This window comes from Colius striatus, chromosome 2 (genome assembly GCF_028858725.1).
Source record: "Colius striatus isolate bColStr4 chromosome 2, bColStr4.1.hap1, whole genome shotgun sequence".
Classification (NCBI taxonomy): Eukaryota; Metazoa; Chordata; class Aves; order Coliiformes; family Coliidae; genus Colius; species Colius striatus.
The window spans coordinates 79,807,654-80,070,980 of record NC_084760.1 but is presented as its reverse complement, the minus strand read 5'-3'; the positions used below and the strand labels follow the sequence as shown (position 1 = coordinate 80,070,980).

Sequence of the window (263,327 nt, the reverse complement as noted above, 5' to 3'; positions counted from 1 at the left end):
TGTCCACCAGTACAACTAAAAAATTATGACTGGTATAAACTTATCCAAACTCAAGGATGCTGAGTGACAACCTATATATTCTCCTGAGACACTAAATTTATGGCCTGACAGATCAGTATCTCCTTCCCCCTTCCTTCTTCCACTCAGAGTGCAACTTTCCCCCTGAACCACAACTAACAGCCCATGAGGAACTTCCATACTTGTGAATCAGTGTAGGTAATATCACTCACTAGTGGGATGCTGAGATGGAGGACAGGGAGAGGAATCAAGAGACAGAAAGAAAGCAGTCAGCTTAAAATACCCCAGATCTGGAATTCACTCCTCCTTAGATTCTCTTATCCTCTCAGCTGCCAGCAATTCTGTGTATAGTAGTTCAGTATTGCCCAACGCACTTCAGACAGACTTAACTGCTGAACCAAGTAAAAGTGTCTGTGGCTCATAGACGCTTGTCTTGGCTATGACAGCTCCCAGGCTTTTATTGGGGCATATAGGTTTCTAACAAATTGCTATGTTTCTTAAGGACTATTTTTTTCTTTTATGTTGCCAGCTAACACGATTAGGGCTGTTGCTAAGAAAATGAAGCAGCTTCTCGGAAAAAGAGCTGCTAGTCTACTGGAAACAAAATCTGGTAAGGAAGAAGAGGATGCTGATATGTCATGGTAAAGCAGCCCAGATTGCAAACTGATTCCTTCAAGTCTGGAGATTTCCAAAGTACATCCCTGCAGGATCTGGCTCTGACAACACAAGCTCCTTCACATGTGCAGTCAGTACAGTTGCTTTTTCTGCAGTGCAGCCAAGCTTGCTTTACGTGCACTGCACAGCATCCCTTAGTGGGGATTAGACCTCAAACATCTGCCCAGTAAAGTCTACCCCATTAGGTTAGCTAGCAGTTGCTCCCAGCAGAGCTAACCAGACTTAGTTTCATTTTCCAGGGGAGATCCCTGTGAAACTCCCTTCTACCAATCCTCACCTTCCCTCTTTTACTTCCTTTTCCCTGCCCCAGCAACCCACTCTGCCACTCTCAAAAGAAAAAGTATTTGCAGACCTATTCCATTACCAAATGAACTCAGCCCAGGGAGTGCTGACTTGTAACAGCCTTTCTTGTGGCTGCTGGTTGGCTGAAGCCAATTGGCTAACAGCACAGTGCATTATTGTGCAATTCACATAGCTTCTGCTTCTCAGCCCAGCTTTGTGTTTATGTTCAAGAGCATCATCTCTCCTTTCAGCAACTACACAGATCAAATACTCTCTCACTGGAAAAGAGCTTTCTAAAGTGCTAGATGTCAGCTTCACACAAGAGGCATCAAACTCTTCCATCTGCCTGGGGAAATTAGCAGTTTCTGTCATGGGTCCCACTAGAGAAGATGCCAATGAAGAAGACAGCTGTCCCCAGAATTGCTCTTATAGCTACATGGGGAATGAAGAATGGACATCTAAGTGTGAGGTGAGGGAGGTAAGATCAATTACATGAATGCAGCACTAAATTTTAATTGGCTAAAAATATGTCTGACTGCTCCACTGAAAACATCATCTTATTGTGAAGTAGGCTTGGGAATCTCTGGACTGCTGAGGTTAAAAAAAAGAGAAATTCTTAAGCATCACTATCTTTCCCTGGGACATGAACCTTGCTACAGCCTTTATCTGTAGCCCTTCATGTATAGCCCTGTTGCATCTAGTTTTCAGATGTGAGACACATCTAGGATCTTGTATTGTCAGTAGCCTGGCAGAGTTGGACAGCACTTCATTGTCACAGAGCGAGGAAATTGCCTGTTGTCCTCATAAGAAAAGAAGAACTGCTTGCTACACAATATGACAAGAGATTAAAGAATTAAAAAAGAAATCCTGCATTGTGGAGTTGCCTAAGGAAGTTGGGTTTTGCCTATGGCTTATTTGGCATTTTGCTGTGCTGCTGTCAGAACATGAGCTGAATTTCAATAAACATTATAGTCTTCTAAAGATACATCCTTCCTTCCCTCTCTGTCCTTTGACTTCCCTCATCCCCTGTCACCCCATCCGCAAACAGAAGAGTGCAAAAGCCTGCAATATCAGCCCCTCTGCATACCTTTGGAAGAAACAATCAAGCTACCCTTATATTCTGTGTGTAGCCAAGTTGGCTTCAGGATATTTCAGAGGAAAAAAAAGAAAATAAAGACAAATAATATTTTCAGGGATTTATTCTTGAAAACAAACAAAAGCACAAGATTTGCTGCAGCAACTGCACTTACACTGTAATGCTTGTGACTGCGCAGTTCCTGTTCTGCAGTCCTGTAATCCACATAGGGGAATGCCTGTGCTGCTCCTCTTGCTGGCTGTGCTGTTGTAGTGAGACTGGAACCGCTGCTGTTTTCACTTTCAGACCAGCCTCTCTCTCCAAATCCTCTGACGTCAGACAGTCTCTAAGAGATATTTATGGAATGAACAAGCTAAAAGTTTCTCTAGGTAGAGCCTTGATTGCAGTTTTGGGGCATTTGTAATTTTTATACTTTTAGATAGAAAATCCCTTCAAGGGGGGTCAAGGAGGAAATGGTGGGGAACTACAGATGTGGTTGTATAAGTCCCTGGCAAAAGACAATCCCTGTACTTTTCTGCCCATGGTTTATTATATCCACACCCAGGATGTAACTATCTGTCATGAAAATCCCCATTTGGAAAGCGGTATTTTCCAGTCTCTCAGCTGTGCCTAAACAGTGTTTGAACCAAGCCTGGCAAAGAGGTCTCCCACTCACAAACACACTCCTAGCCCACAGCCCTCTGCTGTGTCTGGGCTTTGACTGGGCTTAACTAAAACAGGAGTGAAATAGTTCTTCCAAGCATCTTGTCCACATCCTTTCAGTTTTGCACTAGATCCTTCCAGCTGGAATGCTTTCATAGGCATGTGGGCCAGCTTCCCTTCTGACTTCAAAATAGGTTCTAGAAGTGTCTCAGATGAATACCAGGTCAGAAAATTCATCTGATCTCTGATCTCTATTATACAGTGCCTATTTGCAGCTCTATTTCTATTATTTCCTTGATACTGTAGAGTAAGAAGTGTTTCGGCTGCTGTGAAAGCCAATTACAGTGTACATAGAAGAGAAGCAGAAGTATTAGCGTTAATGTCAAGCAGCACTTTAAGAGTAAAACTGTCTCATGGTATAATCCTGCTGAGGCATGTGATGATAAATTTAGACTGATAAGACCACTTTGGTTTGCATTTAGGAGCTGAGCTTGGCTATAAGCCTGTAAGTATCTGTAGTCTTATCTAAGAGATGAGGAAAACGAGGTCTGAAGGTGATGTATGTTGAAAGTCCTTGAGTGAGCCTTGTCTGAATACAAACAGATCTTTTTAAAAGGTTCAAAACTTAGTCAATGTTTTTTTGGAGGAGTTTACACGTGTGCTGCTATTACAAGCAACTATTTTGTTCTTGGTTTAACATCATCATTTTAATTTGTAAACAGTTACATGAAGTACATGTCTTGGTACCCCTTCTAGAGATGCAAGGACTATTTCAAAAGTAAAGCCAAGGCTCTTTTCTGTGCAACTTATTAGTAGAGAAAATTCACCATTTGAGGCTGTGTGGATTAGTTTTTTCGCATACATATGCTTTCTCTTTTCTGTTCTACCATTATCACCTTTGGGTATGAGCCAGAGCTCTTTGAAATCTATAAAAATCATCTGATCAACTTCAAAAGGCTTAAAATCAAGTTTACTCTAATAGTTTTCCAATGGCAGTTAGCCCTATACATTGCCATATCACCACTATAACTAAAAGCCTTGAGATAAATTCCAGAAGAAAACAGTAGCTCTTTGAAAAGATTTCCACCTTTATACTTAAAAGATGGGACTAAGAATCTGGCAGATGCAATAACAAGAAAATATTCCCAGACCCAAAGCAGTATTCTGTTGAACAAAGGAAGTAAAATGTTTTTATGTGTAATTAAAAAATACAAAAATAATACAGTGACAATTGGAGTCCAAGCACTGAACTAGTGTCTCCTCTGCCTATCAGATTTGCCACTTGTCTACTTAGGATCAAAAAGGACAATTTGAGGCATGAGTCCCATCCAGCCATGTTGCATAGTACTCACACTGAATATAGACTCTGGAGTTATGTTCCCACCTGTTGGCAGCTTGTCTCAGAGAACTCTGAAGGACAATGTGATTCAGGGCTGCCCTGTAGGATACCAGAGCCGTTCTTACGGGTTCCACCTCTCACTCGCTTTTATTGACTCAACTTCTGTGGTTAATAAACTCTCTAAAGCACAGTAAAGGCTCCTGGCGTTTGCTGAAGATGAGATACTACTACTACTCCTACTCCCTGTTTAATTTATAGGATTATATGACATCTTCTCCCTAGAGAGTGGAAAAGAAGGAACGTGGAAATCCTGACTCTCTCACAGAAGCATTAGTAACTACATCCTGTCTTATAGAATGACCCACGCACAAATGAGTTTTCCTTATTTCAAAAGACTTTGCAGCAAGATTGAAATGCCAAGAGACTGAAATGCTCTATTTACCCATACATGATACAATCAAAGACAGTGAAAGCTAGTATTAACCTGTGTCCAGTAGCACATTTCATTTCTGTCCTGAAGGGATATACCTCTTAACATGGAATTAAGGTAGAAACATCCATCCCATCAGAAGTGCTACAACAAACCACCCTCTGCAGATTAAGACAGTAACTTAATGAACAGTTTGCATTTCTTTATGAAAATGAAAGCCAGTCGTATCACTGTATTTTCATAACCTATGCAGTGAATAACATAAGACTCACTTCAGGAAGATGCAACAAGAGGCCTTTTTAGAGCATAACACCACAAGACAAAGAGCATGAAGGTCCCATCTGTGGAGAAATTGGACTCATGTTTCCTATACAGGAGAACTCTCTCCATTGGACTGGCAGTGTGCACACAGAAGCACAATTTGTTCTGTTTTAAACTTAATTTATTTAAAACTTCTCCCAAAATATACCAGAGGTGGGCACTTTTCTGGGGTGAAAATCAACATTGTGCACTGGATCAACACAAGTATAGCTATTACTCAACACTAAAGAATAGAGAACAGAGAGAGACCCTCTGCATTGCTAGCATACGACTGACAAAATAAGATAGCATGTGGTTCTTAGATCCAGACCAGTCTCAATACATGTTCACACGAGCAACTATAGCAGTCCAGTTGTGGCTCCCTTCGTGCTACATACCAAAATAATAAACCAAAGGAAATGAAACCATATTAAAATACTATTCTTTTTTGCCATAGTGGAAAAGACCATTCAGCTCTCTAGTCTAGTACACTGCCTCAAGCAGTGGTTATGATTCAAAGCATGAAGAAGGGAAAACACTTCAGCCAGCCAGTTGTGGGCTGGAATATTACATAAGAACTGGAGGGTAAAGAAGGAAGAGAAATTCTTTCTTGAACCCCACAGTTGATCAGTTTACACCCTGAAGCATGAGGTTTTTCAGATGCTGGGTTTTTTTCCCTTGCACTGGTACTGCTATGAATGTTATTTCTGCATATATTTTAGCTTTGGAAACCTGCCAGGTTTTTTTCCAATCCACTGAAGCCAGGAAATGCAAAGTTATGGCATATGTTCAAAAGAATAGCACACACCAAAGCATGCAGAGACCTCTATCTTTGTCCTCAGATGCATACAGCCTTGGCCATAGTTTTAAAATCCATCCGCTGATTTTCCTTTCATTTTGCATTATAGAATTCTTTTCTCATTTACTTTTGGCCTTCAGATTTAATTCTCCACTGTGCTGACCAGAGAGAAACCACTTACAGATCTCATCTGATGTCTTCATTTCCAAGGCCCAAAGCAGTATCATGGTTTACCAGGTGCTAGTAAACAGTTTGAATGATGGGAAGGGAAGCTGGTGGTGTGTTGCAGATACACATGTACCAAAAAGGAGGATCATTCTAAGACACTGCCACATCTATCTTTCTCCCATGCAAGTGATTGTACACTGCATATCAGAAAAGGAGAAAGGAAGGGCTATCTGGTGCTGTACCACAGCGTACCTGAGATGTTCCTTCAGCCACACAGGATCATGCACAGGATGAAGTGTCTGAGTATCATAATCAATGCGTGACACTGACACTGCATAAACCTGTATTTACATCTAGATAATTAAGTGACAGCATTTCAGACATAGTTTCATCCAGAATAAAGGTCAAAAAAACCTGAGAATCGGGGAAAAATGAGGCTCATACAACTGAAGGAGTGCATCCAATTAAAAGCAGTGCAGTGTTTGAGTAAGACTTACAAGGTCAGCATCTCTGCAGCACACTGCAACTGAACTCAGACTAGGGGACAGACTGAACTCCTCAAACTAAATTTAGCAACAGTCTTAGCTTTGATGGTCAATATTCTATTTAGGAGGGTAGCCCGAAGGCAGCACTGGCTGAGAACACTCTGCCTCCACCACTGGCAGAAGAATAGGCAGGAAAAAGTGAGCTCTGTCCCACACAGGGAGTTGTGGCTAGGATCTGACTCCTTTGCAGCAGTCAACTAGACCAAAGAGAATTGAGTAGGCTAGACTGTTTGGACAGTTGTAAACTAAAATTGTTCTGCAGATGTATAATATCAAAATTAAACAACATTTTTGCAATATATCACAGCCCAACTAGCTACTCCCAGAGCTAAGTTAGATTCTTTTTATTCAATTTATTTATTTTATATAGGGGGTTTTTTTCCACCAAAAACTATATAGCAAATTCAGGTTAACCAGGGTCCTTTGAGAGCTTTGTGGGACAACAGTTTCTTGGCTTTGCTCATACACATGCTGGGTTGATGACTGCGAAAGCATAGATTCTTCAAAGAAGCCAGAGATACAGTTTGGAAGGAAAAAACATACACATACAGTAGACAACCATGCAGACAGACATGCCACCAATGATATAACGTAGTAACACCAATCATCGTGTGTTACAAAACATCAAGTGGAGCATGGGTTAGAAGAAGAATTGAATTATGTGGACTGTTATCAAAGGTGAGTGCCTTGACTGGTATAATTTATTTATTTTTTCCTAGACATTCTCTCTTCTTGCAAAGGATTTCTTTTTAAAAGTCTCCAGAAAGCCAAGAGAGCCTATTAGACTAGCAATTATCCTGACTCATTTCCTATAACAACTTTTCAGAATATCTCTTCTGGGCATGGATGCAAGTACATCAGTGGCCCACAGCGTTGAACAAGTACACCTGAAAAGAGTAATGATCTACAGCTATGATCTACAGCTAACTGCCTTAAATTTTTAATAACTCTGAAACAATACCAAGGTTGGCAAATTGAATGCTGGAAAAAGACAGATATCAAACACATGATACAGATACATTTATTCACTACTCATGTAAAACGGTTGTGGCACAATGTGGGATACAACTCAGCTGCCTGCATTTTAGTTCACGACATTCAGCTCAAGACAACTCTCACTCTCTTTGCAGCTCTTGACATAGTTGATGTGAGTTGATTGATGCCATTGAAACAAGGATCTATTAAATGTGAGCACACAACCAGAGCTGGTGGTGTAATTTTGGTACTTCTATATCTTTAGGTGGTTGGGTTTGCCTCTATTTATGCTTTTTACTGTATTTTCTGTATGATTTGTTAAGGAAAAAAAGTATCCGTTTTAAACCTAAATTATTTAAAACTTCTTCCAAAAGATACCAGAGGTGGGCACTTTCCTGGGGTGAAAATCAACTTTGTGCACTGGATGAACACAAGTATAGATATTACTCAACACTAAAGAATAGAGAACAGAGAGAGACCCTCTGCATTACTAACACACGACTGACAAAATAAGATAGCATGTGGTTCTCAGATCCAGACCAGTCTCAATACATGTTCACATGAGCAACTATAGCAGTCCAGTTGTGGCTCCCTTCGTGCTACATACCAAAATAATAAACCAAAGGAAATGAAACCATATTAAAATACTATTCTTTTTTGCCATAGTGGAAAAGACCATTCAGCTCTCTAGTCTAGTACACTGCCTCAAGCAGATCGAAGAGATTTGCATATGTAATCCATTCCAGTTTATGAGATAGCAGCACAATTCCTGAAGCCTCCCAAATACCAGAGTTCTACTCTGCTGTTGTCATGTCACCATACTGCTTTCCTCTTGTGAAGTTGCTGTTTCAAGATGTAATGTATTTTGACCATGACATATACAAGTGTCTTCTCAGTCAGGAAAACCTAAGAAAGTTCTGCTTCTAAAGCATGGTATAATGGCACAATTATTTTTGCAAGATACATAACTTGCAGAGACTGCTATGCTTTTACACAAGTTTTGTTATTAGGCCAGACAAAAGTGACCTTTTGTATCCTTGGTTAACTCATCTAAAGGAGGAATTACGATAACCTGGCTATAGGATAAGAGCACAGGATCTTGACTGATAATATCAAAAAGCAATTCATAGTTAATTTTATGACATAAGAAATCAAACATGCAACAACACATATTGAAACCATAATACTTAGTTATTGTCTCCTTCATAATTATTAAATATATAAAATGAAGTAGTAATTCTCATGTGACATCCAAATTTATTGTGAACATATGTTCCTATCACCTGCTCAATAGTCTATAGAAATGAGTCAACTCATAGGGTTAAATAGATATCTACTGAAGTTTAGATTTTATCTTTTTTCTTTCCAGATAGAAGAGAATCTGGTCTTGTAAATGAATGAAAGTTTGAAGACAGAATATTCATTTGAAGGATCCAGGTTTGGACTGGACTTGAGGAGCTGTGTTATATGACAGTAGTATAATTTGACTTCTGGTATAGACAGGCAAGAACAACAGCTTTACAAACTTACACTGACTCTCCTAGGTCTTAGTCACTGATGATTTAGGCATGGTTCAATATATGCAATATCCCACAGCACCAGGATTTTGTTTCTGAAGTAGAGCAAACAACCTGTGCCACTTTCCTATTATTTTCAAAAACAGTACACAGGACTTGGACTTGGATCCCAGGAATGCAAAGATTGGCAAATGAGTTTTGCAGACTGTTTAAGAGAGGAGGCAGCTGGGAAGAACTATCTTGCAAGCAGCTACAAATATTGACTTTGCTGAAGACACTGAGAGTGAGAGTAGGAGTATGTCAAAGGAATGAGGCCACAGCTGAGTGGATTGATCTGTTTGGACTCTTTTGTCTCTGACTTTAAACTGCAGCAGACACAGAGATCAAAACTGGACAGAGAAAACTTAAAAGAATTTCAACTGTAGAGAAGAAATCAGGGGGTGGGGCTGAAAATTTTCTCTGGAGCACAAGGGCAAGTGTAGGGATGACTCTTGCGTTTCACTCAATAAAAGCCATCCAAAACTTCACTAAAACCCGATAAACTGGAAATTCTAAAAAATAAACCAGATTAAAAATTTACATATGTCAAAAGTCACTGATGTCCTGAATCCCAGAACATGTTTCGTAGGAACTCAAAAGAGTTTGAAAAAAAAGAAAAGCTGGAATGCTTAGCATATTCTAAAACCAACATAAAATACAATGCCAAATGTGCTCTAAATTAGCCTATTTTGTTCTGATACACCCACTTCTAGAAGATGGACCATTGATGAAAATTAGCAGTGGTGAATCAGTTCAGATAAAACTTTTTTAATCAGCTCCACAATAAAAGACTCTGTGTCTTCGATTTGTCATTTTCTTTTACTATTTCAAATACAGAAAGGGGATAGGCTTAAACAAATAGTTTTATAACTTTTTGTGTCGTTTAATAAAAATTGTTACTAAAAGATTCTCATCCTGATTAGTTACAGGAATTATTTATAAATGAAAAGTTTTGTCCCTGTACTTTTTTTTTTTCTTTTCAAAAGTAACTTTTTAGATCCAGAAAGGTGTAACAATTTAATTACATTTGGATCAACTTAGTCAAGACATGGAAGTGTCAGTGTGCGCAAAACACATACATATGTTTTAGTCTTTTTGACAAAATTCTTCATTTCTCTGAGACTATTTCTTCATCTGCAAAAAGGCAATTACAGAATTGAGTGCTTGACATGGATGCTGTGAGGTTACTCACATTCCTCTTTGTAAAGATTTATGAAGTCCTTAGATTGGAAAAACAAACAATAAATTTATTCAGTGTTTGTATCTCTGACACACAAGTGTGGATAAGATGTTGAAGAATAATCTTACATGCAGATGCTCCTTGGTTTATTTTCCTTGGTTCTTGGAGTACCTGACTTAACTGGGTTTCAGACCATTTATTTCACATGGGCTAAAGGCAATCATCATGCAATTATTTCTGATGATGGTGCTAGTCTTCCTGAACACCAGATATCAGGAAAATTCTTTTCAGTAATACAAGGAAACAGCAAATACTTCTCTGTATGCATGTCATGTTAAACTAACACAAATTACATGGAATTAGCTTACAGAAGAGAGAGTATGGATGTAATTACATAATTATTTTTACATCTTTCTGATTTGGGATGCCAAATGTATTGTTTCTTAGGCTAGGAAAGGTGCGTACTCAAGGCAAGTGTAAGGAAGGATAAAACAGTCAAATGGATGCACAAAATGTATGATGTTGGTTTCCAGACACTGTATTTATTTAAATAGTTCTCAAATATACAAGTGGAGAAAGCAGGAACAGTGAATCCCACTCATGCCTCTTCATAGTTTCCAAAATTCAGAAGTAAATCCTTATTCTCGCTTTGGGGGGAAAGGGCTATGAGGTTGTGAACAGCTCAGTCAAGCTCTTTTCACTTCTCTGCATATTCCACAGCATCTGTTATGAAGTTTCTCCTGCCAGATTTGTATACAGTGTATACAAATATATTTGTGAAAAAAAATTGTATGCAGGACTGTTGAATATGGAATATTTCTGGATCTACTGATACAAATTCCGATCAAGATAGACAAGCTGAAACCCAGCAGCAGAGATATCCCAAACTATTCTTCTCAAAAACAAAGACAGTGAATATTTAATGGCACTGTCATTATTACTTGTAGAAAAAAAAAAAAATCTTTTCATTCTAAGAAGTATATAGATATCAACATAGAGAGTTTTACTGATATGAATTTTGCTATCGAAGGAGCACTGTGGTTCAGGGCTGTTTTAAAAGCAAGCAAGCTATCAGATACTATTCACAACAGAAAAGCAAATGTTTCATCATCAAATATTAATAGCTTAGAATTTGCAAATTGTATAGATAACTATATCTTCTTCAATTAATATTTTATTGAAGAACTAAAATGGAAGGATGACAGAGACTGAGATGTAGGCAATACCGCCAGTGATCAGAGTCAGGCTTGAATAAAGGACAGACACATAGAACTGTAAGGATACCACCTTCAGGGTTATGAGGATTAAGTTTAGAAGCTTCACTGACTTCAAAGTATAAATTGGAATTGGTAAAAAGAAAAAATAGGGTTAGAAACAGTTCAGATGGTGGGTAAAATGGGCCCTGGGTGAATAGGCAGAAAAATAACTTAGGAAGAAGGTTCTTGCACACAGTTATGAAGCAAAAAGGGATTGTCTGAGTTTCCTTATATATGTAATTTGTAGAGTGTTCCATGGATCAAGTTCAGGTGAGAGTCTTCAGCAAGTGTGGTTTAGAAAGCCTTCACTCTCAAGGAAACTGACTATGGCAATCTGTGGAACTGGTTATACCCTACTGAGGCATAAGCAGGACTAAGTAGCACTCAAATGGCAAACTGATACATTCTCTAGAGGATCTCTTTTTGGGTGTTTTTGCTCTGTATTTTGCCCATTATTTTATGAAAATAGCTGCTCATAAGAGAAATGCTCAAAGCATCTGAATATTCAATAGTCTATAGTCTATATTGTTAATTGTAAGAATTACAATATTATAAAACTATAATAACATTATACAGTTGGAGGTAAGAGGCCTTTTCTAAAAGATAAAGATAAAAATAATGCCATCTTATATTATTTGAAAACTACATTAAGGGCTGAAAGGTAGTGCAGGGCTAGGGAAGCTGCAGGAAGAGACTGGATCCATTGTGTGGGGACTGCTGAACAGGGAATCACAATGAAGAAATTGCCAACTAAGTATTGGCATGGATGCCTGACTTACTTGAAGAAACTAGATGAGGATATTTTTGTTTCCTACCCATCTCTGAAACCTGACGAAAACGTCTCTATATTACACTGAGCCACAGTAGCAGTGCAGTAATGTTTGGAAGGCATAGAGGGGATCAGAAGTAAGTAGCTTCCTTCACGTGGAATCAACCGCCCCCCCTGAGGATAATTAATTTATCTGAGAGACTAGTCATAAGCATCCTTAGAAACTAGGAAATGGAAAAGCAATCCAAATGCTTTTGGAGAATAATTAGGAATTGGTGAATGAAGCATTTTGTGAATCCTTATGCTGGTAGAAAAGCACAAAGCAGCTACTTGGGACAAGGATATGTTTCTGGCAACAAAAAGCTTGACTAGCTACTTTTCTTCACATTGGTGTTACAAGTCTGATTTTGTTAATATCTGTAAATCTCTTTGAGATCTTCCAATGGAAATTACTGTTCAAGTTTTATAAAAACATTATATAAAGGAAAAGTTACAGTGCCAGAATATATACAATGAATCTATGGGAAACCATCATTCTTCCATGTTTCAAGAATTGTTTGACAAGTTTTTAAATTATTTCTCTGGGAACTAGTCTGGCTTAAATGTGTTTATCCTTTGCCTTTTGTTAGCTCATGTTTGCATTTACTGTCCATTAATAACAGATGAACACAACAGCCTAAGGTACTTGATTCTTTTATGAACTGTAGATAATTCCACGTTTCAGTCCTACATAACATCAACAGCATAGGGAAAAATGGAATGTGGCAAAAAGCCCAGGAAAAGGCAAGTTGAGTTGGATTGGGAATTAGCTGGAAGGATAATAATCCTGCAAGCCAATATTCATTAAGTAATTTTATATGCAGTGGAAGAAAATTATGATACATACTTGGCACCTGGAGACCTTAGAATGTTAAGAAAAATATTTCAAGGACTGTACAAATTGGTTAACAATTGTGATAGAAAACAATTATTTCTAAGGGGCCTCATGCCAACGTGATTCAGTTTTACTTGGTGTTATTCTGAAACTCCAAGAAGCAATTTAAAGAACTGCTTATCAGTCTAGCTGTTTTCTGAGATGTTATACAATCCTTCCTAATATTTTTCCTCTTGCAGCCATCATTTGGACTACATCCAAATGGCAGGCACTTCAAAAATATGCATTTAAGCCTCTGGAGGTCCTTTAACTACAATAGGCGTAGGTAAGGCCTATGAGGGCATGCAAAACAATACAACTACAAAATAAGAATTTAAAATGTTCAATAATAATAAAAGCAGTTTAAAACCAGTGTACTTAAACTGTCTTCTGGATTAAATTAATGTATGTTCTTAAACTATTTAAATTTAGACAAAATAACAGTACCTCTTTCAAAAGTAAGATGTTTAGTTCCTTTTCTGGCTTGTGATTTGCACCAAACTGGCTGTTTTAGTTATGTAACTTTTCTGATAAACCATTCAATGGACACTGAAAATAATATAGGCTTCATTGAAAGGTAAATCTTACATTCCTAGTAACTGTTTGTTAAATTAGCCATGCAACTCACCTAGAAGGACAGTTTCTTTCTCTTTACATCACTCAAATAATTCTCTCAAATGAGAGACAAGGATCGATCCTACCATATGTCTACATTTCTGTTCATTAGTGAAAAAAGTATTATTTACCTGAAAGTAGGCAGTAGACAGATTTGGTTTTGTTTTTCAAGTAGTGTTTCTTGTTCATCCATCTTAGTGGATGATACCATGTCTCTAAGTACAAAAAACTTTTATAGAGAGTCCTTATACATCTTACTAGACTTATACAATTCAAAAAGTGTTAGTTTGTAAAATTAAAGCTTCTTCAATGACAGTAACTCTAAAAAATCTTATCTGTTTTATTGTATCTATGTGCTAGTCACCTGCAAGGAAAATTATGTTTTGAAGAAAATCTCAAAAATATATATACTGCTGAAACTTTTTATTCATGGAGGCAATCTCATGTAAGTATTGACTTCTGTTTTCAAATATCATATCTAGTATTTGATGTTTATTAACTTTTAAAAAATCTGACTGGAGTGTGTACAAACCACTGCCTCCCTCGGGGGGGGGGGGGGGTCACAGAACAATGCGAACTTGAGCAAAAGCTACTGATTTTATGAACAGTATCTCTAGTAAAATATATACTATTAGATTAACAATAACTTAAAATCAACAATCACTGCTATTATGTATTTTTCTGTCAAATTATTCCCAAGGAGCCTCACTTTCTTAAACAAGGATCCACAGTATATAGAGAGTTGTCAAATTCATTACTCATCATTTTGGTTATAAATAACATGTGAAAGATCAAAAATATTTACATTGCTTACAGTAAGACTTTGATTCAGTGAAGAAATAATGGACATAAGTGAAGTACAGTTATCAACTTAGAAAAGAGGGTTTACATCTGTGTTCTTCAGTCACACACGAAAAACCAAAAAAACACATATTGTTGCCTGTGTTTGTAATCTCAGAGTCCTAGATTCAGCCTTTAATTGGAGTTAATTCCAAACACAAAAGAATTGAAACTCACTAATCTGTTATGAATTCTTCAGTGAAAGATGCTAGGGAAATCTAAACGGTGACTAAATACATAGTCCATGTGATACAGACAGGAGGTCTGACTCTTCACATTGGCAAATAACCAATGTCTGCAGTCCCTGGATACCAATCCTTACCCATTTATAAGATTTCTCAACTATAGATGCACAACATCATCATGTGACAAAATCACACAGCCTTAAATGCATCTGGCATGTCAGACTTGAATGAGCAATAGTAGTTGGCTTATTTTAAACCAAAATCTATGCTGAAAAAATCCTCAAATAACCAAACTAAAACGTCTTTTTTTCCCCTCCTTACTTGAAAACCAGTAGTCTTGTAAAAAGAAAAAGAGAAAAAAAGACAGTAAGGAAAAAGACTAAAAAAGACTGATGATTCTATTTAATTTCAATTATTTTTTAAATTCTTAATTTTATATTGCTTTGATGTTAGTCTTCTACAAGTTTTGTTATTGTTATTGTTAGTTTGGAAATACCATTTTCTGTAGTTATTAGGATGCTGTATGGTTCAGTAAAAGCACGCATATTTGCCACCTATTCACAGAACCATATGGAGGGAAAACAGCATTCAAAATGAAACTCCAGGAGAACCAGCTACTTTGCAAAAGACAGCACATGAACACAGCTGCATTGATTTGTGCTTTGTCCTGATTGTCCTTTGTTTACAATAGTATGCAAATACATTGAGGGTTTAGTGGGAAGGTTTGTCTTGGTCTTTTAAGGTATTTTGTGGATTGGTATGCAAGATATCATTTTCTCTAAGTTTCACTGCAGGCTGTGCTTGGACAATTGGACATGCTGCTCAATTTCTCCATGTCTTCATTTTCTCCTGTACAAGAAAGGCATGTACTCACTCTGCAGCTAAATGTGACTGTGTCTGCCACGCCTGGCTGGAGTGTATTATTACATCCAAGCTGAAGCACCAATGAGCCTGTAGAAGTACTTCTATATACTAATTATGGCAGCTTTCTGAGATCAGTGTACCTGGAAAGTATAATTTCCCTTAGTTTTAGCTGTGCTATGGTACTTCAATTATAATGCAAACTTTTGCTTCCTTATAGATGGTCTTCCCTTCTTGTACAATTCCCTTAATCTCATTGTAGATACAAGAGTTTCTCATCTGCTCACCTACACATCCCATCCTAAACCATGATCTAATAAGGTCAATTTTTATCCTTCTGTATTTTTCTTAATTATTCACTCTCCTGTGTCTCTTCACTTTCCTCACACCACCACCATACTTAATGTTTTTCCATCCAAATAAGCAGATTTTGGAAGGTTTCATGAAAAAAATAACAAATAAGAAAAACTATACTGCAAAAGATAAATGTGGGAAGGATGTAGAGAAAGGTTTGTGGGTAACATCAGCATTGCATTAGAAATATGTTCATGTCTCCTGCTAACGTCTTACATTGTAGTTTGCAACAAAGTATGCAGTTTGCTGTTTAGAAAATGAAAAGAAAAAAACAAACAAACAACAAATCTTGGGAAAAAACATTTGTTGCCTGTTGCAGTCAGAGTCCTAAAGATCGCTAAATTTCTCCATAGAATTTTGGTTTACTCTAAACCAGACAAACAAATACATATATGTATACATGTATGCATATACATAAGCCCTCAGGAGGATATCTTAAGATTTTCCATCTTGGCTGAGTCTACCAAGACATGCATTTTTAGGAAACATACAAACGTGTTTGGTAAGAATGTCAGAACAGTAGCAAAATTTTAAAGTGCTTTCCAAATGTGACTGTAACATGCATGAAGATGTAGCACTGTTTCCTAAGAAACGGTCTGTAACAGTAGCTAAGATAGAAACATCCCTGCTCTTCTCAGAAGTCTGGGCTATTAAAAGTTCAACAAGGCAGTTTGCATAACAGTATTAGGTCTTTGGGATGATACCTGAAATAGCAAAAAATATTGCCACAGCTCTGTCACATTCCGTTCAAATACAGAAACATAAGTTTCTATCCTACCACACCTTTTACAAATAAAGGTTGTACTCTTTCTGGCAGAGCTCACATAACATATTCAACAGACAATGTACATAAATTTAGGCCAAGTTTCAGATCTTAAGTTCTGGTCATTTAAGAAGTTTCTGGTCATGTAGAAGATAATACACATTTGGCACTAATGTTTCCAGGAGTTGGATGATGAGACAAACTCAGACTTTGGCAAGAGTTTTGGCCCTTCATCCTGTCCAGTTGATCTGTGGAAAGATTTTCATGTTCTAACTTCTAATCATTATCTGAGCCAAATGGCATGATTGTTGCCAAGAATAAGTAAAGTCTATGAAAACTAAAACTTGGGGGGGGGGGGGGGGGAAAGACTTGAAAGTTTAGGCTGTTTATTTGGAAGCTTATTAAGTTGCTAGGTGACATAATGGAGGACAAGTCTTTGAACTGTCAACTCCAGTATTTAATATGATCTGTATTTTTTTTTTTAATCAGAAGAAAACTACAACAGTAAAGGCAGACAATTAGTTGTGATACTGTAGCTATTAATTTGGAATGCAATGGCTGATCTTTTAAAAACATGTAATTGCCAGATCCTGTAACTCATAGTCACAAATTTGTTTCAAGCTTATTGGTTGCTTGTGTTTGGTGGTGCAGTTTCTCAAATAGTGCAGCGGAAGAAAGTATGACACTTCTGTCTGAGGTTCAATATGAACACCAATGCTGAAAACTCTTAGAAGGTGATTTCCCAGGGAGGACAGGAAGACTTTAAACACAGCAAGTTCAAAGCAAACCAAAGCTTTTCAGGTCTCCTGCATAAGATGCAATCTCTAGACCACTACATAATTTTGAATGGTTAGCTGTCACGTTCAGGTTCCATTTTCCAATATGTTCTTCAAAGCTCTAAGAACTACAAATGCTGAGAACAGTTGGGGATTTTTAGTAATAACGAAAGTCATCCTATAATTCCCACATCTTTGTAATCAGTTCTTTACCTCTAATAACAGGACTCTTTTCCAAATCTCAGGGAAATTTTAAAAGCCCATTTAGTTCTTTAGCTAGGCCTGAAGAGAATGCTTCTGTTAATCAGCAACTGTGTAACTGTGGATTAAAAAATTCGTGGCTTTGGTTCATCATATTCCTCTCGTAGCCTTCTACCTCATTTTCTCTAAGAGGTGTTGCGGTTTTGCCGAGTCAGCAATGAAGCACCATGACAGTCTCTTGCTCAGTGTCCCTTATCCACTCCCCACCTCTTTAGGATAGCAGAGGCCCCAATAAAATGGGACAAAAAAAAAGATAACCATGGTTGTTGTGGTTTAAGACAAGGTCAGGGAGGGCTCTCTGCCAATTCTGGTTCCAGGCAAAACAGACTCCAGTACTTGACTTAGAGAGGAAAGTAAGGAAAGTTTATTCTATTACCTACAAGAAACAGAGCCAAACAAAAGCAAAAAGAGAGTAGGACAATTGAGAAAATTACAATCAGCACTTTAAGATTTCCCTCTCCTTTCTTCCTGGGCCCAGCTCACTGCTCCTGATATCTACCTCCTCCCTGCTTCACCAACTCAGAGGGTAGGATGGGGGACATGGTCAGTCTCTCATAGATGGGTTTTGCCGCCTCTCTCTTCTCAGAGGACGACTCCTGGCATTCTTCCCCTGCTCTGATATGGGGTACCTCTCATGGGACACAGTCCTTAACGAACTTCTTTAGCATGGGTTTTTCCCCACAGTTACAGCTTCTGTGAATATTGGGTCCCTCACGCATGACACTGCCTACTCTGGCCATAGTCATTGCCCCTGGCTCGGGGTCTTTAATAAAGTGAGTCACTGTCCCTGATGCAGAGTCTTTAGCAAAATACAAACAAATCTCAGCTTCACCAGTCCTCTCCACAGGATGCAGGGGAGTCTCTGCTCCAGCACACCTCCTCCTCTCTTCCCTTACTGACCTTGGAGCCCACATAGTTGTTTCTCACTCTGTCTTCCCACTCCTTGCACCACCACCAGCCAGAAAAGGAGACAGAAGAAAGAACAGGAAGAACCCTCTTATTCTGGCTTCTTCTTAAAAAGTGATCGTGGAGGTGCCTAATTGTCTCAGCCTCAGAAGTGGGTCTGGCTTAGAGCTGGGGAGAGTTTTGAGCAGCTTCTTACAGGAGCCATCTCTATAGCCCCTTCCCCATTACCAGAAACAGCTTCATGTCAAACCATGACAGAAGTTAGAAATCTGCTGTTCCCTTTTCCATTTTTTAATTTCTTTATGTGAAGACTCTTGCTTCTGGTAACCACTGGACATGGTGTGTAGACTCATCACAGTGGGAACTCTAATCAAATCTCCATTCATATGAAAGTTAAGTTATATCATGGAATAGTGAAGAGATTGAGACATACGTCTTAATCTCTCTCAGCTAATAAAAGCTTAGTGTTATGTTGGGTTTTTTAATTAATATTTTTTTACTTATGTAAGCACAGTTTAACAAATAGACAACACAGCTGACTGTTACATTTGCAGTTTTCCAAGAACACTGTACTCTTCTGCATTTGTTCCAGTACAAAACCAAAGAAATCAACAAACACAGTTCCTGGACCTTCAAGTAAATATCCCATTCTTCCACAATTCTGAGACTGAAATTATCTACTCTTCCCCTAAATCCCCATTTTCCAGTCTAAAGTCATTGAACTTTTCGGGTTCTGCTTTTGTAATGGCTTCAGTTACTTCCCTCTCTCACTTACTCTTCATTAGTTACTTCTGCCTCTCATCACCTTCAGCATCCCCATCTCTACTGATAATGGACAATATTCTTCTGTAGTTTTGGAGCAGTGCTGAGAATAAACTATTCACTCCATTATCCACTCCAATGTCCTGGTTTTCCTTTACTCTCTATTTAATCACCAAGTAATATTTTCCATTTGTTTTCATTTTTACCCTTTTGACTTTTGCACTCGACTTTAGCTGGTGATTAGTCCTTTTCCATTTAATTCCCTGAAGGCTCACTACTTATGCCTCATATGCTTTCTGAGACACTTATTTGTTCCCCCACTGTTTTTCTTATTTGGAATTCAAGTTTAACATACTTTTATCATATCTGAGTTAAAGAAATTTCTATCCTCCTCTGTAATAATGTCTCTGATTTTCCACTTAGTTTAGATTAGTGGACTTGTAATCACTGTAATCTGATACTTACCACTATGTCTCACTAAAACTAAGGTCAAAATACTACCATGCTGTTTGTGTGAACCTTTGGTAACCACTTCACAGAATAAAGAGGTCCTACTATTACTTCTGTGTAAGTTTAGCTGTCATTAGCAAGACAACACCCTCTACTTCCCACTAGCAGTTTTTCAGAACCTTTTTTAAATTGGAATAAAAAAGCCCGACATCTTCACTGCATATAATCTAGGTCTATTCCTCCCATTTCCCTTCCTGTTGTTTCAGCTGGCTAACTACAGACAGAGCCAGCAATATGCCCTCATGGCCAAGAAGGCAAATGGCAACCTGGGATGCATCAAGAAGAGTGTACCCAGCAGGTCAAGGAAGGTTCTTCTCCCCCTCCACTCTGCCCTGGTGAGGCCTCATCTGGAGTCTTATGTCCAGTTCTGGGCTCCCCAGCTCGAGGGACAGAGAACTTCTGGAGAGAGTTCAGCACAGGGCCACCAAGATGACCAGGGGACTGGAAAATCTTTCATACGAGGAAAGGCTGAGGGAACTGGGGCTGTTTAGTCTAGAAAAGAAGAGACTGAGGGGGGATCTTATTAATATTTACAAATACTTAAATGGTGGGTGTCAGGAGGTTGGGACATCCCTTTTTTCCTAGCAACAGGACAAGGGGTAATGGAATGAAGTTGGAACACAAAAAGTTCCACTTAAATATAAGAAAAAACCTATTTTACTGTAAGGGTGATGGAGCCCTGGCACAGGCTGCCCAGGGGCGGTTGTGGAGTCTCCTTCTCTGGAATTTTTCAAGACCTGTCTGGACATGTTCCTGTGCGACCTTATCTAGGTGACCCTGCTTCTGCAGGGGGGTTGGACTAGATGATCTCTAAAGGTCCCTTCCAACCCTACCATTCTATGTTTCTATGATTTCTCTTGACCAGAGGAGGGCTATATGGACACGCAGGTGACATACAACCTCACATATCTGGCAGAGGCAGATCCACACAATACAAACACTGCACCTCTTGGCTGCGCGGCGTTTGCGAGGCCCCTTTTCTCACTGCCATGACACTTTGGCCTCGTGCAATACAGCTGTCAGCGAAATACCATGAACAACAGCCAAGCAGTCATACACCCGACCTGCGGCGGTACCGGCAGCCACCCCTCGCGGATGGAGCCCAGGTGCTCTCCCTCCTCCTCCTCCTCTTCCCCCTCCTCCTCCAGGCCCTGCCAAAGCCGCCCGGGTGCGAGAGCTGCGTCGCCACGAGCCTGACGCGCCTGACAGGGGCACGCAGCAGCCGCCGTGGTGCAGGCTGGGTAGCGTGCCCTGGTTACCGTCGTTAGGCGAGCGGCGCCGCCGGCAGTCCCGCGCCCGGTGGGAAGCGATGGTGAAGGAGACCATCCGGGTGTACGCGCGGGTGAAGCCCCTGGGCAGGCGGCAGCAGGCGGGGGTAGGATGGGGAGCCAGCCGCTGTGCTGCCGAGGTGGGGGCGGAGTGGAATGGGGTGGCTGCGACGAGCCGAAGCGTGTCCCCTGGGTCTGCGTGCGGCGGAGGGAAAGGGAAGTGGACGTGCAGCGTCCCCCGGCAACGAGCCCTGCCGCGCCCGCCCGGCTTGTGAGAGCTCGGGGCTTTGTCGTCGTAGGGTGCTGGAACTGAAAGCCGTAGCCCTGTACTGTTCTCCGAAGCCTTTAAAAGTTAATAAAATCGCCAAGTACTGGATCTCAGGAGGAAAATGTGTAGCTCCCAGCCCTTGCAAAAGATAATGAAAGAATTCCACAGAAATGATGCATTTAAGCTTTCTTCATTATCATCTCGTTTTAAACCAGATCATTCTGTTGTAGTCTTTCCTAATGTAATATTCCAAAACTTTGGAGGGCCTTGCACCGGGGGCTATGCTTTATTTTTGGTAGCATCTCAGATATTAAAGTGATTTAGTAAGTAAATTATGTCAAAGAAGCTATGTTTATATTTCAGATCTTATTGTAGCATTTACATGGTAACAAACTGGGTAACATTACTATGTGCTTGTTTTGTGTGATAGCTGGAGGAGGATCTGCTCATACATTTGAGTGAAATTTGTATGAAGCTTTTTCTTCAGGCAGTTAGGCAGCTAAACTTACAGGAGTGTTAAACCTAGCGGCTATGCTGTTCTATTCATAACATTATCTTGTTAATTCATGTCCACACCTCTTAGATTTATTCCATTGACAACAATGAGAAATCTCTGTCCAGTCTGGAGATTATCGTGCCACATGATTTAGCAGAGGGGTTCATCAATAATAAACGAGAGAGCTACAAGTTCAAGTAAGTAAAAGTCTTACCTGCCCATTGATATCACTATGTGTAGTGATACAAATATATATAACCAGGAAAAGCCTGTTCTTAAAATTGTCTATCCATTGCAATTCATTGTGTATTTCTAAGTCTCACCTCAAAGATTACATCTTCATTTGGCAGTTCTTCCATTTTTACATTCCATTTTGAATTTGCATATGAAAATTTAATGCAGGACTCTGTCTTTTCTTGTGATCTAATGAACTGGCACAGGCTGGCTAAAGAGTGTTGATGTAAAATACTCTGTTTAGCAACTGTTTCCGACATAACCAAAACATAGTAAAGAAAACAGGAGGTTGTTGAAAGAAACAAAACTATGGCTGTAGGACGTAAATATTTTTTAGAATCTAAAAATAAGCACCAGCAATATCAGTGAAATATTTTTGTCTTTCAACAGAAAACTTTGAGGCAACACTTCAAAATTTTTTTAATGAACAAAGCTAGATGTATAACCACCTCTAATGATGAGGTTGAGGTTGTCTTTTCTCAAGTTGAATATTTTAATTTTTTATTTTTGTAGTATCAAATGAAGGAAATTTGTTGATCTATGCTGTTAAAAAAAGAGAACAACAGATAAACATCTGCAGCTCAGACTGATGTTGCTTTACGTCAGCTGAGAAAATCTATTCTGCTTGGGACGAAAGGAGCTGCCTTCTCTAACTAGACTGTGTGAAACTAGCTTAGGTTGCAGATGCCCAGGCCAGCTATAATGAAGGCTAATTTTTTTATTTCTCACTGTATAATTTATGTAAGAGTCTGGATTTTGAGAAACACTATGCCTTATTATCCTTAAGACAGTGCAAAAATAATACTATGGAGTAAGCATTTCTTTTCTTCCATCAACTCATGGTTTCATGCAGTCTTCCTACCCTGGTCACATCAAACATTCTCTTTTGTTATTCTTCACTTGTACGGGAATCAAACAAAAACTGAATTTTGATTATTTTACTGAATAAGTGTTATCAGGTTATAATATATCCATTTATATTTTATGTCTTGCATTTTTCTGTGGTTTTATACACATTGCATGGTGCCAATGCAATGGTGCATGGTGCCTTTCTTTATATCTGGTGTCTATAATACTGTGAAGTTATTATCTGAGTATAAAGTTCCAGGTAAGAAGTCCAACACAACAGGACACAAGCAGTCCAGGATGTTTCTGGAGTGTATGGATGACAACTTCTTAGTGTATGATTAAAAAGTCATTAAATGGAGAAGCTCTGCTGCACCTCATATTTGCAAATGTGGAAGACCTGCTCAGGAATAAGGGCAACCTTGGCTGCAGTGGCCATGAGATAGTGAAATTCAGGACAGTGAGAGAAGGAAGCAAGGCAAAAAGTAGGGTCACAACCTTGGACTTTTGGAGAACAGGCTTTGGCCTATTCAGAGACCTGATTGAAAGAATTCCAAAAGACATAGCCATGGAGAGCTAACTGATTTTCAAGGATCAACTCCTCCAAGCTCAATAATGGTCCAAGTAAATGATGCAAAGACAGCAGGAGGCCTGCATGGATGAGGATGCAGCTTCTAACTAAATACAAACACAAAAAAGGAAGTCTATAGAGTGGGGAGCAGTGTCAAGTGGCCCAGGAAGACTGGGCCACTTGAATGAGAACAGGAATGAGAACAGGAGGGTCTGGAAAAGTGCATAGTGAGGGGTGCTGAAAATAAGCTTTGCTGCTGAGCACAGAGGGTTGTCATCAAGGATACAAAGTCCAGCTGGAGCCCAGTCACTGCTGTAGTCAATACTGTAGTCAATCCAGTACTGTTTAGCATTAATGACTTGATTGATGGGACCAAATGAACCTTCAGCAAGTTCACAGCCAATATGAAACTAGGAGGGATGGTTGATGCACCAGATAGTTGTTCTGCCATTCAGAGAGACTCTAAAAGGCTGGAGAAATGAGCCAATAGGAATCTCATGAAATTCAACAAAGTGAAATGCTAAGCCCTTCTCCTGGTGAGGAATACCCAGAAGAGGCGCAGGGCTCACTGAAAGGAGGTTTGCAGAAAAAGAGCAGGAGTCATAGCATCATAGAATGGTTTGGATTGGAAGAGACCTCAAATAACATTTAGTTCCAAACCCTCTGCCCTAGTAGGCAGGAAATTGAACATGGGTCAGCAATACCCCGTTTGCAACAAAGGCCAACAGCCTCTGGTCTGCGTTGGCAGCAGGTGAAGGGAGTTGATCCTTCCTCTCTAGTAACCATCGGTGATATCACATCTGGAGTTCTGTGTCCAGTTCTGGGCTCCAGCAAAGGGACACAAAGATAATTAAGGGAGTGGAGCATCTGACATGTGAGGAGAAGCTGAGATACCTGGAACTGTTTGCCTTGGAGAAGGCTCAAAGAGATCTTATCAATGTGTATAAACACCTGATGGACAGAGGTGGGAATAAAGAAGATGGAGCTAAATGCTTCTCAGTGGTGCCCAGTAACAGGACAAGAGTTAATGGGCACAAATTGAAATACAAGAAATGTTAAAAAAAACATATTTTACTGTGTGGTGATCAAATACTGGAACAGGTTGCCCAGAGACATTGAATAGTCTCCATGTGTGGAGATACTCAAAACCTGACTGGACAGACCTCTGCTCCAGCTGACTCTCCTTTCAGCAGGGGGATTGGAGCAAATATCTTCCAACCTCAGGTATTCTGTGATTCTGTAAGATAACCGCAGATATCTGCAGAATTATAGAATGGTAGGTGTTGGAAGTGAGCTATAAAGATCATCTAGTCAAACTCCCCTGCAGAAGGGGGTTCACCTAGATCAGGTCACACAGGAACATATCCAGACGGGTTTTGAAAAATTCCAGAGAAGGAGACTCCACAACCCCCCTGGGCAGTGTGTGCCAGGGCTCCATCACCTTTACAGTAAAATAGTTTTTCATTATGTTTAAGTGGAACTTTCTGTGTTCCAGATTTTGTCCATGACCCCAATATTTCCTATATTTCATATAGCCACTGACAAAACTTAGATTGAATTAAATATCTCCTTGCGACTTACAGTAATTGTGCAACAGAATGAAGGAAATAGTTATGAAAAAATGTGAGGCTGGCTGTACCGGTGGGATGCTGTATTTGGTCATAGTGTAATCTATTTATCCAGGTTTCAGTGTGGTGCCAGTTACAAACACTGATTCTCTTGATAGATTTAAAATACGGTTTATTTTTTTTCTAAGCCACATCATTTTATCAGAGGATTTTATTGTACAGATCTTGTCAAAGCAGCACTGTGTACGGCCTATTTATGTACAATAGCACAACAGCACGCTGTGGTTAAGACTACAGGGAAAACATTGTACTGAGTTATGTAAGCCCAGTGATGTAAACATTGACTATTACAAACACAAACAAAAATGTCTGAATCAAGTAGTGTTTTAAGATTCTAAGCAATTATTATCTGCTTAATATTTTCAGATTTCAGAAAATTTTTGATCAAGAGGAAAAACAAGATGTGGTTTTTGACTACATTGCCAAGCCAGTAGCAGAATGGTACGTTGTTTACCTTGCGAGTAATGGGGGTAACACTAGGTCAAAAATAGCATTCACTGGAGGAGAGCTGGCAATTATTTGCCTCACTGTTGTAACAGTGAATGAAGATTCTAATTTTCTAAATACTTACATGTCTGAATCTAGGAGATATAAAACAATCTCCTGAGAATTTTTTGTATGGTAAGATTCCATTTTTAACTCCTAAAATAGCATTGCTACTGTTGCCTTTTTTGTTACATAGGCATAGAAATCCATGTCTGCTTAGTTTTTTGCCTTTAATATAAGATCGCTTCATTGCCTTAGAAAAGGATTCCCTATAAAGTCCCATGAAGGGGTAAGCCATATAAAATCTTAGCCCTCTCTTTAGCTTTCATTAAGTTAGAGAGACTTATGAATTAATATCTGTGGAAATAGTCTTAAATTTTTCCCTCGTTATTTTTTTCTTGTGATTTTGGCACTGTTTTTGTTTTTCTCCTTCCGGTAATAATCCAACAATGCTCATATTTTACAGTTTGCAAAGGCAAGTGCTTATGGCTGATGTGGAAGCTCTCTTCATTCATTGTGGATTAAATGCCACTCTGAACTGGGTAGATTTTCCAGTATGCCATTCTGTTTGCTCAGTTTACAACCATATTGCTGAAATTAGTTCTGGTTTTAGTGGGGAAGAAAATCCGACACTAGAGGAAGAAGAATTTCTGCATAATGTTTGTTAGTCAAGTTTACTGTGCAGAATCTAAACCTGTAGTGGGTTGGGAAGTATTACTTTAGATACCAACCTCTTTCTCAATCATTTTCTGATCCATCTGTTGGTTTGAGATGTGATTCAGCAGGTTATTCTTTACAGTCATAGAATCACAGAATGGTAGGGATTGGAAGGGACCTTTAGAGATCATCCAATCCTACCCCCCTGCAGAAGCAGGTTCACCTAGATCAGGTCCCACAGGAACGTGTCCAGGTGGGTCTTGAAGACCTCCAAGGAAGGAGACTCCACAACCCCTCTGGGCAGCCTGTTCCACTACTGCGAACGGAGGGAAGACTTGGACACATTCAATATGAATGATCAGCAAGCTTCTTTTTTATTGAAAGCAGGATCTAACTTATATACACAGCAGCTTCAAAGCTAGCTCAGCAACAGTAGCTAATAGATTACATTTTCATGTTCATCCTACTTGCGGTTTCTGCGATAAGCAAGCTCCCTCATATTTTCCCATCTTGTTTTTCTCCGAAGTGTTTAACCACTTTTAGCTGTTAGCTGAAAACAGTCCGACCTTGATGGAACAGAAAGCGGCCTGCTGTCTACGTGACAGCAACTGCTTTAACCATGGCTCTGACTCTGGTCTTGATTGCGCATCAAATCCATATAACTAGAGCCCAGGCTGCCTTGCCCCAACGGGCCTAGCATTATACCCTGGGATCCATGTCCATGCTCCCTCATTTTTTCTCCACACACTACTCTGTCACTCTCACAGTGAAATAGTTTTTCTTATATTTAAGTGGAACTTTTTGTGTTCCAGCTTCATCCCATTACCCCTTGTCCTGTTGGTAGCTACTATAGAAAAAAGGGATGTCCCAACCTCCTGACACCCATCCTTTAGATATTTATAAATGTTAATAAGATCTCCCCTCACTCTCTTCTTCTCTAGACTAAACAGCCCCAGTTCCCACAGCTTTTCCTCATATGAAAGATGTTTCAGTCCTCTGATCATCTTGGTAGCCCTATGCTGGACTCTCTCCAGCACTTCTCTGTCCCTCTTGAGCTGAGGAGCCCAGAACTGGACACAGGACTCCAGATGAGGCCTCACCAGGGCAGAGTAGAGGGGGAGAAGAACCTCTCTTGACCTGTTGGCCACACTCTTCTTGATGCACCCCAGGATGCCATTGGCCTTCTTGGCCACGAGGGCACATTGCTGGCTCATATTTAGCTTATTATCAACCAGAACTCCCAGGTCTCTCTCTGCAGAGCTGCTCTCCAGCAGTTTGACCCTCAGCCTGTATTGATATGTGGGGTTGTTCCTTCCCAAATGCAGGACTCTGCACTTGTCCTTGTTGAACCTCATGAGGTTCCTCTCTGCCCAATTCTCAAGCCAGTTGAGATCCCGCTGAATGGCAGCACAGCCTTCTGGGGAATCAGCCAGTCCTCCCAGTTTGGTGTCATCAGCAAAACTACTGAGGGTACACTCTGTCCTCTCATCCAGGTCATTGATGAAAACGTTGAACAAGACTGGCCCCAGAACCGATCCCTGTGGAACTCCACTGGCCACAGGCCTCCAACTCGACTCTGTGCCATTGATCACCACCCTCTGGGCTCTGTGATGCAGCCAGCTCTCGATCCACCTCACTGTCCGCTCATCCAAGCCACACTGCTTGAGCTTTCTGATGAGGATGTTATGGGAGACAGTGTCAAAAGCCTTGCTGAAGTCAAGGTAGATGACATCCACTGCTCTCCCCTCATCTAGCCAGCCAGTTATGCACTCATAGAAGGCTATCAGGTTAGTCAAACAGGATTTCCCCTTGGTGAAGCCATGTTGACTCCTCCTGATAACAATCTTTTCCTTCATATGTTCAGTGATAACATTCAGAATGAGTTGTTCCATCACTTTTCCAGGGATGGAGGTGTGGCTGACCAGCCTGTGGTTTCCTGAGTCATCTTTCTTGCCCTTTTTGAAGACTGGCATGACATTGGCCTTTCTCCAGTCCTTTAACATATTGCACTGTCAGGTTTTGCACTTTGGGAGAACAGATGTCTTCAGCTGGGCATTTAATCTTTATCAAATTGTTGCCTGGAAGTAAAAAATATCCCTATCTCTTTGTAATTTCATTTTCTTGATTTTTTTTCCCCCCTCCTCTATTTTCTTCTTAAAAGTCCCACAAAAAGCAGTAGGGTAATTGACAGTGAAAATAAGAAGTCAGTGAATTTGAAACTTCATTAGAAAAAGTTAAGTATGCTTAAGAAAAAGTTATATTGTTCTCTCACCCAAAAGGGACCTTTTGCTTCTCTGGCTTTATAACATGTAGCTTCAGGTTCACTCACTTACGTAACTTTAAATATTTCTGGGTTTAACAGTGACTGCAGAAAACAAATTTTTATCTTATATCACTGTGCTCGGAAAGAGAAAGGTTAAAAGTCTCTTTGTTATGTGCTATGGATTGAATTATCCTCAACAAAAACTAGGAGTATCAAAGCTAACTAGCAACAGACAGACACATTTTTTTTCCCTTTGAAGTGTTTTACTAGAGTATGCAGAAATGTCCCAGTTGAATAATTCACCTATATAGTGTTCTGGTAAAGAGGAAGTGGTATTGTTTTCCTTTATTTCAGTGTTGGCTGATACAAGATTTTTATGTGTTGATGCTCTGCATTGTGTAGGCTTTAGTTTTGATTTTTTAAATATTTTTAAGTACTTGAAAGTTCTAAATGTTATACAAATTGATGGTGTTTAGGCATATAGTTATGTCCAAATAGCTGGGTGTTTAATGCTGGAAACAATTTAGAAATATTTTTAACTGAATCAAGACTATTTTAACTCTTAGTGTTATAATGTATTAAAGCTTGTATTCTAACCATGGTTTATATTGTTACTGATAATACTGAGGGATAATTTTGCTGATGTTTTTATTGTAGAGTAGACAATGCCTGAAGTTTGTTCCCGTTTCTCATCCTCTTCCTTAATTTTAACCTTTTCTTAGGCAAAAATATGTAGTTCAAAATGTTTTCATAGTAACAAGGTTCCTCGGCTAATGGAGTGCTGAGGCCTGAAATTTATTTTGGTCTATAGTTAATGACTCAATTTTCCTTTTCATTGTGGGACAGTAAGAATTGCCCTGTTACTCTGAGAGACCACAGTCTTCCATAGCAAAATGTTCTTCATTATTTGTTCCTTTCTAAGTCAACATTCTCTTGCAGGGAAAAACTGTTGAAAATGTCACATTTCTGTTGATGGAGTCACTTCAGTAAGTGCTTTTGTGTGTTGCCAGGGAAAAGAAAATCTCAGGAAACTATCAATGAAATTGGTCAGTAACATTTTGAGGCTCTTCGCCCTGGATACATACAGACATGAGAAAATTCAGTTAGAACTGAATGCTCGGGCAGATATCTTGAATGTTATTCAAACTAAAACCAGCAATGCAGTGTTAAGGATTCTAAAATTATTCTAGTTTGTTCTTGGATGGATGGAAACTGAATGCAACTTTTTTTTCCTTGTCCTTTTTTCTTTTTTTTTTCAAGTGTGTGTTCTTTGATGTTGGGCCACTACTTTTTTCTCTAAGTCCAGTTATATTGTCATCTTGCCTGTGGTTTCAGAGCAGCAGACATTCGTTCATGTAATTTGCTTCTTCAGTCAAAAGTGCCAGACTCTGCAAACCATTATAAACATGGAATTTGCTTGATATTTTAATTACTTTTTGTTAATACTTGAGTCATCTCTTACTTAGTTTATTTTTATTATTTGTTTGTGCTTTCTTCTTTTCATTTTAAATATTAGATTCCTGATACCTTCTTTTTGTGGAGAGCCAATTTGATCTTTAAGAAGAAGTACTAACTCCATTACTCTATCAAAAATAAAGAAAATAAATAACATCCTTCTTTTAGAGTTTGGTAACAATTAAGCATTGCTTTAGGCTAACAACAGAACAAGGTTAGTTTTATAATGCTTCAAATATTAATGTTATGATGATGAATGCAATCAGAAATAAGGTACAAAATCTCAGTGCTTTGGATTAGTTTTGTTTTAAGTTCTAATACAGCCAATGTGTTTGTTGATTTATTAAAGACAAGAAAATATTTTCTCTTCGAATGTATTGTGCAAATAGGAAACAGCTCAGCTGTTTATCACCTGTATTTTTTTTAAAGATCTGATAGCCTCCAGGATAATACTTCCATTGCCACATATTTTACTTTCTGCTGTTTATCCTAAGAATTAGCATCTGTAATATACAAAGTACTTTGCTTTAATCTTTTCTGATTTGTCTTTTGATTTTTTCTGTTGCCTGTTCTTACAGAAAATGTAGTCAAAATATTTATAGGAACAATTATCCATTCTGACCTAGATACATTTTTGACATTGTGGGAAGTAGTGTCTTGCCTCATCTTCAAGGCAAGCTAACATCACAACTGTATCAGTGCTAATATGGGTGATATAGGTACAAAAAAACTGTAAAATCCCTATGTAGTAAAAGGACACCTATCTTTTTAGATGTCATCTTGAAACAAATATGGCTTAAAATTTCCCATAAACTGAGAATTTGGAGCAGTAATATTAGCAGTTCTTCCTGAAAGTGAGTACAATTGTGAGGCAATAAAAAGTGAAAAGCTTAGTTAATGTTTCATCTCGAGTGACTTTTAGTTCAGATTTATTTTAACTGAGATAATTGTACTGTTTATAATTATTCAAGAAATCTGCTTATTATAGATTACATTTTCATAGTTTTGATTCAGAGTATCTTTGTGTTACTTCTGCAATGCTTATAGTGAAATTACAAATATATTTAGAGATTACACCTTTATTTTTATAAGAAAGCTATTTTGAAATTTCCAAGGAGACTGACTTGCACTTAGCTCTCCAAAAATGAGTTACATGCACATTTGGAAATCAGAGTTGTTTTTGAAAGATGAGGCATTACCAAATTAGATTTGTTCCATAAATCTGGCAAAGGCATAAAGAAAAAAATGTCATACTGAGATACTTTGTTTATTTTAATTAAAATAATCTTTAATCTGTGCTCCAAGTGATGGAAGATACCTAAATACTGAGTCTCTGTAAAGATATAACCTCCCTGAAAACTTGCTTTCCACATCCTGCAAATGAAATTCATCCTTTCTTTCTTTTTTTTTTTTTTTAATCTCAAATATCATGTTGAGGGCTTGTTTTACCAGGACTGTGTTGAATCTTTTATTTTTTTATACATCATAACTATTAATTGAGGTTTTCTGAGACAGAAAAAAGGAAAGTGAGGAACACTGGTAAAATATTTAATGTCAGCAGGAATTGAGATGAAGAGAGGGCTGACATTATCCCAAGATCAAAGGTACTGATGTTTTCTGTTTTCTCCATTAGTCTAGTATTTTAATAGTTATTGAATATTTGTTCCGACTACAGCCTTTATGTTACCAGTCATTTAAAGTGAAGATGTCAGAACTCAAAAATATGAAGCTGAAGTAAACTCACAAAATCCAAGTCATTAGTTTTTAGAGCTGAATCTTGTCTCTTATTCCCAGAATTTTCTCTTATCTATATATAAACACAGAATTTAGACAACTTTTTTTTCGGTTAAACATTTGACATGTTTTATTTATTCACATTATAAACTTTGTAAAAACCTTTCACTTTGTACTTTTTAATTTTAAAACAAAACAATAATTAAAATTACAGATGGCTTAAATGCATCTACTTAAATGATCTTTTTAATCCTTTTGAAGACTGAGAAATATGTCTTGCAAGAGGAATTAAGTGTGAGAGCAAGCAAATCTTTCTGCTTTGACTTCATAATCGTCATTGCTGGGATGGCTTTTGGTGTTTTGGGTGGCCTTTGTTTACCAACTGTGGAGACAAGATTTCTACATTGTAATACTGACCAACATAAAACATTCAAGAATAAGGTCGATACTATTTATTTATTTCATAATGAAGTTTGGAGTAACATAAAAGGAATCAGAGTGCTCTGACTTCCTTGAAGAAGACTGTCATATTCATGGTAACAAAACTGGTGCATTGAGACTACTCCTAAGTAGAGCAGAGTTTGTATCAGTTTGTAGTGTGTTTTCAAGGACTGATGAGATCCCACAACCTGTTCTAGGTATTAATTACTCTCACCATGAAGAACATCTTCCTTATAGCCTCTTGGAGTTTCCCCTCTTGCAACTTGTGACCACTGCCTCTTGTCTCTACCACTGTAAGCCTCTGAGGAGAGTTTAGTCCATCTCTGTAATGATCCATTGTATAATGGAAGTTGGTAATTAGCTCGAATAGCTTTCTCCTGTTCAGGTTGACAGAAAACAGCTCCCTTGGCTTCATGTTTTATGTGATGTACTCCAGCCCAAAGTGCCTTTATTCTTTAGGGCACATTCCAGTTTCTTTATAGTATCCTTCTAGTGGAGAGTCCAAAACTAGACACAGGATTCAAGGGGGAGAGTTTTTTCTGTTTGATTCAGCACAATCAGTGTAGCAGTAGAGGAAGCAGAGGTCTTAGTTAGGTACAAGCCTTCTTGAAATCTTGTTAATGAGCACAGAAACAACTGAGAAGTTCTGCATTTGTGAACTTTAAATAGAAAAAATGATCTTCACCGGAAATTAAAACAATGTAGTCAGAAAACCCAACCACAATAAACCAACCTCAGTCTGCTTTCAACCTCTGTCTACTGTCATTGAGCTTTATACCACTATTTATATTGTCTCAGATATTCAAGGGAAAAGTACTGAATTATATTTTAAACTGTAGTAACTACCCATAAATTGTCTCGCTCTCACTTGAGGAATTTCTCACTTAAGGAATGTTAAGCAGTTGTAAACGTAACATATTTATCAATTTAAGTGGAACTGCTTGCATGAGTTATACTTCTGTATTACACTCTATATTTAGGAATTAGACATGTTTCAGGCATGAGGCAAGCCAGTTTAGTGGCTGGATATGCTAGTACAAAACTCTGCAACAGCCATTTATTTAAATAGAGATTTAAGAAGAATTTTTAAATGAAAGAAAAAAGTTTATTTCTCACTGTGCACATTTTTAAATCACTAATTATGAGTAAGTTGGAAAGTGTAAGTTAACTGATAACTCAGTAAGTAAACTTGAGGTAAAAAAACCACATGGCTTTACTCTCCTGTAACTACATTCATATATAAGTCCATACTAGAAAGAATCGTCCTATGCCTGATAATTGATGCAAAGTTGTACTGACAGCTTTTCCTTTACAAGGCTGTAAGGGAAGAAGCAGAGTCTTTCTAAAGTAACCAAAAAACCTAGCCCCGAGCCTAGTCTTGTTTTCCCCCAATTATATTAATAAGTCTAATAAAAGATGCTACTTCTCTCTAAATACCTGGTTTTCCTTATACTTTTAGACCATCATAATTGCAGCACTTGTTAATTCTTCCCCAGACTGCTGGCTAAGTCCTTATACATAATGATCATTTCTTACTATTTTTTTTTCTCTAAACTCTGAGGATTTTTTAATTACTCTCTTACCACTGATAAGAGAACTTCTAAAGCATTGAACCTTTGTTATTTTAGTCAATTATTTATATTTTTCTTCATCAGCTTCACAAAGCCCAAAGGGCAGAGAAGAAAGCATATTGTAATTCATTTTTCATAAAGCCCAAACTAATTTTCTTCAGTAAGCATCATTACATAAGGTTTTGTATAACAGTACTTGGGTTATTAAGCAGTTTTACAGTTGTGTGGAAACTGGAATAATTAAGGAAAACTTACTTCAGCTTGCTTCTTTTTTTTATTACATCTCTTCTCTAAAACAAGAGAAGTATAAAAATTAAGAGTCTGTATTAAATACTGAGAATATGTTTTGGGAGTTGAAAAAGTATTAGAAGTACTTTTAATGCATGCAGATGTGTTTAAATACTGTAGTATACTTAAGCATTTACACCAGGAAAAACTTTATCAAATTATCCCATGATTTGGGTCCGACCTAAAGCTCAGTGAGATTGTTGGAAAAGGTGATCATTGACTTGAGTATGCTTTGGATCATACTCTTACTTAATGATACTTTGAGGTGGAGAACTCTTTCTCAATGTATTTTCTAAACACACTGCTGGTTATTTTTACTGGTTGTTTTAATGTTCTGGTTAGCAAAATACTGAAAGTATTGCAATTTCTTTATCGAGATTTCTTGGTGGTCTTTGTCATAGCTTGGAGGTGAAACTTGCAAATTTTTGGTTTATCCCTTTGCATTATGATAAATAGAGTTGCTGTCATAAAATATGGTTAGGTTTATGTAACAGTATGTTCAAATTAATCTTAATCACTTGTGTGAACAAACTACTTCTCACTTGGAAAATGTATACTTTCAATACTATGCAATACAAAGGACATACTGAATGTTTTCTTTATGTTTAAAAAATGTTGCTAATTAGCTTTGTAAGGTTAAGCACAAGCTCTTGTGTTTCTAAAAAACAACAATAATTAGTCAGAGCCTAAGTGGAAAGAAACATTCAGTTGAGTAAAAAAGTAAGAACAGATCTAACTTTTTTCTATGTTCAGATCATCTTGAAGGGGGCATATAGTTAGATTAGAAATCATACTGCATAATAATAGTATAAAGAAGATTTAGACTGCAGTAAAGCAGTACTTTCTTATCAATTTTGTAGGAGTCATTGGCCTGCAATTAATATCGTTGATGCATTAAAAATTACATTAGCTGTTGCTACAAATTTCTTGTTATCTATGAATATTTCCTTTTTTTTTACCTCAGTTCTACTCTATAGATTGTTTAATGATACCAACTTTACTATCAGCACTGCTTATTACATAAGGACTTTTTGATGAATTTAGAATACTTAACAGATAATCATGACATTTCCTCACCAATATTTTAATTTCATTTTACATTTCTTACAGTGGATAAAAACAAGATTAGAAATTATCATCTGGTATACTTGTACGTACAGCAAACATATGTAAATATAGTCACATAAATGTACACATTTCAATTTCAAATTAATATATCCAGATTATATGATTTTTTCCATTATATACAGCTTTATAATTTTTGAGTCTTCAAATCATTTGACCAGATATCTTTTCACTGAAACAAAAAAATTAATATACAATTAAAATATATTTATAAAATATTGATGTGGTTATTAATTAGGATATAAGATATCTGAAATAATATTTGTGGCATCCTGAGTTAAATCTAAAATATTAAGATACAGTTTGTTTAATTTTTCTGATCCATTTGAATTTGCAGAATTTGACTTTTTTGGGCCTTTCTTGTCCATCATGAAATTGAGGTCTCCTATGTGTTAATAACAAGATATGAAGACATATTTAATGGAATTGAAATATTGTTTGCAGAGCTTCTCTACATCTGTGTTTTCCCAGAAATTTCATATTTTTCTGGAAATATATATTCACAGAATTTGAGGTCTCAGGCAAGTGTTTTAAGACGTCCTTTTGTGAAGAAATTCAGGCTGGACACTTGTCCACATTTAATGAATATTGTTATTCACAGGTACAGAGTCCAACATGTCAGACTTATTGGACATGCACATGGCAACTTAAGTTTTTCCATTACACATTTACACTGGTCTATGTTTTTTAAATAGAAACATGTCATACCTGGTTATAAAACAGTAGAAGCAAAACTGAAACAACAAATTATTTGTTAGAAATTGATGGCTTGGGATTTTTTTTCTATACTCGTTTGGTTTAAAGCTAACCCTAAATATTGTGTAGGTAAAATTTATGTGAATTTTACTACATAAATATTGCTCTATATGGCTTGTAATCAATAGCACTTTATTTTATAAAAGCTTAGTCTGTCACAAAATGTTACAAATATATGCCTACTTGTTTTAGCATGTAAAGAAAAGGAACTCTGCATTTCCTAATAGAGTGAAACAAATGAACAAATTTGGACATATTTTAGTCATTATATTTTAAAAACTTCTTTTTCTTTGTATTAGTCTTTCTAGTTCTGAGCTTGGGATTATTAAAAAAAGGCAACCCTTCAGGAACTCTGACAATCATAGCAGGAGCAACTTTACTAAAATATACTGGAGACAGATTTCTTCAACAACCTTTTAGCTAATCTGCCTGGAAGTAGTCCATGAACTTCTGAACAGGGAGCTATACAGCATTGCATAAGTTCATGAAAGGTCTTTTCAGCAAAGCTTCTCTTTGGATTATGTGTCTTTGATGTTTTTTGTTTGAAGTAGTAAAGAGACAATTTATTCTACAAAGTGTCTCCTTAATCATGCCAAAACAAGGCTTCCTGGGAGAAAAAGAAATGGAAAGTTCTGGATATTCTGATAACACTGAGGGAACGTGAATGAAAATATTCTTTTAGTGTGTGATTTTTATGTATGCATATGTTAAAGTCTTCACAAGACTACCATCAATAACCATGTCAATCTGTGTACTCTTAAAGTCAAGATTTAACAATGCTTTGGGATCGATGCAGGCTTTGTCTGGGTGAAGTTACATCTTGCAAAGTAGATGTTGCAGAATAAGCAGAAAACAGCTACTTGTTCTCCACTGCCTTCCGTTACTGTTGGGGACAGCTTTAATTTGCAGATGTGTTTAGGAAATATTCTCTCTTCTTGTCATCTTATAATTGGTGTTGCCAACTTTTTTAGGTACCTGTTGTGATTATGTTTAGTGGTGCAAGGGAGATGATGAAAGATGTATGTTTTCTGCTCACTACACTCTTATCATCTGAGAGACACTTCATTTTGTCACGGGTAATTCTGCAGTGTAGTTTGTTGTTGCTTTTAAATAACATTTTATGGGTGGCTAAGGGGTTATGAAGCTTTCTGTCATTTTGTTTTCCTAAAAGGATTGTGCATCTTAGGTGGAAACAGGAAGTGTATATCTTAAACTTCCAGAGTATTTAGTAATTAAGTATAGTTTTAACTGATTTATTGTTTGAGTGGGCATTGGTCCACCTATGTATATGGTTATGATTTTGGTGTAAAACTCCTTGAGATAATAAACTAAAATGAGATTGATAAAGTAAAAAAATAACTTGAAGTTCTTAGAAGGGGAAAAAGAGCAAAATATATCTTTAGCAAGTATTTGCTATAATAACAATTTCTCCGCAAGCCTCATTGCTAAAACATCCTATATTCCCACTGATTCCAAGAGAAGTTCCTTAAAAGACGTGTGAGTTTGTAACATCAGGCATGGATTTGATATTACGTAATTCATGCAGACTTTATCACATATATCAAAATTGATATTGACCAATATTCAGAATATTCTGAGATTGGTGGTTACATATCTTCATTTAAAAAATTTTTTCTTTCATAAACATATATGTATACAGAAGCTTTAGTTCTGTTTATTTCAGAAGTTTAACTCTTTGTTTTCTTCAGCTTCCTTCTGAGCCTAAGTAGCTCCATCAGTCCTTATTGAGCTTCTCATTCCTTGTCATTTATAATGATGGTTTTCTTCTTAGAGTTAGAGAGGGAATTTATTCTCCATCCTGTCTTCATGGGTTTGTACTTCACTGTTACAAGGCTTTGCCAGCAGTTTCACTGATATTATTGGTCATCCTCTTTGATGACATGCTTCCTTAGTACCTCAAGCAGGCTTTTCTTAAATTGGCTTGGTAGTTTTAATACACTCTGTACACTCTGTAGTGCTGTACATATTTTCAGGGTGTAAATCTATATATTTTTACACACATGTGTGTGTATATATATAGAGAGAGAGAGAGATATATATATAAGAAGAATTACTTTCATCTTAGATTTTAAAGTGGAACTCAATTGTGGAATCATAACCAGCACTTTCATAGATCATCTGTGGAATGCAATATTAATATTACCTATAATTACATTACACTGAGAGAATACGTTATTGACACTGATGTGTTCATGTTTCAGATCTGTGCTGATGTTCTGCATCAAATATAAGAAATATATGAATCAAATAACACAAAGGAAATTCACTGACTTTTGTAGCTGTTTTGACCATGTATGGCATGTGCCATTTTATCCTATTTTTATATCTGTGGTGATCTCTATCAACAGCTTTTTGTGAAATACAGACACCTCAAGTAATTAGTCTGTGACCACATCTTTATCACTTTTTAGACACATTGCTAAATACACCTTTCTGTAGGAGCCATATTACAGTAATTTAAAACATATACTTCTAACAACTTTAAAGAAAGGAAGGATTAACAAAACAACACAAAATGTAAGATCTAAAAGAGCAAAGAGGAGAAATGTAAAAAAAAAGAAGAGCAACTGTATTGGGTCAGATTAAAGTTCCATCTATCCCAGTATGTTACCTGTCACAGGGACTAACAGTCAATGCTTAGGTGGAAAAAACCTTCAAACACTGTAAACATGTAGAGCTGTTTCCCTCAGGTTTTCTGTTAGCCTCTAGTCATTTGCAGTTTAGGAACTTTCTGATTTCTCTCTGTCTAGTAGCCCAGAGAGAATTTTTCATTAGTTGGTCTAGTGTCTGCATCAGCCTATGTGAACTTTTAGCATCCAAAACATCCTGTTGCAAGGATTATCACAGTTTAACTACATCTTACATGAAGAATCATTTCCCTTTGCTTGTTTTGACTCTGCCATCTCTGAGATTCTTTTGCTTCTTTTTGCCCCCTGCCTTCTGAGAACTCACTTCTGTCTTCAACATTCAGTTACTGTGACAATGGGCACTAGAAATTCCGAAGAAAGAAGAATGAGGTGTTTTATAATAATAATTGTTTTGATTTTTAACATCTGGAATCTAAAATTTATGTATACTCAGTCTTTGGGCATTTTCGTCTTTGGGAGCAGATGTTCACTGTGGTTTCTTTCAACGTTTCTGTTTTTGTCTCTGACATCTTACTGTAATGGATTAATATAAGCAATTTGGCAACTACTCAGACCTTTAAATAAACTTTAATAAGTTGGAGAACTATTGCATCTCTTGTGGCGCCAGACCAGCAGCTATCTATAAATGGTTATCTACCTCTTATACAAGAGTTCTTTGCACCCTTTTTATTTTTTAAAATCTTGTCTTTCTACTTTTTTCAATAAACAAAATGCACAAGAATGATTGCAACTTTTATCTTTCTTTAGCAAAATCAGTAGATCCTTGAGCACAGTAAGTCAAATAAAAGTAGGTTTTGCTTCTGATAGATTTTTATCAATAAAATAATTATTTTGTTACTTTATTTGTTTTCAAATCCTTCCTATATTTTTCAAGAGATGCTGGAATTTTGGTAGAATAATTTTGAGATGGATGAATCCTGGAAACATTTTTTAATTGATAGCTGCTGAAAAAAAAGAAAAAAACTTGATAATCTAATGTGATTCATTATACTAAAAGCCTTCTACTTTATAAAAAAGATCAGGACCAAAAATATTGAAATATATTGAGTTGCAACTTGAAAAGTCCATTTAGTCAGCCCTGGCTCCTAAGCTGTATGTCTGTTGCATTTGAGTCCCACATTTTAACCACGGTGTGCAGATATACAAGTGTCTTGGAGTCTCCTTCCTTGGAGGTCTTCAAGACCCACCTGGATGCGTTCCTGTGCAACCTGACCTAGGTGGACCTGCTTCTGCAGGGAGATTGGACTATATGATCTCTAAAGGTCCCCTCCAACCCTACCATTCTATGATTCTATGACTAAACTTATGTAATGTTTGGTGGAAATAGGTGAAAGGCAATAGTGAGAGCGTGGTGAATTAGAGAAAGGTATTTGAACTACACTTTTGTTAGGCACTTCTTTAAGGAGATGAAAATGATGTGAAAAAAGGTGATTGAATCTGAATGTCATTTCAAGCTATGCCATCGCATAGCTACTATTGCTTTTCCACAGAAGCTTGTACAGACACAATTCTAACAGAAGTGTTTGCTTTTTCCAGTGTGTTTTGGATGTTTTCATAGTAAATACAGTTTTTACTACACTGATGTAAGCAGAGGTTTCTCTTGCATACCCTTAGCCAAAGTAGGAATAGTCTGACAGTTTAGTGTAGTAGTATTCTCAGAATTAAAAAATTACCTCTGTTATGATTCTGTTCTTGCAAGAGTTTCTAACCACCACATTCTCCTCTGCTACAATTAATGAAGTTGTATGTGAAATATTTCTAGATTCTTTAGCTGTAATGTGTCAGTGGTCACAATTCCTAACATGTACAGTATTTTAAGAGACAAAATGTTATCCTTTCAAAAACGATGATAGAAAAAATATACAAATGTAATATAAATATAAATAAATAAAATCAACTAATTATGATCTTTAATAATGGAGTAGGTCAAGGCATTAAAAATTCCTTCTGTTCTAGTTTAAATTTCATTTGATCTAGAGTATGTATCTTGAAGTGTATTGTATTACTAAAGACAGCTGCTATGTAGTTAAGGAGTGTTGTTTTCATTCTGTAGAAAGTTGGTAATGGATAATATGTTATGCCTTATATATCAATTATTTACCCAATTTCTTATTCTGTAGTGTTTTGGCAGGCTATAATGGTACTATCTTTGCGTATGGTCAGACAGGCAGTGGCAAAACTTTTACCATCACAGGAGGAGCAGAACGTTACTGTGATCGAGGCATCATTCCCAGGACTCTGTCTTATATTTTTGATCAATTACAGAGGGTAAGTGACATTGTTTTCACAAATAGTGTTTTCATAATAGTACTAGAAGCATCCCTAAAATTAATGCTGAAAAAAATATCTAACTTGACATGATACTTTACGCAAGAATATGTTAGCAGTTGTTTTCGTTGCCTGGTTTGTTCCAGTAGACTGATAATAATGGAAATCATTGGAGGGGTTTTTGTGGTTTTAAAAACCATGCTATTTTTAGTTGGTGCATGTAGTGGTTTTATGTGACCAGATTTTGGTAATTGGAAGCTACAGGAGTGGCCTATTTAAACAAAGAGTTGCCAGAAGCTTCCCCTGTACGTGACAGGGTGTCTTGGTTTAGGCCCTTGTGGGAACAAAGGACCACCGCTTTCCATAAGTACCAAGGGGCTTTGGAATGCCCAAAGGACAGGGAGGGCTCAATTGCCACTTATGGTCCTGGGTAAACCAGACAAGTCTACTCAGTTTGGGGAAGAAAACAGAAATTAATTTAATCTAGCAACAACCAAAAACATAAAACCCCAAAACAGAAAAAAACGCAGAGTGGTACAATAATGAAGAGCACAAAGAACCCTTTAAGACCACCTTCTCCCCTCCTCTCCCATCTTCCTGGGCTTAGAGCCCTGATCCTGGTGTCTTTATCTCCTCCGCACCTGAATGGCTCAGAGGGGCAGGGAATGGGGGTTTCAGTCAGTCTATTCCTCATGGCTTCTGGAGTTTGTCTCTCCTCAGGGCAGCTGAGCTCTTTACAAGTCCTCCCTGCAAGTCCATGGGGTACCTCACACACATGGCAGCCCTGCATGGGCTGCTCCGACATGCATTTATCCCAGAGGCTGTAGCTCCTATCTGCCTCTCATGTGGGGCTGCTCTGCAGCACGCAGGCTCTCCAGCACGGCCTGCACCATGGCCACCTGCTCACACAGTCTCCTGCCCGTCTGGGCACACTCATTCGGAGCTGCTGGTAGCTCTCAGTCCTGCCATTGCCCTCCATGGGTTGTGGGGGCACAGCCTGTGTTCTTGCCATAGGTTGTAGGGGGAGTCTCTGGTCCAGCGCTCCTCTTTCCTTCCTCCTTCTCTGACTGTGGGATCTGAATGGTCACCTCTATCTAGTACCACTCCTCCACCTCCTCTTCTGGCTCAGATTTCCGTTCTTAAATAGTGATGGCAGTGGTGCCAGATTGGCCTGGCTGGGCTGGAGGTGGGTCCAGGTAGGAGATATTTCAAGAACTGAGACCAACACTGCAGCTCCCTCCCCTTCTTACCAAGTGAAAAAGTGGCTCCATACAAACTATGACAACTGTTTTCCTTTTAATTCCAATTATGCACTTTTATATGAATGTGATATTAGCAATAAAAGTTACATTCACTTAATATAGTTGGATGGAAACATTGTTAGGCACTTTTTAATCATACTTACACATGTATAATGTGAACAGATAGAGATGTAAATAGTAAAATGTCAGTAATTATTGTTATCACTGTTATTAATGATTGCTGACGCATTCTTTCCAAAGTGAAGAAAAAAAATCCTTTGGTCTGGTTTTGAAACAGTATCAGTACCCAAACACTAGTTAGATCTGAAACTTCTAGTGGAGAAATAGTTACTACACTCATATAAATATTGATTTGGCTTAACCAAAACCTTGCTGAATGTTGTAGAACTATTGTAATTTGATGTTTGAGTTAAAAAGTGAAAGGATATGCCAGAGTAAGCAGATCATTGATTATTCATTATGTTTATAAGAGATTTCATTTTTTTATAGTATCTATAATACTGATATGAGTGAACGCAGTCAGTCATGCTGGTGTTTTTGTAACTATAGGAGACAAAAGTAAAGAGAGAAAGAGGGGAATCTGGAATAAAATATGCTTTGTCTCTTAATTTACTCCAGCAGGCCTATTTAAGAATAATCTTCGCATTTTAAAAAAGCTATTTAGTCAAACAAATTTAAATACTATTTTATGTTAACATCAGTTGTTACATTGTGCTTTTATATATTGTCATTCATTTAATACAGGGCATCAATTCATAGTTGTAAGAGCATATGTCTTAGTCACATGAACATGCACTATCTCATTAAGGGTGAACAATAATAAGTAGTTACCTTGGCTCTTTCAAAGTATGGCTTTGTCAGCTAAGTGTATGTAGCATATAAACCATGGAGGAATTTTGTCATGGAAAGTGAACAATCTTGCAATTGCCATCAATATACAGTGTCAGCGCACTGCCATTCTACTCTAGTGCCAATTAAAACCAAACTAGGATGAGAAATAGCTAGTTTATTTGAGGCCTTCTCAACACATAGTGCTATAATAATAAAAATGTTTGTGCTCCCATTCTCAGTCTGAGTTTTTTTGATCAAAAACTCTACTTAGTTAAGGTTATAGATCTGTTTACCTGATTCTAAATCTTTCTCTTTGTTTTGTACAGTTTCTTTCTTGGTGCCTCTTAAAGCTTCTTCTCTTGGTGTTTTATCTTTCTGTGTGCCTTTCTTTTTATACCCTTTGCTTGTTTTATTTCTTGTTATCTATAACTATGCTTTGGAAAGTGCTTGACATAGTGGAGAAGAGTCATCAGCCTCTGAATCCTAAGTGGAACAAGCAAAACTGAATTCAGGGACACAAAATACAAGACTTTTGAAACCCCTACTTGCACTGAGACAGTGCAATTTGAAACCAAGGAAACAAAACTTTTTACCCTAAATGAGGAGTACATCAAGCCCTTTATTTTTTAATGGCATCGCCTTTTAATTTATTGTTCAGAAATCCTATTTCCGCAACTTCTTTTTAGAACAATTCCTTGCAATATTTTTACCATCTATCTGTATCGTAGCTTTTTAAGTGGTGCCCCTTGAAATAGTGAACTATCATTGTTAATAAAAAAAAACATGGGAAGTAACTATTCAATGAAAATGAAAATTTCATATATCAAAGTATTTTGCAAAACAAGTGTATTGGACTGGATTATTAAATACCTGCTTTGAGTGTGATATAGGTGCTTTCACAGCTGCTTCATCTGCTGAGAAGTGACTAATTTTCTCTTATTTTGGAAGTTGTAGTACATTATTTTGAGGTTTATGTTGCTTGGATTTGGCTTTGGGGCAGGAGAAAATTCTGTCTCCAAAACACAGTTGTGTTAAGTTACATTTTGGCAATGTGTTTTACAAAAAAAATGAGGATTACAGAGAACAGCCAACATCATATACAGTGCTTGAAAGTTATGATAGAGTAAAAAGCTGTGTATCACATGTTTCTAAATGAAGTAAATCTTACATTTGTTTTTTTTGTTGTTCCTTGGGGTTTTTTTAACCATAGTGTTTCTATCCATGATATGAGGGTTTACCTTTTTGTAATAGCATCCTTTTCTTGTCATAGAAGTGAAAAATGGCACATTGCATGGTGCTGTAAGCAGACTGCCTTGTTTATATACAGATTTTTCTAGGTGTAAGGAACCAATAAAAAAAACCCAACTAAACTCTTGGACATGGTGGAGTTTTGAGGTGATTTTTGTTTTGTGGAGTTTTGTGTCTGTGTGTTTTAGTTGGAGTTTTTCATTGTTTTTTTCTTTTTCTTCCTGAGCCTTTATACATATGTTAACAGAAAACACAAAAGTATCACAAATTGAAAATGAAAAATGAAAAGAAAAAGAGAGTAAGGAAGCAATGTAAAAGCTGATAAATTGATTCTCTGATCTTCCTCTGACTTCTGTTTATAGCTTTTTCTTTTTTCTATTTTTCTGTCTTTTGTTATCCAGGATAGCAGTAAAGTGTATACAACTCATGTTTCCTACTTAGAAATCTACAATGAATGTGGTTATGATCTGCTGGACCCAAGGCACGAGGCCTCCAGATTGGAAGATTTGCCGTAAGTAATAAAACTACAGAGAATCATCAAAACCAACAAAATAGATAATATTTGTATGCTCTATTGCATTGTTTGGAGAATTCTTTTGAAAATATGCTACTGCTGTCAGTGTTAATCAACTCAAAACACTTTTTTCCCTCAATTTTATTAACACTGTTTAAGTTTTCTCTCATTCTGTGTGTGTGTATGTATATATATACATAGGCTAGGGAAACTAGATGGAAGTAACTGAAGGTGAAAGTATTAAAAATGTATATTAATGTTATACAGAACAGATCTATTGGAGCCTCTGAAAACAAGAAAAGCTATATTTGATTTTCTCAGTCTATTTATATGGTATGCATGTGTGTGTGTGCAGCAGAGACATCTGTAACAGGTAGTACTTCCTTGTAGCAGTAGGGAGAAAAACTCCCTTCTACTTGGACCTTTTCCTTCAAGGAGCGTTATTTTTCTAGCATAAGCAATTATGAAATAATGTAAGTAACAACTAGAAAAGGACACAAGGAACTTCAGTAGACAATATATTTACTTCAGAATGGATGACTGCTAGAATTTTCATTGATAAGATACTAGCTTCTACTAATACTTGCAGAAGAGTAGTAAATAAAGATTTGTTAGTCATGAATATATATGCCTGGTGAAGTTAAAGATCTTATAATTTATAGGAAATTCAAATCCCAGTTTTAAGTTTCTTCTGAAAAAAAATAGTTTGCAGTCTGTATTAATCCGAAAATAACTCACCAAACATTAAATATGTATAAATGAGTTATTGACTGTATTTGCAAATGCCCTGAAATAATGCTTGGGAACCATAAAATTTCTTTCTCAACAAATCTACTGAAAACTGACAATAACAGAAAAACAATAGAATTTTATAACAAAGTATCTAATTGTGTTATTAACATAATAGCCCCATTTTATTTTATTTTATTTTAAATCTTCAAAGCCACGTTAAAATACATCTTTAGTTTTCCACACAATATATGACACCTAGGTCATACCTACAAAAAACTTTCAAGATTGATCTTTATAAAACAAGGTAGACTAGACATAAAGAAGGCAGCAACTAAGCTCAAAGGATGAGACTATGCTGTAAATAGGTCTCATTGCTTCACTTTCTTAATCTGTAAAATGAAACTAAACTTTAGCAATTTATGGCACATTGGGGCTATAAGGACTTTGTGTTTATAGATGTCTTTCATGCTAAAGTTCAGGAGTGTAATTTGATTTATTATCTGCTTTCAGTGCAGAGAAAAATTTTTAAATCAGGGACTAATTTGGATGATAAATTTTTGTTCCCAGTTCTGTAGGTGCAGATTTTTTTCGCAGCTGTGTGTAAGAAAAAATAGTCTGTTACACTTTTATTCAGCTTACTAAAATGAATGCTATGAAATTATTCAAGTTTATTAAATTATTACTTTCATTTCTTACATTATCTGCCATAATTTAGTTGCACTCATTTGATTTATTCATTTTATTAAATTAAATTCATTCAATTGAATTAAATTGAATTTTATAAATTGTATTGAAAGAGTTATTTGGGTGTCATATGCCCTGGAAAATACGCCAATTTTAGGTGTTATATTAGATTCTGAATATTTACTAATAATCATGACTGTTAGAATCTCAAGGTTAGTTTATGTAGGGTGATTTAGTTAAGCCAAAAAAATCACTCCTTCTTATGTATTAAACTGTTTTTAAAATGTGAAAGTTGATAGTGTGATTGTGAATTAGGGATAAAGCACACTGGGATAATCGCAATTACCTGTAATCTTATGTAGTGTATGACATTGCAGGATGGGTTTGAGTGAGACAATAAATTTTTTTCTGTGGAGTAACTAATCCTTATAAGTGCTTAATGGTTTTATTGTGCATGGTCATTGTTTTCAGCACATCATTTGTCAAAAAACTGTGTTCTGTACACTAAAATTATACCTTCACCACTCATATTTAACATTGCATAGATGCATTTATTTAATAAAATATTTTTGGTTTTTTTTTAAAACAGCAATATGGCAATTAAAATATTTAAATTATATAGTGTTTGAGCTTAAAAGGGAGAACAAATTGCAGGAAACGGTAGTTACCTTCTTAACTATGTTTTAGTTACTTAGAATTATAGAATCATAGAATGGTAGGGTTTGGAACGGACCTTTAGAGATCATCTAGTCCAAGCCCTCTGCAGAAGCATGTTCATTTAGATCAGGTCACATAGGAACATGTCCAGGCAAGTCTTGAAGACCTCCAAAGGAAGGAGACTCCTCAACTCCTCTGGGCAGCCTGTTCCACTGCTCCGTCTCCCTCACAGTGAAATAGTTTTTTCTTATATTTAAGTGGAACTCTTTGTGTCCCATTACCCCTTGTCCTGTTGCTAGCTACTATAGAAAAAAGGGATGTCCCAACCTCCTGACACCCACCCTTTAGATATTTATAAATGTTAATAAGATCACCCCTCAATCTCCTCCAGACTAAACAGTCCCAGTTCTGCAGCCTTTCCTCATAGGAAAGATGTTCCAGACCTCTGATCATCTTGTTGGCCCTGTGCTGGACTCTCTCCAGCACTTCCCTGTCCCTCTTGAGCTGAGGAGCCCAGAACTGGACACAGGACTCCAAATGAGGCCTCATCAGGGCAGGGCAGGGCAGAGCAGAGCAGAAAGGGAGAATAACCTCCCTTGACCTGCTGGCCACACTCTTCTTGATGCATCCCAGGATGCCATTGGCCTTCTTGGCCACGAGGACACATTGCTGGCTCATATTTAGCTTATTATCAACCAGGACTCCCAGGTCTCTCTCTGCAGAGCTGCTTTTCAGCAGTTTGACCCCCAGCCTGTATTGGTGCATGAGGTTGTTCCTTCCCAGATGCAGGACTCTGCACTTGTCCTTGTTGAATCTCATGAGGTTCCTCCCTGCCCAATCTCAAGCCAGTTGAGATCCCGCTGAATGGCAGCACAGCCTTCTGGGGAATCAGCCAGTCCTCCCAGTTTGATGTCATCAGCAAATTTGCTGAGGGTACACTTGGTTAATTTTTATAAATGACACAGACATCAGTAGTAGTAGCACGTAAGTAAATAGTAAATACATATTTTAAAATGTGGCAGGATTTTTTAACCTAATATATATTTTGTTTTTCCAAGAATTCTCTGTGCTTAATAGCTTTTAACATTTTAGTGGTAGTAAGCAAAATACAGAATAACTTCTTCAAGTTTGTTTGAAAGCATATATTTAATGAGAATATTAAAACAAACGTACTTTTCTGATATTTTAAAAGGGTCATATTATGCATAATTTCCTGTTGAACTCTATAGTGGATCATCAATGTTTCAAGCAACATACAAAGCCAAATGTGTTTTGTTTATGCTTGGGTAAATATTAGCAGTTGGTGACAATACTCTCCCAAGTATGTAAGATGAATAAAAGGAGTGTTGAAAAAGCGTGTCATTTCAGGCTAACTAAAAGGTAGCCTTGTAAAGTACACAAGTTTGTTTAGAGCAGTATTGTTATCCATTATACCTGCAAATGAAGGGAGTGCAATTTGAATCAAACACATGTACTTCAGTGTTACAAACTGTATTTATTAATTCATTTTATCAGTTCAATGGAAAAATAAACACAAAGTAATAGCATTCAGGTATTAAAGTTATGAAAAGCACACAACAGACTTGTTGATAGTATTAAAATTGTATTAGATGTTTAAGGGAAAGTGAATAATAAAAATTTTTAGAATTGCCCACTACATGTAATTATTGCATTACTAGATTTGGAATTTCAGCTCCTGACATCAAAGTTTTGTGTGTAGCTATCCTTTGTACATTCTGTAGACTATTAAATTTTCATCTTAATAGTGTTTAATCATTTCATTAGCGTCCCTCAAATGAGAAAGGAAGAAGCTCTCATAAAAAAATCACTACTTTTTCTGGAAGTAAATTCCTGACAAATGTGTGAATGCAATTCAAATATGCATAGATAGATAGATAAGTAGATTTATATGACAGCATAATTATTTATGTAAGCATATGTAGATATATGTATACCTTTTTAATATGCATACATAAATTCATATCCTATTTCTAATAGGTACAGATATTTATACACCAACTAAGTTTGGGTTTGAAATCCTTCTACTTCTCCATTGCTCTCCAAGGACTTTATGAATTACCAAACTGCTCACATGCAAACCAAGTAGTATAATAATTCCTGTCTGCTTAACAAAGGAGTAAAAAACCTCCAAAGCTAAAGGAGTAATTTTCAACACATAGGAAATATATTTTATTCAATTTGATTTCCTTCCTCTTTTTAATAGCTGTACCAGTTACGGAATCTAGAAACTAGCCACCTATTGTAGTGGTGCAAGCAATATTCATTCAAAGATGTAGAGAGTCTAGGTAATGCACATGCAGAGACATACATAGGCAACATAGTACAACCAACAGAGTTGACTCAAAACCACCCTTCCTTTGCTAGCTACCTCCTTATATGCTTCTGCCCATGAGATCACCCAGGTCCCAATTGATTAACTTGCAGCATCTGTTTCTGATAATTGGAAGTAGCTTGCCAGCTGCATTAACTTGTCCCTACCATCTTTATTCAAGCTGTCTGGTCCAAGCCACATTTGTGCCTACAACCACTATCCAGAGATCTTTAAGAACTATATTTTCAGCGTTCCAAAAATTGCCAGTGTTTCAAGATTTCTAAGGTTAAGAATCCTTTTGGCTCAAACTTTTAGTATGAAATTCATTCTTTCAAAATGAAGTGTTCAGTGTGTTACTACTAAATACTAAAGATCAGGAGAATGTCAAGGTTTGTAAACCTAACCTTTTCTATCTGTTAATGAGGAGACAGCTGAAAACTGTTTCAAATCAGTTCTTCAGAGATTATGTTTTGTTCATTACAGTTCATAAAAAGTACACTTTAATTGTTTAAAATAACTTCAGCATACATTGTCTATTGTTTATTTCTATCCATTTTCTATATATTTTTATTTTTATTTGTTTGTTGAAAACCATTAGGAAGAAATCAGCAAAACCTTTCTAAGGTGACTTTTATAAAGGCAATGAATGAGTAAATTAATCCCATACAGATTATTGCTATTCAAGGCAACTTTACCTTTGAATATCAAAGTATTATGTAACAAATATTTTTTATGAGTGAAATTGTTGCAGTTGCCTTCAGATTCCAACAATCTTATATGTTTTGTTTGTACATGAACCACGGTTTCAATTTCAGTTCTGACTCCTTGCTCTGCACAGTGGGATGAGGGAAGAGAGGGGAGCTGGTGCGGGGCTCTTTCCAGTTCTCAGTAAGAAGGGCCTAACAGCAAATAGCTTAATAAGGGACCTGCTTTAATAAGACAGGATAACAAGAGGAATATAGATGACAATAAATCTTACGTCACATTGAATGCCAGGCACCTTGCGTTCATACAGCCTCAGACGTAGCCTGACTGAATTTCTTCACAGCACACTGCACAGAGCAGCACAGATCCTGACCATGGGGACAAGCTTTCTCTTTTAGTCATTCAAACTAGTATAGAAATTCCTTGCAGCACTTTTTGACAAAGGCAAGGTCAGTCAGGTGATTACCAGGTGTGTGCTGCCTGGGAGCTCTCTTGTTACAGTGACCTAGCAGAATTTATCCTGCAGCTAAGGGGTTAGTGCAGCATGACACAGGCCTGAATGATGGGCTGTGTGTACAGCACAGCACAGCCTGGACCTTCTCACATTAACTGAGATGTGAATCACTAACTACTAAATGCTCAACAGTCTCTCTGTCACTATCAATACACCTGTAGAACAAGCAAACTCTGTTTTTCTTGTTTCTCATGTAGAATTCACTGGAGACAGTGGGAAGGGTTTCCTATCACAATGTGTCAGGAGAGCAGCCTGCAGCAATACTTACTCATCTCATAGTTCTGTCATATCTCACAAGCTAAGGAGATTATAGTCTAGGTCTGTACTTGAATGGAAAGTCTGATATGCTACTGAAAGCTGTGCTGCTGGACTCTTAACCTTACCACTTGAATTAGTGATGACAATGTCTTCTGACGTGGTATTCAGAGAGCTATACTTCTGAACGATAATTTTTGGGGGATGATATATAAAATGATGGTATTGGTCATTCTTAAAACCTAGAGGTCCTTGGCACTTTACAAAGATTAGCTGTAATTATCTATTAGTTTATTTTGTTCTTCTGGACAAACTCCAAGAGCCTTGTTTGCTGCTTTTCTCTTTTAACTTTTTCCTAAAGTTATTCTTGGCTATATAGTGTCTTCATGCTGAACTAGTGTCACTATATTCTGCTAATGTGTTGTCACAAAAGATATGTGTCCTCATGTATTATTTGTTTGCATTGTTATGATTAATTTTTAAATGCTTATAAAGTTTTTTAGGTTATTTTAAATTTGTTCAATTCTAAATGCTAGAGACATATAATCATAGGAAACTTGATTCTTTAAATTGTCATTTGTTTTCCAATTTTTTAAAAAAAATTTCACTACACAAATTAATTAAACTACATTAATTAATCAAAGGAAGCTTTAACTTCATTGTTTTCCAGTAACAGGAAATTAATAAATGAAAGCATTCAATGTATAAGACTCCTTTGTATTAATGGCAGCTGGTGCAGGAAAGGGCCTGATTTGATAGCAATATAGAAAAAGTTTGATCACATCCTCCAGGTTTCCTAGTCAGCTACAAATTCCATTGACTGAGCCAAATGGAAAAGATTCTTTGTTTATAAAGAAAACAAAACCTTGTCTCTGTCTTCTTTCAGTCATTATGGATTATTTAACAGAGCTTTTCCACTCCAAGATCCAAGTTAAGGCTATGAAATTGATAGATTTCACTAATACAGAGAATGTTCTATAGAAATCTATGATCATATTCTAACTTTATAGCAGTATAAATTAAATAATTTTGTTGTCATTTTGTAACATGTCTTTCTGAGGAAGTTTTGACAGATGCCTCTTAAGATGAGCAATTTTAGACTTCCATCTGGAAATTCTCCAAATAGCTTCAAGGCCGCAGTATAGGAGACCGTCACTGGTTTATGATGTCCCCACTGTCTCCTTTTATGATATAATAATCATCCATAGCTTTTTGTCCAAACTAATATCTTCATTGTCTGGAAATTATTTATAACTATTGGTAACAATGTAGTCTGATGAGATTCTTAGAAGATAAATACTATGCCAAATGTGCATAGGAAAGCAACATTGTTTTTGTAAATTATAAAAAGAAGTAAATTATGCTTATCATATCATTTAAAAATACTAAAATTAACCAAAGCATCATACTATCATCAGAATCCCTCTGGGGTTTAGAATGTGATAGATGCATAGATGGAATTCCGGACAGAATACAACTTGATGTGATCAAAACATTGTTATATAAGAGCAGAATTATGGTTTTGGGTTTATACTCTGAATGGGGGAAGCAGAGTTTTGTGACTATACTTGTGCTGTCTTACCATATAAAAATAAGACTGTAAGAGGGAGGTGATCATACTTTGAAAAACCATTGCTATAACTACTAAACCAGCATTATGTGTACTTCACGTTCGTTTTTTAACTTGAAATAGTGAGTATATTGCAATGTGCTCAGATTGTTTCTGTGTATCCATTCCAATATTTTGACCATCAGAGGCTGAACTACTTCCCTAATAATTAAGAGTAATGCTAGTGTTACTAAATAGTAATACTCTAGAATGCTGCTTAGCTGCTCAATTAGATTCTCTCAATTTTGGGGAAAAAGAGGCAAGCAAAGCAGAACATAGAAAACCCAACCTGTGTGGTTTTGTGAGGCAACTTGGACTAATTAATATGCAAGAACTATCTAGAGATAAAAAGTCAAGCCCCATACTCCCTCTTGTGGTTAACCTTGAAGAATATGAGAAAAAAAAATTATGTATAGAAATTTATACATGTATATACATACACGTAGATATATGAAGTATTATTTATACTTACAGGGAGAAAAAACCCACAATCTTGCAAATTTTAAAAATATTATAATTTACTTCTTGTAAATTACCTTAAAACATGAAATTTACCCTGAAGGACATGTCATTTATCCCTCAGAAGTGGTGTACTTCAATTTTAACAGTGTCTTGACTCTGGAGTTTTCCAAATCCGGTGATGCAACTGTCTGACTTTCATGAATAGTTCTCCTGGTGCTTTTGCCATACTCTTGCTACTTCCATCTAACTTCATTTTTCTCAGCTTTTAAGGGTTAAAGAAGTACAATCAAGATCATTTTTAACATTGGTGGAAATAATTACAATCATTCCACTTCCTTGCTTTTAAGAAAGGGATCATTTACATTTGTAGCTATTACCATTTATGAAGAATGAAGAAGAAATAATCTTGAGAAATGGAAAGTTATTATAAACATGTTAACTACAGATGTGTTGATTCTGAAATATTCCATGCAAAATATTCCATGGCAAACACCTAATTATTATTTGTTTGTGATGATTCCTTTAACCTCTTGCTCTGAAGATTTTACTATACCTCATTAAAAAAAAATCCCAAAGCTAGTAGTTGCAGCTTTTAATATAGCTATTCTATGTGCAGGTTTATAATAAAGGGATAAGAAGAAAGTGATAGTAAAACAAAGATCAGCACTTCCTTTAATATACTTCCTTTACTCTTCATGGTTTTAGTCTTTATTATTAGTTTTGGGCTTTAGATGTCATTTTTAGGCACAATTGAAATTGAAAGTACAGAACAAAGACTGCCTTACAACAATTCTAGTTTTCTTTTTTTTTTTCCAATGTAGCAAAGTTACAATAATGGAAGACCCTGATCAGAACATTCATCTGAAAAATTTGTCTCTTCAGCAAGCAACCAACGAAGAGGAAGCCTTAAACCTACTTTTCTTGGGAGATACTAACAGAATGATTGCTGAGGTGAGAATTGCTGCTACAAAATCTAACATCACAGAGCTCAAATGGTCATCAATTTTTCAACATAAGATGTATATTTTGGAAATCTTTGGAGATAAATGAATAACTATCTTCTTTCTGAGTGTATTTCCATAGTCATAGAATCACTGAACGATTTGGGTTGGAAGGGACCTTAAAGGTCGTCTCATTCCAACCCGCTTGACATGGGCAAGGAAAAGTTCCACTTGCCTGGGTTGCTCAAAGGCCCATCTAACCTGGCCTTTAACATTGTCAGGGATGGGGCATTCACAGCCTCTCTGGACAACCTGTTCCACTGCCTCACCACCTTCACAGTGAAGAACTACATCTTAATACCTCATCTAAATCTATTCTCTTTCAGGTAAAAGCTATTAACCCCTATCCTATCACTACATGCCTATGTAAAATCTTCCTCTCCAACTTTCTTGTAGGCCCTCACAGTGAAGTTACATAATCACTTCTCTGATGATAGCATTTATTTTTCAAAGTGCTTTCTGTTTTTTCCTTAGTGAATCTGGTTGGTGTTATTGATGTTATAACTGGCTGGAATTAAAATAAGTAAGAAAAAATTTCTCAGAAACCATAGACTGACTTTTGAATGTGGCATGTATCAACATATATACAAAATACAGACTAGAAAATATGGCCTTACAAAGCATTGTCAAACATTCCCACGGGAGTACTGTATTGTTTTGAAGTAGTTAAAGAAAGAGTTAAATGGTTCCTTCTAAATAAATATTTGCCAATATGCAAAGATAAAGATATTTTTACTGATTCTGGAAAATCCAAATGAAATGTTGCCATATCCAAAATCTATGTGTTTTTTTTTCCTTCTCTTCATACTTGGAATGGAAATATTCAAAGCGTCTTCTACAATGTGAGCACTGTCAGTGTGTCTTTACTACAGTACAGCTAATTCTCTTTTAGAAATCTGTGGATTTTCTTCCTCTGTCTAACCAAAAAGATGTATAATAAATCAATGGTGAGAAAGACATTTAAAGTAAATGACATAGTCGAGTTGCGCTCTGTTCCTGATTGGCTGACCATGTACAATGGGGCAGAGGAAAAAGCATTTAATTACAAAGTGTAAATAGACACAAAACCTGATTTGTGTTCTCTTTCTCAAGGGAGACTAGTTTAGCAGTGACCTTTTGAGAGGCAGAACGATTTGAAGGCAAGACATAATCCAGCTGTACTTAAGGACTGTTAGTAAATATGAATATTGAGGCAAGAAAAAAATTTCATGATATTGAAGTGGGAAAAATAACACAGTTTAGAGAAGAGGAACTTGAAGAGGTGTAATACAACAAAATGATGACATTGAATTTAGAAGCCTGGAAACCTGTCGTGATACTTGGTAATTAAAATAGGAAAAGAAAAATCATCACATGAAGGAAGATCTTCAGGAAATATCAATTGAGAGAAGCTGTGTATGAAAATGAGACAGAATAAAGAATGGTGTGCTGCTGGCTGACAGGGTCATAAATCAGCAATTGTAAAGGGCAATTGTGTTACATGTTTGGAAAATGTTCCCTAAAGAAAAAATATATACCAAACACTGAATTTCATGAAAAGTAGCAGATGAAATAGCAGAAGAAAAAGAAGGAAGATGGTGCGTCGTTTAAGGTCAAGATGAAGTAATGATAAAACTAAAAGAATATTCTTAATGGATCAAACCAAAGATGACTGTTCCAGCTTTCCATTTTGAACAAGGGTCAATAACAAATATATAGAAAGGAGTAAAGGATAAACCAAGTAAATAATTATACTTTTTTAGAAAAATAACCCAAACCTCCTCATATTATTTATAGCTAATAACTTTTCTTGTATTTTTTTCATTACATGAATTTGCTTAGATGCTTTTTTTAACCTTGGCAAATTTTTATTGTGAAATCTCATGTGACAAAGTGACTTCATGACTTCACTGCATTATGTGAAGAAAAATCTACTGTAGTTTATGTTTAGTCTTATTATTTAACCTACTTTAAAACTTGGTAGTTTTATTCAGGGCATGCTAGTACTTGTTAAAAAATATAACAACAGGAATTAGAATGTGTGAGACCCCAGTAGTAGAGAAGTGACTAAACTGAGTGGCTTGGGTTAGCAAATGCTGTGCCACTGTCAGTTTTGCTACTTTTGACACAGCAAGTTTTTTGTTATATAAACACTATAAAGTTATCATTTCATTGATCTTCAATGAAGAGTAAGAAGTGCAGAGAATACTTGCTTGGAAGAAATGCCACTCATTGCAACTATTTACTTTGCTTAGTCTGCATGCCAATATGATTCTGAAAACTTCAAATGAGATTCATTTCATTGTAGAGGTTTTATTTAGTTAGTTAATATCACACATTGCTCCTTTGCAGTTGCAGCAGGTGTGTTAAAGTGTAGTTGTGAGTTTACTGAACACTGCCTCCTCTTAGGCATTACAAAATTTATCACTCATTATCATTTGGCATTTTTGGCTTTTGGTACTTTATATGATGGCTTATCAGAATGAGAAAATAGTGTTTGTAGAAGTGAGAGATTAATGTAGAGGTCTATGGAAGAGGACTTATGACATCAATTGTAACTTCTTCAGAGATACATATTTTTTAGAACATAGATGAGGAGGTAGGCTGTGGAAAAACTAAGGTGACGCTCAAGGATCACAAATGAAATCTGTGACCTCTAAAATTGCAATCTAATCTTGCTGTACCCTTGAGATAACTCTTCTTTAAAGAGTTGTAGTACCATTTTTAAAATAAGAATGACTATGCAATTTTTTGCAATGCCTCTGCTAGTGGAGACTGACTTGTCATTTTGAGGGCTGCATTTTGCCTTAATACTGACTGTGCTGAAAAGAAAGTGATTATAATATTAAAAGCATTCTGTAGGCTACATTAATTCATCAAGTGTCAGAACCTAAGGGATTTTTTACAACCAAATATTTCTTTCCCATGCATAACCATATAGCTCATGAGAAGGAAAAAAGAAACAAATAATCTAATTTGTGCAGGATTGGTTTAGAGGTTAATATAAGACCAACCCTTTGCTCTAGTTTTGATCCGTACTACAAGATGTAGAATAAGATGAGAGACATCTGTGCACAAACATTTCATAATCTAAAAATCCAAATAGGAACTTTTTGTCACTTATATTTTACTGGGGAGAAATAGGCAGAAAACTGATTCTTTTGCTGGCAGCTCTTCCAACTGTGAGGTCTATATTTTTGTTTGTTTTTCCATAAAACACCATTTCTTGTTACAAATGAATGCCTATGAATTTCAGCAAAACTATTAAAAAGTCACTTTTTAAAAAAAATCCAACTTTAGTATTTAAATATCTCAAATACGTGCAAATGAAGGATTACAAAATTATACAATTACAAATTTGTACATATGACAGATGGCAGCACCAACAGCACGTAAAAAAACTCATGTACAGTAATAAGCGTTTGTCCATTTAAGTACTGTTCACAAACAATTTCTTTTGGTAGATTTAATATATCTTTCTAATTTCTTGTGATGGCAATCTCTTATAACCGTCTTATAACAATCTCTTATGCCTCAACTTCTTTGATTTAGAGAATTGTTGTGGTTCAGCCCCAGCTTGCAATGAAGCACTTCACAGCCTCTTCCTCATCCCTCCTTAAACACCTCCACCTGCCTTAAGATGATGGAGGACCCAGAGAGATGAGAGGAGAAAAGATACCCAAGGGCCTTGTCAATCAAACCAAGGGCAGGGGAGGCTCACATGCTAATTATGGTAAAGGGCAAAACAGACTTGACTACTTGACTTAGGGAAAAAAAAAAAAAAGATTAGTTTACTACCAACTAGAATCAGAACAGACAAAGTAAAAAGAAAAACACAGAACAGGATGATGAGAAAAATGCAATAATTTCTTCATTTATGCCTCGGCTAGTCAGATTCACTCATACAGGAAAATCACATTCTTCTGCTGTCTAAATATTTTGATTCAAAGAAGAAAAGATTCTACTGGAACTGTATAAACTGCGAAGTGGAAATGGTTTGCAAAATGGACCAAATGACTGCATTTATTACCTGTGAAATCTTTTTGTCCCAGCTGTCCTGTACTCTTTCTGTATTTTCTCTGTGTGAGTGTATTTGACAGCCATAATCAACACATTATTCTTCCAGATAGTAGCAACTTCTATTAGTCTAATACTGATTTTAGAACAGCTTTTCATATATTTTTCTCCTATTTAAGAAGCTTTATCTTTCTTAGGTCCTCAATTAATAAGAACTCTCTTTAGACCTGTAGCATCCTATTTCTGGGTGTTCTTCCTAGTGAAAACAACATTTGTAATAGTAGCTGCAATAAGTGAAGGATTTGAGAAATACATAAATTCTTGTATAGGAAGGATCTACAGCACTGGTTTTTTGTTTTATGATAGAGAACAATTAGATTAAGATGGATAACTTAAGCTACAGCAAGGTTTTGGAACTTTATCATCTTGTGTTCCTTGACAGAAACATCTGACTTGGATGATTCTTGCAGAATGGCTGGTCTGTAGGTTCTCATTTAGGTAGAAAACATCTTCTTACAAGTGTTGTACTACTGGAGGTAATGGTAATCACAAAAGTAGTCACAAAGCTTCTATACAGATTCTTTAATTTCCGCAGACATGGATATATCCTGGTCCTGGAAAAGAAGGATACTGGATTGTATGGCTTGTACATATTTTCCAAGATGAAACAAAAGAGTGATGCTTTACCAAATCACAATCTTAAAACAAAACCCATTGAATTCCTTTTTTATCGTGTCACAAATGGGCAGCAACAGATTGACCTGGCATTGCTTCCTTTGTAGTGTTCATGTGATATCAGAAAGCATCTGAAGTCTGCTTATGTGGTTTATGATGTCACAGAATTCCTGGAAAAAAATATTTCTTTAAGTAACTGCAGCTCATCAGTTCTTCTATATATAGCTTTCACAATAGCAACCATCTGCTGAGACCCAGGCCACTCCCCTCCTTCTTTTTTTTCCTTCATCACATCAAATTAGTGTGAGGATGATTTCATATACATATGGTTTGAATACTGCTAACAAAGCCAAAATGAACTCTAAAAGCCACTAAAGGAAGCTTTTAGTAGACTCTGAGACACTGTCCAGAAAATTTTGTTTGTTTGTTTTCAGTTTTTGAACTTTCTGAAGAGCTGAATGGTGATACTCAGCAGTTACATATGTAAGATAGCAAAAAAACAACCAACCAACCATACAAAAAGGCTTATTTTTGGACTGAAGTTGTTGGCAACTTGTCATTTCTATTGCTGTGTGCTTTGCATCTACTTGTGTGGTAAGAGTAGCAAAGTATGGGAGATTATGACTGCAATTAATGTTTCATGACCACAACCCATTTAACAATATAAATATTCATTGCTTTATGCTTACAGCAAGAGGTTTCTGTATACAGGAACTGCAAAGTGGAGGTAGAATTGTATTGTAAAAAAAAGTATTGATGTATTGCTTAAAGTGTGTTTCAACTCTAAAGAAGGACTTTATAAGATCAGCAGTTTGGTATTGTAGCCAATGACTTCCAAATCATCCCTACTCACTTTGCATAAAAAAGTACTTGTGGAGAGAAAAGCAATGGAATTTCTAATGACCACTCCAGCAGAATACCTGGAACAAGCAAAACCAAGTTGTGGCTAGTGTATTGTTATAGAGAATAAAGACCTAGGAAGCCAAATATCATCTGAGCTTTTGGAACTCAGATTCCTGAAATTATTTTCTTTTATGCTTTTTATTTTTACTTTTTAAATTATGCTTCTGTTGGCGTTAAACAGGTGTGATCCTACATTTTGGGGTTTTGCTGCACAGTGAAACTTAAGTTTACTTAAGATGATTATTCTGAAGTGTGGTGACCTGCTTCTTTCCTAGCAACTTTGTGCTTCCATTGCTAGACCTGTGCTGATATTTGATCTGGCATAGATATATCTGCAGTAAATGACTGATGTGAGTGCAAAATGTCCTCAAATATCAATTCTGTTGAGGAGATGAGGACAATATCCTTCAACTTTAATTCTGTTGTGGATTTTGTACTGGAAAATAGAACATGCAGTCCTGCTTCTCAGAGCTGCAAGCAATAAAATTATAGCTCCCCTAGTAAAATAAGTGAAGTTGGCTCTGATTATTCATGGAATCAGAATTGCTGAATAAAATACATTTTAACAGCATATAACTTTTTTTCTAAATATAACTGCATTTTAACTATGTTTGGGAAGATTTTCTTGTTTGACACCTTTCCCTGAGCGTATTTATTTTCGTTCCTATGCTACAGCTCACTACCCCTCCAATTTTTCAGTTTTACCACTGAAGACAGCATAGCATGCAACTGCAGTCTGATGCTCTGATGCTTATTTCACAGGATTGCGAAATGAGCCTTAGAAACCAGGCAGTTAAGCAGAGCCAGTGTGTTGCCTGTATTATTCCAAAATTCCTCATGTGTATAAACTTATGATAAAAACTCCTCTCCCTCTCCCTCTGAGCTTGACTTTATTGGATAAAGCAGCCCAAAATAAAATACTGCTAAGACTGTAATTTCATTACAGAATTTTCACCAACTACAAATGTATGCTATTCCTGTACACCACCTACTTGTTCACATACTGTATGCTGCCATTTTCAATTATTCTACCAGAACTACTTTCTACAGCTGTACTGTGACTGAATTGGGAAACTGATCCAATTTAAATATCTATGGTTTGTAGTCTCTTTTTTTTGTTTTTTTCAACTGGATCAGTTCCCAAAACCAGTTCAGTAGTGCTGGCGCTAGTAAGACTGGAAAAAAAAGCTGTTCATATTATTCCTGGTAAAGGAATATTCAGCTTGCAGTCTTTCTGGATTAACAAGACAACACTTTCCAGGTTATTTTAACATCTAGAATGTTTCATACCAAAACAGACTATGGAAAACAACCCACAATATCTTGCTATATCTAGTCTGAATCACAGGGAATGCCTAGATAAATAATTACTCTAGAACACAGGAATAAACTATAAGCAAGAGATTAATGTATGCAATTTCACCAGGATTTATTATTACCTTTTTAAACAGCTATAAATAATTATAGATTTAATTACTACCTCAAGATTATTTTTTATTTTGCTACTCTGTTTTTTTGCAAGTCTTTATGCCCTGATAACAATGTAGTCGTACTTGCTATAATTTATATCTAAAACTATTACTTGTATGGTAAAGCTGTACTATCCATATATATTCTACAGCATTAGCTTTTTTTATAAAATGAGGATAAAAAGGAATTATTTTAAGATTCCAATAACAACTTCATGTAACTAAATGAAACAAACTTCAGATATTTGAAGATTTTTTTATATGTTGTTTAAGAAGGGAGAGGTGTGTGTATAGTGTCATGAGATCATTTGAGATCTAAAATTAAGAGCTGTTTCAAATTCTCTGCATTCATACTAAAGCTGAGCATCTCTAAAAGATTGATGAATAATTTCCATATTTCTGGTTAAGAAAGTATGGCAGTAGCTATTCCAAGTAAGTATATTTAAAGCCAAACCTTTTATGAAAACTCTGTAATGCCACACGAAATTCTGATACTGATTTTGTCAAATTTTTGGTGAAGGTCTGAAATCTTACAGAAACTACTACTCCTAGTTACACTAGTAGCTGTCTAGTCAAAAAAATTTTAAGTGAGCTTGCCAGTGAGGAAACTGATAATCTCTCAGAGATCAGGAATTAGTAAATTTCTCTCTGATCAACATTCCCTTTTCTAGTATTTCTCAGTATTCCCCAGCATACTGATATGCTCTCTAACTATTAAAGTATCTTGGAACAAGGATAGTTCCCTGGTTACTTGCAGTACAATTTGTCCAGGTCAAAATTATCCACTATTTGGCTGGAGTGTGTGAGGTAAATCCGTTTGGATCATTCTTTCATAATTCTTACAAATGCAATGCCAGATCAATCATCTAGAAAAAGCTAAGTTTATTTATGAAATGAACATTGAGGACTCTTCCTTTCTCTTCGTTCTAGACACCAATGAATCAAGCCTCAACCCGATCTCACTGTATTTTCACTATTCACATCTCCAGCAAGGAACCTGGATCTGCAACCATCCGACGCTCCAAGTTACACTTAGTAGACCTTGCTGGATCAGAGCGTGTTGCAAAGACTGGAGTTGGAGGTCAATTATTGACAGAAGCCAAGTACATCAACCTGTCATTACATTATTTGGAGCAGGTAAAATTGGAATAGAGTGAACCATTTCTCACTTTACTAGGTTCCTGTTTAGTAATGTTTAGTAACTTCCAAAAGACTTTTTTTTTTTAATCTTGATTCGAAAATTCAGTTAGTCAGGATATTTATCAGAGCCTTTTAAAATGTTTGAGGTGACTGCTCATCACTGGAAGTAACATGTTTTAATTTGGGAAAAGCTTAACAAATGGTAAAGTTAGAGTAGGTATACAGGACAGTATTTAACAATTAGTTTTCTTGCTCTATTTGGAATACTAAAGATATTTATGAGATTGTATATATATTTCTGCTAGAAATGTTCTTTGTGATCTTCTCTCCTTTCCACAGCCAGGATCAGGAAATCTGAATCATTGAACTAAAATGATTGTGTTTTATTTGCTTCAGGTATTGTAATATGATAAAATATTAGGTTCCCCTCGTGTCATTTTATTCCTCTACTAATGTCAATCTTCAAACTCTTTGAGAGGGGAATTACCTTTAATATTATGGGAGTTTTAAATTTCTTTTTCCTCCAACAATCTGATCTAAATTTCCCTTCATGACTACAAAAACAAGAGAAAATTTTTGTGAATGTGATAAGTATGATGGTGAATACTGATCACACTCACTGTCTTCTTTTCTAGTATCTCTTCTTTCCACCAGGTTTACAGACATTGCCTGTATTCCATTGCATACCTTCCTTTCAGATATTTGCTTATTTATAAAAACTTAGTGAACATTATGTTTATATCTCCCTGATCTACTATGATATATGATTTGCTGATGTGCATACAAGCTATTCTAATGCAAGGATAAGAAACACTTGGTAATCCATGAAACCAGCTTTGCGGATGCTGTGCTATTAAGTTGCAATCACTGAAGATTTTAAGTGTGGATTTCAGACCTTGCAATTGTAAGGGCAATTTCTTCCTAAGATTGAATACACAATATTGTTTTCATACTGTGGTAAACACTGTTTTTGTTGCCAGAGATTTGTTTGTTTGTTTGTTTTTAATTCTACTGGAGTTCTTCTTTAATTTTTTTTTTATATTATAAAGTTTTATTATATTTATCTCTATTTATAATCCAGTGTATGTGTGATTTAGTAAAATTTACAGTTGAGGAAATCTGTTACAACTTTGTGACTGCCTATATGTGAAAATTCTTCAAAACTGCAATTAGCAAATAGACTGGTTGTTCCACATACTGGGAATATTATTTTAAATTTTGTTAACAAGAACAAATCACTTAGATTTCATTTAATCAGTGATCAGAGATATTTGATCTGTCAAAAGAAGAAGCTTGAGGCACAGCAAGTGGCAGTTAGTCATTTACTATTCCATTGAATTTTTTCCTACTTCCTATTTGTTTACATTTTACCTTGAAGAACAATGTCTGTTATAGTTATGGAAAGTCATATGGGTGATTCTAAAATGTACCTTTTCAGAGTCATACAAGTTGTACTTGGGATCCTTCCATATTTTTATTATGATTTTTATGTGTTTATAGTGCAACATTGCATGAACTTCTCTGAGTCTGAATTTAATAATGTGTAGTGTGTTTTGAGATGCTCAGGTTTGAAGTGCTGTAGAAGCATAAAGTATTAATATTTTGTCATGCAACTTTTAACTTCTATTTTAGAATAAATGCAGTTGGAGATAAGCACATTGAGTTCTGTCTGAGATTTAATATCATTGATAAAAATATTTTCTAATACTGAATTATATACAGTAAGAAATATGTTTTTGTTCAGTGATAGTTGGGCCATGCAATTCTGACTTAGTTGTGTAGCAGAGACATAGAACGTGTACACTAGACTACTTTGAGATTTCTATGCAATATTATAAACTAATGGAGATATATATCTATCTAACAAGTTGTAATATATGAGACTTGAAAACCTTAATCCAGGAAAGAATTTCCAGATTCCTTTACAAGATACTAATTTTCATATTATGCATTCATCCCTTTCAGGGCTGCCAGTGTAAGACTTAGAGTAATAAGAAATCTTAGCTTTCTGAAGACTCTTAAGAAAATCTAGTGCCTCTAATCATTTAGGATATATCTCCTAATCATTTAGGATAGCTTGCACAACTCATATAGCTACAGTTTTTCAGTACTGTGCTTGGCCAAATAATAGTTCAATTCCTTTCTATCACAACAGATCATGGGGTAGTCTAGCTTTTTATTTAATAATAATTAGGTATTATAATGTAAACAGCTGGGAAGAAAAACTGAGAATAGTAGGTGTACCATTTCCTTTTTGGCTAAGACATGTATGTTCTAAACAGAATTGTTTCTTTACAGTGGTATATTGTAATCATGCACCTTTTTATTTGTGTTCAACTTTTCAAGATACTCTCTCTGAAATAAATGTATTGACCCCTCTAACAACCACATGCTTTAAGAATGTATAATTTTAAAAGTATTTTTTGGCAAATATTAAGAGAGGTTTTACTTGGATATGATCCATATTTTAATATTATGATAGAAAAAACATGAAGAAGATTTTCAATAAGTTCTTGTATCTTAGGAAAATTTGGGGGTTTTAGTTTATCATGTTCATTTTCCATGTTTCTGAGAAGCTGTAAACCTAGGGTATGATATAATTTATTTTGTCTTTCAGGTCCAGGTCCTGCAAAGACATATGAACACACTGAAATTTAAGTTTAAATTATTTCAGTAAAATCACTAGGTTTTCACCTGAGCACATAAGAGTAGTTTCATTGTATCAGAAGTTCAGGTTCCTGAACAGATTGGTTTTGCTCTTTTTATGCATCAATCATTAATAGATATGTATATTTAAAAATGTCTTCCATTTTTATTACTGTTTTAGGTAATAATTGCCCTTGCAGAGAAAAATAGGTCCCACATTCCATACCGAAACTCTATGATGACCTCAGTGCTAAGAGACAGCCTGGGAGGAAACTGCATGACTACCATGATAGCAACGCTCTCTATAGACAAAAGAAACATAGATGTATGTTATCTCTATCTATTTTCAATGACGTTTTCACTTGTCTAAAGATCTTGCTCTTATGACTTTTATTATACAGTTTGCAGTTCCTATGTAGTGATATTTTCTTCTCTTTGCATACCAAAAGAGCTATAGTGACTGGGGCTACATGTGGATGGCGACCCATCACCAGTAGCCTTCTTCAGGGTTCAATGCTGGGGCCAGTTCTGTTCCATATATTTATCTACAATTTGGATGCAGAAGTTTAACCATTAGCAAGTTTGCTGATGATACCAAACAGAGATGCTGTTGACTCCTTCAGGAACCAGAGGCTTTGTATAGAAATTAATAAGATTGGACAACGATTAATGGGATGAAATTTAACAAGTCAAAGTGCTGGACTCTACACTTAAGATGGAGTAATGCCAGGCACAAGTATAAACTGGGAGAGGAGCAGATGAAGAGCCTGGCAAGAGAGGGGATTATCCTGTTGCATTCAGTGTTGGTGTAGACTCACCTTGAGTGCTGTGTGCAGTTCTTGGGCCTCTCAATAGAAGAAAGATGTTAAGAACCTTGAATGAGTTCAGAGGAGGGCAACAGCTGGCGAAAAGGCAGAAAGGAATGTCCTATGAGACTAAGGGCTTTGGGCTTGTCTAAGTTGGAGAAAAAAACCTTTGGGAGGCAACCTCATTGTTCTCTACAGCCTTCTAAAGAAGGGAAGTGGAGAGAGAGATGCTGAGCTGGGTTCCAATGATAAGACATGTGGGAATGGTTCAAAGCTGTACCAGGGGAGCTTCAGACCAGACATTCGGAAGCATTTACCGAAAGGGTAGTCAAACACTGGAATAGGTTTCCTAAAGAAATAGTCAATGCCCCAAGCCTTTCAGTGTTTAAGAGGCATTTACCTTAATAACACACTTTAACTTAGTCAGCCCTGAAATAGGCAGTTGGACTAGATGATTATGGTAGGTCACTTCTGACTGAAATATTCTATTCTAAAATGTGTTGCAATGTGAATACATGGAACCCCGCTCAAAGCCGTTTCCTGATTTTCCATATCATCAAAGTGTTCTAATGTAAAAAGAACACCCCCCACACTGTTTTCTGAAATACAGTAGAAATCATTATACTAAAACCATACTTTATCAAATTGAAGACTTTTCTTCTTTAGAAATTATATTTTGCTGTTATATGAAAACAAATTGTTAAGACTTGCAATCATGTAATTATACAAGCATGATTTCTGTTTGCAAATGCAACTGGGGAAGTTTGTTAATAATTTTGTTTTCAGGCTGTCAGGGATAGGCATCATTTTGGGCATCACTTCATCAAGTTGTATATATCTTGTGATCTTCGTTTCTATTTTGGGAATATTTAGCCCAAGCAGTTATCTGGAGTAGGCTACTGACAATGTTCATGTTCTTGCTTTAACAAATATCCATCTAAACAACAGAATTCTTCTTTACTCCTTCCAAAAATAAATTAAAAAAACACCCTGCTACCCAAAATCTGATGTGCGAGAGTAACATTAAGAAAGTTGTTAAGTCAATTACTAAACATATGGAAATGTCAAAAAAGGACAGTTCCATAATTTTATTTTTGAGTTCTGTGAGTCATTGTGAGTTGTTATGGTTTTTTTTGGTTGTTTTTTCTATTGGATAGAAATTTCACTCACAGAATTATGTCCCCCCCCCACCCCACCCACCTATGAACTGAACTTGTTTGGTAAAAGCAATTTTTTTAAGGACCTTGCTTTGCCTCTTGCGGTGAAAGCAATGAAACAGAGAATTCAAAATAAGAAAAGACACTCAATAGAGTACTATACTAGAGAACTAGATTTTATTCCTACTTCTACCAGGGTGTTTGTATACAATTTCTCAGATCACTTACATCACATTTTTTAATGGTAGTTTTGTGAAGTACTTGAAGATGTTGATTCTGAATTGTAAATGTATGACTTAATATAGCTGGAACTGAAGTTGAATGAAAGTTGATTTGAATATAATGATCATAAAATCATAATTTTTTTTTGTTTTTTTTTTACATTTGACAGTAATTTCCTTTCTGTTAAGTGTAGTCATTCCACACACTTGCATCAAAACAATAACCAGATGATTGATTATTTTTTGTGAATCTCTCATGTAATGATAAGCATGGTACAAAAAATTATTAGGAAATTAGTAGCCATCAGCTTTATTTATCAGTTTGATGGCATTGAATAGATTGTAAGCTAAACATTGGAGACTAAACATTGGAGACTAAACATTGGAGACTAAATTGATTAGCTGCTTGTGAATTTAACATATACTTCACATTGAACAGGGCAAACAGGTCCAGTGAAAATATGCGTGCATACTATGTATATAATTACTCTAAATATATACAGAGAAAGCGTCAGTTAAAATCACATTAGCTGATCACCATTGCATAGGAATTGTACAACAGAGGCTGTTAGAGTCCAGCTAAGACTGTGTGCAGCTCTTACCTATAAGGCTTTCCTTTCCTTTCCTTGAAAACTCTACTTTGATTCTGTGTGTATACATATTACATGATTGGCAATAATTCCTAGTATCTTTCATCATGTAACCCAAATTCAGATACTACCCTTCCAAGCACTGAAAGAGACATGTCCTATGGGAAAAGAGCTATATGATCATATATTTAAATTTATATTTTAAATGTTGGAAGACTGTAAACTGCAAAATTACTTTGATTCTGAAATAGGAGTCTGTAATAGTTGTAATGTTCTCTTAATGTAAGGGTTATGCAGAAATTGCTACATTTTAAATGCAGACTGACATATCAGAAAATTTTATTGTGGAGTTTATCAGGCATCAGTGGAACTTCTAAGACTACTGCATGTTTTATTGTTTGAGCTAACTGATAACAATTGCTGACATTTTATTTATTAGGTAGACAAGTTGTGTAGCAGAGTGTGGCACGTGAAAAAACAATACCAAGATATCCTTGGTTTCATTCTGTACCCTAGATGGGAGTATGCACTGGTTGTCAGTTTCCTCTACAAACTCGCTCTTGCATGCATAGTAGTTGCAATCTCCCAACCTGTTTCTCAGTTACCCTAGATGTCTTCCCTTCATCTCTTTTCCCAGCTTTTCTCATGTACACATTTGCACCAAGAAATTGGTTTTGAGTTTGTAGATTTCTCATATTTCAAAAGTATTTACCTTCTGAGCAATATGGCTTTCTTATCCTTCAATGCCAGCTGACATTTGGAGCAGAGCTGATCAGGGGATTGACTGAATCAATAAAATGTGACAATAAAATGTTACTATCATTAACATGATGACATAATTTCCCTTTAATATTGCTATTTTGGAATATGAAATGATAGATTCTTTCTGTAAAATATACATAAAATAGAAACTTAGTTTGATGGTTTCATTAGCAGTCTGTTCCACTTACCTGGTGCAAAGCTAACAGAACTCTTTTTCTGCACTCATTTTTTCTTTTTTTTTTTTTTCTTTTTCTTCCAGGAATCAATCTCAACCTGCAGATTTGCACAGCGAGTTGCTCTTATTAAGAATGAAGCAGTTCTTAACGAAGAAATTGACCCCAAATTGGTGAGTTGTCTAGGGGCAGGGGGAAGGAGATTGCTTGTTTTAAATCTGAATAATCAATACCACTCACATGGATGTTGAGGATTTTATACTGAATCAGTCCATTAAATGTTTTTTAGATACAAGTTCTAGGGTTTTTTTCTAGAAATATTTGAGTTTTGGTCACAATTATAATGAATTTAATCTTTATGAAACCTCTAAAGGCTTTCTCAACTCTTTAGGCAATGAGGCGGAATGGTCACTTTCATGATTGTGTTTGTGTTGCTTATTTTCAAGTTTAAGCTTCTAAATAATAGATAAAAATAGATGAATGTCCCTAAAACTTAAAAAAAACTACTAAAGTTACTAGTTACTTGAAGAAGGCACACTGCTGCACTGAAAAGCTAAGAAACACAGATTCAGTCCTTCCTTGAGATTGGTTCAAGGAATGTTGTAGCTAGAAAGAAAACTCCGTAAAGTCACTATTAGGTAAAAAGGAAGACAAGTAAATGAGATGCTGAAATAAAATTTCCACACTAAAGTATTAGACTGATGTTCGCGTTCCAAAGACCAACAGCAGAACTATGCAGAATGGATTGGGGATCTAGGAATTGAAGAGAAGGACAGAGGTAATAATCTACATTGGTAAAGCACAGAGTATTACCACATAAAGAAAACAAGTTTTTTTGTTTTTTTTTTTAATATGCATAGCAAAAATTTATTTTGGTTTTTTTTGATTATTTGGTTAATCTTTCCTTGGAAGATATTATGTGTCTCTAGCTTGCTACATACCAGATTTATTGGAAGATATGCTCTGTAATTATAAGTTCTGTTATATTGAGGCACGCCTTTTTCTGCATTACCTAGAAAATTTATTTGCTTTGTAAATATAAATTACACATATTAAGAACTGATTAATTCAACATAATATGTCAAATAATGATACCTACTCGATTGACTGTTTGCGTACTGAATATCAAAGATGATTTGTGATATGGGAAATGTTTGGCTGAGTTTGCACTGGTCATGCTAAAGCTGTATATGTGTATATAATGAAGAAAGAACAATGAATGCATTTCAGTGTATCCTCTATCTCTGTGACACAGACATCAGATGAAAAATATATTCAGATCAAGCTATTATCAGAAAAGACTGCAGGAACTGGAGCTGTTTAATCTAGAGAAGAGGAGACTGAGGGGGAATCTCATTAATATTTACAAATATCTAAATGGTGGATGTCAGGAGGTTGGGGCTTTCCTTTTTCCTCTTGTACCCTGTACCAGGACAAGGGGTAATGGGATGAAGCTGGAACACAAAAAGTTCCATTTAAACAGAAGAAAAAAATTATTTTACTGTGAGGTGGACGGAGCCCTGGCACAGGCTGCCCATGGAGGCTGTGGAGTTTCCTTCCCTGGAGGTCATCAAGACCCACCTGGACATGTTTCTACGTGACCTGATCTAGGTGGACCTGCTTCTGCAGGAGGGTGGACTAGATGATCTCTGAAAGTCCCTTCTAACCCTTACCATTCTATGATTCTATGTTATTCTGTTCGTATTTGAACAAGCAGTATTTAAAACATAGTTTTTAATAACAATTAAAAATTTGAACTGAGCTTTGCACAACTAGAAATATAAAATCTGAATTAAATATTGTATTTTCTCTAGTGTTTTGTGGTTTTATGATATACTAGTAGCATCATCAATCTTTTTAATTGACAAAATTATTACTCTATTTCTAAATTTCTCTTGACTAATCTGTAATTACAAGTATTTTGTATTTTTGTATTTTTTGTATTTTGATCTTCTGAACTGGTTTGGAAATGCTTTCCTCCTGAATGCTAGGCTGCAGAATGCTAGGTTAAGTAACATAAGGGTAACACAAAAAGCATTTGTTTTCTAAAAATTGGAGATGGCAAATTGTTTCATTCATTGTGCCTTGACAGTAAATAACATGTTTCAGTTATTGTTACGGTTTGTGCTTTAATTTTCTTTTGTCTTTTAAGTTCAAAAGGAATGGGAGATTCTTGTCAGATTTTCTACTGGTTTTCTAATTATTTTATTTATTTTTATTTCCAAACCATTTCTAACACAGACAGCATCACACACACAGGAGAAAAAAAAAAAAAAAAAAGCAGAGTAAACCCAGGCACTGAAAAACTTGTTCATTTTTATCTATCTGTCTTTTTTTTCTTTCTATGTAGCCTTTATAGTAGTAAATCATGCAAAACATTTCTTCCACAGTCACAGAAGCCTTTGATTAAAATGGAACACATGTAGGCTCCTGCACATTTACTACATCCTGTGGAGCTATACTCCAAGAGTTTGGTATGTCTCGCTCTGCAGGATCATTTAGCAAGTAAAGTAAGTGTACTCCTGAGAGCTAGAAAACCATTCCCTCTTGTGGAAAAGACAGGGGAACACAGGCTTTGTGCTAATTTTGGAATTTGTTGCCCATCCTCCCAGGTTGCAAGCTGATTTAAATAAAAAGCTGGACTTCTGATTTTTTTTGGTGTAATATTAAATGCTACTTATTTGCAGTATTTATCACCTTTAAGTTGAATGCATACTTTATATAGGGAGTACATAATTCCTCTTGATAGATCAGGGTTAAGTCTAAGTGTTGTATAAACTTTATTCCTCATAATGGAGACTTACAGACTGTGTATCTTACAAAAAAGATGAACTTGTACCTCTTCTACTTTTTAAGTGACTCAACTTTGAACTCCTCTCACTCCTGACCAAAGGATTTGGTTTAAACTGAAAAGCAAATTGTTGAGCCTGAACTAAGTGTAATCTCTTCTGGCATTCCTTAAAAAATACAAATGAAAATATTATCACAGACTCATAGAATGGTAGGGGGTGGAAGGGACCCCTAGAGATCATTCATTCCAACCCTCCTGCAGAAGCAGGTCCGACTAGATCAAGTTGCACAGGAACACATCCAGGCAGGTCTTGAAAATCTCTAAGGAAGGAGACTTCACAACCTCCCTGGGCAGCCTGTGCCAGTGTTCTGTCACTGTCACAGGAAATAAGTTTTTCCTCATGTTCAAGTGGAACTTCCTGTGTCGGCTTGCACCCATTACCCCTTGACCTGTGACTGCGCACTACAGAAAAAAGACAGTGCCAATCCTCTTGGCACCCACCCTTTAAGTGTTTATAAGTGTTGATAAGGCCTCCCCTCAGTCTTCTCGAAGCTTAATAGCCCCAGGTCTCTCAGGCTTTCCTCTCCAGAAAGATGTTTCAGACCCCTGATCGTCTTGGTAACCCTCTGCTGGACCCTCTCCAGAAATTCCCTGTCTTTCTGAACTGAGGAGTTCAGAACTGGACAAAGTACTCCAGATGAACCCTTATCAGGGTAGAATAACAAGATAGGATAACCTCCCTTTACCTGCTGGCCACACTCTTCTTGATGCATCCCAGGATGCCATTGGCTTTCTTGGCCACAAGGGCACATTGCTGGCTCATATTTAGTTTATTATCAACCAGGACTCCCAGGTCTCTCTCTGCAGAGCTACTCTCCAGCAGGTCACTCCCAGCGTGTCCTGGTGCATGGGGTTGTTCCTCCCCAGGTGTAGGACTCTGCACTTGTCCTCATGAGGTTCATCTCTGTTCAGTTCTCAAGCCTGTCCAGATCTCACTCAATGGCAGCAACATCTATTACAAGTTATATAAATCTATCGATTTTTGTTTGTCTTAATGATAATTGAAAATCAGTCTTTTAGCCATATCCTGAAAATTGCATATGAGTTGTCAGATTGAGGTTAATCATACCGATTGAACATTGAGGAGGGGTGATCCTATCAGCTCAGCTTTCTGCCATGTTATACTCCAGCCAAAAATTTTATTTTATTAACTCAGAAATTGACACAGACTACATCAGTGTAGGACACAGACTACATCAGAGTGTAGCTCCAGAGTGAAGCAACCTCCCATCAGGTTAAAATGCTTGGCCTGCAATATTCTTGAAGCTGTCTTGTGACATCTATAATTTACAGATCACGACCTTAATAGATTCTTAAATAAAATATTAAGTTGCCTGCCTTTCATACTTCATAGTAACAAATGCATTACCAGGAAGTTTAGGGTTAAAAGAAACAACCATATATATGTTTAGAATATTTTAATTTTTAAAGTAAAAATATTAACTTAAAGTTTATGAAGTCATGATTAAACATTAAAAAAAAAAAAAAATTGAAGGGATTTTAACATCCAGTGTGTCATCAGTTCCAACGGTCTTATTTCTTGAAAGTGTATTCAATCAAGAATGATTCATTTTTCCTTGAAAACAATTTTCTCTTCTTTTGCACATGGAATCACTGTACTCATATCCAGCTAAAAATGTCATTGGACTTGATACATTTGAGCCATTATAAGGTGATGCATCATTAAAACGATCAATCATAAAAGTATCCAAAAACTTGCTCATTCATGTTTTAGATTTAGGCACCTGCATATCGTTCATGCTCTGTAGAGTCTGGCCTTGAGAGGCTAATGATTTGTGAAATATGCTTTTATAGAGACATTTTTTTGGAAAAGTACAGGCTCCAATAATGAGCTATTAGAAATTTAAAATCTAGTGCAGTTCTCCAAGTCACTTGTTCATTCATTACTATTCACTAATACAATTTAATTTCATTCTGTTGCTTTATATTGTTAATTTGTTGTTAGGAACAGATACCTCCTACAATTATAGTATGCTGTAATTGTAATAAGAGTAGAATGTTACATGAAAAAGGAGAAAACATGAGATTAACATGCTAAAATGTTGGTTTGGATATTCTGTTTCTAAAAGGAAGGTTATAAAAAAAAGTAACTTGATGTGTAATTCTTTTTTCTAACAAAGATATCAGTTTGATTTTAAATGAGACTTCATTACTAACAGGAAAAACTAATGAGAGAGAAAGCTCTTTTTATTCCTATGAAAAATTATTTTTCTCTTCTGTAAATAATCTTTTAAATCAGTAAATTCTGTGTGTTAGAATACATGACTCTGCAGAAAATTTACTGAGTTTGGAAGACTTTTCTTGTTTTTATAAATGGGAAAAGAAAAAAGTGCTTGGTACATTTAAGGCATTTGACTGATTTTTTTAAGAAAGATGTTGCAAAAAAAAAAGAAAACCAGAGTATAATATTTCCCTAAACTCAGCCTTCTAATGCAAAAATCATAAACTAGCTATTAATCTGTAGGTGATGCTTTGTTTTTGCTTTGCTGTTTGTAGATGATTGTCCAGCTGAAAAAGGAGATCCAGGAGTTGAAAAATGAGCTGGAGCTGGTGACTGGCAAGCAAAGAACGTCAGAGCTTTCACAAGAAGAGCTACTTCAGTAATGACTTTTTACATTGTTTTCATTTTCTTCTTTGTGGTGATGCTTTTCATCAGTTTCTTTGTTGGCATAAATATTTAAATTCATCTCAGAGTTTTAAACTTCTCTGAGTGAACAACAGAGTGAAGTTAGGTGTCAGGTTAGAATGGCAATTTTCCATAAAATGTTCTATGAGGCTGCTGGCTGTGATTTTGCAGCCTCAGCTTTGAGGAAGTGAAGTAAAGTAAACACAAAGGATGGGAATGCCTGTCAGATGCCAGGCAAAAAGAAGTGTTGCATAATAGTGGAGAATAAAAAAAATCTCTCTCCAAACTGGATATACAATCTGAGTAGAATTCAAGAAATACTGTTTGTGCTAAGTATCCTGCTGCAGTGTTAGTTTGACATAAGCCAAGAGAAATCTTACATTTCTGATACACGATTAATCAATGTCTTAAAAGCCAACTATTCAAATTTTTTACTGAGCGTGTTATTGAAAATGTATGATTAATTCAAATAAGTGTTGTAACATCTCACAGCTTTTTGTAACAGATCAGTACAGCATGTAAGAACTTTCTACGTATAATGTAGAAATATCTACTTAGATATAAAAGTTCACAACAACTAACTTGAATTCCCAGTTTTGAAAAATCGATTCCTGTTTCATCTCCGTGCCTTATCTGCATGAAGATGGTAGTAATTAGAGATTTTTTTTTGGTTAGTATATTAATAGTAAATGAGAGGAAACTGTGAGAATTTTTAGTCATATTTTAATTTCTCTTAGAATTGGTTAAAAACATTACCACAGCTAACACTTTCCCCTGACATCTGGGAGATTCTGCACATGTGCGGACAAGCTGCTACCTTGAACCTTGAGTTTTCCACATAGATTCTTGTCATTATTCTTGGGTTTGATTGATTTCTTTTCTTTTAATTCAGAAACTGAGATCCATATCAAGGCTGAGGAGCTAGAGGGTTATGCATATATTTGTTTTACAGAATTAATCTGAGTGATTTTCAACACAGGCAGATACCAATATAATTTTCTAATTAGAAACGTCCCAACAATTCCTACTGGGTTAATATTTATTTATCATTCTGCCCAAAATAAAGGGAGTCTGATGGACCAAGAACATTACAGGGTAGCACTGGATGTGACAACATCAAACCATACAAAGAAAATTAAAGTAACAACAAAAAAAAGGTATCTTTTTCTCTACATGCAAAATGATATGCCTTTATCAGCTAGTTTCTTTTTATCCCGACAGAACTAGTCCTTCAGAAGATAAATGACTCAATTCAGATAGACCTGAATAATTTAAAAATTCATTCAAAGATGTACTTTCTTAACATCATTGTAAAAATGTGTCACATGAATTTTCCACTTTGATGTATTTTGCTGTTTAGATTGTATAGGGAAACTGGGGTTTTGGAAATAATTTGGGGTTTTTAGGACAGCCTATTTCCTAAGATTTAGTACCTGAGTTTGTGGTATGAAAGCAGCAGTCTTATTAATGGGAATAGGTTCACAGCTGATGAAGTTTTATAGTATGAGCATGCAAAGGAAAACTAGGAATGTACCATCTGCATACATTTGCACTATAACATTCATCTGGGAGGCCATGTTTCAGAAATTACTGACCAGAAAGTGTATCCGTTGTATGTTTTCCTTTTTTATCTGTATAGCACATCATATAGTGTGTTACATTGTTGGAAAAGGTTTCTTCAGAGATCATAGCTAGGAATTTTTCACCTCTTTCCTCCAGAAAGAAGCAGGGAGTAAATTTATTGAGTTTCTACTTGTAGTAAGACATAGAAGGAGAAATAAGTTCCAAGGACCTTGGCTATATTAAAATAACACAAAAAAATTGTGGTTTTAAATTTATCATTTATTTATGTTTACTCAGACTCATCTAGAATGTGTATTCATTGTTTCAGTAATAAGTTCTTTATGGAACAAATTATCTGCAATTAAAATATAGAACAAAACTGAAGTACTGCTGATCAAGATACAATACTTTCCCCGGGGATCAATAATAAAAAAGAACATTTAAACTTGTCAGTCATAAGTACCATATAATATCAAGTACCATATAAGTACCATATAATGGCCTTGTTCAAAGGTCATTATTTTTAATATTGACTTAAAATGGAAAAAAGAATTGGATATATAGATTTTTTTATGTACAGCACAGTTTCAAGCAGAGACCAGAAGATACTACTGGAAAATAACTGACATATACATGAGTCAGACTGGCTTATTAATACTATATACTGTAGTTGAATGGAATGTTGAAATATAAGTGAGGTTTTTTTAACAGCTAAGTAGAGGAAAATATAAATTGTCAGTTTTTTTGAGTTTTGCATTTGTATGTTTTCTTGCAAACAGAGTGTTCACACGTAAAAAACTGATGTAGTCTAAACATCCAAATCAAAGTATAATGAAACAGTAATATAAACAACTACTACTTCAATGAAAATATCTTTATGTGGTTTTGAACATGTATACATTTTTAACTTACTTTTGTATGGCAACAATATTTGTGACCATGCTGGTTTTCATCTGTCTGGGCCCCCTGTCTATAAATGTCCTTAGCATATATAAAAATCAACAGATAGCCTCTAAGTGTTCTGTCTCCAGTTAGTCTATCAATGCATAACACAGCAAATCTTTATGACAATTCTGTTGAGACTGTCCATCTGAGTTTAGAGCTACTTAATATGTGGAGAGTTTTTTCCCATTAAAGAATAAATACACAAGTGAGTAGTACAAACAGAAATATTGGCCTAGATGAGGGCTGATAAAGCCATGATTTACTATTACTGGAAAATGACTGTCTTGTGGTTTGCATCTGGTTTTGTATCTATAATGAAACCTAAATAATATTAGTTAACAGGAGACATATGGATTAGATTGTTATGACAGATAGAAGAGGAAAAGAAACATGGTATAGGTGATAATGCAACAAAATTGTTTTGTATGCTATTTGGAACTGCCATTCAAGAGGGGATTCCAGATGGAATAACCTTTGTTTTTCTTCTTTTTTTTTTAATTGATTTTTTAACGTTCTTTTAATATGCCAGAGGAAATTTTAATGAGAGTCATTATGGATTCATTTTATTACAAATAAGGTAATTAACCAGTAAGGAGAAGTGTAGCTAGAAGACTACTTTCTGTCTTTCAAAAATTGATGTGTTTTGATTATTTTTATTCTGATTCATAGTACGTATTTCAAGGGTGGTCAGAGGAAAATTAATTTGTTTAAAGCATTCTATGACCTTTTTATATTTATTCTTTTATTCTGAACACAGGTTATCAAAGATACAAAACAGATCAATGAAAAACTCCATGCACTAAGTACATATTTATTTTGTTGCCTCTGCTCAAGTTTTTATCTCAGGCACTATTCAGTAGAAGATGGATGCCAAAAGGAAACTTGGTCCAGTAATATATGTGTAGATCCAATCCTATTTTTTTTCAGTTTAATAAAATAGTTACAATATTACATAGATTTATTGCCACGTATGTTCAGGAAATATTTGTGATTACCCTGGAAATACATATTATGTTAAAACGTTATATATGTATGCTTCTTGACTTACTAAAGTAAAGAAATTCCAAACATTTCTTACAATAATTAGCAATTCCATTGGTTTACTTTTAGGCATTCCAAATGAAATCTTTGGCCTACTCAATGCAATAAAAATTGCTAGATATTTACAGTTAGGATGTGAATAAGCTAATTAATTATTCATTGATTTTTTTACTCACATAATAACTGTTTTCTGGTTTTTATTCTTATTATTTTTCATTTAATGGAAGGAAGAAAACACCCACTGAATAAGAGTTTCTCATAAACACTAGTGTGTCACATTGTCACTCGACAAGTTTATAACAGATGTTCTTAACTTTATTTTGTATACTGATCATTTGCATTATTATTTTATATTTTTTATTTTGTTATTTTATTCTCACAAATGTTAAAACATACTTGAATTCTGCTGCTTTCATTTTGTTTATTTAAAAAAGCACAGAAAAAAAAACCCAACAAAATAACTATACTACAGAAATGATTAAGAACATAGTTCATAAAATACTTCCAAAATCTGAATTACTTGCTTTGGATCTTACCATCTACCTCATCAGATGTAAAGGGCTGATCTCTAAATGTTCCTTTGAGCTGTAGAATTATTTTCTTGTTTAAGGGGAGTAAAAAAGAGGGAAAAAAAAAGAACCCTTGGCAATATTTTTTAAAATGTAGACTAAAACATCATACATTCCAAATAGAAGGAAATTGTTCTCTCACAGACTTCTGTGTTATGATTTAGAATAGAATTAAATGGCTTTCAAATGTTCTTTTGGGAGTTTGGTTGGGTTGGAGTTTTTTTTTTTTTTCAAGAAGTATGCCAAAAGTAAAAGGGAGAATCCTTTTTCTTTGAATCATTTGGGATTTCTTTTGTTGTTGTTTTTGTTATATGTGAGCTCACTAGCAATTTACAGCGTGTGCCCAGAAAGTCAGGATTTCAAATCAAGGTCATGTGTTCCAGAGCACTCACGCTTCCATAGCCTTTGCCAGTTGGAATTCTCTAAGAACAAGACCGGAAGTACTGGCTTAGCACTTTAATTTATTAATAACTTTACCTTATTTCTTTCAGATACATATGTTATTACAGACACTTCTATTTTTTACTTCAACAGTCATATATTGTTCATCTTACTCAAGTTCTGGATTTCTCATTACTACTTTCTGTCTTTCATTTTTCTGTTTCAACATTGTGACATCTGTATGCTATCATAGTATTAACAATATTGCACTGTTGTACAATATAGAGTTTTAACAGTTACTCATACTTAAGCTGTTGAACAAATGGTTTCATTTACAAAGCAGAGCAAATGTTCTTATTTGCTGATGTCAGTGTTCAATTTCAATTGCAAGGTGGAAGAAATAGAAGCATATTACCTTGCCCTATGTCAACACAGTTTTGCAGACAGTGGGTTTATGTAGAAGACTGGCTGACATAAGGTGTGTCGGAAATATTCCAGAGAAAAGAAGCTACCCTAACTATAAAGTAGTTTGAAAGTGTCTCATGTTAACTTGTATCTTAGATGCATGATGTAGAATACTATTAAATCAATGTATTTCTCTAGCGAGCATTTTTTCTCTTAAATATTATAAAATCTTTAGTGACAGCACAGGAAGTTCAGATTCCTAACACAAGTACCTAAGCTGGGTGCTTAAAGTAAACGTAAATACTTTTCTGTGACCTTGTTATTTTATTCTGAGGTCACTGAAAGTTAAAAAAATCTTATTTAAACTGGTAACTTTTTACATTTAAACTATTGATAGATAGTTTGAAGTTCTTTTCAGTGGTTAATATGTTTGTTTTACTGGAGGGCATGGAGCGAGACAGAAAAAAAAAGTACATATGTACTATGTCCTATAGATGACTACATGTGTCACCTAATGTCACATGGTTTCAAGAAAGGTAATGACATGCATTATAACACGTTTCGCAATATATCACATCTTCCTCTTAAGGAACATCATTATATTGTCAACATTTCAGTCTTACTAACAGTCTTTATTTTCCTATTTATGACAGTTGCTATCTGTGCAGACATAAGGGAAATTTGAAAGATTAAAGGTCATAATATTTGCCTGTGGTAGTATCACAGGATTTAGTTCATTGTACCAACTCAAAGGCCAGAAGATTTCCAAATTTTAATGTATAACAGAAAACTCCAATATCATCCTTAATAACTAAGTTCAAATTACAGAACTGGTAAAATTTTGAAAATCTGTAGCATTTCTTTTCAAGAATAATTTAGGTTTGTGGTATTTTTGCTATCAAAGGATTTCTAGTGGTATTTCTGATGTTTTCAAAAACATTATCTGAAGCTTTTAAGGAGTTTAAGTCAACATCTTGCATGATCCGTCCCAATATATATAACATCATTGGATTAAAAATTCTGGACTTGTGCATGATTTCCAGAATATCTGCATAGTTCATATAATACAATACTTTATGAATCTCTTAGATAATTTTATATTATTACCAGGGGGTGCACAAATTGAGGTACAAACAAAGGAAGTGTAATATCTGTGGGTTAAAAGAAAATCTGTATTGAGGTTTACATTTCCTTATTATTTCCTTATTTCCTCCCTCAATTTTGTATTTTCTGACTGTATAAAACAGTCTGATCATTTCTGGACTTTTTTTTTTCCTTTACATAATTTACTATAATCTAAATCTCTAATCTAAATAATCTATTAAAAATACAAAATTGAATATACTAGAAACTTAGCCCTGAAGTTGTTCAAGTTTTTTTATAAGATACATAATTTGGGAGGAAGGCTGCAATAAAATAAAGCTATTCTTACAAATATCTACTGGGGGATTTTACAAAGACTGAGGTAATTAATTGTACTATTTATTTATCTTAATTATTATTTTCTCAGGAGTTAACTTGATTTTATTATTAGGAGTTAAGCTTCTTTTGTTAAATTAGAGGTTAAGCTGCTATTTCTTTACGCAGAAAACAGCATTATATATCAACACATATATAAGTTGATAATATGTTAGATAATTGCCATCATGTCCACTACCTATCAGTAATGTATTACAGCTCTTCTCAGGGCAAGCTCAGATGTGTTCTGTGTATCTTACCTTCTTTGTCATGCCATTAACAAAAATATCTGGAAATATCTTCCCTTTTTCCTCCTGTCCTCCATAGCATGATGAAATTTGCTGCTTAGAATCACCATGGCCTTCCCACAGTGATGCACATTTGAAGCTAACTTATGTAGTTATCTCTTATTAGATATAGTGGCAATTCTACTTCAACTATCTTGTATTTTTAGATAGATTCATAAAATGTGTGGAGTTACTTTTTCTAATACCACAGACTTATTAAACTTAAATATAATTTTGAACGTGAATTTATGAAGAAATTGTAGAATCATAGAATGGTAGGAGTTGGAGGGACCTTTAGAGATTATGTAGTCCAATCTCCTTGCAGAAGCAGATCCACCTAGATCAGATTGCACAGGAACGCGTCCAGGTGGGTCTTGAAGACCTCCAAGGAAGGAGACTCCACAACCCCTCTGGGCAGCCTGTGCCAGGGCTTCCTCACCTGAACAGTGAAATAGTTTTTTCTTATGTTTAAATGGAACTTTTTGTGTTCCAGCTTCATCCCACTACCCCTTGTTCCTGTCGCTATATACCATAGAAAAAAGCGATGCCCCAACCTCCTGACATCCACCATTTATATACTTGTAAATATTAATAAGATCCTCCCCCAGTCTTCTCTAGACTAAATAGCTCCAGTCCCCTGACCATCTTGGTGGCCCTGTGCTGGACTCTCTCATGAAGTACTCTGTCCCTCTTGAGCTGGGGAGCCCAGAACTGGACACAGGACTCCAGATGAGGCCTCACCAGGGCAGAGGGGAGGCGGAGCAGAACCTTCCTCAACCTGCTGACCACACTCTTCTTATATGAGTGTGTTACCAATAGGAGCGCTACCGCAAAAGTCTTTGTAACCAAACTTATTTAATTGAAGCAACCTCTCCCATTACCTCAAGTGTTTCAGTAGCTTCCTTTTTTGCAGTCTATTGTTCATATACTTGGATTTCCATTTTGCTTGTCACAGAGTTCAGAGCTGACACAGAAAATTAATTGTTCTTTAATTGAACTTAATTCTGATACACAATATACAGTGTCAGTGAACAGAGTTTAAAAGGCAAACTGTCCCAAAAATGAATCATGGCATGTAAAACAAGGTCAAAATGAGTCCTTCCAAATCTATGTTTTGAGACTATGTGTCCTGCATGCTATTGAGAGCTCTAAACTTGGCTAGGAGTGCTTTTGTGATGCATTTCAGCTGTGTAATTTGCATCCTAGTTCATACAAACGTAAAGTTGATTCAGAAGTGGATTTTTCTTTTAAAAATATGAAAGTCTGCTATTTAATAATTGGTTAAAAATGATGTAGCACAGTGCTCATCTAATCAGTCTGGAGTTGGGCTACTACAAAAATAGCATGGAATTTAAAGTACTGTAAAGGGAAACCTTTTGTGGTTTGTATGTAGTCTAAATAGTACACAGGCTTTGTTAAATAAGAATTCTTGAAGGGTGGAATGTAACAGAAGTGAAATAAAGTTGATAATGTAAAAGCTGTCTCTGAGCTGCAGAACTGTATGTTTACATTGCTTGCAAAAAAAAAAAAAATAGAAAGAGGGAAATGCTAGACCAAGAATTTGAGACAGACTCATTAACCAGAGAACACTGTTAGCTTAACATGTTTTCATCCCAAGTGCTTCAGATAATTTTACTGTGGATATTCTTCCCAACATCAGCGTAAGAATAGGCCTTGTACTTGACATAGCTTGTGTTTTCAAGAGTCTGGTATCATAATTCAAACCCACCTGGATCAGCACTGTAATACCTTTCTTTTTTTTTTTTAACTCTGTTTATGTATATAAGACCATAAATGACGTGTTGCTGTTCCCTTGGCATTGATTTAAAAAATTGTTTTGTCTGTGTGTTGATTTTTTAGTAAGTTTTCTGGTTTTCCTTTTTTTTTTTTGAGAAAGAAAACCTCATTCTTAGTTTACTGTTGGTTTTCAGAGAAAATCAGTCTTTGATACTTTCATAGTCTTCCTCCTTCGTGGAATTTCTGTTGGGAAAACTATTCCTCTTGATACAGCAGTGTTCTGGCAATAGGCTTCAGAATAACTTATAAGTTAGGCCTGCTGTTCTTAGGACAGTACCTCACAATCCTAAAAGAAAGAATGCAGACTTATGAAAAATCTCATTTTTAGGCTTCATCTACTATAATAACAATAAATAATATATATTTAATGGTCTATAACTTCCATTAACTAACAATGTACAAGAGAAAAGGAAAAAGAGAAAACCATTTTGGATCTCCAGAAGTTAGACAAGACACTTTCAGGTAACACTGATTTTTATTTTTTTTTCCCATCACGTGAAATCAGAAATGATTATCCATGCTTCAGGTTTTATTAGCATGAAAATATTATTGAGAGCCTTAGTAAGCAAAAACTAATGATTGCAGCAGCTGATGTGCTAATGTTAACCACAACAAATAAAAGACTATTAGTTTAATATTTATTTCTACACAGAAGTAAAGATTTTAGCATTTCCAGCACAGGAAGGAATTATTTTAGTTTTGTGATTTCAGTACAAGTATCTTGTGGCTAGGTACTTCTGTTTCAGATTAATGTAGCCTTTTCTGATGCAACTCACCAGTATAACAAAAACTTCTCAAATTAAAGTAACTTTAATTGATGATCTTACATTAAAAGTGTATCAAATTCTGAAATAAAGATACATGCTGCATATTTCCACTGAAGCAGTTAAGTGTGACTTATAAGCAAGTCAGTAATTTTCAATTCTATGTTTGTAGCTATCTCTGTAATTAGGTTTTCATTGAATTCCAGTTAATTAAACAGTTTCCATCATTGCTTTTTCCCATCAAGCTGAGTGCACTGTGACTTTTTATGCTGAGCAGTGAGAAGACTGGGGGCTATTTTTTATAAAGGTCTCTCTAGTGTGAAATAAAATTCCTGTTGGCAATCCTCCGACAAGTAGTATAGAGAACATCTCTTTCTTTAAGTTTCTGCCTCAGAGAGTGAAAAGTATCTCTTTCTAGGCTTTTTGTTGTTATTTTATTACTAGGGTTTTGGGTTGATTGTCTTTTATTTTAGTTCCGGGATTATTCTTTTTGCCTACTGATGGATATCTTACAAAGGGCTCATAATAGCTCATTTTTTAAGTTGATAAAAAAGAAATAGAATATCAAAACAGAAACTGATTTTTTCTGCAGTCCAGATTTGTGTCTTGGATTTTATTGTTTTTCTGATTGATCGTGTGTGTTTTTTGACATAAGCTATAACAAAAGTGAGGTGTTGTTTTGTTTTGGTTTTTTTTAATTGACTTTTGGCAATAGATTTAGTTGGGAAATTAATGTTCAGCCTAGGGTGTTTTAGAAGAAATAAAACTCAGTCAAAAACAATAATTTTTCAGGTATGTTTTCTATTCTGTACCAAGCGTGCTCATTCCTTTTGCAAGTTCATTTGCAAAATTCCCTTCTTTGGGCAGCTTTATTTCCTAATTTCTGTTTTGAGATGCCATACAACTATTAATCATTATTGTTGGCATAACAGCAGAACCTGATTATATGTAAATGTAGGGATTGATTGCCTGGGTCTTTTTGCAAATATAGTTAGCAACATTTTTTAGAAAGTAGAACAAACTAAGAGAGGTCTAGGTATATGATCTCAGAGCTAAACCTCAACAACCGACCACTGTGAGGTGAAAAAAGACCTTGAGAAAAAAGATCTTATATTATTTTACCTCATTATTTCATATTAAATGAGGTATTTACTCTGGCACACATACATGCCTTTGAGTAGCAACTAAAGCAAGATTTGCTAGGGAGTTCTCTTTTAAACATCGAAGCCTAGCTTTGTTCAGGGCTGGTCTATTTTATGTAGTTTTCTGATTTCATTCTTGCTGACGTGTATTTTTGCAACAGTTTTTGGTTAGCAGAAAAACTTTAGTATGCATTCTTCATGTAGATAATTAAGGATCAGTGATTAGGTGACTATCAGAAGAAATTATTATTGCTAAGGAGAAAGGTATTATCCATCTCTTGAAGCTAATTGAAAACAAACAAACAACCAGCCCTCCCCCAAACCAAAAGAAATTTTAACTCTTCTTTGCTTACAAAAAGGGTTTTTTCACTTTGCCTCTTTTGATAGAATGACTGCAGCCCATGTTTTGACTGGAAGGATTGTCTTGGAGTTGTAACTCTAAATGTCCTGTATCAATTTCTGAAATACTTTAGAGCTTTCATATATTCCATATATTTAATTTTAATTTATATGTATATTTATAGGTACAAATATAATAAACAGCTTGAGTCATGAATATTCATGACAAAAGGAAAAGAATGTTCATCTTGTAGAATTATCTTGTCCCTTGTTTCTAATTCACTTAGCAAGCAGATGTACCTTGTCAACATATGTTAGGAAAAAGAAAATGTACTGTCATTATTCTTTTTGTTCCCTTTGTCTTTTTCACCATTCTTCCATGATTCTTTATTGTCTTGATTTATTCTGCAAACGTCTCTGGAAATGAACTGTAGATAACATTGATTTTTTTGTTTTTAAAAAAGGCTATCTTGTCCTTGTAGAAGTTCACAGGAGAGTGTTTCGATTGTTTTCACAATCCTTGAACTGTTAAGATATTAAGAAGAGAAACTTAATTTAGCATCTAAGTTGCATTTGTATCACATTGTCAGTTCATTTTTTACTTTTGTTTAATGCAAGTGTAATATACTTGAATAACTCCTAGAATATCCAGAGTGTTTTTGGACTGTGTGTTTGCTTTAGAAAGAGTTATGGTAATTTTTACATGGAAACTTTAAAAAATGTGAGGAATGACAGTGATTCCTTTTGCTGGTATTCATGGTGATTTTCTTTGTTTCTTTTGTCGTTCTTTTCTTTTTTTTCTCTCTTTTTTTTTTTTTTGTCCATAGTGTTTAGACTAGGTTGGTCTATTCTTGTGCTAATTCTTAAAAGATGATGTTTTTAAAATTTATCTGAAAATACACTGAAGATTCTTCTATTTCCTAGAATTAGCAGAGGCTGATTTACATTCTGCTATTCCAGACTTGACTCAGTGTTCTGGTGCTGAAATCAGTTTTTGCTTCAATGTAGTCCTTGGGATGAATTGAGCCATTCTGGTTTTTTCATGAATGCCAAAAACATTAAAGGTTGTATAAGAGAGAAGAAATAGCAGGTTATATTTATAGCTATAGCTTGTTTAATTTATTACTCTTGACAAATTTATCTTCACTCTTGATTAACAAGGAATAATAATTTTCAAAATATTCTTCTTCTTTCTCTTGAAATATTTTTACTTTCTACAATGTTGTAATGAAAATGGTGCAAGTTAATGCAATTTTTTTTTGGATTCCCAAATCCTAAATCTGTGATAATCTGACTATGAGTAAATTCCTGGCAAACAGGTAATGTTAGTAAGGTTAAAATGTTTCTAATTTCTAGTTTAAGATTAAAGGCCCATTTTTACAGATGACTTCATATAGTCAGTCTAGACAGTCTAGATATAAAATCTTTTTTTCACTCGTTTCCTCTTACTAACTGAAATTGATAAGGTGCTTAAGCTAGTGACAAATACTGACTTTCTTTGTGTCTGTGTAATCACTATCTCATTCTCATAGTAGTATAAATGCCGTTCTTTTCCCAGTGCTTCCACAAATGCCTACGTCTACATGTGAAGGATTAATTATCCTCATTATGGTTAGCTTGCCTGCAGAGTATGAATAACCTCTTGTACTACTGTTGAACGCTTCATGAAGAAAAAATCGTGGCAATAAATAAAATATTGGTCTCTCTTACTGAGCAATTTTTGTAATCTTTTAACTTGAGAAGCAAATCAAGGCCAGTAATGCTTCTATAGTTAATATTTCTCTTCTACCATCTCCTTTAAGTCCTTTATGTGTACAGCTCATATTGACTTCAGCAGCAAGTGTGAATTTTGCATTCACCTTAAAGGAATATAGCCTATTAATATCAGTCAGGTTGATAAATCTTGTATTTGACACATTACAGTGTGTTGGTTTGTCCATAAAACTGCTATGTATTTTCAGGTTGGATGAGCTAATTGAAACGTTTCTTGAAGATAATGATCCTGACAGCGCTCTGGATGTTGGTTCTGACACGCGCAAGATCAAGTATTGCTTCATTCATGTGAAGGTATTTCTTTTGAACATAGATGGAATTGCAGCTGGCAATGAAAATAAATGCATTCACAGTTGAAAAGTGTCAAATCATACAGTCACAGAATCATTTCAGTTGGGAAAGACGTTTAAGATCATCAAGTCCAACCACTAACCTCACACTGGCAGGCCCATCACTAAACTAAACCATACCCTTAGCACCTCATCTATGGGTCTTCTAAATATCTCTATGGATGTTGATCCCACCACCTCCCTGGGCAGCCCGTTCCAATGCTTAACAACCTTCTCAGTGAAAAAGTTCTTCCTAATGTCCAATTTAAACTTCCCCTGGGGCAACTTAAGCCCATTTCCTCATGTCCTATCATTTATTACTTGGGAGAAGAGACCTACTCCCACCTCACTACAACTCCCTTACAGACTCCTGTCTCCCCTCAGCCTCCTATTCTCCAGGCTAAACATCCTCAGCTGTCTCAGATGCTGTTCATCAGATTTATTCTCCAGACCCTTCACCAGCTTCATTGCCTGTCTCTGGACACGCTTCAGCACCTCAGTGTCCTTGCAGTACTGTTGAGAGGCATTGGAAAAGTTTAAAACAGAAGAACTATGAAGTGCATGGAAAATTGCTATAAGTTTGAAATTTATTTGGAAAAAATCATCTGTAGAAACCTCAGCAAGGACCTCAGCATGCAGTAAATTCTTAAAAGAGCACTGGAAATTATCAGATTTAATACAGACAAGTTATTTGTATATAGATAGATGCGTCCATCTGTATTCCCAGCACTATGGAGACTTTCTTTTGGATGAACAATGGTGAAAGAGATAAAGAGTAAGAACACCATATCCCTGAGTCTGTTACACTAACACTTCTGATGTTGTTTTAAGCCCTTCTAAATCATTGAGCAAACAAGATACACTTATACTAGAAAGAGCAACTGAAATTAATAGAGGAAACAATAGAAGATAATAGATATTATTCTACATGTCAGGATATAATTTTCCAATATAATAGTGTATACTTCCTTGATCTTAATTTATTATCTTTAAATAATTAGCTTTTAGCTATTTTGTCAATACTGAAATCTCTGTGCCACTAGAGAATACTGGATTTTATGTGTAGAAAGAGTATATTATGTGCTTGGAAGTGAAGATCAACAAATATAGCTTGTCCTGTAGTTGACACATTGCATATAACTTCACACTTAACTGGTGGTATGGTTTTGCTCAATCAAGAGTCAGGAAAGGTCTTACCGTTTCTACCATGGCTAAACAGTCTCAGCGTAGACTAAATACATAGCTGGAGGTAATGTTAAAAGAGTGTGCTCTTTTGTTTCTCCTAATAGCAACTAATGAATCATTCAAAGATTTCTAATAAAAAATCGCTCTCAGAACACGTCTCTGAAGAAGGATATAACAAGGAAGAAGGAGAAGAAGAGTTGAAGAAACTGAAACAACTTCTGCAGCAAAGAGATGATGAAATCAGTATCCTTTGTCAGAAAAAGAATTATATTTGGGTTTGAGCTGACTCGACTACAATGTCTTTTGTGCCTGTGAGACAGGCATTAGCTGTATGGAAGGAAATAGTCTCTACTGACCCTACTGTGTTAAAGCAATTACTCAGTTCCCAACTTTTATGTGACAGGACTCTTGCTTTGCACTATTTCAGTTGTTCTATTTCAGTTGTAGCTGAAAATCCAAAACCCAAAATCCCCGATCCAAGCATCAGTTAGCTCTAGAACAGTCCAATCGAGATCCAAGTGTCATGGATCAGGCCATGTCTAAACTACTTTCCTCAAGCAGATTAAACTATTTTTTAGAATGGGAAACTGATGCTATAGAAAGGCTTAATTATTACCTTAAAAAGAATTCCTGTGTTATTTTTAGCCAAATGAAGTACTACTTTGGGGACTATTGGGAAATTTATCTTTAGAATAAGTATGAAACTCACACATTTTACATTTAATTTTAAAATTTAAATTGAAACTAAAATTTTGCATAAAAAATACTAAACTGCTCAGACGTGCTTTTGTTCACTTTGCTGCCTCACATGGAACATGAGTAGCTGCACTGTTACATGATGAGTGGGCGCTACTTTTAGCAGGTTATCAGAACTGTTGCAGACCACAGCATCACTGTCTCCCTAACTTGATGACTACTTGGTGGGTAAAACTTGCCAGAGAACTGGAATAAAAAAATATTTGGTTTTATTCTGTTTATATGTTAACAGAGACTCTTTCACAGTTATTAGTGAAAATCAAACCCAGTTACATTCTTTGTGCTCAACAATTTCAGATCAATTTTATGCATCAACTGAGAACATTATTTTTAACACAGGTGTGACATGCTATTGATCTGAATTTGAGGTGACAGGAAAGCTTCTCTATTTCTACTCTGTCATAAATGAGATGTTCATTGTCTAAGGTACATTTTCAAATACATTTCATTGTAACACTGACTCATCTTTCTTTTTTAAAAAATTCCATTTTAAAACAAATTTTAAAATCGCAATTCCAGAAACATTTCTTCCTGAAATAAGTTATTTCATACTATGAGACTGAGAAGGAAAAAAACCCAAAACTTCTCTATCAAATGCACTTGTGTTTCATGGATATATACATCCTTTTTATTGTGAAAGCTTACACATGTGATGCCACACTGGCAATAAAAATACTGGAGTTTTCATTCCTGTTTGTCTGTAAATGCTTTCATCAGGTGTTAATTGAACGGTTCGTTAATTGTGGTCAATGTGTGAATTCATTACTCTTTAGTAGAAATGAATCTGCTGTTTGGAAGAACTAAGGCATATGAATATAATTACAAGGAATGTGCCCAACTCCAAATTCATGTTCATCCATGATACGAATTGATCTACATGGAAAAATAAGACTTAGGAATAAGCAAAGAAGATTGTTGCTTAAAAAAGAGGTTCTTAATGATTTCCTTAATGTATCTTGCAGATATTCTGGTAAATATGCTAAAAAAGGAAAAAAAGAAAGCACAAGATGCTCTTTTGCAGCTTAATGCTGCCTCTGCTGGTTCTACATACTTGAAGCAGTGTCTTTCTATAGACTCTGAAGAAAGACAGGGCCCATCTAGCCAGTTTAGTCCAAAAGAAGCAAAAGATTTCACATCTTCAGTTCAAAGACTACCTTTTCTTTCCAGACAAACAGGTTAGTGTAACTAATGAAGTTATTAGATTAATTAAGGTATTGGATTATCACAATGTGATTTACACCACAATTTTAATGTTTACCAAAACTTAAAAGTTTTATTTTCAATAGCAACCATATTGTGCTAATTCTGTATCACCAAGTGCAGGCATTTAAATTTGTGTTCCTCTCAAAGTGCTGATGGCTTTTACAAACTGATGTGAATACTACAAAGCTGGAGTATAAATCCAATTGTAGTCCCTTGAATCTTTGAGTAAATTCTTATAAAACTATTTTTTTAATCAAAATTAATTATAAAATAGTAGGGAATAATATTTTTCCCTTCAAGATTTGAGAATATGCCAAATAACTCAATTATTGTGCATGTAAATAGCTTTAGTGAAATGATTCATTTCTGGAGCAAGGCCTTAATAAGTCTGAACAAACTAATAATTCTTATGCTGATATGTTTAAAAATGTATATATATTAATTATTTTTCAACTGGTTTAATAATTCACATAGTTTATAAACAAATTAAAGCTGAATTCATAAATAATGCATTCATTTAGGATGGCTAATGCACTCAACTCAGTTTTATCATGTGCCGTGCCTTTGTCAGCAGGTGAGTACTATTTATTCATAAATAACTGATAAAAAGATTTTATTTCTTACATTAAAGCCAGCATGGATTGTTGTTCATACTTTATTCTAATTGAATTATTTTGTAAAATTTAATAGCTGAGCATATCAAATACTGTTCATTAAAAAAAGAATTATTTAGGACAGATGGTTGGCACAGGGAATATGCTACAATGATGAGGTATTGTCGTAGAGTAATCAATAAGCAAAAGTAAGTGTGATCTATTCCCATCCTATTCATATAATGAGTTGTAAATGGACATTATCTGGGATGAGAAGGTAGTTTGTTTTGAGATGAGACTTTTCATATATGATTGGATTGCACATTATACGATTTTCTCATACTAACAGTTTGTGGTTGGGTTCTGATATTCTATGTCATTCACTGTGGACATTAAAACGACATTAAAATGATAAAGGCCTTCATTAACCAAGATGCTAAATGTGAACAAGAAAATCCTCCCTTGGGATCACTTTTATTTATTTTTAAATTTTTTAGTCATATTGCTTGAAGGCTACAGATAAATAAAAAGGGGATTTGGGGCTATTTTAGATAGCCTTATATATCTGTGTTCTTTTAGAATGACCTGACATCCAGGCTCTTTTGTGCTTTCCTGTCTCTGAAAATGACAAGTGTTTTCTACCTAATACCTAAATAATCACTTTATTTTTCTCTTTTTTTTTTTTTTTAAATTTCTTAAAGTTCTGGAAGAAACAAGCTTCAGTATTTATCTTCATATTGTAGCTTACGTTTGTAGTAACAAAGGGAGAGACCAACCTCCACCTCACTACAACCTCCTTTCATGTAGTTGTACCTGAAAAGGTGACCACGTCTCCTCTCAGCCTTCTTCTTGAAACTAAACACTTCCAGCTCCCTCAGCTGCTCCTTGTAAGACTTGTGCTCCAGACCCTTCACCAGCTTTGTTGCCCGTGTCTGGACACACTCCATCACCTCAGTGTGTTTCTTGGAGTGAAAAAAATCCCTTTCCTGATCCTGCTGATGCCCCTATTTCTAATACAAGCCAGGATGCCATTGGCCTTTTTGGCCACCTGGGCCTTTAAAAAAAAAATTAAAGATTACTGAAAGAGAATATATTAAAACTACTTCTTTATGTTACATAAGTTTGTATCATGGATTTTTGAAGTGGATACTTCACAAGAATTCCCTTTTTAATTCTGTTCTTTCAATTCTACAATCAGCTTGCTTTAATGTGATATAAATGTGATATTAAATGGTACTTCTAGTGTCTCTAATCATGTCTCTGTGTTTTCCATTTTCCTATCTCATTTCCTTATCCTTAAAACAATTAACACTAGGAAATCAGTAAAATGTGTAGGGAAACAATACTTAGTTGAGTGAAACTATTGTGTGAAAATCTACCTAATAATTTGTTTCTTAAAAGAAAAAATATTTAATTTAGAACCTTTAATCTATGTTGCAGTTGATATCTTCTCTAGCTTTGTTTGGCCTGAAACAGATCTTTACCATTTCGAGATAAAAAATAGAATAATTTCAATATGTTACTTTCATGCAAGATTTTCTGCTGCTTTTGTGTTATAAAAATCTTCAGACTTAGTTCATCAGAAAAAATAATTTATGCTGCTAAACTTATGAAAAGTAGATGAATAATGAGAATACAGACAGTTTTGCACAGTTTGTTTCTCTGCATGATAAAATGTGTATCATATCATAAAAATGCTATCTCTCTATGGTGATACTTATATTCAACATTTTTTTCCTATGCAGTCTAAGGCTGTTTCTAAAATGAAAGACAGAGGTAATCATGTTTCTAGTCTATCTTGTACAGCCACTAATTTAAGCAAGAGAAATTTAAGCAGCCATACTGTTTCACTGTTGAGCTTGAGGTAATAGCTTATTCTTCTTGTGTTAAGAATAATTTTTGTCTTGAGCTTATCACAGTAAAACTTCTGGACCAAATTTGTCCCATAGCAGGCTCACTTGGAAGGTAAATAAGTAACTTCTGCCACTACATTTGTCTATGTAAATATGCCTATGACTTTAAGTCCATCCCACATTGAATGTGTATGCTCTTTCAGAAGAAACTGAGTGAATATAATACATATTCAAAGCCCTGATATAATATTTACATATCTATACATTCTATCTTTTCTCTACCTTCTTCATACTTGAAACTCTAAATAGCAGCTTTTAATGGTAAAGACTATACAAATACAAAGCCTAACATCCCAATTTTGATTTCCAAGTAGACCTTTAGACACCATTGTATCATAGTTTCCAACTACTAACAAATACTAAGTTGTAAAGAGCTGATTTAATGTTAAATTGTGGGGGTTTTTTTATGAGAAGGTACATGTTTAACTGCTTGTTTAAGTATCAGGGCTCATATTCAAATTAATGTTGCTAGTAAAGAGTTTTTGAAAATTAATAATTGAAGAAAATAAGTGAAATTGGATATGTGGATTTTTGCTGTGTTTTGTGTTGTGCTTTTTTTAGTGTATATTACAGTCTGTATTAGGATGTTCTCCTAATACAGAGGAACACACAAGTGCAGCATCCTAGGGTTTGCTGGTGACTTGGCATTAAATTCTTCAGCTAAAAATTATACCAATTTACATGCTGACATATTTGTTTTTCTTGGATCTCAAAGACTTCTTTTAGGAGGGAGTGGTAGTTAGGCTGCCTGGAAGCAGTGAAAGGCTGCCTGCTGCTGATGTTTTGGCAAGCCACCTCATTTCTCCCATCACTGAGAACCTTTTATTGATTGCATAAGACAGTTAGCTTTGAGTGAACAGAATAGAACTTTTTGTCTTAGTCCAAGTGTTATATCATGAAAGGGGAGAACTTGCTTTTAAATACTTATCTTAACCACAGAATGCTCTAAATTATAAATCCATAACTACATAAGAGTAAGCAAAACACTCTAATGTATCCAGTAGCTGCTGTTATTGCATCATAATCTTTCATAAATCCAAAATTGACATAACTCTCTGACTATGAATTTAATTTTTGTTTCAAATGAACATTCCAGCAAGTGTAAGGATAGGTTATTGGCATAATCACAGAATCTCAAGGGCTGGAAGGGACCTAAAAAGGTCATCTACTCCAACCACCCCGTCAGAGCAGGTCCACCTAGAGTAGGTCGCACAGGAACTCATCCAGGTGGGTTTTGAATGTCCCCAGAGAAGAAGACTCCACAACCCATCTGGGCAGCCCATTCCAGTGTTTGCTCACTCTCATTGTGAAGAAATTCTTCCTTGTATTTCTTTGGAACCCCTTGTGTTACAGTTTATACCCATTGGCCCTTGTCCTATCATTGGCCATTATTGAGAAGAGCCTGGCTCCATCCTCCTCACAGCTGCCCTTTGTGTGTTTGCAAATATTGATGAGGTCACCCTTCAGTCTCCTCCAAGCTAAAGAGCCCCAGCTCCTTCAGTCTTTCATCATAAGGGAGATGTTCCACTCCTCTCATCATCTTTGTGGCCCTGCACTGAACTCTCTCCAGCAGCTCCCTGTCCCTCTTGAACTGTGGGACCCAGAACTGGACACAATATTCCAGATGTGGTCTCACAATGCCAGAGTAGAGGGGGAGGAGAACCTCTCTCGACCTACTGCCCACAGCCCTTTTAATACACCCCAGGATGCCATTGGCCTTCTTGGCCACAAGGACACATTGCTGGCTCATGGTCATCCTGCAGCCCACCAGAATCCCCAGGTTGCTTTCCCCTACACTGCTCTCTAAGAGTTCATTCCCCAACCTGTACTGGTACGTGGGGTTATTCTTTCGCAGAGGGAAGGCTCTACACTTGCCCTTCTTGAATTTCATTATATTTTTCCCCGCCCAACCCTCCAGCCTGTCCTGAGCTTTACAAATTCTTCAGTGAATTTCATTTTAGTATAATAATTTATTTTAAAATAAAATCTTTTCTGCAACTTTAGTTTTGTTCATAATTTATATCTTGTAGAGATATTGTATGTGAATTCCATGTTCAAATGTAGAACTATATAAAATCTTTCTCAATTGGTGACAACTATTGCAAATTAGTAGTTTTAGGATAAATCAAAGTATGAATGAGCCTGTCAAAACTAGAAAAGAAATCTAACTTAATCATAGATGTTACTGGAATGATAAACATTTTGTTACATTTTACTTGTATTATGTTAAATAACTTTTTTCTGTACAGATAAGTCTTGTTTTGAAATAGGTCTCAGACTACTGCTTGCTTCTACCATAATTATGTCAATTTAAGTGACGTATGATACCACTTTTCCTCCTGCTGGATTTGTTTTTATCCTGAAATATAAACAATTTGGTTACCAGAAAACAGTGTGAATGTTGCAATATTCAAAGAACACAATAAATCTTAGTAAGGACTTCTAATAGAGCCCAATAGGCTGATGGGCTCAAGAGGGATTATTTTGCTCTCACAAAAGATTTTATTAGGATTAGGTTTTGACCATTTTTAGCCATTTTCTTTACCTTTCATTAAGAAGTTGTAAGGATTTTTGAGAGTTTGATGAAGAACTTACCAGCTATGTATGTCATTCAGGGTTTAAGATCACTTTTTTGCTAGATATGCAGGCATGTACTAAAAAAAAGAACTGTCAAGCTGACTTTAAAATGAAAGGTGGGAGGTGGTTTCTGTAAACAGATGATGATTATGAAGAGCGGGAAAATGGTGATGATAACACACCAACTGCTCAGTTCTGAAAGCTAAATATTTTCATCTTGTTTTAAGACTTCTCAAAATATTTATCTTGGCTATTTTATATATTTATGTAATAATTTGGGGAAAAGCTTCCTTCCATTGTTGGAAAACCCACAGAAAGCTCCATAATGGAAAGAACTGACTGAATTTTTCCATCAGAATCTCTTCTATGTCCTTCAGTTCACAAAAAGACAGATCTCAATCATCCAGAAAAATGAAGTGCTTAACAAACCTATATGTTCTTGGAGTCTGTTCTGCATCTAGTAGTGCTTTGGGCTATCTGGGGAAAGTATCTTGGCACTACGCTCATGATAGATCTTTTGTCAACCAATAGATGTACCTAGTGTATTGCTACTTGATCAACAAAAGATCTCACTGGTGCATTTAGGGCATTGTTCAGATTTAGTGTTGATCTTTCTCATTAACCAGAAAAGAAAGTATGAGCTACATTTTCTGTTACAGGTCCAGGAAAAAAGTATATATCCCATTTGCTCTCCAGCTGAACTTCTACCAGCTTTTAGTAAGATGTAGTGAATATTTGATTGCTACTGTTAAACTTTTGTAACTAATATTTAAAATAAGATGTGTTGTTTTGCTAATTTCTTAAGCATTAAATATTTTCTACAACACAGAGTGATTATTTGCTGTGATAAATTTATCAATATTGCAAGTCTAAGGATAAAACAGGAGTTATTAGACTTCACTGCTTCTGATTCAGGTGGTTTTAAAAGCTTTCAACATAAATTAAGCCCATTTTAACAGTCAGCATATGCTTTTGAATATTTTTATAGGGCTTTGCTTCTGATAAATTTAACGAAGTGATTTTCTGATGTTTCAAGTCACTAAATAAAACATGTATTGCTAAGGCTCCAATATATTTCATAAACATAAACACATGTCTATCTTCAGGCATATGTTTTGTAGCATGTAGTTTTTTTAATTTGTATGTGCTTTTATATGTTTTGGTATCTCTGATTGTCTTAAAGATCACGGTTTCATCTCGTGAAATGAATAAAAAGTAAAGATTAAAATTCAAAGTAGTTTCTACAACAAAATTATACTCTGATTGTAATAAATACCAAGAAGACTCTGAATTTTTAGGAGACTTGGCTGATTCTGAGGGGTTTTTGTTTGTTTGTTTGTTTTGAGAATTTTTAAAAAAAATCTCATTTTTTAAATATACTGCTTGCAAGAGCATTATTTGGTCAGAATTCAGAGACATTTCAGTGTGAATTTTACTTGAGTGAGGACTTTGAGCTGAACTCACTGAGGTTAATGAACAGTAAAAAATAAATGCATTAAGAAGTTTGAGGCTCTGTAGAAACATCTATCTAAGCAACAGCAGATGACTATTGCTAATTATGAAGTCATATAAATACATGTTGTAAGTTTTAAAGTTAATTGCACTTGCAACTAGTATTCCATGACAAAGCCCTGTGTGTTAGGATTTTTGTCATCTTAACTATTTATAAATATGAACATGAAGTTATATTTAGGAGATGAAATCCAGATTTGGGCTTTTGGAGGTAGATCTCCATTTGCAACATCAAAGACAGATTTCTTAAGTTGTAAGTATTTCATGAGAGTAGATTGTTACAATACTTAATTTTTTCAGACACGATGAAACTTACCTTATATATTGAAAATTCTGTTATGTAATGCCACTTACTTCTTATGTGACCATCAACAACTTTTTCTTTCTCCAGTTTCATTTAGTTTTATAAAAGATTTCTGGTTTTACTAAGATGCCTGTCGTGTCTGTCTTTCCACTTCCCAGCTAGGAATCTCTTCTGATGTGGAACGTATGTTTGGAAGCTTGTTAAAGATCCTTTTGGCAGCTTTTACTGCCTTCTTCTTGAGTCTGTTTAGATGGGGAAACTTTCCAGTAAGCTTGTGCTAGTTTACTGTTCTCTTATCCAGATTAGTCTGCTGAAATGTAAGCTAGTGTTCCCTGGAAGTTCTCTACTGTTTCAAATGTTTTTGGCTTCCTCATTCATTACCATATTTTGGCTGTCTAAAAACACTATTGGATCCTTCAGACAAATTCTTTAAACATGTTTTTGGTTTTTGTAATTGAAGCTCTTCAACTCGATATTTTAGAGGTAAAATGTGCTTCAGAAATTTTCTATGTACATGAAGGGTGATTGAATTCTTTTCTATATGGACTGTAAGGTTTGGCAAATGCATCTGTGAAACTTCTTCCATATTGTTATGAACATCAGTCCCAAGAGACTACAGAACCAGTACATGCACATTATATATGTAAATGTGTAATACAAAAGACTAGAAATGCTTCTAATTGACTGAATCTTTAGATATTTCTGTGCAGATACTGCTAATTCTGCTAAATAATAGAACAATTTGAGCTCTGTTTTGCTTTTGTTTGTTTATTTAATCTAAAAAGGGCCTTTTCACATCCTAGTTCTAACAGAAATAGATATTGTCTTGGGAGTCTAGTCTCAACATATTTGAATATAAAACCTAAACAAGAAATAATTGGAAATATCCTACAAACCCCTTATTTCCCTCAATATTTACAATACATTTAGGAGGTCAAGATAATTTTCATATTTTAGTCCAGTTTCATACTTCTGTCATTGTGCAGTTTTTCCATTAAAGTTGATGGAGCTATGACTTTTCGCCTCATCAAGAATGGGCTCCCAAGTTTTAGATGGCTTTGCTGAAAAAAAATTAAACATTGTACAATTCACTTATCTCCGATGCATCATCTTTTTGTTTCTTACAATTTTAAATCTGGAACATCTATTTAGTGACTGTGCCTTTTTTTAGTTTATTTTCAGCTACTGTTGTCAGTTCAGAAATATATTTTTGAAAGAGTAACTATTTCAGTAGGAAGTTATGTAATTTTTAGGCTTCTTTGATAAAATTTGAATCATTGCTAGCCTTCAGATGAGCTCTATAATGACTATGAGATAGTATTTGGTGTTTTTTTATATGTTATATAGTAAGTTTTAAAGGTTTTACTTCTAGGTCAGAAAAAAGCTCTTACTGATTTTCATTACAGGACTGGTCTTACAAATCTACTATTCAAATGCTCTGCTGTAACCATCTACTGAGCTATGATGAAAATAATCTTTAATCTTTTTATTACTAGAGGCAGATAGGAGCTGGTCTAAGACTTCTGTAAGTTAAGGGAAAATTGAAAGTTGGACTTATTACATAATAGTTATACAAAGAGCTGAAGTGGTTCTAAACTTGTATGCAATCAAAGATACTTGAGATGTAAGTTATTATGGCCACTTCTCTGTAGCAAAAGTGGTGTGGTTCAAAATCACTGTCTTTCAAATAATGAAGCCAACATGCATCTAACCTTTTATAATACAGATATAGGACATCTTCAATTGTTAACTTTTCTTGAAACTGTCTGTGTATCTGTTTTCCCTGGGATTCAAAGTAAATTTGTTTTCCAGTCCTTATTTACAATGTGTTTGCTTCCAGAAGACAGGCAGTAAGAAAACATGCCCTAAGATGTTGTTATTAGCTTTTTTTTTAATACTGATTGATGTGTTTTATCACATGGTCTGAAAAATTGCACATCTATTGCTGGGAGAACTCGTTGGAGCCATTTACAATTAAATTGCATTAGGAGCTTGTGTAACTTTTTAATACTTTTTTTGTTTTTTTCTTTAAAATTTCTAAACCTTCCCTAGTAGTAAACACAGCAGAGAAAAATCTATGTTGTGCCATTTGTTGGGTATTTTTCATATGATGTCCTTATCAATTCTGACTGTGAAGCTGCTGAAATTCCTCATTTTTCCTGTGAGGGTTGTATTCCTGAAAGAAATAAATAAATAAATAGAAAGATAGATACATACATTCATACATACATAGAACATTTTCACTCAGAAGGTTGTTAGTCATAGGAACGAGCTGCCCACGGAGGTGGTGGAGTAATATCCCTGGAGATAATCAAAAGACACATAGAGGAGGTGCTGAGGTACACGATTTAGTTAACTGATGTGCCTGACAGTGTGAAGTGACTGTTTGGACTCAAAGGTCTTTTCCAATCGTAATAATTCTATTATTGTAATGAGAAGTACTTTGACATTTACAACTAAATCTTTTACATGCACTTTTTCTGGGCACTGTTTCTCCTCTGTTAAGGCCTGATAATCAAAATGTCCACATGGCTTAAAGAGGACAGCACAAGGTATCCTATCTCCCACACTTGTGGGAGGTCTAGAGTTTGGCGACATAGCCTTTAAAGCTGAGAAGGTTAATCAGAAAAAGTATAAGCACTTAGTGAATAGATCTGCGGCAGTCACACGATTTGCTGTATCATTGAGTGTTCAAGCAGGATTTATTGTCAGGGCTTCTACAAACCACTAAGGTTGTTTTAGTCTCTGAGCAATTACATGTAAGCACGTTATTATTTCCCTATGATGTCAGCTGAACCTAATCACATATTGAACATTCATGTACTAATTCAATACTTAGTGAGTTAGAAATTTTGTACATTTATCCTTACTGTTTTAAGAGGCAAAATTAAGTCAAAAGGATTTCTTTTCTATGCCTAACTTCCCTCATGAATCATTGCAGGTTGCTCTCGTGTTACCCTTAGGTATGTCTTTGACTGAATTGAAGTTTAAATAAAGCTGAAAATAAAACTTAAGCTCTTTTTCAAAGTAAAAAAGCCCTGATGTGAGTTTCTGAACTTTCTGAATATCTATAGAATGGGTTTCAGTTAGGACTATGTATTGAAATGTGACCTGTTTGATTTTTATTTAGAATTTTGATATATGCTTCTTTGACAATGAGATTTAAGTGAAGGCTAGTGTATCCATTTCAATTAAAATATTATGCAGCATTATGGGAACAATGGAGAAAGCTACTCAGAGCTTACAATACCACTCTTGAAGAGTAAGTTTGCCTTTAGTTTGCAATACAACTTGATGGGCTTTTAGACTCCAATCTTCTTTGAGTACATACTATAAATAAGCATGTTTTAATCTGTGACTGACAAGCACTGAATGGAGCTTTTTTTTCAAGTAAAGGATTCTGCTACATTCTTCAATGTGTTTGTTGCTCTAGGTTTGATTCCTGCAATGTAGTGTCTGCAAAGAACCAACTTTAAATGGTTTTGAATCTGAAACTGGTATAAAAAGTAGCTGCTTGTGGTCTCTGTGTATATGTGATGGCACAGTTCTACAGTATTCCTCCTTTGAATTTCTGAAATTAAACCCTTGGCCTAGAAATATCAGTAATTTGTGACCTGCCTCTTTAAAAAACACTGATAGAAGATGCATATGTTAAAAACTGGAAGATCTGTGGTCAGGCTATTGTTTCAGAAGTGTCTGTTGGCCTCCTCATGTGGTGCCCCAGTTCTCTCCACACTGTTCCAAGTCTACTTTTCTCCAGGTTTTAGAAGGAAGGAAGCAATAGATTGAAGAGTGCCAACTATGAGAGGAGATACATGTGTCTATAAGTGAACTTATTGCCTTTAGTTTTTAATATTCAATGATTCAATTTACATTTAGGTGAAAAAAGCTTTAGTAAATTGGGTCTTGTCTTGCTTGGTCTTTTGAGTAAATTAACTTTAGTGCTGGGTTTTAAATTTCTCTGGTAATTTCTAAAGCGGAAAAGCAGTACTCAAAAAAAAAAAAAAGTGAAAAAGACAGAGTTTTTATTTTCTCACTCACTCTGTTTCTAGACTTTTATTTATTCAAATGTCAGGAATCTGTTTGAGCTGTTTGGAGGAATACATTAAAGGACCACGTGCTGGTTACAAATAGCAAATGTGTTTCTGAATACTGTTTTTTGTCTTTCTTGTGAAAATATTGTGGCTGCCAGGAAAGTGCAGTAGGAATAGACAGTGACTGCAATTGATATTTCAATAGGTTTAGTGCCTCACGCTTGACTATATAAACTGTGTGAAGATAAAATTTATGTGGAAGAGGTAAAAAAGGAAGGTCAGGGAGGACTGAGTTATTTTTGATGAATAGGGTGGAAAAGAGCAAAGAGATTTGTGGCTTAGGGTTCATTCCTAGTGAAACTGAGAATGAAATGAGGAATGAGAGAGACTGTAGGTAGGAGGGAAGCAAGATCTGAGTTACTAGGGAAGGAAAAGTGAACCTGAGAGACTTACCGAATGGAAAATTGCTAGACATTAATGTGTGTTTTGAAATTACACATACAATGAAACAAACATAGTAGTTAGGAAGTGACTGCTCATCTGCCTTAACATAGCTGTTACTCCAAAAAAGAAAAGAAGGCTCAAAGACAGAGGCCTGAGATGGAGCATGTTTTAGATTTATAGGAGCTTCATGAAATGAGGGGGGATGTAGGAAGAAGGTTTACAATGTTAAACTGCCGCATATCTAATTGTGATCCTTTAGGCAATTTTTTTGGTCTTTAGGGTAAACAGGTTGGTCTGGAGTCAAAGCAACCAGATTTATACCAGATGACTTTTTTCTTTATAGATACTTTTAATCTATAGTATTAGAAAACCACATTTTAGAAAAATCATGTTACAGTCAAAGACCTAACTTTGTCATAAAAGAGATTGTGCAGAGTGAAGGACCTGTTAACAAAGTCCAATAAAATATAATTTAAGTGTTGACAGCCTGTTCAGTTCATCTGATAAGTATCATGTATTTGATACTTTTTTCTTACAGCAGCAGAGGTGTTTGTTATAGATGCTTTCTCATAAAATTTTTCTTTTTCGACCTGAAACTGAATGAGACATAAAATAGTGTCAATGCCAAATGTAACCATGACTATGTTATGCCATATTCCAGTCAATAGTAAGTTGCTCTTCACAGTGTGTTCACATTCTTGGCGGTGCAGACAGAAGAGAAGAAAAACAGCAAAATACCAAAAATTCAATAATGTCAGATAATGGAGGAAGTAGTTGGTGTGTTTGTTGTCTGGAACCTGTTTGATACTGTTTTTCCTGACAAATGTAAAAATGATTTTATTATTACTGGGTTGCAATACTTTGAGCAGTCAAATATATAACACTGGCATATAGTTTCGGGGGCTAAATTGAGTTTTTGTGTGGCTGAATGGAATGCCCATCTTGGTTGGATTGAAAAATGTCATAAGGCTTTTTTTACCCAAACGTTTCTGCCAAGTGTGTACAGGAAGTGGCTTTGGCAGTTCTATCCAAACAAGTAACTTCATTTCCTGGAATCGGCTTTTTTTGCAAAATGTGGAGTTTAGGAAAGAAAGTGTAAAGAGGGATGTTAAAGGATAAAGGAAAGGTCACCTCTAAAAGCCTCAGAAAAGAAGTTTGCCCAAATTATCAAACTTTGTTTTTTCTAGATATAGTCACAACAGTGTCATATCATTTTTTTTTTCCAAAATGATACTTTATACAATAAAAACATTACAAATCTAATAAGCACAACTATATATAATTACTGAAACTGTTATCTTTATTAGGATAAATTTCACAGTGGTCCATTCCGTGTCTGGAAAAAAGGAGACAGCATTTAGTGTTTATTGGCAAGGGAGCCATAAATTAGTTTAGGTGCACGGATACGTGTTGCATGACCACATACCACACAGGTTATAGAGGCCTGTTAGCAAGCTGAGGTTTAGTAAAACTCCTATTTATAGCTGTAAAAAAATATCAGTTTAGGAAGTTTATGACATCTTTTGCTAGAAATATGAAAAATTTGTCAGGCTCATCAAGGTGCTATTTTTCATACTATTGCAAATTCTTCTATTTCTAGTCTAACTTTCTGTGTTTGAATCACACTTTAATTTTTCCCTTCTATCTTTTATTTCTACTTTCTAAAGGTTACTATCCTGCATATTTCAATAACAGTGCTTGCAACCTTCCCCACAGTGCTGGCAGACTTCATCTTCCTATGCTCTTAATCTTAGGGTCAAATTATAGATCTTTTCCAGTCACTTGAAAAGCAAGAATTCAAAAGCCGTTTTGTATCAAATGGTCTTTTAAAGGTTTATTACAAATGTGATGTTATTTCAAAATTGCTAATAGTGAAAACAGTACATTGAAAAGTATAGTAGCAATGACTCATACTGTGATGCATCAGAGGAGAATCTCAAAAAAAATAGAAAAATACTATAAAATTCACATATAATGGGGAAATCAGAATATATCTTTCAATAAAAGCTTTAGTTGGGTACTAATAAAAAGACAATACATGAAACAACTTAGTATTAACTGATGATTTATGTAAAAAAAGTTTCAAGTCAGTAAAGCTCTTTGAGTGGATGAAAAGACAAGAAAATATGCTTTGGAAACAGTTAAGTGCAATAATTAAAGCACAGGTAAAGATATGCAAACAGTTTTTATACCTTTCCTAAACATCAAAGACTCTGCTTGTTATGTCATAAATGGCAGCTGCTGTAAATTTTTTGTGTGTGTGGAAGCTTACCTTACCCTTTTTATTTTTGATACTTCTTTTGATATTTTATTCTTTGTGTAATTGTCTGGGGTTTTATTTTGTAATGCTCACTTTTTCATTATTTATGCAGAGAAATTTTAGACAGTTGTCTAGCTTGCAGCCATGCACAGACTATTTGTACCAGTCTTGTTATTCCTAAAGAAATTAAACTTCTTAGTTAGAATATATCCTGAATAACTTATGAGCTTCTGTTAACATTTTTCTTTGTATGTTTCTGATTTTTCACTGAATAATTGTAATAAAGTGTGTTGTCTGACTGATGTTGTACGCTTGGCTTGGAATCTCATTTTTGTTGCCATCTTTTTCCTTCACGTTCACTATTGCTTGCATGCTTCTACTGCTGTGTAGATTTAAATTTTAAACTTAAAAAATCATCTTTCCATTGCATTATAGAGGCAATACATTGCATTTAATAAGATTCCAGACTGAGATGCAGGGCATCTGTTTTTTATTTCAGTCTTTATTATTTACTAAGTTTGTGAGCTTATACAAGTGATCTCATCTCTCTGAGTCAGTTTCCTCAACTGTACAATTAATTAGAGTGGCTTATCATTCTTGATCAATTTGAGATTTTATGTTCAAAGGCCATCTGTAAGTGCAAAATCTTGTGTTTCTAACATTGAGGAGCAGATGAAATGATTATGAAAGTAAGACAATAAATTAGGAGGAGAAACAACTAAAAACCTTGGAGGTCTTGACTCTTCATTTTCAGTCAGCTTGAAACTGCCACAAATTAATCATATAGTTCAGTTGGTTACAAATTTTGGTAAAAAGGAATTGAAAGAGTTAGCCTTTCACAGTGGGAATTGCGACAATATGAAATGGAATTTTACTCAGACACTTTACATGACATGATTTGATTTTATTTTTTTAAGCAAAGTTTCTTAATATAGCTACTGAGAATGTTGAATTTTCACTAGAAAACCTTTGTTTTATGATGAGTCAGAGAGACAACAGGGGAGTCTTGCCTCTTTGAGCACTCAGTTTTTCCGTTAGTTTCACTCGGACAAGAATGTCATCAATTTTGATTGAACAAATAGTTTCTCTAATCACAGAAACAAAAGACAGTAATTAAAATGAAGAAGAACCCACATTACTTGACCCTTTGTTTAAATCTCAATTTTAATACAATAGACATGTATTAGATGTCATAAGAATAATTAGTTTTCCTTTTCTGTTTTTATGTATTGTAGAGACTATAGGTAGAAAAACAAAAGCTGATAATAAATTAGTAGGAGAGTCTCTGTAGAGAACATTTTTAAGTGATGTAATATGTGTTGCATATTATTGTGCAGATGTGTGTAGGTTTTATAAAAGAAAAAATCATTAGTATTTTAAATAACGTAGGTTGTCTTTAAATATTAAAGGGTTTTTTTTCACTCAGTCATTGTCAGGAAGGAGAAAAAATTTTCATTACTATGCTGATCCATATGGGCACGTGTTATCTGTGTCTCTGATTTCTGTAAATACACCTGGGAGAAAAAAATACCAGTACATGTTTATTTGTAGGATCAGGAATTTAGCTTCTAAAGTAATTTACTTTCCATTATCAGCATTGAGAAGGAAAAAAAAAAAAAGTGTAATTATGTACTGTAGATGGCTTTCTAATAGTAAATGATCTGTAACCACAATAATCTTTTTTATATTTGTGGCATTTAGAAAATATATATTTCTATAAATAATCATCCTCCAAAGGGGAAAAAAAAAAAAAAGTCAAGAAATTGCTAAAGATGCACTGATAGGTTTCTGGAAGACAAGCATTCTGTGAATTATTACAAGCAAATAGATGTTGCCATATCCTGGGCTTTATTTTACCACAATGCAGTATCAAATTGCTCTCTGACTTCTATTTAACAAGGAACGGTTGCATCACATGAAGAAATGGAATTATTATTTTACTGAATGTGGATATTTATTGTTATGGCAGCAGGACTTGCAGTTAATAGGATAGACTACACTAACCCATAACTACAAGGTCGAAGGCACTTCCTGTCTCTAGGGACAATTTAAGATGGAAAACAATTCAGTTAATTTTAACATAGTGAGGTTTCAGGGATTAAATTTGAAGTTAATATGTACACTTTTGTTTAAAAATGATACTTGTTAACAACCATGACATGGTTATTTCTAATGTTTTCTCTGAGGACAGAAAATAATGTGAATAGCACAGATCTTTGGGTCAACTTAGCAGCAATTTTCGGGTCTTAGCTGTCTCTACCGATTCATTCTCCCTTTGATAGGTTAAAGAAATTCATTCTCTGCAATGGGCCTGCTCTCAAATAAGGTATCTTAATCATTTCAGTGGCTCAATATCTATGATGGGATTTCAACTGCAGAGTATGAGAGACAAGGAATTAATTGTCCAGTAATTTTATGGCTCTTTGACTCTAAGTTCAAAATATAAATGTTTCAAATCATTATCAGTTCTTTATTAAAATGCATTAAGATATATTTAACAAAAAAGCTTCACTTCAACTTCTTGCAGCAGCAATATTATTAAGCACTGTTCATGGTCAGTGGTGCTGCTTCCAGCATCTTGTGGAACAGACGTATGTAGCCTGAGGTTGTCAAGTATGGAATTCATTTTTAATTAATATGTTCCTCTTTTATTCCCCTTTTTGGTTTTTGTCGATTCTGGAACACTAGTGTACTAGCTCAGGAAGTGTGGATTGGACGAGTGGACAGTGAGGTAGATCAAGAGCTGGCTGAATGACAGAGCCCAGAGGGTGGTGATCAATGGCACAGAGTCAAGTTCGAAGCCCATGGCCAGTGGAGTTCCACAGGGATCGGTTCTGGGGCCAGTCTTGTTCAACATCTTCATCAATGACCTGGATGAGGGAACAGAATATACCCTCAGCAGGTTCGCTGATGACACCAAACTAGGAGGACTGGCTGGTTCACCAGAATTCTGTGCTGCCATTCAGCGGGATCTCGACTGGCTTGAGAGTTGGGCAGAGAGGAACCTCATGAGGTTCAACAAGGACAAGTGCAGAGTCCTGTACCTGGGAAGGAACAACCCCAGGCTGGGGGCAGCCTGCTGGAGAGCAGCTTTGCAGAGAGGGACCTGGGAGTTCTGGTGGACAGCAAACTAAACGTGACCCAACCATGTTCCTTTGTGGCTAAGGCTAATGGTATCATGGGGTGCATTAGGAAAAGTGTGTCCAGCAGGTCAAGGGAGATTCTCATCCCCCTCTACTCTGCCCTGATAAGGCCTCATCTGGAGTGCTGTTTCCAGTTCTGAGCTCCCCAGCTCAAGAGAGGCAGGGAATTGCTGGAGAGAGTATGGCAGAGGAAAGGTCAGAGACTGGTACATTTCTCATTTGAGGAAAGGCTGTAAGACCTGGGGCTGTCTTTTTTTTCTGTAGTGCCTAGTGACAGGACAACAGTAATCAGCACAAGCTGGAACACAAGAGGTTCCACCTGAACGTGAGGAGAAACTTCCTTCCTATGAGGATGAGGGAGCTCTGGCACAGGTTGCTCAGAGAGGGTGTGGAGTCTCCTTCCTTGGAGGTTTTCAAAACTCTCCTGTGTAACCTTATCTAGGTGGACCTGCTTTATCAGGGGGGTTGGACTAGATGATCTCTAAACGTCCTTTCCAACCCCTACAATTCTATGATTCTGTGATACTGTAGTTAGACATAAAAGATGTTCTTTCTTCATCATCCTAGAGTGAATGCATCATGCCCCAAAAAATTATGTGCAAAAAGGAGAAGTTACAGGTGAATCCCTGGAGTGAAGGGAAGAGGATTTGAGATCTGGCTGCAAAGGTAGTAAAGAATGATCCATTATTAACTACATGAAGATGACATGACTAGCTATGCGGAGCTCTCATGTTCAGTCTTACTAATTCAAAATGTAGACATATCTATATATTTGAGTGGATATTTTCGCAATAATATCGGAAATTAAATATTGTATTTCGGGTGAAGTTTTTTGTTTGATTAGTTGGTTTCATGCACATTATTTTCTTTTTTATTTTTTTTGTAGTGATGCACTTAAAAATCTATAGCAGTGAAATCTGGGGATATGACAAACAGAAATTACACAAATGCTGAATTAAAACTAAGTTTCCAGGCTCATCGAGTGGTAATACTAGTTGTAACATTCCCGTTTTAAATTACATCTTCTGTTTAAAATCTACAGTTTTCAGTATGTAGAATCCTGTTGGTTGGTATTTTCCCAATGCTTCTTGTTCTTCTGTGAGGAGTGCCTGTGCCAACAGGAATAAATAAGGATAGATCCTGAAATTTTAAAACTATGTCTGTAATATTAATGAAATTTCAGAAGCATTTATTTATTTCCTTCAAGCAATCTAGAGACACCACAGAAACATAATTGTTACCATACATTACTTTCAGTCTTGATATAAGCAATGAGATTTTTGATTGTATCATTTTGTGCTTCCACAGTTGTTGTACATAGGAAGCTCCAGATTTGCCACAGGCAGTTTTATAGAGGCCTTTAGCTGATACATAGGACTGAGTGGTGCAATACCTCTTTTATTGATCCTGATAACACTTTAGCCAAACTTTTTTTCATCCTCCTTCACTCATATATGTGCAAACATTAATGAGGTTGTTGATTAAGTTTTTCTAATTAACTCAGTTTTTGAACCATCCTGAGACAGGAAGTTACACATTTTGTGTATTCGGTCCATTATATATCAGCACCAAGAAAAAGAGTGTATCAATATAGTTAAGCTTCTGCACTTATGTGGCTTTACAGTCACAATTTTTAATCTGTTGTTGTGAAATTGTCAGAATGAAAGTACTGTCATACTGAAATAACAAAAAGACATCTCAGTGGATACAATCAGATGATAGGAACTCTGTTGTTACATTAGGAAATTAGAAGCATATAACAGATATTTCATAACAATAATAAATGTCATGTTAACCACCTCGCAAAGACTTAACTTTCACAATGTTTGTTGTCAGTTTTATTTTTGTTGATGAAAGCAGTATTTCCATTCAGTATACATGACTGTTTCTATAGGTTGATATGTTAGAAACGTCTGCTTGCTTTTTTATTAAAAAAGCAACTTCTCAGAGTTGTCTGTAAGTAGTATGTAAAAAAAAGAAAGGGCACAGATCTGTCTTAGTACTTCATGAGCCTGGACTGTAATAGAGTAGCAAAGCATACAGATGGAGTTTCTGTCTCTACCATATGGTCCCACTTACATCTAACATGTAGCTCCTTCTCACCAGTTTTTCTTGAGGTTATAGATACATCTCTTCCAATTGAGATTACTGTCTCTGACTGGTCATAGTTGCCAGACTTCTTGTTTCTCTTCCATCCACCTATCTAGGATTTACTAGATTAGCAGAGACTTGTTATTTAAAATTAGATAATACTCAGATGAACAGTTATGTAAGCCAGTATGGCAGAGGAGTGGAGATGAATGGCATACCAGTTTTATCAGAACTTTTTCTTCTGTGAAATCACAAAAGCAAAAGTCTTCATCAAGCACAAAACATAAGTGTAGTATATGTTAATCATAGAATCATAGAATGGTAGGGTTAGAAGGAACCTTTAGAGATCATCTAGTCCAACCCCCCTGAAGAAGCAGATTCACCTAGATCAGGTCACATAGGAACATATCCAGGAGGGTCTTGAAGACCTCCAGGGAAGGAGACTCTACAACTCCTCTGGGCAGCCTGTGCCAGGGCTCCCTCACCCTCACAGTGAAATAGTTTTTTCTTATATTTAAGTGGAACTTTTTGTGTTCCAGCTTCATCCCCTTGTCCTGTTGCTAGCTACTATAGAAAAAAGGGATGTCCCAACCTCCTGACATCCACCATTTAGGTATTTGTAAATGTAAATAAGATCCCCTCTCAATCTTCTCTTTTCTAGACTAAACAGACCCAGTTCGCACAGCCTTTCCTCATATGAAAGATGTTCCAGTCCCCTGATCATCTTGGTAGCCCTATGCTGTACTCTCTCCAGAAGTTCTTTGTCCATTTTGAGCTGAGGAGCCCAGAACTGGACACAGTAGTCCAGATGAGGCCTCACCAGGGCAGACTAGAGGGGAAGAAGAACCTCCCTTGACCTGTTGGCCACACTCTTCTTGATGCATCCCAGGATGCCATTGGGTTGGACTTCCAATGTAGCCAAGATATTTTTCTGCATTAAAAAGTTATGGCAAATAGTACAGGTGGTTGAGGTGGCTTTTTTGGTGGTACTGACCTCCAAAAGGATCATTCTGCAAGAAGGAATATCTGATTTTCTGGATTACAGAAGGCAAAGTGAGATTAAATCAAATAGCAATAACTGCAAAGTCATGATTTTTACGATCTAATGAAAACGCTGTTTCTAATTAGCTCAATTAAGAAGTCACAAGTAATATCTCATTTAGAATCTCATGTTTGCATCTAAGCACCTCAGATTAAACACAGAGATCAAATTGAGTCAATATCTGAAAAGAAAATTTAAAAAAATGAGTCTCAATTTAGAACAAGAAGTTAAACCTTTACATCGTTAATGAAAGTTGCAGGGAAATGTAATTATGAATTATGAAACTAGTTGGAGTAAATATCATGCAGAGAGAAATTACATACACTGCCAAGTACTTGGACCTGCTGAAATGCACTCTATATTTTACAATATGCACAATGTGCACGATTCCATAAAGAATTTAACAACTTAGAGTCAGCATTTAAAAACATGCAGACACTTTAACAAAACTACACAAGCGTTCCTTAAACTTCTGCTGCTTTATGTGCACAGGACTCCTATTTTGGTATGCTGAACTTCTGGAACTTATTATATACCTAGAAGTCCTCAGTTCAGAAAAGACTAATTAAAAGTCCTGAAGACTCAATTTTGTGTGTATATCTGGAGTACAGTTAATATACAGTGACTGCTTTGACCATTAACAGTGACAGGAATGACATGAGAAAAGGGGGATTCTGTCCGTAATGTAGTAGTTACAGGACTTGTTTAGGAATGGAGAAAATATTTCTTCACTAGCTGAGTACTTGAAATTTAGTGTGGTCATTGCTGAGGAATAACATACTTAATTACTTTTAAAAATCTGGACATTAGTACACAAACATGTTCATTCTCAGAGGCAAAATACAATAACGCTTCAATAGAGCAGGAATCAAAGTTCAATCTTTTACTAAGAAGTTTCACTCATTTCTTAATTGCTAATTTTCAGCTGCCAAAAACAAGAATCAATGAGATTGGTAAAGCTCATTCATATTGGATGTAAAAAGATAGCAATTTTTTTAATTGGGTAATCTGGATTATTGAGAGGTGAAGAGAGATACACTGCTGTAAAGTATCTCATGGTGTCTTCTCTCAACTCTCTTCTTCAGAATACCCCATTCTTTTGATACTGGAGTTCCTACTGAATGAAAAAAACAGCAAAATTCTCATGAAGTATCTCCTGTAGTTTATAGCCTGAAATATTAAGATATTCCCTAAATGGTAATAATTGATGGGATACGCACTTCAGACATTTATTTTTGTCTACCTAAGATGTAGTGCCTGACTACCTCAGAAAAACTCAGTATCTTAATAAAGAATAACACTAAAATATAATATGACATTAAAAGTACAGTAAGTTTCCAGAACCAGATTGATGCTTATAACAAGTCATTTTTCCTCTGCTAAACTGCTCTGAAAATGAAATATGCCTCTTTTGTGGTTTATGGTGTTATTGGCAAGATTGTCGCTGGAGATGATTTTGCAGACACCAAAAGTACATGCGGATCTCTACAGATGTCCCTAACAGAAAAAACTTCACTTGCATTGGATCCAAGCTGTCATGCCTCACTTGATGTAGGTTATCATTTGATAGAGTTCTTGAAATATTCTTATCCCACCATTCAGACTAGTTTTTCTAAAATTGAGAAAGATATACAGAAAAGGAGAATTTAAATACTGTGTCTGTCACTCAAACCAGCATAGAACATACGAGACATTTTTTGTCGACAGTATTCTATATTTTTTTAAACATGTTGATCTAGTTGAAAAAGACAGACAAGTTTTTGGAAAATAAAAGCATTTTTTCAGGTCTAAAAAAGAAGTGGGAAATGTTGCTGATGCAACATGAAAAATAAATGAAGGATGTCAAAACATACATTTAATTTGTCGTTACTCAATCTTAACTGAAATCTTCACCTTAAGCACAGTAGTCTAATTTAAAGTTGATAGGTTACTCAAGTGACTCATGTATTGCACTTTTCTTATATTTAGTAAAAATTTTGCAACTGCATCAACTTTTGAGGGGAACAGATTTAGACTCTTACAAAGAGAGAGAAATGATTGGTCTGTTTCTAATATCCAATGTTTAATGTAAACTTCACAATGCAGTATAAGATATATGAGAAGCTGTCTGAAATGGGCAGAAGTAAATCTTATTTATTTAGAAATGGCAATGTTATTGGGTGGGTCTCCTAAAGTTCTTGTGGGTTTGACTTCATATTTTCCTTAGTAGCCACCTCCTGAGCTTCTGCCAAGCCTACCATGCTTCATTTCAGGCTCTCTATTTGTACCCACTAATTAAGGACTTGCAATGTGTGTATGCAATATACAAATATAATGTCATAGACAGCTTTAAAGAAGTAAATGGTTGCTAATAGTAGCTGAAAATATTTTTTTTTCTCTTTTGAGACATAGAAGATGTCATACATGAAATGTAAAATATTTCTGCAATAATATTGGTGTCAGAATGTAAGAAAAACTTGGTTGTGTTAATACACTACTTCATTCCTCACTGCTGATATCCACAAACATTTTCTTTATGCTAAGTAGACTCTAACTGCATCTTTTGCTCCCAATTTGGATTTGATAACTGCTGCCTATTGACTCATTCAAGAAAATAAAAAAGCATAAGTAGGTAACACAAAAGTAGACACATTGTAGATCATTAATGCTAGTGCAGATATTCTACACCATCTTGAAGCCATGCTATGTAATCTTAGAAATTTTTAGAACATATAGCTTACAGGATCAGACCAAAATGGTCCTGGTAGCTGAATTTAACATGTCCCAGGAGGATATGTCCTCTATCAGGTGAAGGTGATGAACGTATTTTAAGTTGCTATTTCTTTTATGTTCCAGTTTTCTTTTATCCTGTAATTCTTATTAGCATTGTGTTTCACAATGTTGACAATAGGTAGACAAACTAGTATATTAATTTTGCAGAAGAAGAAAATGAGAGAAAGAAATTTCAATAGTTTCAGTCTTTTCACATTGTTCAAGCTAGTATCAGACTTGTCAGGAAGTAGCCTAAAATTGCATTTCTGACTATCATTAGACATTAAAGTCAAGTGGCTTTTGTTGCAAAAGTAGAGCTTTTAGAAACATCCACCTGAGTTAATATATACTGTTACTTGAAATTTCTTAAAATAATGAAACTGAAAAAAGTCAATATGGTTAAATTCAGTTATCTTATGCCATTTGGAGTATTGTTATCTTTTTTTCTTTGATCTTGGACAATCCTAAAATGATCAATTTCACTTTGTTTTAAATTAAGTTTAAACTTCATTTAACCTTTTGAGGGATTTTTTGTTATTTTTGTTTTTTAAATATAGTTCAATATTTGCCTTACTAGTCCTTCAGAGGAATATTGATTAATGTAAAAATATATTCACTATGTGATTCTTGTTGAGTGATTGGTTGGGGTGTTTTTTTGGAAGCATACTGGTTAAACTTTATAAAAATTTGCCTTTACAAAGTTGGTAGTGTATGTTATATTTCATTTTCATTCTTTTAATAATCATAAAGCAATCCCACTTTTAGTGATCACATATCCTCTAACTATTAATTGCAGTAGAAACAGTACTTGTCTTTGATTCGTATCTGACATACTCCTGTACGTTTGTTCTTTGCTGTTAGGCATTTGCAGTGCTTCATTTACTGTTTAATTTAGTGATGGTTTATCTTTATAAATTATTTCAACATATATGGTGTACTTTGTCTTGTCAATTGATTAATTTTATGTGACTAAAATGATGCTCAGATAAATGACCCAATCACCAATTAACTCAAGGGTTTGCACCTTAGAAATTTGAACCTGTGAAGTGTAGTCCAGCCTGCCTAGATCAATGTTCAGTACCACAATAGGCATAATCTCAGGAAACTGTTAATTTTACCCTCTTCCTCCCTTCAAGTAAACAAAGAAACTCCAGAGCCAGAGAAATGAAATTATGCCAATATTTTATTTTGTTCATTGAGTCTGAAAATTCTGGTTTTCTTTTGAGGATTTTAACTTTCCCAGAGACTATGTTCTGCAGTCCAGCACTGCAGGGGTACCATGAAGAACTTTGATTTGCAGTCTAATGAAGGTAGCCATATGTAAAACATATGCTTTTCAAGAATATAGCTGAGCTTTACAGTGGGGAACTATTTGTTGTATATTGTTTTTCAGTTTATTTTCTTATTTTTAACCATTTATTCTTTGTTGATTCATTGTTCCCATGCTCTGTTACATCTACTTTTTTCCATTCTGAACTGACTGTGATATCTTGAGAAATACTGGTAAAGATGTAATGAATTATGCTTACGTGCAAACGCTTCTAACACCTTAGTTCTATTACAAAGACTTATAAAAAAAATGTCTTTAGTTTCATTTGGAAATGTCCACAGTTCCTTTGTCTGTATTTAATAATAAGTTGAAATACATAATAGCACAAATAGGTTGACAGCCTTTATAAGCATGAAGCCTCACAATTCACACTAGATGCCATCCTGAAATTCTTCAGACAGCCCTCACTTAAATGAGAGTATTCTTTGAGCCACGGATACTTTTTCCTCCTATTCATTTCAGTGATAAATTTGACAATTCTTGTCCAATAGACCACTTTGTAGGAATGGAAAGACAAAGTGTTTACTGTGAAAATATGTTTTCTGCAAAACAGATATGTGGTAAGATATATGGACAGATGTCTTTCTCATCAGAATACATGATCTAAACAGCTATTCCCAGGAGTTTACTTTTTTTAAGAGTCTTAATCTTCCTCCTTTAGAACAGCTCAACTTGCAACCTTCTCTCCTGGAGAGTTGTTTCCAATACTTTTTGCAGGTTAAACTAGCAGCCTCCAGCATAAAGACTGCTGGAACTCCCCTAGAGCTCTCATACTAGGACCAAAATCTGTTAGAAAGTAGGGTTGTGAGGAGAAACTTATTAGCTTTCTGACAGAGAAAATATCAATTTGATGCTTTTTTTTGACAGATGTTTCCAGACTTAACTGAAGAACAACGCAAATGTTTTCTGTGGGCTTCACTTTATGAAGCTCATCTTCTTCTGTGCATTAAAATGTTTTTCAACAAACTAACTCCCAAAATGGAAGGTGGCTAGACTCAGCATTCTTGAACTGCCGTTTCCAGTTTGAACACTCTTGAAATCTTTATGAAAAAATACTTAAATACAGTCCTTAAAAATGGTCCAGTAAATGGAGATCACTAAAGCAAGCTGCAATAGGACACATGGATGTTTGATATATTTATAAATCAATATGGTAACTGAAATATGAACAACCATGTTTGATCACTTGTGGCAACAAAATAAGATCTAAATTCATACACTTGCATGCTCTTACCTACTCATAGTCCTTCAGTAATCCCACTGGATACTATTTAACTTTAAAATAGCATTCAACCCTATAATTTCTCTGCTGGGCAGTTGAGTATCCAGTGCCACACTGTACCATACATGTTCCTTTAACATTTTTGTCTAATCCACGTTTGTGAGAAACTCAATAGTTGTTGGTTAGGTGGCTAAAAATAGCATTTGTGTATGTAACAACATAGAATAAATGAGGAGTGACCTAATTAATGTTTACAAATATGTAAAGGGCTGGTGTCAGGAGGATGGAGCCAGGCTCTTCTCAGTCATGGCCAATGACAGGACAAGGGGCAATGGGTATAAGCTGGACCATAAGAGGTTCCAAAGAAACACAAGGAAGAATTTCTTGACTGTGAGCATGACAGAGCACTGGAACAGGCTGCCCAGATGGGTTGTGGAGTCTCCTCTGGAGACATTCAAAACCCACCTGGATGAGTTCCTTTGTGACCTACTCTAGGTGGTCCTGCTCGGGCAGGGAAGTTGGACTAGATGATCTTTCAAGGTGCCTTCCAACCCTTCGGATTCTGTGATTTTGTGATCTCTAAATTAGTGATAGAACAGGGTGCATAATATCTGCCAATGGCTTTGCTGATATGCAGACTTTTACATGCTGTAGTTTTGCAACTAAGTCTTGAAATCATCTTGATCTTTTTATGTCACCTCAAAAAGCAATCGGACACATCCAAAAGCCTTCTTACATTTTTTGCTTAATATATTTTAAATTATTAGTAATTTCAAGAGTTTAGCCTACTATAAATAATACAGCAAACTTCCTTGGCCATTTCAGATCTTGTTGCTCTAGTTCAGCATCGTGAGCTGTCATTCTCATTTTGCTTTCTGACTTTGTTGGGATAGCTGTAATTTGCACATTTTACAAGAGGAGCCTAGTGAACCAAAACCTTTTTCTTAATGTGAAAGCTGGTGCACTGAATATGAGTACAGACTGAAATCAAACCTTCAATGTGAACATTCTTAAAGAGTCAAATTCAAGATATTGGACAAATCTGAGTTTTCCCAATTTCATCTGATTGAATTTGCTATAAATACTGAGAAATATTTACACAATCTAACAGGAAAGAGATAATTAAAATGAAGTTAATACAAAATGTATTACTTTTTAATGCAGTCCTATCTACTGGGATTTCATTAAAGTGATTGCAAGAAATTTTTATGCTTTTTCCAAAGATCTGAACTATTTTTATGGTAATGATTATTCCAGTTCACATTGTAATGACTTGATGACATATGTTTCCTAGTTCTTATCCTGTAGGATATGATGACTCTTCCTTAGATAAGAATTTTCAAAGATATATTTTGTAACACTATGCCATGGTATTAAAAAAGGAGAGAAAAAAATTGTTTGGTCTGTAAAAGAGATTGTTTTCCACACTTTTAACGGTTTTAGCTGAACTGTTCAACTACCTTGCCAAAATAATCAATGGTTTCTTCTCTCAATTCTGCTTTTATTCATATCTTGTATATATTGCTATACATAGGTTTCAATGTATAGCTAGAAAAAAACAGAAATTCAATAGCACCTTGTTTTAAAAGAACATAGAGCTTGTTTGTTAGAATTAGGCCCAGGAGAAACACATGCCAATAATGTTTGTGCACCTTTACACTTGAAGGCAAGAAGGTGAAGTTACTTTATGAAACTATAGATTATTTAAGGAAATGCAAACAGCATAATTGAAAATGTAACTTCAATCATGGAGAAGAATAATCTTCATTATTTAGCAGAATGAAAACACAACCACTCCATCAAGCTTCCAATGTTCCTTGCAGTCTTTTACTAGTATTAAAATTCCCTATTTTCCCTATTTCCCTATATTCCCTTATTATCATCCTAAATGTCTCTGTTGTTATCCACAAGCTGCAGTGTTCTCCTTTTTATGCTCCTCTATGCTGAGGGACAATTTTATTGGTCTTTTTTAAGCTACTTCCCTTACATACCAGTTTCATTATGTGACTGTTTACTATTTTATGTATTTACTAATACATATGTTCTTAAAAGGAACTATATAAACCAAAAAATTTCCCCTTCAAAAGAGTTCTGGGGATCTATTTCTGTGTGCTTTGTTTGGCTATAAAGATTTGCTGCATCTGAATGTAGCACTGGAAAATGATTATCAGATTACCCTTAATTTTGGTTGATTCACTTCTGCCAGACAGAAGCAATAATACTGTAATAGTTTTGTTTTCTAAACTGACTTCTACTGTTTTTATTTCTCAATGTCTGCACATTGCCAGAAGGGTTAAATACTTTACATTGCAGTCTTATGTATGAGTAAGGGTGTTTCATTGTTTATTTCAGGTTCAACCATGAATTTAATTCAGGCTTTCTGCACCTAATGCAATCTTTTCTTTAACAAAAGCAATTCTAGTGGGTCAATTCAGGCTGCATATTAAAATTAGTGCTAGTGATGGGATGAAAGTAATATAAAATTCTTCTTGCATAGCTGCCTGTTTTTCTTCAAGGCAAGCATGAAATACGAACATTATATTCTCAGGTCATCATCACAGGAAAATATATTTTCCTAAATCCTCATGCTCCTTTGGATCACACAGCAGTAAAGAGTACACTGTATCTTTCTTTGATTTTCTTATTCAAAAAGGGTGGAGCATTTCTGCATGCTTTGCCATTCAAACATTCCTGGTGGTTCTATTTTCAACTCCAGATTTTTAAATTAGTAACAGATGTGCTGACTGAAACAGAGGGCAAATTTTTCTAGTATATTTTGAATAAAGGTTTTTGAACTTTTACTGATTATTGAACCCTGGAGCTAGTTTGTGTTACCAGCCTTCGCTGTAAAACAGTATCTTACACCACAGAAATCTCACTGAAGTCAGTGGGGAGTAATCCTGGTGTTATGACGAGGGGCAGCAAAACATATTTAGATTGTCTATAAAATGCATATTATTGACCTAGACTCCAGTAAGATGTGGTTTCCTGGTATTCCATATTCCAATCTGTTTAGGTATGTTTTGTGAATGCGCCATCCCTACTTACACTAAAATTGCAAAGCAGGTAGCCCAGAAAATAATTGGCATAACTGGACATATACATAAGTTGTTGGTAGCGCTGGTCCATTGGCACAAAATGTATGGAAAACTTGCACAGCAGAACTCTCAGGAAACATGGTAGCTCTTGTGCACAATGCATTTGGGAGTTTCAGTAGCTCTGGAGCAGGAAGGAAGGCTTGTGAGTAAGAAAGAAAAAAGACTCTAGAAGTAAAAAACTAAGGAGAATAAAATTCAAAATTAAGGAACATAATTTTTGAAGCTTAACTTGCAACCATGAGGTTGAAGTAGAGCTGGAACTACTTTGCATTTTTCACACAGTTTTGAGTGTGAGATTCCTCCCCTTTCTGATACTCATCTTCATTACTATAATTTAAGTGCAAGACCCATCCTTTCTCCTTGCTTTTTTATTGACATATATACTATTGATAACACAAATGCTGATGTAATCTTTCATTCTTCATAAGCCTTTGAATGTTTCTGTTAATGATAATACAGATACGTTATTTCTTACTTGGATGTATAGATCATCTAGAAATGAGAACTGATGAATAATACAGACTGGTTCTTTACTGATTCTTTTTAAAAGATTTGAAGTCCAAATAGGTCTTGACATTCTGGCACACGAAAACGAAATAAACACCATGTTGAAAATGTGAAAGAAAGGAATCAACCATTTTTTCAGGCAGAATACCTGCTTCAGTGAAAAGGGGATGAAAACCATTCAGTAATACATGATTAAAAGAAGCCCGATTTTTATTTTCCTCCAAAAAAAATTCAATTATTGAAGGTATGTTTAGGGGCCAATATGAAACATGGATGAAAGAAATACAGAAGCAAATTTCAGTTTGCTGTTGTGAAAATACCTCTTGCTCACAAGAATATTTTACATATTTTGAAATTTTGAAGACACATTTTGCCTATGAACATTTTAAATTGTCTTGAGAAATTATAGAGCTCAGACATTCAGATTTTAGGGGAGTGAAGTGAAATCAAATTAATTTGTCAAATAAGAGAAATCTTTTGTCAAAAATGCTTTTCCACTGGTGGAACACTGAACTTGGCATTCTGGATGTTTTAAGACCCTTGGGCTGACTTGCTATGTCTATCTTTGGTGACTCTGAAGTGTACCTCTTTTTCTTTTCTTGGAGGAGGAGGAAAGATGTCACTTGGATGTCAGGAAGCTTTCAAAATTTTCAAGCAAGACCATGCTGACAGTGTAACCATTGAGGACAACAAACAGCTTCTAAAACAGAGGTGAGTGGCACAGCAAGATACAGCTGGAGGAAGATGTCTGAAAATTCATTAGGAATGTTGGTAGGAATACATGATTTTACATCAGGCTTCTGATTTTATCACGATTTTATCCCAGGCTTCTATTGAGAACTTGGTATAGAAACTTCACCTTTTCTTACTGGGAGTATTTCAGGAAGCACTCAATGGTGACAGAATGAAAGTCTGGATAGAATATGAAAGTGGCATGAGGAATCTTAGTGTGTATTTCCTCTGGTTTTATTCATCTTCTCTTCATAGCCATGTTGAAGCAGTGTGGTAATGGCATTCATGGTCATGAATTATCTAAAGGAAGTGAGTTACATGTGACTGAATCAATTACTGCAATTTCCATTGTCAAAAATGTTTTACTGGATTCAACACTGAGTTGGATAGTAAGCTAGGAGATGTTTAACATATGCTTTTGTCTGTTGTTCCTAACTTGTTTGCCAAGTGGTTTTAGCTATTCTCTGCCAGTTTTGAACTCAAAACCAGAAATAATACTTTCCTCCTCCATATTTATTGTTAATGCTGGCAAAACAGTTCAAAATACTCTGGTGAACATGGTGAGAATGGCAAAATGTTGAAAACATGGATTTTCATAAAGCAGATTTCGATACATCTCAGAAATTAAAACACAGACACTTGTCTACATTGATTGGGTAACAGTACTGTTTCAGTGACAGTTTTTCAAGTGTTAACTGTCTTTGTATTGCAAGAGAAACACAAGATTTTGAGACTGGAGATACCAAAACTAGGTATCTCCATCTACCCTTGTAACTAACATTTTCCATAACAGACTAAGGGTGTGGGTGGGGTTTTTTCTTCTTTTTTTTTTTTCCCCCGAGGTTTTCTCCTTCAGATTTCTCCACTTTCTTCTGCTTTCTTAATAAAACAATATTCCAACTTAATAGGCATGAGAGGCATTGTTTTCTAGGTCATTGAGTCTTATACTCTTCTACTTCAGTGAATCAGAGACAAGAAATGGTCTCCACATCTCTGTGACTTATTGAAGATGTTGCTATTTATCACTTTTCTGAACTGGTTAGCTTTCTACCTGGGTCTGTAATTTAGCCACAGGGACATAAAATGGCAAGTTATTAGATGTATATAATTTCTGACATTTCTGTTTATTGAGCAGAACACTTGCTGGTCACAGCGTGATAATGGGAGCAATAGAGTTCTGAGTCATGCCCTACATTTCATCTAGTTAATCACAATTCTTCCATATTTTCTCTGTTATTTTTGTGAAGTGAACTGGTATTTCCTTCTGGTTTCAGAACATGTAATAGAAATGGGCAGAACCCACAAAGTTTGACACCAGTTTTGCTTTCCCTAAAGGACAAAGAGATTCAGACTAATCCTTTGGGTAACTCCTCTCTACTATGTATAAGCTGATACCTGAAATCAGTGCTAATGTGAATCTTTGATACTCAGGAGCAAGACAATTTTCCTTTGCCATTCATGGTCATTTTTGGCAAATATATCTATAGCTCCAAGTTTATCAAGTTCATTAAAATAGATTCATATCAAGTCTAGTCTGTAATTTGGAACACAATCTCTGAACTACCAGTTACACAAAAGCTCTGTTACCCAGCCAGTGTTCAAATTGCACAGGAAGAAGTGTGTAGACACCACATATTTAAAGGCTACCATAACTTCCCTTTATATGCAGGCCTCTTATGTTAATAATTTTGTTTATAGTTGCATAACCACTTCTGTCATACCACAAACAGTATTTGGTTCACAAATTACTTATATTTAGCTGTCTTATTTTTTCCTTTGGGTATTTTGGGTAGATTTTCTTGGCTTGCTAATTACATCATTCTTACAATAATTGAATTGTGAACTGTCAGTGAGCCTAGCTGGAAGCTTGTCTGTGAAGGTCGCAACTGCTGTTCAGGCTGCGAAATTATTCATATAAATGTGAGTAGACATAGTCATACATACACAATATACTTTTTTTCTGTAGCTACCTGTATATAAACAGTCAAATGTAATTGGTTGATTAAATCAAATAATGAAAAGCATCTGTCTTGTTAAAAAAAAAAACATATTTAAAAGACATACTGGTTTTGACACAAAATTTTTCACCTACTACTTCAGAGCTCTTTATAGGGCCAGTAGCTCAGTACTGTAACTCAGTACCATCTCTGGATTTAAAATGTAGGGAACATTTTATATTTATATATATATAGATATACTAAAAAAAGGTAATCTCTCTCTGAAGCTTCTTTACTGACTTATTGTTCAAGAGAAAAGCGATAGATTCAAGCTATCCTATTAAGACAGTTGCCTATGGGAAGTGACTTTGTAAGACAGAAAAAGTGATCTTCTGCACCATATTTTCCAGTTAATCCAAAGCAATTATTTTTCCGTTACCTTCTGTGTGTTAATAACTGCTGTTCTGTTTTAAAAAATCTGTGTTTATGTCCAGATCGAATCAGATTTCTGCAATTTGAATGTCTTACCCTTGACTTTCACAGAACTTAATAATATCCTGTTTCTCAATGCAACCGTGTTCTCTTAACATTGTTCCTCTAAGGAGGAGAAAAATGCATCTCATTTTCTGGTGAAATATACTACCAAGCAATCTTCTCAGCTGAGCCACTCCTATGTAATGTTGCATACCACACAAAGATTTTAAATCCCATGCTAGTCAATATTTCCAGTACTAAATTCTACTGAGCTTACAGATGTGAGGTAAATCTAGTTTCCATTTTGTTGTTCTTCATTTAATTGTTTCATTTTTTTTTTCTTTTCTTGCTTTCTGTGTTTCAGCTCGTTAGCAGCAAACTTGTTTTTTCATTACCTATAGATAAGTTTTATGGAAAGGATGAGTTTCATTTATGTCACTTGTTGTAATTTCTAATAATTAAAAATGAGCCAGTGTTCATTTAATTCACTATATGTCTCCAATCTCTCATTAGACAGCCCCTGAGTTTGTCTTGCTTCACATTATGAGCAAAGAGATTTTTTTTCAATTTTTTTTTTTAATTGCTGGCATTTGCATTGAAACAGTTAAACAGTTTTTAAAAACACTTACTCCACTAAAATTAGTGGCTAAATTCACTTTTGGGTTTCATTATGGAATATTTATCTTACAGGTAATATAAGCCATGATTTGGCCTTTCTATGGAGTGCTCTCCATGTAGTATACACATGAACTCTTCTCAGCTAACAATATAAATGTTCATTCATCACTGTTTGTAGCAATATTATCTTTCTGCTAGAAAATATCTTTTTTTTATTAGAAGAGTATAAGAAATAGCCCTTTCCCTTTCAGTGTTAGAGTCAAATCTTATGAATGTCTGGTTGAGTTTCTTTGACTATGATTCATAGTCACAGATGGACTTTGTTGGACTATCATAAATTAATGCTAAATTTCAGTTTATGTTATTGTGCCAGTTTATAAACTGTAGTATTTGAGAAACAGATGCATTCAACTATTGGCAGTAAACTATGAATAAGGGCTGGACAGATAGCTGGCTTCACCTTGTCCAGCTAAATCTCTCTGTGAACACGAATCAGTCGATAGTCAACAGGAGATTTGCCTCAGGAATCACTAAGTAATTGATGAATTTAGTATTTGACTCATGAAAGCTGAGGGAAAGAAAGAGAGACATACTTTGAGATGTTTAGCTTTGATCTTTACACAGTCTTCAAGGCCTGCTTGGGTGCTCTAAGTCAACACCAGTGGAAAAAGTTTATATAAAAGCCTCACAAATACTTCAAAGGTTTCAGCCTTCTTTATGTGGGAAACAGTAAGTTCTGAGAAGCCCTCCAGCTTCAGCCATTTACCCATGTTGAATTCATCGTTGAAAGCAAATGTTTGTGAGCAGATATGAATGTGGGCACCTGAAATGCTAACTTGTTTCAGTTTCAAAGGGAAATGGACTAATCAAGAAGTGGCAATTTTCCAAAGTCTATCTCCTCAAGGGAAAGTTTTATTTCTAGACTCTGTTTTGCCATTATTTGCATTAGGTAGAAATACAATTTGTAGATTTCTTGATTTACTTTGGCTAGACCAAAACTCTTCCAGGTCAGCTAAAGGCTTGTGCAGCAGTTAAGAATTACAGTTTTGCCATCACATTCAGCAAGGTTCAACTTGTATACATCCAAGTAACAAATTAGAATTTCATGTTAAGCCTAACGTCTTACAATGAATGTCACAATACAGCAAATCATCTTTCTACATTTTAAATTATTACTGTTTAGAGTATTACAATGGATATTTCCTTGAACAAGCCTCGGTTCTCTCAGAAACCCTTCAGATTTTGCTATTGTACATTGAATTGACTGTCATGATTTTTACAGCAGAATATATTTGGCATGTGAAAGCCTGATATGTATGCCATTTGTCCTAAACGATTTAGTGGACTGTTAAGTAAGTGTAAGAGAATAATTATGACAGCAACTGCTGTAATAAATCAGAAAACAGAAGAAAGAGCATGAAACAAGAAAGCATCAAGTTCTAGTAAGCTGTGGGAATGTAGAGGATATAAGTAAATTTGTAAGGCTCTGTAGGTGGCCATTTTTAAGGATATACTGAGATATGATTCCTCCTTCCTAAGGAGGAAGACATAGAGTGAGTAGTTGCAGGCTAAAAAAGAACCTTCTGATCTTTAGAATATTTTACAGACCATGTGAAGATTTAATTGTTTGAATAGAATGAGGAAGTGGCCAGGGAATTAATTTAGAAACATAACTGATGGGAATTTAATATTTTAAAATAACTCATTTCCAGTTTTGATTTTTCATCAAGCTATTTGCATACTGCAAAATGGGAGTTTCCAAAGCCTGATTCATGGATTTGTTCCCTTTGTTTTCAGCCTGCTTCTTGCTTGCTATTTGCATATCTTCATGTGGCTAGCTTTCACTTGTATTGGCATTTGAGCAGTAGATAAATATAATCTGAATCTCTGCAGTCATACATGGGCTATCTGTAGAAGTACAGAATAATTTATTTTTATCACACTTTCTGATAATTCTGTTTGAGAGATTTCTTATTGACTGAGGTATACATTTTCACACAGTATAAACAGTGGTCATCAGCTACATGCAAATTACAGACAGAAATTGGAAAATTCCTCATGAGCAGAGGTTCTAAAAGTTACAAACATTTATTTTGACTTTACTTAGGTTTTTTTTTTTTTTTTCTTTTACTTTTTCTTTTATATAGCTTTATGTTAAAACATTGCCGGTAATGTAGCATATTAAAATGAATCAATTAGTGTAATATGAATATTTAAGAGAATCCAATTTCAGAAATGGTTTCTTTGACACTAGACAATATTTTCTGACAGAAAATTAGTTCCAACTAGTTCTATTTCTGAGTCAAAATTCTAATTTTAATTCTATATTTTAATGTGAATGATTGTAGAATAATTCTGTATCATTATGCTTGCATTGACAGATTTGCTGAAGCTAAATGCCTTGGAGAAAAATTAAATGAAGTAAGAAATACAATAAGTGAGTACATTTTAGCTTCTTATTACGTTTTAGCTGATGAAATCACAGTATTCAGAGGTTTTGTGAAGATATTCTAGTTTCTAAAAGAAAATAGTCAATACAACATTAAGGTTTCCAATAAGATAAATTGTCAGCTGATGATAGCATTAATAGTTTTATCTACCAGTTTTGATTATTTAAAATACCATAATGTAAATAGCATCTCCCTCCTTTATTTAACAGGATATGTGAAATATGTCTAAAGGAGAAGGTACTAACATTGGGTTTTATGAATTTTATTTTGGGATAAAAGGATCCAAAAGCATAATTTCCAATTGTCATATCTATGGATTAAGAATTGTATTTATCTATAAATATACATTGTTTGTGATAAAAGAATATTTCATTGTTAAATTACCCCCGTGCACTTCCTTTGTACAGATTAGTCACAGGGTCTCAACTTGTGGGGGTGGGGGGGGTGTCATCTTTTTTTGCTTTAACCCCTGACAACAAATGCTTATCTTCCAGTTTCAGATTGTTCAAAGGTGAAAATCACCTACAGATACATTCAGCCTCTTCTGTGATTCTCCTAGCAGCCTTTTATATCTTTCTAGTTGTTTTCTGAGTTCTGTTGACTCCAAGCCTGTATGTTCTTTCCTAAAAATTTACTGTCCAGGCTCTGTCAGATGTGAAAACTGGTTTTGTCCTCTGTCTCTGAAGTCCTTGGAGGTCAGGTCCACGTCCTCCTGTATGCACACATGCAGGTGAACCTGATATCCAGGTCCAGGGGTGTAAACTTTACTCTCAATTTCTCTCTCCTTCCTCTTTGGGTGGCACCATCACTGACATAGACAACGAAGTCATTACCACCACTTCATGTCTTACAACAGCAGTTCACTTCAGGGAAAGGACAAAAATCTCATGACACTCCTGACAAGTCATCTGCACTTTTAACACAGCTGTGATTATATTCTCTGTGATCATGAATGGTAGCTACTGCCAGATTCCCCTCCCAATCACCTTTGGGTATACCACAATTCCCTCAGAGATATTGGGCACTATATTTAAAGTTATGTCAGCTATGTGGAAAGCCTCAGCCATGTTGACACTGTATTTTCAAACCACAGCACAAAGGGTATTTGGAAGGGGCTCAAAACCAGAGACCTCAGGTGCTGAGCCCTGCTACAACAGTGTTCTGAACACTGGGTTATTGCTATAAGACATGATACTTGAATCAACCTGCCTTCCCTCAGTAGGCTTATTTACCTCCTTCAGACTGTTCAGAACATAAAAGTCAGTACAGAATTTGTGCATGATTATTCACAGATTGATCCATGCAAGGAGATTTTCAATATCCACCTTGCAACAATGGGTCTCTCCCATGTCCATAGAAGCTCACTTGAATCCTGCCAAGTAGTCCTTTTCCTCTGACAAACTTGGAAAAGCAGATTAAACCTACTGTGGTAGACAATGTCAATGTCAAGTAAGAGTAAGCATCCCCAAGGTGAATAATGCCTGCAGCTTTTGGGCAGCGATGTGCACAGGTCTAAACATCAGCCATTATGTCAGGATACAACCTCTCTTTCACCACTGTGACTTAAGAAGTCAACATTGTCCTGATTTACTCTGTCTCCTAGATTTACTCATCTGTGATACACTCAAGAGATTTCTTGGCCTAAATGAGTTAGAGACAAAGTCAGCTTTGAGTATCAAACCTCTTTCTCCTGCTGAAGTTGAAATCCATTTTGGAGCAGGCAGAGTAAACGCCAGTAACAAGCAGACACACACAAGTACATCTTTCTGAGTGCCTGGGACTGCAACTATGCCATTTGAAGACAGGAGCCTAGCAGCCACCTCTCGTATGCCTTCTATATGTTGTAAATGTGTTAGGGGTAGAACAAATGGAGGTTGTGGGAGTCTGTAAAGAAGTGGTGGGACTCATGCCAGTCCTGAAGGTAGCACTTATAATGTTGCATTATAAGGTAGCACTTATAATGTTGCAACAAGGCTTGAGTGCTCTGTAACTCCTTTCAGATTTGCAAGTGTACTGTGGCAGAAATAATGTGACAAAGTAATGGTAGATGTATCCATTCAAGACTCTGTTTCCAGGGTTCCCAGCAGAATCTAAAAGAAATCCTTGGTTTGGATTGAATCATTGTGGGTTTATCTGCAGTTACACAAAACTGCTAGCTGTAATTCAGTAGAGTATGGATTTTGTTGTAGTTAAAACCATCTCTTTTAAAATTCGATTTTGATTAAGTTCTTCAATGTTAAATATTTGGGGAATATGAATGATATAAAAATCTGAGTGCAAATTCATATGTATATGTAACCTAAAAAACCAAACTTATCCCTTGAACAAAACAAGCAGCTATGTGAACTTGTCAATGCTTATATGCTTCGTATAGGAAATGGTAACAGCTTGCACTCCATATGAATATTGAGAAGCTTCTGTAAGAATGAAGCTAGAAATGTGTCCCTATTTCTAAGAAAAATTGAACAAGATTACACATTTTAGTTTGGTTTTGTTTTGGTATATAAAGAGCAATTAAAAGTAAAGTGTTTTCAAATTGAAAATTCATTTAATTACTCTCAGGGGGTTATTTTTATAGTAAAATGGATAAATAGTCTTTTCATTTAGTTCATACTGTAACCCTACTGTATAAGCAAGAGCTTTCATCCCTGTTGTATCCTTTTATAGCCATCCACATGCTGATATATGCAGATTATGCAGTTGTACACTACTTTGTTTTTAAACACAGACGTCTGAGGCTTCAGAGAGATCATACAGTCAGTTGTTCCTTCAGTTATTTCTGTGTAACTTTATACAGCATGTGAAAATTATCACTCTGGTTATTATAGGTATTTTATTTTATTCATCCGTCTTTTCTTCTCCTGTCTGGCCTTCTTTTGATCACAGTAGTTAATCAATCTACCTGTTAACACCTCTCTAACATCATTAAATCTTTACATCCAGTATGACAATTTCTAGCTTATTCATTTTAGTCAATGCAGTTACACTAAATACAGCTCAGCAGCATGAAACAGTTTTTCGGTTAAGTCTATCTCATCATAGCATACATAGGCAGGAGGCCACTAAAGATGCTAAGTAAGGTTACTAACCTGCCAAATTTTTACATGGTGGGAGAAATAAGAGTCATCTGCGGCCTGCAACTAGACCTTTAATTTACTTTTATTGTTGTTGTGGTTTCCTTAAGCATTCCTGGCTGCCTTTTTGTGCACAATCAAGAACAGATCCCATCAATATCAGTTTCTGTTATTTCTAAGCTATACTTAATAGTGTAAAGCTATGCAGTGCAGAGGCCATACAGCTCATTTCATGCAGTCTGATTATATTTTGAGATAGGGATAGCATTTGGCTGTAACTTCTATGTCATAAATACCCTTCCATCTGACTTTGGAAATACAAGTATTTTGCAATGAAAAGTATACAAAATATTCCAACCACTTCTCACTTACACTAGCATTTCAAAAACATCAGGAAGTTAGGTCTGGAAAAAGAAATTTTCAGTAAGATTTTCATGGTAGGCTTTTGCTGATGTTATTGCTTGCATAAAAAGATTAAGAAAAACAATATCTAGATGCGACCTGGAATTTAAGTGTAGAGTGACTGTAATATCAGAAATGAGACACTGTGGCTAGCATGCCTCTTTGCTACTATACCACATATTCCTGGATTCTATCTCCTTTTATGTTTAATAGCACTGCTGAGAATGCAGAGTTTTTAAAATTATTTCCATGGAAAATACTATGTGTGTCTTAGATTTTTTCATTATGCTTACTTTACTTCATAATGACCTCCTAGAACTAATAATGTGAATTTTGTTGTGGGATGAACATTGTCTTTTTCTGCTACTTAAAGAAAAAAAAAAAAAAAAAAAGGAGAAAAAGAGGGAAGTGTTTCTAAGCCAGGTTATTTTAGTGATCCTGTTTACTGCATTATCACTCAAGCTTCTGTATAGGCACAAATAAAGGAGCAGAGGGCTTTGGTGCAAGCATTAAGAGACATTTCATACTGAAAGTCAATATACTCCGTTAATATACCATCAAAAGGCAGAGAAACAAAATATCAACTTTGAACACATAGACATGTCTGGATTAGTTTGGATGAACTATTCAGAATTCTTTACATATGACTAGAAAATATACCCAAGGACTATACTTTAAAAGAGAAACACAGAAAACCAACACGAATAAAAATGGAAAGAAATAACTGAGAGGTCAACTGCTGAAAATTCTATAACCAGCGTAGAAGCAGAAAAAGTGGGCCAGCATTGACATACAAATAAATTCTTGGCTTTCTGGTCCGAGATTAAGAGCTTTAAAAATTTATATTTCACTGACTAAAAAAATTAAAATTTAAATAAATAAATTACTTAATTAATTAATTAATTGAGGTTTATTTTCTTCTGTGAAAACATTCTGTGCCACTACAAGTGTTTTTGCATTGTATCTTTTCCAAAGAGTTAGGGTCTCTAATAAGAACTATTGATATTACTGAAAAAGATCTAGTGAAGAAAATTTGATACTAAAGCCAAGGATTTGATTTCAGAATAGTGAAGGTACAGAAAAAACCTTGAGTGATTGTGCCTAGCATATTATGATGAATCAGCCTTGGCAGGCTGCCAGACTTCTATACAGCTGCTCTCTCACTCCCCTTGGCAGAACAGGGGGAGAAAGTAAGAAAGAAAAGCTCATGGGTTGAGATGAAGATGGTCAGGTCACTTACCAGTTACCAGCACAGGCCAAACAGATTCAAGTTGGAAAAAATTAATTTAATTTATTACCAGTCAAAATAGAAGTGGATGATTAGAAACAATGACAAAATCTCTGAAGTCAAAGTCTCTCTCCTTCTCAGGGTCAGCAGGAGTTTTATTTCCAGGACACTATTATTGACAAGATGATTTTACACAATTACCAAGAACATTCTGTGTGAAAGGATTCTAACAGTAATGGGAAGAGGTCAACATCTGAACAAACTGCAAAGCATTGCATAACAACAAAAAGGCCCAACTGCTACAACATTGATCACACATCAAGTTAGAGTTGGGGGAATTAAAAATACTATTTTCAGAGTAAGTTAAATTGATATATTCATTCAAAATTTAGTGACTAAAAGAGTTGCATATATACCAGAATGTGCAATGTGTTACACGCATTTAAGGTTAGTAAAGATTTCGAGTTCATCCCTATAAATATCTGCCTAGTTTTGGAAAATTTATACTGCTGCTAGATTTCAGTTTTTCCTAAAGGAAAAAAAAAAAGCATACTAAATGGTATTTAATGCCCAAAGGGAAGCAGCTGTTGTTTTTAGTCTGTCCAGAAATCAGCTAACATTATGATTGAAGCTGGGAGAGGAAGGGCAAACTCATGTGGGAGTAATAACTTTGTGAGGAAACAAGCACTCTCGGAATGAAAAAGAGTAGGTGGGTGGATTATGTGCACATGATGTTGATGATGCAGCTATATCCACAGGAATGCTTTCACTGCTCTGCCTCATTTCAGACTTTGATTTTAGTGTATAAGATCATAGGATACTAAAGCCAATTATAATCTTGAGTGAAGACATGTCCTGGTATTACAAAGCAAGATCATGAAGAGTCTTCAGTTAATCTGCTTGCAAATTATTCAAATAATTGACTGTATGTATGACCGTTAATGGAGTGCTACACTGAAATGTTGAGGACTGGAGGACAAGACATCATAGTGCTGAAGAGTAATATTGATTCTGATTCATAGCTTGCACGCTTATTTCTGTGAATGCAAACTGAATGTTAAATCTAATCAGAACCTAAATAATGTACAACCTGAATTTATAATCAACTTTTTCTCCATGTGCAAAACTCTATTTAGATATGCACAAAAAAATATTTTATGATCTCTCTAGATCCTCATGGAGATAAGTCAAGTACACCTACTTTTAAACTCTAATAAAGAATATTTCATGCAAGGTTTTTCTTTATACCTGCACAGCTTCATGAAGGGAACGGATAGCAACCTTTTTGCATAGATAAGAAATGAAGTGAGAGTATAACTGGTCTGAGAGCACTCTGTTGGCTACATTGTATATCTACATAGTTTTAGCTTCACCTGTAGGCAATAAATTACTTTGAAAAAGGAGAATCAGTAATGTAAGAACTAGAATCTCAAGGATGATATTAAGAGTGAGATGCATATTTTAGGCCATGATTAAAGGGACTGAAAGAATTGAGGAAAGTCATGCATAAGGAAAAATTATTTTTAAAACTTTTGCTGAAGAAGTATATGTACTTAAAAATCACAGAAAATTTCTACTGAAGAAAAATTACATACTTTACATGGAACCTAAATGAAATGAAAATGCTGTGATGGTTTGCTATATGAAAAGAAAATCCATCAAAATTAATGCGATTCTTTGAGCTTTGTACTATTAGTATTATCTGTTGATTTTTTATTTATGTAAATGTTCTAGATCAGAGACACTAGCGTACTGAACATTGTTTCAACTATTAGTGAAGTGAGGTTATAATAAGGGAAAAATTAATGCGCCTGGAAATGCATTCCATTCTTCAGTGTAATACTCTGAGATATTTACTCTTTTATGGGAATAAACATTGAGACATCATAGATGCTGAACAGTCTAATTCACTGTTCTAGTTCAATTCCAGAAAGTATCAAGTACGTACACAGACTTATATCTGACGTGTGCTCAGTGAATTTTACTGGAAATGACTAGTGCAGAAGAAAAATGGCAAGACTGAGTTTAAAAAGAGACTGCGAAACTCCAAGAAGAAAGGTTAATCCACAGCCAAATCTGTTTCAAATGAGATGCAAACAGCTCATAAATAAATAACTTCAGTATGAAGATTTAATGAACAGATAACTCAATAATATAATTCCACAGCATTTAATTCTTCAGGTGGCTTCAATATGAATTAATGTGCTCAGTAGAAACCTTCAAAGTTCACAGAACTTGAAATCTTGGTATTCTTACTAAAGAAAAACTCTAGCTGAGGTCAGTTGGAGTTCTACTCATGTAAGAATCAAAACAATTCTGAAAAGATTTTCACAATTAGCTTTAATGTTGTTTTAATTGATAAAGGAAACAACAAGTATTAGGTATAGTAGTAAATATTTTAAACAGACAAATAATATCACCTATATTGTGAGATATTTTGCAATATAGCCATCTTTTGAAGTCTCCGAAGCTGCTTCCTTGAACTACGTTCACAATTTCAACAAGCTTTATGCCATTGAGGCTGCTCAACCTTCTTCTGATGCTGAGAGTAATTGTTTGTGCACTCAGATGGTCACTTTAGGACTGTCCTCTATTTAAAAGGTCACTACTTTTATATATTTTCTCATTCCTGATCTTCAAGAATGATATAAGAGGTATAATGTGTGGTCTTTGAAGTGTAAGGATTTTTTAAATTTATTTCACAGGCAAGAGTTTCACCCTAAACCTTACTCTGAGTTCTGTGTCACAAGAGATAATTTGCAAGAACAGCAAGAGAATTTGATATTTGGTATTTACTTTGTTCTTTAATCAGTCTGTTCTTGATATGGAAAACTCCTTGAGAACCAGGCACTTATCCATCAGTGCCTGACATGAAAAAACTAAGGTCCTAGATTGCCTTCACAGATAGAAATCTGAGCATGCTCAGGCTATGCTGAGTATGTGCAACTGGGCACTCGTGCAGCACATGATGGACAATCCATCCAGCACTTTCTCTAGGTGTCAAACATACTCTGTGTACACAGATGACTTCTACAAAGCCTGCTCAGTGTCACACTGCATGCACTCTGCAGGTACCATGATATATATATATATGTGCAGGATTTCTGACTGCTTGGCAGCTGCTTGCCCTAGCTGAACTGTTCAGTACCTGAGAAGTTCCAAATGATCAGACAAATCTAGAATGAGATGAAATAGTAGCTTACTATGATGAGTAAGAAATTTAAAAAAAATCATAGAATCATAGAATCACAGAAGGATAGGGGTTGGAAGGGACCTTTAGAGATCATCTAGCCCAACCCTCCTGCCAAAGCAGATCCACCTAGATCAGGGAGTATTTGTCAGTGTAGACTGGAAGCTCTCTGAAAATAAAAGATTACCCACCTCCTGCTTCACCACTTGTGTTCCAGCAATGGGATATATATATATATATATATATAGAGAGAGAGAGAGAGAGAGAGATTGAGAAATAAAGCCTCATTATGCTTAGTTTTCACTGCTCTCTTCTCTCTTGGGATGGCACCTGCATGTTGCAGATGCTCTCTGCCTGTTAACAGAGAGCAAGCCAATCATGGTCTAGGGGCACAACATTTGTGTCAGAAAAAGGAACTCTCGTAATATTTCTACCACATTCAATCTTAGGTGTATAATTATGCTATTTTCTTCTGAGGGATGTCACATATGACTAACATAAAGCACATTTACTCTGTAAAACCTGCAACCATCTGTGAGAAAAAACAGAAGAGAAAACAGGCCACAGGGACAAACAGTCCTCAGATGTAATTTCCCAGCTGGGATGTTGTTCAGTGTGGCCCAGTGCCTAGAAGCCCCAATCTGTTTCTGATCTCCAGGTCAGTTTCAAAGCAGTTTTGTAATAAACGAGACATGTTTATGTGTCCACCAAAAATAGCAGTAGCTGTTAAAGCTAAAGCTATTCAGCATAGCTGACACAATCTTCAGATTCTTTCTCATTAATTTCTTGTCTCAAGTGTTTTACAACCTAATGCTGAAAAAACATATTTCATTTATGTGTTTGTTTTGGCTAAATATCTAATCATTGTGCCATTTTGAACACAGTGTTTACATCTATTTTTACATGTTGCATTTTGATTTTTGGTAGCATGGAACTGAAAACACAGAAAACCAGCTGAGTTTCTGCAGATTTCATTTTCTTAACCACCTTGTAACCATTTGCACTTTATCCTTTGTTAGAAATAAAGTATGCTTTGCAGGATACTATATCTTATTTCTGTTTGCTTACAACTCCTTCCATTTTAACTTATCTGTCATCGTGGAAAGAAGGAAATAACTTACGTTCACCCTGATCCTGTTAAAGTTCCTTTTCTACCAGTGCCCAACTCACTTCAGGCATAATTTCTGTGGTTCAGTTTAGCCAGAGATCTGTACAGCACAATATAAAAATGCTGTGCTTTCTCACAGGATCTTTTGTAACATTAGGGTGAGGGAGCCCTGGCACAGGCTGCCCATGGAGGTTGTGGAGTCTCCTTCCTTAGAGATCTTCAAGACCCGCCTGGATGTGTTCCTGTGCAACCTGATCTAGATGGACCCGCTTTGCATGGGGGGGTTGGACTGGATGACCTCTAAAAGTCCCTTCTAGCCCCTACCATTCTATGATTCTATAATCTCTCTCAAGATGCTGTAATGCAGAATAAGTCACAGATTTCACACATGTCTGGCTGATAGCTACAAAATGGTAACTGGTTGCTACCATCTTGGGGCAGATTCAGTGCTGTGATGAAAATTTCTATAACCCATTTCTATATTCTAGGAGTAGCCAATTGACTAGTAACATAAACCAGAGAGTGACAGGAGTATATTTTTGGTTTTTGGTAGCAGTTCTGTGAAAACTTCATGTTAATTAATTTTTTGTTTCTTCACAATGTTCATAGTAAGTCAGAGTAATCAACTGCTTTGTTTGTAATCAACAAATCATATTTTTATTTTTCAAGAGAATTTGTGCTTAGAAGTCACCAACTTCTAGAAGCCACCGCAACATAAGCAGAGCTCACATTGTGTCAGTGTGGTTACATTTACTTAATGTAATTCTTAACACCCTATGGTTAAGCAATAAATAATATAGTAATACTTTTAGCTGAATGAGGGTCCCCAGACAACTGTTTCTAAGGTGTGGAAACAAGGGGAAAAAATCCTGTAAAGCATAATTGTACCTTTCTGAAGCCAGGAGAGACACTGCATCTTTGCTTTACTTACTGTAGGTAGTGTAAATATTATAGACTTAACTCTTATTTCACCTCAGAGGTACAGCTAGATGTATGGCAGCTGTAACAGAAATGTCTGTCAGGGATAATGCTTAGGCAATTGGCAGAGAAGACAAAGATGTTACAGAGCAGGAAAGATGTCATTGCTGTGTCTCTGTAAGTCCTTAGTTGGCATAGGATTTGTCGTCCCTTCTTTGTTAGAGATGAGACTGTAAAGAGAACCAGGCAACCCTAGAGGCTTTCTGGCAACCTTTCTCATTTTTCTGCTCCTCCCTGTAAGAAGAGGATACTATCTTTTTTAATATAAAGTTGTCTCTACAGCAGCACTCAGGAAAGTTATTTTGGAAGGTACAAATCTTTTGGCTTCAGGGGACAATGCATATGTTTATGCCAATGTTAAATATTGTCCATTGTTTCAGAGTAGCTTACATATGTGTTTCTACTTTCAAACAATAGGCAATGCCCCTGGGTGACAGTGCATAGGCTGAATGGGTCCTTAGAATGAGAAAATATGATTTGTCAAATGACTTATTCAGAAAATGCCAAACTGAATGAATTCATTTGAACAGCTCTATTTTGCTCCCCTGATGTGCTATTCTTTAAACAGAGGAACCTTATTAGTGTAACAGTCACTCTGGGCCTGAGATGTTAATGTTTTCTTTGGATCTGTGTTGGAATCTACATATGTAGGAAACATTTCCATTTTCTAATTGTTGCAAATGATGTTCTGGTCTTTAAAAACAGAAGTATTTTCAGGGGAAAAAGTTATACTCAGGAAGAAACCAAGTAAACACGTTTTACTTAAGGTTTTCACTAGAATAAGCAAAGCAAATAGACCAAGGTCATTGGGTTTAATTAAGCCATGAACTGCCATGACTATAAACGTGAAAAAGTACCTCTCAATAACAGATTTTCTGCTTGTAGATTGTGCTCTGATTGAAAACAGGTAGCCGTTGCTGGATTGCTACATTGCATTTTCCTGTTTTATTAGAATAATAAGTTCTTAAGTCAGTCTATTAAATATGTTATTTTGAAAAAAAACATGCTAGATAATAGTACAATATTATAGAGGTTTTCTTTAAATCCCACATTCTTTTGTAGAAGAAGATTTTATTGATCATGTCTGTCTTTAGTACTGGATGGCCTGAGAATTTAGAAGTGAAGAATCAGATCTTTAAATTCTAGAGAAGTACAATTCATTCAGAGTACCACTGTCAAAGCATGATAACCTTTTATAAGAACAGAAATATAAATTTGGTTTGGATAGAATTTTGTAGTTCATTTACACATCTGGACAGCATTCATACAAATTTGCAGTCTAGGCATACGTACTTACATGTATTAACATACAAGAGCTTCTTTTTTCGATCAAGATTGTTCCTTAATCATGTAGGACTTCTGATGTCACCACAGCTGGCTGTGAATGTTGCAGAAGGAGTGCAATCAATAGAGAACAACTGTATTATGCAGATATTTTCATCCATTTTAGGTAAGGCTGAGGGAAGGCTTCTGTTCAGAGCTGATAACATCATTATGCCAGTTATATAGAATCAGGTTGCATTTTAATTTGTTGAGCCATTCAAGAAGCAGACTGGTTTATCCACAACAGTAAATATATACTATATCTTTACAGGAAGCTATTTCAGATTTTACTGGGATGCTAATATATGCTTAACACTAAAAGTAATTTCTCAAAGGCTGTGGGAATTGGGGCTGTTTAGTCTGGAGGAGATTGAGGGGAGATCGTATTAACATTTGTAAATATCTAAAGGGTGGGTGTCAGGAGGTTGGGATGTCTTTTTTTTCTATAGTAACTAGCAACAGGGCAAGGGGTAATGGGATAAAGCTGGAACACAAAAAGTTCCACTTAAATATAAGAAAAAACTATTTCACTGTGAGGGTGAGGGAGCCTTGGCAGAGGCTGCCCAGAGGAGTTGTGGAGTCTCCTTCCTTGGAGGTCTTCAAGACCCACGTGGACATGTTCCTATGCGACCTGATCTAAGTGAATCTGCTTCTGCAGGAGGGTTGGACTGCATGATGTCTAAAGGTCCCTTCCAACCTCTACCATTCTATGATTCTATGATATGTATATATTACTAGTGAACATGTATTAAAAAACCAAGTTATACATCCATTCTCACTCTGACCTTGTTTCCATCACCATGAAACCTTGATATGCCCCCAAAATGTGAGAGCATATCTAAACAACTTCAGCACCACCATTTTGAAAAATTCATTTTAATTCGATTTTTGCATCATATCTGTCAGATTCCTAACATCAGTCTAAGCATGTCTTATCGGACCAGAAGTCACATAGAAATATGAGCTCAATTCTAAGGGAATTTCTCAGTTAAGATAGCAAAGTTTTACAAGACTGTGAAACTGAAGTATATGGGGAAGCCTGGAACTCTATACTTAATTTTCTGTTGGGCAGCCCTTGCCAGAAAAAAGTATCACAAAATGAAATTTGATGTCAAATTGTTGCATTGAAATTACAAAGCCATGAAGGCAGTATTATAACACAAAATAACTGTGTTCATCTTATACTTGGATATGTTCACTCTCTGTTTAAAATATTGACTGAGACAAACATATTATTACCAGAAAACTTATTTGGGCTAAAATTGTTTGTCTTTGACCTTGCCCATTTGTGCTTTGAGATCCTTTATTTTTTAAACTTCTTAAATTTGGACTTAATGAAATTTAAAAAAAAAAAAAGGAAAGAAAAAAGTATCTCTATATAAAGCTGTTCCTCTGAATTTATTTTCCTCATTCTTTCTCTTCCTGTTAATTTCTCAGAGATAATCAAGAGATAAGCTGCATTTAGTCGTATGATCTTCCAGAACACTAAATTCACAGATTATGATTCGTTGTCCATATGTCATTTCTTTTCAGCCATGCTTTTTGAGCCAGCTTAATATTTAACTCATGAACAAATAGATGTGATAAACAACGGAGCTACAGTTTCCAGATGTGCATAATTTCTGTCTCTTTTCCAGCATATGAAAAGAAAATAGAGACACAGATTATTTCGTAACTTTGGACAATACCTAGAAAAATACTCTAGCATCTAAGATATAGCTTAAAAGAAATTCAGATTCCTAAATTCAGGAGAACTGCTTAGGAAAAAACCAAAAACTAAAAAACAAACCAAAACTATTCACTTTAATTCCTGAAATACAACCGGTTGCCTTTGCTAGTGCATACGGGAGCACTGCTGTAATCTACCTGTTGAGAATCCAGAAATTACGTGTCCTTCTGCTGAAAATCTCTTGGACTGTGCTTGCTGCTAAACATCCATACTTGGCTAAAACTGCCTGCAAAGCACTGAGTTCACCTTTAAAATAAAACAAAAACCAACAAACCAATTGGGTAGTGACAGCCAACCTTGGGAAGATAGAATAAAGATCTGAGCATTTGTTTTTAAATTCAGAAAGCTTCCAGGTTTTGAGTTCTAGTTTCAAGGAGGTGTTATACTGTAGTCCAGAGCCATTAGTGCTTTCTGTGGTTATCATAGATTCTCCAGTATTGTGTATGTGGACTGTTAGGAATTCATGTGCACTAGCCACTTCCCATTCTCTGCCTTCTGTTGAGAGGAGTCCTGTGCCTTTGGGTGAAGCTGTGGTACATGCTAGCATTTCTCCTACTTAGATGAATGGGACCTTGGGGAACATGTCAACAATTAAGGTCTATACAGCCAATGATAATCTATCTTTAGGGGAAGAAAGAGATCCAGAATTCTGTCATCAGAAAAATAGATTCCTTCAGTTTTGCTGCATAGCCTTTTAAAGCTTTCTTTTTTTTCTGTAACAGCCAGAAGGCATGAAAGGAGTGCTGTGGAAATGAAGACCAAACAAACAAAAAATACCCATCAATGAGAAAGTGTAAATGTCTTGTGAGGGAAAAAAAGTATTATGTGATCTGGCCTGAACTAATGAGAACACGTAGGAAATAGGGAAGAGATTTAATATGGAAGTTTGAAAGAAATGCATAGAAATGGGGTCAGAGTTTAGAGGTCTCTATCTTGAGCGACTCAAGGAATAGTCAGTGAAGTCAAATACACTGTCATCCTATAGCAGAGTGACAGAAACTACTGTCTCATAAGCTTTCTGTCCATAAATTTGATCATACTTCAAGGTATTGAATGTGTCAATAACAAATGTTATTGTCTCAGGTGAGTATGGCAAAGGAAGGGAACACACTTCAGTCAGATATTTTAAATAGTAATTCAAAATGTGCAGTATCCTACATCATAGTAAAATGTATGAAGTTGTGATAGTTATGCTTCAAATAATGAAACTATATTGGGAATATTTTATATTTCCAAGTGTATTTGTTCATGTGCTATATTTAGGCTCTGGATTTTGTGAGGATGTCAAGGCTGTGCTTCCAATTCTGAACCTCTTGTCTTTCCTGGAGTCTCTGACTAATGAGTTATAATGAATACCATCAGCTACCTTGCTCCTAATGATCCTTTTCATTTCTTTGCAGTTACTGTCTCCAATCCTTTCTTCCTAGCACAGCTGGCAAAAGAGTGTGTTTACTAGTATTGGAGACATTCTGGTTGACTTGATGATAGTGTCACAGCTTAAATTGCTGGTATGCTTGTGCTGAGATGCCAAACTGTGTGGGAGTAGCCAGAACATAGGCAGATATTTGCTTCTACCCCCTCTGCTGTTGAGTCAATAACCTTTGACAGCAAACCTTGGGAAGGAGAGAAGGGAGAGGAGAAAGGAGAGCAAGTAAAATCTTAATCCACTGCAGATGTTTCTTCAGAGAACAAAAGGCAGAAATCTCCTGCAACAGGTTATACTTTACAGTATGCTACCTCACGCCTTGTCATCAATACATTTTTAATGCTGATGAGGGCTGTACTTTAAATCTTGAAAAATGTCAATGGTATAATCAGGAGGCTCAAAGTGCTGCCAGGAGTGGCTTTTCTTTCATGATGCCTCAGAGGGTTTTCTGAAAGTTAGGACTTGTCAGACTACACAGGGATATGGCTAACCATATATCCCAAAATAAAGCATTTGCATTAGAAATTGTGTTGAGCCAGGTGACTAGTGCAGACTACTTTGCATCTGTACATTGTCCTAACAGAAGTTATCAATGTTATATCCATTGAAGGACAAAGGCTGCAATGAAGAGTCAGAATTTGCCCCAAATATTTCTTTGGGTCAGACAAAGACTGAATAGTTTGTCTACTTGTATTGCTGCAGGATTTTGAGTTAGAACAGAATTATTTTTTTTTAATTCCATGACTTTTCTTGTCAGATACTTTTTATCATTGGCTGTGTTCTCATAAAATTTCAGCACCAGATTTTCAAAAGTATGTAACACGTCTCATGAGATCTCCAGTAACTACATCTCTTTGAATAGTCTTCATTCGAGAAATTACTTAATTTGGTTCAGTGTTTCATACATTCAAAACTCCTTTGTAAACTGTTACAACTCTGACATTAAGCTCAGTTAAAAACATATCTCTAGTCATGGAAGTGATCTGATTACTCTTCTTCCTGTCTCTAAAATGCTATCTCAGTGATTATTTGCTGGGTATACAGCTTAAATTTGTGCTTATTCAGCAGGACTCATCTCATTCGACTGGATGCACACGGCTTTATTAATGGAATTTAATAGATCCAGAGGCTTCAGCAGGTCTCCATATTTGGGTAATAACAGAGTCCAACTGCATCTGTAGGAGCATTACATCACAAACAACAACCCCATATATTCCTTGTTGTGGTTTAACCCCACCCAGCAACTCAACACCTCAGCCCCTCTCTCACTCCCAACAGTGGGATAGGGGAGAGAAGCAGAAGGGTAAAAGTGAGAAAACCCATGGGTTGAGATAAAGACAGTTTAATAGGTAAAGCAAAAGCTGTGTGCATAAGCAAAGCAAAATAAGGAATTCCTTCCTATGGGCAGGCCCATGTTCAGCCATCTTCAGGAAAGTAGGGCTCAATAACTTCTCATGCTGACTTGGGAAGCCAAATACCGTTATTTGGATGTTGTCGTACTAGCTTTCTTTTTTGGCTAAGCATGTATGGTATGGTCAGTTGGGGTCAGCTGCCCCAATCGTGTCCCATCCCAATTTCTTGTGCAGCCGAAGCCTGCTTGCTGGTGGGGTGATGTGGGATGCAAAAGAATAGACCATATAGCATTATTAGGGACCCTGGAGAAGTCCATTTACCTGGATGCATAAAAGGATGTGCTTTAGCAAGAGGGTTGGTCTAGATGATCTTTAGAGGTCCCTTCAATCCCCTACCATTCTGTAATTGTGATATTTTATGTAACACCAAAAATGGTTTAAAGATGATGAAAGAAATAGATATAGTATCTTAGTTGAGGTGTAAAAGTTTCAGGATCTCCTAGATGGAAAGACTTCTTAAGCTAAACAGAGGATTGGAAAATGGGAAATAAAAGTATTAAAATATAATAAGAAATGAGAGCTTATCGATGAAGGCTCCGGCCTATCAATTTTGAAGTCAGAAGTGACTCTGCATCAAGTTAAAGGTCTATCCATTCATTTTCTGTAATAAATTGGAAGATAACTTTGGCTCCTTGGAAAAGTCTGGAAGAACATAAAGACAAGAAGTTAAAGGAGAGCCATACCACTCAAGTTAACAAATTCTGTCATGTTTAGTCAGCATATATGATACTTTCCTCTGCTTTACATCAGTCTTAATTAGACTTCTGTATTCCATTTTGTCTTCTCCATTTCCCTCCTTGCTTATATCTCCTGACACAAAGCTGAAGTACTGTGTTACCAGTTCAACTCTTTTCCATACCTCAGGATGGTACATGTGTCCAGAAACGTGAGCCAAAACCAACAGATTTATCACAGCCTTAATGACAGCTGGCTGCATGCTGAGTGAATTCTTAAATTCCCCAAAACTACTTTTTTGCCAAAACATGTGGAGTTGCAGCATTTAACATTTTATTGGGACTGTTATCTCCAAATGAAGAATGATTCCACTGGAGAAAAAAATATTTGGTGTCAGCTGCAGACCTATTTTTAGCTTCTTGTTTGGTGAAACTTCAGAAAACATAACTAGCCATATGTTGAGAGATGTTCTCCAAGTCTTAAATTCAATTTTTACAAACCACACTTAAGCAGTACCTTGTCCACAACTTTACACTGTTAGAATCAGAAGACAAGGGTTTTTTTAATGAGAATGTGATTCTTCATATTTCTTTGGGTAAACATTTGTGTTTATGAAGGTTGTAGAACTGGCAGTACTAAAGACTAAAATCTTCCATTTGTTTATATGGGAAGGTCTGTGCAGGCAACAGGACTGGAATCATCCCCTACTTCTGCCACTTAGGAACTTCAAGCCTTGCATTGGGATGATGGTGTTCTTAGAGGCAGAAAAACAGAATAGGTCAGAAACATTCATCTCCCCCACAAGTATTTGTAGTGAAAACAGAACAAGATTATGTTAATCAAAAGCATGCACAGAAAAAGTTAAGGTTTTGTCAAAAATAAGATTTCTTACGTTAAAAAGATTTTTTTCCAAAGGAAATCTAAATAAACTGTCAAATTTCAAATTGGATTAAAACAAATTGAAGTATTAAATCATGTCTGGCAAAGTCTTGGTATGGAATTATAGTCAGGTACCTCATGATACCGTCATGTCCTCTGAACCAGAATTCCTGTTTGGACTACTTTTCCTGTAATATAATCACAGTCTCTCCTCAGGAAGTTTTTTTTGTAAAATCAAGGTTTCTTTGCTTCCCTGAAAAGGCAGTTTGGACTATATGGATTGGATAAATGTCACCTTTCCATTTTTGTATACATAGAAGAAAACTCTTGCTATAAGAATGGTAAAACTGGCTTTTTGTTTTTCTAGCCAAAGGATAATTTTCTTTGGTTCCTCTCTGATTACAAGTGGTCTGGTTCCAACTTCTTATGCTTTCATAAAGCTGCCAAATTTAGAGTTTCATAAAATATCATGGTCCATGTCATGGATGGAGTGGAAGTGTAAGAAGGCTAGAATGAAGGGAGAGAAGAACATTTTGGACAGTCTCATGTTGCTGGCTGACCTTAAAAGCTTGCAATAAAAATAGGACTTCTGCAGCCTCCACGCTCTCTATACCAATCGTACAGAGAGAACAGTCTAGGTAATTGAAAGTCAAGCCCCTTGGCTATAATCATTTAAAAACCAGTCCCCACATTCTTGTGTTTCCACATATTTGTATTGATTGCAAGCTGTTATCTGGTTGATATTCACTTCATTGACTTGTTTGGCTTGCTTTTCTTTCGGTTGACCTCACTGCCACTTGAAATGCAAAATGTTTAGATTTCTGATGATCTGTTTCTATCAAGGTTAAAGAAAGAAAAGTAACACCACTAAAACCATGTATTGACAGGATTGAGCATGCCTATGACATCTGTCTTTCTTTTCAGCTGGTTCTCAATGAGCAGCATATTCTCAACTACTAGAACCATTTTTTCAGTAACATTGTCTTTTGCAGCTCATAGTGCATAGAAAAAGGAATTTCTGAGCTCTTACATGAAGATAAACATTTAGCTAGCTTTCTGAGGCTAAAAAATGAATGGTTATAAACTAAGATGAATCTCAAGTTTACTACAAATTTTTTCATAACTGTCTCATGGCTCAATATTGAGTGATTAACATCACCCTGTGTGAGGTGGTACAATAGAATACAAGGATCTAAATATGCAGAATAGCAAAAAGCAATTTGAGGAAAAACCTAGTACATTTAATCACTTTTCACTGAATATCAGCATCAACTGAGCTGCATTATAAAATGTTCAAGGCACAAATAGCGTCAATGTTGACCATTTAACTGGACTTTTATTCGCAAATTTATTCATCAAGGGGATTTTGTCTATAGTTAGAGAAATCAGGAGCTTACTTAACTGAATGGGTTTTTTTAGTTGAGTGTTAGTACAGCTGAGACAGGATTGGACATAGCTAGTGTACATGAGGTTATAATACATAATACATTTAATCACAGATCTGGGGGAAAAAAAAGTTATTCCAGTATGGATTTTTTTTTCTTTCCCTGGTGTCCAGATGTACAGCTTAGTAAAGATTATGAAAAATCTTTTCTTAGAAATTGTTTTAATTTGAAGACTTCAAAGACATAATCCCATCCTCCCTCAGAACACATATACTCCTGAAATAGCACATTTAGAGTTATGTTTCGTCCTTTATTGATTCCGTCAATATCTATGAATAATGGCTTCCCATGTGGTAATCTAATTATGGTTAGGAATAATTGGTGAACTGGAACAGTGTCATAGATCAAGGAGGGAATTAATAAAAGAAGGTTAAAGGTGAATTATATGGGGCATGGGAGCCTAACTTAGAATAATGAGATAATGAAATTAAAGAAAAATTTCAATTGAAGACTAATGACATCTACACAGTGAGTTCTGTTGAGTAGTAGAACTTGCAAGAGCTCTAGCACATGACATATTTAAAACCGAGCTGGACGAACAGGAAAAAAATAGACTGTAGGGAATCGATTCTTCACTGGCAAAGAGGTGGACTGGATGACCTAATATCTTATTTCTACTGCTAGCGCCTATAAGTCTGTTTGAACAAATACTTGGAAATCTGAACATCTTCTAGCCTTACTTGGACTTCTTTCGTATCTAGCAGCAGGAGATCATTATCCTGTGAAAGTGCTTGACAGTAAGTGACTTCATTTTCAGTCTTTCTTTCTGGACAAAGTTAAATCTTAGGATACATAAAGCCAAATTCTATGTACTTGTTTACTGCAGTAGCAAGAAGGAGAACACTCAGAAAACTACTTGTCCTATGAATCACAAAAAGTTTCCTTAAATTGGCCAGCAGCACAGGAGTTTTCAAATGGCAGGAAATAAGCAATGATTTCATTGATTTTTTACATTTTTAATTTTAATTATTCACCTTTTCTGCCTTTCACAGACCATCTGAAAGGAGAGATAACTCACAGACGCATTCAGAGGGCAGCTCTAGGTAAGTGAAACATTTCAGATACAATAGAATACAAGTGCACAAGTTCTCTCCCAGAGCTTAATCTGCTTACAGTGCAAGTTTTATTTTCTATGACAGTTTTTGACACAAAATTTCTACAGTGGTCAATACCGTAAAGAACATGGACTCTGTGAACTTTGCAGAGATTTGACTCAAAAGGCATCTGATTTTTCTGTGTGATGAGAAAAGTAATGCAAAAGTCATATCTTTGAGGGTTTGTTATTGGTTTGCTTTCTTTTCAAGGTGACCAAAGCAATAACAGAGGCATCTAAACTCTCCTATTTATCAGGCTTTGATTCTAATTTTGATTCTAATTTGAATTCCCATTAACAGACATTGATTTATCCTGAGCCTAAGCTTCTAGCTATGTTACCACATCCTTTTTAATTTTCCTCATTCCAAGAGGGACTGAAGGCACATACAGGTCATTTCTTTTGCATCTAGTTATAGAAGTTGAGAAGTTATTTTTTGCAGTTTCTGTTGACACAGCTGTGAAGCTAAAAGTGTCTGTGTAAGTTGTTCATATAAATGTAAAGTCATCCAAATTTGGTTTGAGATGCTTTAAACTGAATTCCACTTACTTTGTACTGAAACAGCTTAGGAGTATTTATATGAGAATTCCACTTTTGGGACAGTAAACTTCAGCTAAAATGTGACAGAAGATTGCTGGGGCAATAACAATCCAATCCCCCCTCACTTTGACTCATCAAGGAATCTCAAAAACTGTCTTCATGGACAGTCTTCATGTAAAAGATGGAACTATCTCAGACTAAATTGCAGTTGATGATTTTATTTCTCTGTATATGTAACACAGCAAACAATATTTGCCTCAACAAGAGAGAGAAAAATTAGGAGCTTTCTTTTCTCCCAAAGGTCTTTAAAATAAGTTACTACAGAGTAGCAAAATAATTCCTCCTTTTTCTTTTTTATTTAGCCATATATCTCAAGCTGTGTTGATGATGTTATTATTTTAGACCTTTATCCTTTTTTATTTTTAAAACATCAGTGAAAATTAAGGTTGCCCATGTCAACAAACCCCAAGAGTCAAACTCTTATTATAATCGGTATTGAGAAGGGGAAGTGAAGAAGGTGATGATCTCTTCTCCCTGGTATCCAGAGACAGGACACATAAGAATTGTTCAAAGTTGCATCAGGAAAGGTTCAGACTTGATATTACATATTATTTCTTTATCAAGAAAGTGGTCAAACACTGGAACAAGGTTCCTAGAGAGGAGGTCAGCACCTAAAGCCTGTCAGTGTTTAAGAGACATTTGGACAATCCCTTAATAACATACATTAACTTTTGGTCAGCCCTGAAGTGCTCAGGCAGTTGAACTAGATGATCTGTGTAGGTCCTTTCCAACTGTTCTGTAGTATTCTAGTCTAGTCTTATCTAGTATCCAAAGTTCAATCTAAAAACAATGTCTTCAGTATAACATGGAATTCTTTCTGTAATCCACTTCAGGTTTTAATACTGTCTATTTACTACTTTTATGCCACTTCAAGACATTACATCAAGATGAATCATAGCAATGCAGTTTATGAGAATTCCTTATTCACTGTTTAAAAAACTGAAGTGATGTATTCCAATTGTATTTCAGTCTACATTATAACATCTGGTCTTGTATACTGATTTCCTACTATATAAAAAGTTGGGTTGCAAATGCTGTTTTCAATAACTAACTAAGCTGCTTTCAATAAAATAGGTAAGCATAATTTTTTTCATGTCCTTAGAAAATGACATAGTAGTGACTTTGCCAGCTATACATTCACATTGTAAATATTGTATTAGTATTCCACAACATAGCAGGGAACCCATGTGTTCCTGCCTTTTGTTTTAAGCATTGCTATCATCTTGTCATCACTAAGTTTGGATCACACAAAGTAGTTTCCAGACTTTTTTTTTCCCCCTTTCACTATTCTTTTACATATTCTGGATGCTTTGACTTAATATTTGTTCTGTGAGTTGGGGAGTATTATTTGTCTGCCTGCCTGCCTTTTCAGATGAATGTTCTTCCAAGGAGTAACAGGTGTCAAGTCTCTCAGGATCTTCTTGATGACCAGAATGTCATCAAGATATTTTTAAATGAAAACTGCATGGTAAAAAGTCTAATTAAGAGTCCATTTAAATCCCAACATGAAATAAAACACACCATTGTTTCAATTAGAAACCAAGTTAACATCTTCCAGCTGCCTTTTTTCTTTTCTTAACTTAAAGCATTTTCTGCTCAAAGCACTTTAAGAAGCTATTCTAGTTGGATTTTAAACAGTGCAGATCAGTTTCTTTCATAGCTATGCTTAAGATGTGGATTTCTTATTGAAACAAAACTGCACTATTTAGCCCATTAACTATCTCTTTTAATACACCATATGCTGGGAGTTTCAAAGGACATAAATAGATAGGAGATTCCATTGGAGGCAAGAGAGTGCTCCATGTTTTTCAGTACGCAGCCAGAAACATTGAGTAAAATTGCAAGCATTCACTCTGAGTACAACTTTCACCTTTATTAATTGTAAGAATAAATATGCAAATAGCTTCTTTTATTTAGTGAGATATTTCAGAGTAACATGCTTAACTGTATTTTTAAGCAGTATTTAAAATTAAATAATGTACACACTGTTAAAGTACTGACAGAGCAAAAGCATTGGGTCACCAGCATGCTTCTGGGTGGAAAAGGTAGAAGAAAAGAGTGAAAAGAAAAGCTTTCCCTGGGGTTTTCAATGATGGAGAAGAAAAATCTGATTTTTATATGATTCTAATGGAGCATTATCTTAAGATGCTTTTAAACTACCACTACTGGAAAATGTAAAGCCTGATTCTTAACTATATTGTTCCAGTTTTGCATTGATAGAACATGATTACAAACTAACAACCAGGTTAATGTAACATTATACACCAACACTGATGGAAGACTAAATCCTGAATTAGACCTGCCTGATAACATAAGAAACCCTATGACATATTGTAATGGGAAGATGCGTCTATGGACACGAAGTCATGCTAGCAAAAGTACATTTTATACACTAACTTTCCGTAACAGAAGCAACTGTAGAGACTTGCACAATTATGCTTATTCATCTACATCGTCAGTAAGGGCTTCTGTTAGGTCACCTCTGAAAGTTAGGAAGAACCCTTGAACACAGTCCTGGCTGATCTGTTCATACCATCAGAAATGTTTAGCAAACCTACAAGTCCCCCAGGCTGTTCAGTCAGCTTTAAACAGACCCTGTCAAGTCTTTGTACACAGAAGGGCAATTTGTTATGTGCGGTATGAGACGTGTTTTTTAAATTAACGTGAATGGTGGAGTCTGTGGACTGTGATGCAGCATCTTCAGTACAACATGCCCCTTGTAACCATTGTTTTTTATTAGTTTATCAGTTTAGTTGCAAGACAACTTTGTAGCTTTCCATTTCAAACATTTTTCTTATTGATCTTGTTCTCCATGACACTTTCCTCTCTTTTTATCTAAGTTTGGGAATCTGGGCTAGTAACAACTTAGTCCTTTCAGGATTCTCCTCAGAACATCAAGAGATGGCAAAACTTTTCTGCTTCTACATAGGTTTTTTAGGACATAATTAATTTCTGTTCAACTCCATTGTCTATGTAGAGCTATTTGAAAAGAAGAAAAAAAAAAAAGAAACAACGAAAACAAACCAAAAAACCAAATCAGGTACAATTTCACATGGGTAAAGATGGCAAATACAGGTCTGTGTAAGAAATCTGCATCCTTTCTACACATCTCAGCATTAAAGCCCTGTTTTATCAATGTTTTCTTTTAAAAAATTGTTTTCCAAAGTTTTGTAACATGGATTTTAGTGGAAGTAAGATTTTCTATTTCTGCTGTTATTCAAAGAGATGTTCCCAAGTTCCTTTTGAGTAAACTTTCTTTGAAAAAGTCCATTCCTCCTAAAAAATAAAATTACTAGGTGAGTCAGAAATAATAGATATATTTGAATCATAGAAAATGCATCTCAGTATTTGATTTAGTGGTATGAATGCCTGAGAGCAAGGATCTTGGCATCTCGCGACCTGATCTAGGTGAACCTGCTTCTGCAAGGGGGTTGGACTAGATGATCTCTAAAGGTCCCTTCCAACCCCTACCATTCTATGATTCTATGATTCTATGATCTCTTATTTTTATATTTGGATTTGTAGCACATACTTGTTTTAAGTGAAAGTAGAGAGCTTTCTCTTTGTCTTTGCTTCTTTACAGGATTCCCTACATCATCTTTTCCTACGTTTTCAAAGTTACATACCTGTTCTAAAGATACTACTACCAGTTAATGCACTTGTTCTTGCTCTTCTATGTGTTTCTTTATAGTATGTATCATTCTGTTTCCTCACACCTTTCCTTCATTGTAAGTGAAACAACAGTGTGATCAGTATCAGACTAGAGCAGGGACATTAAGTGTTGTGTAATGCATCGGGCTACTACTGTGGGAATAATCTAACCATGTTAGGAAAGAATTTCAAACAAACTGTTCCTCCAATGCACCAGTTTGTGGTGTTCCCAAGAAGCTGCCACTACCATATATATATCTATACCTGGTGGGATGCAAATATAATTGTCTGACACATTTCTGCCTATCTGAAGAGGTAGAATTGGGAACTGCTGCTCCCACTTATTCACAGTGAGAAACCATAGAATCACAGAATGATTTGAGTTGAAAGGGACCTTTAAAGAGATCTAGTCCGACACTCCTGCCATGGGCAGGGATATCTTTCTCTAGGTCAAATTGCTCAAAGCCCCATTCAACCCAACCTTGAACCTTTCCAATATAGCCCATACCATCATGGTTTATATCTAGTGTGTATATAAGGTATGTTTAGGGAGTGTATGATAGTTCTCTCTGCAACCACGGCAGCATCTTACAGACATATTTAACATTAATTAGGCTAATAGTCAGTAACTCTCTTGAACTCCTCTGCTGTGTTCTATGTGAATGGAAAGCACTTCCAAACTGCTAATTTGCATCAGAGTTAATCTCTCATTTAAATAAATCCATATCTAAATAAAGTGGGTTACACGTTGCAACTAGAAATTTAGCTTTGTTCATATGAACCAGCAGAGACCTAATTTGTATTAATACCATGAAATGGACACAAGTGTTTTCAATCACAAAATTCCAGAAACTGAGGAAAATGACAGGCTGTGTTTTCCCATATAAATCCAACACAGTCCATGGAGAATAATAGATGGCTTTTTTTAAGACCATCACTTCTGGTGCTGAAAAATTATATCTTATGTATGGGCTAAATAAAGCACTTCAGAGAAATAATCTGTTTGAAGTCCAGATTTTTAAGATGTTTATTCTTTTATGAGAGATAAAGCAACATGTTCCCACTGCTGCTAGGCACCCAAAGATACTTCTCTAAAACCATGTAGGTGAATTCCCATACTTCCAGACTGTAAAATATGGTACTTTTAGCTCAAAACAAACAAAAAAGCCATGTAATCAGTCTGCAACGGCTGCAGGATAAGGTATTTATATCACTTAGAAATTTCTATTTTTCATATGCACAATGTTTCTTTATGTTGTGTTCTTCCATACATCTGGGCTTGAAATTTTAAGCAACAGCGGTATTTTTGCAGAAGTACGCTGCTGTTACCCATGCAGAGCAATGATTTTATTCCAAGGGTGACCTCTAGTGGTGCCAAGACCACTTTTTTTAGTGATGGGTTTAATTTCTTCAGTCTTTCTAATTCAGAAGAAAAAAAAAAATCAGAAATTAAGGTTTAATTTTGGAATTCTGAGACTGACAGAAAGTTGGAAAGATTGTGCTTATTAAAAAGTTCACTATTTGTATGGTGAAGATAAAAATAGCAAAACTGACTGAAAGTTCAGAAACCAGTGCCTTTTTCCCTTTTTTAAAATAAGAATTTTAGAATGATATTTTTAAATTTGCTTTCTGCAATTCTTGTAACATATGAAGCTCTTTCATAAATATTTTTCATGTTTTTTTTTAAAAGTGCTTAAAATACTGATGAACAATTAATTTTGAAAACATATATAAGTAGTTAAATGGTATGCCGTAAGTGCATTAGAGGATCCTTATAGTTTGCTGATACTGCAGTGTATTTGAGCCACTGCAGTTATTCAGATTTGTCTTGGAGGAAAAAAACACTGACTTTAGCCTGTGGTAATTGTGAAGTTGCACACCATTACAAACTTACCCTCTTGGGTTTTGTGTTATTTGTGCTTCAAGTCAACACAGTAATATGGCTAAAACTCTGAGCTCTTCAAGGGCTTTTATATTTTTGTATGAACCATGTTCTTCTGTAAATATGAGCACTATCAGAAAAAAAACCCCACAGATTCAAAGCAGCAGCTAGACAAACAGCAAAGATTCCCTTGCAACAGTACTTGAGATTTCTTCTGAGGTGATATGTTTTGGTTTTTTTCCCAGTATTATGTAGGTATTAAGTTTAAAATTGTAGGAATATATTCTAATAAAAAGACACTTACACCTCTCCTTTCAGGCCTCAAGCCCATGCAGATCTTTCTTTCCGTGAGTTTCTCTTCAGCCTTTCTAGGGTGTTTTGTGGCTTGATTTGTTGATGTTTTTTTTCTGTTACTCTTTTCAGCAGCTTTTACTAGGTGCAATGATAAATTGTAGAGGCAATCATAACTTTTCCTTTTAATTGTGTCTTTAAGAAAGAGAATACTGCATCTATAATGGAAATCTTTTGAATGTATTCTCTTGAACTGCCAGAGAAAATTCTGAGATTACTCATGTGTTCCTATTAAGCTTCCCATGTGACCCACTCAATTTCATCTTATCAGATCTCAAAAAAGAGCAAAGACATCTTTGGATCAAGTGATATTTTTATTAGGAGTCATGAACTTGTAGCACAGCTATCCAGTTCTCAGATTTATTGACATTGACTTCAGCATTTCACTGTTGTTGGAACAGCTTGCAGTCTCTGTAAGCTTTCTTGCAGTATTTCTTCTGAAATACTGAAAAGTTCAGTGTAAGTTGTATTATTATTTAGAGATTCCATCTGGTCACTAGCAAATAAGCAAGACAGAATCTGGAGATGAAATGCCTAATTCTCTAATTTGGTCCACTAAAATTAAGATATTAGGAAAAAGATGCTGTAAGGATAGTTGAACATTGAAAGAGGTCATCAGAGAAGTCTGCGGAATCTCTGTCCTTTTTTGTTTTTCATGACATGTCTGGATAACCTTGTCTTATTCAGTTTTTACCCAGCTTTGAGCAGTAAGTTGGACCATGCAGCCTTCTAAGGTCTCATCCAACCAGAATGATCCTGTAAGAAGGTTTCTAAGACAGGAGATGAAGTGAGCAAAAAATAGATTTTGTTTTATGCACAGTCTACTGGCCTAAGCTTGTTTTCTTCAGCTTCAGTATACCTCAGAGTAGCCCTCTCTCTGTTGGCTGTAAAAAAGCTGGTAGAATAACTATGAGTAATATGAAATTTAAAGTGCTTCAAATTTCCTTGGTTTAATGATGTCCAGTCAGTGTGTTGGACAAATTGACTAGTTCTGTATCAGTCAAGTTTTCTTCCATGAGTGCTCTCGATAATAAACCAAAGTTCTGTATTATAATGAACTGTAAACAAGAAATTGAGTTCTTTTGGATCTGTACTTGCTTTGACTTTTTCAAAGTAAAGGTTAGATTCACAATAACAATTTCCATCTGATCATATGTTGTGGTTTAAGCTGAGGCAGCAATGAAGCTCCATGCAGCTGCTCACTCCCCCTCCCACACCTCCTGTAGGACAGGGAGGGGAATCTGAAAGGAAAATCAAGACTCCTGGATTAGGAACAGGTATAATAACTAATTTTTTTTAAATATCATAACAATAAGAAGAATAACATATAATAATAGTAATTAAGAGAAACAAAACCCAAGAAAGACAAATGATGCCCAATGCAATTGCTCACCACCCACTGATTGATGCCCAGGCACTGATCCATCCCTCCCCACTTCTCTCAGTTAATATCCTGGGAATGACATCCTAGGGCATGGAATAGCCTTTTGGCTAGCTCTTGTCAGCTGTCCTGGCCACGTTCCCTTCCAGCTTTTCATGCACACACTGTCCTCCGCTGTTCCCCCAGCCCACTCACTGGGAGCGCAGGGTGAGAAGCAGAAATTACCTTGGTGCTCTGCAAGCACTGCTCAGCAATAACCAAAACTTCCCTGTGTTAGTAACATTCTCTTCAGCGTATACCCAAAATATGGCCCTGCAGCAGCTGCTCAGAAGGAAATTAACTCTATCCCAACTGAAACCAGGACAGGACAAGGACTGAGTGAGAAATAGAATGGCTAATATGAAATCCGATGTTTCAGAACATGCTGCAAATCTGGTGGAAAATTTCTTACATTTTAAGTTTTGCTGAAACAGTTAAAAGAAATTAATTTATTACTTCTTTCCTCAAAAGTAGAGCTTGAATCTATTGTTCAGAGAAGAACCTTGTGGATAAGTTGTAATTGTTTCTGAATATGTCAGAATTGTCTCTTCTCAGTATACAGTACAGTGTGATTCACCCATCAGCCACCAGAACATTGAGCTCAATGTCTTTTCCTTCATAGGTCCTAGGTAAGAGCTGTTTGAGTTATGAGAAATGCCTAAATACATGTATACTTTTTGTACCTTCTTGAGCTGACAAGCCAGCATCAACAGTCTAGTTCTTCTGCAGCTGCAGCTGATGTGTATGTGAATGGGAGGACCAGCAAGAGTGTGGCACTTGATGTTGAATATGAGTGTGGCCAGCAGGGACAGAGGGTCCCAAAAACCTAATCTAGTTGCCACAACTTATAAAGTTGTGACAACTAGAACACTGAAAAAAATAAAAATTCCTGCTGATGTCAAAACCTATGGTTGTGGCTTCAGAAATTTTCTGGAAAACTCACACATCATACCAACATTTAGAAAATCATTCTGGAAACTCTTTTAGAGGGATAATAGAGTAAACAGACGGGAGGGTGGAAACAAAATTTCTGCACTACTTTAGTCTTTATTTTACAATTAACCAAAGTGTGGTCTTAGCATACATCTCTGCTATTTGCTAAAAAAAAATGAAAAAAAAATTCATATCTGTGACAGAGGTGTTTCAGGCCCAGCATCTTTTGTCTTCTTTATGGGGCGAGGGGTAAAAACACTGTACCATGCAACCCCATGCTCAATGTCTATTCATTTCACCAGTTTTCCTTTCTGTTTTTCATGTCCTCTGCTTCTCTCTTGCAGATTAAAGGTCTTTATACCTAGTAGCAGAAAGATCAAAATTGTTCAGGCTGACATTGCCATTTACATTTGTTTGGTTAGTATTCATCTCTTTATCCACTCCTTGAATCAAGGTCTAAACCTTTTTTATTGTCTAACTTGAAGTGACACATCTGTTGCATGTGAACATGTGACCCGTCTCTACATACACACAGCTGAAACAGAAGTATTTAAATATAAAATATATATGCTTACTTTATTCCTTAATATTCTTTCAAATGACATTGCTATAAATTCAGTGTACAGTCCAAGATAAATGCTTTTGAGAATTGTCACAAGTGTTTATATTGACGACCATAGCCAGAGTTCCACACAAAATGCAGGTAAAATCCCATTGTTTTTATAAAGCAATAGACCTGCTGAATTGATTTTGCCATTGCTGTATGTATTGCATTCCTCAATGTGACCTGTAAGCAGCGGATTTACCTTGCATGCCTATGTATATTGCTTGTTCACAGTAAGGTTGGTACTTCTAGATCTGAGAACCATACATCTACTTCTCTGAAAATCCTAAGAAATATGAATGCACCAGTATCTCTTCTGTGCTCTATGATACTCTGTGACTGTGCCTTTAGCACCCTTAGGTATTTCTTGTTCTCAGTAAAGTTGTGCTATACTATTCTCAGTAAAGTTCTTGCCTTGACCAGGCATTGCTTTATGGTGCTATCTGCACATTGGTGGCAGTGTATTCTTAATATCTCAGGTTCAGGACAAGCAAACAACTTCAGTTCTTTTAGGAAAAGCATGACAAAACTTAGCAGAGAGACTTTTTGTTTCCATTAAAGCTCTTGAATGTTGTAGAAATGAATGTTAATGAAGCCTCAAAACTTACAGATGACAAACCACATCCCTTTTTAGGAGGTAGAGAAAGATCATTCAAATATCAGGTATGGTTTTAGCTAATATTATGAACAAGATAAAAGATGCACAATAATCTCATGTAATTGAATGGTCCAATGTCTTTATTAAGTGTAGGCAAGAATCTCAGTTAGCAAGGGTTTCCTAAGTCTATGCTACTATTCCACTAAATCAACTGCTGTGTATGGAACCTATTAAATTTGAAGCTGTCTTTTTTTTTTTTTTCAGTTTATTGTACTTATATATTTGGAAACCAACAAAAAACTTTTAGCCACAATGGTTTCACAAACTTTCATAGCTTGAGTGCAACTGACATGAAGGCAACGCCTTCTGTTTTATATGCCATATATTTTCAGGAGCAAGTATATAGTTGACTAGTTCAAAGAAGAAACTGTAGAGAATTGAAGTGTGAGTCTGTATTTAGCCAGAACAGCTCTCAGAGACTTGAAAAAATAGCTCCACTTTCCAGGTTTGCATTGGAAGTCAGTTAGTTTGAGGCAAGATTAATCAAAAAGTCCCATAAACAATACAATGATACAAAGTAAAGCAGGATACTGATAGATCCTTTTACTACATTTAGTGATAAAAATAAACAATTGATGGAATACATGTGCCCTTAATTCTCCACCTACGCAATTACAAAGTGCTGAAAATAAAACAGATTGTTTTGATGTATGCTCATGACCAATTAGCTGAAATTTTAAAAAATTATTAATTAGGATTAGGGATAAATTGCTCTAAAACAAATAGCATAAGCTCTTCCAGAAATTAGAATATTCTCATCTTCTCCTGAGTTTCATTGCACATACCCACCTTTTCTTTTGTATAAGGTACATGGATGGTGCCTGGTACATTGACTTAGCCCAGGGAAGGATTAGGGAAAAAAAAGGGATAATTATTTATAAGTTGATCCTGAATAGCAACGGTCAGGTAGTTCTTTTTGAAAAACCCAAACGACAGTATATGTTCCAGGTTGAAAGCACTAAAGCTCGAGTTTGCCAAAAGCTGCAAAGCTGATAAGTAAAGCAGTAACAATATTAAATGCATACTGAAGTCAGTTCTAAATTTGGTTGCTTCAAGTGACTATAAATTTAAGCAGATAAACATAAGAGTGTCCAGTGAAAAAAAAATGAAAATCTCTGCCTGCAAAAGTACAGCTGGAGGGCAGGGCACAATGTTATTTCAGGCACAAGACAATAAATCCCTAGGAGGCTGACTTCTAGGATATACTCAGGTCGAGAAATATATGAGTGCCCCAGGGAGCATAAAGTTCAGGGTCACAGAGAGTTTCTTGCAAAATTTTCTGACTGTAGACAAGAATCTGCCAGAGTATTTCAAGTTGTTGCCAGCTTACAATAAACTATGATGATAACACTTGGTATCTCATGCTAGAAATAGTGAGTTTTGTCAGTGTTTGCTGTATTGCTTTGAAACAGTGATCCAGTTAGCAGGTGCCTTCATTTCTTTCTGGTATTTTGTGATTTGGAGACGTGGAATGCCATGTAAAACTTAATACTTTCTGTGCTCCAAAATTGACCCTTTCATTAGAATAAAGTTATTATATCTTACAATGACTCTTACAATCTCCTTTATGAAAAAACCCAAACCTTCATGATATGAGTGTCATCTCATGCAGAGCTCATCTTTCTCTCTAAGCAGGCAGCTGGTATCACTTGTATCCTGTGCCTCATTTCTCCAAATGATTTGTATTTGAAGATGAAACAAAACCAATTAGGCTGAAGATAAATACAAAAGTTGGAATTTATTTAACTACCCAATGTAGGACTGTCATAAAATCTCTTCTTTACATTGTGTCACTCAACACTTTTAACACAAACCTTCACAACATAGGATTCATAAATTTAGCCACTCAGCTGTATGTGCAATTACACGAATAGAAAGGAATGGATCTTCTGAGTACATTGCTGACCTGCTAAAATAACTTTGTTATAAAGAATTGGATGAAGGTACACCAACAGAAACCCCTAGTATACACAGAAGCAAAGTTTTCCCAAACATGCACATCATACCTCCTCTGCATCGCTGAAACCTGAGTCTGCATTATCCAGGATCAAATTGAACCAACTGCTTTTGTTTTCCAGAAGTCACTGAGGCACTAAAAGTGCATATGATGCTGTATATCAGCTGAAAGCCTCGTCTTAGATGATGCACTAAAAGCGTGAAGCTGGACTGGACAGTCAAGTTGCATATGACAAACTGTTAAGCAATGAATTAAAAGTCAACCCTGAGTAAACAGGCAGATAGCACTTTGTGTTCTTCCATGCAGCTGCAGAGATGATAGCTGATAGTTAATATTTCAGTAGTAGAACCTCTGTATTGCAAATTTTTTAATGTATATGGGCAAAAGTTGGTCTCGTTAATTTTCATTTTTTTCATAATTTACATATACTTTGGATATATGCAGCTAATATATACATAAAATTATGTTATGTTTTAATAAATATTTTCTGTTTCTGCATGGGCAGGCAGATATGTACAATAAAAATAAACTCTTGCAGAGGAATAAAAACCTGTAACAAAAGGAATGTATTTCTTCTTAGGTACCTATCTTAAATCTGTGATTAAATATTATACTTTCCATGTTTTACTGTCTATTCACTCAGTTGTCCCTCTCATGTTATTTTAAAACAACTGAGCCTGCATACTGAAGAATGCTAACATTAGACATGAGATACAATGAGCCAGTAACCTCTGCTGTATCTGAAATTGCCTGAGCTGGTGGGAGGAGGAGGATATGAGGCAGCACCAGCAGCATCCCAGGGGCGGAAAGAGGCCACTGCAGGGATTCAGGAAAGGTAAAAGGGAGAGAGGAGAAAGAAGCAGCAGGGAATGAGAAGACAGAAGCAGCAACAAAGAAAAAGGTTGAAATACGCTCTACCATACTATAGATCTCTTTTGCTTGGAACGTCAGGGAAGAGCCACGATTCATCTCTGTATATTGCAGTAGGCAGATTAAAAATATGTAGTCTTTAGAGTAGAATGCCATTCAGTTCACAATCACATTGTTGCAATGAGAAAGCCTGACAAAAAATGAAATGGAGATTGCAACAGCATGGGAAAAGACACCAGAGAACTTACAAAGCAGTGCACAAGTAGGTATGTCCTAGGCTTGACCTGATACTCTTATCAGATCTTTTCTGCTTTTATAATTGGAACACAATGATGGATGTCTAAGTTTTATCCATTTTAATGACAAAATATCCAATGCTATTTTTGCTACTGAGGTCCTATCAGCTTGAAATATAGTCATCTCTTTCCATTCTGTACATGTACAAAACTTCATGCTGCTCACCTTGTCCACAGCTGTGTTTCTTGCTTTCATCACCAGCATATTGCTGGAGATAATGGGTGTAGATGTATTAAGGGTTGAGGATGCTGGGCCTTTGTGTCGGAGAGGTACTCATCTCATATAAAAGACTTTATTATTATTTCTGAAGGTAACTTGCAACCAAATGTTCCCTCCTACAGTGTGTAATCAGCAGCAGAATAGTTTTATATATGTGACAAAATTCTGCCTAAGTTTGGCTCCCCTTTCAGAGCTACTGTGAAAATATTTTTCCGAGTACTAGATGTCCAAATAAATCAGGGAAGGAAAGCTGCAATATTATGGCCTTGCAACACTCCATAATGATTACCAGAATATGGTAATTTTTTGGTCTAGGGAAGTCCTCACTTCAGAAAGAGCATTAATATTTTAAGATGTTAAGCCTTTCACTCTATTATTTCCCTTCATTTTAAGGGGCTAGAGCTGCTACTTCCTGAGCTCAGACACTTTAACAGATTTTGCAAAGAGGTCAAATGTTCTTCAGTGTGTTCAGGAGAGTTAAACTACCTCTCAGGAGAATTAACTACTGCCAAAGATGGCTCAAGCTAAGTCTGTCTGGCTTTACATGGAAACAAATTAAGGATGCTCACGTGGTGTGTAAACATGGATCATTTGGGAGGCAGTAACTCCCTAAATCATTTAAGTTTGTTCCACTAGAGCACATCCCTTTCAAGACTGGATGCAGTGTGTTCATGAGGTCAGAAGAAGTGTGAAGCCTCAGGATCTCTGCAGTGAGTTTCTCCCCACAAGTTCCCTTTGTAGTTCTGCGCTTTCCTACATTGTGCTTTATCCCAAAGATGAAATCTGACAAATCATAAAACCCTGATCCCTTGTAATCATTGAAAGGTTTGTTGCTTTCCTTAAAGGTTCTTGGCATTGTTATGATGGCCTTCGTATTATTCATTGTGTTCGGGCACAACCTGTTAACATGATGCCACTATTGCAGTGTCTCCTCTGCCCTGATGTTTACACCTTACACCTCATAGCTTGGGCATTCAATTCAGCATTCCCAGAATTTTGGTTTTTAATCTTTTGAGTGTACACACTCTGCCACAAAGATCTTCACTCTATCCTTCTTCTGTAATCTACACATCCTGCAAAGCCTTTTGATGTATGAGATGAGAATTGTGCATGGGCTTTGTCCACCTTGGTCATCTGTATTAACATCCTTGACCCAAGTACTCTAAATTAAATAAATGCTTTTCAACTCCATCTGTATTAAGCTACAGGGTGCTGCAACAAAAGATTAATGGTTTCAGCTGGCACGCTGACAGGCGGAGAGAGGTTGTTACTGCCCTCTTGTTTCAGACAAAATTCCTCTCCTCAAAGTGAGGGTGCACTCCTCAGGCCCCATGACAGGTTGATGTAGAATTTATTTTCTTGGCAGAAATAACAGTCAGGATGGAAACTTGCATGTATTGTACAGCAAATCATTTGTTTCTTTCCTTTTTCTGCAGTTAAAAAGGTTAAATGTGTTTTCTTGGGAACCTTAGACTATTCCCATTCATCCTAGAAATAGAAACTGTTGTAATATTAGTAGGTAACTTTACATTTCCTTTCACTGTTTAACATATAACCATGATTGAAAGACTGTTTTGCCATCTCTTATGCAATGTTTATTACATGCTAACTAGGTCTGTTATAGGATAGGAAAATCCTAAGCTGCTTTCTTGGGTTAGCTTAGGTTACTCTTAAGGTATTTCATCAGTTCTCCTTTACCTTGAAAAACTTCTCACACAGTTTCAGGACATTTTCCTTATTTATATTAATTTTCATAATTTATTGCTTACTCAAGTTAATTTATCCTTCAGGATTTGTATTTTCTTTCTGTTTCTGTATTTCCAGCCACCAACATAGCTACTGTTGTATTTTCTTTTCACAACAACTGTGCTGTTCTGGTCTTGGTTTTGACTCAAAACTGTCAGGTTGAATGCATTTGTTAGGTTTATTATGCCAAAGATTGGGTTTTAAAATGAACTGGTGAACTAACTTTTATTCATATCTAAAATGAATATTCCAGGCTTTACTAAAAACAAAAAAAAAAAAACCAACTAAACCCAGACCAAAAATGAACTTAAGTCAAATCACTAGTTATCAAGTGTCTCATACTCAGTAAGAGCTAAATAAGGAATTTGGAGAAACATTTCCAGAAGAGAGAAACTGTTAGCAACCTTCATTTCATTATATACCTCTTAAAAATAAGGTTTTATAACTAAAAGTTGTTTCTTTGTACATCATATGGACACTGCTTACGTCTGATCATTTCTGTTTCAGCTGTTTCCAGTCCTTCTGAAGAGCTAAATACTCTTGATCCAGTAGAAGAGAAGCTTAGAATGCAAATTGAAGAAGAAAAAAAAAGGTTTTACTTCTGCCTCAAACTTCTGCCATCCTTCAGAAGATAAATTATATTGATAGTATATTCCAATTACAATTCTACACATACAGCTACCCTCAGGGTTTTCTCTGACATTTTAAAAATGCCAGCTTTTTGGTACACTAACAGTTTTTAACTTTGTGTCTATATGCTGTTGGTTTGTCTGTAAGTTGCCACAGTGCACGAGCAGGGAAAATTTATGCTTTGCTAATGGCTAAAAAGAAACAAAAAACAGTTTACTGTCCTCCCAGAGGATTAGAGTTACAAACTTATTGCTTGAATACAAATGTATTGTGAAGCCTTTCAGTTGATCCAGAAATGTCCTCCCTTCCATGACCTAAGGAAAACCTTTAGACTATTCAGGGTTGACTAAGTGTAACTAATATGCAGAAGACATATCGATTAATCAATCCTTGCTCTAATGTCACTTTAGCCAAGAGGATAAAAGAAAATAGATACAAAGACGTCAGTTCTAAGTAACTTGCTAGCATTATGACCAAACTATGAGGAAACTTCTGGCTATTTCATACTACTGGTAAATCTCCAACTATATGTTAGCCAAGAGGCCTCATTCATGAAGCTTCCGTCTGAAAGTAGAATCAGTCTCAGGTCCTATCTGAGTCCACGCTCTAGTGACCAGTTGTTTATTAATGCTAACATTCTGAGAAATCAAAATAAGTAAATGACATATTTGATGCCACCTGAATTTCACTAATTTCTTTAGGGAAGTCGAAGCTTTGCAGTAAAAGTTTCTTGTTCTTATTGTCCAATTAAGCTCTTAAAAATATGAGATGTAGCTTTCCGTGTCTCCCCCATCTCTGATTATTATATATTCTTTTGTAGTTTAAATCTGTAACTATTCTGGGCAGGATAAAGCTTTATTCAGATATGTGTTGGAAGATCTGTAATACATTTTTTTCTTTCCATATTAGTTATAAAACAATGTTCAATCGCTTGAAAGTGCTGAAGGTAGAAATTGAACACCTGCAGCTCCTTATGGAAAAAGCCAAGATGAAGCTGCAAAAAGACTTTGAAATCTGGTGGTCTGAAGAGGTAATAAATCTACAGGTATGAAACAATTTTTTATTTCTTCCATTTTCATGTAAATGTGACATCTTATATCACTTCTTAAATCAGTAGTTAATTGACTAGATAGAAAGAAGTATGAAGGATGGGATTTGGGACCTGATTCACCTGTGCTTCTGCCAATGCAAATCAGGTAAAGCTAATGTGAAGTATCCTTATATGAAGGTAGCACAAATGAAGCAAACCCCTTCTTTTGTACTCTTTCTATATTCTATTTGACATTCCTCCAAACAACTTGATCAAAAGCCAAAAATGGTCCCAAATGCCAAAAACTCTGAAGAAACATAACATGAATAATCATTTGTTGGAAAAAAACAATCTTTTTTACTGCTAGCAAAACTATAATTTCACCACGTTTGTAATGTATGTATTAGAAGATGGCAGTTATAGCTGCAATATGGACAAATCCCAGCAAACATAGTTGGTTTCTATCTTTGTTTTTAAAGACTCCAGTAACCCTTCAGCTTTGCTAAGCTCCCACGAGGTCAGCAGCTCTCCTAACAGAGTGTGTATTCCCTCCCTGTCTAGCTGAGGCCCACCACTGTCATCATTGACTGCTTAAGAACCCATCAGAGTGCTGTAATTTAACAAAATTCAGCTAAAAATGGACTAAAGAGATGTCATTTTAAACAGTATATTAGAAGCTCATAACACAGTCATTCTGAAAGCTAGGCAATTTCACAAACACAGGAGACAGTACAAGAGGGTCCAGAGGAGGATCAACTGAAACAACAACATAGCTTTCTCTTTCTCCCCTTCCAACACTTTTTCAATGTCTTCAAAGTAGTGACATGGCATCTCACAGTAAAGTACTGCTAAAAAATGAACATCAGCCTAGTGAAAAAGGGTGCTGGGTGCAGTCCATTTCATATCACTTACTACTAACTGGAAGAGAAGATTTACTCCTTGGCAAAAAAAGTTGTTATAAACAAAGACGAGTTTAAGTAGTATTTGCTTTAGTTCTTATAAGTATAAATTTAAACTGTATTTTTAACAAAAAAAGCCTAAAGTAAATAGTGAACTTAATCTGAACTTCTATAAAGTGCCACCTAACTAACTCAATTCCAAGTTATCATTGCAAAGCATTTTTCAGGTTAAAATCCCTAACCATATTAGTGCCAAAGAAGATAATGCTTTAGTCACCTTCTTCTCTAAATATCTGTTTTTTTCAAAGCACTTCTTGAATCCACTGGAGCGCATTTTTCTCCATCCCTTAACAGTAGAGGTCTAGGATTCAGCCTCTCATGATTCATCAGTAGAAGATTAGAATGCTGGAAAAAGTAATTGGGATTGATTTCTTGGATCTTGACCTATCTATACATCTGAACACCCTAAGAAACTCAAATCATAGAACACATGCTGTTACATATTAATAACCTGTAACTTGAGCTTAAAAATACTTGAACCAATCCCAAACACTTTTCTCTTTGTTCAGAAGTGTTTGTCCAAGTGAAAAAAAAAAAGTGTGATTCAGACTCTGTGTTTTCTGAATGAGTCATTCCCTACCTTGTTATTGCTAAGACCTGTAGGCCAATATTAAGCACTCTAAAAAAATCCTATCCTACATAATTTTGGTTTTCAATCTAAACCCAGCAGGAAAAGCCAGAGATGGTTAGCTCACCAAATACTGCAACTGTTTATCCCCACTTTATCAACTCCTCACAGCATTTATCAACTAACAGGTAAACTGGTTGTTTTTCTCTTCTTTACTTGTAAGAAAATGTACTTTGAGTAGAAGTGCAGTTCATCATAATGCATTTGCAAATATCACACTCAAACACCACATTTCCAGTTACATGAAAAATGGCTGTGTGAAAAATAAATTTTTATCATTTACTCATTTTGCAATCATATTGCAGGAAGTTTCTTGTAACTGTCCTTTTGACTTGTTGGTCTGGGACCCTGGAAACCTGTCACTAGAGACCCCATGACGGATAACTAAGAAAAGCAAGCCTGTTATCACTCAATTTTGCTATATAAGGAGACTATATCTCTTTTGGAATGTATTCAGGAGGCTACAAACCAAAAAGAAAAGATTTTAAGACTATGTAATATATAACCTAAATAGACTTGCTGTTAAAATATGTGCTGATGCTACATTTATGCAGCATATTATTCCACAAAGATAGTGCATTCGATATTTTAAAACACTGGTTTGTTCTCTACAGTAGAAAAATGTAATCGTTTTGGTTGTTTCATCATCAGTCACCTCTGGTTTCAAAACTTCTGTTTTAAATTTGGGGTAATAGATCTTTCATAACAGAATCACAGAATCCCAAGGGCTGGAAGGGACCTCAAAAGATCATCTAGTCCAACCCTCCTGCCAAAGCAGGACCAGCTAGAGTAGGTCACATAGGAACTCATCCAGGTGAGTTTTGAATGTCCCCAGAGAAGGAGACTCCACAACCCATCTGGACAGCCTGTGCCAGTGCTCCCTCACCCTCACAGTGAAGAAATTCTTCCTTGTATTTCATAATCTTCAAGCAAAGTAGAGTACAAGAAAACACATACCTGCATGTTCTCTAACAATAAATGAAGGTGTTTTCTCTCCTTCCCTCTTCCTCTTTCCCTCTCTACCTCTCACTTGCTCTCTTTTTCTCCCTCCTGCTCTCTCTTCTTCTCATTATACACTTAATCTTTTTCTGATGAGTGGCTTTACCTACAATTTTATAACAATGCTCTTTATATCTAATGTTTCCTACTTTGTAACAAACATATAGCCGATATATCATTAGATAATGAAAACTGGATATTCTTACACTTGTAAAATATATTCTGATTGTTATTGAAAATTTTGTGTATCTATAGTAAATGCTCCATAATCAGGACAGTCACTATTCACTTTGCAAATGGCTGGCAGGTTTCAGACCTAGTTTGACCTGTTTATTTCTCGGTTCCTGGAGGTTACTCATCCCACATAAAAGCTGATGGAACAAAACATTTGTTGGTCCAGTTTAGTAGAGTCAGCCAAATCAGCTCAAGCAAACCATAACTGTTACTCTCTTTAACTTTGTACTGAATTGAACTAAGGTTGCACAACCTTTCTGCCCTATTGTTCTTTGGAACAACAATTTCCAGTTGATGTGTTGATGCATTATTCAGGAGAGTCATATCTTTTGCACCCTAAGCTAGAATTAAAAAGAACAAACAATAATGCACAGGCACTTTTCAGTGCAATGTAAGACTGGGCTCCAGGAATGATGATTTCTCCTTCACCTGACCTATCATAGAATTACAGAATCTCAAGGGTTGGAAGAGACCTCAAAAGATCATCTAGTCCCACCCTCCTGCCAGACCAGGGCCACCTAGAGTAGGTCACACAGGAACTTGTCCAGGGGGATTTTGAATGTCCCCAGAGAAAGAGACTAAACAACCCATCTAGGCAGGCTGTGTCAGTGTTCCCTCACCCTCACAGTGAAGAAATTCTTCCTTGTGTTTCTTTGGAACCTCTTATGTTCCAGCTTGTACCCATTGCCCCTTGTTGTATCATTGGATGATCCATCCTACTGACACCTGCTCTTTACATATTTGTAAACATTAATGAGATCACCTCTCTGTCTCCTCCAAGCTAAAGAGCCTCAACTCCCTCAGCCTTTCATCATAAGGGAGATGCTCCACTTCCCTCATCATCTTTGTGGCCCTGTGCTGAACTCTCTCCAGCAGCTCCCTGTCCTTCTTGAACTGAGTGGCCCAGAACTGGACACAATATTCCAGATGTGGTCTCACAAGGCCAGAGTAGAGGAGGAAGAGAACCTCTCTCGACCTACTGCCCACAGCCCTTCTAATACACCCCAGGATGTCATTGACCTTCTTGGTCACGAGGGCACATTGCTGGCTCATGCTCATCCTGCTGACCAGCAGGACCCCCAGGTCCCTTTCCCCTACACTACTGTCTAACTGTTCATTCCCCAACCTGTACTTGTACAGAGTTCTTCTTTCCCAGATGCAAGAGTCTACACTTACCCGTGTAGAATTTCGTTAGATTCTCTCTGCCCAACTCTCTAGCCTGTCCAGGTCTCATCGAATGGCAGCACAGCCTATCTCAGAAGCAAAATTGCACAACTGGTTTCTTTACAATTTTCTTTTAAACTTGTGTTTTAAATGCCTTTTCCATTTGTGTTTATTACTGGAGGAAAAGTCTCAGAAAGTGTGTCTAATATTTTGAATAGAACAGGGGAAGCTGGCAGTTTGCTTTCAGCTGCCAAGCTTACTTCAGAGTTGTATACTGCCCCATATGGTCTCTTGTGCAAAATAAAATGTTTTTTACAATTAACGATTTCTCTGTGTCTAGTTAATGGACAAGTTAACTGAGATTGACTATATGATCCTTGTATCCATATCACAGGTGAATATAGTTTTATTTTCCCATCTTTATCAATATTTTTGATCTTTTGAAGTTAACTACTCTTTTGTCTGTATAGTTCCATAAAGTTGATCTTATTTTATTTTATGCTATTTAAATGTGTTTTACACAGATATATTTTCAGTGCAATGTATATGGAAGTAGAAACTGTTTGCTCTCTGTAAGGCAGGAGATGCAGGTTTAATATCCCACTGTGAGCGAAAATTTACTTTTCCCCCCACTTGAGACAATAACATTTTAGAGTAAAAGTTTCCAATTTCACAGGATTTAAGAGTATAAAATTCTAGAATATTTATTTCACAAGGATTTCCTTGACCCTGGCTGACACAAGAACTTTATTCACCAGTTCCCATGATTGTGTAGGTTGAGTCTAGGCTAAAATTGCTAACCTTAGTTACACAGTCCTGAGATATAAATGGATCTTTGTTTCTAATTCACATCTTTTTCTCTGAAATTCATCTTCACCTAGCAGAATAACCAGTCACCAAAGCAGAAAATTACATTTGATATAACATGGTATCAATAAAACCTATTTCCAAGATGGAATTCAAATCACAGGTGTGTTCAATCAATGTAAGATCTAAAACTTAGTGGGCTGCATGTCAGAAATCTAAGACTGCTGTTGAAAGAGTAAGCATGCAGCAAAACCATTCATACAAACTCCTGAGTGTGAATGGATATAAATGTAATCTTCACGATTAAAAGTAATAAATTATCTATCTCTGCATATAAAGGATACAGATATATTCCATAATCTGTCTTGAGATTTATATATGTGTTTGAACAAAATCTTTTGATTACTTTCTAGTGCACAATTCATGTGTGTTACTATTGTTTGACACACCATAGTCATGTTACCAGACAAAATTAAGCCTTGGGAAGGGACTGCGATAGCCTCAAATTGTGTTTTGTACATAAATCAATTTATACCTAAACAGAGAAGAGAAACTGGTCTTCCTTTTGATGCTTAGGAAGGATACATACATACAAAAGGCACTTGATAGGTGGCCAAACATATCTCTTTTTAAATTGAAATGTTAAGTGTTTAGATGAGGCCACATTAATAAGAGTTGAACAGTGAGCATTTCTGCCTTAGTAATGTTTGAAAGCCATTGATTTGACCCTACTTCCACTAGAGTAAGAAGGAAAACATTGATTTCAGTGGCTGCAGAGCTTAAGTAGGGAAAAGGGTGATGTAAAGGTTATCAGGTGGGTTTAGCATGAGAAAAAAAACATTTCTGCATAAGAAGAGTAATTTCTCAAATAGGTTAATCACATTAAGGAATGTGATACACTTAGAGTAGCTGAAATCAGCAGTTTGTATATTGTAGAGGCTTACAGATTCATGCTCCTTAGCCTGTTGAGTAGTTTCAGAAGGTTTCCTTACAATATTCATTTTTGCACGTCTCTCATATGAAAGTTGCAGAAATATTAAATCTCATCTGATCTGAACATATTACTTAAAATGAAGAACACCTGTGCAAAGTGGAGAAAGAATGACCCATCTCTGTATTTCAGACAGAGAAGGATCTAATAAGCAATCTGAGAGTCACAGTGGAAAGAGAAAGGAAGAAAGACTTAAAAGAAGTTACTTTATTCAAAAGGAATACCATATTAAATCCCTCAAACCTGAAAGAGAATACCCTGCTTGTCCATATTGTCTCTACTATAAAAGCTGTGGTACTAACTGCAACTTGTACTGTATGTTCCCATCAAGTCTGCAAAAAGTTGGGCTCAGCACTCCCTGTTTGCTGCACTTAAGAATTCAAGCACAATGTTTTGCTCATTCTCATATAGTCTTCTCCTACATCAGCTTTTATTTAAGAAATTTATCAAATCCTTATCTGCTCAATATTCTCTCACTGAATATTTAATTTCACAAGTACCGAACTGTTCTTGCATTCCGCTTGAATCAAGCAGGTGTTGGATAGTTATTCAAACCTTCTAAACACTTTTTGATTATTTCCATCTCTCAGAAGGAATGCATTCCTTTTTATTTCAGTCAGATCTGTCTTAACCTCACTGTCCTGTTTTAGGCCCATCATGGGACAAAAGACCACGATTAGCCTCAAGTACCAAAGACCTGAAGATTGCCAAAGGGCAGGGAGAGCTTAATTGCCACTTAAGGTCCAGGAAAAAACAGACCAGGTTACTCGGCTTGGGGAAGAAAACAAAATAATTTAATGCAACACCAACTAAAGCATAACCATAAAACCCCAAAACATAACCAACACAAAACAACACAGAGTGGTACAACAATGAAGAGTCCGACCAGCCCTTTAAGATCACCTTCTCCCCACTCCTTCCCTCTTCCCTGTCTCAGAGTCCTGATCCAGGTGCTTTTACTTCCTCCCATCCTGAATGGCCCAGGGGGCCGGGTAATGGGGATTTCAGTCTATTCCTGATAGCTTCTGCTGTTTGTCTCTCCTCAGGGCAGGTGGGCTCCGCACCAGTCCTCCCTGCACATCCATGGGGTACCTCACACACATGTGCATTTATCCCAAAGGCTGCAGCTCCTCTCTGCCTCTCGTGTGGGGCTGCTCTGCAGTGCACAGGCTCTCCAGCATGGCCTGTGCCATGGCCACCTCCTCACACAGTCTCTTGCCCATCCGGGCGCACTCACAGGGAGCTGCTGGTGGCTCTCAGTCCTGCCATGGCCCTGCATGGGTTGCAGGGGTAAAGCCTGCATTCTCACATGGCTTGTAGAGGGGTCTCTGGTCCTGCACTCCTCCTTCCTTTCTCCTTCTCTGACTGTGGGGTCCGCGTGGTCGCTTCCACCTTGTGTCACTCTTACACCTCCTCCCAGCACTTCAAATTCCCATCCCTAAATAGTGATGGCAGAGGCGCCAGATTGACCCAGCCGGGCCGGAGGTGGGTCTGAACTCAGGAGCTGGGGGAGAGTCCAAAAACTCTTTACTGGGTCTTCACTGCAACCCGCTCCCCCTGTTACCAAGCAAAAAAAAGCTCCTTGCTAAACCATGACACCTGACTCATTGCCATTTACTAAGTCTCTTTTGTCCTGTCCCAGCATGCCTCACAGAATCTTCAATCTCAGATTATTTGGCTCTCCAGCTTCTTCAAAATTTTCCTGTAAATTCCCTTGGAAATATTTGCAGATAACTCTTCATCTTCTCTGGTGACTTTGAACATCATGTTTTTAAATGTTTATTGTCCTGGATTGAAAGTTTTCTCTATTAATGCTTTGTGAAACAAGCGTTTGCAGCATTTTCTCTCATAATCGTTTTCCATTCCTGCCAGTTTTCTTCAGTGTTACTTGATGATAAAATATAATCTGAGAATAACATTGTTGATTAATGACATTTTAAAGGTTTTCGCATTCTCTTGGTAATAATTTAACTTGAACAATTTATCTATGAATTTGTAAGTTAGGCCAAAATTGATTTTGTAACCAAACACTAAAATGCTTAGATTTTAAGCAGCTTGAATCTTGCTTCCCTTTACACAGAACATCTGTTCCCCTCATGTCTGAGACTCAGATGACTGGAGAACTACAGCTGACATTTTTTTAACATTGCAAAGGTTGCACACCTTCAAATTTTAAGCCTTCCATTTTAACCTGCCTGGTTTTCCACTTATTTTCAGATGGTGAATCAAGCATTCACATCATGACATTCATCACCTCTCTAGCTTCTCTAAACCACATACTTGATGGAGCTGGTCAGTCCATGAGCAGTTGGCTCTGGCCCTTGTGTTCCCACAGCAAGGGAGACACTTGCTCAGCACTATGTATGTCTCTCTAGCTGATGCCCCATGGCTGACTGAGACATATACTCCCAAAAGATCATCCCCCCAGATAAAAGAAAGTTAGTCACTGAGTTAAATTTCAGGTATTAGGTTAAAAAAAGAACTAAAACATATGAAGTTTACAGATTGTCTTAATCTCCAGACAAAACTGGGATTTTGCTGAAGCCGTCAGGAAACAGTGCTTTGAGACTTCTTAAGTTAAACTCAAGGGAAAATCGGATAGATCCAGAATGAAAATGAGGCATTGTGAAAAGAATTGGAATGTAGAGGAGACAGACAAAGAGATAGGACTTGTATCCCCTCTATGTCCACCCAAATCCAAAACTGTGATTCAAGACTGTTTCCTCATCTTTTCTCATCACTGGAACAGAATCTAGCACTCAGATGAAGGAGGAGAGTCCTGGCTTCTAAGAACAGGCTAGGAGCAAGATGCATCTGAGTGTGCAAGCCACTGCAAAGTAAAATTACGATTTTTTGTCCCCTTATGATTCAATGTATCTTGTAATGCCTTAGAAAAATTATCAGAGCTTCAGTATGAAGGATGCAAGTTATCCTTATACAGGCCATCCCTCTACTTAAGGGATTAGAGAAACCTCTGGGATACATAAAACATGGATTTAAGCTCTGCCAAGTTGAGCTACCAGATTTTTAGATTGATGTCGTATTTGTTAACTTCTTATATGGAAGCAGCACTTTCAATCATTACAAAAAAAAAAAACCCAGTTATAAACTTCCTTATAAATTTCTATAACTTACAGGAGTTTGCATCCCACAGACAAAAATGTCAGTGTGTAACTCCACAGGCAGAAGAGTCTAAGGGCCATCTTTGAGTACACTACTTACTTACCTTACTTAGTCTAAAGTAGTTTTATTTTAATATCATCTTCCTCACATGCCCAGTTATCCCAGAGCATATTGTCCTGGGTGCAGAAATCCACTTGAATGGAGAGGTCAAACCATGCCACACCTGTAGTGTTTAGGGTTTTTTTAATGCATCCGGATCTAAGTCCCCTTTAACATGAAGATTTCACAGTTTCAGATAATTATAACTTTAATTCAGTGGGAAATAATAATTAATTCAAACATATAAACTACTGCACCTTAAAAATAAATTACTTCATGTGTTAACTGGTTGAAGGAAAGAAGATACGAAATTGTGATGAATGGGGCAGGGTCTAGTTGGAAGCCTGTATCTAGTGGAATCCCTCAGAGGTCTGTGGTGGGACCAATAGTGTTCAATATATTCATTAATGATCTTGATGAGAGAATAGAGGGCACAGTCAGCAAGTTTGCTGATGATACCAAAGTGAGTGGAGTGGCTGACACACCAGAAGGCTGTGCTGCCATTCAACGAGACCTGGACAGGCTGGAGGCAAAGACCTGGACAGGCTGGGCAAAGAGAAATCTATTGAAATTCAAGAAGGGCAAGTGTAGACCCTTGCATCTGGGAAAGAATAACCCTCTATATGAGTACAAGTTGGGGAATAAACAATTAGACAGTAGTGTAGGGGAAAAGGACCTGGGGGTCCTGGTGGACAGCAGGATGAGCATGAGCCAGCAATGTGCCCTCATGACCAAGAAGGTCAATGACATCCTGGGGTGTATTAAAAGGGCCACTCAGTTCAAGAAGGACAGGGAGCTGCTGGAAAGAGTTCAGCACAGGGCCACAAAGATGATGAGGGAAGTGGAGCATCTCCCTTATGATGAAAGGCTGAGGGAGCTGAGGCTCTTTAGCTTGAAGAAGAGGAGACTGAGGGGTGATGTCATTAATGTTTACAAATATGTAAAGGGCAGGTGTCAGGAGGATGGAGCCAGGCTCATCTCAATGATGTCCAATGATACAACAAGGGGCAATGGGTACAAGCTGGAACATAAGAGGTTCCAAAGAAACACAAGGAAGAATTTCTTCACTGTGAGGGTGACAGAGCACTGACACAGGCTGCCCAGATGAGTTGTTAGTCTCCTTATCTGGGGACATTCAAAACCCGCCTGGACAAGTTCCTATGTGATCTACCCTAGATGGTCCTGCTTTGGCAGGAGGGTTGGACTAGATGATCTTTCAAGGTCCTTTCCATCCCTTAAGATTCTATGATTCTGTGTCTCAGTATTTGTAAATTATACATTCTGTTCACAGCAAATGAAAGGCGAGGAGGCTTATTTCAATTAAAAGAGAGCAATTAAAAAGAATCCCATTAAGTTACATTACATTTGTTGCAGGCTAAGAAGAGTCATGTATGGTTGTTATGGTTCAGTTCATATGTAGTGATTTAATAAACCGTAGTTATATGACTTGAATGCCTAGATATGTTAGGGCACAGACACAGAATTCTTTTAGAAAACTGAATTTGAAACATTAAATCACTTAGTTTTTAAGAACTGCCAAATCAATGGGAAAAATGTTCAGGAAATCCTAAAGCAGAACTGTGATGTGAAGTTCCCGGATATCATTAAATCACATAGTAGGTAATAACATCACACATCCTTTATAGCTCTTGCAATATGTAGGCATAATTAAGTATGGAATAATATTAATATTCAATATGATATTGCTTTAATTGCATTAAGCTGAGTCTTGAGGTTCTTTTAAATCCATTTAGACAGGTGCAAATGGTATGGGACTTGAGGAGTTAAAGAGAAACAGTCAGTAAACCTGGAGCTGTTCATTTTAAAATGACTTATACTCTTGGGCACAATGTCTTCTGCATAACTGAACCTGGCACAGTGTAATACAGTAAAATTTCAGTAATAAATTTCTTTCCTTCTTCAAGTTCCCTGCCAAAAATATCAATTCATCAGCCAACAATGAACAAACTACTGCAGTTAGAAAAGCAAGAATTTGCCAATCCTGCCATCTACTGGAAAAATCCTAAAACTAAGTAGTTCACCAGACTGACACCAGATCCAGCAGCATACGCAACCCCCGGGGAAAGCAGAGTCCCTAGCCATCCTGTGGCAGAAATCTGCCTTCCTAGTGGAGAGGTTCCTTGATAACTATATCTGCAAGGACAGGAATGCACAACAGCTGCTTGCAATATATTTGGCTATCATCAACAAGCCACATCCCAAAGTCCTTGCTGAGTTTTTATCCAGTCTCCCACTGATTTCAATAATAATTTTGTCTGACTAAAGAAAGAATGGAAAATGAGCTAAGGCCTCACTTGGCTAATAGTCAGTTTGAGAACTAAATATACTATTACAAACTGGACAACAGATACATTAAAGTGCTTTACAAGTCCTGCTCAGAAGGCAAGTCCTAAAAGTATAATCATGATGGGCTTATTTGTCATTCTTTCATAGCCACATTCTCTACATAAACCTAATCATCAGATGGGTTTAACTGAAAATCCTCTTCCAGTAAAAAAGTACTTTATATAGGTAAAAATTGTCTTGAAAAACGGGTTCTTTGTAATTACTTAGCATATATTACCATTCCCTCCACAAGGGCTATATTCTTTCCTTCATTTCTGCTCCCATTCCAGTTTTTCAGAGCCCACAAGAATCAGCCATAATGAAGATCCAGCTGGGAAAAACAATTCAATCACTTCTAGTAATTCTACTTTAAGAACAGGGTAAGAAGCATACCTGGGATATCCAGAGGTAAAACTAGTAGGTAATATACACTTAGATAGGCCTCTAACGGTCCCTTTAACAACAGTCTTCTTGAAAAAAAAAAAATAAAATTGAAATTTCAGATTTTCCTCCAACTTCCAAAACACCACCAAAGCTGTCCCTTCACTTTACACCAAGTAGTTACATTATCAGCATTAAACAGGTGGCTTCTTGGTTGGCCTGAGGTTTTTTATCCCTTGAATTTATGACTCCCTGTGACTGTCTTCTCAGCAAGAGAATGGGACTCTGAAAGAGCAAATAAAAACATTTGAAAGGAAGAGAGATCAGAGTTGTAAATATTGCAGAATGCAAGAACTATACAGAGGTATTTTTTTACATTCTCATAATTTTGCCTCTAAAATGTCTTGCATCTCCTGCCTACAAATTATTCTAGGAAAATAAAATGACACCAGCAGCCCAGATGTATCAGTTTGGCAAAGGTTACATGTCATGTTTTCTCAAAAGAGATTAGTGCCTTGTGAAAATTAGCTTAGCACGTTAACTGAAACATTTTTTTTTTCCTGGAGCTTCTCTATTTTTTGAGCTTCTGTATTTTTTTTAATATGTTCATTTCCATGTTCTTTTCTCCCATCAAAATGTCATGCCAACTTAATATACTTCCAGAAGTTGCATTCTTATTATGCTCAGTATGCTTAACAGTTCTGGCTATTAAGGCCCTTAGGAAAATACAGTTAAGATACTGTTTTTCGTACTGCATTAGTAAGAACAAATCACAAGGTAGGGTTTTTTTCTTTCATTTTCCAAAACTATCGGTTTCTACAGCAGCAAAATGTCATGGAAAATTTCATCCTCCCAAACCTAATGTTTTGAATCATATTTGTGTTTAAAAAAAAGAGAAGTTAAAGTGGAATTTAGAAAGTAACTCCTCAAATATGTTGTTTTTTTACATTTTTATATTATTGCTAATGAAATGAAAATCAATAAGAAAACAGTAAATTACTCTTGTTCTGAGATCACCTTGTAAATTATACAAAAAGAGATATTTTATCAAGTTCATGGAGATTTATAATTTTTTTCCCATTTTGGTTTACTAATTTAGCAACTTTATTAACGCAAAGACAGGAATATCAGACTTCTGTTTATGTCACGTTCAATTAGATTCTTTTGCAACAGTAAGTAAAGAACACTGGAAATAACAATCATTAGAAATGTAGGATATGCTAAAAAGAAAGAAATTTTTCCCTTCAATTCCACTTGTCCCACTTGTCCTTCCATATTGTAATTTTTATCATAGAACCACGCAATGGTAGGGGTTTGAGAAGATCTCTAAAGATCATCTAGTCCAACTCTCCTGCTCCTCAAGCAGGTTCACTTGGATCAGTTGTTTATCACTATATTCCGTATTTCACCACTAGTGCATAATCTTTAAACAAAGGTAGAGACACAGGGCCAGATTCTTAGCTTTCTTAGCTGATTAGAATTCATTGTACTACATCTCCTTATACCACTGGAGGGTCTATCAGAAGCAGAAGCAATGATTTAACTGCTTAGCTAGAAGGTCTCATCTGGGAACAGAGACTCAGCAGCACAAAGGAGTTGTGTCTGTCAGCAAATGTCACGAATGTCATGTGATTGTTTACTTCTATTTATGCCTGAAAACTTATTTCCCTCATTATTGATCTGTCCAAATAAACAGCAGTATTTTTTTCCTGAAGCAAATAAGCACATGGCATAGTCACATCCATCATTTATTTGGTAAACTCACTATATTAAACTTTCCCACTTGGCAGTGAGTCGGCAATAAAATATTTTTAACCTTTTGTGGGAGATTTTATAGCTGTTCAGCATGTGCCCCTATCAAACTAAAAAGATACTGGCTAATCTTAAGAAAGTACATAAGATCATTAAGAAGTCCTGAACCTGATTCTCCTCTGAACTGTGCCATCATCTCTAACAATGTATCTGGGGAGCAAAGTCCTCCATGCTGAATAAAAGGGAGAAGATAATGAAATAGAAATATAACCTTCTTACTGAGTTGAGTCCACAAGTATTATATGTTTGTATTTCAGGACCCCACCAAGTTCAAGTACATCTATTCCTCTGACTGGAGACAGCCAGGCTGATGCTGACATCCTAGCTTTCATTAAAGCAAGACAGAACATCCTGCAAAAGAAAGGTAAATCCTGCCAAAAAATAGGAAGCCAAATGGAAATCTCCAGTATAGCACTTTAAAGCCAAAATAGCTTTAGCCTCCATTTATACTGATGCAAGTGAGAACTGATTCTGGCTTAAGTTAAATTACATTATGTTCTCTGTCATTCTAAACACTTGAGGTTCTTCATATGTATTTATTTTAGTAGCTCAATGCTGCAGTGTAAAACTATGAAGACTTGTCTGTTTTTCTCAGCCACCATCAGTGAACTTTCTGGGATATGCATGCCTGTGCAGCCTGCACAGTATATTTTTTACACTTAAGTAAATGCACTTGAATGTGGTTTCTTGATCATTCAAATACTGCCAATTTTTTCTGGATACATTTTCTTTAAACTATCTGTCCTGTTTTTCAGCTGATACAAATTTAGCTGTAACAACTGACACCAGATAAAGATTATGCAAATGATTCCACTGTACCCTACCTCACAAGGCCCATGGTGTCTAGCAGACTATGCTCTTGACAGGTATTTTGCTGTATTAGGGTCTAGTGAAGCTTTCTGTGGGTATTTGTCACTGAATCAGGGACAAAGAGCAATCATAGGTAGGTAATAAAGTTCACTTTACAGTGTAGATCAGTAAAACTGGCAGTAAGCAGAAAGCAATAAATACACAAAAGTGGCCTAAAAGTAATTAATCATGATAAAGAAAAATGACACTTTTCTTTTAATTGTTATTTTTTGGAATAATAGTTTTTAGTGGCAGCAACCAATTAGACAGAAGATGAAAGAGAGAGTGGTTACTGAAGCAATAACTTTCCATGAGTACTTGAGTGCTGATGACAGCATTATTCAGCAAGCTATCAACACCTGGCAGATGGTGTGAACACTGTCACAAAGTGGAGTTTTAGTATCACACTGCTTATCAGAAAGCTGTCAGGTAAACACACAGTGTCTGAAAAAACAGCCTCCCTACACTCATCCAAAGCAAACACTTAACACACTTAGGCTTTGGGATCCCTTTTGTCTTTATTTAGAGAAGCTGTCATCAGGTTTCTTCTGCAAATGAAATTAAGTCGAATTTATAGGCAGCTCACCAGAAGAAGGTTGGAGATAAGTGTCTTAGAACAAACATTTCAGGCCTTTAGAGGTCTCAATCTGATTCATTCCATGAAGCATAGTAATCTAATAAGAGCACATCTTGTCCTGTGGTCATCTCCTAAGTCATACCATATCAGAATTGTGTCTCTCAAATGCCTTTTCCATCCTGATTGTTTTTCAGACACAGGCTGAACCTAGCATCATCCATCAGTCTCGAAAGAGACTAGGCATTGTGAACATTGACAACTATTAGACCCTAAGTTATAAAAGGTATTCTTGTAGAACAAAGGACTGGCAACACTTTTTAAATTATTCTGAAGTTCAGTTAGACAAGATGAGCTACATGCTGCCCTAAGTAGCTGGAAAGGAATGGAGTTGCATTTGATCATCCTGGCAGTGCAGGGCTGGATAACTCAACCAATCACTAAGCATAGCAGGGGAACAAAAAGTAAAGAGGCTTCATGATGAGACTTCTGTGAGCTGATAAGTCATAGATAAGAGACAGTTCAATAGCAAGTTTTGAGAAGGATTTGGTATTAACCTGGCAGATAAAAGGTGGTTTGTCTTCCTTTACTGCTTTTGAGAAAAGGGAAAACCTCCCAGATCTGAAGAATGGAGATACCAATGGCAGGAACTATTGATGAAAAAAAATTGAAATTTCTAATTTAACAAGATGAAGGAGAGTAAAATCTAAAGATTAGTACTACTATAGAAGTACTTTGTGCTTCAACACCACAGTGAAACCTGGGGACTTTTATGAGGTGCAGTGGTAACTTTTCTAACTGGGAGAAGAAAATAGGCTGAGACACTCTACCCGTATCTCTGATAGCGTTATGTGCTCTCTTTTCCTGTGAGCTTGTTACTCTTACCCAACTTGTTTCTAGACTAAAACGAGCTGAGAGGCACAGAAACTATGCATCGTTGGCTATATTATATAGAGTTTCTTACATCCAAAGCAAAGGAGCACTGGAGGAGGTTCTTTTGGGGATAAGGGTGGAGATTTGGTTTTATTCATAAAGAGAAACTACCACAGGTAAAGCAGTTAAGCAGAGGGAAAGAGCAGAAAAGGGAGGAATGTATTCTGACTGAAAATTTTAGGGTGAATGGTTATGTGTTATCAGTCTTACACAGAGCTTTTCCTCAATAAATTTCAAACATATACAAAATAAACCAGAGAGAAATTGTTTGCCCAGAGCCACTAAGCTGTCAGACAGCTTAGTATAGAAGCTAAATGTTCTGAGACAACAGTATTCTGTTGTCTCTTTCCCAAACTCTCTTCAACCAAAATGTTCAATAAGCATTTCTGCATTTGCATGCAAATGTATTCACTCCCTGCATGATTATTACACACAGAGTGCCCTACAGGAAACAACATGAAGAAGCATACATTCAGCCAAACCAAAGTCTGCTAGGCCTAAAAAATGACAACATACTTACTCCTCCTTCCTTATTGATCCTGACTCTTGCAAACTGTTGTATCAGTACCTTAGAAACAAACTGAGGGCCCCATTTTACATTAGCTGGGGGATAAAAAAAACTAAAAAGAAGGAAAAAAAATGGATAAATGTGTGCAAAAGCCAATGGAGTGGAAAATAAGTTTCATAAACAAAAAGCATGGGAATGCCTAATATCCTTAGTGACAGTAACTCAGGGAAGGTCTCAATGAAGATTACCTCAGGGTTTGCAGGTCATTACCATTTGCTTTCTAAACAGAGTAGAATTAAAGATGCATTCTTCACTGGTGTTGTTAAAGCATTATAATAACTACATTGGAAAGCTTTTTGCAAAGGACTACTCTGCAAACATGCTTTTTTTGCCTTGTTCAATCTTGAGGTAGAAAAATGAAAACACAGAAGAGTAGATGAATTTTGTTTAGTCTTAAAAGATTTAAATTTGAAGAGATTTTTTTTTCCTTTCTTTTGTTTCATCTTTCTGAAGTTTGTTTTAAAACTTACAATGCAATCTGAAATACATCCTAACGTATTCTTTATTTCCTTTCAGGTTTGGGCAATAAATGAAATTCTTGTTGCAGTCCACTATTTCCTTTTAGAAACAGTTAAAGATCTTTATTATTACTCTTTCTCCTCTGTTTAGAATTAGGTACGATTAAGTACTTTTGATGTAATGGTTAATTGGTAAAGTTATAGAACTGATTTGTCTTTATCAGCAAAATCAGTTTCTCCAGGGAATTATATTTGAATATTTGTACTCCGTCTCTTCAGCTTGTGTAAAGATTAAGCAAAAATAAAACAACCAATCAGGAGTTTGCCAAATATGTTTTTTTGTTAGGATTCATTGTATGTTTTCTAAACATTAAAATGATCCAATGCATTAACACTCTTCTACTTTTTTAATCTGGGGAATGTTTATTACTACTGATGGTTTTGTTTGCATCAATTAGCATAAGGCATTATTAATTACATTTATTAATATTACATTATTACATTTATTAATTGCATCTAGTCGTCATCCAGAGATGTTATCTGGGTTATGAAATTCTATAAAATTTCATGTGAGACCTTTTGCTTAATTTTTTCCCCCCAAGGAACAGGTTTTTCACATCAGATGATTAGAACACTGAGATTGCATTGTGATATGAAAATAAAATTGTATTAGAAAGTAAATCTAGAGTTCAAATTTTACCAGCTATTTTTTTTTTCATTTGGGTACATTAAATGTTGTGCAAATGTGCTCTTCTTTTGTATGTCTGTTTTGTTGGAGATAATAATAAATATCTTTCTTCTGCCAGAATCTTTATCTGTCCATCTTATTTTAATTCTTCCTACTCTAGTACATATAAACATTGTATTAAGTATACACTGAATTACTGTTTATACAATTTCATTGAGGAGAGCAGGGCCACCATCCTGTCTCCATCCAGCCCAGCTAGCTGGAGAAGAACCAGAGCTTCCAAATTATTTCTGGGTGAAACAGATGTCTGTTTTGGTTTCCAGTAAAACCTCAGTTACGGTGAATTTGTTTGAAGGTGGCCAAAAGAGAATTACTGGTACAAAAGCTCATTTCTTTTAACATTGAAATATTTCCAACAGCTTTCAGTAACTGGTTAAGAGAAGGATCTCAGTGCTGTCCTGCTATGATTTGTGTGACACTGCTACTACTTGATTATATATTCAGGGGTTTTTTTCTCAGTTTGTCACACATCTAACTCATACAGACAAAAGATTGCTTGCTTTCCTGTTTCAAAATTCTCTAGCCTTTTTTTGCAATGTTGCAAAACTGGTGTGAAATTCAATCACTGTCAGCAAAGTAATACTTGATTGGCAGAATGATCTAAGATTAGGATTACACAAAACAAACAAGAAGAGCTGGGACAAAAGTGCATCCAATAATAGAAAACCAAACAAATATATAAAACTTTATAAATAAAGTCTTTCTTATTTCTTGTGGAAATTTTCATAATATCATGTGGATGGAAAAGATTGCTTATTCAGTACACAATAGTCTTAAAAAGTAAAGCACATATTTCTTTAAAATACTCCTTCCACATCTTCAAAGGTTATTTCCTGGGTTCATACGAATATTTCTAGAATCATGGGATTACAGAATGGTAGGGATTGGAAGGGACCTCTAGAGATCATCTAGTCCAACACTTGCTAAACCAGGTTCCCCCAGATTAGGTCACAGGAACAAACATGTCCAGGCAAGTGTGGAAAAACTCCAGACTCCACATCCTTTCTGGGAAGCCTGTGCCAGGGCTCCCTCACTCTCATAGGAAAGAACATGCTCCTCCCATTCAAGTGGAACTTCTTGTGTTCCAACTTGTGTCTGTTACCCCTTTTCCTGTTACTAGACACTCCAGAAAAAGACTGGCCTCATCTTCTCAACACCTACCCTTTAGGTATTTATAAGCATTGATAAGATCTCCTCTCAGTGAGAGGAGAAACTGAAAATTCTACAGTGCTAGATATCATACAGATATTTCCAGGATTAATTTATGCCAGGCATTGTGGATCACCTCTTATTTCAAAGCATTCCAAATCCTTCTGTATAGTTTATTTCAGGAGAAGATGGACATCTACTGGTCTCTTATAGCAACATGGTTTCTGGCAGGGTCAGGATATGACCCAGACTGACAGTAAAGTCCAAAGGGTGTGTTCTCCTTTGTGCTGAAGCTGCCAGGGATCTATACACACTCTGGAACCACACTAGTTTAACCCTTCAGTTGACCAGCTTTTGGCTTGGACATTTGTCTCTATTTTCGTCACTTCTCAGACAGTGAAGCTTTCCAGAGAGCTCAAGGAGAAAATGACATAACCTTATGTTGAGTTTCTCTTGCTTGGAAGGTGGACATGCCTAATTCAATCTCCTTTTTTCACTACTGTGGTTTTTTTAATGAAAGAGGCTTTGATGCACTATTATGAAGTTTACACATGTAACAATGTACTTGTATATCATCATATCTTCCCAGTAAAAGATTTTATTGCTTTTACTTTGTTTAATCAATCACAGGGTGCAAGTGATTTATGTCAAGTGTAAACTGTGTGCACTTCAACATAATAAAATTGTAAGGTCTTGTAAATGTTTCCCATATCAAATATCCAACCGGTGAATATAGATGCCAACAAGATCAAAATCTGAGAATGCCTAGTTATTTATAGCATCTTTAGTAGCTCTATATGGAATTTGTTTGTCCTTTCAAAGTCATTTTTTCATAACCATAGCAATTGAACTTCTAGTTTTAGGTGGCTGTATATGAAGCACTTTTATTTTTGCTTAAATCAATGTTTAATGATCTTTTTCTAACATTTTTTTCTGTTTCACTTCCTGCAATGTTTGCTTTGAAACTTCACCAATAAGACAAGCAATAAAAACTAGATATAGGTATTTGTAATAGTTACTATCAATACTGTGATTTGACACCACTACAATAAAATTGAAGACTTTCAATGAAAACTTTGTTTCCCTTTTCCCTTGGGGGGAATCACAGGGGCTGCACCCAAGTTTTTTTAAATCTTATATCTTGTATGTTTTTTGGGAAGATGAGGTGCTTCATTTCACACAAACAAGTAACTAAACAAATACTTGTATTTGTGGGCTATTAGTAGGCTTACCGAAATGCATTTATACAGATAAAGAACATAAATAACAAAGTCTGCCTCCAACAACATAACTACAGAATTCAAGGAAACTTTTTTTTTTTTTTAAATGGAATCTGACAGAGAAAAATACTGGTTAATTCTTGGAACTTGTTATAACTTTTATCTGGAAATGCTTCATGTTTTCACCTATGAGAGTATAAATCAGGAAGTGAAAATGATTGGTTTAAATTTGGAGTGGGAACAAAATCAGAAGTAGAAAATTGCCTTATGGCAGTGTTGTGCCTGAAGAAATGCAATGTTACTCTTATTTATATTTTATGTGGTTCTAAAATAATTCCCTTAACTCTTCTCTGAAGTACAGGGTTTAAAAGTCATTCAAGGAGAAGAGCAAATTCAGAACAGTTCAATGTCTCCATGTACAAACTGATCACACTCAAGTGCATACCCTGTGCAAGAATGGGTCCCTGGATCTTTGCATCCAATCTGTCATATAGTTCTGTACAGAGACATCTCTTCCAGAAAAAATAGATCAAAAATTCACTTTTTGTCTGAAAATTGAGGATGACAGGATCAGCCAAGGTATCTTTCAACCATATCATTTTTTATTTTAGAAACACTTTATTTATGACTATGGAAATTATACTGCTACTTATCACATTGGTGTTTTTTCTGGCTTTTGAAATACAGAATGAGGAAATCATTATTTTTTGCCTCCTTTTTTTTGCATCTCTCCATATTTAAGAATTGTGAAGGACTAACAATGGTAGATGAAGCAATTGGAGAAGCCTGAATCCTTTGATTTGCTTTAAGTAATAAATGTAAAGTAATTCATTATCTTAGTTGTAGACCAGGATGTCATTTTGGTATCTGTCCTTTCCAGAACAGCTCAGATATTCTCTGGGAAATGCTAGATCCTACTGGGTCAGTCACACATTACAGCAGCACTGAGGGAGGAGGATATTGTAAGTTAAGGAATAATCAAGGAGGCCATGTTCAGCTCTGGATACCAAATATGTTTTGTGATAATTCACTCCTTAGCACTGAGACCAAATGCACTCTTATGTTTAACATTGTTGGGAAGCACTGAGACAGCAGGACAGACCTCTGAATAACAGTCAACTTCCAAGTTCATTTACTTTCACAAAGTTTTTGCTTTCAGCAGTTTTTATTTCTAAGGTTTGTGAACTCAGGTGTTGTTTATTTTTTCATCAGAAGAACATTAACAGAGCAACTAGAGCAGTCAGATTAGACAATGTGCTTAGTCATCCCATCATCAAAATGGATCTGCTCATATTGTTATTTCAGCAAATTATATTTTATGCCTTTTTACCAGGAAGACAAATTCCATTTCCAATATTGACCACTGTCTTTCCAATTTTCAGTGCACACTGTTTTGCTCACCTGTATGGAACTATGCCTGTTCATGAAAAATACTTTCTAAACATGTGCTTCATGATTCTGCCATTGCATTTATCTGTAAGGGTCATTCACCTATGAAGTGGTTCATCTTTAACTGTATATTTACTCTGAAGTTTCTTGTGCACCTATAGTTGACTTTTATTTTTTACATCTTTCTGCAGAAACACTGCTTTCTGCTTCAGCCCCAGGATACATCTTATCACATGTTCCACATACTTCTTGAAGCCATCTCCAGCTGTTTATTATATTATCATTATCCATTATTATTCTTTTTTCCCTTTTTAAAAAATACTTTTCAAATAATAGTCATGGTAAATATGACAATAGCTCCTCTGATTGTTGAGTAGAAATCATTTCCTTTGGCCAACAAAGCAGTATACACCATTAATATTGAAATACTTTAAGTAGGACAGTCTAAAGTATAGAAATAAACACACCCTGGACATTTTAGTAACCTAATTTGCAACATTCACTGAAAATTAAGATCCTAAAAGTAAGCCTAAGTGGACATTTTTTTCTTAAGGCATAATTTAGAGTGCCAAGTTTGGCAGATGGAATGCTTCGTTGAGCTGAACTGAGCAGAACAGAAAAGGATATAAAAGAGATGTAATTATTTGTTCATTTATAACTTCATTAATAGTTTTATACCCTTAATTGTGAAACTTATTTCAGCTATGGGAATTTGTCTCAGCCCAGCTACATACATGTGTTTGCATTCATTCCAGAAAACCAGTAGGCTAACATTCTCTCAGACTGGTAGACATAGGTCCTATAAACTATAATATGACAAACATCTTGATCTGTCACCAGACAGATGCTAGTGTAACAGGCAGTTGTGCAACATCCCAAACTCGTCTACCCATAACATTTCACAAGGTATGGAGCAACCAGCTATACCTCTTAATTACAGAAATCAAGAGTGAGAGAGATATTCTGAAAGCAATTGACAAACTGGTCATCTCAAATGCTTCATATCATTTTGCTTCATAATGCCATTGCAGTGCTCACTAATATCAATGCCAGTCAGTAATATCAATGCCATTACAGCTTTTATCTCCTAAATGTTTCACTTTGGCTGAGAGAAACACAAGAGCAACAAAGCTCTGAGTCCTTCCACGTTGCACTACTCTACTGAAATATTTCTGTCCCCCAGCTGCCGTAACAGATAGGTCCCAGACAAAGTCCAAGATGATCCTCTGGGATCTCTCCACAATACTTCTCACTTTTCAGAGTAACAAGTGGCTTTCTGTCACCAGTCATCCTCTTCTGGGTAGAGATGGCTGGTCCTGAAATAGGAGCACTGTTCAAATGGCAAGTGTAGGGGTTTTCCCAGATATGAATATGAATTAAACCTTTTTTTCAGTGTTTTTCTCTGACTGCTACCTCTTGTTTGAAGGTAGGTGAAAAACAGTCTGAATACTAAGCGAAAGTGGAATCTTTGTATCCAGAACACTTTAATGGGAAGGGAGTTTAATAGCAAAAATGTGGACATATGGCTTTCTTGCTCTGTGTGTGTGTGTTTACCTTCAGAAGCAGTGTGGCATAGATGACACTAGCCATAAGCTATTCCTACAGAAAAATATGCAAGCCCAGCTCATTTCCAGTGCACGATAATCATTAAGGCTCCCACAAGTAAATCTCTGATTTTTTTTGAGCTAACAATTAACCTTAAGCCCTCCTTCTCCCTTATGCATTTGGATTAAAAAGGCAATAAGGAGAATGAAAGCAGGAGACATGAGTGGTTCATCCTCTAACCCCATGGACTAAAGTGTGGAGACATCTAAAAAAGAATTCAGGAGTGGCAGCTCAGGCAGCAAGAGGACTGATCTTATTCGGGTTAGAAAAGAAAGACAAGGTCTGTCTTGTAACCAGGCTGAATTCAGGATGTTTATGAGCTTCATCATGCTGCTTTCACTGATGCCAGCAGGGTTTGCATGGTGCAGACAGCAGCTATTGACTTTTCCATTTATTCAGCTCCATACTCTTATTTGTTTTGCGGAGGCTACTGTAAATAGAGAGTTTATAGTGTTTTGTTGTACAGAAGTCTAGTGTGTAGAGTAAGGCTTTAGTTGTCAAGACTTTAAGAGCCTGTCTGTGACTCTATATTTGTATGACCCTGAGTAAGTCATTCAACCAGCTTTACTTCAACTTCTCAGCTTGGAAAACAATATTAATCTCAGAGGACTTGTGTCAAGCTTCCTTCATTTCTTTGAGATCTTTTATGATTTTTTATCAATTAAAACAACAATAAAAGTTGTTTTAATAGGAGAAATACACTATCGTTCACATTCTTATCGAGTCATAAATGTTTTCCCTTTATTTTTATATAGAGAACAGATGTGGAGGGATAAAACTTGCTTGATGGTCTCATTTTGTATAGGCCTGATATCTATATATTCTTTTAAAAAATTCTCCAGGGTAGTAGCTGGGAATATGGATGTGTGATTTTTAGGTGTCCTAGGTAGCACACATCTTGGAACAGTAACCTATTAAGTACTGAGCTGGGACTGGCAGCAGCAAAGCAGCAGCATGCCCCTCCTCACCATAACAAACCAGCAGATCAGCTGGACTCCACTGCTGGTATTGGGGTATCTCTTTTATCTCCTCCTGGGTGCTATGGTGTTCCAGCTGCTGGAGAAGCAGGCAGAGACACACTTTCGGGACCAGTTCCAGCTGGAGAAGCTCAAGTTCCTGCAGAACTACACATGCTTGGACCGGCAAGCCCTGGAGCAGTTTGTGCAGGTAAGAGGAACAGGGTCCCATTATTTTAGCTCAAGTATTAGTTTGTTTAGAAGAAACTATACTGTTGTGGCCAAGCATGTCATAAATTGATCTGCTGTCCATTACTTTAAAGAACTAAGCATACAAGAGAAAGACAGAGGTTTTTCAAGCCCATTTAGATACCTCTTTGTCTTGATCTATTGCACCTCCTTCTTTTCCCAGCCATGAACTCCCAAACTATGCAGATCTGCTGATGCTACATTGCAATAATTTCAACTTCATGGTTTTTAGCCCCGCATTATTGTGTGCAAATTATGCATGTGGAGAAAAAAACAAGAACAAAGCCTACAAGAAGTAGGTTGCCCTTCCAAGGTTTGCCAGTCCAAACCTGCCTTCTTTTGTACTAGAAATTGTCTACTGCCTTTGAAAGTGGTCCTACATTTTCAGGCCTCTAAAGAAAAGATAAAGTCAGCCATCATAAATTGTGTGATCTTTCATTTACAATAAGAGATAAAGGGCTCTTGCTCAGTGTGGGATGTCAATGACATCTTCAATTACATTTTAATCTATTCCTCAAAAATGGCTTGAGATAAATTACTAGACCTTTCTTAGTATTATTATAGACTTATTCTAGTGTGCAAGAACTGGGCAGAAATCCTTGAACTACTACTTTATTCATGCTCAAAATTTATCCGATTGCAGAACTGAGTGCCTAAACAATTTGAACTCTTTCCACCATGTCATAAACCTCACAGAAACTCTAAACATGCTGCAAGTTTGCACTGTCCCGAGTCAGAGGATTTCCATGAAGTTCTATGCTTTGGATCAACAAGAAACCCGGATTCTGTAAATCAATTTAAGCAAATAGTGAAGTTCAGACCAGAAAGGGAAGAGAAGGTGTCTGAACCTCTGTGTACAAGTCCAATGTTCTGATTACTGATATATTTCTCATGGAACATTTGGCATTGGCCAGAAAATAACTAGCACTTTCAAGAACCTGCATGCATAAAAACACGCCTGTCTTTTTTCAGCTTCATCAATGGTGATATTACCTGTGTTTCCCTTATCTCTATGATAATGGCTGTAGAGGAGGATACCCTAATTCTCATTCTAAATCGTATTGGGATACTTCATTGGATTGAAAGGTTTAGTCAAATCTCCAGCTCCCTAGAAACCTTAGGGAGAGTTCAGATCATTCTCTCTCTGGCTCCAGTGGAGCTTCCTTAGCACTACAGCATGGGTCAGAAAATCACATGTTGCTGTGTCTCTGCTGAATTAGATAAAATTTCACTTGTAAGCTGTTCCTGACAAAACCAGCTGAGGGCACCAAATTATCGTCTACAATGCACTAAGCTTTGAAGTACTTCTAGTCTTCAAGGTAAATGTAATAGCAGGTGTTCTCTGACTCATCTGTCATTTTGAAGACCTCTTATGAAATTTCAGTTCCAGTCTGAAAAGTCACAGTATTCGTGCTGTGGTGAGACACAGACACTAGATTCTGTCTGCTCAGCTGACAAGTATAAGCTGTCTTATTACCAGCTCTTTAAATCTAAATCCTGGAATCTGAGAATCAAAATTTCTTTTTGCATATCCATTTATCACTAATAATAGAGTTACCACATACTATTCATTAATGCTTGACTTGATAGTGCATAAAGCAAATTCTTGCAATTCTATGTCCATAAGCTGCATTGCTCTGCTTGGCTAAAACTGCCTAGCTGAGAGGTGCCCCTGAGCTGCAGCTCCAGTCTGGAACTTTAGGGAATTGCAAATCCAAACTCTGTGATCTAATGTGTTTCTGGCAAACATACTTTGGTCGGGAGATTATGCCATTTTGACAATATAACTGAGAAGCACATTCACTGAGTAAAGAGTCAGACTTTTTTAAAGTAAGATGTTTTTTAAGTCTCTGTTTTGATTACATCCATGTTTTTTCAGCCTCAAAAGAACTGCTATGAATATAGACTAAGAGGGCCAAATCCTTGTCTAGGACAACAAGTGGTTGCAATGAGCATTGTCAAGGAACAGGAACAGAAATGGCAGGCAGTTTTTATTCTCCTCTCATCCTCCTATAGCTTTATGTAGGCTTCATACTCTTACTGTAAATTATAGCACATTGCTTTTACTTACTGGCTACTTCTGCTCCCAAAAGCAACAGCTGATGTTCACCAACCATTCAACAGCTGCTGTGTTAGGAGTCCAGCCGTAACTGTTACCTGAGCTGCTGATGGAAAGAATCTAGGGCCTCTTAGAAATGTCCCACATGAACCTGTTTGTTTAAGAGTAATTCTCCTGGGCACCAGGATGCCATTTTTTTTCATAGTTGTTGTACTTAAAAACAACAGTCATCCCAAGAAATCTGTCCTTGTCAGACTATGTCTGAAGTGTTCAATGTTCAACATTGACTTACTCTGCCATGTTGGCTTTCATGATGTAAGTGTAGGTCCTCTGAACTCTTGTGCATTGAAATGGATAGAACTACTAAGTGTTCCTCACAGGGATGAATTAAACCTGTGATTATTTTACACATTAGAAGACTCACATCTCAGTAGTTTTGGTGTGTTCCTTCCAACCAGCAAATAAAACAGCCAACCCTACATGATTTGAGGTATCAAATTCTTCCCATTCTAAGAACAGTGGATAATGTAAAATTATTTGTTATATTGAAAGGAACCTCTGCTGACACTTCAATCATGAGATCACATATGACAATACCTAACAGCCCTGTCTGATTGACTTGACCAATGACATAGGATTTTTTACTGAAGGAATAACATTAGCTATTAAACTTAGGATACACAATCCATCAGCACAGATCAGCTAATACTGCAGAACCTATGCGAAGTCAGATACCTTCTAGTGGGTACGTTCATCAGATAAGCAATCCTTCTGGCAACAGTCCACGTTTTAATCAAGAAAGAATCTCCTCTTTAGTCTCATACTCCTGGAACCACCAAAAGCTGGTCTTGTTGTTGAATCCTGATCATACTTTGCATCATATAGAAATCTCCAGAGATGAATAAACAATTCCTTCAGGCATTTGACAAAATGACCTGGACCTCAAAATTAGTATGCAACAAACAAAGGGATTCTTGAAAGCCTGGCCACAGAGCAGTGGGCAACCAGTCTCTTTCAGAGAAATCCTCAGGGAGAGCAAAGGAACAAAATCTTCACTAAGGCAACTAACAAGATAATTGATACATAAATAGGAGCAGTATTTCTTCTGCAGATAGTAGTTTTGGACATCTGGTAAGAGCTATGTGGAATAACAGAGAATTTTTCATTAGCTAATCTTTCAGACTAAAAGAAGCCTAATATTCCTTGACAATTACTGGGAAGTCATAGCCAAAAATAGTACTTGGAGGAAATAGAAATAAGTATGTTCCCCATGCCCCACAGACATGACCACACATTCACACATACCCAAATTAGAAACTGGAATGAGATGACTAGGCTAGGAAAGGAGAAAAGAGGAATTACCTTTATTTTTTATAGCATAATGTAACTTTCTTTTCCCAGTTTGATCACCCTGGGGTCTCCCTCTACTCCCTTCCTGTTAGTCTTCAGCTACTTAGGGAACCTTCAGTAGTGCATTCTACAGTGACAAGAATTCAAGTTTGTGAATAGCTTGCTTTCCAAGTTTTGCCATGTCAGCATGAGGCCACTTTAGTCAAACTCTACCCTGTTATCTACACTGCTTATTGCTCTGCTTGTTCAAGATGGAAAACAACATTTACTTCTCTCATTTTTTTCTGACATTCTCCCTGATTTGGTCTAATGAGTTGCTTATCTTTGCTCCTTTGACCTCTTCTGCCTCAGGTCCTCATGGAAGCATGGGAAAAGGGGGTCAACCCAGAAGGAAACTCTACAAATCCCAGTAACTGGGACTTCAGCAACTCCTTCTTTTTTGCAGGAACTGTTGTCACCACTATAGGTGAGCTATTCCTTTTCCTTATAAATTGGGGGTGTCTCCATCTGACCTGTAAAGCTCCCAAAACATGCAATTGATGGTCAGAATACACCTGCAAGATAATCTTGACCACCGTGGGTTATGGTTTTCTATTGTTTCCAGTTATAGCTGCTATTCTTGTGCATCCAGCATATTACACCTGCAAAAAAAACCCAAAACCTGAGTGTCTACGTGGTACATGCAGTATCACCTTATACATGCAAGGCACATCTTGAATTTGCTTTGAAGCCTTCAGTTGCACTCACCACAAAATCAGAGACCAATAGAAAATTACAATACTCTTTAAGTGTAACATTTTTCATATTAAATTTTCTGTTAGGAGCAGTGAATACACAGGGCTCCATCATAAGCTATGGCAATTTGTAGGAAGATTTATTTGCAGAAAATCGTAGGTCCATAGGTTCCTGAAGCTTAATGTAGCTAAACTTCCAAGCCTAAGAACACCCCATGATGACTGTAAAGCCTTTTAATACAGCTATTTTCTTCCTTTTTCCAGGTTATGGTAACCTGTCCCCCAGCACTGTGGCGGGGCAGATCTTCTGTGTGTTTTATGCCTTATTTGGAGTGCCCCTGAACCTGACTTTCCTTAATCAGCTGGGGAAAGGCCTCAATGCTCATCTGATTACCCTGGAAAGATGGGTACAAAAACCAGGCCGTGCTCAGGTACAGTGTCAACCTATAATTTATTTCCAGTATTTTAAAACCAATTAATTTCTTCTGAGACAGATATTGCCACTGATAGATCGAGTTTTCTTGTGTGTGTCTACCTTTTTCTGAACCACAGCAATTACATGGCCCTCTGTATCAGAAAATTGATACACTCCGTTTATAGCTTTCAAGCCACTTGCTTTTGCTTGAGGGACTCGAGATTCAGCTGTTTAAAACCTGACTCAGCAAAAATGTTAAGCAAGCATAGCCTCAATATTGAGCAGGATCCTTAAGCTCTGGTGACCTTAGCAGAATACATGCACATACATACATTGCTGAATCAAGCTCTTATCTAGCTTATGCTAGCATCTACCCAGAATCTAGCTCTACACTCTGCAAAGACAACTTATTTTTATTGTCCTGCTAATCTGGCTTGAATTACATTCCCTGATTGTGCCAGCAATTTAACACTTCCTTCCTTCTACTTTCTGGAAATGTAAATAAATATTCTTTCTCCCTAGTTATAGATTACTGGTGAGTCATTGAACTAGTCCAGATGTATTGGAATAAGTGAAGCATTAATAATAGAAAATATTAGAATGTCACTTATAATAAAGTCAGGGCATGTTTCTGAGTAAAGGGCCGATGAACTGACCCCTTTACTTTGGAAAAGGGAGATTAGATATGCTAGATTTGTTGAAACATTTCAGAGTTCTGGCACAAGTATTTTTGTCTTTTTCATTTGGAAAATCTCTGAGTCATTGCATTCTTTACCTATGCTGGGAAAGCTATAAATGTACTGTCATATGCAGACATGGTTTATATGAGTTAGAAGTTCTTTAGCTGCATAACCTATGTCTGTCCCCCAAATACATGCAGCTCTACCACTAGAAGGATTTTCATGCTAGTATAGCTGCATCTTTTCTGAGAGATGGAGGTTGGGACATCCCTTTTTTCTATAGTAGCTAGCAACAGGACAAGGGGTAACGGGATGAAGCTGGAGCACAAAAAGTTCCACTTAAATATAAGAAAAAACTATTTCACCATGCGAGTGACGGAGCAGTGGCACAGGCTGCCCAGGGGGGTTGTGGAGTCTCCTTCCTTGGAGGTCTTCAAGACCCACCTGGACATGTTCCTATGCGACCTGATCTATGTGAACCTGCTTCTGCAGGGGGGTAGGACTAGATGATCTCTAAAAGTCCCTTCCAACTCTGAGCATTCTATGATTCTATGACTATTCTGTGATTCTATGATTCTAAGAGCACCTCAGGGATGTGAATTTTTTTTCCCTTACTCCTGAATTATCGCTCATTTCTGATAGAACTCCTACAATCAGACAAAGCTTTGGAGCTGTATCTGCTTGTTCATCCTGAAAATCCTCTTCCAGAAGGTTGATTGATCTCTTTTTAAACACAATGTATCTATGCTTTGGGAAGTTAATTACAATTAGTTTTTCATTCCTGACTTACTGTCCTCTATGTAATAGGTCTGTACCAGAAACTTCTTAAAAGCCAGGGGGAAAAGTAATATTGTGCATTTCCATATAGAACTTGTGCAAACTTTATTATCTAATTAAATGCTGTCACAGTTCTGGAATGAACTGAGGACAGATATCAACTATAACCATGTCAATTAGTAATCCTCTAAGTGCTTTGCAAATGAGGTAAGTAGTATTACTCTAGAACTGCAGAAACATAGTACATAATATAGAAGCGATTTGTCAAAGTCACCCAGTAGGTTCATGCCAAGTTTCTCAAGCTCAGTGGACTATTTTACGTGTGAGATAATACAGAGAGAGAAAGAAAAACATGATACCTAGGCCTTCTGCTTTATAAACAGTGGTTTGGCTTTTCATCCAGTCACAATAGGTGCATGCATAGAAAATCATACTCTGGTTTGAATGCCCTTAAGGACATTTTTTAACAACAGCAATGAATTTGCATCAGCCCATACACTGCTAGTCAAAAGTTCACCGGAATGTGTTCCCTGGAAATCCATGAGTTCCTGATTCTCAGTCATAAAGTCCTAAAATGCCCTGTCATGATCATCCACTGAGTGTTCTGTGTACCTGTCTATTGCCTGCCACATGTGTTGTAACTTACCTCCCAGAAGACAGACACTTGAAGGCAGATCTGTCCTGTGCTGACAGAAAACAGTTCTGTTCTGAATGTTTCAAAGTTAAAAATAAAAGCAGGCAAACTGACTTCACTTAGATTTCATCCAAAAATATTTTTGGCTGAGTTCTTCCAAACCACTTTATAAATCTTTGGAAGCAGACATGGTGAAGAGAACCCTAATTTGTTCTTGCCAATCTTCATATCATGAGTCATGTAATACTTGGTGATTTTCCTCAAGGAGAGGAGCCAATTGATTATGAAAGCATCTTGAACTGAAATTGTAAAGTGAATATTTCATTGCTATGGATGCATACTTTAAAAATGATTGCAAAAATCTTCTTAAAAATCCTCCTTATTTTCCCTCATGTTGAGATTTTTTTGATTCGTGATTAGGTGCAACATCTATGTGCAGCATAAACAGTGACATCGGCTTGCAATACACAGAAACATTGGGTTATCCATCCTTTTTTGGACATTGCTCCCAGATGAAGTGGGCAGACTCCCAGAGGAGAGTAAAACAGATCCAGCAACTTCCACTAGACAACTGCTCAGTGCTGTTTGGTGCTGCCATCTTCCTTTTATCTTTCAGGTGGTTCAAACACTGGCAATGGCCATCTTCCTGACCACTGGGACCTTGCTTTTTCTAGTGTTCCCACCACTGGTCTTCAGTTATGTTGAAGGCTGGAGCTATGGAGAAGGCTTTTACTTCACCTTTATCACCCTGAGCACCATTGGATTCGGGGACTATGTAGTAGGTAATAGAGAAAGTGAACTGGATTGACTTTTGTCGAAATTAGTTACTCCAGTATAAGGCCAAATACAGAGACCATGGATACACATTCCACCATAAATCTGATACAAGAGCGAGCTGAGATAGACTAGTAATAGTGAGCTAATGTGTCACATGACATAGACATTTTTCCCTTGGCACCTAAGCTGAGAGCCACCAAACTCATTTAATATAGGCCACTGAACATCCATTCAGTAGCCACTATGTCCAAGCATATATGAATGTGACCCATGAGTGACAGATGGAATATAAATGAAATTTCTTTGTCAATATTAAAACTTTGAACTTCTCTCTCCTAACCATGACTTGTTTCAGCAAGTATCAATTACCACGACCAATAAGAAATCATGTAAATCCTGTACTGTGGATCAGCACTAACAATGGGAATAGTATTACTAACAACCCTGGGATGGCTGTGAAAGAAAACCCAGTGAGATTACAATCTTCAGAGATCTAGGCTGAGACACAGCAGTATAGACACAGGAGGGACCATTTTTCCACCTAGTTACTTGAACAAATGCTCTTAACAAATTATGTATAGTGTGTTTATTAGTTAAAAACACTAAGGTCTGTTACTTCAGAAGTAGTAACTGTCCTCTCTTAGAGGTCATAACTATGTCACAAAAGGAGACAAAAACTCATCCCATGCTGAATCTGAGCACTTTGAACTTCACAATGATCTAGTTGACAGAGACTTAAATGGATGGCTAAAGTGCTGTCCTGTGCCTGTATCAGCTGAATCAATTGCCCAAGCTATGGAAATATTGAACCAGGGATTCAGATTCCCATAAGCATTTACTTAAAATGGCTGTATTTCCCATATAATATTCTCCAGATGATTTTTAATCCTGGTTACTGAGGTACATAATCCTACAAAAAGTAATCACTATATCAATGAGGCAGTAAACTGTATCTTTCTCATTCGTCTGAGATCACCTGTGTATCTCTTGAGTAAGATATGGCTAATATGGATCCAACACTGGCTTTCCAGGATGATTTTTTTTTCTTTGTCAGTGGCTAGGAACACTTGATTTTGTGCATCCCTGGTTAACATTAGATATGTCTGGTTTTTATTAGATAGCTTCAGCTTCAAAAATATGATGCAAATTGTGTTAAGTTTAACCTCAGAGTTGGAACACAAAAAGAAAAAAGAGGAAAAAAGAATGCTCAGAGATCAAATAAACTTGTTAAATGGACACTTTCGCAGAGGGTGGGGAGGGTGTAGGAGTATATACTTTGTCTGGCAGATCAAGCCAAGATTAATACACAAAGTTTCCTGGATTTTTCAGGCACAAACCCCAACAAGCACTATATCCCAGTGTACAGGAGCCTAACTGCAATCTGGATTGTTTTTGGCTTGGCCTGGCTGGCTCTGGTCTTCAACGTGGGAGCTGACTTGATGGAAAAATTCCTTCAGTTAAAGTGGCACAAGCCTGACTTAAGTTTGACAGAAGGAACCACCAGCAAATTGGAAGATGAACCTGAGCAGCCTAGAATCCACATCCCTAGCTGAGCAAGGTACACAGAAAATAGTCTTGAAAGTACATCGTTCTCTCTCAAACTAAGCATGCCCTGTGGATAAAGGACTAAACCTCAGGTTGTGGACTGTTTCCTAAGGAGAAAATGTCTCAGATGCATTGAAATTTCCACACATTGTGTAGGCATAAGCCAATTTAAACCTCCAAAGAAGTAGTATGCATAGTAAAACAGCTGTCCCAGGATTCTTATGCTTCTCTACTAAACAACGGCGACTTTCCCTGTAGTAATCAATTATTATCCTTTCTCTTTCTCTAGTGGAATTCAGTTCTTACAGTCACTCCTTTTCAAAAAGTCTGCCTCTCAGCTCCAATGACAAGTCACCAAGAATCTCAAATGGAAAAAGTCAGGTACAGAAATCTTCACTTCCAACCCAAACCAAATAAAAAACCACAGAGGAATATCAACAGTAATGATGACATGCTTAATGACATCCACCCAATTAAGATTCATTTGATATTGTCTGAAATTAGCAGCTTTCATATGAAATGATAACATTTATTTAGTTCCTGGGCTAAAACACTGCTCTCTTAAATTGTGCAGAAATTCTGTGTCTATCCAGCACTGCTTGGGCTGTTACAATTCATTTCAGAGCAAACTGACAACTCAAAGCTGGTCTTTATCACAGTTCATTTCACAGCCACTTGAAAACAACTAAATGTAAAGGCAAGCAGACTTCCTTATTTCCAGCCAGGGCACAAATGTTATTGGAGTCTGGCATTTGCTTTGGGCAATTTCACTGAAGAATATCAGCATATACAGAACTGATGCTGTCCATTTACCTCTAAATATGGCTCTTGTGTTGTCTGATCCTCAGTCATACACACAGTGTCACCGGTGAGAAACGGAGAGTTTGATTTTATCACAGGTAAATCAAAAGTAGTAGCTGCTGTCTCCAAAGAAGCAGAGAAGCCAAAGAAGGGCATTTAAGCACCTTATAACAGGCTAGTCACCAAGAGACAAAACTATTATCATACTATATATTAAATGATATAAACTTGATAAAGCAATTATCTGCTCATTGAGTACCATACTAGATTGTTTATAACCATGACTAACATGTTCTCCAGGTATGCTTTTAATTATGTAGTCACAGTAGCCATCAATTAATCCTTTCTAACTCATTTATAAGTGGAACTTTAAAGTGTGAGTGAGTACATGCCATAACTGGGCATGTAGACTAGCCCCAAGCTAGCCTATGGCTGACAGGCTACAGTAATATCAAATGTCAGTTCTTCAGCAGTCGCTTTGATATTCTGTTTTGGGGAAGTGCCCATAAAACATGTAGAGACTTGTGTAGGTCACAAATCTCTTCCCACATACATTCTGTGCTAGATTTTTACTTCTGAGGAGGGTCACAAGACATGCTTGTTCTTACATGTGTCTTGGTGCTTGTTTTCTTGCTGGTTGCTGACTCCTGTCTAGTGCAATGTGACTGCTCAAAATCTGAAATGCTGGCATAAAAGAATGCTAGTTATGGCTTTGTCAACCCATTTGAAAACTGAGTTTTCAAATGCTTATCCCATCTAAGATTTCCCTCCCCTGTCTCACCACTACTTACCTCACTGATTTAATCTTCTCAGCTTTTGCACTGATCTTCCTCTATGCCCTCAGCAATTCCCATAAATTTGTGCAATGACTTACTTTGTAGCCTCTTTCACTGAGAGCAGCTGACTTTCTCCTGTCTGGCTTTTTGTATCCTTGCAAATCTCATGGGAACCTTTCTTTTTCATTATTCTGTGCTATTCACACAATGTTTGTAAATGCATTTGTTAACATCATCACCATCACTGTACCCTCTATCTACCTCATGTCAACACTACAAGATATTTTAGGTATATTTGTGTGAAAGGCAAAACTAAAGTTCTACTGACTTATATCTATCTAACCTGTTGCCTTTTTCCATGCCTGCCTTATTCATGTAGCCACCACTGGCCACAAAACACGCACTATTCTAAAGGTGATCCTATACAGTGCTTTACACTGCTTTGCATGCCATAAAAAAAAGACGATAATGAGGTTTATCAGGGATAGAAACTGGCTAAGTGTTTGTTAAGATCATTCTTACTTGACATCTGACAGCAGGGAGTATGAACTGCTTTTACTGCAGTCCAGAAAATTGTTCTTGTACCTGATATTGCGCAAAGTAGCAGCATGGTGAGACTGTCTTCTGAACTGTTTGCTACTGCTACTTTTAGTAAGGCTCAGAGTGACTGCAACAGTTCTTAAGGTGCCTGCCAGAAGGCTCAAAAAGATACCTTAAATCAAGCATATGGCTACACTTGAACAGAGGCAGATATTAATGACCTCTCCTGTGTTACACCAGTGATAGCAATGTGTTGCTCCCTTTGTCAATTTTTCAAAGAAAAAAGATCTTAAAGGTCATACATATCTGTAATCAAAGTCACTTTGAGATACATACTGAGAGCACTGGCCCAGTTCTTGAGCATGGATGGATTAAAAGCTTTCTAATACCTTTCCTCTAACAAAAAGGTGGTCAAAAAGTATCAACTGACAAGGTAAGAAAAATGCCATGGAAGAGCTGTGCAATCACAGGGGCTTACTAGCAGCCAGATGAGTGCACACTTTTTTCTTTTCTCTTTTAATAACCTGTTTTACCAGTTGTGCATGGAATGGAGATCACACAGCCTCGTACAAGATGCTCAGCTCAGATTCCCAGGGATAAAAAAACCATTCTGAAGCCTCTGCATGTGGCCCTGCAGCCTGTGGCAAAAGCAGTGGCCCAAGCAGTGTTCAGCTGTGCCCATTGCCCTAAGCAACTACCACTTGCAGTCCAGTGCAGGACAAGAAGTAAACATCCTTCCAGGCTTACTCTTCCTCTTTAAGCCCACTCAGTAAGCCCTTCCTCATCCTCAGATATGTTGGTACCTTCCAGACAACATAAGTATTTGAATCATTCTCTCTGGAGGTGTAAATAGAAGGCTGACATACAAATGACATTTCTGAGATTATTAAAGAAAAATCATCCATTAAAATATCGTATGATTTTTTTGAAGAGATGTTGTGAATCTTGATCTCTTCCTGCCCAAATTCCTTCTAGCAAGTGCATGCTTATTGTCCAGGGTTTTCAGAATCTTGCTTGTAGATACAAACCCAAGTGTCACCTGTAATTTGTTTTATATATCTCTACTGTAAACACTAAACGTTAAATGATGTATTGTTTGGTCCATAATGTTTCAGCATGGTTAGATTTTATGTGCTTTGTATAAACTACTGGATTTTAGTGTGGTTAAAATGTCAAAATGTAGCTCAAATGTGTCTTATTTTCTGAATGAAAGAGGAAACATGAATGTGTATGCATTTTAGTATCTTTGAATATTTCCTTTCTCATACATGTTTTTATAGAAGGCTTTTTTACTTTTCCTTCGTAAATATCATTCAGTAATCATTCATAATTCATCATTCAATAATCATGTATAATCCATTGAAAAGACAGAGTTAAGACTGAGCAATAAGCAGCATTTTCTTTTTTTCTTTTTGTTTAAGACTGTGTTCAGGATGTTACCTTTAAACTGGAATTGGTCTCTCTCTTTTTTTACACATCAAGTTTTGTATCTTACCAATAAAACCATAACTTTATGCTACTTGGTTTAAAGCAACTCCCAGAAAAACAGAAATTAGCATATTAACAAGACTGTTCCAGTGATGCAGCACCTGTTTGAAGGCGGCCTTATTTGTAATAGTATGAACACTCCCCTGGAAAAAAAAAATGAGCAACCAAACAAACCAACCCAAATCACAAGGCAGTATGAGAAGACTTTAACATCTGTCAATGCATAAAAGCATCCTGTTCAGAAATTTAGCGGGTTTATTTCTCATTTTCTGCAACAAAATTGATAGATTATAGACTTTTTATACATCCTGGTGATCTGATTTTCTTTTTTACTGGTGAGAGAAGAGAATGTTTGATGTAGTCCTATACAAGAAAATATTTACGCAAACAGGTCTTAGGAAATATCTGTACATGGACAGTGCTCCCATCTTTCATAGGAAAACCACAAACAGTAAAAAGATTCTCAGAAACATGGTACCATTACAATTTTTTTAAACCAACTAGTCATTATCAGAAACACATGTTTACTGCCTTTTAAGTTAGCTTAACAGCTGAGGGAAGCAGACAACTAGATTCACATAAGCTGCTGATGTAGTGGTATCTAACCAGGTGGCTAGACAAGCATTCTGGCTTGCCAGGAAAGGAGTTGGGTATCAGAGAATGGTAGGGGTTGGAAGGGACCTCTAGAGATCATCCAGTCCAACACCTCTGCTAAAGCAGGGTCACATAGGAATGTATCCAGATGGGTTTTGGAAACCTCTTAAGGAGACTCCACGGCCTCTCTGTGGACAGCCTGTGCCAGGGTTCCCTCATGGTAAAGAAGTTTCTTCTCGTGTTCAAGTGGAACTTCCTGTGTTCCAGCTTGTGCCCATTACCCCTTGTCCTGTCACTGAGCACTACAGAAAAACAAACAAAAAAATAGACTGGCCTCATCCTTTCGACACCTGCCCTTCAGGTATTTATATGCATTGACATGGTCCCCTCTCAGTCTTCTCTTCTCTAGGCTACACATCCCCAGCTGCCCTTGGAGGGCAGCGAAGGCGTCTCCATGCCTGCCCTAGAAGAGATAAAGGACCCCTTATAGGGCAGTGTTGCGCTCCGGAGAAGACAGGTGGGATGTGGAGCGCCAGCACCACCTGCCTGTGCCGGCATGGCTGTCTGAGCTTCTCTCCGCAGGCCGCGTGTGAGCCGGAGGGCAGGCTCAGGGGAGGCTCCGGGGGCCGGCCGCCGCGCTGCCCGGGCCGCCGCAGCCCTCCTCCGCGGGCGGCCCCGCTCCCGCCCCCGTCCCGCCGCGGCAGCTCCCGCAGAGGCCGGGGCGGCGGCGGGGCCGATGGTGGCGCCGATGGTAGCGGAGCGGCGCTGGAGGGTGCCGCTGCTGCTGCTCGGCTACCTGGGCTATGTGGGGCTGCGCGCCGGCTTGCTGCAGGCGGTGGAGCGGCCAGTCGAGGTGCGGGCGGCCCAGCATCTCTTCCAGCAGCACTGGGAGCTATTCGCCAACTACACCTGCCTGCAGGGGCCCGCGCTGCAGCAGCTCATCCTGGTGAGCAGGTGCTGCCCGTGTCCCTGGGGGCGGGAGTGGCAGCAATCTCGCCTCTTGCCTTCCAGTTACACTAAAAACCCAAATCAAACCATTTTTTCCTGTCTCTGCGCACGCATACACTTGCCCTGGAGAATGTGCCCACGGCACACGGTGGGGAAAGCTTTAGGTTCCGTGGGCAGCTCCCTGAGAAGCGGGAGCGCGTATCGGCGCCTCCGGGCCAGGTGGGCTTCACTCAGTTTATCACCGACTCTTTCGGACATGCTTTGTTTCTGCCGATAAAAGGTTTCTCTTGTTCTCCGCTGCGCTCCCCCAAGTTGTGGAGTTTGCGAGTTTTTCAGGCAGCGACGGAGTTACCCGTGATATGACAGTGGCCTGGAGTCAACTCCAGGTGGTTTTGTTTCACTGTTGAACTTACTGAGTTCTAATCTGTGACATTTTACAAGTGGTAAATTCTGATGGAAGCGCTTTGGCATGGTAAGTTTAATTGACCTTTAATTTACTGTGCAACTTTTTCAGTTTTCTACTTGCTATTTCAAAGGAAATGGAAAATCCTGGTATCACAGCTGAAGATATTCTTAAAAATTTGCAGGATAGTTGGAAAATACAAAGCAGGACCAAATTCAATCTTATTAAAGTACAAGTGGATGCATTTTATGCCGTATATATGCACAAAGTGAGGAAAATGGGTTCTCTTCTTGATCAATTTTTGTCTGAAAAAGAATCACTCTGGTAACTGCTGGTGGCCAGAAATGTACTGCAGACATTGGTCCATCTGCTTTAAATAGATATTGCCAAACAAGGAAAACTCAGTGGGTTTTTTTGTAAAAGCAGTGTTTTCTCGTGTCTGGAACCATAGTAGCTGGCCACTAGAGTTCAAAGGACCTAAAATGGACTTCCATTTCTTTTCCAGAAGAAAGAAAAACACAGGAACCATCAAATTGATGGTTGATAATCATGTCAGGAGTTTCAGAAAGGTCCTAGTAGACAAAGTTATGCTGATAACCTGTGTCAGGCTCTCATCCCTTGAGTTTTCTGGATAGTAAACTCTCTGTGACAATTATTAGTGTATTAAAGAAATTATATCAATTTGTCCCCTTCTACGCTACCAGGATACCTACCCTTATTATTTACAGTATATGCTGTGTATTGTGATAGCTATATCACAAATATAGTCAGAAGTGAGAAATACATCATAGACCAGTCTGGTATTTCATAAAGGCAGACCTGATCTGAGTCTTATTCAGCACTGGTACAGTGAACAGTGAGCACCAGGCACGGCCCTTGCCCTGGAGTTGGGTTTCACTTAATGAAAAAAAGTTACAAGGTGACAGCAGAGAAGAGAAGGTGATAGCAACTAAGTAGGCAGAAAGATAGTTTGCTTTGCTGTAACGACCTTCACTAACTCTTGATACTGTCTGGCATTCAATGGAACAGGACAGCTGCCTAAATCCCTTCAGATCAGTCACTGTTAACAACATGCCATGCAAGCACTTTATTATAACCTAAGCAAGCCCTAGATGAGGAAGTTACAAAAAAGTTTGAGTTTATTTTACAGAGTGTCTGTGCATGCCTTTGTGCTTTGAGAAACCATAGCCTGGGTTTGAATGGCTTTTTGTGTTACTAAAAACAACTTTCACAGTGAGAAATGCATCTTACACAGAAAATCCATGGGATTCTTCTTTCCTACACTTTTTTCCTAACTTCCTGTGTAACAATTGCTTGGATACTGTGTGCTGAAAAAAAATGAGACTTTTTTCTATGCAGTAAATTGTTATTGAAGTAAATTGCACATAGTTTATCAGTGTCATCATTTGCCCTCTTAAAATAACAAACTCATATTCTAGATACACAGATGATTATTTGCTAATTAAGCAAGACATATAAAGTGTGTTTGTGAAAATGTAAAGCAGTGTCTAATTTTAATTGCTTTGACATTACTGTCAGTTTCTCATTGTTTTCTTAGAGCTCTTTCACCCTAGATAGTTCTAAACTCTGTTTATTTTAAGTGTATAGGGGCCAATATGGAATAAAATCCTCGTTTGACAAGCAATGTACAAACATCTTTTTACAACCTGTTTATCGCTTAGTTCCTAGTTACTGTCTGGGAGTGGAAATCCTCTCTTCCAGCCCTTGGACAGATGGACAGCAATAGAGAGCTTCTGCATTGAACTAATAAGAGAGCACGGCAAGAGGACAGGCTGGAGGAAAGGCAAACAGATCATGCTGTGGTAGCTAGACTAGTGAATTCTCATTGAGTAATTTCTGTGGCTCAGATACTTTTCAGGGAAGAAGTAGTTTTCAGAATAAAAGACAAAAGGAGATGGAAATAACAGACCAACCACAAAATCTGAATGGCAGAGGAGAAATTGTATGACACTGAGTCTGTGGTAGGGGGTCCCTGCTTTCCACAGCTGGTGGTTTAGGGGTTTTTTGCATGGAGGGACAGGCTGGTTCTTCCCCTGCAGGGATGCTGAACAGCATCATATTCCATCAGTAGCTGAGGGTAGCATGCGTGAATGCTTTATGTATAAGCAAACAAAAAAATGCAGACTTTTGTGTTTGTACATACATATATGTGTGTATGGATATGGGCAAGACAGACTTTCATTTTTCTTGGCTTCCGTTACTTATGCTCAGAATAATGGCAGCATGAGGGACAACACAGGGACTCTGGCCACATGTCCCTCTACTGTGAATTCAGTAACATCTACTCAAAGAAGACAGAAATTTGGTTTTGTTGACCCATCTAACCCTAGGCCATTTTTCTGACATTGTATAGAATTCAAATATGGTGGTGGTGTTTGTGTGCTAGAATTACTGACTGAGAGGTCACATTAAAGGAAGTTCTTGATGGTAAGACTTGTCAAAGATGGAAATAGATGCATTAATAAGACATGTTTGAGAAATGTCCGGACAGGAAGGGTGCACACAGAGAACACTTTCTGTACTGGCATTATGTCTTAGAGCTGAGACCCTCTCTGACCTTTTGGGGTTGGGAGGCACCTAGAGACACTACCCATCATGTTGTGCTTCTAGTGCAAAAGCCTCAATTCTACTGCCCAAGGTGTGTATATATAACTCTGCTCCAGCTGAACTATCCTCCAAACTCCTTTTTCTGTATCATTTTCAGTGCTTACAGGCACCAGTGTAGCTGTAGCTGATGTACTTTTCAGCGTCTCATGAATCATGCCATAGATTATGCCTTAATATAAAAGCCGGATTTTCAGAAACAGTACTAGTGACTTATGGTATGATGACAGCATTACTGTGCTGTATCTCTTGCTCTTTTTCTGTTGAAGAGTAAGTCTATATGAATTAGAGAAACTGTAGTGCAGACCCAGCTGTGAAGTTAAAGGGCTTTTGCTGGTAAGACTCATTTAGTTTAGAGGAATTATTACCAATTATATTAGCAATCATGGTTGGGAGGAGTGGAGAAGTTATTTGATTAGATTTTAGGTTATTCAAGTGATGTGAAGTTAAAAAACATGGATACCATTGAATTCATAAAGTCCCTTATACCTGCTCTCCTTTTGGTCAGAATCCAGAGAAGCTTCTGCTACGGGCAAGAACAAGGGATTGGAGCTCATGGATGGGAAAGGTGTGATTCACAATCTATTTTTAAATCATTTTGAAGCTAACTGACCTTGCAATCTGAGTCCAAGGTTAATGTTAACTGTTTTGCCTGATGTACAGCTGGTACTCTGTGAGACGTAAATGAATGTTTATGTACCAACATTGCACAAAGTTTATGTAAGTTCATATTTTCCCTTTCATCTAAATGGTAGTTCTTTGCCTTGGGAGCATCTCCTTTTTCTCCTTGATAAATTGTGAAGGTGAGGAGAGGAAGTGTATGAAATTAGCCAAACAATTTTCTGAAGGGCACATGTTCCCTGGAAAAGTTTGTTTTGTTTTGTTTGTTGAGGGGATTTTTTGTAGGGTGTTTTTTTTGTAATGAATATTTAAGATTCAACAAAAATGGAAAATAAAATTTCTCACTGCAGTCCATTCACATGAGGTTTTTTTGACTGCCTTAAGAACTGCTTTCAAAAACAGTTAGGAAATACTGGTTTTGCCTGCAAAACTATCTCAAAATTTCTAAGAACTCTGGCCAAGATGCCATAGTTTAGAAACACAGGGCAGTGACACTGACTGGAGCTATGGTTTATAAATGGCTCATTTGTATGACTCCTTCCATGGTACTGTCCTCCAGGAAAAAAAGTAGTTTTTGTCTGTCTCCCAGAAATGAGAAATTTTGAGTTTGAGTTGAGAAATTTTATGGAGATCCTTAATTGGATCTTCCAGAACTTCACTTACCCCTTACCACTTCATATCTTACTGTTGTTATTAAATTGGCCTGATTAATCATTTTTATATAAAGTTTATTTTTTTGCTGTAAATATTATAGGAGGAAAGTGATGCATACTGTTCTGAAGAACATAGAGATTGCAAGGAAATTACTGTCTAAGTTTACATAACCACATGCATTTCAATCCTTATTGCTGATCTTAAATGCCTTTTTTGAAGGCTGTACTCTAGTCCCATGCAATTGTGACTGAGGTGAAAGATGAAATTTTTAGTTAATATTAAAGAGATCAGAGTAAATATTTGTCCCTTTTTCAGCATTGATGATAAGGAGCTGTGCTGCAGCCACAAGCTGGTAGTGGTGGGGCCCACATGTGATAGGAGAGTTTTAGAAGAGAGGAAATGTGTAAGCTGAGAAATCTGGAAGTTACCAAGAAATGATAACACAGCACACGTGGTAATTAAGAGAGTCTTACTGGTACAGATGAAAGAGCAACTTCACATCAAGTAGAAAACGATAAACCTATGTATTGTAGGGACGAAAAATGTCAAGAGGGAGATGAACTCTGTAGCCTGAGCCTGCATTAAGCTTCTGGATACTTAAGTAAGTGTCCTGGTAGAACCAGCAACCTCCCTTCTTCCTGTATTGTGCTTTTTAGCAAGAAAATATGAACAAAAGAGATCTTTTGAGAGTATAATTCAATCATGATGTTTAGCTTTTTCTAGTATGACTACAACTGCACTGAGTTTGTAGGTACAAAGCTGTGTAGATTGGTGAGACTTTTCCAGGATAGATGAGGCACTCATGATCAAACATTTGGGGAAGTACAGCCCCAGAGCTGTGAAGAGTTAAAAGGATGTCAAGCTGAAACAGTGATTTTTTGTTTGTTTGTTTTCCTTCCATATTTTTTTTTTTACTCCAATAAGGAAGCTTGGACAATTATGTATTTGGGTACAGGAAGAACCGGCAATGAGTATTCTAATTGATAGTAGGAAGGAAAGAAAGTATTTGCCATCCTAAAACAAGTTTCATAAGTCACAAGAATGTTAGATAAGGAGGTCAACAAAAATCCACAGGTTGCTCATGGAGTTATTAGTGAGCTTGAACTAAAGGAGGGAAATCTCTACAAAAGATGCACAAAACTAGGCCTTGATTTATTTTGGGATATAATGATAAAGTGTGCGTTTGCAAGCATTAACTCATGATGTTCCTAATTGAAATTTGAGAGTTTATGGTTGAGCAATACATAGCTGGAGGCACAATTTGAGTATTCCTTGGCATATTTTATCACAAAGGTAACAGGATAGACATCTACATTTAAATAGACTACTTTGAAAGGAGATCATGATGGTTTTTTTTTTTTAATCACTGGCGATGACAATATTCGACCCTTCAAGTAGTCTTTGCATGGTCCTGTCAAGCAAAAGAACAACCTACTTGATGAGAAAATGTGGCAGCCTGCAAGTAAAGTTTCATTTACTCATGAAGACCTAAGAATCTAAAATATCAGAATTCGTAACTTCTGTAGAAGTTACAGTAGTGTCCATAGTCACTTTTATCTGCAGTTTAATATAAGCGTTGCCAGCTAAAAATGTAGTAGTTGCTGTGAACTGTAAATTATCATTTTAGAGATGGGGAAAATAAGTGCAGTGGAGTGAAATTACTTTGCATATCTTGTATGTTGGTAGAAGCCAAACCGGAACTGTGTTGTCTCTATCTGGTTATTTTAACCACTCACCTCTTTCTTTCCTATTCTTGTTTTGAGTTGCACCCATGACTCTTCAAGTTGTCAAAACATCAAGCCCAAGCTTTGCAATTTCAAGATTTCAGTTGTGTTTGAGCAGTTGATGGTATTGACTGGGTTCTCAGATTGGGGAGATATCTGGTTCACACTGGATTTGACATTAGCCTTTGTAGCATACAACGTATAAAAGACTAGCTAATTAAGGGAAAAAGGAAAATCCCTAGGATTTCACCTAAAAGATCAGAGTAAACCAAAACATATAGATAATCCCTTATTCTCAAAAAGGCAGGCTAAGGGAACCAAGCAGATGTGACCCAATGTGTATGATTCAGTTCCTCAATAAATCTTGAACTCACAGGCCAAAATATATCTTAAGGTTTGTTTTTTTTAATCAGTGGCAAAGGCATATTACTACCTCTTCAATGGGAAATACAGGGAGAATTCAGCTGTTAGAATGGTTCCTAGCTGGATTTTTCCTGTGTTCTGTCAAAAATGGTAAAACACTTTTAAATTTTTTTATTAAAAAAGAGCACTAGCCAAAAGCAGAAGTCTAGAGAAACATTAAATTAGGGCAAGTATACATTGTTATGATCCTGAATGCTCTTTCAGCCTTCAGGAGCTTGCAGTCCAGTGATTTCATGTGCCAAAAGTCTGTGTGTTAATGGCTATCTATGGCTTTCTTCTTTCATGAGTCTACCTCTATGGACACATCTGTAGGAAGGCAAGCTCCATTAGTTCTCAGAAGAATCAGTCATTAATTTTTCAATATTGTTGCTGTGTCAAAGGCTGATTCTAGATATTATAATAAAATATTTTTTACTTGAAAAAGAAAATCCAGTGTTATCCTCTACAAATTCTCCTCTTTAAGGATGGAAGGCATCAATAGCTCTTTCTTCCTAATAAGCTTGACACTTCTCCTGGGAGTGAGTATTTACTCTAGTGGCTTTTGATTTGCATGAGTATTCAGTGGCTCCTGTATCTGGCTGTGACAGGCACAGAGGGCCTAATGGTTAATGGTATTTGATAAGCTTTAACAAGGAAATGCTTAGCCAGAGGCTTACTGCTGAATGCTCTTGAACATCTAGCACAAACATGCTAAGTGCCTCTATCCCAGAAATACTGAGCTTGCAGCTTGCCAGTGTTTGCTCTTTGCCAATGAGTAATAGTTACACCTTCCTTCGCATTGAAATGAGTTTAGGATCATCATGCCCTTTATTGCAACCTGCAGACTCTCAAGGCAAATGTTGTAGTTTCTGGCAGTAGTGACACCTCAAGGAAAGGTAAAACAAGGATTCTGAGGTGCTGTGTTTTTACAAATCATTGCAAAGCTAGCGTTGATGCTCACAACTGCTCAGTTTCTTGGTCCTAAACCATGCAGAACAGAAGTGGTGCAATGATGTGAAATCAAATGTTTTATTGTTTGGTTCCTGCTACTCGCTTCTCACATGATGTTTTGTGTGGGCTGCTTATTTCCCCTTTCTACATGAAGAAATTGCCATTTCTTTGAGCCAATTCAGACACAGTTTATTACAGTCTGCTCTGGTTCTTAAATGTATCTGGCTTTAAAATCTGAATGTTATGTATAATGTTATCAACTGCTGAGCTTGGATCAGCAGGACGTCAGGCAGGAGAGGAGAAAACAAACATGCTACAGTTTTTAGTCTATCTGATCAAACTGTTAATAAATTTATCTGAGAGCTGGACTATTGCTTTTCTGGAAGGCATATGCATGTTCAAGACTGTCTCCTTAGAACTGCAGAGATCACAAGCTAGAGAAGGAAAGTTTGAGAGAATAACAAACTTTTTATTTTCAAGTTTACCTGCTAGTTTCTGGAAGGGAAAAAATACAAGTCATCTGCATAAATTCCCAGTGTCTCCTTTGCCATATGGTTTAGTTTGCGAGTTATTTTGTGTTCATGGGGACTGTGATTCCTGGCTAGAACATTGTAGAACTTCTCATGCTTCTTAAACCTGAACTCAACTATTGTCAGAGATCAAGAGCAGAGAAAGGTCAAAGCCTGTATCCCATGTAACCTGACAAACCTTGATGCAGATACCAGCCCTGGAAGAAGGAAGGTGATGGAAGGAATTATACCTAACAATTCAAACCAAATCCTGCTGCTGAAGGCTTCCTGATGATACAGCCTCTTCTATTTTTTTTAATTTTTTTTTTTTTGAGGGGAGGGAAGGTAGGGCTTGATTATTTCATGTCACCTCTACTGCATATTCTTTCTGTGAGTTGCCCCACTCATGGCAACATCTCATAGAAGGAAGTATAATGTAATATAGCATCTTGTTCTAAGCCTTTTTCCGAGCAAAGGCTCTCTACTTTGTCTTATACAGAATAGAGCATGTTTTCAGACTTGAATAGATTACAGTGTGACCCTGAATGGTTTAAATTGCCTTACTGTGAGTAAACAAGGATATTTCTGAGGATGTGATTATCAGTGTTTCTAACCTAGAAAAAACATGTGTTGATCTCTGAGCTACTCCTTGCTCTTAGTGTGAGAACTAGTAGCTCTAACGAGCTCTAAAGATATTGGTACTTGTAGTTAAGATTCTGCATAGGTCTCTGAAAATATTTTTTCCACTCACAGGCCTATATGGCATTACATAAATCACTTACAGTGTGTTATACCAGTAAAATGGGGCAAAGCTTCCTTGCTTTACAGGCTTGAAGTGTTGATTTGCTTGATGGATGTATAGACTGCAGTTTCTTTGTAAAACCCACAACTGATGCAAATCTAACTGTGAGTGATTCCTTTATCCATGGGGAAAGCTTTATCAGCTTTTATTTTTACAATAAGGCTACTGTTTGGCATCTGCAGGTCTTTTTTAGAGGTGATGAATTTTATATATTCTTGGCTATATTTGCGTTGAAGGATAATCAGCTCTCAAGGGTTCTTCATCAGTGGATGTGAATGTTTGGTGTATGTATTGTGTTAATGTTATCATAGAATGGTAGGGGTTGGAAGGGACCTTTAGATCATCTAGTCCAACTCCCCTGCAGAAGCAGGTTAACCTGGATCAGGTCGTATAGGAACATGTCCAGGCGGGTCTTGAAGACTTCCAAGGAAGAGGACTCCACAACCCCTCTGGGCAGCCTGTGCCAGGGCTCCCTCACCTGAACAGTGAAATAGTTTTTTCTTATGTTTAAATGGAACTTTTTGTGTTGCAGCTTCATCCCATTAGCCCTTGTCCTGTTGCTCCTATAGGAAAAAAGGGATGCCCCAACCTTCTGACACCCACCCTTTAGATATTTGTAAATATTAATGAGATCCCCCCTCAATCTCCTCCAGACTAAACAGCCCCAGTTCCCACAGCCTTTCCTTGTATGAAAGATGTTCCAGTCCCCTGATCATCTTGGTGGCCCTATGCTGGACTCTCTCCAGAATTTCTCTGTCTCTCTTTTGCTGAGGAGCCCATAACTGGACAAAGGGCTCCAGATGAGGCCTCACCAGGGCAGAGTAGAGGGGCAGAAGAACCTCCCTTGACCTGCTGGCCACACTCTTCTTGATGCATCCCAGGATGCCATTGGCCTTCTTGGCCACGAGGGCACATTGCTGGCTCATGTTTAGCTTATTATCAATCAGGACTCCCAGGTCTCCCTCTGCAGAGCTGCTCTTCAGCAGTTCAACCCCCAGCCTGTACCAGTGCATGGGGTTGTTCCTTCCCACTCTGCACTTGTCCTTGTTGAACCTCATGAGGTTCCTCTCTGCCCAACAACTCCGTTCAATGTCATTAATTTTATTGGTATGAGAAAGTATAGTCAGATGTGGGCACTGTTAAGACATCTGATGTCTTATTTTGGCATAACTACACACTTTAGCATGGTGACTGAGTCTTTTGTGGGTGGATTGAACAGAATCAGGCGTCATACTAATCTAAGATAATTATTCATATTTATAGTCTGATATGGGGACATATTTCCCAGTACTAGTAAACTGACCATCTTGTGTAGTCTTCACCTCTTACATCACACCACATACATTCCTCCCCCTTATACACAAGGGTTCTATATTATTTACATGTGTATGTATATGTGCTGCTCTGGGACTTCTGCCATCAGAATATCTCATCTGGATCTCATCTCTTTCTAATGAGTATGTCATAAGGCAGTTTTAGTAACTATTTTTCTAGGCTCCCTGTAGGTAGTTCTTGCTATCCAGTCTCGTCCACATTTACCTGTATGATCAATCATACACATGTGCAACTTTCTTTTATTCTGTAGATGCCCTTTCCTTAGAACCAATATTCTGGCTTTTGGCTTTTCTAACCACTTAGCCCTTTGGTCTCTAAGGCACAAGATATCCTCTACTAAAAAGGAAACAACAGATAGAAGTAGTTGTAATTTGTGATTTTACCCGCCAGCATTTGAACTTTCCATAAGAGGGTTTGTGAATTTCACACTATTGTTTCTTTGCAGGGTACCATCCAAGCCTACAGGAGTGGCATAACCCTCCAGGGAAACAGCATTCGCCTGGGCAGGTGGGACTTCAGTGGCTCTTTCTTCTCCATCTCTGCAATAACAACCGTTGGTAAGAGTTCCCTGCTCACAGGGACACCTTGGGAAAGGACGGTGAATGAGAACCTGTGGGGCTTCATGTAGCTTGTCTATATCGTGCAATAGGTAACACCTGTGAACTTAGCCCTAGAAATTTGTTGTCAGTGCCAGCACAGTAATTGTCTCTAACCAATCAGTTATATGGATCATTAGCTTGGTACATATTCCTGTGGAGTTATACAGTTTTGGAGGCCTAAACTTCATGGTGCTTCACTGCCTGTACTTACCCAAGCTTACTCTGAGAGACTTGAAGTGAATTGTGTGTTGAAAATAGCTTTTCTTGTCACAAGAGGAGGGAATTATCTTGGAAAAACTCTTTAATATTGACTGTTAAATCTTTGGAAACTGTACTTATGAATTATTCCTGTTAATTATGACATGTATCGGATGGGGACCTGCTTGTTTGGGTGAAAGTCTAATAGCTGGATAAATGAAGCAATTCAGTTGAGTCAGGTTTCAGCAAATGAGTAATGCAAAGCCATGAAGAAATGATGGAAATAAACTGGAATGGCCAGAGAATGGAAACAAAAAATTGTATTTAAGTACAGTGTTACTTAAGGCAGAAGCTATTGTCAGTGCATGTCCTCAACACAAGTAATATAACTAATAACTAATGTCTATTTCTTATGGTGCGATCCAGTATTATAAAAACCATGGGAGGAGAGTATGTGGAGAGATTGTTGCTAAATAGCAAAAAACTCTCATGGGTTTCCTGATTTGTGCTGAGTCTGTCAGCTCTCTTCAATTTCAAGTGCACTTTTAGGTTGAGAATTTTCTTTGTGTACTGGGGTGGATCATTCTTTTGATTTATTAAAGAGACATTGACTTCAGTACATTAAGCTCGTAAATGAGCTTGGTGAAGGTGGGAGGGTGTCACATTTCTGTGACTCAATACATCTTTCTGCCGTGTTCATTTGCGCACGTCTTGTGGTTGCGAGCTACGTTTGGTGTGTTGTACTGCCAGGTTCGAGTTGTACCAGATGATGGCAGTGGAGGCTCGTTAGACAGGGCTACACGGGCTGTGAGTTTCCAGCGTAGAGCCGGACAGTTCCTTCCAGTCCTTGGTACAAAGCAGCATCTGAACAGAGCTGCTTTGCTTGCCTCAGTGGTTAATCCTGATCGGTTTCTAAACTGTCAGAGTGACTCTGTTTTATCACGACCAATTTAACGATATTCAAGAAGAATAATATTTTTCATGTTAAAATATAAGGAGGTTTTGTGATGTTGGCAGAGATCTAGACGAAACATTTCTGGACTTTACTCCACAGAAGCTTGAGCTACTATTTCCTTTTTTCTTTAAATAAACTCTTTGTTGTTGTGACTGGAGGGGTGAGAGACAATGACTTGATAGCAGGGAGCAAATAAAGAACCAAATATTACGGCTTCCTACCTCATCATTCTAAAGCTGACGCTGTGACTCTAGGAACTTGTTCATGGTTCTTTGATCGTGGAGTTACAAATGCTTTATGAGTCACCTCTATGCAGAGAATTTCAGATAATCTGGCTCTTGATTTTGCTTTTTCAAGTTAAATTGTTAATTGCATACAGACTAGTGTCTTACCACTCTTAATCACAGTATGCTGTAGAAAAGTAGAGATGGCCACAGGGAGCCTCACCTTGAGTCTGCTACCAGTCTTCTTTTTTTTATGCAAGTTCTTGAAATAGTGGCTGGTGCAGCCTTGTTGACCCAAACATCACTGCATGACTGAGAGGGATAATTGATGATCTTTTCCAAAGAACTCAGTCAAGTTCAGAAGAGTGATTCACAGTAGGAAGCTTTGTGTGTAAGGTATGGCTATGGGGTAAATGATAGAGCTGAGAAGGCTATTTGATAAGGGTTCCTTGAGGTATTTGTGTCTGTGGAACAGGTCCAGCTTTACAATATTACCTTATAGATGTTAAAAAAACAAGACATTCTGGCAGATTAGTTCAGAAAGAACAGAATTTGAATGGTAATGGGGAAGAGAGATTCTCAGGAATTTAGGGATGCTACATAAAGATTTTGCTGAATAAACCATGTGGACTCTACTCCATATGTTCAGGCTACTGTAAGTCCTTCTTTGTCCTATTTGTCTCTTCTATATTCGTTTCTGCGGCTAACGCTATTCGTGCCTTGCTGGCCTCTTAAGTGATCTAGTATCTTTGTGGCTTTTACATCACAATTTTTTCTTCATTTTTTCAAATAGCACTGGCAAAGCTATTATCATTGGCAAAGCTATTATCACTTTTACATTCATCACTTTCCTTTATGAGATGCTCTTTACACCCCATCAACATCTGTTTTCTGCTTTAGGTGCTTTAACCCTCTTTAGAAGGCTTGGTGCATTTTTCAAGTCCTCACTAGAACACTCTCACTGGATTACAGGAAGGGATGATAGCTTTTTCCTCATTAACACCAACTGAGGGACATTAGCTTCTTTCCCCACTGACAAAGTTTGAATCCTCATGTTTCTTAGTACCACATAATTTGTGCTGTACTCTTCTTCCACTTAAATGAGAGCTTCCTATATTTCCATAGGTGATTAAAAGCAGTATGCAAATTTTGCTTTAAAAGCAAAGCAAAGTTTTAACCTGCAGGCTAGACACTCTTGGTACCCTAATACCACAGATTTAAAGAACAAGTATGCATGAAACATAATCTGTTTTTTAAAGAAGTGCCCCAAAGCCTATGTAGTTTTTGGCCAATCTCATCATTTGAATGGAATTGAATTTATAACTTGATCATATAGGATGGACAGCCTGGCCTTTTGCTGATTCCTTCTCCCTGTTGTTATGCTTCTGTGCCATCTTCATTGCTGTATTTCACATGTCATATTATCCCATATCTTGCATGTTACATCATTTTCTACAGATGTTTCCATAGGAAACCTCTCTTCAATGCCCTCTTCGGAACCATCTTCAGAGTTCCTTTAGAGCTGTAGCACTAAACATAATTAAAGAAAGAGAAGCTAACTTACTGTCAGTTTTATCTCTCAGACATCTTTATCCCTTGAGGACAGAAAGTCTCTGCTTTCTGTGTTTACTGTCCCCCTTGTAAGTTTGGACTAAGAGATCAAAGCGAGTTCAGAGGGGGCACGAGATAAAAGTGCCTAAAGTCAAACGACCACAGGGTGGTGTAACTTCAGCGAAGGTGCTAGGGAAAGGATTTATGATAAGTCTGAGGCTGCCTGTGCTAGCTCAGGAGTTGAAGGAAGAGTTTGTCCTCTCTAACCTGAAAGTCTCTCTTTATCTTGTGTGGGTGGATGTCATTACCTAGAGGTGCTTCCTGTTTTCTGATGGCAAAGCTAAGTACTCGTTTGTATGCATTTCAAAAGCCCTTTTAAAAGAGTAGTAAATCAAGTAAACAATCTCCCAGTGAAGAAAGAAAGGGAAAGATCTTCCTCCTGTCTTTCCTTTCTGAACATAGTATAATAGCTCTTAACACCAAACCTCCAAAGGATCTGGAGATGGCAAAAAGTAGGGGATGGTATATAGTACATTGTCACAGACATTTAGTATCTTGGCAATCACAAATTATTGCCATGGGAATAAAAAAAAAAACCCAGCCAGTTCAAGGCTGTGAAGTTCTGTCAGTGTAGGGCTTTGGGTTAGCAAGAGTTTCTCCAGGACTTTGACCCTCTGTAGTGCTGCTCAGTATGTGGTGAAGATCCTGAGAAATGGCCAAGGTTCTGCTCATTGCTGGCTAAGTGGGAAATACAGTTAAAGTAACTTGATGTCCCGAAGCAGTTAAAACACGGAATAACAGACTAGGGCCTTTGGTATAGACCTTTGGTATATTGATCTTCTCCCTGCCTGCTGACAGAGCTGCTCCCCAGGCTTGGCCAAGTAGGACATGGCGTAACGGTCCATGGGAGGTCACTGGTGGATGTGCGAATAGAAGACATTTCAGAGGATGTGACTCTGAGTGCTGAGCACTGGCAAATTTGGTCTGCTTTCCTTGTCTGCATGCCATTTTGTCCTGTTGAGATTAAACCCACTATACAGCTTCCAGTGTATACACAATACAAATACAACAAGTAGAAAAAGATTGCAGCACTCATGCCAAGCATTTTTCTGACCTTTCACTCACTGAAGGAGTGTGCAATCAAATTTTTATGTTTCTGGAACTTCACAGGGCTGAAACTGTTAAATAATTCTGTCCAAACATGTCATTCAGCCTACCAGCCTTAGTTACTGGTCTCTACTTCTTTACAGCACCAAATAAAATGAATAGCATCTTCCACACATGCCCTGGTCCAGACTGCCAGGATCCCAATGAGCTTCCCCATGTAAGACAGTTCTTGAGATTCTGACACTACTTGCTTTTAAAACCAGTTGTTTAATTGTTTTGTTCTATTCATAAAACTGAGATGCCAAAGCAAGTACTCTGGAGCTGCTTGAGGCCTCTGAGTGCTGTTCCTGTCTCCGACACAATTGGGAGGCCTTAGCAAAGTCATCCTCCATGGATGGATGAATTGGATGTAACTGTGACTTCCCATATTGGGTGTTCTGAGCTCAGTGCCTGTGTCCAGCTGCCAAATATTCCTGAACTTAGAGCAGACTTGGTGGGTATCATGCGAGATCTCACAAGAAGCTTGAGAAGCCAAGCACATTAATTTGTTTTGTATAGCTAGTGCTCATGGAGACAAAAGTATCACGGAGGGTAGGAACCATGGACTTGCTGATGTTCTGTTGAATGTAGGCAGTACCAAATGACCTTTGAAAATCGGGATCATAGGATATTTCAGGTTTCCTGCCCCCTCAGAAGGTCTGTAGTGCAAGCTGCTGGTTAAAACAATCAGCTATGAGGTCAGATCAGGTTACTGAAGGCTTTATCAGGGACTCCTTCCAGCTAAGTTGTGTCCATGCTCACATTTTCAGGAACCAGACAGATGTATCTTAAGGTTGGGTGACTAATCAATAGGTTTATGTTGGGTTTTTTTCCACTTTGTCTGCTCAACTATAAGAATTTTTTTTCCATCTAATCCAGATTTTAATATTTTAATTGTTTATCAATGCAACATTTGAATTCATAATGAACAAAACCTTCATTTAGCCCAGATTAAAACAGACAGGTTACTTGTAAGGACCACAAGGTGAGAGGGAGAGGAAATAAAAAAATTTAGATCTTCTGAAAAGTGTTAAGAGGAAGAGTTGATGGTGAGAACAGCTTGGTGTTTCAGACACCTCCCTGAAGGCATAGGAGACCAATGAGCGATTTCCTCCTGTGCCTGGGAGAAAGGGGATTATGGCTCACTGAAAATCACTCCAGCTGCCAAGTGGAGACTCCTTCTCTGAGTATTTAAATGTGTAATGCAAAATAAAGTAATCCTAGAACTAGCACCCTTCGTTGAACTGCCCAGTGGCCCCATGGATCAGACAGTTGTGTGTTAAGTGAAGCACTTGGCTCCCAAGTTTCTCTGGGTGTCTGTGTGTTCAAACCAAAATACTGTCAACAAGAGCTTTCTGTAAACATGGGATTAGGTCATTTCTGTGGGAAATGATGGCTTCTGTCAACTCAGAGAGGAGAAAATATTAAATCAAATATGCCAAAAAATGTATTTGAATGCTCAAACCACTCATAAACTTACTGGTTAAAGAAATTTTTTTAAATCAAATTCTGGGTTTTTGACCCTACAGATGAAATTATCTGGTGAATTTGCAAATGTCTTCCAGCCTATGAATGACACTTTTTTTCCTTCTAAGTGCTTTTTGCTTAAAATACTGCTTTAACATCCAGACAGTGAGAATGGGAGCCATACAAACCTCCCATTCTGGGTAGTAGGAAGTTGCAGTTACCTCAGCTGAATTGGGAATGCCACAAGTAGGATACTGTCTTATGAATAAAGAGATCATTTACTAATAGTCTGTAACTTACACGTCAGCCTCTTCCCCTTAACAAATCTGCAGAGCCTCTGAATCCCTTATGTACAGGAATGTAATAGACAAGCAGGAAAACAAAACTGAATTTACTTAATATTTGCAACAGAAGCACATGAGTTAAAGCATGCAGAGATGAACATTTAGAAATAAAACCACTCTTATTTTGCTGCTTCTAAGGAATATTACGTTACATTGCACTTGATTTTGAAACAAAACAAGCTATGCAGGCATTTGATTAATCTACTTCGGTGAAAACACTTTGTCCTCTATATAGGTTTTAGTGAATATCCCTCTGTCTCTTGTTACAAGCATGTACCAGGTGATATCTCATGAGCAGGCTCATGACAACTACCCATAGTTTGTTTTAGTCTTTGAACTTAGTTCAGATCTTCTAATGTATAGCCTACAATTGATATAAGACACTGGTTACCCTCATTCCATTTGCTGAAGGGGGCAAATCCCATTTACCCATTCCTACTTGAGCTTTTTAACGGTTAAAACTTGATCTGCCAGATGTACTTGCCTACATGTGTCTCGTTTATTACAGCTGTTAGTCTAGAAATGGTGAAAGCTGGCAGAAGTCAGCAATTACATGTTTGAGGAGGGGTGGGGCATGGGGGGGGAAGATGCATAAACATTGCAGAGCTGCTTGTAAGTGAAGAACATTTTAAAAGCACTGGAATGGAGGCTTGCTGTACAGTACAGTCTTAAAATAGCTCCTTTGTTTGACTATTTCAAAACAACCTCTAGTTATGTAACAGCATCTCATTCTTTCCAGGGGCTATTCTGCCCCCTCCCAGAGACAGGCTCCTGGGACCATTGCTCTGGACGTATGCTGTGTGTTACCATACACCTTAAACTCAGGGGCTCACAAATCATTCAAGCCTAAAATTATTGGAGGGAAACTCCTCCAGACAGTAGAATTTTGAATTAGTTGGAGTAGGAAGGAGATGAAAAAACAGCCTATATGCATACTGTGAAATAGTTTGCTGTCAGACCTTTTTCTGGGGGTAGTTTCTTGTGAAAGTGCATACGGCTTGCAGAGTTGTCCATGGCGAGAGGTTTTTGTCAGCACAGAATGTGTACGTATCCCAGGCTCATAGTCACACACCTCCCTACATTGTTGACCAGCGGTTTACTGCAGCTCGTGTGGGACTCCATCTAGTCAGCTGCAGATGTTTGCATCTGACATAGCTCGTGTAGGCAGCCCAGCCCTTTGACCTCTCCCTCCTGGGGGCTGCTTATTTGTCCTGAGCTACACCAGCTACAAGCACTGTAGCCAAGGCATCAGTGATGGGAGACTTCTGTGCTTGCACTGTGCCAACAGTTGGGTGTCACTGGGAGTGAGATAGTGTTATTTGTGGTGAAAAGATAAGTTTTGACAGGTTATGTCAATCTTGTGCATGGGCATACTCAAATCTCTAATGAGTGGAGGTGACTTTTGAAATGTAGTCAAGGCCATACGTCCCTGACAATTTAAGTCACTGTTAAAATGCTTGTCGTGTGCTAGCCCTTCCCACATGTTAAAAAGCATCTTGTGAAATAAACCACAGTTAAATCTGACTTTCCTGTGGCAAAAAAAAAAAAGCATGAAATTACAGAAGTGAAAGTCTGTCAATTTACCAGACATTTTTAAAAGAAAAAATGGGCAATAAAGACAAATATTACAACACTGATGTTGAAGCCATGGTGGTCTAAGGATAGAAGCAAGGCGGTGCTTGTAGGGCAGTACCTTTTGTTAGACCAGTTCATACAATTAGAAAAAAAAGGCAAAATTTCAAATTCTTATTTTTCTTTTAGGTCTTAAATGGAAGCATTTTACTCAGACTAAACAATTTTTCTGAGTTTAATGACTCTAGGCTAACATTTTGACGATTTAAGCATGAGGTGTATGTCGTAGTTGTAGCACAAAAGAGGAATATAAGCAAGGAGGCAGTGTTAAGTTCACTAGTTCTGTGAGGCAAAGGTAGAAAAAGGTGGTTGTTATAGTTGAAACACCATTGTTTTTATTCAGAGACCATCTGATAGCCAGGCAGAATCATTTTACCAGCAAACACCATGCCAACAATGCTTGCAAGAACTGAACTGAACGGAAGTTTTGCATTTACGTCAGATCCTAGCCAGGACAGTGGGTAGGGGAGAGGAAATTCGCTGGTAAATGGAAAAGGAACTAAATAAAATTGGCAGGGAAAGAAATGTCATTTTCCAGATTGCAATAGGATATGACAAACAATGGATGTAACTTACAGTTATTTATAATAAAAAAAAGGTCCTTTTGGAGCAGTGACCTTCTCATCTAACTTTTGTAGAAAATGGACGTCCAGCCCTCCAGAGTAGGAGGGCAAGCAAAGAATATTTTAGATTTAACACCTCATTTCTTCCCTGACTAGGCTATGGGAACCTGAGCCCCAGCACTGTGGATGGTTGAATCTTCTGTGTCTTGTTTGCATTCTTTGGGGTTTCCTTGAACTTTGTACTCATGAAAGAAATTTGGCTGTTGGGGGTTCAGTATTGTGCTAGGCACCTAGAGGAGGTGATTTGCTGGTGGGTAAGCAATGTGGATGGGTATGCCCCACCCTCAAGTTCAGGAAAGAGAAGACAGAAGGGACATTGTATGGTATTTGGGATCCTCTGACTAACAAGGACAGCCTGCCTACCTGTTTGGCCAAAAGGCAATAATATTCAGGAATAACTGGAAGTAAATAAATTTATTTTGACAGCCCTATGAGGTGTCAGATAAGGTTGTTTATTAATTGAGGGAAATTCTGTGATGAATGGCTTCCCCTACAGCAACAGAAGTACCAGAGCCTTAGAGCTATGCACAGTCCTAAAATATTTGATCTGTTTATCATCAGTCATAGTTAGAATTGCACATGTAAGTTACAATTGTGGAATAGACTTTAAACTGCCATGAATTTAGGACTCATGAAGGTGATGCACATTTTGTGTTGACTGAGAGCCACACTGTTTACTCTAGTGGAACATAGAATCATAGGGTTGGAAGGGACCTTTAGAGATCAACTAGTCCAACACCCCTGCAGAAGCAGGTCAACCTAGATCAGGTCACACAGGAACCAGGCGGGTCTTGAAGACCTCCAAGGAAGGAGACTCCACAACCCCTCTGGGCAGCCTGTGCCAGGGCTCCCCCACCCTCACAGTAAAATATTTTTTTCTTATGTTTAAATGGAACTTTTTGTGTTCCAACTTCATCCCATTACCCCTTGTCCTGTTGCTAGCTACCATAGAAAAAAAGGGATGCCCCAACCTCTTGGCACCCACCATTTAGATATTTGTAAATATTAATAAGATCCCTATTGTGAATGTTTGTGTGTTTTTATGGAGTCCAGCATCATCTTCCACCAGAAACCCAGCTGGACTTTCCCTGCCACCCTTCTTGTTACAGTCTCATCTTTTCTTTCTGTTTTACTAGAAAAAAGCTTCCCTCCTAATTAAGACCTGTGCACTGGTAACTGGCTTTTTACTGTTCCTCCTGCTACCTCACTAGTTGTTCTCTGACAAAGAAGACTGATCTTATGAAGAAGGCTTCTACTATTCCTTCATTACCCTGAACACTATAGGATTTGGAGATTATGTGATCGGTGAGTAGTTAACATTTCATTGCTTTCACCTACTAAACATCAAAGCCAACTGTGTGGCATATGAAACTCTCAACTTGACAGTTTTACACCACCATCAGTCCACTGACCTGATGATAAATTTGTTGTGGCAGACACTTAGGTTGGAGAAGACATGGTTTCTGAGATAGCAATGCCATCTGTGGAAGAGCAAATAAATAGTTTCCCAGCCAATGAGTAGTCTTCCAGCATTCAAGTGATCTGTCCCTTGAATGACTACACCACCAGACTGGTGCCACATTTTGAATCACAGCAGTCACTGCTGGTGCACTTGGTGTCTTCCAGTGCATTGGAGTGGTTAGTTTTAAGTAGATGCTACTCTGCATCACCATTAACAGACAGTGACCATTTCCTCTGTCAAAACCCCAGACAACTGCTTTCTAAAAGGCAGCTTAAGTCACTTAGATGTAGACTGTCAGGCACCATGCAGAGCCTAGTTTTGGTTGCCAAAACCCTTTGCCAGAGGAAATGGGTTTGGACCCATGCCGGATGCTGAAACACAGGACACACCTTTTTGATAAAAGCTTCTTAATAAAAACAAATTGATTATAGAAACACATGCATCCTTGAATCTCTAGGGACAGAAAGCCTAAAATATTACAGATTATTTATGCTATTTTCTTCATAGTACTTACTTGATGCTTAGACAACTTAGTGGCAGTTATGACTAGAGTAGGCACATGTAAATGAGCTGGAGTCAAGTCAGCTTGGTAAGAATGGACCTTAAAAGCTAGCCAGTTCAGCATTTTCCTACGCTGTATTTTTAGATGATGCTGAGCTCTGTGCTGCAGCAGTTCTACTTCTCTCTGCTCCTGTTAACTAATTTTGAAGCTCTTCACCTTCCCACTTCAAGGTGTACCTTCATCTGTGTGAGTACCTTTGTAACTGGCATACCACCATAAATACATTAGGTTCAATGTGAGAATAGCTGACCTGTGGTATGTAGAGGCCAAACCGTTTTGACCTTACAATCCTGTGTTTATTATTTATGTCTCAAATATAAGCAGGGCCAGGGAATGATTACCAAAAATAAGCAGGGCCAGGGCATGATTACCAATTACCAGTCACTGTTTTGTGACTTTCACCCTGTTTTACCACTAGTGTGATCTCTGGCACTGTTCTGGACCATGTAAGTTCTGGGGCATCTCACATGCCAGGAATGATGCCGAGTGTTCACTTTGGACACAGCTGCTCTGTTTTTGGGGAAATATAAGCCAGGCTATGGCACTTGGATTTGAAGTCATAGAGTGGACCCTAGCCCATTTTATTTAGTAACAGTGATGTAGCTTCTCATATTGGCCCTGAAATATGTTAATTTACTTGCTCAATAAGATCTTCTATTGAACACAGGGTGCCACATGGGTCTTAAATTGCTTCTGATCTTCTCATACTCAAGAATGCACCTATCAAATGCTCTCCATGTTTAAAGCATTCTCCTTGGAAGCCTCAAATAGCCCATTCCTCTTGTTTTTGTTTATTATTTAGAAGCAAATAATTTTAAAACCTTTGAATTTAACATCAGTGAAAGATGTTTATTTAAAGGATGAATGTAATACTCTTCCAAGTTGAAGTTCAACTTGATGTAGAAAGCTAGCCCAAAGAGTAGTTACCACAGAAGTGGTTGGTAGCTCCCAAACATTTACCTGTGGCTTAGTGACAACCTCAAAATGTCTTGGGGTGCTATTACATTGAAAACACATATAATTTGTTTTATATAACATACAATAATACCAAGTAAATAGATGTAAATGATTAGGTATTTGATATGGTTCCATTGGCTGGTGACTAGTGATATAATTTTGTAGATAGTAACAGTTCATGGATTGTGGCTTGGGAACTGCTAGTCTGTACAGGTACTGAAAGATGAGTATTCCTACATACAACCAGATAGTAACAGGTCAGGAACCACCATTTGGGAACCACTAATCTGTGCAGGTAATGGTAGGACATTATCTACATACAGTCAGTCACAGAAGATAAATAAACTCACACTCTCTCCTAAAAGTATCAAGTGTTCTGTAGTATTGTAGGTATTCAGTTATAAAGTGATAAACCTTCCTAAGATAAGGAAACTAAATAATGGGAACTGAGAAGCAGTTGAGAAAAAGCTTAGCTTAGCAGCACTAGGAATTACCAGTGGCACTCTTAGCCAAAAGTAGATTTACAGAGATATTACTTACCTTCCCACCTCAATCTATGGAGTAAACTTTGCCATCCAAATACAACACTAGCTGTTGTCTTTTTCTCCAGATTTAAAGTTCTTGTAGCCTCTAATTGTACATGTAGCATTCTGCAGATACCACAACTTGAAAAGCAAGTGTCATTTAATGGACGAAACACATTACATGTTTCTAAAATACTCATGAAAAGCACTGTTTAAAGCCACCTGGCAGTCACTGCAAATGTGCTCCATCACCTATAAGCTTGCGGTTACCAAACATGGTCATGTGCTTTTGCTCTCTGATCATGGATGAACACGGATGGCAATGAGGTAGAGCTTGTAGAAGTGTCTAATAGAAACAGATAATTTGATTTTTTAGAAGGTATTTCTGTATCAGAGGTCTGCTAATATGAGAAAAATACTAGGTAGTTAGGCTGTTCCTTACTCCAGAATTTATATAGACTCATCATTTGTAATCATGTAGAATAAATGTCATCAGCTAAATGTGACAGTTAATTTAGATAGATTTTTGGTTTTCCACATCTCAGCAGCCAGAAAAGGATGACTAGAGGCAATTTTAAGTGCCACTGGGTCCAGCATTTTGTTAACAGGGGTTACTTTCATCTGGAAACAGACCATCTTCAAATCTTCAACGTCACATCTTTAACTCTGATAAAGAGATGCTATTTTGATGAACTGCTCATGTCATAAATTATTAGTGTATCTATGCTAGCTAACACCTTTTATATAAGTCTAAATATATTTTGATTTATGCCAAACGTCCATTTGGCCTTTGTGTCATTTATGAAACAGAGCTGTTGGGTTTTTTAATTTCATTAAATTCTTGTATTTTTTGTGATAAATTGTGTCATTTATGAAGGCTCAACAGAGTTAACTCCTGCTGTCATTTAAATACTCATATCTGACTTTCTCATTCTCTTATTCCTGTTGTGCTACTTGCATCATAGAACATTAACTTTGAAAACTTGACCATAGCATTAAACCAGAATGAAGCGTTTCGGTGGGTCTTCAGCTTCTGTATTGAGCCAAGACTACCCATTGATGGCGGAGAAAAGACTGAAAACACAGTCTGTTGAAGTATGAGACTCAGAAATTAGAAATATCCATGGCTGGATCCACAGAAATTAAGTGAAAGTTTAGTCTCCAGGAACTCAAGTTCTGGAACATACAGTATGAAAGAAGTCTTTCCAGAGTAGGCCAGTCTGAGCGTCGATATGTGGTGCAACAGATTAAAGGAGGAAAATGCAGGAAAGGAATCTGCTGGATGAAATGTAGTCTGTTAGCCTTTTGCCAACCTTTTTGTCAGCAGCCTTTTGCCAAGTTCATAGTAATAAATGTTCTCTCAAATGCTGTTTCAGAAATCTCAGGTCATAGTTGGAAAACTGATGCAAAGTAAATACATTTCAGTTTTTTGAATATCAGATAATTTCTGTAACAACTTTTAATAGAAACTTTTCTGCTTTTTCTGTGTTTTAACTTGTTTATTTTCGCTCATGTATACACAATGTAGAATTTAAAATGTTCATAATGCCTGGCCTATGATAAGATCAAAATGTATTGCTTTGAGCTTTTAGTGAATTCCACAGCATAACGTGTCATACCCTTTTATGCATATCCTTTGCAGCTTCTTTCAGGTGCAAAACTTAGTAAATATAACCGTATCATAAAATCTGGATGCCCAAAAGGTAGTAGGAGTTTATATTATTAAAGCATGGCAATGACTATGCTAATCTATACAACTTGAAGTGTCACAGGCTTGGGGACTTCTAACAGCACTGCTCTTTGATGAGATGGCTTAGCTTGAGAAAAGTTTATTCTTTTCAATTTTTATGGCTATTATGTTAATCACATCTAATTAATATTCCCATGTATTTGTAATTTGTGGATGAGGTTTTTAGAAATGCCTTAGACGTTTAGGCACCCTGGTCCCTTTGAAGTGCAGAGTCAAATGCCTTGGGACAGCTTGTATACACTTCTGAGAGATAAAAGAGGAACTCTAGGAGCAATCCAAAAAAAAAGGAAGAAACGGTAATTCTTCATAGATCTCGATGCTTCCACTGTATGTCAGGGTTCAGTTAAAACCAAAGCATGTGTCTGGGTCTTAAGGTGACTGCCCCAGCACTCCTTGCTGATTCACTTCCTTCCGCAGCTGTGCTGTTGTATTACCCAGCAGCTCACCACCAGCATAGTCTTGCCACTGTCTGATACAACATACTTTACAAAGTCACAGCTGAACTGCTTGGAAGCCACAAGTGACTCCAGAGCTGCAAGTTGCCTGCTGGGGTCCTGCATCACCAAAAAAAAATATAAATGAGTCAAATACTATCTCTGCCTGGGTGCTCTGACACCAAAATAGCATGCTATCACTTATGAATGTCCTTTTATTGATAGTTTCTCAGTGTTTGATACAGACAATATATATTATTGTATCTGAGCCCCTACAAACTACTGTGCCTCTAATCTTCTTTACAAAGCTGTGTTGTGGTTAAATTATGTGAATGATTTTGTTCCCAGAGGACTGAGAAGAAAGTAGAGTTTTGCAACATCACAAAAACATCATCACCCATGTGTCTACTCTAGTAAAATATGAAAGGTTATCTGCTCAAGGGTAAAATAAAGAAAACAAAAGCATGGTGCTGTTATCATTCTTGTCACAGTTGACTTGCAGTCTTCTGTAATATGCATTGGAAAATTACAGATGCTTCTTGATTATTTTTTCTTTTTAATGTCTCTTCCTGTTCAGATAACTGTGCCGTTTCCATTAATGATACTGGGCTAGACTTTCACTGCTTATTATTATTATTATTCCTCAGAAGTCAATTCTTCCTTGTTATCCTGTTGTCTTCCTTGGGAGGAGCAGAAGCTGGAAACAGGTTTAGTTAGTAACAGTAGTTGTAAATATTTATGTACCATCAGTGTCCAGAGTCTTTTTCACAATCACATATAGCATAATATGCCTCTGACCTTTTTATGGTTTCCCAGGAAATCAATCCCTTAAAGTAAGAAAATGGGCCTCTTTCTAACTTCCCTATTCTGGAGACAAGTCTGGCTTCAGCCTCAGTGTTTTTAATGCTGGATCTTTCATCTAGTCCAAAAGATAAGTTTACCCCTTGGGGAGAGATGTGTCCAGAAATACACAATAAGTTATTACAGCAAAGTAGTACAGACTGCTCAGAACAGCACAGTTTTTGATAGTCTAGTTGACTACAATATTTTAAGATCCTTAGACTATAGCAAAAAAGCCCTTTTTCCATTATGATCTCTGAGTCAAAAAAATCAAGGATGTAATTTTTCTCATAGTAATTGGCTCATGAAATCTTATCTTAAAACTGATATCTTAGTGTACAACTGATAGCCCAGCTCATTTTAGAGCTGGGACTGTTTAGTCTAGAGAAGACTCAGGGTCAATCTCATTCCTGAAGGGAAAGTGTAAAGAGGATGGAGCCAGGCTCTTTTCAGTGGTACCCTATGACAGGACAAGAAGCAAGGGTCATAAACTGAAATATAGGAGATGCATCAGGAAACACTATTTCAATATGAGGATGATGGAGCAGTGGCACAGGTTGCCCACAGAGGCGACAATGTCTCCATCCTTGGAGACATTCAAAAGCTGTCTCAACACAGTCCTGGGCAACTGTCTCTAGGGGCCCCTGCTTGAGCAAGGGAGTTGGACCAGATGACCTCCAGAGGTCCCTTCCAACCTTAGCCATTCTGAGGTTCTACATTTCAAGGTCAAGCCATCTTCATTGTCATAGTCCATAGTCCACAGCTTGCCACTCTCTGCAAACTATCCCCATTAACATTCAAGTTGCACTCTCAGCAGGCCTAGTCGACCCTACTCTTCCCAGAAAATAAATTAGTCTTTAGAGTTTCAATGAGGTCAATTTATATATGTTTTTCATATTAACGTTCTTTCATTTATGCATTTATCAACCCAGATTTATGTTCCATTGCACTGGGAAATTTGTGCGGTCATTTTTATCTCTCAATCACAGAACGCCTTTATATAAAGAGTGCTACAGAGTGGATACAATTAGTCGAGGAGGGGAAGGAGAGGTGTCTCTTCCAGATGTTCAGAGAGCATTGTGCTGTTACAAAGATATGCAATAATGTTCAACTTTTCATCTTGGTGAGGCATCCTCTCATTGTTATATATCTGCCTTACAAGTTCCAGCAAAAGGATTCAGTTCTTCATCTCTGACATGCTTCAGGTAAGCAAACCTCACTTTGGTTTACCTTTCTAAATTAGAGGCTTGCCTTGATACAGTTGGCTACTTACCAAATAATTCAGGGCAAAATTTAAATATAATGAGGTATTGCAATACAAACCTGCCTCTAAAAATGTGATCTGGCTAATGGAAAAGGGCCATACTGTTATGCTGTGGCTTGGAGAGCTGCATACTTGACAGTGTCTCCCCTTCCAGTAGTCCTGTCTGAGTGTGAGTTAGCATCAGGACATAATTTTTGTGATTGCTATTGAGCACTTTTTTTGTTTTGGAAGATTTCTCTTTTTTTTTTTTAACCTTTTTTTAAAATAGATATATATATCTTATATAAGTATGTGGAAACTTAGAGGTGAAATGGAGTTGAGTCTGAATGTCTAGGCAACTGTCTGTCATGCAGCACATATCTGGGCAAAAATTCAAAGATTTCTCAAAAATGAGAGTGATCACCATGGAAAAATATCTATGCCCTTAAAAATGCTTGTCTCTCAGGTCTGAGATTCAAATGGCTGTTTTTTGTTTGGGATTTTTTCAGAGATAAACTGATGTAAATGTTTTAAGCTAGCACTAAGCAGGTAGAGAGGACCTCTTGTACCTCTGAGGTCTATGCGTGTTGCAGTAAGAGCCATTGAGAAGCTGTCACTGTTGTTGGAAGAGATAGCAGCAATGTGGCATTCAGAAACTATTCATACTGGAATATGACAAAATTAACTTCATGAAAACACTTGAAAACTATTTCAAGATCTTCAATGTTGAACAAGGTTTCAAAGGATTATTGTGTTCTAAAGCTGTTGATATAAGTGTAGATATGATCTCCAAAATTTCTTTCCCTTTAAAGTTTTGAGCTAAGGTACCTGTATTTTTAAGGGAAGTTGTACAAGAAGACATTCACAGTAAAAAAATGATAGATACATAGTTCTTGAGTCTAGATGCTGGAGCTAAGCTGTTAGAGCAGAAGCAATGCAGTGTAAGAGAGGCTTTGAAACTGTTTTAATTTTTATGGAAGTATGTAACCTGTGTCTTCCCTGCTATTGACTTGAACTCATTGGAACACAAGATTTTGTTCCTGAGTAACACAAGTTTCTAAAATCTCTAAATTGAAATAGAGCATGCCTACTAAAGTAAGCTATAACAGATGAAAACAGAAAGGAAGGGAAAATAATAGGAAAGAAAATGTGGAGAAGGAGAGAAGACTGTGGACTTTGTTACTCATTCCTAAGGAACATACATATCAAACTCCATTAGGTTCATAAATTTCTTTTTGTTAATGCCTTTAAAAACCATCTTTTAAATAAATGAATCAGTCTGTATTTAGTCAGTGATTATGGAAAGGTTTCAGAAGCCATATATCTGAGTGAATACAAAGGCCTAATGCATGAAATCAGGGCTGTAAAAATCTGCCACAGGCAAAACCAAAGACACAGATGTGGAAACTGGACAGAGGCATACGGTAAGGACGGGGCAGAAAGAAAAGATCAGTTGAAGCAAACAGGAATCCAATGTGGCAGTATTTGCCCAGCTGGCTCTGATAAATCAAGAATAGATAACTAAGGGAACTTCCAGTATAATGAAGAATGAGGATTAATCTAAATTGGTTAACTACTGATCAAAAAGTCATGACTATATCATAGTTGTTGTTATTGTATACATAATTCTGTTACAAGATGGAGATACAAGATGGTGGTTTTAAGGTATTTCAGTTCTACACCAGATTAATGCTGTTTTCAATCCTTCGTGTACTCTTTTAGATCAACCCATTTAGAACATTGATACTAAAGATCCCTCACACCTCAAACAGATAAACAGAATTCCATCCAAATACAAGTTTAAATCACTAATCTTTGGATTAAAATGTAAAAATGCTGATTTTATGAGGTATAGCACAGAAAAATATAAATCTAGAAGGCAGATGGGATGGATGACTGCTTGATGTACTGGAACTATTTATAGAGAGTTCCCAGCAGCTTGGTTTTGCAATATTATGGATGCATTATTGCATCCTAGCAGCTCCAGTTCAGGAGGGGCAGAAGCTTCAAATCCTGGCCTCATTTTCCAAGTGAGCACCTTTTGAGTAGCTGGTAGCAATTTTGACAAGGTCACTAGCCCCTATATAGCAGGGCTGAGGCACCTATGGAACAGTTGCCACTGGAGAGCCCTGAGGATGCCAACTATGGTGCAGGACTGCAGAGCATGGTTAAGCTCTGCTGAGCTCGGTTAAGTTACATCAGACCCAAATGATCTATTTTAAAGGATATAGCTGTACATACAGCTGGAACAACTGTGCAGTGCCACTACACAAATAAATGATGTGCAGAAGGTCAGTCAAACTGTGGGTGGGTAAGTAAGTTTCTCACCTATCATCTTCCACACCATTTGCTTTGCAATAAAAGGGAGCTGCCAGAGACTGCCAGTAGGAGCTGCATTTCCCAGCCTTGCCCTCCTTTCTCATATTTCTGAGCAAAGACAGCTGATTAAGCAGTACGTGGTGTGACTGACCTTAGATCTGGTTTGAGGCATGCAGATCAATCTGTTGATTCACTACAACAAACACAGGTACTAAGTTTCAAGTTTGCAGTCCTAGATACCTTGCCTCAGACAAGGACAGGAGGGTCACTTGTGGTCTTGGTTTAGATATCTCTTAACTCACTGTGCAATTCAGCAAGTTGCTTTGTGTCAGGGCACTTCTGCATGGGTACAGATAACACACATCAGTACCTAATACAGTAGGAATAAGATTTTAAATACAGTAGGTTATATATGTGAGAAACAGTGAAGTAGAGTGGGGAGAACATTAGATCATGTTGTAGGAACATGTGTTTCTGGAGTAATTCAAACCTTATCTGCACCAGGAAGTGTTTGCCAGTTAACTTCAATTGCTATCGCTGTACCAGGAAACCCTTCTAACGAGTATAAAGCTCATATTACTTTCCCCAAGGAAATAAAGCCTTATCTTGTTGAATAACTATTGCATTGGGGAACAACACAGTTAAGCTGTCAAATCTTGGAAGGAGGAATAAGACCTCTCTTTAGGTTTTTCTCTGTCATTCAAATTTACCAATCATAAAATGGAATTAATGTTCCTTATTCTGTAAGCTCACAGAGAAGTCACTACTTAAGATTTGTGCAATACTTTCAAAAATAAGATCTATAATGCATCCTCCTAATGCAGCGAAGTACATTTAGCATGCTGTGAGCACTCCCACAGTCCCTTAGACTAGCTGTCATGTTGTTGGGAATCACCATAACTGAACAGCTGGAACTGTTCAGTTCCATCCTTCCCTTATCTCAGCCATCTCTAAAATCTCTTGTTTCTACTTCTGCAGTACTTTAGAACGCTTGATTTGACTGAAGAGGGCACTATGATGTGGCAGACTAGTTTGTTAAAGATTATGTGAAGCATTCATCTCAGTCAATATTGTTTATATATAAATGAATCAAAGGACTTCAAGAGTATGATTGGTCTGTAGAATAAGACAAATTTCATCTGAACAGTGTGTATCTTTCAGTTGCTTGTATGAGGCAAACTTAGCATTGTGCACATTAAGACTTTGGATGAATCACATCCTAGAGGTCTTTACTTGCCCTGTGTCTAGACCTCTGACTAGTCTTCTGTGTTGATGGAAATAAAGCAATCACTTTTGCTTTTATTTTAGGTCAGTTTCACATTTTCATTTTCAGACACTTGGCAGCTGTGCAATGTTTGGTTTGCAAACACTCCCAGGGAAGAGTTCAATCCAAGCCAATTATTTTATTTACAAAGAGATAAAAATTTGAACATTTTTCTTTATGATTTTGTAAAACCTTTTTGTTTGTTTGTTTATTTTCTACCCCTAAATGTAGGCTCCAGCCTCAAACTACTAATTGCTATACCCTTCAAATGTTTAAACATCTCCTCTTTCTACACTTCACCCAGGATTTTTTGTGTGGTTCTGTGCTTGATTTTGATGGAGATGGAAGTTTAGAAAAAGCCTCTTCTTCAACAGCCCAGTCATTTTGAGAGCTGGAAAAGATGTGGACATATGTACTGCTGTAGATATGCACAGGTTGCATATGGACTGATGCTGACTTATTCCTACCTGAGCTGGTAAGTCTGAAGGAGGTGTGGCAGCTGTCTTTAGAGAAATTAGCTTTGTTTTAAAAGCAAGAGACTTCCTTGGAAAGATCCTCTCTCCCAGGTGCTCTACCATACTGCAGCCATCATACTTGTCCTGTAACCTGCAGTGCTGCTGGATTAGGTGTTTCTATGCCCATGCTTTGATGTGTGATGTAGACATGCCAGCAGCCATCACTGCTGTCACCTGCTGCTTTGTTACCATGCAAGGGAGAGTGCTGCTCTTAGGAGCCTTAACATGTTCCAAAGAGAAATCATAGTGCTGGCTGTTTAAAGCCAGCACTGTCTGTAAATTGTTTATAAAAGCCAAGTCTCATTTCAGCCATTTTCCCATTGGGAAGTTCTCAGCTAAACTGCAGATGAAATCTGCATGCTTCCTCCCCCTCATAAAAGCCTAGAGATCAAAATAATGGAAGAACACTAAATATACACCGGATACTTGATGGGATAAATGAACATATTGTGATTAGAGGAAGTAGATCATGTCTTCAAACAATGTAGATTTGTACAAATTTATCTCAAGAATGTAGGCTCACAGTCACATTGAAAGTTAACTCATAAATGTAAGGTAGCAGGTCAGTCAGTTTTGTCCATCCTTTCTTGTACTGGAGGTCAGGTAGGAACTCCGGGTCCTTTCCATTTAAGCCCCAAGTCAAAAATAGTGGTGTGTTGTATGTTCCTAGTGCAGAAGGGATGTCTCTGATTTCCACTCCCACTTCTTCTTTGTATATTCCTTAAAGTGGAAGAGACTCTCTGCAACACAAAGCAGGCACTGGATCTGGACAAGACCACTCACCTGTTTGAAATATTTTGGCAGTCTATGCTGTTGTTGTTTGAGCAATGTTTCATATGGGATGTGCACGTTCTCGTTTGCACAGGATAACCTAAACATAGGGTTGCTTGTAGGCAGCCCAAGAGCAACCACCGCCTCATTGACGGGTCCACCTATACCCTGAGCAGTTTCTCTTTTTAATAAAACAGTTTTAAATTATAATTTATCTGACCATATAATTCAGTATCCAGCTGTTAGAAGCTGAAGAAACCTGTCTTGTAATGTTGGTTTCTGCAGTCTCTCTAAAGCCAGAGATAGGAGTTACAATAATATATCTGTTCTGATTTTTGTCTTAGTTTTCTGTTTCATATAGAGACCGTTGAAAGGTTTTACTACCCTGCCTCTTTTAAGCTTCTTTTTTCTCCTGCTTAGGATAAGCAAGACTGAGGAGAATAAGGTCTGCTGTATATCTACCTATGGATGAGAAAGACAGAGCAATTCTAGTGCCACTAGAGATGAAGAAGGTGAGTGAGAAGGAATCAGCTCAGAGATAACACCATCAGACACCAAAAGCAAATAGTGTCATCTGCAAGAACTAATTTTTTTTTTTTTTGCTAATAGATGCATTAAATGCTTTAGCCTCTTCTATTTCTTCAGCTAAAATGTTTTATGTCTTTTTCTTTAAAGATCATTTTCTTTGCTGTTGGAGGATGTAGAAATCAACATATCGGGCTTGTTTGATTGCTGCTGTACTAAATAGCAGACCTCTGGCATTAATGACAAATGTCAATTTAATTGGAAAGATCTAATTTCCATTTCCTGGACCTGTGAAATGTGATTTTAAATATAAATGAGACTCGGACCCAAGGGGATGATCCAGGTTGATTCATTTAAATTAGTATCAGTGTCTGAGTGTGTGCGCTTGTGTCAGTTTCTAAGTGATTTTTAAGGTGAGTAGATTGGGAAGCAGACAGATTGATGAATGAGCAGGTTTAGCAGATGAAATGTGAGCATAGCACAGAAGTCATGGTTACTTGGACAGAAGAGAGTGTGAAATGAGGGAGATGCTGAATGCAGGGATGCCAACTAAACCACAATGGACAACAGTGGTTTTAGATGCATTCCTCTTCTTTTGATCAGCCCACCAAAAGATAAGAGATATCTCTGGGGCCTGAGATAGGTCCCTATCCCTCTCCTGAGATTTCAGCCATAGGAAGTACTAAGACCTCATTCCCTAACTTCCCTCTGCTTTGTGGCAGAAGACCTCACCTTCGAGGCAGCCTGTGTATTAGAGAGCCACACAGCAGCTGATGTTTTGAAGGCTGTGCAAGGATAATCTGTGTAACAGGATTCTGGTGAAGACAGACTAGGTAGCTAGAGGTAGTGACAAGGTGCATTGTAGGTGATGAGGCAGTGATGAAATCTTGTTCACCCTGTCTTCTTGCACAGTTTACAAGTGTTACAAAGTGAGAATGTGCAGCAGTGTTGTCCAGCTATAAATGATGTAAGTCATCCAGGCCATAAAAGACCTCATTTTCCTTTGAGTATCTTCCATACAACAGCCATAAACATGCCTCTCCTCACAGCTATATTATTTCTGCCAAGCTCAGGCCTAATGTTATCCCACTGCTTGTTGTTACTTGTCTCAATGCCTCCCAAACAAGGACACAACACCCTGTTCATTGGAGCAGGCATCTGGGAACTCATTTGCCATTTCCATTACCTTCAATATCACTGTCTTTCCCCTCTCTTCATAGATAACCTCACTTTGAGTACAGTGTTCAGTTTTGGGCCCCTCACCACAAGAAAGACACTGAGGTGCTGGATCATGTCCAGAGATCAGCAATGAAGCTGGTGAAAGGTCTGGAGAACAAGTCTGATGAGAAGCAGCTGAGCGAGCTGGGCATGTTCAGCCTGGAGAAGAGGAGGCTGAGGGGAGATGTGATCACTTTACAACTACCTGACAGGAGTTTGTAGCGAGATGGGGGTTGGTCTCTTCTGCCAAATAACAAGTGATAGAACAAGAGGAAATGGGCTCAAGTTGTGCCAGAAGATGTTTAGATTGGAGATTAAGAGAAACTTTTTCACTAAGAGGGTTGTTAGACACTGGCACAGGCTGCTCAGGGAGACAGTGGAATCACCTTCCCTGGAGATATTTAAAAGACATGTAGGTGCAGTGTTGAGGGACCTGGCTTAGTGCTGGGCTTCGCAGTATGCGCTGAGTGGTTGGACTCGATGATCTTAAAGGTCTTTTGCAAACAAAATGATTGCATTCTCTGATATTTCATGGCCTTGCAGCATTCTAGGATGAGAGGAGTGCTTGTGAGAGTCAGGAGCTGTACAAGCTGTCTTACTGTGGTTGGGGAAGTCACAGGTACAAAGTCTCTGAGTGATTTGTGAGTGCTGGGCTATTCCTATCCTTTCATTATTACAGAGCTTCCCACTACAAATGGCTTATATGACATTTTGTTTTGTGCTGTTACCTGTGAGCACCAAATTATGCTTGGATTAGTTTATTATTCCTGGGTCACTCATGCACACTCACACAGATAAGCCAGGTATCAATTTGGATTATACTTTCTGTTAGAAAAGTGTGCATGCCTATATGTAAACCTGCACCAAAAATCTCTGCATTCATATGCTAAATCTCAGTTTTTTCCTTGCCTGTGTTGCTTGAGGCAGAATACATGTCGTGTTAACCTTGGAGTTGGGTTGTAAAAGATGAGTGTGAACCAGTAAACTGGGTGGTAGTTTAGAGATCTGGATTCTGTTCTCTGTTTTCATTTTGACGAAAATCTGCTGGTGCTGCTGCTTGACCTTGGGACCTCTCTTTGTTCACGTTGTCTGTTCAGATTGATGGGTTTTACTCGCAGTTCATACTGGATGTAAGTATTAAGTCAAGGAAATCAGAATTTCAGGGTATGTCTGCATTGCAGTCTTAAGCTGTGCTCCTGCCTGTGCATTTACCTAAACCCACTACTGTGTCTGTGTGAAAATCTTGCTTGTGTGGCTTGGATTAAGTGATAAAGCGCAAGCTATTCCCAGCTGCTGATCAGAGGATTCCCGAGAATGACTTTTGTTATGGATTCTTGGTTTAGCAAGAAACTGATGACTAAAATCCCTTTTTTCTATTGTATCTAGCAACAGGACAGGGGGTAATAGGATGAAGCTGGAACACAAAAGTTCCACTTAAACATAAGAAAAAACTATTTCACTGTGAGGGTGAGGGAGCCCTGGCACAGGCTGCCCAGAGGGGTTGTGGAGTCTCCTTCCTTGGAGGTCTTCAAGACCTGCCTGGACATGTTCCTATGTGACCTGATCCAGGTGAACCTGCTTCTGCAGGGGGGCTGGACTAGATGATCCCTAAAAGGTCCCTTCCAACACTACCATTCTATGATTCTATGATTCTATGAAAATGAACTTTATTCCAGAGGCCTCCTCCCTCACTGCTCCAGTAGCCCATGTACGTTGTCTAATATGAATTGCTTCAACAATTGGCAAAGGACTCTACTGGTTCTATGTAAAGAGCTTTTATCTCTGGAAGTTTAGGATAGCTGCATGTTGCAAAAGTTGTCTTTCACACCCTGTCCAATCCATGACTGGTGATCTTTTGAGTTTCTTTTTTTTTGGACAAAGTAGGACAGGAGTTGCTCATCTTCCAGAAATTTCTTAACACTCCAGTAATATTTTAAGAGAATAAGATTCATCACTCTCACTACTATGCAGTTTTTGTCAATAATTATTGCTAGCAAATATCAAGTGTTTTGTGTCTGGAAAGTAACATTTTTTCTGCCTCTAATTTCTCAGCTCTTGTATGAGTTTACTCACTTTGCCTACTACAAAGCTGTGATTGTTGATGACAATTTTGACGATGAGTTGAGACGTAGGAAGACCCACTGGAATATTTTTATCTGTCCACAAACATTGCTGTTTCCTGACACCATTAAGTAGGGGCCTCAATACTTCAAGATAGAAATCTGACCAATTATGTGTTCTGTCCATGAAAAAAACATCTGCTATTCTCCCTGGTAAATGAATCATTCCTTTCAAAGTCATTTGCACATTGGATTATAATTTAACCCTTATCTGGAATGTGAACTAGGAATCTGAACGATGACCTGTTAAGGAAATTAAGTGTTATTTCCTCATTACTCCCAAGTGGTTTTGCAGAAAATTGATACCGTAGCTTTTGTTCAGCTTGTGTATTCGTAAGCCACTCTCCATTTCCTGCTCCAAAACAGAGTTTGTGTGGTACTACCAACATCATTAAAAATAACAGCAGCCAGTAAGAACTGCTTCTACAGAAAAAAGTTAAGAGCCAAAAACCTTTACCTTAGAGGTAACTGGCTTGTGAATGGTGCGTTCTCTGAGCATGGCAGACTGAACAACAAAGTCTGGAGACTCAGATTGTGCTAGCTGTAACTCTATTGACATCAGTGAGATTAGACCTGAGGTTGTTTCTTGTCTTTTTCTAGGTTACAGAGCCTTTTATGACTGTGATAATTAAGTCTCTGATCAGTTCTCTGAATTGTTTTTCATTACAGCTAAGCACTGAATCCAAAATTTTTTGTTAATCTATTTTCAAGGTGTTGAGAATTCATTATATTTCTTGATTGACTGCTGGCTGGCCCTAAGTGACCTGAAGGCCACAAACTCAATGCTACAGGTAGGAGTAAGTCTGTGACAATTTTTCCAGTCTTGAAATATTGCTTACTCTGCAATGTTTTTCAAATATATGTGATCCAGGTGTCTTTGGAGGATGTTATAACATTTTTTTTTTAAATGTTAGCCTATTCCTATACCTTGAGAACCCTTTTTGTTCTGCTTTATTGGTCAGAATTCCAATTGGTCATGGGAAGAAAATCCCTCATTAGCCTCAAACTAGACCTAACTGATGAGATTTTTAGTTGCAATTATGTGAATGAAAAATAAATCACAACCAGATGATGTTACAAGCACCTGGCAAAAGGAGAGACATGGCGTGGGATTCACCCAATGTAGACACATCTGAACGAGATTCTAAGTGCTCCTGAGAGAAAAAAAGATATGGCTAGGGCATGATTCATTTCATTCCCAAGTTGCTGATGAAAAAACAGCAGATAAATTTCCTTATAAAAAGTATCTTTTTCCATTAGCTATAAAGTGAGCTTATCGTGACTGGCTCAGATAGAGATTCACATCATAAATGTCTAAAGTTGATGAGATAAGCTGCCTCAGAGGATGTGATCCCACATAAAAGGTGAGTACAAATGTGGAGGTCACACTGTGAAGTGGACTCTGAAATGTCAGAGCCCACAGTCAGAGAAGAAATTATGTTTTCAGGGTACTGGAGAATTCACCACTTGTAAGACCCACAGTCAGAAGCTCTAGTGCCCACAGGAAGCTTGCACTTAAAATGCCAATTGCAAGATTTGCAAGATACCTACAAGAAAAGCAAGGTATGGCACAGGCTGAAGGGTCTCTGATTGTCCACCAAGTTGGTTAATTGAACAAGAGCAAAGGTCATCAGGATAAGGCCATGCAGAAGCCTAGCAAAAAAAAAAAAAAAGCCCCTTAATCTGACTAGAGCATGTTTACGAGACTGATACACCCAGCCTGTAAATGCCTCTGTGGTGCAGGCAGGAAAGCCTTGTGAGCACTTACATATGTGAGGATGTGATGTTCCCCATTGCAGTAACAGTTTTTACTCCCTGTCCACACTGTAAGTTAGTCATAATCCAAGAGCACTGGGACAGCTTGAATGGGACTAGAAGTTCCCATTGATTCCAGTGTTCCAGACTGGCTTTTTCACCTCTCCGTGCCCTCCATGTCCCAGGTTACAATCTCTGCTCCATACAGTGATTCCTGTGTCCCAGAAAGAACAGAGGAATAGAAGAAGTATTTAATCTGAAAGTAAGCTCCTGGTCTTTCTCTGTGAAGAACAGAGGGCCCCCTTTTGTAATCACCATAGCCCTGCAGACAGCAGTGGCTGTAACACTTGTTGTGAGGTTGGGTATGTGCTAGTGCAACTAGTTCATGCTGAGCTCTTTCATGCCACAGCTACACTGACAGCATCTAAAATAACATCTGTCTGCACACATGTTAAGAAGTCTGAAGTTAGTTACAGTTTGCTGGGGGTGAATCCTCCACAATTGGATTTCTTCTTGAAATGCCTGTACACCAACGCACAGGGTGCAGCATGGGGAATAAACAGGAGGTGCTACAAGTCTGTGTATGGGAAAGGGGTTATGATCTGGTGGCAATTGCAGAGACATAGTGGGACAACTCACGTGACTGGAATATAGTCATGGATGACTGTGTCCTTTTTAGGAAAGACAGGCCAGCAAGGTGAGGTAGTTGAGTTGCTCTTTATGTGAAAGATCAACTGGAATATACTGAATTCTGTCCAGGTGGTGAGGATGAGGGCCAAGTTGAGAGTTTGTGGGTTGAATTAAGGGGCAGGCCAGTGACACTGTTGTGAGTATCTATTACAGGCCACCTGATCAGGCTGGGGAAGTTGATGAGGCCTTCTACAGGCAGCTAGGAACAGCCTCAAAATCACAGGCCCTGGTTCTCATGGGTGATTTCAACTACTCAGACATCTGCTGGAAGACCTACGCAGTTAATCACTTACAGCCCAGGAGGTCCCTTCAGTGCATTGATGGTAACTTCTTGATGCAAATGGTGGATGTGCCAACTAGGAGAGGAGCACTACTGAATCTTGTACTCATGAGCAAGCAGTCCGGTCGAAGCGTTGAAGTTTGACAGCAGTCTTGGCTGCAGTGACCACGAGATGATGGAGTTCAGGATCTTGTATAATAGGAACAGAATACCAAGCAGGATCACAACCCTGAACTTTAGGGCCAACTTTGGCCTTTTCAAGAAATTGCTAGGGGACATCTCATGGGACAGGATGTTAGAGGGTAAAGGGACCCAACATAGTTGGTCTCTATTCAAGGATCACTTTCTCCAGGCTTAGGATCAGAGCATCCCAGCAGGTAGGAAATCAAGAAAGGGAGCCAGGAGACTCCCATGGTTAAACAGGGAATTGTTGGGCAAACTCAAGTGGAAGAAGAGATTATGTAGATGGTTTAGGCCCATCAAGGGACAAAAGACCATGATTAGACTCAAGTACCAAAGACTTGAGAATTCCTAAAGGGGAGGGAGGGCTTAATTGTCTCTTATGGTCCCAGATAAAGCAAACAAGGCTACTTATCTTGAGGAGGAAAACAGAAAATAATTTAATCCACCACCAACTAAAACATAACCATAAAATCCCAAAACATAACAAACAGAAAACAACACAGAGTGGTACAATGATGAAGAGCACAACCAGCCCTTTAAGACCACCTTCTCCCCACCTCTCCCCTCTTCCTGGGCTCAGAGCCCCGATCCCATTGTATTTTTCTCCTCTCCCACTGAATGTCTCAGGGAGGCAGGGAACGAGGGTTTCAGTCAGTCTATTCCTGATGGCCTCCACCACCCATTTCTCCTCAGGGCAGGTGGGCCCCTCACTTCACACACCTGGCAGCCCTGCATGGGCCGCTCCAACGTGTGTTCATCCCAAAGGCTGCAGCTCCTCTCTGCCTCTCGTGTGGGGCTGCTCTGCAGCGCACAGGCTCTCCAGCACAGCCTGTGTCATGGCTGCCTCCTCACACAGTCTCCTGCCCATCCAGACACACTCACATGGAGCTTCTGGTGGCTCTCAGTCCTGCCATGGCCCTGCATGGGTTGCAGGGGTACAGCCTGCGTTCTCACCACAGGTTGCAGAGGGGTCTCTGGTCCTGCACTCCTCCTTCCTTCCTCCTTCTCTGACTGTGGGGCCCACGTGGTCGCCTCCATCTTGTATCACTCTTACACCTCCTTCCAAGTACTTTAAATTCCCATCCTTAAATAGTGATGGCAGTGGTGCCAGATTGGCCCAGCTGGGCTGGAGGTGGGTCTGAACCCAAGAGCTGGAGGATGACCCGAGAACTCTTTACTGGGTCTTCACTGCAGCCTCCTCGCCCTGTTACCAAGAAAAAGTGGCTCCTCACTAAATCATGACAGTAGATCATGGAAGGAGGGGATGTCATTCCAGTCTTTGAAAAGGGCAAGAAGAAAGAGCTGGGTAACTACAGACCTGTCAGCCTCACCTCCATCCCTGGAAAGGTGATGGAAGGACTCATCCTAGGTACTGTCTCCAGCCATTTAAAGGATGTTTGGGATGCATATAAGGCTGTTCTTAGAGGATGTAGGGAGGCAACTAGGAAAGCTAAAGCCTCATTGGAGTTGTACCTTGCAAGGGAGGTTACGGACAACAAGAATGGCTTCTTCAAATATGTTGCAGATAAAACTAATGCTAGAGGCAATGTAGGCCCACTGTTGAATGAGGTGGGTGCCTTGGTGACAGAGAATATGGAGAAGGCAGAGTTACTGACTGCCTTCTTTGCCTCTGTCTATACTGCTGGAGACAGTCCTCAGAAGCCCCAGATTCCAGATGAAGTCAGGTTAAAGGAGGAGTTTTGTTTAGTGAATGAGGACTGAGTTAAGGATCAGTTGAGCAAACTGGATGTACAGAAGTCCATGAGCCCCGATGGGATGCATCCACGGGTGCTGAGGGAGCTGGAGGAAGTCAGTGCTAAACCACTCTCCATCATCTACAGTAAGTTGGGGAGAAGTGCCTCAGGATTGGAGGAAAGCAAATGTCACTCCAGTCTTCAAAAAGGGCAAGAAGGAGGAGATGGGTAACTACAGACCTGTCAGCCTCACCTCCATCCCTGGAAAGGTGATGGAATGACTCATCCTGGGTGCTGTCTCCAGGCATTTAAAGGACAAGAGGTTCATTAGGAGCAGTCAACATGGTTTTACCAAAGGGCGGTCATGTTTGACAAGTCTGACAGCCCTTTATGAAGATGTAACCAGGTGGATAGATGGTGGTAGTGCAGTGGATGTGGTTTATCTTGATTGCAGTAAAGCATTTGACACCATCTCCCACAGCATCCTCACAGCAAAACTGAGAAAGTAGGGGCTAGATGATCAGGTAGTGAGGTGAATTGTTAACTGATTGAATGGAAAAAGTTGTGATCAATGGGGCAGGGTCAAGTTAGAGGCCTGTATCTAGTGGAGTCCCTCAGGGGCCAGTGCTGAGACCAGTACTGTTCAATATGTTCATTAATGACCTTGATGAGGGAACAGAAAGCACTGGCAGCAAGTTTGCTGATGATACTAAACCAGGGGGAGTGGCTGACACACCAGAAGGCTGTGCTACCATTCAGCAAGACCTGGACAGACTGGAATGTTGGGCAGAGAGAAATCTAATGAAATTCAATGAGGGCAAGTGTAGAGTCTTGCATCTGGGAAAGAACAACCCCATGTACCAGTACAGATTGGGGAATGAACTCTTAGAGACTAGTGTAGGGGAAAGAGATCTGGGGGTTTCTGGTGGACAGCAGGATGCCCATGAGCCAGCAATGTACCCTCACAGCCAAGAAGGCCAATGGCATCTTGAAGTGTATTAGAAGGGGTGTGAGCAGTAGATTGAGAGAGGTTCTCTTCTTCCTCTACTCTGGCCTTGTCAGACCGCATCTGGAATATTGTGTCCAGTTCTGGACCCCTCAGTTCAAGAAGGACAGGGAGCTGCTGGAGAGAGTTCAGTGCAGGGCCACCAAGACGATGAAGAGAGTGTAGCATCTCCCTTATGATGAAAGGCTGAGGGAGCTGGGGCTCTTTAGCCTGGAGAAGAGGAGACTGAGGGGTGACCTCATCAATATTTACAAATACATAAAGGGCAGGTGTCAGGAGGATGGAGCCAGGCTCATCTCAATGATGTCCAATCATATGACAAGGCACAATGGGTACAAGCTGGAACTTATGAGGTTCCAAAGAATGACAAGGAAGAATTTCTTCCTGGTGACAGTGACGGAGCCCTGGAACAGGCTGCCCAGGTGGGTTGTGGAGTCTCCTTCAATGGAAACATTCAAAACCCACCTTGATGAGCTCCTGTGTGACCTACTCCAGGTGGTCCTACTCTGGCAGGGGGGTTGGACTAGATGATCTCTTGAGGTCCCTTCCAGCCCTTGAGATTCTGTGATTCTGTGATTTTGTAAAGCACTGCGACACGAGTTTCAGTGACTACAGCTCAGATGTGTGTGGGGAGGTTGCTGCACATAGGTTTGCAGATATTGTAAACACAGCTGTGGTTTGTGAAACAGCAGCAGGTGAAGCCACAGAGGCAGGCCAAGCTCTACTAATGAAGCACAGTTCTGCTGCTAAAACTGCATCAGTGCAAGAGACTTCTGCTGCCATGGCCATGTGGTTCAGGGACAACCGCTCTCCCAGCCCTGCCACAGTAGGCAGGTGGATAGGGCTGAGATCTGCCTGTTGCATGTAGTGGTTCAGTAACCTAAACAATCTTGCCCAGTCTTCTTTATCGGTGTGAGCTGAATTTCTCTCCTAATTCAGAGAAATTTAACTACTTCATCAGGCTTTTATATACTCACATAAGGACAGGAGTAGTTAACAGGCCAGAAAAAGTTCTAAGCTGATAGTTCCCAAGTGCTGGACTTGTGGGACATACTGTGAAAGTGAGATCTGTTACAAGATCTACCATGCAAGCAGAGAAGTGTCTACTGCAGCTGTTCTCATTGAAAGAGATGGGCACACAATACGACTTGTGAGACTGCTGCAGACCCTGCACTGGGGTCTCAATCAGCAGTTTTGGATGACATCTTGGGACACTAATATAACACTTTGTGTCCTGACCTCTCAGTCTGATTTTGGTTCATTTCTGTAAGTCATAATTAAAAAAACAAAACAAAAAAAAAAAAAAGAGAGAGAGAGAAAAAGCCTGTGTGTATTCCTAAAGAACCATTACTTTAGTGAGAGACTGTTAACGCTATGAGAGACTTCCTGAGCTCTACAGAGATTTGTCTGTTAACAAGAACTTTATGAAATGTTCATTATCACCACCTACCTACCAGGGGAGCTAACAATTTCACACCCTTTTTATTCTTAGCTGCATTATAGCCTCTTAACAACATTTTAAAAATAACTGCAGGAAGAACTGAATCACACATAATTTGAACAATTAGAAGTGACAAGTTGTTTTTCTCATCTAGTAAAATATGCCCATTTGGCATACTTTGCTGTCTAGCCAAGCTCTTTTATTCACACCACTCCAGTCTCTAAGGAAGACAAACTATTCTTCTTATTATTATTCCATTGAATAAATGGATATCTGGGCTTTCAACAAGATTAATATATTGAATGCACCAGAGTTATTTTATAGACTCTGAATTTATTGTTACGAAGCAGACCCAGGAAACTGAAGACATAGGCCAAGCCAAGTGAGTCCTTGTGAGAGGCCTCTCTCCTTGGTCCACAGAGTTAGCCAGACAAAATGAGTCAGCCCTCCTGTGTATAGCAGCTCCTATTTATAAACTGGGCCTTGTAATGACATTTGGTCCTCCACTTAACAAACCTTTAAGGACTTTGAGAAGGTAGTGCACTCTGTGTCAGAAGTGGTATAGCTGTTCTCCAGACAAAGGAGGGGCCCTAAGTTGAGGATGTTATGCAGTCATCTTGATACCAGCCAGACATTTTTTATTTCTATCTATGAAGAAACAAGTTCAGGTTTCTTACTGAGCAACTAGTTTGACTTACCAGGCCAGGTGAAAGTCAGGACTCACAAAGGATTTGTAAATACCCAGATGCCTAAGGATGCTTGAAGCCAAATTCCTATGACCTTTCTCCTTGGAGACTTACCATACAGCATACTCTTAAGTTTCTATTTCACTTTTAGAAATTAGTTACTTGTGTCTCATTTTTAAAGGTATATATATCTGCCTTAAAAAGGCAGGTAAATGGTTGGTGGATGTTTCAGAAGTCCCTTCATATCTAACTTCTCTTGAATCAAACAACTGTCAGATGAATTAATGCCTTGAAAAATCCTAGAAAGAAGATTATATAGGTGAATGTATCTACAACTTTGCTCTTTGTTACTCCCTAAGTGAAACAAAAGCTACCATAACTGCCCATTTCCTTGGGGATGATGGCAAGATTTTGTTAGGAAATAAAGAGGCCTGGAGCATCAGTACTGCTAAAGAAGGCTAAGTAGAGCTGAGGGAGGTGAGAACATTATTGTTTCTGATGTTGTGTCTCTTGCCATAGGGAAAAGAGGAGGCACTGTGAAGCATTTCTTTTTACAGGACTTTATTTCTCTTTTTTTTTGCATGCTGATTAGCTTCTTGCCTTCACACATCTCTGATCCTCTTTGCTCTTCTCTGCTCCTCCCACCTGCCACATATGCAGCTTATTTCATCCCATCCTCTCGGATGATAATGGAAGGTTAATTATCGCGTGAGAGACAGTATGACTCCTTTCTTCTACCACTCTGTGCCCTGACATAGTCCTCATAATTATCATATACACTTCAGATAGCATACTAGGTATTTCAGGAGGTGAAAAATGCTGTCAGTTTGCTGCCAGTAAATCCCACTCCTTTCTGCTTGATTCAAATCTCTTTTTCTTCATCTGTTTTCTAGAAGCAAATCAAACACGTTTTCATTGTGCACTCTATTAGCAGAAAAGCAATGTCTAATTCTTTAAAATGTCATGTTGTTTTCCTGTCCCCTTCTGTCCCTGGAGGTAAAGTAATCCATTGTGAAAAATCTGACTATTATGATGGAACTGTAAACTCAGAAGAAATCAATAAGTGTCTGCTTGCTAGTGTGCCAAACAAATCCGGATAAAGCACATCAAAAGGATAACACTGATCCATTTCCGTGGTTCCAAAGGGAGCATTACTGTGCTTCCTTTCATAAACTGTAGTGACTACAGAACAGGGGACCTGTCTGGTATCCAGAATTTCTCCCATTCTACAAAGTGTTTATCTTATTCATCTTAATTCTTCACAGAGGAAAACTTTGATTGATAGTCCAACAAGTAATCCTGTTTGTATATTGCTTTTGTAATGTAGTAAAGCTGAACCTATCAAATACTCACAATCCTTCACACATACTGGGGGCAATGAGAACTGATAATCCTGATTACTTTTCAGGATCTGACTGCAGAGAATTAATTTCATTTCAACAATTATAATTTGTCTCCTCAGCATCAGCCATGTATTTTCTTATCAGACATGCACTTCAGGGTTTCTAGCTATGGAAAAAAGTGTATTTGAATGCAGGTGAATTTGAAGTGAGATGTTTATTTCTGTATGTGGTTTGGGAGAGGTGGAAAGGGGGACTGTGAGGGCTTTGCACCTGGAAGGAATTGGCTGCAGGAATGAGGAAAGGAGGTTACATGATGCAATTGTGTAACAGTAGGGATTTGATAAATATTGCTTTGTAATGCAGTGAGATTCTCAGTCAAGCACTGAATGTATGTAGGAAGCAACCATACATTGGACAGCCATGTTGTGCTTGTTGGGCAGCCACACTCTTACTAGGTATACCTGCTTCCAGCAAGGAATATATGTTAAAAGCACTGTTATCATTGTTAACAGGAACGATCAAGGCAGTTAGCCTCAGGAAACACCCTTTTACACAATAGTAGCTTTCCTGACCTCTTTTCACCAGAAGCAAGTAGTAATTCACAGCTGGACCAACAACAGTCACCATAGCTATTGGGCAACTGGATCACAGCTCCAGGTCATACACAACAGATTGTGCAAAAGCTACACCAATTCTCTACCATATATATTCTATATATGGCTTAAACTGGTGACAAACTCTACAAGTTCTCCTGTGTTGTATTTCTAATCTGGGTAGTCTGCATAGGGCTGTGAAATCAGAGTCTGTTGCTTATGTAGTTGCAAATGACTTATGATTTTGTGGAATAACATAAACATTGAAACCTGTAGCACAAATTATTTCAGTTTCCATTGACTCCTATGATCTTGTGCTGATGGAACTTGTGCTTACTTCCCAATCCCTATTGCAGCAGCACAGTCAGGGCTACATCTAGAGCAGGACCGTCTGCCCCGAGCCATTAATTTGGGTCCCAAAGAGGCAGGAGGGTGCCAAATTCACAAACCTGGAAAAGCTCACTCTACAGCTGTGTTATGAAACATCTGTGTTTTCTTTTTGTGTTGAGCTACAGTCTGGGGAATAAGTTAAGGGTTGTTGGGTTTGTGGTTTTTTCCACTGTATAATGATTATTTTTTTTTATGAATCAATTTTTTTAAATGGTAAATATTTGCCATTACATGAGGAATAATCTGTGTAGTAACAGCCCAGCAAGTCACTATCTGTTTGGGTCCATAACTCACTATTTTTTTCTTCATGCACATTCATAGTCTCCTGCTTGCCTTTCTTTCACAAAACTTTTTTATTAAAATTATGCCAGAAACAATCCAGATTTCCAAAAGAGAAAATGTATTGCAGAACTTAGACACTCATACCTTCCTTGGAGAAAATATTGCCCACTCAGAAAAATCCCTGATAGGGCAGGAGACCTGGTAATGGGAGACACAGAAAAATCTGAAGATCTTATTTCCTTTTTTTTCCTGTCCTCACTGTCAAAATTTCTCTTCAGACTCACAGAGGTATACACCTTGTAGCAGAGTTTGAAGGAGACAAATACTGCTAATGGCAGGGGAAGATTATGTCAGAGACTGCGTAAACAAACGCATCAGCATAAGCATGGGGACTGTACAAGTCCTTGGGATGGGATGGCATGGATCCAACTGTTATGAGGGAGTTGTCTTTGCAAGGCCACACTCTATCATATTAGAAAGATTATGGTAATTGGATGAAGTCCCCAATGTCAAGAAGAAAGACAAATGTCACACTTCCAAGAAAGGCAAGAAAGAGGATCTTTCTTAGCAAGAACTTGCCAGCAGGACAATTACCTCAATTTGACATTCATGAGGCTGCATTTGGAGAATTGCGTCTAGCTTGCAGGAGAGAATCCAGCAGAGGACCGCAAGGGTGATTGTGACACATGGCATGGAAAGAGACACTGAGACAACAAGGATTGTTTAGTGTCAAAAAGTGAAGTGAAATAGGAAAGATGATTGTCATCTTCCATTACCTACAGGAGATGGGCCATAGAGGAAACAGAGCTAGATTCTTCTGAGAGGCACCAGGAAAGGTATGTGAGGAACACATGCAGTTTGTAGTGAGGCAAGCTGTCTCAGTCCTGGGAGATTTTCAAAATTCAGCTGGTCAAGTCCTTAAACAACCTCGCCTAGCTTTGAACTTCGCCCTCCTATAAGCAAGTAGTCTGGTTAAGTGATCTCAGGAATACCTTCCAGCCTGAATTAGTCTGTGATTCTTAAATGTTACAGCTGGAAAGTCTTTCATGGGCTCACTTTGCTGTGTGTATTCCCAAATAATAAGATAGACAGGAAAGTGTACACAACTATTAAGTCACAAAATAATTCCCTTACCCCATTAGAACAAGGAAAGTAAAATACTTATTTAAATGGACTAGACTATTCTTTTCTTAGTTTACACTTGTTTGAGGGCTATGATTCCAGCTAAAGAACATGAGTACTATCATTTACTGTAAAAGAAGGAGTGTTTTCCAAGGCATCTTCTGGCTTTTTAGCAGTAGGCTAAATTTATTTGCATTGACTGGAATTTCTTCCAGTGTATCTCAATGCTCTTAACTGTAAGGAAGTCCATAGCGATGCTGCTGGTGGCTTAGTGAGAAGATCGTGACTTCTAGTGTGTGGAATGCAGTATCATCTGACACATCTGTGTGCTGGCCTTCTGCTGGGATCTTCTTTTCCTGCAATCTCAACATTGCATTGCATCATCAATCAGAGCTGTTCTCTTTTAACTCCTACATTTAACGAGTGTCTGAAACCTCCAAATCCACATAAAAGATGCTAACCTCTAAAGATTCTTCTGACAGCTTCTTTTGATGCTGGAGCTCATTCATCTTAGGATCTTTCCACTATGAAAGTGAATATGCTGCAGAGAATAAAATTAACATGATAGGCAGACAAACACTTATTAAAAACACTGCTTCTTAATGCATCATCAGTTTGGTATGGACATCCACCAGCAAGCATAATCTTACTAATATAGTGAGACCAATACCAGTCTGTAGCAAAGACTTGGGGAAAAAAAACATCTGGTTGCACGACATTTCTATTACTTTCATGCAACACACAGTAATTTCACCACTTTCAATTCCACTTTCAAATTTCCGTTCTACAGGAATCTGTAGGAACATCTTGCATGCATTCACCACCCACACAAACACATGCATATACATGCACAGTGTAAAATGGTCCATTAATGGTTGTTATTCGCATGCTGTTTGGTCTCATATTGAGAGCACCAGATTTTCCAGCTGAGTTGATCAGCCTAGATAACACAGTGGTAGCACAAGTGTTGCCACACACTTATTCCCTCAGCTGACATTTACACCAGTGCTAGTGCAAAAGTAAGAGGTTACCTGTCTAGAAGCAGACTGAGTTCTGAAGCTAACTGCTTTCTTCTCAACGTGAAATGGGACCCAACTCCTTCATGTTTTCCCTGTGTTTCATCTCACCTTCCAGTCTTGGAGGAAATAGCAAACTGAACGTACAACAGCCACATTCCCAAGAATTTTGAATGTCCTGTGTTTTGAAGGTCTTGTATCACTCCCAGCTAGTAATCTGCAAAGCACAAGGACACTGTTATGACAGGGCAGATCTATGTGATGCCCCAGGGCCAAGTCCATCTTGTGCACCTTCTTCAGAGCAGTGCTATATGCAGAGTCTGTCAACGCAACTCATCTCAGTTCTTCAGCAGTGCCTGGACAGAGTCCTGTTTGTCAGGTAGATTTTTCACAACTCCATGCTTCCTCCTGTTGGCCAAGTCCAAATTCAGTCCTCACTAAGCAGCCTCAACTCTCATGTCTTCCCAAAAGATTGTCACTCTTTCTGTCATGTAAAGAGCCACTCTCATGCACCTCTCCCGAGAGCCTTATATGCACCCTAGCTCCTGCTTCTGTTCATCCTGCTTAGCTAGTGTGCCTGATGATGTGATGCTGTGTAGTCCACCCTCTATTATTACCCAGACTTTTAGTCCAGAAAAGCCCCTTTAGTACCCTCATGGACTAGCAATGATTCATCTCGCTAATAAAAGGTTAATTCCATTTTTTCTTGTTCATCTTATCTCTTGGCCTAGAAACAAATTATGCACATTTTTTACATATAAAGCTGCCAAAACTCAGACATCTTACACAAGAGCAGCTGCTTAGGACTTTGTCCTTAACTTGCTGGCAGTGCAATGCTATAGCAGAGCCCATTTTCCTCTCCTGCTGGCTGCAGCACAGCTTTGATTTCACAGACCCTTGAACCTCCAAGCTCTTACGTGACAGCAAGATCCCAGCTTTGGCTTTAATTGAGTCTTCAAAGTTTTAATGACATCATTGAGGTGCACCTAATCTGGGGATACCTTGCAGCCCTAAAAAGAAAGCTGTTCAAGCAGGATACCTGCATACAGGTACATCTGCCAACAGGACAGTTTCACCAGTTTCAGGGCAAAGGCTCCCTTTTGTAATTAACTTGATGGTACAAACAAGAAGTATCAGTTAATTTACAATGTCTTCAGCATCTCTAATGATTGCCTTGATAGTATAAATTCTGTAGCTTGAAAGTTCCCATTCTTTGCAAGCTTGCTTTTTTTTTTAAATCTCTGATTTATAGAAAAAAAATCACATTTCAATTCTTCCTTCTCCCCCACATATATTTAATGCTTCACACTGCACCTTGGCTTTTATCAATATGAAACCCTCATCAGCTTGTGCATAAATAGGTAACAGCTTCATTATTCATACAAGTCCCAGCCCTACTAGTATATCTTGGAGTTTCAACTGGCAGCCTGCTCTGCATTGCACATAGACAGCCTGTCCAGCATTGCACTTTTTTCTCAACCAAGGGACCGACTGATTCTCTCTTCCATACTTCTGTACAGAGTTTAATAAAAAAAGGTACGACATTGGCTTACACAGGCAAGAGTACAGATACATTAAGTAACATTAAAGCCAAACATTGTATGTTTCAAGAAGCAGAAGCAACAATATAAGCCAGCAATTTCTTGTGTTAAATGGCATTCATACTCTGGGGTTCTTTCCAGATTGAACATTTGCTATTTGATTACTGTAGGAGTTGTCTATGCAAAAATATACTGCTATTTGCTTACCAACATACTTAAACAACTTCAACACCTCTGCTAGTGTTCTGTGTGGACATTTTTGTGCTGTAACAAGGCAGTAAGCAAAAGCAGCTGTGCTGGACAGTGTGTCCTTTCATAAACCTGTGAGCACTTGGGCTCATTTTGTATCTCAAAAGAAGTGAAAGCATTAGATCTTATGCATTGTCTTTCTAAACTCTCCCCTATTTTCTGATCATTACTTCCAGTCCTTGATACTGCTGTGGATACTCTTTGTAACAGTTTCTTCTCAAGCATGGATTCTGCACTCTAGCAGCAAACCTTATAATCAGGCAGTCTGCAGGCTTGGATGCACAATATGCAAAACTCATTTCTCAGGATTGGAGCACTAATAAGAGTTGAGTCCTTTGAGCACTTCCACCTTAAAACACGTTCCTGATGAAACACAAGGCTGTAGGAAGTCAGAAAGCCCTAACAGTGTTAAATAGGGATAAAGCCAGTACTGTAGAATTAAGTAGAGCTCAATAAAAATTGTTTGTAGTGTAAAGGATGAAAGAAAAAAAGAAACCGTAGTCATCAAGGTAAGAGAGGATAACATTAGGGAATTTCAGCTGTATGAGTGGAGATATTCATGAAAAGCTGCAAGATACAGACTCAACTGGCCTAAGAAAATAGACAATCCTATTGAATATGATGCCTGGATTACAGGCCTGTATGAGAAAATGGCATTGTAAGAAATTACGGGGAAAAAACAATATATTAGTTAAGATTAGCTAATGTTAAATGGCAGCTAGACATCAAAAAGAAAAAAGAGCAATCAGTATGGATGTAATAACTTTTCCAGTGCTCTGCAATCAGGTGATCTCTTCCAGGTGGCAACACATGTCTGCAGCAGCTCTGCACAGCAGTGTGCCAATGACTTGTCTCCCTGAGGTAATTCTGGGCATGTTTCAGAACTAAATAAAAAGAGTGGTTGTTTAAATGCTGATTATTCTCTGACTAGATCTGGCTTTTGCCTCCTGTTCATATGTTAGAGAAAATAAACGGGCAACTGATACTGGGGAACAATATGTTATTGCTGCATAAAGGATTTCTACAAACTGTGAACAGCTTCTTCTGGGTCTAAACCAATGTTGACAGAGGAGGTACTCACTGCTAATTTGTTTTCAATGCCAGTGGTCCCTGACACATTTGTGATAGCTCACTATTCATCCTGAGAAACTATAAATCCAGCTATTGGATAGAGACCACTTTAAAAGGTTTACTCTTCTTTTACATCTGATGGTGTAGAGTTGTTCAGCTGTTACGAGGTGCAGATGCATACTCTCTTCAGAAGCCTAGTCCAGTCTGGTGTGCAAGTTCTGGTCAAGTGACACAGATCCACAAAAGTAACTGCACCTCACTCATCCTTATCCCCTGTTCTGCATGTGCATTTTACTACGTCTTCATGAAATCTTGAGAGGTGAGAACTGGTACCTGCTACATGGCTATTTATCCTGTGATTGTTTTAAGCAGTAGAGAAGGTGTACATCATAGAATTCTTTCTGAAGATGTTGCCAGTTTTTCTCCTATCACGGAACTCTACATCCATATTTGATGGCTGTGGAATTTGATTTTAAAGCAAGGTTGTTGTTCCTTAAAACTTTGCCTCTGATTCTATTTGTGCTTCTTTCCATTCAAGGAGTTAAAAATTCTGGTATAAGTTGGTGCTTTTGTTCTGATACATTTTGAGCCTACCATCAAACTCAGGCCATCACTCCCCTTCTTTTCTGAAAGCCCCTGCAAACTTTGCTTCTGGCAATGTCTTGGAATATGAATGCATAGTTGTGTTAGTTGAGTCCCACTACTCTGCTCGCCTTTCCAGCACACTGCTTGTTTGCAAGCGGTAATGTCGTAAGAGCATAATTTCGATTTCCACTGCCTCATGTGTTAGTGTGGAAGTCTGAAGGGACCCTTTTATAGTTGTAATAACAACTCTCAACAAAATCAATGGCACTTTCATTACTTGTATGAAGCATCCATTTTCTTTTGCCCCCAGGGAATGGATGCCTTACTGCAGAATGACATTACAATAGAGGCTGACAATCAGCAGTTAAATTGGAAATTCACATCACAAGAAAGCTCTGTCATGAGACTGCCTTTAATAGGCAGCCAGTAGAATTTGGATCTCGCTTACACTCAATTATCTTATCAACAAATTTGACATCAAAAGAACTACAGTCTTCTAGATTTTCTGAGCTTGCCTGAACCTGGAAGTTGCTCAAATTAATTTTAGGCACTTGACTTGTCTCACGATAGATACTTGTAGATTGAACAACAGGTGCCAGAGGATCTTGCTCCCACATCATTGTGCAGGAGCATGCTCATGCTTTGATCTCACCTGTTCTTCTGGGTTTCTTTCCCATGAACATGGGGACAATGGGAAGAGAAAGACAGAGGAGAGAGTCTGGTGCATGCTGAAGCTTTACCCTGTTAAGGGCCTTGGACATAGCTGGGGCACGTCCCAGACCCGGGAATATGAATGTGTTCTGCAGAGCCACAAAGGCAGATTAAGGTGCTGACTACTCTAAACCAGTGCTGTTGCTTCTTTGCTGCTTTATCCTGCCCCTGACAAGTGTGCATTAGTTGTGCTGATAGAGTTGCTTGTGTGGTCAGTACGTAAAACAGATCAGAAGACTCAATGAAAAAAACAATTTCCCTTTTGTTATTTTCTGACTGGAGTGGTTGTAGTACAGCTACACTACTGAGGGATGAAGTGCCACAGGACAGGGCTGCAAATGAGATAAGGCATCTCTGGGAGGGTGTTCCCTATGGAGAGAAGGGAGATAATATTTTAAATCAGAACTACTGTGATGCTTTTTGTAATGAAAAACCAAAGTCAGTTAGTTCATCTTCTTGGGCTTTCTCTGGGGTAACTAGGAAGTGATAAGCTCTTTCAGAGTGATAGAGAGTAGGGTCCTTCATTGATTATAGAAGGACCCCAGACAGTGAAGTCCTTAGCATTGCATGATACAAATACCCATAAAGCAAGTAGTGAAGCCAAACCTCCACCATCTCAGACATTTTTCTCCTCGTGCTGTCTTCTTATTAAGGAAATAACTTTCATTCTTGTGCCAAGAGCCTGCCAAAATAGCAGAACCATGCTTCTGAGCACGAAATTATTTTGTAAGTCTGATCAGCCAACAAACGAGGATCTGAATCCTAACTACAACTACCAGCCCCAAGTTCTCATCTCCAGGGGTTTATTTTCAGAAATTATACAGTGTTTGATATAGGGGCCTACCCTATCCCTGCCTACTAAAGACAATCTTTGAAAGTCTACTTTCACTTCTTTTTTTGTCATTAGGTTAAGTTTTTCTTAACCTGTGAAACACATCTCACCTCTGAAGTTGCTTATCCAGCTCCCACTCCACCCTGAACTGTGGTGCAAATGATCCTTCATTAATTCAAATGAAGTCTGGGCTAAAAAGGTGGGAAAACTCTGCACTATGCCATCTTCTACTTGAGTTGGAAGAAAGCTGTAAACCCCAGTCCATCAATAGCAATTTTCATGCTCTGCAGTATTCACAGGCAGTTCACATTTGATATGGACAAGTCATGAGGTTAGAATGCTATTTTGGGCAGATTAGTTGCAGGAGAGCAGATCTTACCTGCTAAGCTACTCCTTCAAAACATTTTTAACATCTTTAAGCCAGCAAAGAGTGTAGTATTAGTTCAGCATCTCACACTCTGATTTTTTTGATTCGTAACTGTGTACTCTGAAGGTGGAATTAGCATCTCAAGGAAGCCTAGTCTGAGTAATATCTGCCAGCAAAGCAAGCATCCTGTATTTTCTCTTGTGAAGATGGGATTTATACTCACAGACACTCTGGTCCAGCCATGTCAGAATTTACAGTGTTTATTTATATAAGCTGAAAAACGACCACCCAGCTACAGCGACCACACAGTTGTCAGCAGCCATCAGCCAAACAAAACGATTTTGCGTATTAGTTGACCACTGACTAACATGCTGTGACTTTCTGTCTGTCTTTGCTGTGCTCATTCTTCCCGGGAATTACAGACCAAGAAATCTACCATACTATAGGTCTATTTTTGGACATTTTTTCAGTTGATAGACATGAAATTCAGTTCACACACACTGCATCAAACATGATCATATTGCAGATTGCTTTCAGTTAAGTTCTTCTCTAGATGTAGATTATACAATAGCTGCACAAAGACACAAGTAAGTACTTAGTTAAATTCTACTACATAAACGTATTTCATGCAAGATCAAGCTATATCCTAACCATATCAAGAACAAATTAGATCCCACGAGGAGATACAGTTTCAACATATATAGCTGAGAATTTAAGTACATCTCTTTTAAAGAGTTTGCTGTATTTAAATGAAAGTTATGATGTTGTGTCTTAGATCATTCCAACCCTTAGTACTGGCACATGTAGTTTTTTATATCTGTCTTCTGTGGCATACATCCAGTGAAAACAAGACACAAGCCAATGTCAGAATGTCCTTATGCAGAACCTCACTGTTTAGCTAAATATGTGCAGCATTGTACCATTTGTTAGACTAAAACACCTTCCTGTTTAGAGCTTGCTATTCTCTTCCTACTCGCACATCCAGATACACTTAATTAATTTTTCTTCTGTTCTACTTCAGCCTATGCTTAATGAAACCCTCCACATAAAACTATGAGCAAAATCATTCCTCTTACAAAAAAATGCAAGATTATTCTTAATCTGGTAATGGGTGCTTAGGCTATTTACAGTCAGTCAAAAAGAAGTAATTAACAGTAAGTAAGAGTTCCTTGATAAGCTTTTGCCTTATTCTTACAAATTTGCACATGCTGACAATATGACCATTAGCAATTTCCTTCTTCCTCTTCCTCCTTTATTTGGAAGAAATGGGAACAGAAACAGATATCGTCACACAGTAGTGTAAGAGCAGTGTAAGCACTTTGGCAACTGCACTAGGTGAGGGTGGCCCAGCCCTGTTGTTTCAGGACCATCATCCACACACCTCTGCAGACTGGTCCCTCACTCACGCTGACATAACTATTCATGAGGCCGTGCCATGAGCCAGACTACTGAAGGAGGATGAGTTGCAAATAGGTGCCTCTTTCCCTTCTCCCAAAGAGCTGTTTTTATTAAGGTCCATTTCAGTGCTGTGGTTCCCAGCACAGACCCACAAAGTTGTCTTGCAGTGGTGTGGCTGCTATGCATGAGCAGCTGGAGGTGGGTGGGATGGGATGGGATGGGATGGGATGGGATGGGATGGGATGGGATGGGATGGGATAGGGGCAGGAGCTCCCCAGATGAGTTCATTGCTGAAATCCCTGTGTGGTAGCAGTGCTGCCTGAGCAGATGGTGCCAGTAAACCAACACCCAGGCCTGGTTGAAGGCAAGGCCTGGCAGGTCAGTGCTGAATTAGTCTCTGGCCACGCTGACTCAGGAGAGATAAGGAAAAGATGTGGGCTGTTCCTGTGATAGTGAGGCCATCTATCAGGCAAAGGTCCTGAGGAGAAAGTATGACTTGTGTTTTAAGGGCTATAACATGATACAGAGTTGTGTTACTGTAGCACTAAGAGCAGAATGCCATTTTGCCACAGCTGTACATAGAGAGTAAGATGAGCTTCAAAAGTCAGCAAGAGATTATAGAAAATATTGTGTTTGCACTTAATTCTCCCCACATGTCAGAGAGGTTAGCCATCATCCTAAAGGATGAAACATAACAGTTCAGTTTTCCCATTTCAGAATTTTCCCATTTTCTATCACTTGACTGGGGGAGGTCTCTTCATTTACTGGTAACATCCAGTTTGGTTAGATGTGCTGATACTCCCAGTGATACTGGCACTGGAAAACCCAGATGCCCCCAATGTGTGAGTAAGGCTTATCAATTTCCAGACAAGGGGTCTGGAAGGAACACATCAGCCTGCCAAGAACTGTTTTATCTATGTATCCATCTATCTATCTATCTATCTTGTCTTCACCTGTAATGGAGGATCATATTCCTAAATCGTTTGTATGTTGTTTTTGTAATATATGTTGTAGCCTTCTCTACAGAACTTTGCTGTAGGGTATGGTAAATAGAGATGTGGTCTGTGGCAGGGTGTGGAACAGATGGTGTGTAGAGTCTTAGGGATGAGAAGTGTCTTGCAGGGTTATCTGTGTCTGCAAAAGCACTGAACCAAGGTTGTTAGCCATAAACCAGTCTTTTTTTTTTTTTTTTTTTTCACGTTAAAGGAAATGACAGAGTCCCTCAACATTTCCCCTTGCTGATTCTCTCTTCCATCCTTATTGCTTCACAACATATCTATAAAGAATATCTCAGGTTCCTGAAGCTTTACTGCTGTTTTATTTTCTGGAGTGACAAAGAATTTTGGATGATTAGCATTGTTTCCTGCCTACAATGATGCTTTTCTTCATGACCTCCATTAAAATTCCTTTAGAAATTCCACTGATAATCAGATAACTCACTATTAGGCTCTTCCTTCCTTCTTCTTATAGTGGTGTCCCTATGACTAGCCCATGGACTGGTCTACTGAGTGCATTACCCAATACCATCATTTTTCCATAGTCAGAGTCTTCACAGTGGTTTGGAGTAAAACACTATCTGTCCAAAACCAAAAGATCTGTTTCAGTCATCCCAGGTCTTTCTGAAATAGAATCCCTTAGTATTAGTGATAAAAAACAAAGTACAGCTTCAGTCCAGTGCAAACATACACATATCTGTTATCCCCATGGTCTCTCCTGGCTGCCAGATCCAAACCAGAAACCATGTAGTCATGTTACGGTGATCCTGCCCCCGTGCACACAGGCCTTGCTGAGAGGCAGAAGATCTGAGCTCATATGGAAATGCCACTCTAAGGCCATTACTTCTGTTCCAGAACTGGTTCCTACTCAGGAAACTTGAGGAGCTGGGACTATCCTGCACCCCTCATCATTACTAGCAGTCAAGGGTTAAATCTGCAAAGCACAATGCTACTTCAGACTCCAGGCTCTAAAGTCCATCTGTCCTGACATAGAGCCCCAACTCCACAAGTCCGATGCAACTGGAGAATCAAGTCAAGAACCTAAAAATGTTACTTCTGAGAATCACATCCTGAAGAGGAGAGACCCAGGTTTTACATCTAATGATGTAAAAAGGAACATAGTCTAAGCAAGGAAAGGAATACAGTGTAGCAATGGAACTAGTCCTAAAGCTAAACATTTATGTTAGCCTTGTTAAAACTAACCATCCCCCCCCCAAAAAAAAAACCCAAAAAAGGAAAATTTAACATTCCTCTGCTCAGTATCTTGAAATACGTCAGTCTCTATAGTGCAGTTAGGCAGAAAAGTTTCTCTGTGGATCTGGCATCACTATAGGAGCTTCATCCATTACCTGTGCAACTTGGCGGCAATAGAGAAGCCAGTTGCAGCATCAGGGGTGAAATTCTTCCTTACTTAGGTGGAAAATTAGTAGCATAGTTTTCTTGTTACCTAACAGCTGTCTGAATTCCTCAAAGGGATAAAGGAAGAAGATCATCTTCATTCTTTCCAGCTGCACCAAATAAACAGCATTCCTCTTCCATGTTTGTTATTGCTTACAGAGCAGGCAGAGACGCATTTCCTCCTCCAGCTTTGATGCTTATGAAAAATTGGAAATGGTAGGGACACACCCTGCAGCTGCCTTCAGCCAAGAAAGAGTTAATTGCATTTGCCCCTCCATTAGGCACTCCAGAGAAGGATGATAAAACCTTATCTACACTAAAGGAAAAAAAAAATCTAACCAGAATAATAGACATTGCATTGAGGAAAAGGAGGTTCAGTGAGCAAAGGCTTCTCAGCGCTATGAAGTTTTTCAGCTTTTAACTGTATCTATCTAGTCAAAGCAGGCAACCTTTCTCCACAGTTTATCACAAAACCTGTATCATAAAAACTTTATCATATCAAATGAAAGTTTTGCCAGAGAAGCAATATAGTTTATATATTACTGTTGCACAACTTTATCAAGGGCTTGTAATGGCATAAGTATTTGTTTGGTAAAAAACAATGTACTGCACCTCTGATCAACATATTTCCAACCTGTCTAAGGTAGAAAAAAAAAATTAAATTAGAATCTAGAAAACTGCAAGCATTGTACAGCCCCCTCTTTACACTTCTGCAGTGCATCTGCAATTACAATGTGTGAATTGCCTTGAGGACACAGTGAATTCTCATTGGTGGAGCAAAGTCCTCAGGAGACTGAGCTCCAAGACTCGGTTAATCCTCAGGCCATGTAATTTGGTTGAATATTTAGGCTTTACCTTCTTTATATTGCAAATTTGTGGAAATAGCCATTGGAAACAAGCACTGAACTGAAATGAATGAGTATGGATACTCACAGGGCTTTGTGCCTTATAAATGTAATAATCTGAAGAGAATCTGAATAATGTCTGCCCTTTCTCACTCAAATGAGTGCAGATTCACTCCACTGCCTCATGTCATTTCAGCTTATCCTTTAGAGCTGCTGACCTTTTTGAAGGGATAACATTTCTATGGGGCCTGTGTCTCCAGAAGATACTTAACTTTACAAACGTCAATAACTTAACTCCAAACTCTCCAGATAGTGAGGGAAAAATAATGAGAGTCTGTTTTGTAGTCTTTAGCTTCATGGGATCAACTGGGCTAAGATGGGTGTTGAGCTAAAAAGGTGGGGAGAATTTACATCTCCTCCCGGAGTGTTATCTATCATATTCAGCTGTTCTCATATTTTCCAGTGAAAGGCTCACTTTTTCCTTCCTTTCAGAAAAACTGCTTTCTTCTGTTTGCAGTCGTACAACATTCCTATGCTGTCTTCAAGGACTAACATAAGGAAAGTATTTAATGTATTTTACCTAAGGCAAGTACTAAAGCTATTAAAAAACTTCTATGATTTAAAAGGTGACAGAAACACTTTACTATCACATGACGTAAATTGAACTAAGTTAGGTTACTTTGGCTGTTTAAGCAGACCTGGATTAGTAGAGGAAAAATGTGTTTTGGCTTTTCTATTTGATATTTAAATTTATTTTCTCCATGAATATAATCATACTAGGACAGCTCTATTGACAATTTTCCTAATGGAGACATGCCTTATGGGTATAAACTAATTACCTGAATTAAATAAGCTAGATGACCCAAAGGATTCATTTTCTTTTTTTTCCCTTGCTTTTCTTATTCTGCTTTTAACTGCATCTGTATCAGTAGAGGTGTCTCTGTTTGTTTGTTATTTTATGAAAAGATCAGTCCCCTAGCCCAGCTGACTCTGTGGGTACAGAAAGACTAGGGACAGCAGGTAATGGGAGAAGTATATCTTAAGTCCATAAATAAGGCTGATCAGTGAATCAATAGGAGCAAATTACTTTCTATTCATGACCACTATCCACATCCACACAGAAAGACAAAAATATGTCAGATCTGTTAGTTACAGAAAGGAATTGGTTCAGTTCTAGTAAAGAAGTTGCTCAAATATAGAGTAAGGGGGGAACGATAAGACACATTAACCCTTGAATTAACGAACAGAATGTTTCAATTTGAGCTTGGTTGGAGCAGAAACAGAAATGCTTCAGCTTTTTTTTTTTTTTTTTGAATGCAGCCCAAGATATGGGCAGTAACAAAGCATCAAAAAGGTTGCAATTGATTTGGAGCATATGGCAAAACTCTGTCAAGGAGAAGGAGGGAAAAAATTGTTTTGTTTGTTGGAAGAAAAATAAATCAGAAGACCAAAGCAATTCAATCTGCTGAGTGTGAAATGCATTAGAAGGATAGGAGTGTTGCACAGCTGGATGCTTCACTGTCACTGCCAGACACTTCTATGTTGGCTTCTGATCCTGGAGCTCTAAAGTAAGTAAGTCTGGCATTTCCAGCTCTATCTCTGTCAGAGCTACAGCTCTCTGCTATGAGGACAGAAGCATATTGCTCCAGCCAAGCATAAATGGAGAAGAGCTGAGGGAGGGTTTATAGGTATTTTGGTTGAGAAGGAAAAAAACTTTTTTTAAAGTATTTTGAAACAGAAATGCAGGCAATATATACTTTATTCAGACATGGATGGCAGTCACATCTGGAAATGGCACGTTTGTAGCAAAAAAGTTTCTCCCGTGTTCCCAGTCTACCACTCCACCAACATTGCCTCTGCCACTGTGAAGTTCTTAGCAATCCCTTTCCCCACATACCACTATCTCTTTAGATATCAAATTAGCCTTGGTAGGAAATGAGGACCTGCTTTTGTTAACTCTTTCCATCTGCCAGAATGTGTTTAGTTTAATCACAGGCTGACTTGCTTCTAGTGTAGTAAGATAATTGTCCTCTTTTCTCTGTTTGGGAAGAAAATGAGTATCTGAGATTTATCTCAGAGTGAAAGCTGCTCCACAAAGCTTTCTAAAACTGCCACGTGGAATTTACACTGCAAGTTAGGAAACCACTGTGCTTTGTGAGATAAGTTAAAATTTGCTTGCAAGTGAAGCCACAGAGACAAAGCCACTGACTGCAGAACCCAAAGCAACCCTGCAGACCGTGTGGCACTCAATGGACTTCTTTGAGCCTCAACTCACTGCAAGACCAAACTTATTCTGTCACGTAAGCTTTGTGATCTTTGATCAGACATATACTATTACTGGAAGGAGCACTGATGGTCTTTCTTGGTTTAGGCATACACATTTATTGAACGTGCAAAACAGATACAATTAATTTCTAGATCATTGAAGTTACATCTGATAATCCAAATATTGATCAAAATGCCATGAGTGGATAACAGCTCTGAAATCAGTGTATTGCCTAATGAAGCAGTACAGGGGCAAACCTGAGGGAACAGATGTCAGTTAAAACAGAGCTTGTGAAGGGATCCTAGCAAGCTCATATTTATTCCCTTTTGACTCTTTCATGAAGGTTTTGTGCTCCAGCTCATGTGTTGTAAAGTTATTTCTGTGAACCTTTTGCTGCTTAAATCTCTCCTTGTCCACTTTGCTCACAAAAGGCTTCATCCTCCCTTGGATTTAAATGTCTGCTGGTGGAAAGTTTTTAAGGAATCCATGTTTATAAATAAATAGATAATGATGGCAGAAGACCTTGTAACAATTCCCTTGCTCAAATTCTGTAAAACCTAGCTGAAGAATTTCATCTTGGTGCAACCAATTTATCTCCTTATTAAGCCTATGGAACTCTTTCTATACTGTAATAATGCAAAATGCTAGCATACTTCCTTCAGAAAAGAGACGTTTAAATCTACCTCAGGGAAGATCCAACCTGGTAGTGAATTATTTCTGAAGGATGTTACTTCTGTAGTTTAGCTGAGTAACAAAGAGGAAAACAGGTATTATATTCCAAAACAGACAGACCAATTATTTGTTTAACTTTCTTTTTTTTTATTTTTTTTCCACTTTCTCATTTTCTTTTTTTTTTTTTCAGTTTGATTGAATAAAAGTTGGACCAGTATAGCTTTGAAAAAATTTTTTGACTGCCTGGCAGCCCTAAAATACACCCCAAAATATACCCCACGGTATGCCTCAAAACCTCAGATGAAAAGTTTGCAGCAAACAGGCTCTCACTTTCATCTGTTTAACATGGAGAGAGATGGGAAAAAAACTTCTGGTACTAGCTGGAGGGTCTTTAAAATGAAGTCCTTAATCAGTCTTTATGATATTCAAATGTGGTTTAGATAGTAAATACATAATTTGAACATAATACTTTGAAGTACTTCAGCTGCTGACCAGCTCCATACAGTTCTTTAAAATGTGATTCGAAGTAGAAATGTGGTAAATAGGAAAGAAATTGAGTACTGATCACCCTGTAGCGTGTTTGGAGTTGCCTCATATAATTTTAATGTCTGTAGCATTGTGTTGTGTTTGTTGCTCCTTTATTGTGTTGAAGAGAGATTGGTAAAAAAAATCAGTCTTGAGCATGCATACATATTTCTTTCCTAACAATGCATTGCATTTGTCCAATCCTTTTCTTCACAAGATTTCATATATCAAGACTAAGCTATTCCATTTCTGAAATGCACCCACAGTGGCAAAAGAGAGGAGAATGTAAATGCAGGACTGTGTTTTTCAGGAGCTCACCCTAGGAGGTTGGCAGGGTGTTTGTCCAAGGATGCTGGGCATTAGCAATGGACTAGAGAACAAAACTCAGGAGGTCTTTTGCTCTAACCTCGAACTTATATATTTACTGAAAAGGTGTTTATATTAGCTTATTATTTTCAAATGGTAATTTTAGTTTTTCTCACACTTTTTGTAATATGCCCACAAAACAAATAGCAGCAGCTGAATGTTCCTTCACATGCTAATGACAAAACTGAAATACCAGAGGAACGGCACAGAAGGGGTATTGCTGTCATAAAACAAACAGCTTGGAAAAGATGATGCTGGTTAATGTCTATTAATGGTAGGCACTTCTCAAAATTACCCACATACCTGACAGACATAAATACATACAAGCCATTTCTAAACCTAGTCCGTATTTTAACTGTTCAAGAGGCTGACACCTGCCACAGTAAGTAACCAATGTGACCACAGGAAAAAACATTGTGCCTGTTTGCTTTTATGTATTTATAGAGCACATACCTCAGTGGTATGCAAATATATGGTTGCATCACATTGCCTACAACTTCATTTATAACACACATTGCTCACAACGGAGCCTGAGCTGATAATTCAGCTGAGCAAACTGTCCTGCTCACAGTGACTTAAAAGAAAGAGACCTACCACAAGCAGCCAGGTGATGAAAACACAGCAGAGTAAGAGGCTATTTTTATTGTTCTGAACTTTTGGTTTCACTTATAATTTCTTTGGCCCACAGAGCTTCCAAAGTAGTCATTGACATACTACAGAGGAAACTCAAACTACCATTCCTGTGGTTTACATAAAATTTATTCTAAAGCAGGGTGAGCAATAAAATAGTGAAGGACTGACATAAGTAGAGGTACATTTCATTACATTTTGTATTTCATCCTCTTTTAAACTATGAAATCCATCCAAAAATTATTTGTGGTATAAATACTGCATATTTTAAGAGACAAATTGTTAAACCCTCCTTTTGGACAATAATGCAAAGAAATAGTTTGCCATAGACTTACTGAAGATTAGATCTTTTCAGTAAAAAAGTACTAGCAGAAGAAGAATCTTACTGATCTCAACCCATGTTAATTCAAATTCCTGCATACATCTAGTTCAAACAGCGTTCTGAGTTCCTGTGGTCTTATAATCCTTGAACCAGGATGAAGCTTTGATGATTTAGCATCTCCCAGCTCAGCCTTCTGCTGAGTACTTCTTGAGTGGGAGACAGATCCTTGGTCAGCCCTCATGTCATGAAGGTTCATAAAGTCATTCATAGGTGTTATATCTACCGGGAGAAGGCATTACTAATGCAGAGTTAATGTTGTCCCCTCCTATTTCATGTCCTTCAAGCATGCTTCAGGTCTAGCTCCCACATCTGACAAAATGGGAAATAAAGGATTGAAAGAAATATCTGTGAAACATTAACACTCAAACTTCCCTGTCAAAAGCATTGGAATTCTGTGTAAATCATCCAGCTGCCTTGCCTACTTGAGGTGTGATTAGCCAGTGGGATTAGTCATAGCAGTTCAGCAGACCTGTGATTCATGTTAAAAGATGATCTCAATGGACCATTCCTATCTGTGAATGGGGAAGCAAATTCCATGAAAGGACCCTCATTTGATCAAAGGAGGACATCCTGTATCTTCAAGAGCTCCTACACACCTCACTTAAGCACTGCACTGAATTGGTCCTATAGATAAGGATGTCAACAAATGGCCTGTAGCTCTCTGTGCATGACAAGTTAAATGGCAGGTGAGTGTAGGTTTCAGATTGTGTCAAGTGTATAAAGGCAAGAGACTGTAAAAAAGAAGCAAATGTGAGAGATCTGGTGTTCTAAGAGTGAGATGCCAGGAATTTGGCTGCAGGCAAGTGTAGCCACCCCCATGCATGGTTCAAAGACACTCTCTAGTATGGAAGCTACTCCTGGAATACGGGCTGCACAAGTGAGGCAGATTGCCTGAAACGAATTCTTCATTCCTAGTGTTCATAAACTAAAATTGTTCTGACTTCATACTTTTTAAAAAGGCATG

The 263,327-nt window shown here is 37.2% G+C and overlaps 3 protein-coding genes across 3 annotated transcripts; all 3 read left to right on the top strand.

The window, feature by feature from the left end:
- Window positions 1-21,085: 21,085 nt before the first annotated feature.
- Window positions 21,086-175,757, top strand: KIF6 (kinesin family member 6). Its single transcript, XM_061989631.1, has 22 exons — window positions 21,086-21,151; window positions 21,896-22,005; window positions 25,454-25,528; window positions 40,653-40,800; window positions 44,543-44,652; window positions 53,427-53,556; window positions 61,580-61,786; window positions 64,617-64,760; window positions 68,231-68,317; window positions 73,513-73,616; window positions 86,295-86,400; window positions 87,725-87,863; window positions 89,339-89,551; window positions 119,009-119,111; window positions 124,543-124,598; window positions 144,473-144,523; window positions 160,269-160,353; window positions 161,301-161,438; window positions 163,044-163,136; window positions 173,062-173,151; window positions 175,222-175,328; window positions 175,720-175,757. Exons 1-22 carry the CDS (start codon window positions 21,086-21,088, stop codon window positions 175,755-175,757), a joined length of 2,400 nt encoding a protein of 799 aa, XP_061845615.1.
- A 9,654-nt stretch (window positions 175,758-185,411) lies between these two features.
- LOC104555397 (potassium channel subfamily K member 16) lies at window positions 185,412-194,641 on the top strand. The gene is made up of 5 exons (XM_010198818.2): window positions 185,412-185,624; window positions 189,423-189,537; window positions 190,070-190,236; window positions 192,928-193,093; window positions 194,418-194,641. The coding sequence occupies exons 1-5, from the start codon at window positions 185,412-185,414 to the stop codon at window positions 194,639-194,641; spliced, it is 885 nt and encodes a 294-aa protein (XP_010197120.1).
- A 4,939-nt stretch (window positions 194,642-199,580) lies between these two features.
- On the top strand, window positions 199,581-219,858 carry KCNK17 (potassium two pore domain channel subfamily K member 17). Its single transcript, XM_061989630.1, is given in 4 exon segments — window positions 199,581-199,778; window positions 210,252-210,363; window positions 218,642-218,799; window positions 219,682-219,858. Coding segments are annotated over 4 exon segments (645 nt in total).
- The last annotated feature ends 43,469 nt before the right edge of the window (window positions 219,859-263,327 follow it).

Coding starts and splice junctions, on each gene's coding strand:
- KIF6 (XM_061989631.1), top strand. CDS start 21,086: ATGGTGAAGGAGACCATCCGGGTGTACGCGCGGGTGAAGCCCCTGGGC. Junction 160,354..161,300: donor ATTGAAGAAGAAAAAAAAAG/GTTTTACTTCTG, acceptor TTTCCATATTAG/TTATAAAACAATGTTCAATC. Junction 173,152..175,221: donor AATTCTACTTTAAGAACAGG/GTAAGAAGCATA, acceptor TTTGTATTTCAG/GACCCCACCAAGTTCAAGTA.
- LOC104555397 (XM_010198818.2), top strand. CDS start 185,412: ATGCCCCTCCTCACCATAACAAACCAGCAGATCAGCTGGACTCCACTG. Junction 185,625..189,422: donor CCCTGGAGCAGTTTGTGCAG/GTAAGAGGAACA, acceptor CTTCTGCCTCAG/GTCCTCATGGAAGCATGGGA. Junction 190,237..192,927: donor AAAAACCAGGCCGTGCTCAG/GTACAGTGTCAA, acceptor TTTATCTTTCAG/GTGGTTCAAACACTGGCAAT.